Source organism: Dendrobates tinctorius, unplaced genomic scaffold (genome assembly GCF_039654945.1).
Source record: "Dendrobates tinctorius isolate UK_male_01 unplaced genomic scaffold, ASM3965494v1 ptg000129l, whole genome shotgun sequence".
NCBI lineage: Eukaryota > Metazoa > Chordata > Amphibia > Anura > Dendrobatidae > Dendrobates > Dendrobates tinctorius.
In genome coordinates, this window is record NW_027361797.1 from 44,352,737 (window position 1) to 44,641,094 (window position 288,358).

The 288,358-nt window shown below is 44.9% G+C and overlaps 1 protein-coding gene and 1 long non-coding RNA gene across 2 annotated transcripts; both read left to right on the forward strand.

Moving 5' to 3' along the window:
* Positions 1–97,204: 97,204 nt before the first annotated feature.
* On the forward strand, positions 97,205–238,566 carry LOC141047780 (parvalbumin beta-like). Its single transcript, XM_073543068.1, has 5 exons — positions 97,205–97,267; positions 98,912–98,984; positions 181,427–181,559; positions 209,442–209,551; positions 238,388–238,566. The coding sequence occupies exons 2-5, from the start codon at positions 98,924–98,926 to the stop codon at positions 238,426–238,428; spliced, it is 345 nt and encodes a 114-aa protein (XP_073399169.1). The 5' UTR covers positions 97,205–97,267; positions 98,912–98,923; the 3' UTR covers positions 238,429–238,566.
* A 26,578-nt stretch (positions 238,567–265,144) lies between these two features.
* On the forward strand, positions 265,145–273,600 carry LOC141047888 (uncharacterized). The gene is made up of 3 exons (XR_012219925.1): positions 265,145–265,171; positions 272,988–273,044; positions 273,534–273,600. It is a non-coding gene; the product is annotated as an uncharacterized lncRNA (long non-coding RNA).
* The last annotated feature ends 14,758 nt before the right edge of the window (positions 273,601–288,358 follow it).

Here is a 288,358-nt window from a genome sequence, read left to right on the forward strand (position 1 = left end):
TTGAGGATTGCAAGAGATGTCAAAAGCAATTATAAAGGATTTTGGGGATATGTCAAAAGTAAAAGAAAAGTCAAAGATGCCATAGGATTTTTGCAGGATGAAAATGATGAAATGGTAAGACAGGATGTTGAGAAGGCCGAACTTTTAAATTTCTATTTTGCATATGTTTTCTCTCAGAAAGGAAATGTAACATCAACTGTTCTTCACTGTCCTATTAAGGGAATAGAAGAATCCAGGATATCTATAAACAGAAAGATAGTGAGGAAACACTTAGCTAACCTAAATGAATTCAAGTCTCCAGGTCCAGATGAATTACACCCCAGAGTACTGAAGGAGATAGCAGAAGAAATTTTTGAACCCCTCTCCATAATCTTTGAAAATTCTTGGAGAACAGGAGAAGTCCCAGAAGACTGGAGAAGAGCAAATGTTGTTCCTATCTTCAAAAAGGTAAAGAAGGTGGACCCAGGCAACTATAGGCCGGTGAGTCTGACTTCTATACCAGGAAAGATCTTTGAGCAAATTATTAAACAACATGTATGTATGATAAGAATGAAGTGATTAAACAGAGTCAGCATGGGTTTGTAACTAATAAGTCATGTCAGACTAACTTAATTTCCTTCTATGACGGAATCGCTGATTGGGTGGATCAAGGAAATACTGTAGATATAGTATATCTTGACTTCAGCAAAGCATTTGACAAAGTATCTCATTCAATCCTTATTTAAAAAATGACTAAGTATGGAATGGACAAGGCAAATGTTAGGTGGATTCATAACTGGCTTAGTGATCGGACCCAAAGAGTGGTTGTAAATGGCTGCATATCCAGTTGGAAGAATGTCTCAAGTGGGGTACCACAGGGCTCTGTCCTGGGCCCTGTGTTGTTCAACGTCTTTATCAACGATTTAGATGAAGGAATTGAGGGTAAACTGATTAAATTTTCTGATGACACAAAGCTAGGAGAGATAGCTAATACTAGAGAAGAGAGAGAGAGGATTCAAAAAGATAGAAATAAACTGGAGCAGTGGGCAGCAACTAACAGAATGGTTTTTAACAGGGAAAAATGCAAAGTACTACATCTGGGCAATAAAAATGAAAAAAGCATATACAGAATTGGAGGAATAGGGCTAAGCAACAGCACATGTGAAAAAGACTTGGGTATACTAATAGATCAAAGACTGAATATGAGTCAACAGTGTGATGCAGCAGCAAAAAAGGCAAATGCAATTCTAGGATGTATTAACAGAAGCATACAGTCTATATCACGTGAAGTCATTATTTCCCTCTACTCCTCTTTGGTCAGACCTCATCTGGAATATTGTGTCCAGTTTTGGGCACCACATTTTAAAAAAGACATCAACAAACTGGAGCAAGTTCAGAAAAGAGCGACCAGAATGGTGACCGGTCTGCAAACCCTGTCTTATGAGGAAAGGTTGCAGGATTTGGGAATGTTTAGTTTGCAAAAGAGAAGACTGAGAGGAGACTTAATAGCTGTCTACAAATATCTAAAGGGCTGTCACATTGTTGAAGAATCATCTTTATTCTCATTTGCACAAGGAAAGACTAGAAGCAATGGGATGGAACTGAATGGGAGGAGACACAGATTAGATATTAGAAAAAACTTTTTGACAGTTAGAGTGATCAATGAGTGGAACAGGCTGCCACGAGAAGTGGTGAGTTCTCCTTCAATGGAAGTCTTCAAGCAGAGGCTGGACAGACATCTGACTGGGATGATTTAGCGAATCCTGCTTTGAGCAGGGGGTTGGACCAGATGGCCCAGGAGGTCCCTTTCAACTCTACGATTCTATGATTCTATGAGTGGGAGAACAGAGAGAATGATGAGGTTGTCAATCCCACTTGGTGTGAACCCAGAGGCACCCAGCTGAGTAGCTCATCAGAGGAGATGGAGGAGGAGGAAGACAAGTAGGTTACGTTGCGGCTTCCCACACAGACACTGAGTGATACAACCACGACAAGCACTGAATCCTCAGCCATAACTCTGTGGCAAGCAGCGGTTGTGGGTCTACAGTTCACAGGGGCAGCAAGGTGTGGCTAGCCTGGTCCTTTTTTGAGACTGCAAAGAATGACCCATCTCAGGTTAGATTTTTTATTTACTTATTTATTTTACTCATTTATATAGCGCCATTAATACCCAGCGATTTACAGACATTATTGGCATGGGAGTGTTTTTTCATGTATCATGATTCCTGAGCCTCTGGGTGTTGGATTATTGGAAATCCAAGGTATTTCAGGTGTGCAGGAGCCAGTGATTACTTTCATTACCTAAATTTAGAAAACTAAAGAAATATTGGACCAAAGAAATGACCAATGACAGGAGTAGCAGGTTGTAACAACCCTGCTGTCATCGCTGCATTGCCTCCCATCTCCCACACTCCAACTTACTCACTGCTCCAGGCCATGCTGTGATTTCTGTCTGCCGCCAGCTCCATGCTCTGTGCCTCTTGTCTCCTATCTGCTCTGTGCATGTTTCCTAGCTGTGTGCATAGGGGGCGGCGCCAGAACTCTCTGGTTCTTATGGAGTCAGGGTGCACCTGTCTAATGTGTCCCTGACCAATTACCAAGAGCCCTCTAGTATTTATGGCAGCTCCACCCTGTGGATCTTGCCTGTGCAAATGTGTTTACTCAGTTAGTGTCTTGCTACTGAGCTGCCAGGTTTTGCCCTGTGTTCCTCCTTCCCTGGAGGCTTTACTCCTTGCTTTGCTTGGTACTTGTCTGTCTGCCCTCCAGGAGGCAGAATATCCTGGTGTCTGTGTCTTTGTTCTTGCCTTGCTTTGTACCTGTGCATACTCTGGTTCCTGTGTCCTTGGTCCTGTACCTTGTCTTGCACTGGTACCTTCTCTGAACTCTGTCCTACCTCTGTCTGTCCGTCTCCCTACCTTTGGCTTCTTTCTCTGCTGTGTCTTTCCCTGTGTCCTCCTTGTCTGCTTTTGTTCTGCTCTCTTGCGACTCTGCCTGCTCTGTACTCTTCAGGCTCTGCCTGTGCTCTGTACTCTTGCAGTTCTGCTTGGTTCTGGTTCTTCTGCTGCAAAACCTCTTGCTGCTTTACTACTCTTCTCCACAGTCTTGCGGCTCTGCTCGTGCTTTGCTCTCTTGTGACTCTGCCTGCTCTGTACTCTTCAGGCTCTGCCTGTGCTCCGTACTCTTGCGGTTCTGCTTGGTTCTGCTTCTGCTGCAAAACCTCTTGCTGCTCTACTATTCTTTTCCGCAGTCTTGCGGTTCTCCTCCTGTGTGAACAGGTCCAAACCTGTTCCGTCATACTCCACTCTTTCCTGTCAGTACCCGTACCTGCTTCTCCTGTGTTAACAGGTCCAAACCTTTTCCGTCATATTCCATTCTTTCCTGTCAGTACCTGTACCTGCTCCTCCTGTGTGAACAGGTCCAAACCTGTTCCGTCATACTGCAGTCTTTCCTGTCTGTACCAGTACTAGCACCTGCTGTGTAAACAGGTCTCTACCTGTTCCTTCATACACCACATCTGCCTGCCCCGTGCCTCAGCTGTGCCTGCCTGCCCTGTGTCTCAGCCATGCCTGCCTGCCCCGTGCCTCAGTCGTGCCTGTTTGCCCTGTGTCTCAGCCGTGCCTGCCTGCCCTGTGTCTCAGCTGTGCCTACCTGCCATGTATCTCAGGAATGCATGCCTGCCTTGTCTCAGCCGTGCCTGCCCTGTGCTTCAGCCGTGCCTGCCTGCCCTGTTTCTCAGCTGTGCCTGCCTGCCCTGTGTATCTACCGTGCCTGCTTGCCCTGAGTCTCAGCCGTGCCCACCTGCCAGTGTCCCAGCCGTGCCCGCCTGCCAGTGTCTGAGCCGTACCTGCCTGCTTGTATCTCTGCAGTGCCTGCCTGCCAGTGTCTCAGCTGTGCCACCATCTCTCCAAGTGGGATCAGCAGCCACAGCCAGACCCCACCCTAGAGTGGCACCTGGCAGCTGCCTGCCGCACAAGCCTGACCTCACCATCAGAGGCTTCAGTGAAAACCAAGGCAGCTGTCCTAGTCACACCCCTTCCAGGGTAGTCTGGTTTGTGGCACAGTGGGGCCACAACCCGCTGGCTCACGCCTGCAAGTCAGGGTACGAGCGTGACACAGGTAAATGACTGTAAGAGAAGAGGTATCAGACGTAATGAAACCCATCTAGCCCAAGATTAATAGAATCTGTTCAGAACAGGGCCTCCGCCTTAGGCAATGATAATGTCATCAGATGGATCCGGTTTTAGCAGTTCATCGTCCATCTCAACCCTCACCAGTTTACAGGAACTGCAGCATGACTTTACTCTACAGGCCATATAGAAAATGGCGAGGCAGAGACCCCAGATCATCATCACTAAGCTCATATACATCAGGCAACTTTGTAATAGTGTAGAGGTGGGCCGAGCTGGGGGGGTGGTCCCTCTTTGTACCGCGCAGAGATGTAGCAGAGACACGATGGAGGCAAATGTCGGGTACAACAGGTCCAAGCTTTATTCTCTGGCCGCCCGCTTGACAGCCTCCGCAGTACACCGCACTTCAATGCAATACACTTTACTTCGCTTTACTTGTCGGCCCTCCATTTCCAGAGCCGCTTCCCGCACACCGTACTTTACACTGGGGACGTGTATGCGTACACCGTCCCCTCTTCACTCGTTGACACTCCTGTCAGATCCGTCACTGTGGCCGCCCTAGGCCTGTAACCAACAGTACTTTTACTGAACAGCAGTCTCTCTCAGTACGGTATGCTTTATCTCGATGCCTCGTCTATTCTGCAGTACTTTCCTGTCAGGACCACCCCCCTGACGTTCTCTCTCCTCAGTCCCCCTGGTTTGGTTTTCCTCAGAGTGCCCAGACTGTCGTAGTCCTCCTGTCACTTGAGCTCCCCCTGGGGACTGGAACTTTCTGGAACCCTCCCTCAGTATTTATATCTCTCCCGGTCCCCTGTCACTGTAACTCCGCCCCCCATGACCAACGGTTTCTAAAGCCCTAAGCTGATGTCAAGTCCTTTGCTCACACTCCTCCCTGCCATCTAATGGTCAACCCAAGGTACTGCACGTCCACTACACTTTCCTAGCTGTTTCCCCATTGTAGTAACTGACACCTGTCTAAACTTTGCAAACCTATCTTTCTCTATTCTGACACGTCCGTCCGTCAGGTCACCTTCCCTACACTCTCCCTTCCTTTGTCTATTGTCGTCCTTGACAATTCGCAATCCCTGCCTTCGTCGTTCTGAAGCTTCACCTACACTCTGTTGTCAGACCAGCTGTTGGGCCAAACCCACTTCCTGCGGGGGCCAAACCATACTGGGAGCACCATGCTCTGAGCAGCCTACTGCTACTCACCAGCGCGCACGCCACATGACGACTTTCAAATTGGGCTAGGTACACCCATATTCTCTCTATGGCGTGTACCTTCCCCTACTCTCCCCTTCTGTCACCTTCCACTATCCGGTACGCCATGATCGAGGCCTCACACCTACCAGATCATTGTCGGCGCCCGCCTTCCTTCTTCCGGGGTGTCCATGGTGTCGGGGACCTGACCTAGGACGGCTGTCTTTCTCACGTCTTCCATCTCTTTTACCTTTCTTTCAGTTATATGTCATGGTTGGCGTCTCGGTCTCCCAGACCTCCTCCACATCTAGACCCCTTTTCGGATCGCACACTTTCCTTTGGTCCCATAGACCTTCCCTTACCCGGACCTGTTGTATTTACTTTTGCATATTATACAACAAAACAACTTTATAATAGCAATAGTACCCCTTTTTCTATTTTTTTTTTTACATTTACCATTTTTTTTTCTTTTTAACCAACAAAACAAACAAAAAAAAATATAACAGGCTTTCTCCCCCTTCCTTTAACATTGACACTTTTCTTTTTGCATCCCCGCTATGTCAGGCAAACCAATTTCAACACTTATAACAAGAAAAACATTTTTCTTTTAACCTGGACGCAAACTGTCCTAATTACACCGTTATGCAGATAGCGAATTCCCAACAGTTCAAGCCATCTCCTGGTGGCTGGTAGCAAGGGACCCCACAACCGTGGAGCTCCCAGGATGCAAGAAGTGTCCCTTTCTGCAAGTTAGTATAAACGAGCCGTCCTGGGGATCGTGCAGCCGCCATGCCAGCCTCTCCCCTCTCATGGAGCAGGTTCCAGACTTCCTGCTCCCTGGCCCTCTTCTTCTTTATAACTCCTGCGACCCAAACAGAGGGTCCGGTACGAGCCCTGGAGTCCGGTGGGCGGGACTTAACCGAGGATGATGGCGGGGCAGAGGCGGCTGATGATGTCAGCGGCCCAGCAGCCACTGGGGCCGGGTGGCGGGCAGGGACAGCCGAATTTCTCGCAGATTGGGCCACAGGGCCTGACACATAGGCCGCAGCCAGCTCCAACGCCGGCATGGCCGCGGGGTAGGCCGCACCTGGAGTTCCAGATGGAGCCGGAGTAGCTGCCAATTCCGGGAATGAGGTCGCTACCGGCAGGGGACACACAGCAGCGCCTTTTGTAGACAGTCTCCGCACCAGCGACACCAGACGTGGCGCCACCGGGCATGATGAATCAGGAACAGTAATGGAGGCCCTGCTCAGCTCAGCGTGAACAGTAAGGGCCTCCTCGGCCAGACTTTCGGATACACAGGGGGCCGCGTTCTGCGGCTGAGTAGCGGGGACTTCTTGCAGAGCCGCTGGCAGAGCCGGGGGAACTCTCATCTTCCCCGACATTGCGGCCTGCGTCACATCTTCCCGCGGTTTCTCCCGTAGTCTCTGTTCTTCACCCCGCCGTCCGGCGGGGCTGGCCTCCAGGCTCAGGGGGTCCGCGGGGAGGCTTCCCGGTGATGTCTTTGGCGGTCGCTCCTGTAGGGTCCGCAACCACTCTTCTCCGCCTGAGATCTGGAAGACTGCCCATGACTCCCAGCGGGACTCGATCTCCCGACGCCATCGCCACTCCAGGCGCCCGAGGCCTCCTGGCACATATCGTTTCCCCCAGGAGTACGTTGGAGGGGGACCCAGTCCATCCGGAACCATGGCAAACACCCGGACCTCTCTCCTGCATTGGAGTAATACCGCCATCTTGGGCAGAATCAGCTGCTGCCTTGGATCCTCTGCAGCAACACAGATCCGCCACAGTGTCCCAATTTGTAATCCACAGGTCAGTAATTGGTAGTCCACAGGTGTTTATAATCCAAAATAGAGCAGCCCAAGTTTTTCTCAGTCCTTCAGACGCAGGCCTGCCGCAGAAGATAGCGTATTAGCGGCGGCGATCCTGCCGACTACGCCAAATGTAGAGGTGGGCCGAGCTGGGGGGATGGTCCCTCTTTGTACCGCGCAGAGATGTAACAGAGACACGATGGAGGCAAATGTCGGGTACAACAGGTCCAAGCTTTATTCTCTGGCCGCCCACTTGACAGCCTCCGCAGTACACCGCACTTCAATGCAATACACTTTACTTCGCTTTACTTGTCGGCCCTCCGTTTCCAGAGCCGCTTCCCAAACACCGTACTTTACACTCTGGACGTGTATGTGTACACCGTCCCCTCTTCACTCGTTGACACTCCTGTCAGATCCGTAACTGTGGCCGCCCTAGGCCTGTAACCAACAGTACTTTTACTGAACAGTAGTCTCTCTCAGTATGGTATGCTTTACCTCGATGCCTCTTCTATTCTGCGGTACTTTCCTGTCAGGACCACCCCCCTGACGTTCTCTCTCCTCAGTCCCCCTGGTTTGGTTTTCCTCAGAGTGCCCAGACTGTCGTAGTCCTCCTGTCACTTGAGCTCCCCCTGGGGACTGGAACTTTCTGGAACCCTCCCTCAGTATTTATATCTCTCCCGGTCCCCTGTCACTGTAACTCCGCCCCCCATGACCAACGGTTTCTAAAGCCCTGAGCTGATGTCAAGTACTTTGCTCACACTCCTCCCTGCCATCTAATGGTCAACCCAAGGTACTGCACGTCCACTACACTTTCCTAGCTGTTTCCCGACTGTAGTAACTGACACCTGTCTAAACTGTGCAAATCTATATTTCTCTATTCAGACACGTCCGTCCGTCAGGTCACCTTCCCTACAATAGCTTGAATCTTTGGAATGTATCTTTGCATGTGCTCAGGTCAAAGTTACAGGACTTGTGTCTATTGTAGTATCTTAGGCTGGTTTCACACTAGCGTTTTGCAGCGCATCGCATCGTGCACGTACATGCGCATGCGCAATGTGCCCCTATCTTTAACATGGGTGCGCATGGTCTAGTGCATGTACGCGTTTTTCGTGCACTGCGCTTTTTCCAGGTACGCGCCAGATGCTACATGTTGCTTTTTTGTTCCGCCCAACCACTTAAAAAAAAAAACCGCATGCGCACATGTGTGCACGGAATGCGCAAAATATTAACATAACTGTCTATGCGTGCGCTGACGAGCGCATTGGTCAGCGCATGTCAGCGCTTATCAGCGCATGCAAATGTTGAGTAAACTTTGTCTAGACACTGGTTGAAACCACCCCCTACACAAGCAACATTGTTTGAGGTGAGTCTATATAAAAGAAGCTGTCTGCCTGCACTGTACCACAACTCTACATACAGCCAGGAGAGCAGACAGCTTTGAAAAAAACAGAGCATTTTTGATTCAAAATTCAGCATCAAGAATGTGAGTATTTTTACATGTAATGTATGCCTAATGCCTTATGTACTAATGCTTTGTATTTTTTTTACATGCAGTATGTCTTCTGGATCAGAATTTTCACCAACCCAGCAGGAACTGGCGGAAGAAGAGCGTGAGGTGATTATTTTTGTGCCTTTGGGTAAGTATAGCTGCTGTATCTACAAATGTCTAATAATTTTTTTTTTCATACATCATCATCATCGGACCCGGCTACTGATGCCGAACAGTGGGAGCAGCAAAGCCAAGTCCCGGTGGTGAGAGGGAATGTACCGTATATAATCGAATATAAGCTGAGATTTTCAGCCCATTTTTGGGGGCTGAAAGTCCCCCTCTCAGCTTATATTCGAGTCATATACACCAGGGGGTCGGAGGGGGTGTCAGGTCATACTCACCGGTCCTGGCGCAGTCTCTGCAGCCCCCAGCTTCTCCGCGATCTCCCTTCCTTTCTTCAGCGGTCACATGGTACTGCTCATTACACTCATGAATATGCGCATATTCATGAGTGTAATGAGCGGTACCACATGCCCGCTGAAGGAAGGGAGATCGAGGAGAAGCTGGGGGCTGTAGAGACCACGCCAGGACCGGTAAGTATAGCGATATTCACCTGCCCCGGTCCATCGCTGCTCGCTGCTGTCTGGCACGTCATCTGTCAGTGACGTTCATACAGCAGAAGGCACGGTGATGTGGTTAGTGCGCTCCGCGCCCCCTTCAGTCTGAACCTCACTGACAGATGACGTGCCAGACAGCAGCAAGCAGCGATGGACCAGGGGGACAGGTGAATATCTCAGGTGCCAGCAGTGACACCAGCACCTGGCCCCCAGCGACGGAAAGGTGAGTATGTCATTTTTTTATTTTTAAATGCAGCAGCAGCACATGGGGGCATAATCTATTAAGCATTTTATGGGGGCAGCATATGGGGGGCATAATCTATGAAGCATCTTATGGGGGCAGCATATAGGGGCATAATCTATGGAGCATCATATGGGGACATAATCTATGGAGCATCTTATAGGGGCATCATATGGGATCATAATTTATGGAGCATCTTATGGGGCAGCATATGGGGGCATAATCTATGGAGCATCTTATGGGGGCTGCATATGGGGGCATAATCTATGGCGCATCTTATGGGGGCATCATATGGGGGCATAATCTATGGAGCATCTTATGGGGCAGCATATGGGGGCATAATCTATGGAGCATTTTATGGGGGCATAATCTATGGAGCATCTTCTGGGGGCCGCATATGGGGGCATAATCTATGGAACATCTTATAGGTGCTCAATTAATTTTACTTTTATTGATATCTATTTTTATTTTTTAAATTCACCAGTAGCTGCTCCATTTCCCACCCTAGGCTTATACTCGAGTCAATAAGTTTTCCCAGTTTTTTGTGGCAAAATTAGGGGGGTCGGCTTATACTTGGGTCGGCTTATACACGAGTACATACGGTAAGTATAAAATGATTTTTAATGTCCCTTTTTTTATCTTCTATCTTTTATTTTTTATCTTTTTTTATATTTTTCATTCTCACAAAATTCCAAGATTATAATGAATGTTATTTTTCTATGTTCCACAACGGGATGAAGACATCTACCTGGATAATGAGCACCTGATCCGCATTGTCCAGGAGCATGTCCCATTGTGGGACAGCCATGACCAGCTGCACTAGGACAATGTGGCGATCCGGCGGCTATGGAATGAGGTGGCTGCAGCGTTGATGGATGGCTGGGACAGCGCCCCTGCAACCTCCAAAAGGTATTTTGTAAGTATTTCCCTGCTCTGTGATGCCGCAGTGACTATTGTCATTGATGACACAGTTGTGCTTCCTGCTAGATATATTCTATCAGGAAACACAACAGTGTTATCCTGGTCTACAGTCACTGCCTTGTGTATTGTATTGCTGAATTGTGCTGCAATGACTGTTTTTACTAATGGCACTGTTGTGTTTCCTCCTAGATATATTCTAGGAGGAAACACAACAGTAATATCAGGATCAACAGTGACTGCATTGGGTATTGTATTGCTGAGTTGTGCTGCATTGACTGTTTTTACTGATGGCACTGTTGTGTTTCTTGCTAGATATATTCTAGCAGGAAACACAACAATAATATCAGGATCAGCAGTGACTGCTTTGGGTATTGTATTGCTGAATTGTGCTGAATTGACTGTTTTTACTGATGGCACTGTTGTGTTTCCTCCTAGATATATTCTAGGAGGAAACACAACAGTAATATCAGGATCAGCAGTGACTGCTTTGGGTATTGTATTGCTGAATTGTGCTGCATTGACTGATTTTACTGATGGCACTGTTGTGTTTCCTGCTAGATATATTCTAGCAGGAAACACAACAGTAATATCAGGATCAACAGTCACTGCTTTGGGTATTGTATTGCTGAATTGTGCTGCATTGACTGTTTTTACTGATGGTACTATTGTGTTTACTGATACAATATATGTTGCATCATACACAATTGTGAAATGTCTTTTCTTTGTTTTTCCAACAGTGAACAAAGTCCAAACACGTTGGTGCTCGATGAAGCACCGCTTTAACACTGATGTTCGTTCAGAGGGACAGGTTCGCAGTGGTTCAGCGGCCAGGACCAGAACGAAATACCAGTACCATCAAAATTTGGAGTTCCTAAGACTGGTCCTTGCCACCAGAGCATAAGTTTTTTGTTTTCTTTTTTCCTTTTTTGTTTTTTAAGATTTATGCTTTTCTATTCCACAGCTGATGCTTCTTGTAAATGCATGATAGTTATGTTTTTCTTTTCTTTCAACAGCACCTGGAGCAGCACCCTGCAACCTGCCCCTGGAGCGGTCCTTCATCGGACGACCTCGGACCAGTCCCAGCCATCCGACAGCAAGGAAGCACCTTGCAGGTCAGCAACACGGACAGCTGGTAACCAGGAAGCTGGTCAATCAGGTGTTCCCCTGTCCTAGGTCTCTGCCACTGGTTATGTGGGCACTACCTGCCAGCGGCAGAGGGCCTTGGACAGGAATGTCTTGCCCAAATTCATGCATTTGAGCGAGGCCTTTCATGCCAGCCTCAAGTCGCTGTCAGAGAGAGTGGAAAGCGGTTTTTCACTCATGGAATGCGGTTTCAACCACATGGAACACCGCTTCCACTCTGTCGAACGGCGCCTTGATCATCTGGAGGCCGACCTCAACAGACCAGCGCACAATTGGTTCAGTTAAATTGAACAGGGCATGGCGGAACACCTTAGTCCTGATCAACAGCTGAGTGTGTTGCTGGCCTGCAACACTGCTTACTTACAGGCTATGCAGCAGAATCGGTACTTGCAGCAGTCAGTGGTGTCATTTCCAACTGTGCCACCACTGACTCGCCTCACCTCACTTCCGTCTTCTGCTGCATACCACTGCACATCCACCTCTATTCAAAGCCAAGCCAGCCAACATTACACCACCACAAGTCTGAGTGCTGCTGGTCGCTTCACCGCCACTACCATGGCAAGCGCTGCTCCTGTCTGGAGCACCACCACCCCCACGTCTGCTTGGAGCACAGCCACCGTGACCAATCCTCAAACGTGGAACAGCCCTGCTGCCACCACTCCTACATATGATAGCCCTGCCGCCACCACTCCGCAAACATGGACCTGCACTGCCGCCACCAGTCCTCCTGTAAGGATGAGCACTGCCACCGCCACCACTGAGCAACAGCAGCCGCAGCAGCCACAGCAGCAGCAACGGTGGACCCCATTCGTTATTTGCCCAAAGTTCCAGGCGGGGACAAGAATCAAGGCGGTCATTGCGCACAAGGAGGTCAAGGCAGGACAGTTTCAGGAGACACAAGAAAGCTTGCAAAACTTTAACTGTTCCTCCCCCCTCTCCTCCTAGTGTGTCTACCTCTATTTCCATAACTGACCTCCCTTCCCCCACAACTTTTGTCACCCCTTCCCCTAGAACACCTTCATCCACTGTAAGCCATTCCTCGTCACTGCACACCCCCAAATTGCTACCATCTTCCCCCAAACATGGTAAAAAATAAAGTTTTTTATTATTTTATTTGTTTAAAATAAACTTACATTTCTGGTTTACCATAATAAAGTTTTATTAATGTGTTTTTCGCTGCCTACACACACTGCGCCATACACACACTGCACCGTACACTTTGTGTATTTGCCAACACATAGCTTCACTACACATGTTTCTTGTGTCTGTCAAGGAGATATGTGTTGTCAAAAACACAAATATATGACTTGTATTTCCACCACCAGTCTCTTCAAGGCACATCTATTGTCACCTTGCCAGGTATCATAAAAAGTGAATTGAGGATGGTCTGTTTTTACCATCCTCATTTCACTTATTGTCAAACCAGGCTGGGGGATTCTAGATATACCTTCTAATTAACCACACCCTCTATTCAGTGTGTTGTATAAACTGAGGAAATGATGGGTAAAATACATGTCATATGTACAATACCCAGGCCTAGTATTATGACTATTTATAATACTTGGGCAGGTGAATACACATACAATTTTAAACCTGCAGTGTCGCTTCAGTCTGAATATATTTCACGCAGACTGTAGTGATGCTGCAGATTAACTCATATGTGTATTTACCTGCCAAGGTGTAATAACATTCTGAAGTCAGGATGCGTTATTTTTGGCATCCTCACTTCAGCATGACACTGGGCCTGGGGATTGTAGAATTTGTATAAACTTCATAGCCACAGTGGTGATCCTACAAATAATATTTAGAGTCACATGTTGAGGTGTCATAAAGAATGACGGATGCTAGTGCATCCCCAATTTTTAACTTCAAGTCATGTGACACAAATATTATTTGTATTATCCACCGTCGCTGAAAAATGAACACAAACTGTAGAGTTGATAAAGGTCAAATTGTGTGTATGTATAGTTACCTAGTCAGGAGTGCTATTAAATTCATGATGTACAAAACACAGCATCATGAATTCACTGGTACACCTGGGCAGTTGATTATTATATTGTAGTGTAAAAAGACATAGTGCACTCGGTACAGGTATCAAAACAGTTTTTTTTATTAACATACACACAAGAAAACATTTTTACACCATTTGAGCTTGCCATTCCACCCGTCCTACATCTGAGATGAAATTGGTCCCTCACTTGGCCAACTTCAACGGATGACCTGTCAGGATGCTGAGTGAATTCAGTCAATGAGTTAGGAGCAGCATCATCGAGTTCAAAGGTCGGGTGCTCTTTAGCCATCACAAAATTATGTAGAACCACACAGGCCTTCATCACCTCATCCACTGTTTCCAGTTTGAGATTAATGGCTGTGGCGAGAATGCGCCATCTGGAGACAAGAATCCCAAAAGCACACTCTACAGTTCTTCTGGCCCTGGTCAGCCTGTAATTAAAGATTTTTTTGGTGTGGTCCAAGTCACGGCTGGAGTAGGGTTTCAGCATGTTTGCTCATATTTGAAAGGCCTCATCCCCAACATTTACAAAGGGCTGTGGCGAAGCTTCGGTGTGGGGAAGAGGCCGTGGCATGGGGAAATTAAATTGGTTGCCATACAACCTCCGGCCCATGTCCGATTTCTTAAAAGCCTGGGAGTCATTCCCACTGCCAAATGCACCAATGTCCACTGCTATAAACATACATCTGGCATCCGCAATGGCCATGAGTACCGTAGAAAAGTAGTTTTGCAGTTATAGTACTCAGAACCAGTTCTTTTGGGTTTGATTATCCTTATGTGTTTCCCATCAACAGCTCCCAAACAGTTGGGGAAATTGCAGACTGTCCAGAATTTGTCAGCTATTTCCATCCACTTTTCAGAGGTGGGCAGGGGCATAAATTCTGGACAAAGAACGTTCCACAAAGCCCGGCAGGTGTCCGCAACAGTTCCCGACAAGGTGGAGATTCCAATCCGGTACTTGAAGTGTAGTGAAGATAGGGTCTCGCCAGTCGCCAGGAAAGAAGTAAAATTAATATATCTGTATATGGTTTTTTAACACAACAAAACAAAAAAACAATTTAGTACATTGCAGCAAAATATTTCGTCCAGGTTTGGAATAGTACATGTCACATCCAAGAAAATTATGCAGGCATTGGTTTGTAAATATTACGTACCGTAATGTGACCAGGAGCCGTTCCTCAGGAGGAATCGCACGAAGGAGCTGCATGTCCTGTCTCCGGATGGATTGCTGAACATGAGCAAGTAAATCCCTGAAGCTTTCTTGGGACATCCGTGTATAGTCCGTAAATTTCTCCGGGTTTGCCTGTAGCTCGCTATAGAGGGTGTGGTATGCTCCACGGCTCTCCCGGAGTTCAACAATGTATCCACAAACGCCGCCGCTGCCGTCTTCGCTGTCTCTCTCTCTCACTTTGTTGATGGCAAGCAACTGCATATGCCTGAGCCATCCTGATGTCCAAATCCAAGTTGAAGTGAAAACTCTTCCAGCGCAGATCCATGTTACCATGAGAAAAAGCAAGCAAATGTGAAGAATACGGCTGTAGACAGGGTCTATATAAAGAATAACCATAACACACGCCCACTCATGTCCCATTGGTGGTGTCTGTTGCAAGAATTTTTCTAGAATTTTCCTCCTGTGAAGACAACCCATGCGCATAAAAAACGCTAACGCATGAAAAACGCTTGAAAACGCATACAAACGCTGTGTTTTTTTGGCTTCATGCGCACGATAATGCGACAAAATAACGCAGCGTTTACAAGCGCTTGTAAGCTTTTTTTCATGCGTTTGTTGTGCGCACGATGCGCTGCGCTAAAAAACGCTAGTGTGAAAGTAGCTTTAGAGGCGGTGTTGTTCTGTGGTAGTAGTCATTAGATGCCCTAAGCAGATTGTCGCAGACTTGTTCGTTTCCAAGCCAGTATAAACACTGTATATCATCAACCGCCACGACCATGCCACCAATAGACACGCCAAAGTTGAACAAAATGGAAATTAAGGCAACAGTCTTCCAGAATGTTTTTGGAAACTTATAGGCTACAAGATTCAGTATCCCAGATACAATGAACGGAAATCCTACCCAGAAGTTGGCTCCAGTGTAGAAGATCCCCAAATCTATCCGAACAACACAGAAAATAATGGCCAACATGACAGAGACCACAGCCAAAAAATATAGGCAGCCCTAAGCCATAGGTGTACAGTAGAAGCAGGCGTACTGGAGGGCTTGGTCTTTTCTCCACTTTTCCTCATATCCAAGAAGAAACGGAAGGTGTCCAGCAAGCAGTCCAAGGAAGATTGCTGGTTAATATTAATGTGCACCACAGTTCCCTCTGCGGTCTCATAGGAGACATTTCCATATTCAGCCTTTACGGTGTAGATATTCATAGTGTCGCACTTATGGGGAGACTTCATGTTAACTTTGTACAAAAATGACTGACTAAAGGCCAAAAATCAATAAATTGACTATTACATGCATGAATCTGCACATACGTGAACAACATATGTTAGTCTGCTGCTCCTTTCTCCACCCTCAATGTGGCAAGTGTTCTCACACAGGTCTCCATCCTCAGAACCTCCACTTTTTGACCCGCTACATTGATCGCAGTTTGAACTAGGTGACCTACTAAATCCATGGCAATCCTCTCAAATGGGATCACTATAACAGGTAACAGAACTAGAGCACTTCGGAAGTGAGTGAAGGGAGCGGTTATCTGGCAGGTGGGGCAGGACCTACAATAATTTAAGATTTCCTGGTAACACTCCGCCCAATGGAACCTCTGCATTATTCTCTCCTGCATTTTATCTACCCCCCAGATGTCCCCCAAAACATATGAATGGTTCATGTCTAAAACCTTACCCCGGTAAGGACATGGAATCAACAACTGCTCCACTATCTCCCTTCCCCTCAGTGTGGTCACCTGATGCAGTAACTCGCCATTGACTGCAAAGTGTGGGAACCTGGTGTCAGCCCCATCTATCACAGGCACATTTTTGAAGGCACCTTTTAAGGTAAGAACCCGCATTTCAGAAGAGTCAACATTTTCACCAGAAACCCTCAATTCAGGAACCTCAGTCTCATTGCCACTGTGTCGACTTCGTCACCCGTCAGGACACACAAGGGGAATTCCTCCAACTCCTACTGCGACAGGGATTTATCAGGGTTGAGCTGGCTTCTGTCTGAGTCACTTACTATCCCCGACTTACGTCACAAGTCCCAAAACAGGCTGAAGTCCCGCCCGATCATCACGGGGTGTAATAAGTCTTTCACAACCCCGACCTCATGGGGCTCAGTACCCTGGGTTGTTTTTATCGACACTTTGGTGATGGGGTCCTTGGCATTCCCATGGATGCAGCAGTGCCCACATGTTTCCCTCTGATCAACTGGTGGGGGAGTGTGGCCCTTCTCAGGGTCCCCAAACTCCCTGAGTCCAACAGTCCTGATATCAGCACCCCATTTATGGTCATGGGACATGACTGTGCCCTCTCTCCAGGTTGATAGTCCACACTGCAAGTGGAATAAGCATAGTACATGCAGCGGCTTCCTAGGCTACAATCCATCTGCTCGGAAGACATAGGACAGTGGGCCGCTATGTTACCAGGACACCTCCAGCAGATCAGGTCTTTACCTGCAACCTTTGGCAACCCCTCAGAAGCTCCTTGAGACCTTGGACTCCCCCAGTGGTGGCTCTGCTACCCCTCTTTTGGGACTCGGGCTCCCGCTGGGTACCCCAGTATGGAGATGCACCAAACCCTGGCTTCTTTAGGGACCTCTCGACTACCTGTACCTTTCTATGAGGCCCACCAGGTCATCCTCCTGGGGAAAGAGTGAAGAAAACCTGTCCATGACCACCCGCTCGACCATCTGGGCTGGAGCCACTTCTGTACCATATGCAGTAGGTCAAACTTTGAGAGCGAAGGGGTTTGTCACCACAGCATGCCCAGTTATAAACACTATGGGCTCTGATAGACATAGTGACCTTGGCGTGTGCCAACATCTCGGTTTTTAATTTGTCATATTCCTGGGAAGCTTGTAAGGCCAAGTCATAATAAGCCTTCTGTGGTTCACCAGTCAAATAGGGGGCCAGCACCTTCACCCACTGCTCTGGTGGCAGCTTCTCACGCTCTACATCCTACTCTAACACAGTAAAAAACGCCTCAACATCATCGCCCAATGTCATTTCTGCATTGCTCGTCTTACCGCCTTCCGGACGTAAGTGTCGTCACCTGGACTTGTGGAATGGGCTTCCGGTCTCCCACAAACCGGGTCAAGCAACTCAATATGCTGCTGCTGTTGTCTGAATTGGTCCTGTTGGTATTGCTGCTGTTGTTGTTGTTGCTGCTGATGTTGTTATTCCATCTCCTGGATAAGCAACTTACTCATCTCCTGATGTGCCAGCTGTTGCTGCTGCTGTGCGTTCACCAGATGCTTGAGCAAATCCTCCATTTTGCCTGATGTCATCCGCTGGATATAAAATCCTGCCTCTCTCTCCCTACTCCACAATCTGTTCCTACACTATACTCAATGCCACCTAGCAGATATCTGCAGCATGTACTTGCAATGCTAACACTCTGCTTGCCTTTCCCTCTTCCTGGTATTAAATCTTCGCCTACACTATAAACCTAACAGAGAACTAATCTTCACTCTAAGTACACATTTGGTCAAAATTGTTGGTACCCCTCGTTTAATGACAGAAAAACCAACAATGGTCACAGAAATAACTAGAATATGACAAAAGTAATAATAAATAAAAAATCTATGAAATTGAACAAATTAAAGACAGACATTGCTTTTCATCCATGTGGATTGCCCGCCAGGGCAGTGGGGATACTCGGTACCGGGCCAGTTCTTAAAGGGGATGTGTCACAGTGGCAGTGACCCAGTCCATGGCCCTGGGCGTCCAATGAAAGGGAAATATTTACAAGGGATGATAAAGTTTATAATAAAGTGTTCTTGAGGCCACCTGTGGTTTCTGGGACTGATGGTAATGCAGCAGAGTTGGCACAGCTCTCAACAGGCAGAGCTTTGTCCCAGGGCAGTTGTGATAGAAAAGATGTTGTGTTTGATGATGATTGATGTAGCAGAGTTGGATAGGTGATGCAAGAATAATTAGAGGACACAGCAGAGTGCAGTTTCCTTTACCTTTTACTGAGCTGTGCAGGTACAGTCCAGGGCTTAGGTTACAGATGGTTCTGGAGTCAGTCAGCCTGAAAGCAATTTGGGAATCTCCTTATTCAGGTGGGATGTGAGGTGTCCTTTCTAGTGCTCTTCTCTGAGGTACTTGCTGCTGTGAACTCTATTCAAGGTCCTCTCTCTGTCTGCTACTTAGGTAGAACTCCACTCGTATGACAGGAAACTGTAGCCTGCTTCAGGGATCGCTCCTATGTGGCATCTCTGGCTCACACGTGCTGCTGTGTCGAGTATCAATTGGGACAGAGGATCTGCAGTCTTCTGTCCTCCGGATTCTGCTGCTGGGGCTTTAGTACCCACACAGCCTCGGACTCCGTGGTCCGGTCTCTGGCACTCAAGCCTGGGGGTGAGCTCAGCTATAGCTCCTCTCCCCAGCTTCTCTCCAGATGTCCTCTCTCAACATTGTTCAGGCTCTAACTAAAACTAACTTCCTCCTCCTGACCAGAGAGAACAGCTCCCCTGATGTTGGGTTTAAAGTTCCCTCTGCTGACCTGGAGGAGGAACTGTGTTTTATGATGAAAGTACCTGTTAAGTGGATTCCTTCCTTGCTTCCAGGCATGACATCACTCCCCCAAGGAGGGAGGCAAGGCCATTGTGGTAACCAAATTCCTGTGGTGCCACACATGCTTCCACAGAATTAAAAAACATAAATAAAACTCATGAAATAGGCCTGTATAGAAATGATGGTACCCTTAACTTAATATTTTGTTGCACAACCTTTTGAGGCAATCACTGCAATCAAGCGATTCCTGTAACTGTCACTGAGACTTCTGCACCTCTCGACAGGTGTTTTGGCCCACTCCTCAAGAGCAAACTGCTCCAGTTGTCTTGAGTTTGAAGGTCGTCTTTTCCAGATGGCATGTTTCAGCTCTTTCCAAAGATGCTCAATAGGATTTAGGTCAGGGCTCATAGAAGGCCACTTCAGATTAGTCCAATGTTTTCCTCTTAGCCATTCTTGGGTGTTTTTAGCTGTGTGTTTTGGGTCATTATCCTGTTGCAAAGGCACGAGAATCTCAATAACACAAAACTGAAAATAAAGATTAAAGAACAACCATAAGACGGATTTCATCAACCAAGGCATCATTTTAAATAGTATAACAACGCCTGCCTGACACTGTGTGTAGGTTACTGCTCATAATCCTGCTGACAGGTTCCTTTTAATAGCTTCCAAAATCTCATAATTAGAGACATCCATTACAATAATTTAATCAAAATAGAACATTACAAAAAAATTACAAGATAACAATATAATAGTAATACGCCCCGACAGCAAAGGCGGGGGTGTTGTCATCGTAGACAAAGAGACTTATGATGAATCTACACTACTACTCAGTGACAGTATAACATATAAGAAACTTGGAATAGATCCAGCTCATAATTTGGTAATTTAAAAAAATAAAAAGTTAATTGAAATGGGGAAATAAATGAATATTTTATCACCGCAGGAATATAAATTTATATATACTGTATATTTAGCATCAATCTTTGGCCATGTTCTATCAGATACCAAATATTCATAAAAATGAACAAAATCCTCCAGGAAGACCAATAATATCGGGTATAAATTGCTTCACCACCAACCTTTCTGAATATTTAGATCACATCCTAAAAAAATTGTCCCAAAGCTCCCAACGTACATAAAGGATACTAAAAATATTTTACAGAGTTATAACCTCATAAAGTGACAGTGGTCAGAAGGGTAAAATTTGGCATGGTTATTAAGGTCAAAGTTGGCTTGGTCACTAAGGGGTTAATATTAAGCAATTTATAAATTGTAATTCATCTAATGTCATATATAAAAATGATTGTTCTATGTGTAAAAAGGCGTATGTGGGATGTGCTTCCCGGAAATTAAAAACACGAATATCTGAACATATTTATGACGTTACAAACATCACAAGCACAAATCGTAAAGTTTCATTCGCAGCCAGAAACTTCATCTCCAATCACTCACGTAATACAGCGTCTATTGGGATATGAGCAATTGAGCAGGTTACTATCTGCTTGCGTGGAAGAGACATCAGACGAAATCTCCTCACACGTGAAGCCTTCTGGATATACAACCTTGACGCACAAGCACCTAATGGTTTGAATAAAAGTAACAAAATCATGTTCCGTTATTAAGACCAAGGTTCTTTGGAAAAAGTCATTCCGCTCTCTCCTTTTTCCTCATGTTTTATATTTTTCATGTGTAATTATTTTTATTTTTTTTTTAAGTTTTTGATTATTTGATTGTGCATATGTTCATTTAATGTCCTGCAAGATATCACGTGATATGCTCAAATTACTGTGATTCGTCATTTCATGGTTTAAAGCATTGTATTCTCTGAAGGATATCAGCTGTGACAAAGATCGCTTAGCGATCGAAACACGTTGCTGTACCTCCCCCCCGTTTGAGTACCGTTTTGGAGCTTTCAACATGTTTTAATGTGCATAGAAGAAATTTTGGAATAATTTAAGTTTTTAACCCCTTAATGACCGCCGATACGCCTTTTAACGCCGGTAGTTAAGGGTACTAAAACCACAGCGTCGTTAATTCACGGCGCTGGGATTTAAGTGAATAGCGCCCCCCAGTGTCGGATTTTCTCCGGGGTCTCGGCTGCCCGCTTTTGCGATCGCCCTATAACGGCGACCACAAAAAAAAGCCGCGATTTTACATTTAATTTCTCTCTCCTCTGATGTGATCGCACATCAGAGGAGAGAGAAATAGGGTCCCCGATCCCCCCCGGTACCTCTCCGTGGCCCTCCGTCCCCTCCCGGTGGTACCACGTCCCGCCGACGTCCTCCGATGGGCGCCGCCATCTTGAAAATGGCGGGCGCATGCGTAGTGCGCCCGCCGGGAATCTGCCGGCTCCGGCTGGCAGATTCCATTCATTATTTTGATCACTATGATAAACGATAGTGATCAAAATAAAAAAAATAGTACATAACCCCCCCCGTTTATCACCCTCTTATATAGGCAAATATAATGAAATAAAGAAAATATTTTTTTTCAGTTTTCCATTAGGGTTAGGGCTAGGTTTAGGGTTAGGGTTGGGCTAGGGTTAGGGTTAGGGTTAGGTTTGGGCTAGGGTTAGGGTTGGGCTAGGGTTCGGATTGGGCTAGGGTTAGGGTTGGGCTAGGGTTAGGGTTAGGGCTAGGGTTAGGGTTAGGCTAGGGTTAGGGCTCGGGTCACGGCTAGGGTTAGAATTAGGGTTAGGGCGAACTAGGATTAGGGTTAGAATTAGGATTAGGGATTAGGGTTGGGATTAGGGTTAGGGTTGGGATTAGGGTTAGGGGTGTGTTGGGGTTAGGGTTGGTGCAAGAATTGAGGGGTTTCCACTATTTACCAACTTTGGCGGTCTAAAAATTGGGGTCTAAAAAATCACTTTTGTGGAAATAAAAAAGACTTTTTATTTTCACGGCTCTACGTTATAAACTTCTGTGAAGCACTTGAAGGTTCAAAGTGCTCACCACACATCTAGATAAGTTCCTTAATGGGTCTAGTTTCCAAAATGGGGTCACTTGTTGGAGTTTTCCACTGTTTAGGCACATTAAGGGCTCTCCGAACGCAACATGGCATCCGATCTCAATTCCAGCCAATTCTGCTTTGAAAAAGTCAAACGGCGCTCCATCCCTTGTGAGCTCTGCCGTGTGCTGAAAAAGTGGTTTACCCCCACATATGGGGTATCGGCGTATTCAGGAAAAATTGTACAACAAATTTTGTGGTTGATTTTCTCTTTTAACACTTGTGAAAATAAAAAAAATTGGTTCTGAAGTAAATTTTTTGCAAAAAAAGTTAAATGTTAATTTTTTCCTTCCATATTGCTTTAGTTCCTGTGAAGCACTTAAAGGGTTAATAAACTTCTTGAATGTGGTTTTGAGCACCTTGAGGGGTCTAGTGTTTAGAATCGTGCCACTTTTGGGTATTTTCTGTCATGTACACCCCTCAAAATGACTTTAAATATGATTAGGCCCTAAAAAAAATGGTTTTGTAAATTTTGTTGTAAAAATGAGAAATCGCTGGTCAAATTTTAACCCTTATAACTTCCTAACAAAAAAAAATTTTGCTTCCAAAATTGTGCTGATGTAAAGTAGACATGTGGGAAATGTTATTTATTAAGAAATTTGTGTGACACATCTCTCTGATTTATGGGCATAAAAATGTAAAGTTTTAAAATTGCAAAATTTTCTAAATTTTCACCATATTTCCATTTTTTTCATAAATAAACACAAGACTTATCGAAGAAATTTTACCACTAATATGAAGTACAATATGTCACGAAAAAACATTCTCAGAATCAGCGGGATCCATTAAAGCGTTCCAGAGTTATAACCTAATAAAGGGACAGTGGTCAGAATTGTAAAAATTGGCCTGGTCATTAAGCTGCAAACTGGCTCTGAGGCTAAGGGGTTAATTGAACCAGCACATCAAGAACTTCATTAGATAGCTTCAACTCGACTGCAGAGGCACGTATGAGGATTCCAGAAGACGTTTATTGTCAGGCTGAATTCTTGTATTATGCACAATAGTAACATCTGTAGCAGGTAAAAAGATAATTCTAAACCAGAGATTTAAAGAGGTGAATCTTGAATGATGGCATAGTGGATTGGGGTCAAATATACAGCGTATTGGAATGCTGCGAAAGAGGTCTTAAGGGTGGTGGCTGCACGTTATATTGAGAAAACCTGGTGATGGGTTCCCTTTAAATATGTATGAGTTCACCTTGAGTGATATGACTACTGTACGTATCTACCCACTATTGTTCCATTGTTCTTCTAGTTACTGGATTAATACATTTAAAAGCTCAACATTTTTGCTCACAATTATGGTTACAGAAACCAGATTGTTTGTATTTCTATTAATCTTCTTTCAACAGATAATAACTTTGTCACTTGTTTTGTTATTTATTGTGTTCCGCCTATATGTGGTGTATATATAGAGAGCGATGAGCCGTCTGTATAACAGAATATCTACTACATCGAGAATACAAGTGACAGGTGAGTATACTGCTGCGCACAGCCAGGAAATCCGAGAAAAGACCAGCACCATCCAAAAGGAACATACCTCTATTACGGTCAGAGGAGACTGCTTACAGCTGGTCGATACCGCGGCTGACAGGTGCTCTACCTGATTGCAGAGAGTCTTGAGTATTTGCTTAGAAAAGTTGTTGGTGTCTCTCGGTCTCATGTAAAACTCTTCTTTATTCAAACTCTTTAAACATGGAGCTGGAGAAGCGGGCTCCTTACAAACAATGGCCGTTTCAAGTCTCTCTGACGCTTCAACGACTTGATGTAGTTGAACCCGTTGAAGCATCAGAGAGACTTGAAACGGCCGTAGTTCGTAAGGAGCCCGCTTCTCCTGCTCTATGTTTTAAAGACTTTGAATAAAGAAGAGTTTTACATGAGACTGAGTGCCACCTTGTAGTAAGAGTTTTTTTATGGTTTCAACACTCCAATTAATCAATACTAATTTTTGTATGGTTTCACTTAGTTTAATAAATAATATATATATCCTTACTTTCAGGGAGGGTAGCAGAAGGTCATTGTTGTTATCTTCTAACAAAGGAATGTAAATGACCGGCTATTTGTTGTTAGTAAATGACCAGTTTAAGAATGAAGATCAAAGTTTTTAACTGATACATTGGATGCTTTAAGATATTTATTTTTATTTATTTTACTCATTTATATAGCGCCATTAATTCCACAGCGCTTTACAGACATTATTGGCACTGTCCCCGATGTGGCTCACAATCTAAATACAGTATGTATTTGGAATGTGGGAGGAAACCAGAGAACCCAGAGGAAACCCACGCAAACACAGGGAGGACATACAAACTCCTTGCAGATAATGTCCTTGGTGGGATTTGAACCCAGGACCCTAGCTCTAAAATGCTGAAGTGCTAACCATTGAGCCACCGTGCCGCCCCAAGATATAAAAGATGACTGAACTCTTGGGGAGGTAGGGACATACAGAGACGCAAAGCTTGATGGACTTCTTGCTTGTTTTCGATGCACATGTATTTATTTTACTTTATTGCTTATACGGTATGTGTTATTCGAGTGACTGTTCAGTTCTTGTCTTTTATTAAGTAAATTCAATTTAGTTTACTCAATTCTCATGTGAACAATTCTCATTCATCACAATCCCTGAATCCGTTACAGAACAAAGTGGTGTCAGAAGTGGGATTGTTTTGAATAAAAATGTTTGCAAAATTGAATAAGTAAGTTTGTTAAGAGTAGGAAAGCAGTTGAGAGTAGAAATTATAGTGTCAGATCCTTGCCAGAATGGGAGTTATCAGGAACATGGACCCCAATGGCACAGGAATGTAACAAGAATATGGAGGGACAGCGCTTACAAAATCACCAGGATGTGGCTGCTAAATTTGATCTCTCAAGGTACGAGGCAAAGGAAAAGAAAGCTGCTGCAGCCGTTGGATGGGTCTGTGTTCAAGCACTTCAAAGTTTACAGGAGGAGATTGATAACTTGCGTTTAGAGCTGCATACAGCTATAGTGCAAAGGATTATCTGGCCATCAGACTTGAGAGACCAAATGAAACAGCATGACAATATGCAAAGGAATTTTGAAGCATATGATGTAAAAAATATGAATACGTGTAGACGCAGGAGAAAGCAGCAGCCTGTGTCAGACTCTCTTAGAAGATGGGTCAGGACCACGATCGCCTGTGAACAATGGTCAGACTTGCTAGAATGGGACAGCTCTGACAGTAAGATAGATGAAGTAGAAATGCAATCAGTGATGGTTTGGGGAGCCATGTCATCTGCTGGTGTAGGTCCACTGTGATTTATCAAGATCAAAGTCAGTGCAGCCGTCTACCAGGACATTTTAGAGCACTTCATGCTTCCCTCTGACGACAAGATTTTTGGAGATGGAAATGTCATTCTCCAGCAGGACTTGGCCCCTGTCCACACTGCCAAAAGTACCAATACCTGGTTTACAAACAACAGTATCACTGTGCTTGATTGGCCAGCAAACTCGCCTGACCTTAACCCCATAGAGAATCTATGGGGTATTGTCAAGAGGAAGATGAGAGACACCAAACCCAACAATGCAGACGAGCTGAAGGCTGCTATCAAAGCAACCTGGGCTTCTATAACACCTCAGCAGTGCCACAGGCTGATCGCCTCCATGCCAAGTCGCATTGATGCAGTAATTGATACAAAAGGAGCCCAGACCAAGTATTGAGTGCATTTACTGAACATACATTTCAGTAGGCCAACATTTCGGATTTTAAAATCATTTTTTTTCAAGCTGGTGTTATTAAGTATTCTAATTTACTGAGAAAATGACTTTTGGGTTTTCATTGGCTGTAAGCCATAATCATCAACATTAACAGAAATAAACACGTGAAATAGATCACTCTGAAATGACTCTATATAATATATGGGATTCACTTTTTGTACTGAAGAACTGAAATAAATGAACTTTTTGATGATATTCTAATTTTGTGATATACACCTGTGTGTATATATATCTCCTTACTTTCAGGGAGTGTAGCAGATGGTCATTTGTTGTTATCTTCTAGCAAAGGAAAGTAAATGACCAATTATTGACCGGTTATTTGTTGTTAGTAAATGACCGATTTAAGGAGGTTTCTCCCCGGCATTGCAATGAAGATCAAAGCTTTTAGCTGAGATACATTGGATGCTTTAAGATATAAAAGATGACTGAACTCTTGGGGAGGTAGGGACATACAGAGACACACAGCCTGACGGACTTCTTCCTTGACAATGTAATGTATGAAAAATGCTTGTTTTCGATGCACATGTATTAACAGAAATAAACACATGAAATAGATCACTCTGTTTGTAATGATTCTATATAATACAGTATATGAGTTTCACTTTTTGTATTGAAGAACTGAAATAAATTATCTTTTTGATGATATTCTAATTTTGTGAGATGCACATATATATATATATATATATATATATATATATATATACTGTATTTACTGGCTGATCAGAAAAAAATACCATTTTATGCTTTCCGAGGCCAGAGGATCTTTTATCAGGCAAGTAATGGCAGACCTGCCAGATGAATGGTCCACTATCATTGAAAAACTTGCGTATATGATTCTTCTGGTAAGGTAATAAAGGTGTCACTACAGTAATACTTTTACCTTTTGGACATAAATGTATTAAAGGCGTTTTCCAGGCTCAGGACAGAGGTTTATAGTCACTATACGTGACTGCAGATATGTGAACTGTGGAGGGGCTAGTCGGCGGCCGCGTGGCTGCATGTGCGGGATTTTCTCGAGCCTTGACAACCCCTTTAGTGTCACATAAGAGTTCTGTAATGCGCATTGTCTGGTATATTGCGACCATCTGACACCGGGTTACAATAAGACATTTCTAAGCTTTTCCTGCTCCTTTCTCTGTTAGTTACAGTCACTGTAATCTGTGAAGCAGAAGAGTAAAAAGTTTTGGAGTTTTTCCAATTGTAAACTTTCTTTTTTCTATATACTTGCAGCACAATGACGTCAATTATAGACTTTTTATCTCCTAAGGCTATTGATAAAGCCTTGAGTGCTGTAAAAGGTAAGTGACAGATTCCAAGTGAAGAAATTATACTTGATTTATTGTTTATTATTGTGGTTATTTATGAAGCAAGGGTCAGATGAGCAGAATTTACCTGTGTTGGAATCGGATAGCACCAGGGGTTGGATTATACTATTCTCTTCCATTTTTCGGATGAGAATTGCCCATTCACATCTTCATCCTTATTATATTAATTCTCTATGAATACTTACTTTCATACACTTGTCTGACCCTGATCTTACTGTAAAAAACAATAGAGATATATACAGGTGTCCATATTACATTTTGTCAGTGATCGGTGACTAGTAGCAGTAAAGGTATGTGCACATGGACATGCAGAGCTTTTTTTTAAGCAGAACATGCTTCAGGACTCACAGAAATTTTTTTCCTGGAAGAATGGAAGAATCTTTTGTGTCATTTTTTCTTCTGTCTTTTCCAATGGTATTAGCTGCTGATATTTGGGTTTTAGGCCTTTCCCAATGTTTTTTTTTTACTGTCGTTTTTTTGGTCTTTTTTTGATGCCTTTGAATAATGAAGAAACTGCTAGCGTTTTTATTCATAATCGATGGAAAAATGCTCCAGTAGATGTCTGGGCATCTTTTGAGCTTTCCCATTAACCTGTATTGTAAAGTAAAATGCATCTTCTAAATGGAAAGCACTTGTAGAATTGTCCATTTTTTTCCTGGAGTAAAATTGGTTCTATTAGTGACATTTATATTTGAGCTTAATGCGCCACTCTAGTCTTTTTTATTTCAGCGCTGGAGTGGTGCCACTAATCTAAGTTCCTTGACCATAGTCTTACACTTAGTAGCTGCTGTCGTCAGCTGCTTACAGGGCCACCCCAGTCCTGCGCTGTCATCTTGTGACCGAGAGTCAGAGGTAACGGCCGCAAGCTCTCAGTGTAAGTCTTTCTGGCCACATTCTGGCCAGTTTTACACATCCTGATATTTCCAGTACCGGAAAAACTGGTACCGGAGATATCAGTGTCTGTGTCAATTTTCTGGCACTTATCCTCTCTATTCCCATTGCCCTGTAGCGGTGGCTAATGGGTTAATATGAGTACATTAATGTCATCTTGCAATTGTAAGGTGACATTAAGCCGATTAATAATGTAGAGGTGTCAATAAGACACCGATCCATTATTAACCCTAGACTATTAAATGGTTAAAAAACACACACAAACATTAATTAAAAATTATTTTAATGAAATAAAGACACCTAGTTTTTGACAAGATTTATTGCTCTGGTAATCCAAAAATAAACCATCGACTTGTGAAAAAAGGAAACAAAAAATCGACCATATCCTTACCTGTCCGCTGCTCAGTCAGGTCCCCCGCTGCAATCCATCAGAAAGGGTTAAGTGGTTTACACAGGGACCTGTGCTAATGCGACCAGCCCCATGTAAACCACTGCCAGAATGAATTATTTCATCTCTGCGCAGCCTCCCTGGCTACCCAGAGATGAACTAATTAACGTGGGAAAGTTTCTGCATTTTTTTCCACACTCATTAGTTCACCTCAGGTCAGCCAAGGGACTCCGTGCAGCTTCAGTGACGTCAGCGGGAGTCCCCGGCTGACCTGAGGTGAACTGATGAGCGTGGGAAAAAAGTCAGAAACTTTCCCACGCTAATTATTTCATCTCCAGGCAGCCAGTGAGGCTGCGCAGAGCTGAACTAAGTCATTCTGAAGTAGTTTACAGTGGGGCTGGTTGCATTAGCACCGGTCCTCATTGTAATCTCTTTAACCGCTTGTGAAGGATTACAGCGTGGGACATGACTGAACGGCGGAGAGGTAAGGATATTGTTGATTTTTTATGGGTTTAATTTTGGGATAGCAGAGTAATGAAAATTGGTCAAAAACTTGCTGTCTTTATTTCATTAAAAGACTTTTTAATTAATGTCTGTGTGTGTTTTTTAACCCTTTCATAGTCTAGGGTTAATAATGGATCGGTGTCTTATTGACACCTCTCCATTATTAATCGGCTTATTGTCACCTTACAATCGAATGGTGACATTAATCCTTTGTTATTAACCCATTCGCCACCGCTACAGGGCAATGGGAGTAGAGAGGATAAGTGCCAGAAAAGGTGCATCTTATAGATGCGCTTTTTATGGGGTGTCTGGGGGCAGATTTAAGTAGCCGGGGGGGGGAACAAACAATGGTCCCTCTCAATGCTATTAAAATCTGCCCTCACTCACCTGCTTTACATCCCTGGTTGACAAATTACCGCGGGAGCCCACGCAATTTTTTACAATGAATTAACCCCTTAAATCAACACCTACACCTCCCAAATTTTACACACAAACCATCATCTAATTACTAGTGAAAGACATATAAAAAAAACATGAAATGAAATGGTTTATTGTATGTAAACCATGTGTCAATTCATGTTGGGTTTTGGAATGATTTTAATGAAGCTGGCAAATGTTTCAGCGGCAATTCGGCTATGTAAAACTATATGGAATATAAATATATATATATGTGTGTGTCTCTATGACATGTGTATATATATATATATATATATATATATATATGTATTCTATGTGTCTATATCTATTCTTTCGTTTGTGTTTGAAAACCTGTCATTGGGCTCCATTATATGTCCATTTTGCAAGCCGGCGAGAAATTCTTGGCATACAGATGCCATACGGATTACAAACGGATGCTTACATGCGCAAAATACGCGGCCACACCTTGAAAACAGATGACATACAGATCACCATTTAGGGACCATTTCTCTGTAATACAGCCGTAAAATACGGACCGTATTTTTATACGTTAAGTGTGACTCCAGCCTAACTGCTACTCTATTGACAGTGAACAGCTGAATCTCTGGCAGGAGTAGTCAATGACCAGGATGTGTCATCAGCAGAAGTCTGACTGCTCTGTGCTGGCAGAGAACGGCACCGGGTACAACACGCAGGGAGGTAGCAACTACCTTCCTGTTAGTAGTCAGGCACATTTATTTATTTTTTTGAAGCCCTGGATATCCTCTTAAATATTTCACCATTGTATCTATTATATATGGACTCTTGTGTATGTGGCAGTAGATGTCCCATTCACTTTGGATATTGGTCTTGTACTGCGAGGTTATTTATGAACTGTCTTTCCATCTTTATGAATTTTTTGTATTATCTTGTATTCTATATTATATGCATGAATAAATAGTTACATTTAAGCATGTAACTCCTTTGTTCTCCTTTTTGCAATATTGGCAGTATTCGATAGTAGATTTCTTTTGTGTTTCAAGTTTGTACCTAACTAACTGGTTTTTAAAAATAGACTACATGCCATTTTTTTCTCTTTCCTAATGTTTTAGTAATTCTCAGGATTTATAAAACATATTTTAACTTTTATTATTTTTTTACGTGGTTATTAATATACTTGATAAATGTATATAGGAATGTTAAAAAAAATCAAGAAAAAAAAAGCAAGGAATACAATTTCTTAAAGGGAACTTGTCATGTCAAAAAACACTATGAACCTGCAGGTATGGGGTTAATCTGAAGGTTAATAGCATTCTAAAGCCGTGTGGCCGCTGCACTGAACGTCCAGATACCGTGAGGAAATAAACTTTATTCTTCCCGGCAGCTTCCCACTTTCAGTCATTGAGGCATGGCCGGCCCGCCTTCAGTCACTGCTCAGTACATAGTGACCAGTGGCTGTAACCACGCCCCCGGCACTGACTGACAGCCGGCTCAGCAGTGCTGACCACTATGCACTGAGCCGTGACAGAAGCCGCTCCGTGCATGTCTCTATATATTAACAGGCCATTTACTCCGGTACCGAGGCTTTCAGTACGGCAGCTGCTCAGCTCTAGAGTGCTGTTAAATTATAGATTAACACCAAATCTGCAGGTTAATGGCGCTTTTTTTACATTACAGATTTCCTTTCAGTTCATATTAGTCTACCATAGTTATATTACTTAAAATTATTATTATCTTTCTTTTTTATAAAGATCCCGACTCCTTTCAGTACACAACTTTCTTCAAAAACATTGGTCTTGGTTCCAAATCGGCTGCTGAGCATTTAAAAACGGTGTTCGATATCATGGACACAGACCATAGTGGATACATTGAGGAAGACGAACTTGCGTAAGGATACGGCTAAAATGCTTTATTCTAAGATATCAGAAGTAGACTATTATATCGCACCATACATAAATCAGATATTTTTCAAACTTTCAACAAAGCACCAATATTAAGGCCATGTTCACACATTGCATTTTTGCTGTTTATTTTAAAGATTTTTTGATATTTCCAGTACCAGAAAAAACGGTACCGGAGATATCCGTGTCCGTGTGTCCATGTCTTGTGAATTTGGGTAAACGTGGATTTACTCTGCGCTGCTGAATAACTAGAAGTCCGGGCGTATTATCATAAAGAAGTGTGGTTTTATTCCGTGAGTTTCAAAGTGCTAAGACTTCTTCATCAGGAAATATCACAACTGACAATCGTGGTATTTCCTGATGAAGAAGTCTTAGCACTTTGAAACTCACGGAATAAAACCACACTTCTTTAGGATAATACGCCCGGACTTCTAGTTATTCAGCAGCGCAAAGTAAATCCACGTTTACCTGAATTTTGTTTTCCTACGGTTGGTCATCAGTGGACGTGTGGATCTGCTGCAGCGAATATTCCTACAAGCTAAATTACAGCTCTATCTGGTGAGTACAATTCAATTGTATTAACCGTTTGTGTCTCGGATAAGGCCCTATTTTGTGCTAGTTTCTCCAGCAGCACTCATGTCTTGCTAATGTAATACTTACGGCACACATGTGTCAACCGTGTGCCGCATCAGTACCACGCGGATGGCCGCCAGGGAAGAAGCGATACATCGTGAAAAATTCTCACTGTGATCAGCCGTGAAGACACGTCGGGTTTTTAATTCATTTATTTAGTTAGATCGCAGGCGGCAGGTGAAGAGTACCCCCATCATCTGCTCCAGCTGTCACTGTTATTAGCGGCAGCAGGTGTAGGTTGATGGGAGTAATAGTCCTAAAAGCCCTCACCTGCTGTCATCTTTCTGACTTTAATATAACTTTCATTATTCTCCTCTGCTTGTGCCGATCGTCCGCAGAGCAGGGGAGAATGATGAGAGCCGTCTTCAGCACCCGCCGCCGGGGAACAGCGCTTACTGCAATGCTTCTTCCCCAGTGCCGATGCGTGTCACACGGATTACATCAATGTGTGTTCTCTGTGTGCACATGTGCGGGACGTTTTGCGGCCTGTGCTGCCGGTAAAAATGCGGACATGTCAGCGTGTTTTGCCCACAGACACATGGTCCGTGGAAACACACTGACGTGCACAGACCCATACATTTCAATGGGTCTACTTGTGTTAGTGTCTCCGGTATGTATGAAAACTGTCACCACACATACTGGACACACTGAGGTGTGAAAGAGGCCTTATACAGTACCAGCAAAAGTTATGAGATTTCAGAAATCTCCTGCACACACATTGTTCTTATTTCCTGACTGAATTGGAAAACTGCTGCGTTTTTGCAAACTGCAGCATGTCACTTCTTTCTGCATTTTTTCAGTGTTTTTTTCAGCATTAAGCACCCATAGAACGCAATGAGTAAATGCAAAAAATGCAGGTATCAGGTTTTGCTTTGTTTTTTTGTGCAAAAAAAACTAAGAAAGTTCCATCATATGTTTTTTGGGGGGCCCTAAATTTTATCAGCATGCACAAGAAACAACAAAAACGCAGCAAAACCTGCTTTATGTAATCTGCTTCTTTACTGACAAGAGAGCAGATTTTGCCTGCAGAAAAAAAAACGCATCAAAAACTCAACATGTGAACATAGCCTAAGACTCACAACACATGTTCTTATTTTCAGACTTTTCCTACAGAAGTTCATGGTTGATGCCAGGCGTCTGACTCCTGCTGAGACTGCAACTTTCATGAAAGCTGGTGACCCAAGTAACACAGGCAAAATTTCACCTGCTGGTAAGGAAGGTTTTTATTACATAAATTTTATACATGTTTAGATTCCTGCCTAATGCATTGATAGTGTATTTTCTGGGAATAGACACCGTACCACCTACTTAACTTTGCTATATAAAATAGATATGTTGTACAGTGCACATCATTCATACTTGCCAATTTTTAGGGATGACCTATGAGGATTCTGAGGATTGTGGAGAGTGAAGAAAAATGTTTATTTTTGTTTTTATTTTTTGTGACCATGCCTCAATTTTCCAAGCATAGCACCTCACCAAAACTCATGTACGCCTGTTACTCACCCCCCTGAATTTTGCTAAATTACTTTCCAGAAGCTCTGCTTCTTAAAACAGATGCTGGATCATGACAGATAAAAAGCACAGGTAACCTTTTTTTTTCCTTTAGGCCTCTTTCACACATCAGGTTTTCGGCGTCAGGCGCGATCCGGCGCTTTTGACTAAAACCGGATCCGGCGAAATGCAATGCCGGATCCGGTTTCCCCCCCATTGACTTGCATTAGAGCCGGATCGAGCCGGATGGCCATGCGTTTCATCCGATTTTCGCCGGATCCGGCAATGTGACGCGATCCGGCGTCTGGAAAAAACGGCTACAGTAACGTTTTTTGTCTCCGGCGAAAAAGCCGGACACGCCGGATCCGGCGTGTCCGGCTTTTTCATACAATGAAAGCCTATGAGCGCCGCAATGCGCCTGATCCGGCGAGAGCCGGATCCGGCGGCCGGATCCGGTTTCTTTGGTCTGAGCATGCTCAGTAGCTCTGCCCACAAGACATATATAAAAGCAAGACAGTGGGACCCCCAGCCACACCCAACATGCCACCCAAGCCAAGAACCAGGAGCAGGAGAAGGCAGCAGACATCTGCAGCAGCAGCACCATCAGCACCACCCCAAATGGAGCAGCATGCTGAACAACGGGAGGGGAGTCCAGCAGCAGATGAGAGACGGTAATTATCAAATCCCCCATTCCTCCAAACTAGGGCTATGGAATATGAAGATATTCATTGGCCCTTTGTTTCTCTTTATTCAACAGCCGCCCAATAGATGCAGCAGCAGCAGCAATGGCAGCAGCAGAAACACCACACACAGCCATGGAGTCTGGCCATGAGGAAGACAGCACATCTTCTGGGAGCCCTCCCTCGCATCGTCAGCGTTTGACGGTAAGTTTTTATTTCCAAAATCCATCATCTCTGTAATATATGTGTATTCATTGCCTTTTATTTCAAAACAGGAATCACAAGATGAAGAGGAGCTCCCAGAAGAAGAAGGAAGGGGTGGACAGACACTTGGAGTGGGCTCACAATTGGTAAGTTTTTTGCATCAAACGCAGAAACACAACATCACACTACACACAACACATAGAAAACAATGTTCTGCAGACCACACACAGCAAACAAATGCCTACATCCAAAGACATAACATTTTTTGTTTTCTTCTCTAGTCTTCCCAATCTGGTGCTCGGCCAAGAGGTCCTCGCAGTGCCTCCCAGGGTCGTCGGCGACAGCAACGCGGCGGTCACCAGCGTGTAAGTATAAATATTTTTGCTTTGTTTTTTTGCACTTTTTATTTCATTTCTTTTGTGGAGGCTAATTATGTTATTTTTGTCTTTTTCTTTAACAGCCTTCACAGCGTGCTCCCGACTCTGACAGTGAGGATGGAGGGATTGATGTGGACCGCCTCATCGATCTCGTCAGAGAAAGGGAGCCTCTCTGGAATATGGCTGACCGCCGCCACGCTGACCTGTTCGTTACCCGACGACTCTGGGAGGAAATCTGTTCGCTCCTTGTGGACCGCTGGGAGGACCTCGAAGCTCGGGCCCAGATTAAAGAGCGTAAGTATATACAGTACCGGTTGCTTGATTTAAACCAGTGTTTCCCGAACTCCAGTCCTCGTGGTCCCCATGGATCATGTGTTCAGGATTTCTATTTACTTTGGAAATCCTGAAAACATGACCCCTGGGGACCATGAGGACTGGAGTTTGGGAAACACTGATGTTGTATACTAACCACTTTGTCCTTTCTCGTTTCAGGGGAGAGAATTGTGAAGCGGTGGCGGTCTGTGAGGGATCATTTCAAGAAGGAGTTCAATAAAGAGATGCGGGCCCCGAGTGGATCTGGAGGACGCAGGAGCAAGTACAAGTACGCACGAGCCCTGTCGTTCCTCCGGGAGACAATGCTCACCAGAAGGTAAATATTACACACCACATGTGACAAAAAAATGTTTAGATGTAACTTTTTTTTTTCAGCCAGGGCCATACCATGTCACTATTTTAATTGTTTTTTTTTCTCTTTATTCCACAGCACGGTGAGCAGTACTCGGGAGCCTGCACGATTGGACCCTTCTGAGGCGATCCCTGAGGAGACCGGCACCGAGGGACACTTCGACCGCCCCGGTACATCTGCACCTTCCCAGCCTTCCCACACATTCGACCCATCTGTCCCATCCACCAGCACAGGAGCATCGTGGCCGCCTACATTACATGAAGCTGCTGGTGAGGAGACCGCTTTCCCTTTACCCCACCCTTCTGCCCCTGCCACCTCTAGTACACCTGCGGGTACTGGGCGGCAGCGGCAGAGGGGTCAGGAAAAGAGTTATGCGCCAGAGGTCTTGCATCTGAATGCATCTTTCCAGAACTGTCTAAAAGTCTTGTCAGAGCAAATCTCCGCAGGCTTTCAGCAGATCAACTCCAGCATTCTGGAGGTGAAGACACTTCTGCAAACCATGCATTCAGAAGCAAGATCTTCGCCAAACCACACCTTTTTCAGGTCTGTTGTGGAGCGCATGGCAACACTATCTCCTACCCAGCAGATGCATGTAATGCATTCGTGCCACGCTGCTCTACAGCAGGTTACCTCCCAACCTCAACCTCCCACCACTGTAGTTCCTCCACCTGCACCCCCTCCAGCCACTTTCCATCCTCCCCCTCCTATTACATCTGCACCCCCTCCAGCCACTTTCCATCCTCCACCTCCTATTACATCTGCACCCCCTCCAGCCACTTTCCATCCTCCCCCTCCTATTACATACCAGCAACCTCCCCAGTACCAGCAACCTCCCCAGTACCAGACATCTCCCCACTTCCAGCAACCTGCCCCGTACCAAACTCCTTCCCTGTACCAAACTCCTTCCCCATACAACTTTCCATCAACATCATCTGCTCCTACAGTCCCTGCCCAACCCTCCACTCCACCGCCCACCACCTCTTCTGCCTCCCACATGTCCACCCATTCTGTAGCTTTTTCCACACCATCACCTCTAACTGTTCCTTCCCCACCACGATCCCAATCCTCTCTCCACACTCCCAGTGTCGAAGTGTCCCGCAGCCCCTCCAGCAGTATTTCCACCCCACACTACACAGATTTATGATGTGTTTTGTAATAAAAATGCCCAGTTTTTTTTCAAACCTTTATTAAAAAAGTTTGTTTAACTTTAAAAACAGTTTACAAACAAAAAAATATTTTAAATAAAAGTTAAATTATTGTTTAAAAAAAAGGTTAAATAAAGGGTATTTAAAAGGTAAAAAGGTATTCAAAACCAGGTATATAACTGTGGGTAAATTTTAGCTTTTTGCCACAGTTGTGTTCCTGGTTGTGTTTGAAGCAAAGTATTTCACCTAAAAAGTTGTGTTTATTGTTGGTGATTTCCTAACAATGTACACAACTTTTGTTAAAAGGTGAAATACTTTGCATAAAACACAACCAGGAACACAACTGTGGCCTAAAGCTAAAAATAGAGACCATGACAAGATAGCCAACTTTGGTTGGCAAAGGTATATACTGTTGGTACAGAAGGTACACAAGTTTGGTTAAGGGCACAAATCTTTCACACTCTGTCATCCTGCCAGTGTACTCTGCCTTGAGGTGACATAAAGTATAGTGCAAAATTGTCCCTCATTACTGAAACCGTCACAGAACTTCTAGTGGTAATGTCATGGTAATCTTGCAAGGTGGTTTCTTCAGAGGTGTCCTCAATGGAAATGGGTTCCTTGCAGATAAGAAAATTGTGGAGTACCACGCAAGCTTTGATCACCTCATCAACAGTTTCTGTCTTGAGGTTGATCGCAGTCAATAGGACCCGCCATTTGGCTGTCAGAATACCAAAGGTACATTCAACCATTCTTCTTGCTCTTGTGAGGCGGTAATTAAAAATGCGTTTTGGTCTTGTCATCTGGTGGGCCAGATGTTTGCGGCAGCGGTCTAGGGGGTGGGAACTGGAAGGTGTTTCCATACAGTTTACGCCCCATGGCAGACAGTTTGAAAACTTGAGAGTCATTGGAGCGGCCATAGGCCCCAATATCCACAGCAATAAATTTGTATTCCGCGTCAGCGATGGCCATGAGGACAATTGAAAAATATTTCTTGTAATTGAAATATTCCGATCCCGATCCGGCTGGCTTTACAATGCGGATATGTTTCCCGTCCACAGCGCCCAAGCAGTTGGGAAACTGACATATCTGTTGAAACTTGTCAGCAATTTCAATCCACCTCTCTGTTGTGGGCTCTGGTAAAAACTCTTCAGCTAAGGAGTCCCACAGTGCACGGCATGTGTACTTCACTATTCCTGATATGGTGGAAATCCCGAGTCTGTACTGGAAATGCAGTGACGAAAGGGATTCTCCAGTTGCAAGAAATCTGTGGGGAATTAAAAAACAATCAATTAGTTTAAAATCACAGCATTACATACCAAAACTCAGCTATAACACTTGGAGATACAAACTACCACCAACAAGATTGCAGTGAAAGTGTGCTCTGATGCGATCACATCCAATAAATGTGGCTTACCTTAAAGTCACCATCAGACGCTCTGCGGGTGAAACAGAGAAGCGGCAATAGGTGTCTGCTTTTCTTATGAGGTGTGCAATGCGCTCCACCAAGTAATCAAAATTCTCCATTTTCATCCGCACATATCCAAAAAATTTATCCGGGTTTCGTCGAAGGTCCATGCAGAGTGTAGAATAGACCCCACGCGTCATTCTCTTGGCTGTGATGGGGTGGATCCACAAACGTCGTCTACGATGCCTGATGCGCTGCTGTCTCGCTCTCTCCTTCTCCAGAACAATCACCCTCAAACGATTCGCCTCCGCTATAAAATCCGCCAAATTCTTCAAAATATTTCCAATCACAACATCCATCTTCGCCAGTAACTTGCTCTTCTCTCCAACCTGCACATTCTCCTCGACAACCTGTCAAAGAAGGGCTGTAGGAACACTCTATATATAGTTTTCCAGTAGCCAATCCCGTTCGGAAGGCCACAAGGGTCAATTTTAAAAACCGGATCCGGCGTAATCCGTCGAAAAACGGATAGAAAAACGGATGAACCGGATGAGACGGATCCGGTTTTGTCTGTCAAGAACAAGACGGATCCGGCAGAAAACCGGATCCGTCACATCCGGTTTTACTAAACATTTGCCGGATCCGGCGTTCCAGCACGACGCTGGATCGCGCCTGACGCCGAAAACCTGATGTGTGAAAGTAGCCTAAGCTGTGTGTTTAAGTTTGGTTTTGCCCCCGGTGGCCATTAGGATTATTACACAGTGGTGTCTTTTGTTCTAGTTTGCCCGCGGTGGTGGTGAGCATTATTGCACATGATTATAAAAAAGCAGGTGTGAATGCTCTGGCTCTGCTATAAAAGAGTGTCAGGTGTTGCAATCACTGATGGTGATAGTGTTCATTTCAACCATCCTTGGTGGAGGAAGGAGCTAGAGAGAGTTCCTTGCAGCACAGTCAGAGTCCTGGGTGGAAGGAGTCACTGAGGGGATTTCCTTGCAGCTCTGACAGAGCTTGGTGGCAGCTATTCAGGAGGAAAGCTGCATTCTGGTGGTGGACTCTGTTGCTGGGAGCAAGACCAACACAGCAAAGCTAAGTGGTGTTTCCCTGTTTGTATTTTTCCCTGGTGTGTATTAGTATAGCGGTGGGGCCAGTGCCTGCATCACCCAGCTCCCTAGCAAGGGATAGGTGTAGGGTGTGCTAGGGGACAGGTATCCTGATCGGCGCCCGGTGTGGAATCGGCCTAGGGAACGTTAGGAGTGTGAGGGACACTGACTCAGGGGAGTGCAGGAGGTCTCCACATCCCAGTTACCTATCGCAGGGCCCACCATTGTAACTGTTTCCCCTTCCCCCGTGTCTTGTTGTTTCAGTTACCGGCCTGCGGGTCATGTCACACAGGATGGGTCCACGTGACATTATCACCAACCTAACTTTTTTTTCTGCTGAGCCATTGACCCAATGCAGTCCTTTGCCCAAGTGCTGAAAATCTTTACGGATGAGATTAGGGGGCTGCGCGGTGAGTTGGTGCAGCAACTGCAGCTGTTGGTGGGCTTTGGGGGCTTGGTTCAGAGACAGGCTCAGCCAGAACCCAAGATATCCCTCCTTGACAGGTTTTCTGGAGGGAGAGATCAATTCTTGGTATTTCAGCAAGCCTGCAAATTATATTTCAGGCTGCGCCCTCGTTCATCAGGGAGTGAAGAGCAACGGGTGGGAATCATTATGTCCCTTCTTAAGGGGGATCCCCAATCCTGGGCCTTCTCCCTACCAGACGATTCACCATCATTAGAGTCCATGGACGAGTTTTTCGCGGCTTTGGCGCTAGTGTATGGGGATACTGATGGCGTCGCCCTGGCAGAATCCCGACTCTGTAGGTGTAAACAGGGAGCCCGGGTTGCTGAGGAGTACGGCTCAGTGTTTAGGAGGTGGGCCACTGACACTCAGTGGAATGACCCTGCACTTAGGAGTCAATTTGTGCAGGGTCTGTCTCCAAAGTTGCAGGATACTCTGGTGCAGTACGCCGCCCCCAGGTTGCTGGAGGCCGCCATGTCCCTTGCCATCTGGGTGGATAGACGCCTTAGGGAGAGACATACACAAAATTTGCCCCCTGATGTCCACGCTAGGGAGGAGGACCCACCAGTGCGGACGGAGGAACCCAGACAGCCCGGTGTTGTTGGTACAAAAAAGGGGGTGTCTGTGGTTCGTCGTGGTGGGGGGTATGCTTTTCCTGTGGGAAGCCTGGCCATTTCTTGAGTGCCTGCCCAGTGCGTGCCAAGTCTCCAGACGAACGTATGCAAGTAGGAGGAGCTAGTTTGTGTACAGAGCTGCCTACGGTTCGGGGAGTGGTGTCGGCATGTTTTTACTGTGGGCAGACTGGTCATGTCCTGAAGGCTTGCCCAACCCGCACCAAATTATCTGTGCCATCTGAGAAGCCGCATTCCCCTGGTCGCTTGGAGGGAGGCGACCAGGGAGTGTATATCTCCTCCATTTTTCCCTTCCAATGTACTATGTCAGCAGAGGTGTTGGCTGGCGGCATACCGGAGGTAATAGATTGGCGGGCGAGGGAAGTAGTCAGCTGGGGGCAGTCGTGTGAGGGCTGCTGCTTAGGGACTACTGTCTCTGCCGTCTCTCTTCAACCGACCCCTTTCTCTCCAGTGAAAGCAACAGATGTGCTGCAGGAGAGTAGGGGCAAGTCTCAACCCTTGCCATTAGCCAACCCTGGGAGGCGCAGACCTCGGGGTGGAAGGGGTTGGAGGGTGGTGTACCCCGTGGTGAATTGCGGGGGTATGAGTGTGGTGACACAGGGGGACGCCTCTGTTGTCAATCCAGAAAGAGTTTACCTAATGGTGACAAACGAATGAGTGGAAATAAACGTTCAGGTCTGGACCTGTGTGTGAACGAGCATGTATGGGTGGCCACCAAAAAACATCCAGTGGAAGTGTGCTGCGGAGTCTTACCAACTCGAGTTACCCCCAAACATACACAAACACAACTTGTTCCCCAGGTCGGCGCTTCGGAGATGTCTGGTGCCTCCAGAACATACATTGCCAATATCAGCTGTGTTCGTTTGTCATCAACCTGACGTGCAGGTAGTTGCAGGGGTGAACTCTGGATCTGGGCAGATCATGCTGGATCATGACAGATAAAAAGCATGCTGGATCATGACAGATAAAAAGCACAGGTAACCTTTTTTTTTCCTTAAGCTGTGTGCTTAAGTTTGGTTTTGCCCCCGGTGGCCATTAGGATTATTACACAGTGGTGTCTTTTGTTCTAGTTTGCCCCCCGTGGTGGTGAGCGTTATTGCACATGATTATAAAGCAGGTGTGATTGCTCTGGCTCTGCTATAAAAGAGTGCCAGGTGTTGCAATCACTGTTGGCGATAGTGTTCATTTCAACCATCCTTGGTGGAGGAAGGAGCTAGAGAGAGTTCCTTGCAGCATAGTCAGAGTCCTGGGTGGAAGGAGTCACTGAGGGGATTTCCTTGCAGCTCTGACAGAGCTTGGTGGCAGCTATTCAGGAGGAAAGCTGCATTCTGGTGGTGGACTCTGTTGCTGGGAGCAAGACCAACAGAGCAAAGCTAAGTGGTGTTTCCCTGTTTGTATTTTTTCCCTGGTGTGTATTAGTACAGCGGTGGGGCCAGTGCCTGCACCACCCAGCTCTCTAGCAAGGGATAGGTGTAGAGTGTGCTAGGGTGGCAGGTATCCTGATCGGCGCCCAGTGCGGAATTGGCCTAGGGAACGTTAGGCGTGTGAGGGACACTGACTCAGGGGAGTGCAGGAGGTCTCCATGTCCCCGTTCCCTATTGCAGTTCCCACCGTTGTAACTGTTTCCCCTTCCCCCGTGTCTTGTTGTTTCCGTTACTGGCCTGCAGGTCGTGTCACACAGGACGGGTCCATGTGACAGGTTCTATCTGGACTTCCACCGCTTCAAGCAGTGTGCAGGCTCGTACAGGCAGCATGAGTATAGTCTGCCCCTGCAGTAGGACGAGTTTAGCAGCGGCAGGGACTATCACTTTCCCCAAAACTTTCCCTCCACTCGACATTTCTTGGGCCTGAGCAACTCGCATCAACTGTTGGAAGAATTTCCTCTGAGGGGTTCGTGGGCTACATCAGTCCAGAATGGCATCTTATGGCTCGCTGATCAACAGAGTACCAAGTTCCTTCAACACATTCATCCCCAAAGTCACTGCAAAGCCACTGAAAGGGTCCCCGGCGGTCAACACGATTCCCTTCTGCCTTGCAACACTGGGGTCCTAGGTTCAAATCCAACCTGTCACAGTCAAATTCTTGGATCTGTGTCAGATTCTGATTCCCTCATTTAAACCTGTTATTTTTTCCTTTCAGGCCTTTGGGGGCTTAATATAGGTTTTTGCCCCCAGTGTCACAGGTGTTATTACATGTCTCATAGTTTTCTTTGCTTTACCTTTTGCCCCCGGTGGTCACTAGGGTTTTTACATGTTTTTGGTTTCTCTGCTGATGGTGACCACTCCTCCTTTGCTATATAAGGTCACCTGGTGTATCAGCTGGGGTTGGTGATAGCAGGTCCTTTGTGGATTCCAACCACGGTGAAATTATCAACTGGCTCTAAGGTGTTTAGCCACTGCTGAAAGCTGATCTGGTGCTGATCTCTGCTGCCCGGTGACAGCAGGGGAGAAAGAGATGAAGGTAGCAGCTGGCTCTGAGGTGTCGAGCTACTGCTGAAAGCTAATCCGGTGATGAACTCTGCTGCCTGGTGACTGCAGCAGAGAAAGATAAGTGCTTTGTTGTTTTCCCCGTTTTGTGTATTTTCCTTCGTGTGTATTAGTGCAGCGGTGGGACCAGTGTCTTCACAAACCAGTTCCCTAGTAAGGTATCGGTGCAGGGCTAGTGAGGGATTCCGGTACTCAGGATTCAGGTATCCTGGTCGGCGACAGGTGAAGAGCCTGTATAGGGAGCATTAGGAGTGTTCAGGGACACTGCCTCAGGGGAGTGCAGAAGGTCTCCACGTCCCCGTTCCCTATTGCAGGGCCCACAGTTGTAACTGTTTCCCCGGTGTTCCTCTTTTGTCTTGTTGTTTCAGTTACCGACCTGCGGGTCGTGTTACACAGGACAGGCACACGTGACAGTTTTGCTGTTTTCAGTTACCGACCTGCGGGTCGTGTCACACAGGACAGTTACACGTGACACAACCAAGGACAACATCTGCAAGGAGTTTGTAGGTTCGCCCCATGTTTGCATAGGTTTCCTCAGGGTTCTCCGGTTTCCTCCCACATTCCAAAGACATACTGAAAGGGAATTTAGATTGTGAGCCCCATCGGGGACAGTGCCAATAATCTCTGTAAAGCGCTGTGGAATAAATGGTGCTATATAAATGAGTAAAATAAATAAAATAAAATGACAAGCGTGCAAACTTTTGATTACTTAGAATGTAAGAGAGAAATGTTTAGTGGAGCGGGAAGGGTAACTGATGGAAGAGAAAGGAAAATGGATGGGGGTAGGGTGCCCAAGAGGGAGACATGACCTTCTTAATGAGATTATTAATAATTGTCTGATAAATGTTCAGCCATGATAATACACTTAGGTACATAAATGATCAAGATCCGCTGCTGGCAGATCCCCTTGAAATATTGGTATTTCTCTTACACATTATAGTCTGTGGGCATGTTCACATGTCCTTAGTTAGTGCAAGAAAAATGGTCTTGTCCTATTTTGATCCCACTCTGGACTCAAATTCTCCACTGCAAGTCTATGTGTCTAAGAAAATGCTAGAATGCCATCCTAATTGCAATCATAATAATACTCATTTTCAAAACTGTTTCACACTTTCAGATTTTATTAATAGTATTAAATGAATTTATGGAAAATGGAAAAAAAAACTAATTGCAATTTTGTTTATTCTATTTCAGCTTTCTCTGCAATGGTGCAGTCATCAAATTAACAACACTAAAAAGAGGACAAGAATTTAATCCCTATTGTACTCCTAACAGACAACTCATTAATGGCTTACAAGTACAACTATCTGCGCATTTTTGTACTTATGGCATTGATAAAATGTCTGTATGTAAACTCTTCTTGCAAATATTGAAATATCAATAAATGTAAAGGTACGCTGAGTATTTAAATGGATTGTCCACTACTTTACATGTTCCATTAATGTAAATTAACTGCAATAAATAATCACTTCATTAAATACCTTGCTTTACCCAATACTGCTGCAACATGTGTTGTTCTTTGGGTCACATAATTACTGGCTGAGAATCTCCTGGCTTCATGTGATGTCAAGTCAGATTCTTCCTCAGTTCCAGGCTCTGGAAACTGACACATGGGAGGGGCTTGCCATACGGGTGGGCCATGGTGCATTCAGAGCTCACTCTGTCAATCCTGCCAGCTTTTCCTGCAGGCCCATTTCTCCCTTGCATCTGTATGTATACAACAATGCGTGTATATGCATATACTCATATCGCTGCATACTCTGTATAATGTATATACAGTTATACACCCTTCTGTATTCCCTTTATAATTTGAATATATTCAGATCTCTCCCCATCCAAGCGATCAATCAATCTCATTGATCCATTGATCCATTCCATCCCAGCCATCCATCATCCATATCAGTGAGGGGGAGTAGGGTATAATCTTTATTGCCAAGGCTGGTGCAATGGTGCTTTGTGCATTACTTCTATTTCCTGCAGTGTCCAGTACAGGAGGTCGTGCTTGGCTGTGTGTGACTCTGGGGAGGAGTGGAAGGGGTTTAGGCATTGTTATAGGTCTCTGGTCACTGCTGGCTTACAGCCCAGCAAAAGGAATAAAGAGAAATGTAGTAAGAGGGAAACAGAGGATTAGGAAAACACCACTCCAGCATATTATCTAATTCAGCGCTGGAGTGATGCTACTAAACTTCAGTACGTTCCCTGACCCTAGTCTTGTACTTACCCTGTCTTGATTTGGAGGGTGGCACCCTAAAATTGCGATATGGCTCTCCCACTCAACGCCGGTTTACCCTCAATGACCCTAATACACTCTACATAGAAATAGCACACATTAATGTACCGCAATGATTAGACACAAATATGTGCGGCATAATGAAACAAGTATTCAAACATATCACAAACATATTAATGCCTCATATATATCCAAAGCCATTAATTTAGAAGTATGAGCTCCATATGATCACTTGTATTGCATTCTAGGCCATGAGGGCTGCATCACATGTTATCTAAAACCTGCCCCCTGATGAACCCTTACAATAAGAAGGGTGAAATGCATTTGGAGCTGGGAATGCATATCTCTGTTAAAGAAGCATGATAAGTATATTTTAAACATTATATATACAATATGTTTAAAGACGCGCAATGAACTTAACACATGCTATGTCTATATGTCTATATAACAAGTTCCTACAGATTTTAAGGGGCTAGTGACTAACTTCACTGGTTACTTGAGTTGCCTTGAAGGCATATGAGGGACGGCCAGGGCCGTAATCATGACTTAGGCCAGCTGTTTAGTCGTGCCCTGACCTCCCATCACATGAAAACAGTGTCCATTGCTCAGCATACCTGTGGCGACACTTTCTGCTTCGTCAGGGTATCCTCTGTGTTTCTGAAGGCTCCCTCAAAATAGATGTGCACAAATTGAGATGGGTCACCCTCGCTTCACCCAGGGCTGCGGGGTACTTGGTACCGGGCCGGTGTCAGGGGGATGATGTGTCACAGCAGCAGTGACCCGGTCCGTGGCCCTGGGCCCCAATATCAATGGCGGTGGTGTTTGGTTGTAAAGTAAAGTTCGTGACGCCACCCGTGGTATTTGGCAAGTAAGATGGTAAGCCAACGCAGCTTGCAGATCCACTGGGACTGATGGTGTGATGCAGCTAAGATGGTGTAGCTCCCCACAGGTGGAGCTGTAGTGCAAGGGCAGTGTATAGGTGCGATGGAAGAGTAGGGGCACAGGATGGTGTAGATGTTGATACCCCCAATGTAGCGGTGCTGATGCGGGAATGAATGGAGGACACCAGGGCTTGCAGTTTCAAAGCTTTACTCACAGTTCGTAGTGCACACCGGTGCCCGCTTCGGTACCGTGTCCTCCGGGACAGAGGCCCAGCCGACCTCCAGGCAAGGTAGGGCTCTCCCCGCCAGCACCCCTCCAACATGTGCTTTCTTGGATGGGAGAAGTGCATTTACAGCCAACTACTCCACCGGTGTCTGCTGCAGAACCATAAGTGTCCATACAACCTCGGGGACCGGGCCCCGGACGTGCGCTGAGAACCTATAGGCAGGGTTCCTATCCAACCCACTCCTCCTCTCTGTTCTCCTTCCACTTCGTTCCGTACTTGTCTTTCTCTCTCTTATGGAAATGCAGGTTACAGTTCTACGTCTCTCTCTCTCTTCCTTCCAGGGGCCCTCACTCCTGTCTGAGTGGCTTCCGTCCCGGCTGACCTTCTGTCAGCCTCTCCTAACTCTCTCTTTCGGCCCCCTAAGGGACTGACCTGTCCTTCCCCTCCGGGAGACTGAACTCTAATCCTATCTTTCCCATTCTCTTTATACTAACTCCACCCACCTCCCAGCACATCTCGTGTTATGAAGCAGGGTTCCACGAAGGGTGCTCTGCTACCCCCAGCCTGAAGCTGCTAGTTGTCCCTGCTGAACTATCCTGTGTGTGGGATGCAGGTGTTGGAGTGTGGCAGGGAGTTCCCACCTTACCTGGATGGTGGGGCACTACACCTTAGGAGAAGGTGCAGTACCTCTGGGGCAACTGAGCCTCAGGGGCGCCACACTCTCCCCGTTAAACACAGGACGTCCGCGGGCTGCAAGAAAACAAAGCATACAGCAGAGAAACATACAAAAATGTTATATTGCTTAATAAACTTTTCTTATTCTAAGCTTCCTAATATAGGAGGTACTCATCTTAAACGTTACCAACAATCCTATCAAATTTTCTATGTTAAACAGTGCAAATATCTAAGTGCAATTCTTACTCTCAAAGTGCTATTCTCTGTAACACATTTCTTTATTACTTTTCTCTATTTTCCGTCACTTTATTCTCAATTTTTCTTTTCTTTCTTTTTCTACTAGACGCAAGACACTGACCTCACATACTTGGCCTGTCACCTGTCTCTATCAGTTCTTCATCTACATTGCTCATATCTACATCAGACATTCCTAACTCTAGTTACACAAAAGTCATTTCTCGAATATCAACTTTCTTATAAAACACATTATCAAATACTTTTCCAATAAAACATTATAAACATTCTTGTAAGTGCTGGACACTGCTTCCAGCCGGGATCTCTTGCAGTGTCCTTTGAGGTAGACATCATTCTTCGAAAAGTGTCCATTCAAAAACATCATCTTCGCAAAGTGTCTATATCTGTAAAACACTATCTTCGCAAAGTGTTCCTTTATGTAAAACCAAGAAAGGGCACCTAAAGAGGTGCAAATTATTTACAATATGAGTTCAGATCAATCAGCGTCTATGATCTCCTTAGTTCCATTTCAAAAATAAGGCTGCCAATCAAAAACTAGGCAACTTAATGAACAAAAGGGCACAACTGGTGCAACAAACCCTCCTGGGTAACGAGATTTGAAATTGAAGAATCTTTTTAATGGTGGACCCCTCCTGGGGTTCTGGAAAACGAACTGTCACCAGACTCTAGATAATCATTGGCAATTCTCAGGTACTCCTTTCCCAGGGTGTCAAATCTGTAAACTTTAACTTGGGCTGCCGGATGGGTGCAGGTACTGAGTCAGCTGGTTTCTCCGTAACCGGCACAGGAACCATCTGGTTGGTAGCTGTAGGTGGAGGGGCTGAAACTGGTGAGCTCGGCAGGTATCGGTGGATAAATTCTTTGGGGATGCGGCGGATGTTCAGGGCATACCACCCCCTCAGTCCTTCATGCCGAGTGAACGTCACGTACTCCCCGGGCTGCAGGTCCCTGTCTGGGTGCCCCCGGCTCAGATGGGGTTCCATGTTCCGTTGGTTGAAGAACAGGTCACTGATCTGTTTGGGGTCCGCAATAAAGCCAAAACCCCTCTCCCGGTTCATGTTCAGGACCTGTCCCCAACCGGCTGCATCCCAGGGACCAAGTTGACCAGCACGGGCCCTCTCTTTCTGGTTCAGATCACGGCCCAGCACCGACATCTTCCGTTGCTCCCGCTCCCTATATTCGGCTGCCAGCTGCCGTAACGTAGCCCGACAATGAGCCTCGGTCTTCTCTTTCTCCTCCCAGGACCTGCTCTCACCCACTGGGGCTCTCGGTACCACCGAAAGGGGTTCAGGTGTCTCCCCCTTGGGGCTAGCATCCCGGTCACAGATGAGGTCCAACACGACCTGTCCCGCCGACACTATGGGCGCGCACCCCAGGGCCTTCCCAAGCGCAGGGCCTGCAGTCCTACCTGGGACCTCCTGGCGGTGCTCCGGTTCCATTTCAGGCCCGAAGCGGTGGGGCGTTGCGGGGACATTTTCCGGAATGGCGGGCCCGGGTGCTGGCGTCGGTGGAGTAGGTGGCGGCTCCGGGTCTGCGGGGGCTTCAGTCGGGACCTGCGCGGCCGCAACAGGTCCGGGCGGGAGCACGGTCTTAACTCCCGGGTCCTCCGATATTCTCTTCTGGCCAGTGGCACTCAGCTGCACAGACAGCGTGGATGTGAATATTAACGCTGCCGGAGGACAGTCCAGTGCAGCAGTAGCTGGTACCGGTTTGACGGGTGCTGCTGGTGTAGGCCCAGCCTGGGCGCGCTGCCGCCTCAGCTCTGCCAGGGCCTTCTGCCTCAGCTGCAGATGGGAGGTCAGTTCGGCGATCTCCGCTTCTAATTGTTGGCGTTCCATTCTACAGTCATGGTTGGAGCTGTCAGCCATGGCGACGGGGATATGCACTTCCCCGCGCTCCGCAGGCCTCCTTCCCTTGCTCTCTAAGATGGCGCTCTGGCATTTCTCTTCCTGCCTCGGCCCCTCTCCCGCCACTGGCTTCTTCTGCCCCTCCTTCTGGGGGTGGCGTCTTCTTCCAGCGCCTCCATACCAAGCCAGTACGCGAACCCCTCGGGGGGTGGGCCATGTATCTGTCACATAGTAATTCAGGCAGGGCAGGCCCAATACTCTTCGAGGTCTTTTCTTAGGACTTCCTATCTTTTCACACCCTTCTTCTCCGCGCCAGCGGCCATTTCTAATGTCCATTTCACAGTCTTTCAAATCAGGTCTTCTATACATTTTCAAAAAGTCAAACTTCAATAAATTCCAGGCACACAGGACCCAATGGTGTCGGGTCTCGTCATCCTGTTCGTGACGCCAATATTGGGTCACCCTCGCTTCACCCAGGGCTGCGGGGTACTCGGTACCGGGCCGGTGTCAGGGGGATGATGTGTCACAGCAGCAGTGACCTGGTCCGTGGCCCTGGGCCCCAATATCAATGGCGGTGTTGTTTGGTTGTAAAATAAAGTTCGTGACGCCACCCGTGGTATTTGGCAAGTAAGATGGTAAGCCAACGCAGCTTGCAGATCCACTGGGACTGATGGTGTGATGCAGCTAAGATGGTGTAGCTCCCCACAGGTGGAGCTGTAGTCCCAGGGCAGTGTATAGGTGCGATGGAGGAGTAGGGGCACAGGATGGTGATGTTGATACCCCCAATGTAGCGGTGCTGATGCGGGAATGAATGGAGGACACCAGGGCTTGCAGTTTCAAAGCTTTACTCACAGTTCGTAGTGCACACCGGTGCCCGCTTCGGTACCGTGTCCTCTGGGACAGAGGCCCAGCCGACCTCCAGGCAAGGTAGGGCTCTCCCCGCCAGCACCCCTCCAACATGTGCCTTTGCTGAACGACTCCTCTATAGCGCCTATTGGTGTGAAGAACTCCAGCACCATGGTTCTCTGAAGTTCCTCCTGTCAGATGTTCCTAACAACTCTCTCACTTGTATGACAGACAGCTGTAGCCTGCTTCGAGGACTCCCTTCTCCTGAGTCCCGGCTCTCTATCCGTTTCGCTGTTGTGTCCCAAGTCTTGGATGGGAGTAGTGCATTTACAGCCAACTACTCCACCGGTGTCTGCTGCAGAACCATAAGTGTCCATACAACCTCGGGGACCGGGCCCCGGCCGTGCGCTGAGAACCTATAGGCAGGGTTCCTATCAAACCCACTCCTCCTCTCTGTTCTCCTTCCACTTCGTTCCGTACTTGTCTTTCTCTCTCTTATGGAAATGCAGGTTACAGTTCTACGTCTCTCTCTCTCTCTCCCTTCCAGAGACCCTCACTCCTGTCTGAGTGGCTTCCGTCCCGGCTGACCTTCTGTCAGTCTCTCCTAACTCTCTCTGTCGGCCCCCTAAAGGACTGACCTGTCCTTCCCCTCCGGGAGACTGGACTCTAATCCTATCTTTCCCATTCTCTTTATACTAACTCCACCCACCTCCCAGCACATCTCATGTTACGAAGCAGGGTTCCACGAAGGGTGCTCTGCTACCCCCAGCCTGAAGCTGCTAGGTGTCCCTGCTGAACTATCCTGTGTGTGGGATGCAGGTGTTGGAGTGTGGCAGGGAGTTCCCACCTTACCTGGATGGTGGGGCACTACACCTTAGGAGAAGGTGCAGTACCTCTGTGGCGACTGAATCTCAGGGGCGCCACAGAGACACAGTCCATTTCAACTTTCAAATTAACAACTTTACTGGTTTCCTTACGCAGCACATCAATGTTCAACACAGCATTAACAACAGGTTTCACCACGCACATTTCTTACTCTTTCCCTGCACTCCTTTCCTTGTCATACAGCACATACCCAGTTCGGACCGTATCATACGGTTCCTCAGGATCCTCCTTGTCTAGCTTTGCTACCGTTAGGCGTTCCCTTGTTTGTCTTACCCCAGACATAAAGGCATCAGCCCACAAAGTCATCTGCCACATGGTGAGCGACCTGCCCTTCTGTACTGTCTCATAGAATCATAGAATCATAGAATCATAGAGTTGGAAGGGACCTCCTGGGCCATCTGGTCCAACCCCCTGCTCAAAGCAGGATTCGCTAAATCATCCCAGTCAGATGTCTGTCCAGCCTCTGTTTGAAGACTTCCATTGAAGGAGAACTCACCACTTCTCGTGGCAGCCTGTTTCACTCATTGATCACTCTAACTGTCAAAAAGTTTTTTCTAATATCTAATCTGTGCCTCCTCCCATTCAGTTTCATCCCATTGCTTCTAGTCTTTCCTCGTGCAAATGAGAATAAAGTTGATCCTTCTAAAATGTGACAGCCCTTTGTGGTGACGCAGCATCCTCCCTGTCCAACCTCACTGCGTTTGGGGGTTCCCACAGCCATTTCACCCCAGATCTGAGGGCATCAGCCCATGCGATTAGTTGCCACATTATGGAGCCATCTGTGTCCCTGTACTGTCCTGGCTTTGTCCTTAGCCTCTGTTCCAACACTGCTGTAGCCCGCTTCTGTTCTGGACCATTGCCCTGGATGACTGGGCTCCAACTTAGAACGTTACATGGTCACTGCTTCTTTTCTGGGCTCTATAGCCCGTACAGACAGTTTGGGCACCCTGGCCCAACTGACTTTTAGAGGAAGTCCTCCCTCCCTTAACTGTGGCTGACCCCTCCTATAGTTAAACTATGTACAATGGGTGAACTAATTAGAGACTGTCAGAACTCCATCTTATGGACTACATGGGTACAGCACTTTCCCTATGTCAGAACTATTATACAGAGCAAGACAGGGGTATTTACACTTATACAAATGTAAGCATAGGGAATATTTACACTAAGAAAGGGAGTGGAGTATTACACGATATCGGTGCACCCCTTATAATAATAATATAATACATTTTATTTCTATAGCGCCGACATATTCCGCAGCACTTTACATTTCGGAGGGGATTTGTACAGACAATAGACATTACAGCATAACAATAATCACATAGATTATTACAAATACCAAGAGGAATGAGGGCCCTGTTCGCAAGCTTACAATCTATGAGGAAAAAAGGGAGACATGAAAGGTGGGTGGTAACAGTTGCCCTGATTGTATGGACCAGCCATAATGTTAAGTGTGCATCAGTACAGACACAGAGGGCTAATGGATGCATAAAGCATGTGGGAACATGATGCGGGGAACCTGGTTATGGTAAAACTTTTGGCTGTGCCACACAGGGATAGATTAGGTTAATGTGTTGAGGCGGTAGGCCAGTCTGAATAAATGCGTTTTCAGGGCACGCTTAAAATTGTGGGGATTGGGGACTAATCGTATTGACCTGGGAAGTGCATTCCAAAGAATTGGCAAACCCTTACAGGCAAACAGCTTATCTGGCTAGCAATATATGCACCTTTTCATGTCATTATCCCATATATGGATCTGATGTGCCTAGCTTAGCAATATTTGCACCTCTGATTGCTATTGTCTATTGTAGACCAGTGTTCATATGGCGCTCATTTTCTAAATTAATGGCTTTGGATATATGTGAGGATTTGGCACCTGTTGCAAATTTGATTTATGAGCTTTCCTAATCTTATACTTACGAGCTGTGATCTTCATTTGCTCCAGACAAATCTCCAGTCCCAAGTCTCCAGTCTCCATCTTGTCACTGCAACTTCTGACTCACAGGAAGCCAGAGAAAATGATCACAAGCCCTAAGTGTAAGTCTTTGAGCCCCTCGTTCTGGTTTTGTTCCAGCTCTCATAGACTTACATTGAGTACTGACTTCTGGATCACCCATAAAACACTTGGAGTGATCCGGCAGGTCACAAGTAAGAGATGAGCAAACCTTCTAAGACTGGTGAAAATGTGCAACCACTGACTTTGATGGATAGGTCAGTTGGGGTGGTTAGGTCAGAGGTGGAAAGAGGATGAATTCAATTTTATCAATGTTAAGTTTTAGAAATCTAGCAGAGAAAAAAGATGAAATAGCGGACAGACTTTGTGGGATTCTTGTTAGTAAGGAGGTAATATTAGGTTCAGAGACGTAGACCTGTGTGTTATCAGCATAGATGTGATACTGAAAGCCGTGAAACTCCATGAGTTGTCCCAGGCCGAATGTGTAGATGGAGAAGAGCAAGGGTCCTAGAACTAAACCTTGGGGAACACTGACAGATAGGGAGCAAGATGAGGAGGTGGGGTATTAGTGGGAGACACTGAATGTCCTGCTTATTAGATATGAGGAGATCCAAGACAGGGCTAAGTCTGTGATGCCAAGAGATGAGAGAGTCTGTAGTAAGAGGGAATGATCCACTGTGTCGAAAGTAGATGACAGTTTGTCCAGGAGGAGGACAACATAGTGTTGCTTGAATGTGGCGGCTAGCAGGTCGTTGGTGACTTTAGTCAGGGAAGTTTCAGTGGAATGGTGCTGTCAAAAGCCAGATTGTAAGCAACTAAAGAGGAAGCATAAGGAGAGGTGGGAGGGCAGTTCAAAATGAATGTGTTGTTCCAGTAGTTTTGAGGCATAGGGGTGAAGTGATATGGGGCAATAGCCATTACACAAAGGATGGATCAAGAGAGCGATTTTTGAGGATGGATGTGATTGAGGTATGCTTGAAGTATGAGGGGAAGACAACAGTTGTTAGTGACAGGTAGAAGAGGTGGTTTAATCTTGGGATGAAGACTGTAGCAAGGATTGGTATGAGGTGGGACAGGATTGGGACAAGTTCCCATGTGGTGAGACATGATTTGCAGAGCAAAGAGGAAAGTTGATCTTCTGTGATAGTAGAGAATTTGTATTTGGAGTAGGAGAGTTGAATATTTATGATGAGGGTCTGTGGGGACTTTAGTCAAAACTTTGCTTTATGTTGTCAATCTTCTGCTTGAAGAATTAGGCAAAATCTTCTGCTGAGATGAGTGGAGAGGGAGGGAGAGCTGTGTGACGGAGGAGAGAATTGAAAGTAAAGAATAGCTGTTTAGGGTTGTTAGACAGGGATGAAATGAGAGATGAGAAGTAGGTTTGTTTTGCTGCAGTGAATAATTGCACAACATTTTGACAATTTCTGTTACTGGATGAGCTACTCGACTCCCTTTCTTTGGCAGTCGCACAGTGGTATGCCTTGTAGATGAGAGCCAGAAACACATGTGCTCCAGTGGATGGCAAGCACTGCATAAAGTGTCCTCTCCTCCTCTTCCTCCACCTTAACATCACACACAGTACAGTCTTCAGAAGTGGCACTCAAATTACCCTTCTTTCCCCCCACATTGCAACTCTCCAACCACAGATGGGCAAGTCTGCAGAGCTGTTTGCACATTCTATTCCATGGTTTAGAGGTAAGTTCCAAAGATTCATAGACTCAAGAGGAGGAAAGCTGCACTGATGGTCAATATTTTTTTTATTTGGATCTGGGGCCGGACGAAGTAGGGTCTTAGAAAAATCCAGACCCTCGTCACCAGATGTTAACCAGCGGGGGGGGGGTGGAAGTGATTCTGATGAGACTTAGATACCTGAGGCGCATGCAGACTGTACTGTGCTGTCAGGGCAGGAAGAAGAGGAGGGTGATTCTCAGGGCGAGGAGTAGAAGAATAGAGAGAGGATTGAGGTTGTTGATCTCACTTGGTGTGAACCCAAAGGCACCCCGCTGAGTAGCTCATCAGAGGAGATGGAGAAGGAGGAAGACGAGTAGGTTATGTTCCAGCTTCCCACACAGACACTGAGTGATACAACCACGACAAGCACTGAATCCTCAGAACTCTGTCCATGTCAAGCAACAGTTGTGGGTCTACAGTTTGCAGGGGCGGCAAGGGTTGGCTAGCCTGGCCCTTTTTGAAGATTGCAAAGAATGACCCAACTGATGCTAACTTTTAAAAAAACGACTGAGTAGAAGTCAAAGATCAATAAGTTGATTATTACTGTACAGGTTTTACATTACACATAGTACAATACATTCATAAAACAGCAATACATAACAGTAATACCTGACCATATAGTCAAACTTTCAGGGCCCCGCATGAGGGAACACAGACCTGACACCTAAGGAGAGAGGGGGAAACTGCATGTCCCCGCCACCTCCTTACACCCCTGCCTCCTAAAATATGGTCATCCCCGTCCATAACGACTCCTGCAACACAAAGTTAACATAGTCTAAAAGCGTAAGAACACATTACAGTCCACTAAAACATACTTAGTCTTTTAAAGTGGGCCCATCTGACCCTGGTCTCTTTAATGCCTGGGACCCATTCCATCATACTTGCCTGATAGCCACTTAACACCAGTTCACACAGTCCTGACCCGGCTCACTCCTGGGGTCCTCCTGATCAGCCTCTCCCCCTCCCTCCTTTGACCAGATCATGGGCCTATTAACAAATTGGTGCGCTGCGCTTAACAGGGGAGAGTCCAAGGTTAAAACTGGGTAAACATCAACTTCCGGGTAAAATAGTTCAGTCTTTGCAGCAGCTACACGCACAATTCCTGGCAACCAACCCTCGTAGGGTTTCAGCCCTGTGATCCAGCAGGGCATGCATAACCATGCACAAATAAACTTGGAGGAAGGGGAAAAACAAAGTCTTATACCTGCGACCGTGAAGGCCACCACTGGCACCCAGTCAAGGTGCGGTACAAGGCTCCTTGCTCTTACAAGACGCGAAACAGTCTCTTCACTCATGTACCTCATTCCTGTGCAACCGACACAGCATTTTAAAGGGGCTGCATCAATCAATGCCCGGCCGTTGATTGGTATAATGGGCCGCATGCGGACCCTGCACTACAATGTAGGCATAGGAGGATCTGCTGAAGGAGGAGTCTCCACTATTTCTTCTGCTCCGCAACCCCTCCAGCGGTGACCCCATAGCTCCCAGAGCCACCTGCTCTGGGGACTTCTCAACGGTCGCCACATTTCGTCCCGGCGCTGCTTCCTCTGGCCCAGCTACAGGAGCTGGCCGCACACAACACTGAGCCCCCCTGCAGTGTTCCTTCCTCCCGATTGGAGGCCATCCTCACAGCCATCACATATGACCCTCGGGGTCCTTGTTCCTTGGTGGAGGTGACACAGTCCCATAACTGAAGGGCACCCGGCATTAACATAGACCTTATCACCAGTGCTGGTCTCCAGGAGAAAACAGTAGCCTCTCGTTGAATCAAAATGCCGGATCACACTGCTGGTCATCCGTCAAGTCATAACTCCACTGTCGGGCACTGCAATTCTTTGACAATGCGGTGCTCTCACAACGTCTTTTCTCTAATTACACACTGGATCCACCGAGCCTCTCCAGCAGTGAGTACCCGGGGTTCCTCCATGTACACGCCTCTGGTGCCAGACAGAACAGGATGCAGGTGCCACCAACACCGGGGATGACAGTGGAGTCGGGAGATGGGATGCGACCGGAGAGGACGGCGGGGCCACAGGAGGCGACGGAGCAGGGATTGAGGTGACAGGACGGTCGGGCGGAAACTTCTTACTCGCCACCGCTGCGTCCGGTGACAGTCTCCTAGTGCGACCACAGAAGACAGTGATAGCGGCCACAACAATCCCCCTCAGGGCAGCCTCCAGGGTCTTCTGAGCTCCTTTGCGTTCTGCCACCAGTCCGGCGAGTTCCTCGCTCTCCACCGGTTGCTTGTCTGGATGCCAGAAAGGGTGCCATTCTTCCAGCTCCTCCAACCACCAGGCCTCGAAACGCAGGCCCGTCTCCGCCCGGGTCAAAGATCGCCTCCAGTCCTGGTAGCTGATGCCGCCAAGGAATGACATGCTGCTCCTCTGCATAATATCCAGCAATGGCGTCTCATCCATCAACATGCTGTCTTGCTCTGTCGGGCTCCTCCCATTCGTGGATGGAATCTCCACTAACTGCTCCACCCATTTCTCCAGACTCTGCTGCAAGAGCGGGAGCTTTCTCTTTGCCCACACCCATTTACAAAAAGATACACTTTATTGACCCCGGGGGAAATAACGGTATTACAGCAGCATTACAAAAAGCAGTACATAAAATATTAGGACAGAAATCTTGCACAAGTATTACCAATGTTACGTAACAAATAAATGTGGGTAGTTCAGGTATATAATTCACTGTTAATTGACATTAGTACATCTGCAATCAGTCATTATTGTCTACCACCCTTAGGAAATTATTATGCATCCCCATAGCAATAGGCACAAACGGTGACAGGACAATTGTGTACAAGATAATTGTGTACGGACTATTGTGTACAGACAATTGTGTACAGGCCAATTGTGTACAATGACAATTGTGTACAAGGCAATTGTGTACAAGGCGATTGCCCTGTACACAATTGTCCTTGTACACAATTGTCCTTGGACACAATTGGCCTGTACACAATTTTCTGTACACAATTGTCCGTACACAATTATCTTGTACACAATTGTCATGGAACCGGCACAAACGATTTCCTAAATTTCTCCTTCTTACACCTTAGTAGAATTAGACAGCTGCTGAATGTGCTCTTCTGCTTCAAGAACAGCTCGTATAGTGGGTGTGTATTATTGATCACTATAGCCCTACAATTCCTCTGAATCCTATCCTCCAATACCTCCTCAAAAGAGTCCAGATAGAGGCCAACAGCCGCGCTTGCCTTCTTGATAAGTTTGTTGAGCTTATTAGCATCAGATACTCACACACTACTGCCCCAGGATATGATAGCAAAAAAAGGTGCTTGCCACGATGAACATTTCCAGCATTTTACTGCACACATTGAATGACCTGAGTTCCAAAGAAAGCACAGTCTGCTCATTCCCTTCTTGTAAGCCTTCTCCGTATGACACCTCCAATCGAGTTTACTGTCAAGGTGAATCCCCAAATATCTGTAGCTCTCAACAATCTCAACCTCCTGGCCATCAATATTGACCAGTAAGTAATCCTCCTTTTCCCTTCTATAACTCACCATCATCTCCTTTGTTTTCTTTACATTTAGTTCTAGACAGTTAGTCCGGCACCAATCCACAAAGTCAGAAACCACCCATCTATATTCGTCCTCCCTCCGGCCCCCCACAATGCCCCCTACAATCACTGAGTCATCTGAAAATTTTTTGAGGTGAAAAATATCTGATTTATACTGAAAGTCTGCTGTGTATAATTTGAAGAGGAAGGGTGACAGCACTGTACCCTGAGGGGCTCCAACACTGCTCCGTACACTGCCAGATACCACCTTTCCCATCCTGCTGCCTGTCTGTCAGGTAGTTGCTGATCCAGTTCACCATGCCCTCATCCACTGCCAAATCAGTCAACTTATTGCGTAGTAAGAGTGGCTGTAAGGTATTGAAGGCACCAGAGAAGTCAAAGAACATGGCGCGCACAGCAGATCCATCATTGTCCAAGAATGAATGTACTATATGAAGCTGAGACACTACAGCATCATCCACCTCTAACCTCTGCTGGTACGCAAACTGTAGGGGGTCAGTGAAAGCCCTCACCCTCGGACACAAGTAGGCAAGTACTATTCTCTCCAAGGACTTCATAGCATATGATGTTAAGGCCACTGGACGATAGTCTTGTAGGGAAGTTGGAAAAGTGGTCTTAGGAACCGGCACCAGGCAGATGGTCTTCGACAGTTCTGGTACACCCTGTGATTGAAGGCTCCAGTTAAACAGGTGCTGAAAGACAGTACACAGTTGGTTTGCACATGCTCTGAGGACACATGGACTGAGGCCATCAGGCCCAGCTTCTTTGCCAATAACGAGTCTACTAAACTGATCCCTCACATCGCTTGGGGAGGCAGTGAAAGCAGGCAGTTTATACCCCAATGTCAATGCTGCCAATCGTTTCCCAGCTCCATCCCCCATTCCTGATGACGCTGTGCTTGTGTTGGTGAATCTGTTGAAAAAGTCATTCATTTCATTATCCAAGGGCAGATCCACTTCCCCACGCTCCGGCTTTGTCTTAAACCCAGTTAGCTGTTTCATGCCAGACTACACCTCCATGGAATTGTTGTGTGACAATTTATTTACTAATTTAATTAAGTCCTGTTGTATCAATTTAAGTTTCTCTGTGTCCTTCATTTTAAATGCCAGTTTTTTCTTGTTTAGTAAGTGTTTCAATTCTTTTGTAATCCAAGGCTTGTTATTTGCATAACATCGAATCTTTTTAACTGGTACAACAGTGTCAGTACAAAAATTTATATAATCTGTTACTCGCCCGACAATATCATTGTCATTTTGGGCAGGCATCCATCACAGTGGGGTGCGGCCTTTCTTTTGGCGCCAAGTCTCTTACATGATGCCCATGAAAGGCGGCATCCTCCTTCATTTTCACGCCACTGACCACTATCAGCGTTTGGCGCCATCTTATCAGCACTGTCAGCCGCCATCTTTAACTCTTTCACAGCTGTCACCAAACTGCAAAACTCGGGAATCTTCTCTACCAGTCTTGTAGTTAGTTACAGGGCTACTGGGGTCCATCCTGCCAACTACGCCAAATATAACAAAGGGGGCATAGGGTGGTAGTCCTGGGCGAGTCCACTAAATCAGATTCAGTCAGCACCCCGGCCCCTTGCACATGAAAAGACAGATTAAGTCCCAGCCCTACGGCATGGTTGGTTACCTCTGGCACACGGTTGCTCTCCATACTGGAACGGCATCTTCTGTATGCACCACACGTCACACTTCGGTTCCAACAGTGGCAAAACTTTTAATAACGATGAGATAGAGGAGATAACAGTTCCTGCGCTGTCCCTATTCAAATATGCTGCTTCATCAGCTCCCATCCAGTTCCTGGGAGCAAACCGTCCTTTGGGGGGCAGTCGCACAGTCCAAGTGCCCGTTCCTACTGCCCGGTAGTCCTTTGGCAGCACTTTCTCCCCTCCAGGGGCATATTATGCTCCCGAATAAGCAGAGTGGCCTGCACTGGGCAAGCTTGCCCAGGAACTGCTCACAAAGCAAGAACTTCCTGCTTCTTCCAGGCTGCTAATCCAGCCCCTTATTTGTTAACCTGTTCAAACCCTACTCTAACATATGCAATACAGGTTTTACATTACATACATTTATACATAGTACAATACATTCATAAAACAGCAATAAACAACAGTAATATATGACCATATAGTCAAACAATCAGGGCCCCGCATGGGGGAAAACAAACCTGACACCTAAGAAGAGAGGGGGCAACTGAGGGTCCCCGCCAACTCCTTACACCATGACCATTATTACCATGAATACAGCAATATAAAAAAGAAATAATACCACATAATACCATTTATTTGCAGTATATGCAGTACAGATAATACCACTACACCCATCATAAACAAAAAATATTGTACAAAGACCAATATTGCCACATGTAGTGACCATATAAAGATAGATATCAGTCCTAAACTAGTGCTCTGCAGACCGTATAAGTGACTCTCTGGTGATCTCTTTGAATTGAGTTATATTTCCTTTATTCTTCTCTATGTGTTCCAGACAGTCATCATGACTGCTCCGATCCATTGTTCTTTTCTTTAGAATTCAACACATATATCTCAGGCTCGTCAATCCCCAATTTTACTCACATCTAGAAAAAACTCAGTTTTGTTATAACCATCAATTATAGCCTTGTAGGGATTTAGCTTGTTGTTAGTTTGTAGCGTTCACACAGGCATACAGTTTCTTGCTCATACAAGAAAGTTTATCAATTCTATAAACTTCCAGCAGAAAGTAATAACCAGATAAAGAGTCCATACAGAAGTATGAGAAAGAAAGTAGTTCAGATGCTCAATATTTAAAGTCACAAATGTTAATAATCCCCAATGTACCTCCAGATGTTGATAGTGCAGTGACAATAAAAAAAATGGTTAGTTCTTGTGTTAAAGTACTTAAGGTAGTTCTGGTGATGCATTCATTTACTTATGATGGTACTGGTGTTGTACTTATTTACCAATAGTGGTTCTGGTGACATATTTATGTACTGATGGTGGTTCTAAAGATCCATTTATTTACTGATGATGGTTCTGGTGCTTTATTTATGTACTATTGAGGGCTCTGGTGTTCTATTTATGCACTGATGATTAGTTTGGTTTTATATTCATATACTGATGATGGTTTTGTTGATGAATACATCATCAGAACAACCATGACTGCATGAATACATCAACAGGACCATCATCACTACATGAATACAACACTAGAGCCATCAATATTCATGAATACAGCACTAAAACAACCATCACCGCATGAATTAGTCATCAAAACCACTATCCGAACAGGAATAATTCACCAGAAGCCCCATCAGTACAGGAATATGACATCAAAACCATGACAGAGGCAAAAACCTTCAGACATATCTATAATGGCATCTGATTAGTATCCATTAGGGTATCTGGCAAATGCTGGGAACCTTAATTGAAACCAAATGCTTAAGCAATATTAGTTTCCATGACTTTCTTTCAGACCAACATTTAAAATATAGGATGTTTGTCACGAGGGTGTCCCATCCCCCCTGGAAGACCTGAAGTTAGACGGTCACGTCGTGTAATGAATTGCAGGTCTTCTTTAGAGATGGTGTGATTTGTGTCCCATGTTAAATGGATTTAGTTTCCTTTGGTGCAGAAGAGGTTAACAACCCTTTCTATGCTGGATAGAAACATGCAGCTCCATTTCAGCTGCTTCTGATCTTTTCATTACCTCTTCCTATAAAAACTAGTAAGGCCTTCTTGTCTCTGCCGGTGAAAGATTCAGCTTCCTGTGCTGTGTGCTTAAGCTAAGTGGTTGGAATAGAGTTGTTGTTGTAGTAGTATTCTGTGGTTTGCTGTAGTAAGTGTATGTTTATATCCTGGTCCCTGTTCCCATTTAGTTTATTCCTCCCTGTCCCTATCCTCCTCCCTATTGTTGGTTAGTGCTTTGGTATGATAGAGGTTTTCTATTATCCCTGCTTTGTCTTTGTGTCTTGTTTACCTTACATTTAAGTCCCACGCCTCATGAGGACAGGGAGGGGACAGATCAGGGTTTAAAAAAGCATACTAAGGTTGGAGACTCGGGCCTCTCTACCTTCAAGAATACCCCTGGGACAAGGATAGCTGGGGTCCCAGTTACAGGGACAGATTGAGGCTTCCTGTCCCTGCCAAAGACTATTACAGCGTGACAATGTCAAAGACGAATATTGTTATTTGTCCCTGTCATTGTGTAAATGGTCCACAAATAATGAGTGATTCTAAATCTAAATTTGAAATTGAACTCCCTGTTGAGCCTCACCCCTAACATACACCACTTTTTTTTACTTTTGATGGTATCTTGTTCACCAAAAAATAACAATTCTAGTGCAAGTGACTCTCAGAGGTTGTTGCCTGACCTATAATAGGAAGGTGCATTAGAGGTCCTGTTACCTTAGTCCCTGACCCATTCCTTTGCTTGGGGACTGAGAAATGGGGGTGCCAACGGCTTCAACTGCCTAGGGCAAAAAAACACCTTGTTTCGGCCCTGATTGATGGTTTTCATATTTTAAAGTAATGATGGAGTTTTGTTTGTCTTCAGTAACAGTAGTTGAGTAGTTCTAGCCATATGCCGGCTTAGAAGAGATGTGAAATAGGGATCAGAACTGCATAGAACTGGGCACCAACTTTGCCTCTGCAAAACACACCTGATAGAATCATAGAATCATAGAATCATAGAATCGTAGAGTTGGAAGGGACCTCCTGGGCCATCTGGTCCAACCCCCTGCTCAAAGCAGGATTCGCTAAATCATCCCAGTCAGATGTCTGTCCAGCCTCTGTTTGAAGACTTCCATTGAAGGAGAACTCACAACTTCTCGTGGCAGCCTGTTCCACTCATTGATCACTCTAACTGTCAAAAAGTTTTTTCTAATATCTAATCTGTGTCTCCTCCCATTCAGTTTCATCCCATTGCTTCTAGTCTTTCCTTGTGCAAATGAGAATAAAGTTGATCCTTCTACAATGTGACAGCCCTTTAGATATTTGTAGACAGCTATTAAGTCTCCTCTCAGTCTTCTCTTTTGCAAACTAAACATTCCCAAATCCTGCAACCTTTCCTCATAAGACAGGGTTTGCAGACCGGTCACCATTCTGGTCGCTCTTTTCTGAACTTGCTCCAGTTTGTTGATGTCTTTTTTAAAATGTGGTGCCCAAAACTGGACACAATATTCCAGATGAGGTCTGACCAAAGAGGAGTAGAGGGAAATAATGACTTCACGTGATCTAGACTGTATGCTTCTGTTAATACATCCTAGAATTGCATTTGCCTTTTTTGCTGCTGCATCACACTGTTGACTCATATTCAGTCTGTGATCTATTAGTATACCCAAGTCTTTTTCACATGTGCTGTCACTTAGCCCTATTCCTCCCATTCTATATATGCTTTTTTCATTTTTATTGCCCAGATGTAGTACTTTGCATTTCTCCCTGTTAAAAACCATTCTGTTAGTTGCTGCCCACTTCTCCAGTTTATTTAAATCTTTTTGAATCCTCTCTCTCTCTTCTCTAGTATTAGCTATCCCTCCTAGCTTTGTGTCATCAGCAAATTTAATCAGTTTACCCTCAATTCCTTCATCTAAATCGTTGATAAAGCTGTTGAACAATACAGGGCCCAGGACAGAGCCCTGTGGTACCCCACTTGAGACATTCTTCCAACTGGATGTGCAGCCATTTACGACCACTCTTTGGGTCCGATCACTAAGCCAGTTATGAATCCACCTAACAGTTGCCTTGTCCATTCCATACTTAGTCATTTTTTCAATAAGGATTGTATGAGAGACTTTGTCAAATGCTTTGCTGAAGTCAAGATATACTATATCTACAGCATTTCCTTGATCCACCCAATCAGTGATACCGTCATAGAAGGAAATTAAGTTAGTCTGACATGACTTATTAGTTACAAACCCATGCTGACTCTGTTTAATCACTTCATTCTTATCCAGGTATTGACATACATGTTGTTTAATAATTTGTTCAAAGATCTTTCCTGGTATAGAAGTCAGACTCACCGGCCTATAGTTGCCTGGGTCCACCTTCTTCCCCTTTTTGAAGATAGGAACAACATTTGCTCTTCTCCAGTCTTCTGGCACTTCTCCTGTTCTCCAAGAATTTTCAAAGATTATGGAGAGGGGTTCAAAAATTTCTTCTGCTATCTCCTTCAGTACTCTGGGGTGTAATTCATCTGGACCTGGAGACTTGAATTCATTTAGGTTAGCTAAGTGTTTCCTCACTATCTTTCTGTTTATAGATATCCTGGATTCTTCTATTCCGTTAATAGGACAGTGAATAACAGTTGGTGTTACATTTCCTTTCTGAGAGAAAACAGATGCAAAATAGGAATTTAAAAGTTCAGCCTTCTCAACATCCTGTCTTACCATTTCATCATTTTCATCCTGTAGAAATCCTAGTCTCAAAACACTTTCTGAAGGCCACTGATTCTACAAATAAACCTTGATGAGGCATACTTGTTCATTGGAAGCCATCCCAAGTGACTACCTGATAAAGGTGCTTGAAATATTGTCAAGGGGGTGTAAGCTGTCCTAACAGTAAAAGTGGGTTACCTTGAGGTATCTGAGGTTTAACACATATTCTAGTTTCTTTCACATATACTTTATTTTTATATGTGTCCCTTTGTGGTTTTGCAGTCTTCAGGCTGAATCCTCAGTGAGTACATTCCAATAAGGCCTCGTTCTCACCTTCAGTAGTTGGTCAGTATTTTACATCAGTAAGGCAAAACCAGGAGTGGAACAATCAAAGGAAAAGCATAATGGTAACACGTCACCACTTCTGCATTTTTGATCATCTACTCCGGGTTTTGGCTTATAGATACTGATGTAAAATAATGACCAAATGCTGAAGATGTGAACGTGGCCTGACAATCAATTTCTCGCTCTCTCATTATACCAAATATGTTGATGTCATCATGTCAGCATGTAGGTTAATTTATTTCAGTTCTTCAATACAAAATGTGAAACTCATATATTGTATTTTATAGAGTCACCAATAGAATACCCGCGGCTTTGCTCGAGGAAAATTTGTTAAATTGTTGGTTATGGTAGCTAAAGTAAAATTTTCAGTGTCACCCTGAAATTGACATTTTCAGAGTGCTACAGTAAAAAAATTTTTCCACTTTAAATTTTTATTATGTTGGCATTTTACTAATTTGTCATGACATTGATGTGAACAACTTTTTTTTTTTAATTTCAACATTTTTAATGATTTTACATATTCAATACATATTATGTAGTATGATAGAAGTGGTTCAGGAGGTAGATCTAAAGGTGGCAAACTGACTCTGCTATTTGAGCAGCACATACTTTATTATTATTATTATTATTATTATTATACATTTATCTAGCGCCATTTATTCCATGGCGCTTTACAGGGAAAAGGGGAAATATAGACAAGTACAATAAACATGTGCAAGACAGGGGACACACAAGTAGAGAAGGAGAGAGGACCCTGCCCGCGAGGGCTCACAGTCTACAGGGATGGGTGAGGATACACTAGGAGAGGGTAGAGCTGGTTGTGCGGTGGTTCAGTAGACCAAGGATCATTGCAGGCTGTAGGCTTGTCGGAACAGGTGGGTCTTCAGGTTCTTCTTGAAAATTTCCGTTGTTGGTGAGAGTCTGATGTGTTGCGGCAGAGAGTTCCAGAGTATGGGGGAAGCACTGGAGAAGTCTTGTATGCGGTTGTGGGAAGAAGAGATGAGGGGGGAGTAGAGAAGGAGATCTTGAGAGGATCGAAGGTTGCGTGCAGGTACGTACTGGGAGACCATGTAACAGATGTATGGAGGAGACAGGTTGTGGATGGCTTTGTATGTCATGGTTAGGGTTTTGAACTGGAGCCTCTGGACAATAGGAAGGCAGTGAAGGGCCTCGCACAGGGGGGAGGCAGGGGAATAGCGGGGAGACAGGTGGATTAGTCGGGCAGCAGAGTGTAGGATAGACTGGAGTGGTGCCAGAGTGCCGGAGGGGAGGCCAGAGAGTAGGAGATTGCAGTAGTCGAGGCGGGAGATGATAAGGGTGTGCACTAGTGTTTTTGTGGTTTCATGGTTGAGGAATGCGCGGATCCTGGAAATATTTTTGAGTTTGAAGCGGCAGGAGGAGGAAAGGGCTTGGATATGTGGTTTGAAAGAGAGGGCAGAGTCGAGGATCACCCCAAGGCACCGAGCATGCGGGACTGGGGAAAGAGAGCAGCCATTGAGAGCAGCCATTGACATTGATGGATAGGTCTGGTGGAGGGGTAGAGTGAGATGGGGAAAGATGATGAATTCTGTTTTGTCCATGTTCAGTTTGAGAAAGCGAGCAGAAAAGAAGGCTGAAATAGCAGACAGACATAGTGGGATTTTGGTCAGTAAGGAGGTGAGGTCAGGATCAGATAGGTAGATCTCCATGTCATCGGCGTAGAAGTGGTACTGCAAGCCGTGGGATTCTATGAGCTGTCCCAGGCCGAAGGTGTAGATGGAGAAGAGTAGGCGATTCCAAATTAAACTTCTTTGCTTGACAATGTTTGCATATTATGTCCATTTTGCCAATTACGAGTTTCTGATGTGACCTATAGTCTTGAACTGAAATGGGTTGTAGTGAAATGCTTCCAAACTCAAATTAGCCTGCCTACATCTTTGCACACGTTGCATGTCGTATGCGGTCATTTTCACAACGTTCATCCTTTTGTTCAGATGTTTCCATATTCCTTGATTCAGCCTACCTTATCCGATTCTTGTGAAGACGACATACCCATTGCTCTGATGTCTCATCTGCCTTACGTTTAGCCTGTCTCATCCGTTTCTTTTCAAGCCACGAGTCGCGTTGTTCACTTGTCTCAGCTTTTTGACACAATTTTGCTTTCTTAGCTTTTTTTATGAACTTGCTCAATAGATGGTCGTTTTTTGGGTAGCATTTTAAAAAACAGTCCTTAGTATGATGACCCTTTAGTATTCACCTGACACCCATAAGAGATGTAATAGGATGAATAGTAAATACAGAGCAGCCCTCACACAGTATTACTATGACCTGAAAGAGCTCACATCTCAATAATGAAAACCACCTCACAGGCAGACTTGTCTAGTTTCCCATAACAAACAATCAGAGCTCAGCTTTCACTTTACCTCAGCAGCTTCAGTGATGAAATCTCCCTGTATAGTAAGCAATAATTACAATCTTACTATGAGGCATTTTTCACCTGACCAATATTGGTGCTCAGTAATGTTCATCTGAGTGCGTAGGGTGCATCCATCTGAGTGTGTTTGCATGCATGTGTGGTCCTTGCGTGTGTATGTGGTGTGCATGGGATATTTATGGGGTGGTGTTGTGGTATTTGTGGGGTGGTGTTTATATTGTGTGTGTCTAGAGTGGTGTGGTGTTTGTGTGGTGTGTTGTGGCATTTGTGAGGTGTTGTGCTTGTGGGTTGGTGTATGTGTACTGTCTGTGTGATGTTTGTATGGTGTTTATGAAATGTTTGTGTGTTGTGTGTGATGGTGCAGCCCCATTAGCAGCGACTCTTTGGCGCCATCGCTATAATCCATCCCTGTCAGTCACAACTGTTGTTTTCTACTCAGCACTTTTACTTTCACCTTCACATTTCTCCATGATATGTATAGGGCCTAACTTCGAGGGTCTCAGTCTCATGACGGGGGGGCGCTAGCGAGATTTAATGTGCGCAGTATTCTGCTCCTGTTGGTGGAGAGGGGACATGCCAAATGTCACCAAAATTGGGCAAGAACTGTGGATTTGTACAGAGCGGGCTACTACAGATTTCACATTTCCCCATTATATGTATAAGGCCTAACTTCGGGGGCCCCAATCTCATGATGGGGCAATTCTAGCGACATTTAATGTGTGCAATATTCTGTTTCTATGGGTGGAGAGGGGGTGTGCCAAATTTCACCCAAATCGGGCTTGGATTTGTATAGAGCGGACTACTACAGATTTTGAGTTTTATATATATAGATTACAAACAGATTGATCTATTTCAAGTGTTTATTTCTGTTAATGCTGATGATTATGGCTTACAGCCAATGAAAACCCAAAAGTCATTATCTCAGTAAATTAGAATAATTAACAAAAAACACAAATTAGAATACTTTATAACACCAGGTTGAAAAATTATTTTAAAATCCGAAATGTTGGCCTACTGATATGTATGTTCATTAAATGCACTCAGTACTTGGTCGGGGCTCCTTTTGCATTAATTACTGCATCAATGTGGCGTGGCATGGAGGCGATCAGCCTGTGGCACTGCTGAGGGGTTATGGAAGCCCAGGTTGCTTTGATAGCAGCCTTCAGCTCGTCTGCATTGTTGGGTCTGGTGTCTCTCATCTTCCTCGTGACAATACCCCATAGATTCTCTATGGGGTTAAGGTCAGGCGAGTTTGCTAGTCAATCAAGCACAGTGATACTGTTGTTTTTAAACCAGGTATTGGTACTTTAGGCAGTGTGGACATGTGCCAAGTCCTGCTGTAGAATGAAATATATGATGTGGTGGGAAATGAACCCATGAAAAGTAAATTACTAGTTGAAGTAATCTTAATGAGGGCACTGAGTGTACTGATCATAAAATGGGCAAAGCGCACTGGAAATGCGCCAATGAACTCAATATGCAAAAATAAAAAGAACAAGGTGTAATAGGATAATAGAGAAACACCAGTAGTGATGAAATTGCTTATAGTGTATTTGCAAAAATATAATTATATTCGTGTTAAGATATAAGAATAGATACATAGAAAATTCATTAAGTAAATTAACATTATATTTTAACATTATAGAGATTAGTGATAAAAGATCAAAAATTAAAATTCAAAATTTACAAATCAGATGTCTTCAGTGGAGCTATAATTTCATTGCCAATAAAGGCAAACAAAGCGTATACTGCACCCACCCATGTCCACAGTAGAGGATAGTGCGGAGATCGTAAGGGTCCAGCTCCGTGTGCATCTGCTCTAGAATTCTTTCCCCATATGGTGGATATTTCCTTGATTTTGCAGAGCAATTCATGCGTTTCTACATGGGCTATGATATCATGTCTATGGAATGGGAGATGTTAGTCAGGCAGTAAAGAAACAGCTGGTAGGCCATTACAGCCTTATGTAGTTTTCAGGTCCATCTTCACCCAAAGCAAGGGTCCAGCATCTGATAACGATATATGTCATATATGTTCAAGCTTCAAATCCATTGTAATCTAATAGTACAAACAAAAAATATAATTAGTAACAATACAAACAAATGATAAAAACTCCCTCTGCTCCCATAAAAAGGGTGCCTCTAAGTGAGAGCTGCTTACAGGAATACAGCAAATCCCAAATTCTCATTCAGCCTTTGAGGGCTCAATGTACCTAAACGGTAAATCTATATGCTTTCTAACTGTGCAAGAACTGTACCCAGGTCCCCACCTCATGGTCCCAGAGTAACCTGATCAATATTTTGATCTTTAATTCTCAAACTTCTGGCACTACATCCATGATATTGTTTGAAGTGCCGAGGCAGAGTTGTTAACACCGACATATCTTCCACTGTTTTGGCCTCCTCGATGTCTATAACATGCCCTCTCGTTCTGACTTTAAGCTCCCTTGTGGAGGCCTATGTAAACTTTACCACATGGACATTGTGCACATCATACAAGACACCCCGGGATGTGGAACTGATATGTCTTCTAATATCATATGTCCGTCAAAGTTTGTGATGGTAGAAGATTTGGTGTGATTCAAAAAAGCCTGCAGATCCCACCAGCGTTAATCTCCTTGTTCTAGATGTATTGGACTCATAGTGGCTTTGTACCAAAATATCTTTCAGATTAGCAGACATTTTTGCAGCAAAAGATGGTGTCGGTGGTGGCAGTATTTGCTTCATAACTGGGTCGACCATGAGGTCCGCCCAAGATGGAGTCTTCAGTTAGGAATTATTTGCCTTTGGAAATTTGTAAATAATTTCTGAAATGGTGTCATTTGTGGGGAGTTTCTGTTGTTTTGGCACCTCAAGGGCTTCACAAATGAGACATGGCATCCATAATCTATTCCAGCCAAATATGCTCTCCAAAAGCCAAATAGCGCTCTTTCACTTCTGCATCCTACCCTGTGCTCAAACAATGGTATGATTGCATTTGGGAGAAAGTGCGTAAAAATTGTGGGGTCCATTTTCTCTCTTTACCATTTGTGAATATGAAAAAAATTTAGTGGTAAAAAATATAATTTTTCAATCTATTCATTAACTTTGCATTAATTCCTGTGGAGCACCTGAAGGGTTAACAAACTTCCTTACAGCGGCTTTGATTATGTTCAGAGGTGCAGTTTTTAAAATGACATCACATTTGGGGTTTTTCCAATATATACTGTAGGCCCCTGAAAGTCACTTCAAACATGAATAGATCCCTTAAGAGACAGGTTTAGTAAATTTCCTTGAAATAATGAAAATTTGCTACTAAACCTTTACCTTTTGTACTAGTACTGATGTAACTTAGACATATGGTAAATGTTATTATTTATTATTTGTTTGGGCAGTATAACAATTTGGCTAAAAGATATAAGCAAAGTTTAAAATTTGCTAATTTTCAATATTTTTGTTAAATTTCACATATTTTCACAATTAAATGCAAAAAATATTAACCTACATTTGCAATTGTAATAAGAAGCTTTTTTACAAAAAAAAGCATTCACAAAATCACTGGGATGTGAAGAGGAAACACAAAGTAATTACAGTACAACGTAAAATGACATAGATCTGAAGAATTGGGCTTGGCCAAAAAGGCAAAATTTCTTTCCTATTTATTATTTACTTGTTTGTTTCTTTTCTTCTTTTTTTATGACGGAAATTAAAATATAATTTTTCTTATGTAAATTTATTAAAAGAGATTTAAGTAAAATATTGAAATACAATGTAAATCAAATAAGTAACAATACATGTCCAGTCATTGAGGAAAGCTGTGCGCACACTTAGTCCAGCTACCTGAGTGCTCGAGAGGGATCTGGAGCCTGTGATGGAGAAAAGTTAGATATGTCCCCAATATTCTATCTCCTGTTCTTCTTTAAGAGGTGAGAGGAGCAGCAAGTTGTCGGGTAGACTAGGACAGTGATGTGGAAATCTGCGCTAGCACAGAGCCGGTCTTCACAGGTGATCTGAACAGAAAAAAATAAATGTTTCTAGAATAATTTTTACAACTAAAAAGGGATCGAATAGGTAAAGAGAAGAGGTTAAAGAACTCTGTATATGGAGACCTCTATGAATATTCGAGACACACAGAAATCACTTCTCTTTCATTTACTAATATATTATCAGTTCCTGTGTGATCTCTCTTTTTATATACCGTAATTTTATAACTTCTTCTTGAACTAAGACTTGAATTCTGTCCAGAATTGCTGGTCTACATTGTACTGAATAGAAAAAAAAGATTTTTATTCACAACAAATATAACAAAAACTCCAGGTACACATTGTACCTGTTAATTTTACATATTCACATATTCGGAGAAACAACTGTATGATTCAAATGAGTAAGAGTGCCAATCTTAGGCAGGGTGTGAACTAGGCTTAGAAGCGATCAAATAATTAGGCAGGGTGTGAACCGGTTTGGCAGAGCTCAAATCATGGGAAAACTCCCAATCATCAAAAAAATGTATCTTTAAGATAAGAGCCCTTACAATTTAAATTCCAACTTTATACAGTACTTTATACCTAAAGTGCACAAAAATACCACTGACCCTCCTGGGCGTCCCATTGTGTCTGGCATAGATGGATTATGCGACCCCCATATGTAAATTCATAGATCATTACCTGAAACCAATTATGGAGTCGCTCCACCACTATGCCAAGGACACAACGGACGTTCTTACAAGGATCAGTGGGTTTCAATTGGAGGATGACATGTTGTTGGTGACACAGAATACTGCAGGGTAGGATGTGGATTATTGGCCGTGCTGCCCAAATGACGAAATTCCAGGAGTAGGTAGAAGTTAACAGTGGTTTATTCGGCGTGTTTCAAGGTTAATACAACTCCTTCTTCAGGACACACCACGTAAATTCTCCTGAAGAAGGGGTTGTATTAACCTTGAAACGCATCGAATAAACCACTGTTAACTTCTACCTACTCCTGAAATTTCATCATTTGGGCAGCGCAGACAATAATCCATATCCTACCCTGCTGTATACTGTGTCACCAACAACATGTCTTCCTCCAATTGAAACCCACTGATCCTTGTGTTATCTGGTTGATGTTCTCCCTGTGGTTCTGCGGCAGCCTATACCTACTATATGTGCTTTGACTACTGAATGCCAGGTGAGCAGCTTTTTTGTAAAAATCGCTGTGTAATTTGAAGGATAAGACCCTATTTTTTGCTTTGTGTCTCCCTTTGCTTCAAGTATATGTTGTTGGTGACGGCAGATATAGAAGTCCTATATGCCTGTATTCATCATAAGGATGGGCTGGAAGCTGTCCACTTCTTGCTGGGGGTGAGAATCTGGGATGGCCAAATATGTGAATTGATCATGGAACTTCTAACACACGTACTCAGTCAAAATGTCTTTGTATTTAAGATTGTCTTCTATCTGCAGCGCTGTGGCACTGACATGGGCACGGCTGTGCGCCATCCTTCGCAAATCTCTTCCTGGGTTACTGGGAGAGGGAGATTTTTGGTGGGGATAGTTCCCAGGCAGCGGACCATGTGCAGTGTTGGCTGCACTATATAGATGACATGTTTGCCATCTGGCAGGGTTCTGTGGAGCAACTACAACAATTTATGAAACAACTAAATCAGAACAAATGTAATATTAAATTGATCTATACATTCAACAAGGCTGAGGTGGACTTCCTTGATATCAAAATTACAAGTGATTTACACAGTCAGTTGCAGGCAGATGTCTTTTGGAAGCCCACATCAGTAAATTCATTGCTGCATGTGGATTCAAGCCATCCTTACAGTACTATCAAGGCCATCCCACACACTGGACCTCATCTTCACCCGCCTCTGCTCCCTATCTAACCTCTCTAACTCACCTCTTCCTCTCTCTGACCACAACCTTCTCACATTCTCTTCCCTCTTCACTCCATGTCTACAATCCCCACCCCACAAACTTTCACACCCTCGCAGGAATCTTAAACACCTTGACCTACACTCATTCTCTGAATCCCTCCTCCCTCTTACAGATATAAGTTCCTTACACAATGCGGATGACGCTGCCGCTCTATATAACACCACAATAGCTGTAGCTTTGGAATCTGCTGCCCCACTTACACATACCACACACCAGCCTGACCAAAGAGCTGAGGCAAGCTTCCAGGGCTGCTGAGCGCAGATGAAAAAGATCCCACTCCAACGAGCCCTTCATCGCATTGAAACAGTCCCTCACTACTTTCAAGACCACACTCGCCACAACTAAACAAACCTACTTCTCATCTCTCATATCCTCCCTGTCTCACAACCCTAAACAGTTATTCAACACCTTCAATTCTCTCCTCCACCCCCCAGCACCTCCTCCCTCCCCACTCATCTCAGCTGAAGACTTTGCCTCATTTTTCAAGCAGAAGATTGATAACATCAGAGACAGTTTTGGTCAACAACCCCCAGAGCCCTTCCCCCTGACTTCCCAGCCCTCCACCTTCAAAACCAACTTCTCCACCATTACAGAAGATCGACTCTCCACTCTACTCTCAAGATCACATCTCACCACCTGTGCACTCGACCCGATCCCATCCCACTTCATACCAAACCTCACCACAGTCTTCATCCCAACCCTAACCCATCTCTTTAACCTATCACTAACAACTGGTGTTTTCCCCTCAAGCTTTAAACATGCCTCCATCACACCTATCCTCAAAAAGCCCTCTCTTGACCCATCCTCTGTATCTAGCTATCGCCCTATATCACTTCTCCCCTACGCCTCCAAGCTACTGGAACAACACGTCTACCTTGAACTGTCCTCCCATCTCTCTTCTTGCTCCCTCTTCGACCGCTTACAATCTGGCTTCCGGTCACACCACTCCACTGAAACTGCCCTTACTAAGGTCACCAATGACCTCTTAACCGCCAAGAGCAAGCGACACTACTCTGTCCTCCTCCTCCTGGACCTGTCGGCTGCCTTTGACACAGTGGACCATTCCCTATTATTACAGACCCTCTCATCCCTTGGCATCACAGACTTGGCCCTATCCTGGATCTCATCATACCTAACAGACCGGACATTCAGCGTCTCCCACTCACACACCACCTCCTCACCTCGCCCCCTATCTGTCGGAGTCCCACAAGGTTCAGTCCTTGGGCCCCTGCTGTTCTCTATTTACACCTTTGGCCTGGGACAGCTCATAGAATCTCATGGCTTTCAGTATCATCTCTACGCTGATGACATACAGATCTACATCTCTGGACCAGATATCACCTCCCTACTAACCAGAATCCCTCAATGTCTGTCCACTATTTCATCCTTCTTCTCCGCTAGATTTCTGAAACTCAACATGGACAAAACAGAATTCATCATCTTTCCCCCATCTCACGTGGCCCCCCCTACGAACCTATCAATTACAGTAAATGACTTCCCACTCTCCCCAGTCCCACAAGCTCGCTGTCTCGGAGTAATCCTTGACGCTGATCTCTCCTTCAAACCACATATCCAAGCCCTTTCCACTTCCTGCCGACTTCAACTCAAAAATATTTCACGAATCTGTTCATTCCTCACCCAAGAATCTGCAAAAACCCTAGGCCATGCCCTCATCATCTCTCGCCTTGACTACTGCAACCTCCTGCTCTGTGGCCTCCCCTCAAACACTCTCGCACCCCTCCAATCTATTCTAAACTCTGCTGCCCGACTAATCCACCTGTCCCCCCGCTATTCCCAAGCTTCTCCCCTCTGTCAATCCCTTCACTGGCTCCCAATTGCCCAGAGACTCCATTACAAAACCCTAACCATGACATACAAAACCATCCACAACCTGTCTCATCCATACATCTGTGACCTCGTCTCCCGGTACTTTGCCGCACGCAACCTCCGATACTCACAAGATCTCCTTCTCTACTCCCCTCTTATCTCCTCTTCCCACAATCGCATACAAGATTTCTCTCGCGCATCACCCCTACTCTGGAACTCTCTACCACAACATATCAGACTCTCACCTACCATTGAAACCTTCAAAAAGAGTCTGAAGACCCACCTCTTCCGACAAGCCTACAACCTGCAGTAACCACCGATCGACCAAACCACTGCACGACCAGCTCTACCCTCGCCTACTGTATTATCACCCATCCCTTGTAGATTGTGAGCCCTCGCGGGCAGGGTCCTCTCTCCTCCTGTACCAGTTATGACTTGTATTGTTTAAGATTATTGTACTTGTTTTTATGTATACCCCTCCTTACATGTAAAGCGCCATGGAATAAATGGCGCTATAACAATAAATAATAATAATAATAATCCCAGTTGGTCAGTACCTCAGGATGAGGCGGATTTGCTCCACTGACTCTAAATTTGAGGCAGAAGCAATTGGCCTTTGCAAAATGTTTCAAGCTAGGGGTTACAGCAATAGGTGCATCAAGGCAGGGTATTTAAGAGATAAACACCAAACCTGTGATGCATTATTGTATCCACACAACAGAGAATAAGATGGATGACAAAATCCGCTTTATCTCTACGTATAATGGTGAATGTGCCACTATGAGGAACTGCTTACAAAAACACTGGAGCATTCTCAAAATGGAACCTACTTTGTCCAAGCTTCTCTCTGATTTACCACTCTTGACCTCAAGGAGTAGTTTGAATCTCGGTGATATGTTGCTTAATAGCCACTATATCCCTACCATGAAAAAGAACCCTTTTGGAACAAGAGGTCCTCCCTCCAGCTGCTTTCCCTGTGGAAACTGCATTTCATGTAAAAATATTTGTCGTTTTTCTAACTTTGAATCAATGGATGGCAAAAAAACTTTTACCATCAAACAGCATCTTACTTGCAACACTACCCAAGTTATATATTTTGCCAAATGCAGTTGCCCAAAAGTATATATAGGGCTAACATCAAGATGTTTATGGACACGCACACGCGAACATGTGGGTGATTTCATGGCCACTAAGGCAGAAACTGACCATACTCAGCTTAAAACAATTCCTAGCCACTTCAAGGACTTTCACAAATGCAATCCCAAATCTTTTATCGTTAGGGGAATTGAACATGTCCAAAGTGGCATAAGGGGGAGTGATATCAAACGGGTACTCGCCCAAAAAGAATGCAAATGGATAACTCTTCTGGGCACAATTTCCCCTCTTGGTCTGTATGAATCTCTGGGTTTTCCCTCTTTTCTTTAATATCCGTGAATTTTTTCACATATGTATACCGCAACAAATTCATTTTATTTTTCATCTCATTCTTCCAGATAGATGTTTTAAAACAGTTTTTTTATGTCTGTCAGTATGTTTTTGTTTTGTGATTTTAATGTGTGCCTTTTTGTACTTACGCTTTTTTCCTCCTGGATCGTGATCGTCGGGATGACTTTGCAAAGGACAGGGTTTTCAGATGAATGGTTGCCGAATATATAACAGTAACTTCTTGAAGAAATAAAGGTAGTGAACAATTATCATCACTAAGGAACAACTTAATATCATTTATTAAGAACTTTTAAAAGAGACTCTAGTGATAGCTATAGTGGTATGTTATTTTACATGTGGGTTTTGGCATACAAGAGCATCATATTCGTCTTTCCCCTGTCTAAACCCCCCTCTTTCTGTTTTTACCTTTTTTCTCCCCCTTTTTTCCTTCTTTAGCAGTTATTTTATCCAAGTTGAATTGATATTTATATGTTAAAAAAAGAACAAGGTATAATTGTATTAAGCCGATGTGTATGTGGGCTTATTTATTAGCCTACTATACAATATGAGAGAACGATACAATATTCGTACATCCAATATGCATATTTCCTTAAGATATGTCTGTTTTATTTTATGTTATATCACATTCCTTGGTTTGTCATAATATTCAACCCTACAGATATTTTTCACTATATTTCACTTGAGTCACTCATGTTTACATTTCATTTGCACTCAGCACTTTATTTAACTGTGTCGTCATGGTCCTTTTCATTACCACTGCAAAATACTCTTGCAGTATTACCCGTATATGCTCGAGTATAAGCCGACCCGAGTATAAGCCGAGGCACCTAATTTTGCCACGGAAAACTGGGTAAGCTTATTGATTCGAGTATAAGCCAGGTATGCATTGTCCCCTCATCCCTGTCCTGGTATGTGTGGCTCCCCTGTTGTATGCATGGCTCCTCCGTCCTCCCCCTGCTGTATGCACGGCTCCTCCGTCCTCCCCCTGCTGTATGCATGGCTCCTCCGTGCTTCCCCTGCTGTATGCATGGCTTCTCCGTCCTCCCCCTGCTGTATGCATAGCTCCTCCATCCTCCCCCTGCTGCATGCATGGCTCCTCCATCCTCCCCCTGCTGCATGCATGGCTCCCCCGTCCTCCCCATGTTGTATGCATGGCTCCCTCGTCCTCCCCCTGTTGTATGCATGGCTCCTCCATCCTCCCCCTACTGTATGCATGGCTCTTCCGTCCTCCCCCTGCTGGATGCATGGCTCCCCCATCCTCCCCCTGCTGTTTGCATGGCTCCTCCATCCTCCCCCTGCTGCATGCATGGCTCCCCTGTCCTCCCCATGGTGTATGCATGGCTCCCCCGTCCTCCCCCTGTTGTATGCATGGCTCCTCCGTCCTCCTCCTACTGTATGCATGGCTTTTCCGTCCTCCCCCTGCTGGATGCATGGCTCCCCCATCCTCCCCCTGCTGTTTGCATGGCTCCTCCTTCCTCCCCCTGCTGCATCCATGGCTCCCCCGTCCTCCCCCTGTTGTATGCATGGCTCGTCCGTCCTTCCCCTGCTGTATGCATGGCTCCTCTGTCTTCCCCCTGCTGTATGCATGGCTCCCCCGTCCTCCCCCTGCTGTATGCATGGCTCCCCATCCTCCTCCGTGTATCCACGGCTCTCCATGTCCTCCCTGTCATACTCACCCCTCCTGGCGCTGTCTCTGCACTTCCCTAATTCTCCTATGGTCTCGGGCGCCGGCAGCTTGTTCCTGTGTTCAGCGGTCACGTGGTACCGCTCATTAAAGTAATGAATATGCGCTCCACGCCTATGGGAGTGGAGTCGCGTGCATATTCATTTCTTTAATGAGCTGTACCACATGGCCACTGGACACAGGAACAAGCTGCTGGCTCCGGAGACCAGCAGAGAAGTAGAGAAGTGCAGAGACCACACCAGGAGAGGGTGAGTATGATGTGACAGCCGCCGGCTCCTGCCGCTCCCCCTCCCCTGCCAACCCCTTGGGACAATGACTCGAGTATAAGCCGAGAGGGGCACTTTCAGCCTAAAAAAATGGGCTGAAAATCTCAGCTTATACTCGAGTATATATGGTACATTTTGCTCACCTCCTTACTCTACTTGTATCGGCAATGCTCTGTATGCCGCCCTTCGATCCAGCTCCTGCGCCCTGTTGTCCTGTCAGTGCCTGCGTGATGAGCGACTTGGCGCCGGCCACCGAATGTGATGATGACGGGGTCACATATGGGTGGATGGGGCGGGACGTGGAGGTTGTCTCTCTGAGCATGCGTGCTGCGACAGCACACTATTGGTTCCATCACATAACCGGAAAGGGCACATATAAATACTTAGACCTCACACACGTAAACCACACCCCCTGAAGAAGCAACATACATAAAGCGAAATGTATGTTGGGAAACGGGACCAACGCCACGACAAGACGCTTATCAAGGGTAAATACATATAATCATACTCTCTACCTCGCTTCATTATCGATAGTGGTACACTCCACAGCAGATTGTACTTACCCTATCCTATGCACAGGCACTTTATATGCTTAACAGAGGAGCTCTTTATATGATCTCCTTAGGTAACCCACTGACACCTTATACAATTTGTTGCTTTATAGCACTTTATATATTTTCTTTTTGGTATATTTTACCTAGCTTTGTTCTGACTTTGGTCCCCCTTGTTTTACCTTGCGTCACACTAAATAAAAAAACAATGAAATATATTTAGGAATAAGATTGATAAAGAGAAGAGATAGAACATGGTATATGGAGACCTCTTCGAATATTCCAGAGACAGAGATTTGACCTGATGCAAAAGGTTGTAGTATATGAACATCATCTTACAGAACTGTTGTGAACACTGTTGACCTGGCTTCTGAGTTTGGGCTCACTCTGGTGGTTGCTGCTGGTAATGGCACTGGTCTGCCTGACAGAAGTCAATCACCTGAGGAGGATGATTGGAGGTCAGGTGTTACAGACTGGAGAGATTTAAGTGAGCAACCTTCCCTCAGTTGTTGGCGGTGATTTGGTTTTCTTCCTGTGCTTTTTGGAAGTCTGCTTGCCTCCTGCTTGGTCCTGCATCTTTCAGATAAGTCATTTATTTGCTTGAATCTTTTTGCATTTGATCCATTTTTTGCCTTTCTCTGATTTCTGCTTTGCTGGTGCGGGGTCAGCCTTGTTCTCTGCTGGGACCTGTGCTGGAACCCGTTCCATATGCCACAGCTCATGTCAGTCTTTTCAGTATTTCTAATCCACTGTTATATCACTGTTATATCAGTATCTTTTGTTTTGCTTACAGTTCACACCAGAATTCTGATCTAGTGGGGGAGAGGTCGTGTGGCCTCAGTATTTTTGCAAATCAGATGTGTTGGATTTTTGCGTGATTGCAGACAGTATCTTTCCTGTCCTGTTCTATCTAGACAGTTTGGGCCCTATCATTTGCTTACTCTATTTTCTGCCTGTGTTTTGTGCCTCATCTTGTCTCACCGGCAATATATGTTTGGGGGCTATCTATTCCTTTGGGGTTCTACTCCGGGGCAGTTTAGCTTCCCCTTTCTCTCTTTAGGCTTAGCTAACTCTTTGGCTGTGCCGAGGCATCTAGGGCATCGTAGGTACGTCCCATGGCTAATTCTAGTTGTGTTGTCAGTTTAGGGGTCTGCAATCCGCTAAGTTACCAACCTCTCTGGTTATCTGGCTGCCTCGCCTATTCCCTGCTATTCTCCTCGGTTACCTAATCATAACATAGAACATTCTAACAAGTTCTGCAGGCTCAGGCTCTGATTCTTATCGCTGAAATTAAACATGATTTTATAAAGCTGGTATATAGTTTGCATATGACAAGTAATGTCATATTGTGGCAAATAATTTTAAAAGCTGTATTTATTATTTTCCTTATTAGCAGATGATTAGCAGCTTTCTGACAATGTACAGGACAAGTTGAAGTTTTTACTGTTACCACTTTTATGTACATACAACTTTTAAAAAAGTGCAATCCCACAGTTGTTTTTTTTTTTCACCATGTTCACTAAATGCTAATACTGACCTGCCATTATAATTCTCCAGGTCATTACGAGTTCATAGACACCAAACATATCTAGGTTCTTTTTTTTATTTAAGTGGTGAAAAAAGACCAACAAAGTTTGTTTAAAAAAACAAATTGTGCCATTTTCCGATACCCATAGTGTCTCCATTTTTTGTGATCTCTGGTTGGGTGAGGGCTTATTTTTTGTGCGCCGAGCTGACGTTTTTAATGATACCATTTTAGTGTAGATAAAATCTTTTGATCGCCAGTGATTGCATTTTAATTCAATGTTGCAGCGACCAAAAAAAAAGGTAATTCTGGCATTTTTAATTTTTTTCTTGTTATGCTGTTCAGTGACCCGGTTAATTCTTTTCTTATATTGATAGATCGGGAGATTATTAACTCAGCAATACCAAATATGTGTATGTTTGAAATTTTTTATTGTTTTATTTTGAACGGTACGAAAGGGGGGTGATTTGAACTTTTCCATTTTTTTCTTTTTTAATATTTTTAAAAATATTTTTCTTACTTTTGACATGCTTCAATCGTCTCCATGGGAGACTATAAGCTGCAATAATCTGATTGGCCCTGCTACATACAGGGGATGATCAGATCGCCTGTATGTAGCAGAAATGCTCACTTGCTATGAGTGCCGATCACCAGGCGGCGCTCATAGCAATCCGGCATTGACAAATATAGAGGTCTGCAGGAAACCTCTGCTTGGCATGCCGACCCATCGGTAACCCGCAATCACGTGACGGGAGTCACCGATGGGCGGATTTCTGCGAGATTGCTGGAATCGCACATTAAATGCCGCTGTCAGAGTTTGTCAGCGGCATTTAATGGGTTAATAGCCGCAGGTGGATCGCGATTCCACCCGCGGCTGTTGCGGGCAAATGTCAGCTGTTCCAAACAGCTGACATGTGCTGGGAAAGATGTGGGCTCACCGCCGGAGCCCACATCAAAGGGAGGGAGTCCAACGTCAGCGTACTATTATGCCTGACGTCAGAAAGGGGTTAATGATCGAATAATATAAAATCATACTACTTATATTATGCCACTGGGGCTTTTTTCACTGTTATTTAATTTTACCTTACCATTCTAAATTGTATGTCCCAACCACTGCTCTGCTCAATCATTAGTTTGGGTGGGGCGGTGTTCTCTAAATATTCAGTTATACTTGTTTCTACATATGATGCCTCAGTGACATATAACTGATGGCCAATAAATCAAATGGGTGGCTAATATCTTACATTTAATATCAGAGTTAATGAGGAAAATTGGCCTGAGTGTAAATGATCCTTCCCTAGCTTCAGGACAAGGGTGGTAAAAAAAAAGAAAGAAATACTTTAGAATCAAACAATGTAATTTGCGCTTGAACTCGTCTCTTCTCGATCACCCTGTGGTGAAAGTGGACATTATTATTATTTATTATTATAGCGCCATTTATTCCATGGCGCTTTACATGTGAGGAGGGGTATACATAATACATACAAGTACAGTAATCTTAACCAATACAAGTCACGACTGGTACAGGATGAGAGAGGACCCTGCCCGTGAGGGCTCACAATCTACAACGGGATGGGTGAGGATACAGTAGGCGAGGGTAGAGCTGGTCATGCAGCGGTTTGGTGGATCGGTGGTTACTGCAAGTTGTAGGCTTGTCGGAAGAGGTAGGTCTTCAGGTTCTTTTTGAAGGTTTCCATGGTAGGCGAGAGTCTGATATGTTGTGGTAGAGAGTTCCAGAGTAGAGGGGATGCATGGGAGAAATCTTATAAGCGATTGTGGGAAGAAGAGATAAAAGGGGAGTACAGAAAGTATTAAGTTACGTACCGGTAACGGTATTTTTCGGAAGCCCATGACAGCACCACGAGAGAGGGGATCCGCCCTTTAGGAACAGGAAACCTACAGATACAAAAAGGGCGGCACCTCTCCCACGCATCAGTTGGTTTACAGAGCTTGAGAGGCTACCATGGTTAGTACACAACATATAATATATACAACCTATCTACCCTATATAGCAGAAACATTTTCCTTTTTTTTTTTTTTTTTTTTTTACACCATCTCCCACATACCGTAAATTGTGGACAATCTTCTAAAGGAGTGCACCCCTATGTGTGAACAAGGGAGGGAACTAAGGGTGCTGTCATGGGCTTCCGAAAAATACCGTTACCGGTACGTAACTTAATACTTTATTCGGACTCCCATGACAGCACCACGAGAGAATTACAGACATGTAAACTAATTTAGGGAGGGACTACAGCCTGCAGCACCCTTAGCCCGAAGGTGAGATCTGAAGAGGCACCCATATCTAATCGATAGTGGTTAAAAAAGGTGGAAGGAGATGACCAGGTGGCCGCCTTACATATCTGATCAATTGACACTCCAGATCTTTCTGCCCAAGATGATGCCATGGCACGAGTGGAATGCGCCCTCAGGTTCTGCGGAGCCGGACCTCCACCTGCTGTGTAGGCAAGAGAGATAGCCTCCCTAATCCACCTTGCTAATGTGCGTTTTGATACCCTACAACCTTTCCTGGGATCTTGGAAGGATAGGAATAATGCATTCTCCTTCTTCCAAGGATCCGTGGCTGCTAAATATTTAAGTAAGCATCTCCTAATATCTAATGCCTGAAGTTTTTGCTCCTTAGGGTTGGTCGGATTAGGGAGGAAGGAAGGCAGAACTATCTCTTGTGTCCTGTGAAATTGTGTTGCTACCTTGGGAAGGTATGCTGGATCTGGCCTTAGGATTACTCTATCCTGTAAGAACTCTGTGTAAGGGGGCAATCTGGAAAGTGCCTGTATGTCGCTCACTCTACGTGCGGATGTTATCGCCACTAGAAAAGCTGCCTTAAGAGATATAATCTTTAATGAGGCCGAATCCAGAGGTTCAAATGGTTTTTCTGTCAAGGCCGTAAGGACTAAATTTAAGTCCCAAGGTACACATCTGTCTTTGTGTATGGGTCTCGATCTAGCCGCTGCTTTGATGAACCTTGCTACCCAATAGTTATTGGCAATATCACATGCAAACAAGGCCCCTAAGGCTGAAACTTGTACTTTTAATGTACTTGTGGAGAGACCCAATTCGAGACCCTTCTGGAGAAATTCCAGAATATGTTTCGTGGGAATTCCGTCTCTGGCGTCAAACTGAAAGGTGGACAGGAATCGCTTCCAGGTCCTAGCATAAATGTTAGTGGTAGTCAACTTCCTGCTTTTTAGGAGGGTATCAATTAACTTCTTGGAGAACCCTCTATCCTCTAACAGTGACCTTTCAAAGACCACGCCGTCAAATGGAGTCTCGCTACTTGTGGATGGCTGACTGGCCCCTGGTAGAGGAGATCTGGAAGGTTCGGCAGCACCCAGGGATCGCATACAGACATGGTCCTCAACCACGCGAACCAGGTCCTCCTGGGCCAAAAGGGGGCAATTAATATAACTCTTGCCCGATCTTCCCTGATCTTCCTTACTACCAGAGGTAGAAGATTTAATGGCGGGAAGGCGTATGCCAGAGAAAAGTTCCATCTTATCAGGAGGGCATCCACTGCCAGTGGATTTTCCCTGGGATTCAGAGAGCAGAATGATTTTTCTTTCCTGTTTTCTCTGGTGGCAAAGAGGTCTACCTCTGGCCGACCCCATCTGCGGACAATTTGGTGGTAAATATCCCTGTTCAAAGCCCATTCTCCTTGCTTTAGAGTCTTGCGGCTTAGAAAGTCTGCCTTTACGTTGTCCTTTCCTCTCATGTGGAGCGCCGTCAAAGATAGAAAACTTTCCTCTGCTATTTGAAGGAGACGTTCTGTTGTCCGCATCAGGGCGTCGGAGCGGGTTCCACCTTGGTGGTTGATATATGCTACCGCTACCTGGTTGTCCGAGAGTATCCTCACGTGATGGCCCTGTAGGTACATAATGAGTTTTTTGACTGCCTGCTCTATCGCCAGTAGCTCTCTTTGGTTGGATGAGATCTCCGTATCCGAATCCCACTGTCCCTGTACTACTATGTCCCCCATATGGGCCCCCCAACCGAAGGAACTAGCGTCTGTGGTTATAACACGGGTTATCTGCGTTATCCAGGGCACCCCTGAGGCTAGGTTTTTATCATCGAGCCACCATCTAAGCGATGTGACAGTCGAGGGGCTTAGCAATAGTTGACCTTGTAAGGAGTGTCTTAAGGCCCTGCTATTAAATAGGACATCCTTCTGAAGGGCTCTAGTATGGAATTGTGCCCACCTAACTGCTGGGATGCATGAGGTTAGAGATCCCAACAGGGACATGGCCTGTCTAAGGGTCATAGAAGGATTATCAACCGCCCGAAGAACCTGCTGCTGTATCTTTTGCATTTTATCCAATGGCAACAGACACTGCTGAGTTTCTGAATTTAATTGTAAGCCTAGAAACTTTTGTATTTTTGAGGGCTGGAGTCGGGATTTCTCGTAGTTTAATATCCATCCGAGGTTTCCTAACCTGGACTTAGCTCTTTCTATCTGGGATGTACAATGGCCCACTGATTTTCCCACAATTAAAAAATCATCCAAATATGGAACAATCAGGATGTCCACTTCCCGTAAATGCGCCATCACTTCGGCCACTATCTTTGTAAATACCCGGGGCGCTGCTGAGAGACCAAAGGGAAGGGCTCTATATTGGTAATGACGGACTGTGCCGTTTATTGAAACCGCCACCCTCAGGAACTGCTGGAAGTCTGCATGGATAGGTACATGATAGTACGCATCTTTCAAATCTATGACTGCCATAAAACACCCTTTAAACAATATTTTTATTGTCGTATTGATGGACTCCATCTTAAAAGTACGGTTTACCAAAAACTTATTAAGGAAACGTAAGTTAATGATCGTTCTAAATGTCTTATCAGGTTTTTGGATCAGGAATAAGGGAGAGTAGAACCCTCTTCCTCTCTCAGCTTCTGGAACCTCTATCAGGACGTTTTTCTGGCATAGGCTCAAGACCTCCGCTTCTAAAGCTGTTTGTTCGAGGGGTGAAGATCTTAACGGAGTAGATTTAAAGGTATCCCGCGGGACCTGGGTAAACTCCAATCTAAGCCCGGTGGATATTACATTGCGCACCCAGACACTATTTGTAATCTGTGACCATGCCGGAAGAAAGGGTGATAGTCTACCTCCCACGGGAATTGCTAGTCATTGATCTTGTCTCTTTTGATCTCTAGACGAGCGTCCAAACATGTAGCCCGTACCTCTTCTCCTTCTATCTTCCCATCTGGGACGGTCTCTAGTAGGCGAAGAATTGCGCCTTCTCCCCAGACGGAATCTCCTTCTACCAAATGGGCGTCGGTAGGATGTAGGCCAGAGATTTGGAAATTTTTTCTTGTCGTCCCCAGCCTTCTCAAGCAGTTCGTCCAGGACTGCGCCGAACAAATATTCCCCCTCACACGGAATAGTGCAAAGCTTCGCCCTGGTTTGAATGTCTCCCTGCCAGCACTTTAGCCACAGGGCTCTACGAGCCGCATTAGAGAGACCTGCTGCTCTGGCTGCCATTCTTACTGCATCCGCCGAGGCATCTGCAAGGAAGGCTGCTCCCTCTTGGATTGTTGGTAGGGCCCCAAGAATTGTTTGTCTTGACGTACCCTGTTTTAATTGTGACTCCAACTGGTCCAACCAGACCATCATGGACCTGGCTGTGCATGTTGACGCCACTGCTGGTCTTAAGGAACCGGCTGCCATCTCCCAAGTATTCTTAAGGAAGGTGTCTGCCTTCCTGTCTAGGGGATCTTTAAGGGATCCCATGTCCTCAAAGGGCAGCGAGGATCTTTTCGATGCCTTTGCAATGGCCGCATCTAATTTGGGGGCCTTGTCCCAAGTATTTACTGCCGGATCATCGAAGGGATATCTGCGTTTGAGGGCTGGTGGTAGCGACCCTCTTTTATCCGGTTTTTTCCACTCTCTGTGGATTAGATCTTGGATCTTCTGATTTAACGGGAAGACTCTATGCTTCCTCTGCTCCAGCCCCCTGAACATGACATCCTGCATGGATAATTGGGGCTTAGGCTCCTCTACTTCCATTGTCCCTCTGACTGCTTTGACCAGCTTGTCTACCCGGTCAAGAGGCAGACAAAACCGCCCAGAGTCCTCTTCTCCTGAGGAGGACGAGGGAGATGAAGCCTGGGAGTCTCTACTTCTCCTCCATTCTGCCGAGGAATCGGACTCCACCGGGACCCCGCCCTTTATAGTTTCCCGCTGGGACAGTGACTTTAGGGTTTCATTCATTTCCGCCCTAACAATGTCTCTCAAACTCGCCGCTACTGCGGGCGACTCTTCCGCCACTGTCTGCTGAATACAGGGGGGGCACAATCTTTTAGGGCATGAGTCCGGTAATGGGCATGCACAGAGTGCGCATTCCCTGTGTTTAGCCTTACTTGAAGCCTTCTTCCCCTAGAATAAAGCACAGAAGGGGGGGGCCTCGTCACTGAGTGAACTTTCACGAAGATCACTTACCAGTGCCACAATCAAGTACCGGAGGATGAGGGGGGTTCTTCTCAGACGATGCTCCTGTCTGCTTAGAGGAGCTTTTATGGCTGGACTGATCACTTCGTCCCACACGTTCGCTGCCACGTGACTCTTTCTTTTTCTGCTTGACCTGCCGAAGGTCATCCAGGGGCGGCAGGGATGTTTGTCGCTGCTGCCGTCGTTGCTGCTGTTGCCGCCGCTGCTGCTGCTGCTGCTGCTCGCTCTCCATTACTGCTCGCAGTAATGTGGCCAAGGCAAGGCACCCTACCAGGGTCCTGCCTTTATACCCCTCCTCCGGACAGCAGTATGCGTGCCGCGCCCCTCCCCCCCTAACCGGGCTCCCTTCCCCAGCTGGCGCCGCACCCGGTCGGAGAGCCGACGCTCATCGGCGTTTGCGATGGGCGCCGCCATCTTGTTTTTCTCGCGCATGCGCAGTGGTGCCGCCGACCCGGAAGCACCTCCTCCGGCCGCCCCCTGACGTCACCGCGACCCCGCCTGACCGGAAGTCACGCGGGATGCCCGGGAGCTTCGGAATACCGCGCTCCCCGGTCGCAGCCCCCCCGCAGCGCGCCGGCCACCGCACTAGCGCCGCCGGATCCGGGGGCCCCCGGGGGGGAATATACTCACCGGCGGCGGCCGCCTTTATTCTGGAGTCGGACATCCTCCGGACGCCGCTCCCTGCTGACTACGCCACCACCGTGCTACCCATCCTGGGCCACCGTGACGTCTTCCAGGGATCCGCACCAGGCCGAGGTAGGAGACCCCCCCGCTACCTGTATCGGCCGGCCGGCCTGGGATCCTGGTCTTCTGTAGGATCCCGTCCCTTCAGGAACAGGAAACCAACTGATGCGTGGGAGAGGTGCCGCCCTTTTTGTATCTGTAGGTTTCCTGTTCCTAAAGGGCGGATCCCCTCTCTCGTGGTGCTGTCATGGGAGTCCGAATAAAGAGATCTTGTGAGGATCGGAGGTTTCGTGCAGGTAAGCATACAGAAGTCTTTTCACACATACTTTGCTGTTAACCTGGTTGAGGAAACAGACCCTTGTGTATTGTGTGGGAAGCACCTAAGTGCGTGATCAGGGGAGTTCTTGTTCAGCATGGAAGTTTCCTGTCTGCGTGGGGAAATTGGTGACCTAGAAAAAGCAAATAAATGTACCGATGACATAAGGAAATTCCTGATAGTCAAACGTGAGTCACTATGTTCCTTACTCCTACACACAGCATAGGGGGATGTCTCTAAGTGCCATTGCCAATATTATGAATATAGCAATAAAAGTGGTCAATTGTTAGCTAGAGCCCTGTGAAGGAAGTATATAATTGTAAACTGACTAATGTCAGTAGAACAAATGGTTAAGCCTACATCCATACAGTATGTTGTCTCTATTCAAAGGACACAGCATCTGCCTGTTCTTATGCAGGACTTAGGACCACAGTGGGGAATTTCCTGGGAGCATGTAGAGGTGTCAAAATGATGGATTCACAGATATAGCAAATTGTTGTAAGTAGAAGGAATATTTCCTTTTGTCTATATTTAGAGGAAACGACGGGGGAACACAGGGTATTTGAAATGCCACAACTTGGCTCATCATACATTCACAGACAGAAACCTTTGAATAGACCAATCCAGGTGATCCTTGAAATATGAGCCTATCACCAGGACTATAAAAAGCTGGGTGACACAAACAAAAGCGTTCACATATGAAGGCAGTCTTGAAGGCTGATGTGCTCCACGATTCACTTCACCATCCCTCAGGAAAACAGACAATAACTGTAAATGGAAAAGTTTAGATATTTCTGTTATTTCTACATTTTTATTTTATAACTGTTTTGCATATGGATTGTTCACTATCATCGTTAGGAAAGGCCAGGTGATGCAAATTTCCCAGCTTTATAAAAACCCAGCCTCCTCTAAGCTTGTGCCAAAAACAGCAGTCATGGCTTCTTCTAAGCAGCTGCCTAGCAGTCTGTAAATGAAAATGGTGAAGTTCCACAAAGCATGAGAAGGCTATAAGAAGATAGCAAAGCATTTTCAAGTTGCCCTTTCCTCAGTTTGAAATGTAATTAAAAAAGGCAGTTAAAAGGAACAGTGGAGATGAAGATAAGGTCTGGAAGACCAAGCAAAATTTCAGTGACAGTTGCTTGTAGAATTGCTAGAGGCAAATCAGAACCCCAACTTGATTGCAAAAGACCTTCAGATAGATTTAGCAGACTCTGGGGTTGTGGTACATTGTTATACTGTTCAGAAACACCTACACAAATATGGCCATGGACGAATAATCAGAAGAAAACCTCTCCTGCATCCTCACCATAAAAATCAGTGTCAAAAGTATACAAAAACATCTAAACAAGCATGATGTATTTGTGAAACAAGTCCTGTGGACTAATAGAAATAGAATTATTTGGCCACAGTGATCAAAGGTATATGTGCATAAAAAGGACACAGAATTGCAGAAAAAGAACATATCACCAACCATTAAGCATGCGAGTGGATCAATCATGCTTTGGGGTTGTGTTACAGCCAATGGCATGGGGAACATTTCATTGGTAGAGGGAAGAATGGATGAAATGAAATTTCAACAAATTCTTGATGCAAACATAACACCATCTGTAAAAAAAAAAAAACCTGAAGTTGAAAAGAGGATGGCTTTTACAAATGGATAATGATCCTAAACACAAGTTAAAATCCACATTTGACTACCTGAAAAGGCGAAAGCTGAAGATTTTACAATGGCCCTCAACGTCCCCTGACCTGAACATCATTAAAAATTTGTGGCCAGACCGCAAAATAGCAGTGCATGCAAAACGACCCAGGAATCTCACAGAACTAGAAGAATTTTCCAAGGAAGAATGGAAGGAAATCCCTCAAGCAGGTACTGAAAATCTCTTGGCTGGTACAAAAAGAATTTACAAGTTGTGATACTTTCAAAATGGGATGCTATTAAGTACTAACCATGCAGGGTGCCCAAACTTTGAATCGGTCAATTTTCCTTTTTGCAATTATTAAAATGTAAAACATGACAGCATATTTTTTTGGTCTAAAATACAAAGTAAATGTGTCATCTTTAACTTTAGGCCTTTTAGAGATCATTTCATCTTCAACTTGCTTAACTGTTTACAATAACAGTAATTTTAACTAAGGGTGCCCAAATGTTTACATGCCACCGTATGTTCCTTCAATGGACCAGTCGCAATGAAGTAGACACACCTTTTACCTGACATTGCTTATGCATTTAAAAACTTTTACTCTTCCCTGTATTCTGGGACTGAAGTAACCCAGATATATAAAATGCGGACCATAGGTTACACATTCAAAGACTTAGGTTTGACTTCTCTATCCAAAGTCAACACAGATTATCTCAAACTGCCATTCAGTGAATTAGAATTAAGATTAGTCCGTGTTACTGCTCAGGTTTCGGCAGCCCCAATAAAGCTTGTTGAAAAGCTGCTGCGCAGCCAATCATCAGACTTTTCTGGTGTGGGGACGGCTGTGATTGGCTGGAGCAGTATGTTAAAAAAATAAAAAAGATGTGGGGGTCCCTCTATTTTTGACAACAAGCGCAGGTAAAGCAAACAGCTGCAGGCTGCAGCTCTCAGCTGTGTGCTTTATCTTGGATGTGGAGCGCCCCGCGGGGCCACTTGGTACCGGGCCGGTCGACTTCCATTCGGGACGGTGTCACGGCGGCGGTGACCCGGTCTGTGGCCCAGAGGCGTCCATTAATAAAATAGGGGAAAGTTGTGTGGTATTTATGTGGTAAAAATGAAAATAAAGTTTATTAGATGGTGAAATACGTGACGCCACCTGTGGTGCTCTGGTCAGAGATGATCAGCGCTGCGGTGTTGTTCCTCTGGGATGGATGTTGGGTGCAGCTATGATGTTGTAGCCCTCCACAGGTAGAGCTGTAGTCCCAGGGCAAAGATGTTAAATAAATAGTAAAAGTGGCTGTAAATGTTGGGGTGCAGATAAATGAAGACACAGAGAGGTGCAGTTTCTTTACCTTTTACTGGTAATAGGTTACAGTCCGGAGTACCACATACAGGTGATGGAATGAGTCCGGCTCGCCTGGAGGCATTCAGGGGATCCACCTTGCCAGGTGGGGATTTAGGACCTTCTTTTCTGCGCTTTGTGTGTGGGTCTCCGCTGTATATAACTATGCTGCGACCCTCTATTTGTGATGGTTTCACTAACCTGTACAGCTGTCAGCATGAGCCTATTCCACGGGTACCGTCCTTTTCACCATCAGCCCCGAGCTCCTTATCCGCTGACGTGCCCTCAGGTGATCAAAGTGCACAGGAATTTACAATCCCCTGTACTTTCAGATTCGGCTATCAGGGCGTACAGTTCCTGTCAGCCTAGGACTCTGATGTCCTTTTTCTCTTTATTAGCGCTTCACTCAGAGGTCTGCTATATGCAGTATTTTAGCTTCCCTAGAGTCTCTCAGTCTCTGCTCTTGTCCTTTCCCTCATCACAGATCAGCTGCCTGTCTTTATCTGACAGGATCTTCCAGAAAGATCTCTTTTACCTCACGTCCTCACGTTTAACTGTCATTATCATTTCTCCTCACAGCTCACAGCTGCTTCATTTCCATGACAACCCCCTCAGCTGATTTCTAGCTGACTCACCAACCCCCTCTGCTGGCCAGAATTTATAAGGCATCTCCCTTTTCTTACCTGCAGCAGGAAATTGTGATTTTTAATCTATGCTGCCTGGCATAGGGGTCCCTTTCTGCCTCCAAGCATGACTTTACCCATTAGAGGGAGGTAATGTCACTGTGACAACCGGACTCTGGGGTGTCACAGATGGTTATAAAAATTAGAATGGCCCCCAGCTGCCTTTTTAAAATTATTTAAATTAATAATTTAAAAAAAACGCAAGAGGTCCCCCCTATTTTTCATAACCAGTCAAGGTAAAGTAGACAGCTGGGGCTGATATTCTCAGGCTGGGAATATCCATGGATATTTGGCCCTGCCCAGCCTAAAAATAGCAGCCCACAGCCACCCCAGAAAAGGCGCATCCATTAGATGTGCCAATTCTGGCACTTTGGCTTGCTCTTCCTGCTTGCACTGGTGCTTGGTCAATCAGGGTAGTAGTTTGTGGTTTAGGTCAGCTTTGTAATGTCAGCTGACATCAAGTCCAGGTGTTAGTAATGGAGAGGCATTTATAGGACACCCCTATTACTAACCTCATAAGTTTAAAGCAAAAACACACTCACACAATGTGCAAAGCACTCTCCGACCCTCTTTTGCTCATTTATTACCTTTGAAAAATAAAATAATACAAAGGGATCCGCCTTAAATTCATCCCACATCATTCCCCAACTCTGCTACATCCACATGCTGTAGTGAGTGGTAACATCTGTAATGTGACCACTAAGTACTGCATTTGGCACCCACTAAGAGTAGTGTGTGAATCCAGCTGCTGCGATGGGCGCTGATGTCAGTAAGGTTACAGCCACTGGCTTACATGCTGTCCTTTTTGTGACAGCATGGGAATCCTCAGCGGTCCATGATACCCAGCGGCTGTGACCAGCGGTGACTTCAGTAATGTTACCATTGGTCAGAGCCGGTGTTTCCCACACTGTCACACAGATGACAGGGTGGGTACCACATAATGTTCGGGCCTCGAATTCACTTGAATGGGGTATGGGTTTGGGAACAAATTCAGGTACCTTTCTGGTATCCGACGCAAACTTTTTAATAAAGTTCATCTGAACCCAACGGACCCAAACATCCACAGTCCGCCCATCTCTACCAATATGTTAAGGTGGATATCCGCTTTATACACAAAACACAAAACCGACTGCCAGAGTATAGGTAAATGGGGTCTGGTCAGAGGAGTTTGATATTTACAGAATGGCACTCAACAAAGGTGCCTATTAACCCTTCTAATTTTTATATTCACACTGGCCCTTAGGAAAGTCCAATCCAAAACTAACATTCACAGATTGTAATATAAGATAATCCCCTGCTCATACAAGTTTTATCATAGAAAACTCTATACTATAGCAATGTCTTACTTCAAAGATACAACACAAAACATCGGAAATCTTTACTTTTGGCATACTCGTCTGCTAAGAAAATAATAAATACAGCTTTTATAAGCTATAATTTACCAACCTTATTACATTACTCATCTGCCAGCTATATACCAGCTTTATAAAATCATATTTTGTTTCAGCGATAAGAATCAGAGTCTGATCCTATAGAAATTGCTAGAATGTTCTGTAAGGGTACATGTCCACAATCGGGAAATGGCAGCGATTTATAAGCAACGTATTTTCGCTGCATCCAAAACGCTGCATTCAGTCACGCAGTTAAATCTGTATGTGATCATTGAACCATGTGGATTTACCGCATCCCATACTCTAACAATCTATTGTGGAAATTGACAGGCTGCGGCTCATAAACCCGCGCTGCCGGTGAGTTTGCACAATGAGAAGCATAATGAGCATGAGACTTCTATAAATCCCATCCACTGTGCTTGCATCGTATAACGCAGCGTTTTCAATGCAGTGCAGGTGAGCTGCATCATAAACGCTGCTCTTCCGGATCATGGGCACGTACCCTAAGATGATGTTCATATACTGCAACCTTTTGCAGCAGGTCAAATCTCTGTCTCTGGAATATTTATGCAGGTCTCCATATACAAAGTTATTTTATCTCTTCTCTTTATCTATCCTATCTCTTTTTAATTGTAAAATTATTCTAAATATATTTCATTGTTTTTTACTTAAACACTGGTGTTAGATATCCCAAGAGAAATGGCAAGAAAATGTGTTAAGAAAGATTGAATATAATGTTGTCAATTTGTCATATTATATTATTGATAACAAACAGTTGTTTCTTTCGTCCTAAGGTTTGGATTTCGCCCCCTCACATCGTTTTAATTTATGCAATGCGATTTTTTTAGATGAAAAGTTTTGCAAGTGCTCTTACCTTAAAGATACATTTTTTTGATGATCAGCAAATTCCTTCTGAACCTGTTCACACCCTGTCTTATTATTTTGAGCGCTTCTAAACCTGTTCACACCCTGTGTTCTGGCACCGTCAACTTTGTGCTTTTTGCAAGTATACAAATGCAGAATATTTTGTTAGGACTCATACCAATATGCAAGGAAAAAACGGTCCGATTTCAGGACCAAAAAAACGGACGAGTGCCATGCGAGTGTCATGCGAGCGTTATGCGATTTCTGCGTGATTTTTAAAAGGAACATCCATATGACATGCGTATGCAATCCGTATGCAACGGGATTTTAACATGAGCTTTTACATACAGCAGTTCTCTATCCTTAACACATCGTTTTAAAACAAAATATTCTACAAAACACATATATATAATATATATACAGTACATTATATATAATATATATACTATATATGTATATATACACTCACTGGCCACTTTATTAGGTACACCTGTCCAACTGTGTGTTAAGACTTAATTTCTAATCAGCCAATCACATGGCGGCAACTCAGTGCATTTAGGCATGTAGACATGGTCAAGACAATCTCCTGCAGTTCAAACCGAGCATCAGTATGGGGAAGAAAGGTGATTTGAGTGCCTTTGAACGTGGCATGATTGTTGGTGCCAGAAGGGCTGGTCTGAGAATTTCAGAAACTGCTGATCTACTGGGATTTTCACGCACAACCATCTCTAGGGTTTACAGAGAATGGTCCGAAAAAGAAAAAAAATCCAGTGAGCGGCAGTTCTGTGGCCGGAAATGCCATGTTGATGCCAGAGGTCAGAGGAGAATGGGCAGACTGGTTCGAGCTGATAGAAAGGCAACAGTGACTCAAATTGCCACCCGTTACAACCAAGGTAGGCAGAAGAGCATCTCTGAACGCACAGTGCGTCGAACTTTGAGGCAGATGGGCTACAGCAGCAGAAGACCACACTGGGTACCACTCCTCTCAGCTAAGAACAGGAAACTGAGGCTACAATTTGCACAAGCTCATCGAAATTGGACAGTAGAAGATTGGAAAAACGTTGCCTGGTCTGATGAGTCTCGATTTCTGCTGCGACATTCGGATGGTAGGGTCAGAATTTGGCGTAAACAACATGAAAGCATGGATCCATCCTGCCTTGTATCAACGGTTCAGGCTGGTGGTGGTGGTGTCATGGTGTGGGGAATTTTTTCTGGGCACTCTTTGGGCCCCTTGGTACCAATTGAGCATCGTTGCAACGCCACAGCCTACCTGAGTATTGTTGCTGACCATGTCCATCCCTTTATGACCACAATGTACCCAACATCTGATGGCTACTTTCAGCAGGATAATGCGCCATGTCATAAAGCTCGAATCATCTCAGATTGGTTTCTTGAACATGACAATGAGTTTACTGTACTCAAATGGCCTCCTCAGTCACCAGATCTCAATCCAATAGAGCATCTTTGGGATGTGGTGGAACGGGAGATTCGCATCAGGGATGTGCAGCCGACAAATCTGCGCCAACTGTGTGATGCCATCATGTCAATATGGTCCAAAATCTCTGAGGAATGCTTCCAGCACCTTGTTGAATCTCTGCCACGAAGAATTGAGGCAGTTCTGAAGGCAAAAGGGGGTCCAACCCCTTACTAGCATGGTGTACCTAATAAAGTGGCCAGTGAGTGTACATGTCAGTGACAAATACAATTAGTACAGTGTGTGCGCTAAATTCTGGACATGTATTTAATTAATAAATTATTATTTCACTAAAAACAATGGCGTGAGGTCCCCCTATAATTAATAGTCAGCAATAGCTATGCAGACATCTGAGAGCTGATATTTATAGCCTAGGAAGGGGCCATAGATAGTCCCCCCGGCTACAAGCACCAGCTCTCAGTCACCACAGAAAAGGCGCATCTGTAAGATGCGTCAATTCTGACACATAGCCTTACTTTTCCTACTGCTCTGTAGCGGTGGCATATGGGGTAATAGTTGGGTTGTTGATGTCACCTTTGTGACATCAAGCCCCAAGGTTAGTTATGAAGATGCTTCAATTAGGCACCCCCATTACTAACCCCATATAGTCAAATAGTAAATAAAACACAGACACCCATTAAAAAAATCCTTTATTTGAAATAAACACACAGACTCCTTTATTATTCTTAATCAAACCATACTTTCTACCTCTGCTAATTCCCCGAAGCCCTCGTTCTCCTGTAATAAACATAAAATAATTAACCAACAATATACCATATCAGCCCGTCGTTCTGTCCCATGCCGTAATCCATATCTGGGGAATATACAGTTTACAACCAGGATGGTGCTAAGATGCGACCGTCCCGGCTGCAAACTACTGGTGAATGAATGAGATGCTGCCAGCACAGACTCAGCGACTAGCGTTGACGTCACTGAGTGCGTTCCCTCACAGACTGAACTGCGATGACCTCTTGAGCATGGGAAAATGCCAGTTGATTTTCCCACACTCCATAGTTCAGTGCAGGTCAGGCTGTGAGGGAGCGCAGCATCAGTGGTGACATCACCGCTATTCCCTGAAGCTGTTCTCACAGCCGGGCTGAACTCCTGTGAACTCTGGAGCGTGGGAAAATCAACTGGCAGTTTCCCATGCTCAAGAGGTCATCGCAGTTCAGGCAGTGAGGGAGCACAGACTCAATGATGTCACCGCTAGTCACTGAGTCTGTGCTCCCAGCATCTCATTCATTCCCCAGTAGTTTGAAGCAGGGACGGTTGCATCTTAGCACTGTACTGGTTGCAAACTGTATATTCCCCAGATATGGATTATGGTGTGGGACAGAACGAATTACAGGTATGGTATATTGTTGGTTTATTTTATGTTTATTACAGGAGAACATGGGTTTTGGGGAATTAGCAGAGGTTGTAAGTATGGTCTGCAGGAGACCCCCTCTGTGGTTGTCATTGCTGGATAACTATGAGCGCCGCCCAGTGGCAGGAGCACATAGCAAATGAGCATTTTGCAGCACAGGTGATCAGAAACTCGCAGCTTTTAGTCTCTCATTGAGATTACTGAAGCCAGTAAAAAGTAAAAAAAAGTTTTTAAAAATATAAAAAAGTAAAAAATATATAAAAGTTTAAATCGCCCCCCATTCACTCCATTCAAAGTAAAACAATTAAAAAAATTAAAAAATACATATATTTGGTATCGCTGAGTTCAGAAATGTTGATCTATTAAAATATGAAAAGAATTAATAAGATCGGTAAATGGCGGAACGAGAAAGACAATCAAAATTACGTTCTTTTTGGTCACCGCAGCAATAATGGGCGATCAAAATATCATATCTACACCAAAATAGTATCAATGCCCAGATTATGAAAAATGGAGACGCTACGGGTCTTGGAAAATGGCGACTTTTTTTTTTATTTTGGATGTTTTTTCACCACTTAAATAAAAAAGAACCTATACATGCTTAGTTTCTACGAACCTGTAATGACCTGGAGAATCAAATTGGCAGGTCAGTTTTAGCATTTAGTGAACATGGTAGAAAAAAAATTGTGGAATTGCACTTTTTTGCAATCTCACAGCACTTTGCATTTTTTTACACTATATGGCAAAACCAATTAAGTTATTCAAAAGTTACAGAAACCATTTGTCTGCATTTCTAAGCTACTTGTAGAAGGACTTGTAATCAGATATGATGTCATCAGGGCTATTAATCTTCCTCCAACAGCTAATAACTGTGTCACTTCTTTTGTTATTGTGTTCCGCCCTATATGTGGTGTATATATAGAGAGCGATGAGCCGTCTGTATAACAGAATATTTACTACATCGAGAATACAAGTGACAGGTGAGTATACTGCTGCACAGCAAAAATATACTGTGGCACTGAGGTAAGGAAAATGTAAGCGATGTTATATAATTTGGTGTTAAAAAGACAATAGTGAGAGAGAAATAATAGATTTATTGGCTGATCAGAAAAAATACAATTTCAAGCTTTTCAATTCCAGAGGATCTTTTATCAGGCAAGTTACGACAAACCTGCCAGATGAATGGTCCTTTATTCCAGAAAAACTTACATATATGATTTTTCTGGTAAACTAATAAAGGTGTCACCATAGTAATACTTTTAACTTTTGGATAAAAATGGTGTTTTCCAGGCTCAGGACAGAGGTTTATAGTCTCTCTGACTGCAGATTTCCGAACTGTGACAGGGTTCGGTGTGGACGCCGTCATTATTCCCCATGTTAGTCAGTGGTCACGTGGCTGCCTGTATGTGATTTTCATACTAGAATGAATGTAGAGTTGTCCCAAGCCTGGACAATCCCTTTAATGACACATAGTTTAGGCCTGTTTCACACTTGCTTTTTTTTGCAGCGCGTTTTTCCCGCAAAAAAACGCATTGAAAAACGCATACAAAAGCATACAACTGCTGCGTTTTTTTCAAGCATTTTTATGAGCATGCATGAAAAAAACGCAGCGTTTTTATGCATTTGTATGCGTTTTTAGTGCGTTTTTACCGCGTTTGCGTTTTTTTCCAACATTAGGTGGCCCCTCACACTAACCCAAACCATGACTTTACTAACCCTAACCCTGACCCTAACCCTAACCCTAACCCTAACCCTAACCCTGACCCTAACCCTAACCCTAACCCTTAACCAAACCATACTTAACCCTAACCCTGACCCTAACCCTTAACCAAACCATACTTAACCCTAACCCAAACCCTAACTAACCTTAACCCTAACCCTAACCCTGACCCTAACCCTAACCCTGACCCTAACCCTAACCCTAACCCTTAACCAAACCATACTTAACCCTAACCCTGACCCTAACCCTGACCCTAACCCTAACCCTAACCCTGACCCTAACCCTAACCCTAACCCTAACCCTAACCCTGACCCTAACCCTTAACCAAACCATACTTAACCCTAACCCTAACCCTAACCCTAACCCTGACCCTAACCCTTAACCAAACCATACTTAACCCTAACCCTGACCCTAACCCTGACACTAACCCTTAACCAAACCATACTTAACCCTAACCCTGACCCTAACCCTGACCCTAACCCTAACCCTAACCCTGACCCTAACCCTAACCCTAAACCCCCTTAACTAACCCTAACTTTACCCAAACCCCTAAATTCCATTGTCTAAACTAATGGTAAAAAAAAAAACGCATGTGCAAAAAAACGCATACATAAGCATGCCAATGCGCACATATGCTCACCATAGACTTATAATGGGTGTCTTGCTGTAAAAAAACGCATTGCGCGCGCATGCGTTTTTTTGAGGCAAATCGGACGCACAAAAAATGCAACAAGTTGAGGACTGGAGTTGGGGAACCCTGCTGTAATGTATGCACATTGTGAACAACTGATAACAGGTTAAAATAAAATATTGGAAACTTTACATTTATAGTCACTGCAATCTGTGAAGCAGAATAATGAAGGGTTTGGGAGTATTTACTATTGCAAATTTTCTTTTTTTTTAGATTTGCAGCACAATGTCTGTCACTGGCATTTTTTCTCAGAATGAAATTGAAAAAGGCTTGTCCTTTCTACTGGGTAAGTCACAGATTAATTGGTTTATTGTTTATTATTGTGGTTACTATTTATTGGGCCAGGTTCAGATAAGTTCCATAATAGCACAAGGGATTAGATTATACTCTTCCATATTTTGGATGAGACTCATCCGTTCACATTTATGATGGCGCCCAAAAAAAAATGAATCTACACAGTTCATCCTTATTATATTATTTTTTTTTACTGTTACATTGCAATTATTAACATATACTATTTGGTCTTGTACATTTTTTCAATTGTTAATGTATAAAAACGGAGGTCACACAGATGTCGAATGGGTGTAGCAAACTGATACTGAGGTGCAGGGGCGAACATTAACAGCTTGGGGCCCCTGTGCAAGGAATGTGTCTGGGCTCCCCTCCTTTTATGGTGACAAAGCTACAGATATATATACATATATATTGTGAGGGGTTGACAGGCTCAGCTGCACCTCGAGATTGACTGAGGCACATGGATGGTTAAAGTCTCTCAATGGTTTATTGCCTCAAAAACAAAAAAAAACAAAATGGTAACAGAAAAACAGCCTGTCCGGCTCAAATGAAAATAAATAGGCCATACACCGTCCTGCCCAGGTCCTCTGGGAGAACACATACAGCAGCTCTCGCAGGAGCTAATAATCCAGAGGCTTGCTTCCTACACACACATGGACAGAAAAAGAAAAACTGGCTGGACATTTAACTCCCTCCAGCCACACCCTGGGGGTGTAGATATGGTGGGTAGGCGTCTCGCCCATCTCTGACCTACCCACCAAGAAAGCCATGCCCATATAGCAACAGGATTGCTCTCAGCACATATCATGCTGGAGAAAACACTTATGGCTTTCACATCACATAGGAAAACAATCTTTGTGACACATATCTCCCCTCATGTACGACACCAGCGACCCTGTCACAATATATAGAGCCACACACACACATACATATATATTTCTTACATGGTCTCCTTTATTATGTATATTGCCGTCCCTTATTACATACTGCCCCCTCTTATGTACAGCTTTGTCTCTTGCATATCGGATTATATAGCATCCCCTGTTTTTTATTACATACCGTCCTGTCTTGTTAGATATATAATGCAATGGCAGCTGATAGAGCATGGGAAAGCTCCTTTTCTAATGGAGGAACTGATGGACTGGTCGTCTGGTCACCAGCTCCTCCATCAGCAGTCATTTTATATCTAACAAGAGAGGATTATATAATAAAAAAAGGCGCTCTGAATAACAAAAATAACAAGAATACACTATGTAAGAGACAGTCCTGTACATAACACCAGAGGAAGCTACCATATATACTCGTGTATAAGCCGAGATTTTCAGCACATTTTTTTGTGCTGAAAATGCCCCCCCTCGGCTTATACATGAGTTATTATCCAGAAAGTCGGTAGGGAAGGAGGAGCGGCTGAGCAGCGGCAGGAGCCGGCAGCTGTGGCACAGTAACAGCTGCAGCTGCAGCCGCCGGCTAAAAGAAGACATCATGCTCACCCTCCTCGCGCCGTTGCTGCACCTCTGTCCCTGCATTTCCGTCCCGGCGCTGGCAGCTCTTCCTATGCTGAGCTGTCATGTGGTACCGCTCCTTAAGGTAATTATTATGCACCCGTCTCGACTCCCATAGGCGTGGAGCGCATATTTATTACCTTAATGAGCGGTACCACGTGACAGCTCAGCACAGGAGAGCTGCCACGCCGGGACGACGGAGATGCAGCGACGGCGCCAGGAGGGTGAGTGGGACAGGGAGGGGAGCCATGCATACAACAATGGGAAGGGGGGGTGAGCCTTGCGGGACCGGGGGTGCCATGCATACAACAGGGGGAGCCACACATACCAGGACAAAACAGGGGAGCTACATACCAGGACAGGTCGGGGAGCCACATACCAGGACAGGGGGTCCATACATACCAGGACAAAACGGGGGAGCCACATACCAGGACAGGGACTGGGGGAGCCTTGCATACAAGGTTAGGGACCAAGGAAGCAGTGCATACAATGACAGGTACCGGGGGAGCCATGCATACAATGACAGGTACTGGGGGAGCCGTGCATACAATAACAGGGACAGGGGGGCCGTGCTTACCAGGACAAGGATGCGGGGACAATGCATACCCGGCTTATACTCGAGTCAAAAAGCTTACCCAGTTTTCCATGGCAAAATTAGGTGCCTCGGTTTATACTCAGGTCGGCTTATACTTGAGTATATATGGTATATAATAAGGGCTGGCAGCATATATAACTAAAGAGGATGGTACGTAATAAGGGACGGTGCTATACATAATAATACATAATGAGTACACTATATATTAAGAGACTGTGCTATACATAAGTGAGTAAACTGTAAACTATATACTAAGGGACTGTGCTATACATAATAAATGAGTACATTATATACTAAGGGACTGTGCTATACAAAATAAGTGAGTACACTATATATGCTAAGGGACTGTGCTATACAAAAAAGTGAGTACACTATATACTATGGGACTGTGCTATACATAATGTGGCTACATTCCTATATCTGTGTGCAGTATCGTTGTGCTACCTGCTTTTACAGACGCATTGAGCACTTCCTATTCTGATCCTCGGATGTGTGAATGGACATATAAAACTCTACGAGTCCGTATGCCATCCGATAAAAACGCCTGGAAGCATACGGACATTTCACAGAAATGTGAGAATGTAGAATAAGGGATTTTACAGATAACATCATCACTCCACATCTCACAGTGCAGATACAGAATAATATTTACCTCCAGGCAGTTGCCGTTGACTCTGATTAGAGTCATTTTTTCTCCATCCGGTCAGACCTTCATGTCAACATCTCCCAGCCACGACTCGTCTTGTCATGATGATCGTTGCAGCATGAAAACCACAGAAAGAGGAAAAAATCCTCCAAAAAATTCAGAAAAAAAACAGACAGGCCTAAATGCATCTGCACTAATACAGGGTGCAGCGGACCCAAGTAAAATGGCAGCTGCACAGGTGCAATAATACCAAATGAGTCAGCCAGCCTACAATCAGGGATTGGCCATGCGGTACACCAGTGCAGAAAAACCTCTAATCTAGCTCATTACATTGATAGGATTATGTTACCGCATGTATTTGAATTAAAAAGTCACCTCAGAGACTCAACTCATTTATTGTATCTACTCCAAGAAATCACTTGGAAACCACAATATGTTTTCATTACTATGGATGTGACTGCACTTTATTCTAATATTCCACATGATGTAGGTGTGAATTGTTTTCATCATTTTTTAAAATCTGACATTAGACTTTCTTTGGCTCAAAAGGATTTTATTTTAAAAGGTATTGATTTTATATTGAAAAATAATTTTTTTACCTTTGAAAAAATATTTTATCAACAAGTTAAGGGGACCTCAATGGGCTCAAAGGTAGCACCTACTTTCGCTAACCTTTTCATGGGGATTTTTGAAAATTCTTTTATTTTGAATGAAAATTGGAGCAAAAATATTATTTTTTATAAAAGATTCATTGATGATTTATTTTTTATCTGGGACAACTCCACTATGTTGAAACTTTTATTCAGACAATAAATTGTAATGACTGGGATCTTTCTTTTACAGCAGCTTACAGCAGTCTTTTAATTAATTTTTTAGATATTAACCTTTTTATTAAAGAAGACAGAATATGTAGCAAAACGTTTTTTAAAAAAGTAGACACCAATGGCTACATTCATTTTAATAGTGGGCACTACAACAAATGGTTGAATAACATTCCTAACAATCAATTTCACCAGATTAGAAAAAACTGCTCATTGGATACTGACTTTAAAGATCAGTCCAATATTTTAAAGAAAAGATTTTTTGCCCAAAAATACCCTTCACACTTAATTAAGAATGCCTTTAAAAACTCTCTCAAAGTAAATCAGAGAGCATTGCTGGAGCCTGAGGCCATGTGCACACGATGCAGATTTGCAGCGTTTCTGCAGCGGATTTTACCGCGCAGAAATGTTGCATATCCGCATTGTGATGTACAGTACCTTTAAAATGAATGGAAAAAAAAAAACGCTGTGCAGACGCTGCGGATTTTTCCGCGCGGTTTTCCTGCGGTACAAAATCCGCAGCATGTTACTTCTTTTGTGCGGTTTTCTATCTCCCCTGTTACCAAATCCGCAGGGGGAAGACCGCAATGGAAAACCGCACAAAAACCGCATGAAAACCGCGTGAAAAATGGAAGAAATCCGCAGGAAAAATGCAGGTAATTTGACCTGCGGTTTTCTTCCATTCTGCACGGAAAAATCCGCAGGGCTCAAAACTCCGTCTGCACTCAGCCTTAAGAGCAAGTAATTACTGATAAGAACTTTTCAATGAATTTTATAACGCAATTCTCCATTGAACATAATGAAATCCGTAGAATTTTTCATAAGAATTGGCATATATTACTGAACGATCCCATTCTGAACAATATCCTTCCTAGGAATCCCGGGGTTACATTCCGTAGAGCCCCCACAATCAAGGATCTAATAGCCCCTAGCCGCCTGAGAGCCCATGCTAGCCCCATTAACGGTTACACCCTGAATTCAACTAAAGGAATCTTTAAATGTGGCACGAGGAACTGCTTATGCTGTTCTAATATAAATCATAAAGCTAATTATATAATTTCATTTTCTACTAAAGAGAAATTTATGATCCCTTTTGTTCTAAATTGTAACTCTGACTTTGTCATTTATGTCATTGAATGTCCCTGTGGTAAGCAATATGTAGGGAGGACCACACAACCCCTACACCTCAGATTGAACTCCCATCGGCATAATATTAAAAAAGGCCTGCTTACTCATGGGCTATCCAGACATTACGCTTTGGTACATGATAAGAATTCGAAATTATTAAAAATTAGCCCTATCGATCATATACCTAAATGTGCACCGAACAGATCTACGAAATTAAATAGAAAGGAAGCCTATTGGATCTACAAATTAGGGAGTCTGAAACCACAGGGTTTAAATGAAATAACGGAGGTTTTTACCTAGACAGTGGAATTTTTGTTCACACCCATATTCACATGCTCTGTAATCAGAGAAAAGAAGGAAGAAAAAAAAAAAAAAAAAAAAACCCTCATGTGTATAGATGGCTTCTGAGTTCTTTGCGATAATTTCTCTTTGTTCTATTTAAATTTAAAATTTTATATGCACTATTTGTGTCAGTTTCCCTTGTTGATAATGTTAACCTAGTTATGCAGTCCCCGCCTTGTGGTTTTTATATATTTTTTATAGCTTTGTTTGTACTTAATGTAATACCTAATTGCAATTTTATATTTATATTTATAATTAATTTTACAATACTGTGCCTCCTTGGTCTAATGAAAAAAAATTATTTATGTATTTATTTAAATATTACTTGTGCGTTAGCTCTAAAAGAGTGTTATATATATGAAAATCCTGTATAGCCTCCTATCAGGTTTAGCTCCTTTTGCCCTTGGGAGCAATCACTTTCATACCTCTGTCTTAAACATTATCTCTGTTAGTTGCATTTTTTGAAGAAAAATTTTTTTGAAGAGTTTTTTTTTATATTTTTATATATATATTTTTTTTTTCTTCTTTAATTAAGCCCGGGTAAGCGCTACTAATTCTACTAGTCTGACATGAAAGAATGACCCCGGCTGATAATAGTATCTCATTTCTACTTTAACTCAGCTCCCATGCATATATTGCCTAGCCATAGAGATTAGTGAACAGTACTAATGTTACTGCCACTCCTTCACAGTGTAAAGACTTATGTGTCACGTGTTGAACACAAAAGCTGCCTGCGATCTTATCTATTAATGAAGCCACCCATTCACTCTGCCACTTTATCCTGCGTTTTTACTTTGAGCAGTAGTGGGCTCCTGCACAGCGTCCTGTGTGTTGCTGCATCTGATATTAACCCCCTTTTTTTATGTGCTTCGTGTTAAATCTAAAATTTGCCCATGATCTTTGTATTAGTGAAGTAATGAATCCATGCTGTCTGCGTTCTCATTCTGAGCAGCGCTGACTGCTGTGCAGCTTCTCGTGTGTTGCTGCTTTTAGCATCCTTTATTATTTTTTAAACCCATTTCCTCTATACTAAAAAATAACTTTATATTTATTTTTTTAGAATTTAACTAAAATTATATATTTTTTATTGGTAAAGAATTAAAATGATGTTTTTACTTTTTTCCCCTTTTTGTATAAAGATTGCAATGCTTTCAATGAAAAAAAGCGGTTTGCTGTTTCCATACGATAGTCCACTTGTAAGGTATCCACCTCTAAACAGGAATAAACTCTCCCCTTCCCCTTTTTTTTTTTTTTTTTTTTTTGTTTAAATCGTAAATTTGACTTTATTATCTGTTTTGTAAACGAAAATTTAATCAAAAAATCTTTTAAAATACGTATTCTTTTGTAATATATCTTAGGTTAACTGTTAATCATGTGGTGTCATTGAACTTTGACACTGCATCATCTGACTTGTTGGCACTCATTTTTTTGAAATCCAGCATCCTTTCAAACCTATTTATGTCTGTGATACCTGTATGTATTTGTGGTATTTCCTGATGAAGGGGGCATGAGACCCCTGAAACGCGTAGAATAAAACCACTGCAATCATACAGCATTCTCCTAGAATTTGTCTAAAGCGGCAGCGCGAAATATAGCTACAAACTCCCTTTGGATTCATGATTTCTTTGGTCGCTGAAGACCAGTGGATCTGCAGCAGCCGCTACCTACACGCTCTTATCTCATCCTAACCAGGTGAGCATATTTCATGATATACTGTCTCTTGTAACGTGGATAAGACCCTATTGCGCTTTTTTGTCTCCCCCTTTTTTTTGCAATAGCACCCTGTATTAGTGCAGATGCATTTAGGCCTGTCCGTTTTTTTCATGATGATCGTTGCAGCCCTGAAAATAACAAGGTCACATATATGTGTCTCCCCCGAATACAGATATGTACCCCACCATTATTATACTATTAGCCACGCAACATTAAAAATATAAAGTGAAAAGCAGCACTGTGTCCCCCATTAACTATAATCTCTGACTCCCAATAATATAAATTATTCAGTCTGTGACTCTCCCCAATTAACTTTAAGGCAAGCAAAGTGAATGAGATCCCTAAAGTCTCATGCACACATTGCATATTTTTTCCTTGCAGATTTGCAGCAGATTCAAATCTGCATAATGTCAATTCTTGGAGCTTATTTCATTCATAGTAATGAGTGGGGGAAGATAAGCAACAAAAGAATGTCAACAACGTTGCAAAAAAATAAATGTATTTCACAGAAGGTTCTTCCTGCCAACACATTAGGACATGCATCAGAATTTTCTCCTGCAAATCCTGAACGTGTGCACATAGCCTTAGTCCCTGTCCTGTGTAACACCCAATGATTATAAGTCCTTGAAAGTATCATAATGAATTTGGGGGTGGGAGAAGACATCATCAGGTACTGAACATCTTGCGCCACCTCCCAATTCATTACAAGTCCCTGACATTGTCTTCTCCCACCTTTCAATTCATTATAAAGAGTGGTATGCCCTTTACTGCCTCCTATCCACAATACATTTTAAGTCCCTGATAGCATCACAATGAATTGTGAGATGGAGGAGGACGCTCTCAGGGGCTTAGCACCCTCCTCTGTCACCCAATTCATTTTACATCCATATCTAAATTCTCCTCACCCTCGGTCCATTATAAGTCTCTCTTCCTCCCAAACCAATCCCTCACATCACTTCCCTCATTGTCCTATCCTCCACCTCCATCATTGCCCTCTTCACCAACTCCATCATTGCCCTCTCCACCTCCCCAATCATTGTTCTCCCCCCACCTCCATCATTGTCCTCTCCACCACCTAATATTCTTTAACTACATAAATAGTAAGAAACTAAAAAATGATAGTGTTGGCCCTCTTAAAAATAGTCTGGGTGAAATGGTGGATGAGGATGAGGAAAAAGCCAATATGCTAAATGACTGTTTTCAACAGTATTTACACAAGAAAATCCCTTGACGGATAACATGATCAGGGATAAAAATTCTCCATTAAATGTCACCTGCTTAACCCAGCAGGAAGCACTGCGGCGTCTACAAATCACTAAAATTAACAAATCCCCGGGCCCGGATGGGATACACCCCGAGTACTGCAGGAATTAAGTACAGTCATAGATAGACCATTATTTTTATTCTTTAAAGATTCCATAATAACAGGGTCTGTACCACAGGACTGGCGTATAGCAAATGTGGTTCCAATATTCAAAAGGGGGACAAAAACTGAACTTGGAAATTATAGGCCAGTAAGTTTAACCTCAACTGTGGGTAAAATCCTGGAGGGTTTTCTAAGAGATACTATACTGGAGTATCTGAAGAAGAATAACCTCATGACCCAATATCAACATGGGTTTACAAGGGACCGTTCCTGTCTGACTAATCTGATAAGCTGTGGTGCCAGTATATGTAGCAAATTAGTATGGATATATATAATAATTAAAACTTAACTTTTAATCACAAATTAAAAACTGTAAAGTGCCAAAATAGTGGCAGAAAAAAGTGCCCGTGCAAACGTGCCAATATAAACAGCAACCTATGCTGAGACGCCTTATATTGTCAGAATAACGGACAGAATAATTTTTCTTTTGTGCCAAATTATAGCTGAGTAATTAGTGTATCTGGATGTATTCCAGGTATGTTAACCAAAACACTGTCTCAGCATATATGGCGACACTTATTGAAATTATTGTGGTGTCCTCTTTGGGAACTCAAACCTTATTATTCCTGTTTCCATCTCAAATATTATCAATACTCTTCCAGACAAGGCGAATCAATAAAGGAGTATCTATTGCTCCTCATCAAAGAAATTCATACTATACAAGCATTTCTCACAGGTCAATATGAACCATACATAGCACCCTTGGAGTCCAGTAAATTATAATGCCTTATACTCCACAATATTACTGCATAATAAATACTCTCATGGTGAGGCAACAGTATGTCATTATACTCATCTCAGGTGTATTAGTCCTATACACCGATGCCTGTGCGTGCGCTCCTGAAAAGGGGGCCCCCAATCTCAGCATATTCTCATGCCTGCATTCATCTGGATGGCCTTATTCCCACACCGTATCTCCCAACGCGTTTCATCTATTCAGGACTCATCAGGGGAGTTTATGGAGTTCAATTAGAGACATAGCGCGCAGGTTTCACCTTCTCTTGCCTTATAAATAGCTGAGCACAGTACGGTATCCTGTCAGTTTCCGGACGCCGGGTACATCATTTCAGGTCCCTCCATGTGTAATGGACCCTCTCTATCTGCGTGCCCCACTTCCTGGGCTCGGCTTCGGGCCATTCACGTCACGTCCGGTCTTAGCGACACAGCGTCATCGCCACACCGCTCACATGACTTACAGTGTCTATGGCAACCAGACGCTGCATTATACTTTACCCGTATGTCTAAAGAATCGCGTTATAGACATATCGGGTTTCAGCAGTTGTCTCCTAGTTAAACATAAACCAGTGTAGCTTAATTATCCACATTCTTGGAAACGACTGCATCCAAATTATATAAAACTCAGCTAATTCGGACGTATTAAATTGCTGAGTACCCTAATAATGGACACCTTGCATGGATTCCATATCCAATTTGTTAGCATTCACATTCACAATAGAAAGAAGACAAATAAGACGTATCAATAGTGACTTTCACCTATAAAAATACTGAGGGAATCATATTCAAAAAAATCATCTGGTATGTTATATTATTGCATGCTGAATAGGGACACCACAGATCTTCTTAATTCTTGGAAATATAGAAAGGGTGCTCACTAGGTCTCTCCCTGTTATTCCCTTGCTACCTGCCTCACGCGGAGGTTGGCACCCTAATATCCTGCGCAAGTGGCTCCCCCACTCGTCGGCGGCTCTCCCTAGAGTAAATAACCCTATTACTCCCTCCCTACAAGAAGGAAGAAAAGGAGAGTATATCATTTAGTCCCTTAGGGTGCACTGTTTGTAAAGTGAAGATCCAAAAAGTTTCCCTTTGGAGGATGTATTTATCCCAATCACCCCCTCTCTGGTTTCTGGAAACTTTTTCGATACCTATGAAACTGACCATCTTGAGATCTCCCTTATGGATCTGGTTAATATGATTGGCTACTGGGGTATCATGTTTGTTGATGGTATCTCTATGATGCTCTCCTACCCTTACCCTAAGTTCTCTCTTTGTCCTGCCAACATATTCTAGACCACATCTGCACGTCATCTTATAGACTACCCCTACTGATCTACAGTTAATGAACTGATGGATGGGGTATATTTTTCCTGTGATGTTACTACAAAATTCATTATTTTTTTCAATCGAAGTACAGTATTTGCAGCACCCACATTTGAAGCATCCTTTTGGTTAGGTGCCTAACCATGTGGTGCTGTCAACACTTTTTGGGGCAAAATGGCTGGGGACCAACCTATCTTTTAAAGAACGGCCTTTCTTGTATGTAATCTGTGGATGAGTAGGTATAACTTTTATGAGATCCTGATCCATGCACAGAATTGGCCAATGTTGGTTTATTATTTCTTTTATATCATTTGCTCCATTACAATATTTTGTAATGAATCTTATAGTTCCTTCGTCCTTGGTTTTCTGCATTGGGATGAGTAAATCCTTTCTATCTCTAGCCAAAGATGTCCAGTAGGCATTCCTTAGGATTCCATCTGGGTATCCCCGTTCTAAGAAGCGGGATCTCAAATCATCAGCTTGTACTTGTATATTATAGGTACCCTGATCTGAACAATTCCTTCTCATGTGAAGGTACTGCCCTTTAGGAATACTTTTTTATCAGGAAACTGGATGGTTAGACTCCCATCTCAGAAGTGAATTAGAAGATGTGGGTTTTCTATATGTCTTAGTTAATAGGCGTCCATTCTCCCCCCCATTCAACCAGGACATCTAAGAACGGTAATCTGTACGCATTAACCTCACAGGTAAAGCTCAGGCCTAGATCGTCCTTATTGAGGCCTTTAACAAAGTTACAGAAACCGTTCTCATTACCCTTCCAAATGATAAACACATCGTCCATGTAGAGAAGCCACAGGACAATGTTTTCCTCCGCTACTTCTGAATGCTCTCCAAAAATGGCATTTTCCTCCCTCCAGCCCAGGAGCAAATTAGCGTAAGATGGTGCACAAGGGCTACCCATCGCGGTGCCCCTGAGCTGGTGGAAGCTCAAAGAGGAAAAAATTTTTGGTTAAAAAATTGGTTGCCATAGACACTGTAAGTCATGTGAGCAGTGTGGCGATGATGCTGTGTCGCTAAGACCGGACGTGAATGGCCCGAAGCCGAGCCCAGGAAGTGGGGCACGCAGATAGAGAGGGTCCATTACACATGGAGGGACCTGAAATGATGTACCCGGCGTCCGGACACTGACAGGATACCGTACTGTGCTCAGCTATTTATAAGGCAAGAGAAGGTGAAACCTGCGCGCTATGTCTCTAATTGAACTCCATAAACTCCCCTGATGAGTCTTGAATAGATGAAACGCGTTGGGAGATACGGTGTGGGAATAAGGCCATCCAGATGAATGCAGGCATGAGAATATGCTGAGACTGGGGGCCCCCTTTTCAGGAGCGCACGCACAGGCATCGGTGTATAGGACTAATACACCTGAGATGAGTATAATGACATACTGTTGCCTCACCATGAGAGTATTTATTATGCAGTAATATTGTGGAGTATAAGGCATTATAATTTACTGGACTCCATGGGTGCTATGTATGGTTCATATTGACCTGTGAGAAATGCTTGTATAGTATGAATTTCTTTGATGTGGAGCAATAGATACTCCTTTATTGATTCGCCTTGTCTGGAAGAGTATTGATAATATTTGAGATGGAAACAGGAATAATAAGGTTTGAGTTCCCAAAGAGGACACCACAATAATTTCAATAAGTGTCGCCATATATGCTGAGACAGTGTTTTGGTTAACATACCTGGAATACATCCAGATACACTAATTACTCGGCAATAATTTGGCACAAAAGAAAAATTATTCTGTCCATTATTCTGACAATATAAGGCGTCTCAGCATAGGTTGCTGTTTTTATTGGCACGTTTGCACGGGCACTTTTTTCTGCCACTATTTTGGCACTTTACAGTTTTTAATTTGTGATTAAAAGTTAAGTTTTAATTATTATATATATCCATACTAATTTGCTACATATACTATTGATCGGTATTGTAAAATAGACCACTGCTTACCTAATCAAATGTGGTGCCAATATTCAAAAAGGGGACAAAAACTGAACTTGGAAATTATAGGCCAGTGAGTTTAACCTCAACTGTGGGTAAAATCCTGGAGGGTTTTCTAAGAGATACTATACTGGAGTATCTGAAGAAGAATAACCTCATGACCCAATATCAACATGGGTTTACAACGGACCTTTCCTGTCAGACTAATCTGATAAGCTTTTCTGAAGAGGTAAGTTCCGGACTGGACCAAGGAAATGCAGTGGACATGGTGTACATGGACTCTTCAAAAGCTTTTGATACGGTGCCACACAAAAGGTTGATACATAAAATGAGAACAATAGGGATAGGGGAAAATATGTGTAAGTGGATTAAGAGCTGGCTCAGGGATAGGAAACAAAGGGTGGTTATTAATGGAGCACACTCGGACTGGGTCACGGTTAGCAGTGGGGTACCACAGGGGTCAGTATTAGGCCCGCTTCTTTTTAACATGTTTATTAATGACCTTGTAGGAGTTATAGAGAGTAGAATTTCAATATTTGCAGATGACACTAAACTCTGCAGGGTAATCAATACAGAAGAGGACAATTTTATATTACAGGAGGATTTATGTAAACTAGAAGCTTGGGCTGATAAATGGCAAATGAGCTTTAATGGGGATAAAAGTAAGGTCATGCACTTGAGTAGAACAAACAAGATGTACAGTTAGGTCCGTATATATTTGGACAGAGACAACATTTTTCTAATTTTGGTTCTAGACATTACCACAATGAATTTTAAACAAAACAATTCAGATGCAGTTCAGACTTTCAGCTTTCATTTGAGAGTATCCACATTAAAATTGGAAGAAGGGTTTAGGAGTTTCAGCTCCTTAACATGTGCCACCCTGTTTTTAAAAGGACCAAAAGTAATTAGACAATTGACTCCAAGGCTATCTCATGGACAGGTGTAGGCAATCCCTTCGTTATGTCATTCTCAATTAAGCAGATAAAAGGCCTGGAGTTGATTTGAGGTGTGGTGCTTGCATTTGTAAGGTTTTGCTGTGAAGGAAACATGTGGTCAAAGGAGCTATCCATGCAGGTGAAACAAGTCATCCTTAACCCCTTCACCCCCCAAAGGTGGTTTGCACGTTCATGACCAGACAATTTTTACAATTCTGATCACTGTCCCTTTATGAGGAAATAACTCTGGAATGCTTCCATGGATCCTGGTGGTTCTGACATTGTTTTCTCGTGACATATTGTACTTCATGTTAGTGGTAAAATTTCATTCAAATAACTTGCGTTTATTTGTGAAAAAAACAGAAATTTGGCGAAAATTTTGAAAATTTCGCAATTTTCCAACTTTGAATTTTTATGCCCTTACATCACAGAGATACGGCACACAAAAAACTTAATAAGTAACATTTCACATATGTTTACTTTACATCAGCACAATTTTGGAACCAAAATTTTTTTTTGTTAGGACGTTATAAGGGTTAAAAGTTGACCAGCGATTTCTCATTTTTGCAACACCATTTTATTTTTACGGACCACATCACATTTGAAGCCACTTTGAGGGGTCTATATGATAGAAAAAAAACCAAAAGTGACACCATTCTAAAAACTGTACCCCTTAAGGTGCTCAAAACCACATTCAAGAAGTTTATTAACCCTTCAGGTGCGTCACAGGAATTTTTTGAATATTTAAAAAAAAATGAACATTTAACTTTTTTCACAAAAAAAATACTTCAGGTTCAATTTTTTTATTTTACCAAGGGTAACAGGAGAAATTGGACTGCAAAAGTTATTGTGCAATTTGTCCTGAGTACGCTGATAACTGATATGTGGGGAGGGAACCACTGTTTCGGCGCATGGCAGAGCTCAGAAGGGAAGGAGCGCCGTTTGACTTTTTCAATGCAAAATTGGCTGGAATTCAGATCGGACGCCATGTCATGTTTGGAGAGCTCCTGATGTACCTAAACAGTGGAAACCCCCAAAAAGTTACCCCATTTTGGAAACTAGACCCCACAAGGAACTTATCTAGTTATGTGTTGAGAACTTTGAACCCACAAGGGCTTCACTGAAGTTAATAACGTACAGCGGTACAATTAAAAAATCATATTTTTTCCAAAAAAAGGCTTTTTCACCCCCAATTTTTATTTTCCCAAGGGTAACAGGACCCTAAAAGTTATTGTGCAATTTGTTCTGAGTACGCTGATACCCCATATGTGGGTGTAAATGACTATTTGGGTGCATGGCAGAGCTCAGAAGGGAAGCAGCACCATTTAACTTTTTTTTGCTGGAATTGAGATCGGACACCATGTCGCGATTGGAAAACCCCTAATGTGCCTAAACAGTGGAAACCCCCCACAAATGACACTATTTTGGAAATTACACCCCCAAGGAACTTATCTAGATGTGTGGTAAGCACTTTGGACCCCCAAGGGCTTCACAGAAGTTTATAACGTACAGCCGTACAATTAAAAAAATCATATTTTTTCCACAAAAATGATCTTTTCACCCTCAATTCTTATTTTTCCAAGGGTAACAGGACCCTAAAAGTTATTGTGCAATTTTTACTGAGTACGCTGATACCCCACATGTGGGGTGAACCACTATTTGGGCGCATGGCAGAGCTCGGAAGGGAAGCAGCACCATTTGACGTTTTTGGCTGGAATTGAGATCGGACGCCATGTCGCGTTTGGAAAGCCCCTGATGTACCAAAACATTGAAAACTCCCCACAAATGACACCATTTTGGAAACTAGACCCCCCAAGGAACTTATCTAGATGTGTGGTGAGCACTTTGAACCCCCCAGTGCTTCACAGAAGTTTATAACGCCCGGGCGTGAAAATAAAAAAATCGTATTTTTTCAACAAACATGATCTTTTAGTCACCAATTTTTTTTCTTTTCCCAAGGGTACCTGGAGAAATTGGACCCCAAAAGTTGTCCAATTTCTCCTGAGTATGCTGATACCCCATATGTGGGAGAAAACTACTGTATGGGCACATGTCAGGGCTCGGAAGGGAAGTAGTGACGTTTTGAAATGCAGACTTTGATGGAATGGTCTGCGGGTGTCATGTTGCCTTTGGAGAGCCCCTAATGTACCTAAACAGTGGAAACCCCCCACAAATGACCCCATTTTGGAAACTAGACCCCCTAAGGAACTTATCTAGATGTGTGGTGAGCACTTTGAACCCCCCAGTGCTTCACAGAAGTTTATAATGCCCGGGCATGAAAATAAAAAAATCGTATTTTTTTTCCACAAACATGATCAATTAGTCCCCAATTTTTTATTTTCCCAAGGGTATCAGGAGAAAATGGACCCGAAAAACTGTTGTCCAATTTGTCCTGAGTACGCTGATACCCCATATGTGGGAGAAAACTACTGTATGGGCACATGTAGGAGCTCGGAAGGAAAGTAGTGACGTTTTGGAATGCAGACTTTGATTGAATGGTCTGCGGGTGTCATGTGCGTTTGGAGAGCCCCTGATGTACCTAAACTATTGAAACTCCCCACAAGTGACCCCATTTTGGAAACTAGACCCCCACGGAACTTATCTAGATGTGTGGTGAGCACTTTGAACCCCCAAGTGCTTCACAGAAGTTTATAACGCCCGGGCGTGAAAATAAAAAAATCATTTTTTTTCCACAAAAATGATATTTTTGCCCCCAATTTCTTATTTTCCTTCAGGTAATAGGAGAAATTCGACCCCAAAAGTTGTTTTGCAATTTGTCTTGAGTAGGCTGATACCCTATATGTGGGGGTAAAACACTGTTTGGGCGCATGGCAGAGCTTGGAAGGGAAGGAGCACCATTTGACTTTTTCAGCTCAGAATTGGCTGGAATTGAGATCAGACGCCATGTTACATTTGGAGAGCACCTGATGTGCCCAAACAGTGGAAACCCCCAATTCTAACTCCAACCCTAACCCCAACACAACCCTAGCCCTAATCTCAGCCCTAACTCTAGCCCTAGTCCTAGCCCTAGCCCTAACCCTAGCCCTAATGGTAAAATGGAAGTAAATACATTTTCTTTTAATTTTATTATTTTTCCCTAACTAAGGGGGTGATAACGGGGGTTTGATTTACTATTTATGGCGGTTTTTATGTTTGACAGCTGTCACACGCTAAAAGACGCTTTTGCAAAAATAGTTTTTGCATCACCACATATTGAGAGCTATAATTTTTCCATATTTTGAGCCACCGAGTCATGTGAGGTCTTATTTTTTGCGGGACGAGTTGACGTTTTTATTGGTATCATTTTCGGGCACATGATATCTTTTGATCGCTTTTTATTCCGATGTTTGGAATGCAGAATGAACAAAAACCAGCGTTTCATGAATTTCTTTTGGGGGGGTGCGTTTACACCGTTCCGCGTGCGGTGAAATTGATTAGACGGTTTTATTCTTCGGGTCAGTATGGTTACAGCGATACCTCATTTAGGTCTTTTTTTTATGTTTTGGCGCTTTTATGCAATGAAAACAATTTTATATAAAAAATAATTATTTTTGCATCACTTTATTCTGTGAGCTATAACTTTTTTATTTTTTTGCTGATGATGCTGTATTGCAGCTCGTTTGTTGTGGGACGAGATGATGTTTTCAGCGGTACCATGGATATTTATATGCGTCTTTTTGATTGCGCGTTATTGCACCTTTTGTTCGGCAGTATGATAATAAATCATTATTTTTTGCTTCGTTTTTTATTTTTATTTTTTAAGGGGTTCGCTAAAGGGGTTAACTAATGGGACAGTTTTATAGGGCGGGTTGTTATGGACGCGGCAATACCAAATATGTGTACTTTTATTGTTTGTTTGTTTTTTATTTCCAAAAAATGAATTTATTAGGGAATATTTTTTTTTTTTTATTTATTTAGCGATTTTTTTTAAAATTATTTTTACATTTTTTTTAACTTTATTACATTGTCCCAGGGGGGACATAACTGTCATGTGACAGATCGCTGATCTGTCACATTCACTGCACTTGGCTTCCTCGTGCCTGCGCTTTGCAGGCACTGAGGAAGCCAGCTCCCTGCAGGCCCCCGAAGGTCCCTGTCACCATCTTGGATTCGGGGACCTGCAGGGATGGTGCCCCCCGCAGCAGCGCTGCACATTGCACTGCTGTGGGGGGCTCAGGGAAGCACAGAGGGAGCCCCTTCCCTGCCGATGCTTCCCTTTAACCCCCGGTACACCGCGATCGTGTTTGATCGCGGTGTGCAAGGGATTAACGTGTCTGGGGCGGTCTGTGACTGCTCCTGACACATTGTGCCGGGTGTCAGCTGTGATAATCAGCTGACACCCGGCCGCGATTAGCGGCGCTCACCACGTGAGCACCGCTGATTGCGCTAGACGTACTATCCCGTCCATGGACATAGGGGCCCGGGTCCCATGGACGGGATAGTATGTCTGATGTCAGAAAAGGGTTAAGCTGCAAAAACATAAAAAACCCATCCGAGAAATTGCTACAACATTAGGAGTGGCAAAATCTACAGTTTGGTACATCGAAAGAAAGAAAGAAAGAAAGAAAGAAAGCAAGCACTGGTGAACTCATCAATGCAAAAAGACCTGGGCGCCCACGGAAGACAACAGTGGTGGATGATCGCAGAATAGTCTCCATGGTGAAGAGAAACCCCTTCACAACAGCCAACCAAGTGAACAACACTCTCCAGGAGGTAGGCGCATCAATATCCAAATCTACCATAAAGAGAAGACTGCATGAAAGTAAATACAGAGGGTTCACTGCACGGTGCAAGCTACTCATAAGCATCAAGAATGAAAAGGCTAGACTGGACTTTGCTAAAAAACATCTAAAAAAGCCAGCACAGTTCTGGATGAACATTCTTTGGACAGATGAAACCAAGATCAACCTCTACCAGAATGATGGAAAGAGAAAAGTATGGCAAAGGCGTGGTACAGCTCATGATCCAAAGCATACCACATCATCTGTAAAACACGGCGGAGGCAGTGTGATGGCTTGGGCATGCATGGCTGCCAGTGGCACAATGCGCTGTAATATTCTTTCAGTGGTGCAGCAGGACCTGTGATGACGTCAGCACCATGTGACAAGTAGGGGCGGAGCTAAGCAGGGCAGCGGTGCAGCAGGCAGGAGAAAAAGCTGGACATGACTGACGTATGTGAGGCGTATGTGTCCAGGGGTGAAAGCCCTGCCCACCTGACAAATATCAGGTATGTCTGACCAATTTTAAAAATGATTATTTCGGCGGTGGAAGGGAGGCTAAATAAAAGAGCCACCTTGACAGAATGCAGCATTAGTGCTGCACAAGGTGGCTCTTTTACTTAAAAACGCCTGGGGGCGGGTGACAGGTTCCCTTTAATTGTAAAACGCTGGGCAAAACTGTCACTGAAAAGACGTGGGTGTATAGGTGGACGACAAACTCACATTTAGTGGCCAGTGTCAGGCAAATGCTCCAAAGGCATATAAAATAATGGGATGCATTAAAAGAGGCATAGATGATCATGAGGAGAACATAATTTTACCTCTATATAAGTCACTAGTGCGACCACACTTATAATACTGCGTACAGTTCTGGTCTCCGGTGTATAAGAAAGACATAGCTGAACTGGAGCGGGTGCAGAGAAGAGCGACCAAGGTTATTAGGGAACTGGGGGGTCTGCAATACCAAGACAGGTGATTACACTTGGGGTTATTAAGTTTGGAAAATCGAAGGCTTAGGGGTGATCTTATTACAATGTATAAATATATGAGGGGACAGTACAAAGACCTTTCTAATGATCTTTTTACTCAGACCTGTGATGGGGACAAGGGGGCATCCTCTACGTCTGGAGGAAAGAAGGTTTAAGCATACAGACGTGGATTCTTTACTGTAAGAGCAGTGAGACTATGGAACTCTCTGCCATATAATGTTGTAATGAGTGATTCCCTAATAAAATTTAAGAAGGGACTGGATGCCTTTCTTGAAAAGTGTAATATTACAGGGTATATACACTAGTTTCCTTAATATTGCGTTGATCCAGGGAGCTAGTCTGATTGCCGTATGTGGAGTTGGGAAGGAATTTTTTTCCCCAATGTGAAGCTTACTTTCCCACATGGGGTTTTTTTTGCCTTCCTCTGGATCAACATGTTAGGATAGGATATGGGTTGTATTAGATGGACTTAAAGTCTTCCTTCAACCTTAATAACTATGTTACTATGTTACCTCCATCATTTCCTTCTCCCAGCACTCCAATCAATGTTCTCCCCTACCACCTCCATCATTGCCCTCTAAATGGCCTCCATCATTGCCTTCTCCACCACCCCAGTCATTGTTCTCCCCCCACCTCCATCATTGTCCTCACCACCCCCTCCATCACTTCCTTCTCCCAGCACCCCAATCAATGATCTCCCCTACCACCTCCATCATTGCCCTCTAAATGGCATCCATCATTGCCTTCTCCAGCACCCCAATCATTGTTCTTACCCACCGCCATCATTGCCCTCTCACATCACCTCCATCGTTGCCTACTCCCACCTCCATTATTGCCCTCTCCACCCCCCCAATGTATTGTTAAAAAAAAATAAAATAACAGCACCACTCACCTCTCCGCACGTTTCTCTGCAGCCGCAGCATTATCGTCACTCGCAGCTTTTTCCCTATGACACAGGCGCACACGATACTAAATATGCGTATTTTTCATTTTTTAAAAATTATTCTATTTTTAATGGGGCGAATGGGGGGTGATTTGAACTTTTGTATTTTTTCTATTTTTTTAAAACATTATTTTTTACTTTTCACTTGCTTCAGTAGTCTCCATGGGAGACTAGAAGAAACGATAATCCGATCGCCTATGCTACACAAATGCGATGATCAGATCGTCTGTGGGTAGCAATTGTCATGGTCACGCATGGCTGAACCCAGCGCCTCCAGCAGGGCGGATTTAGATGACACGTGTGACCCTGGATACACCGCCTCCAGTTGGGCGAATTTAAATAATAAAATGTGCAGCTGGATATGCCGCCTCAAACAGGCGAATTTCGGAAATACACGTAAGTCTGGAAACCCCGCCTCCAGTAAGGCAAATTTAAACAATAAAAGGGAAAACCTGGGTAACAATAACAATTGTAGCCCTGCGATAGGGAACAGGGATGTGGAGACCTCCTGCACTCCCCTGAGTCAGTGTCTCCACACTCCTAACGTTCCCTAGGCCGGTTCCGCACCGGGTGCCGCTCAGGATACCTTTAAGCCCTAGCTCGCCCTCCACCTACCCCTTTCTAGTGTAATGGCCGGTGCAGAAACTAATCCCACCACTGCACTAAAACACACATAAGGAAAAGAGACAAAACAGGGAAAAACCACTTAGCTTTGCTCTGCTGCTCATGCTCCCAGCAACAGAGCCCACCACCTGTGTGCATCTTTTCCTCCGACCGGATCCAACACCATAGTGCAGCCTTGGAGCAAACACGGTCCACCACCTGCATGCAGCTGTCCAGAAACAGAGTCCAGCATATGAGTCCAGCTTTTCAGCAAACCAGTCCAGCATCTTGAGTCCAGCTTTCCAGCAACCGAGTCCAGCATCATGAGTGCAGCTCTACATCATAGCTGCCACTCCACCAAGCCATGCAAGAACTCCTTGCTGACACCATAGCTGCAACTCCACCAAGCCATGCCAGCCCTCCTCGCAGACACCATAGCTGCCACTCCAGGACTCTCATTGAGCTGCCTGGGACTCTCCTTCAGCTCCATCCTTCATCCAGGCTTGCTTGTAACTGAGGACTATCACCAACAGTGATTACCACACCTGTGACTCTTTTATAGCAGAGCCAGCAATCACACCTGTTTTATAATTATGTGCACAAAACTAAAGAAACAGAGAGCAATGACACCCACCACCACCGGGGGGCAAACCCAGAACAAAAGACCCCACAGTGCAATAATCCTAATGGCCACCGGGGGCAGAAACCAACCCTGAGCAAACAGCTCACAGGAAAAAAGGTTACTTGAGCGTTTTCTCTGTCATATCCAACCTGGATCATGACAGCAATCCAGCAATAACAACCACAGGGGTCTTATACAGGCACCAGGTTGTCATGCCAACCCATTGGTGACCTGCAGTCATGTGAAATGGGCGCCAATGGGTGGGATTAGTGATGCGTTTCACAGATTGACAGCAGCATTTAATGGGTTGTATGGTGCATGTCGTGAAGAGGTTTAAGAAATATCTTTCTTTGATATAAGACAACGGATCAAGATACTTGTCACGGTTCCACCCCTCAGTGTCTCTAGGATGCGGCTACTGACAGCTCGGCCATCCAATCTGGTATAGGGGTGTGCCGAAGCGGTCAGTACTTTGATTGACAGCTTGGCCATCCAATCTGGTACAGGGGTGTGCTGAGCTGTCAGTGTGTTGATTGACAGTTTGACTATCCAATCGGGGACTGTGAAGCGTCGGCTGTCTCATGTGTTCATTATTCCAGTTAATGGCCATGTTTTTTAACTGAGCTGAGTTTCCCAGAACACTTCCAGACCTACATTCATCTTGTGAGGTTTGCGCTTTGTGCTTTCCTGTACCTTGAGTTCTGAATGCTTGATCTGTTGCCTGACCTTGGACTTCGTTCTGACCATCTGCCTGTTTAACCCCTTCAGCTCTGATCTGTTATCGTCCAGGTACTCTGACCTTGAAACGTTACCTGACTACACTTTTGTCTCTTCCTACTGTTTATGACGTACTCTCCTGGCTTCTGACCTTGGACTCCTTGACCACTCTGACTCACAGCTTGCCTGTGAGAAGTGACTAGCGTCACAGTACTATTTTGTTCAACTTTCTTTGACCTTCATGCCCATGTAGGTGGCTTAAAGCAGTTGATATTACTGACAGATTCCCTTTAACTCCTACATGACCTTGTGATTTCCGTTTTTGCTCTTTCATTTTTTCCTCCGCTTCGCCTCAGACCCATAACTTTATTTTCCAATCAATATAGTCATATGAGGGCTTGTTTTATGTGGGACGAGTTGTACTTTTGACTGACATCTTTCATTTTACCATATAGTGTACTAAAAAACAGAAAAAATTGCAAGTGCAGTGAAATTACAAAACAAGGGCAATTCCACTATTTATTTACCGTGCTCACTAAATGCTATAACTGACCTGCCATTATGATTCTCCAGGTCAGTATGAGTACGCAGATACCAAACATGTTTTGGTTCTTTTTTATTTAAGTGGTCAAAAAAGTTCCAAAATTTGCAAGGAAAAATAATTTTGCTTATGTATCTATTTTCCGAGACATGTAGCATCTCCATTTTTGGGGATCTAGGGCTGGGTGAAGGCTGAGTGCCCTGGGGCAGTGGCAAGTGGGGTAATATTTATGGGGATAATGTCAGCTTTGTACACTCAGGTGGTGAATCCAGTGGCAGTAGCTCTGGGTGGGCCCCCTCAGAGCAAGGGGCCTGGGGCGACCGCAACCTCTGCCCCCTGGTAGCTACGGTACTTGTCAGATGACATTAAGCCAAGGGGTTAGTAATGGAGAGGCGTCTATGAGACACCCCCAATACTAACCCCATATTCAAATGTAATAAAAACACAGACAGAAAAAAGTCCTTTAATTGAAATCAAAACACAGACTCCTTTATTTGAAAGAAACACTCCCTGTCCTCTTTTACCTATTTATTACTGTAAAATAAAAAATAGTAAAACACCATATACCTCACCTGCCCAATGAAAATTCATTTGTCCCACAAAGAGGTCAATTTTGCTTCATCTGGATTGCATCGTTGAGCAGTGGCATGATGCAACCACTCAACTGTGACTCCAGGAGACAAATATATTAAATATAGGGCGGATTCCAAGTCATTTTTTAGGCAGGTATTCCCTATAATAACCAGTAAAGGCTAAACAGACAGCTGCGGGCTGATAGCCTGGGAAGCTGCATGGATAGTGGCCCCTTCCCAGAATAATAACACCCGCCACCAGCTGTCCATTTTCCCTCAGCTGGTTAATAAAAATAAGGGGGACCCCATGCAATTTTACTAAAGATTTATTTATTTATTTAACACATACTTGTACAGTAAAATACACATGCAAAGCACTGATTTTGACATCTTTATTACAAGGCACAGATGTCGGCTGGTGAATACTTTCATCAGCAGCACCTGCTCATGCTTCTAACAGTGAGAGCAGCTGCTGGCTGATGAAAGTAGTAGTCATCAGCCAACACCTGACCAACAGTAGCCTTTTTACCACCAATCAAAGCTGATGGCTCACATGCTATCAGCTGTGTTACAGTGTGGGAACCACAGCATTCTGACATGCATGGTTACCATCGGGTCAAACTCAACATTCACCGCGCTGTGACACAGATGACAGCGTGGGAACCATTGGATGTTCGGGCACCCCCATTCACTTTTTATAAAATTTGGCAGATTCCTGGTGGACTCAAACATTCATGGGTCCGCCCATCCCTACTCATTGCATTTTAATGCAATGTTGTGGTGGCCGCTATAACTTTATTCTGGCACTTTGATTTTTTTCTCGTTACACCATTAACTGATCTGATTAATTTACTTTATATTTTGATAAATAATAATACCAAATCTATTAGTAGAGCAAAAAACAGTCGCATAATTTTGAGAAAGCAAACATACAAACATGCAAAACGCGCGCCAGGGTCGTATTTTCTGTTTATGATGACAGTCTGAACATCACTCAAGTATAGGTAGATGATCCCCTGTGACCATTATGTAATTTATGTAAATTATGCATACATGGCTTGAGACTTTGTTATGGGAATAGACCCAGGTTTCTCTTAATCATCCAGAAATGTTTACCAGATTTTTGTGATTATTTTGAGGATTCAGAATCTCTGGCTGCTGTCATTTTGTCTGTCTTTTTTAGAACTTTTTAATTGTCATACTATTTGAACGGTTCATACTCCGCATCCTCCTGTATTTATGTTATTTATTAGATACCAAATATACAGTGGGTACGGAAAGTATTCAGACCCCTTTACATTTTTCACTCTTTATTTCATGCAGCCATTTAGTAAATTCAAAAAAGTAATTTTTTTTTCTCATTAATGTACATTCTGCACCCAATCTTGACTGAAAAAACCCCAGAAATGTTGAAATTTTTGCAAATTTAGTAAAAAAGAAAAATTAAAATATGACGTGGTCATAAGTATTCAGACCCTTTGCTCAGACACTCATATTTAAGTCACATGCTGTCCATTTCCTTATGATCCTCCTTGAGATGGTTTTACTCCTTCATTGGAGTCCAGCTGTGTTTAATTAAACTGATAGGACTTGATTTGGAAAGGCACACACCTGTCTGTATAAGCAGTGGTGTAACTACAAAGTTATGGGCCCCGGTGCGAACTTTCAAATGGGGCCCCCCATGCCAAAATACATGCACATCTCCGCTCCGTACACCTCGTACACGCGTGGCTCCGCACACCTTGTACACACGTGGCTCCACTCCGCACACCTTGTACATGCACATCTCCACTCCATACACCTCATACATGCGCGGCTCCGCTCTGTACACCTCGTACACATGGCTCCTCTCTCTGTCCACCTCATACACATGCGGCTCCGCTCCGTCCAGCTCGTGCACATGCGGCTCCACTCCGTCCAGCTCATACACATGTGGCTCCGCTCCGTACACTTCGTACACACGCGGCTTCTCTCTGTACACCTTGTACACACGCGGCTCCGCTTCGTACACACATGGCTCCGCTCACCTCGTACACACATGGCTCCGCTCACCTCATACATACACGGCTTCGCTCCATACATTTCGTACACATATGGCTCCACTCTGTACACCTTGTACTCACATCGCTCTGCTACATCCACCCTGTAAACCCCTCCTGACCCCACACATAAACTTACACTTGTCATGATACCAGTGCTGGGTGACCGGCACTTCTGGGGTTAATGTTCTGATCTCAGTGCAGACTCTCACCTGCACACCTGGGACCTATTATGGTGGCCTCTCATTGGTTCTGGGGAGGCATCTTATAGCCTCAGGAAGCTCCCATCCCCCGTCAGTTATACTTTCGCCCTTGGCATTGTGTGGTGACCCCTGAGTGTGTTAGTGCTGTGTTCTGGTTGCTTGTTTCTCTGTGTATGACTTGGTCTGTTCTCTGGATATCGCTTTGGATTCTGCTTGGTACCTTCTACGTCTGTTTGGTTTTTGATCTCTGCTTGGCCCTGACTGTCCGTTCTGTCTCATCCCTGGTACTGTGTTGATATCTTGTGTATGACCTTTGGCTTTGTCTGACCTCCTGCTATGAGCTCATTTTCTCCTTCACCTCTGATGTCCGATGAACTCCCTCTTCTGGTGAAGGGAGGTAATAAAACTGATTTGGATGGGAGAGACCTGTCATCGGATCAGGTGGAGTGTGATTGGACATCCGGAATCTCTGAGTGGATATAAGGCTGCCGACGCCCTGCTGGGTTGCTGGTGATTCCTATCTGCTCAGAGCTCTGGCCTCCAGTTTATTCCAGTCTTCTAAAGCTAGGTTTTGCTCTTTCGTTATTCCATGAGATTTTGTCTGGTTTACTTAGTGTATGTGTTCAGTCAGCCCTGGCTAGGACTGGCTGAACTCCATTTTTGTCTCTGATCAGTTGCTCTCTTTTGCTCTGTTTTCAGAATATACCTGAGTGCTGATATAGAGATTTTGAAGTCTAGTGACTTCAGGGCCTTTTTCTATCAGACGTGTTGGACATTATTTTTGGCAGGGTTTTTTGCGTGATTGCAGACAGCAGCTTTTCTGTCCTGTCCTATCTAGCTAGTGAGGGCCCCATCGTTTGCTCAGCCTGTCTTTCTATCTGTGTTTGTGTTTTCATCTGTTTTCACCGTCAATACATGTTGGGGGCTGCCTATTGCTTTGGGGTCTGCTCTGGGGCAGTTTAGATTTCCCCTTTATTTCTTTAGGTTTATTTAGCTCTCCAGCTGTGATTGAGGGGTCTAGGACCACCGTAGGAACCCCCCACAACTACTGTTAGTTGTGGTGTATAGGATCATGGGTCTGCAATCCGCTAGCTACCAACCTCTCGGTTTTCTGGACTTAGCTTGTATTTTTGTTTTTTCCTCCTCCGGTGACTCATTCAGAACAGAATCACCAGCCAAACCGCAGATTCTAGGGTACTCAATAGCAGGAAAGAATTGTAAAAAAAAAAGTGTCAGAATTTTTTTTTGTATATTTTTTCCTCTTTTTCTCTGGGGCCGTAGGAGGAATTTTTCTTAATGGAGATTAAGCAATTGTCTGATCGTGTGGAGCAGCTGACTGCTGAAGTGCGGGGAATTTCCGCCTATCTTGCTCATTCACACGCTGCTGAACCAAAGATTCCTATTCCTGATGTGTTTTTTGGGGATCGGTCTAAATTTTTGAATTTTAAGAATAATTGTAAATTATTTTTTGCCTTGAAGCCTAACTCATCGGGGAGCTCTGCGCAGCAGGTTAAAATTGTCATCTCTTTGCTGCGCGGCGATCCCCAGGATTGGGCGTTTTCTTTGACACCTGATGATCCTATTCTAACTAATGTAGATGCATTTTTTCGAGCCTTGGGGTTGTTGTATGATGAACCTAATGCTATTGATCAAGCTGAGAAAGCCCTGTTGGCATTGAGCCAGGGTCAGGATTCTGCAGAGTTAGGCTAGTTTCACACTAGCGTTTAAACGACGCGCGCATGGCGCCGCTAAGCCACGCCCCCTGCCGGCTCCCTGCCCGCCCCTTCCTGTTATCGCCTCCTCCGAGCGCAGAGGGCTGCATGCGTTATGCGCACCCTATCTTTAGCATAGGGTGCGCAGGCCGTGCGCAACTATGAATATAGCGTGCGCTGCGCATTTTTGGCGGTGCGCCGTGCGCGCCGAACGCAGCATGTTGCATTTTGGCGCACACGGCGCACATTCAAAAATGCGCAGCGCATGCTATATTCATAGTTGCGCACGGCCTGCGCACCCTATGCTAAAGATAGGGTGCGCATAATGCATGCAGCCCTCTGCGCTCGGAGGAGGCAATAACAGGAAGGGGCGGGCAGGGAGCCGGCAGGGGGCGTGGCTTAGCGGCGCCGTGCGCGCGTCGTTTACACGCTAGTGTGAAACTAGCCTTATACTGTCAAAAATTCCAAAAGTGGGCGGTCCTTACTATCTGGAATGATGGTGCCTTGGCAGCTCTCTTTCGGAGGGGTTTGTCAGAAAATGTATAAGATACTATGGTGGGATTTCCTGTTCCCTCTGGTCTTGACGATTCTATGTCATTAGCCATTCAGGTTGATCAGCGTCTGCGTGAACATAAAAGTACACGAGAAATGTTGCCACCTGTTGAACAAATGTCTGAACCTATGCAATGTGATAGAGTTTTGTCTAGGGCGCAACGTCAGGAGTTTAGAAGGCGTAATAAGCTGTGTTTTTTCTGTGGAGATGCCTCTCATATGATTTCTGTCTGCCCTAAACGAGAGAAACGTTTTGCACACACATTTGCTGTGGGTGGTGTTCAACCTAAGTTTCTTCTAGCAATTACTCTGATCTTCTCCCTGTCCACATTTTCCGCCAAGGCTTTTGTGGATTCGGGAGCGGCTCTGAACCTGATGGACTTGGAGTTTGCTAAACGTTGTGGGTTTCCTATGACACCTCTGCGGACGCCTATCCCTTTGAGGGGTATTGATGCTACTCCTTTGGCGAAAAATAAACCTCAGTTTTGGACCCAGGTGGTAATGCGGGTCGCCCCAGACCATCAAGAGAATTGCAGATGTTTGGTGTTGCATAATTTGCATGATACCATTGTTCTGGGATTTCCCTGGTTGCAAATTCATAATCCAGTTTTGGATTGGAAATCTGTGTCTGTGGTGAGTTGGGGTTGTCGGTGTGCTATTGGTGACGCTCCTGTCTTCTCCACCTCTCCCCAGTCGCATGATGTTCCTGACTATTTGGCTGATTTTTATGATGTATTTAGTGAGAATAAGTCTGCATCCTTGCCTCCTCATAGGAGTTATGACTGTGCAATTGAGTTGAGCCCTGGGTGTAAATTTCCCAAGGGTCGACTTTTCAATTTATCTGTACCTGAACACGAGGCTATGCGATCTTATGTTAAGGAGTCGTTGGAGAAGGGTCATATTAGACCATCCTCTTCACCCTTGGGTGCTGGGTTTTTTTTCGTGGCCAAGAAAGATGGTTCATTAAGGCCTTGTATTGACTATCGTTCCCTCAACAAAATTACTGTTAAATATCAGTATCCGTTACCCCTGATATCTGATCTATTCTCGAGAGTTAAAGGTGCTTGCTGGTTTACCAAGCTTGACCTCAGGGGGGCGTATAATCTTATTCGCATTAAGCAGGGGGATGAATGGAAGAAGGCGTTTAATACTCCGGAGGGACATTTTGAGTACCTGGTGATGCCTTTTGGGCTCACTAATGCCCCTTCTGTCTTCCAGTGCTTCATGAATGATATTTTCCGGGACTTTGTGGATAAATTTCTGATCATCTATCTGGATGATATTTTGTTCTTTTTCAGGGATTGGGACTCTCATGTGGAACATGTTCGGACTGTGTCCCGGATTTTGAGGGAGAATTCCCTGTATGTTAAGGGATCGAAATGCCTTTTTGGTGTACAGAGGATTTCATTTTTGGGATTTATTTTGTCTCCGTCAACTATTGAAATGGACCCGGCCAAGGTACAGGCCATTTATGATTGGGTTCAGCCCACTTCTTTGAAGGCCCTCCAGAAGTTTTTGGGTTTTGCTAATTTTTATCGCAAATTTATAGCTAATTTTTCTGGTATTGCCAAACCATTGACTGATTTGACTAAGAAGGGTGCTGATGTACTGAATTCGTCTCCAGAGGCTGTTTCTTCCTTTCAGGAGCTGAAGCGGAGGTTCACTTCTGCTCCGGTTTTGCGGCAACCTGATGTCTCACTCCCGTTTCAGGTAGAGGTGGATGCTTCTGCGATTGTTGCAGGAGCTGTTTTGTCCCAAAATTATCCGGTGACATCTAAAATGAATCCCTGTGCTTTCTTTTCCCGAAAGTTCTCCCCATCCGAACGCAACTATGATGTGGGGAATCAGGAACTGTTAGCCATGAAATGGGCATTTGAGGAGTGGACACATTGGTTGGAGGGAGCTAAACATCAAGTCGTGGTCCTTACTGACCACAAGAATTTGATTTACCTTGAGTCGGCCAAACGCTTGAATCCTAGACAGGCTAGGTGGGCCCTGTTTTTCACACGTTTTGATTTTGTGGTCTCTTTTCTTCCGGGCACTAAGAATGTCAAGGCAGACGCCCTCTCTAGGAGTTTCTTTGCTGATTCTCCTATTGTGACCAAGCCTGCTACCATCTTAGGTGAGGGGGTAGTTCTTTCTGCCATCTCGCCCGATTTGAGACGTGCTCTGGAAGAGTTTCAGGAGGACAAACCTGAGCGTTGTCCCATTGGAAAATTGTATGTTCCTGACCAGTGGAGGAAAAGAGTAATGACTAGAGTTGAGCGACTTTTGTTTTTTTAGGGTCGAGTTTCGTTTCGTGAAACCCGACTTTTCCAAAAGTCGGGTCGAGGAAGATCGTCCGATTATAGGGAAAAGTCGGGGTCGTCCCGAAACACGAAACCCAATGTAAGTCAATGGGGAATAAAAGTCGGCAGTGAGAGGAGGACAGGAAACACACCTACAGTGCCCATTTGAATGCCAAAAGCATCAATTCTTCTTACTTATGCTTGTCAACCTTAATTAACTTCATTAAACAAGTTTCGCACTGAAAAATGGGGGTTATTTGGTTACAGTTGTGGGGGGGGAGGGCTAGCTCCAGGTTTTCATGTGCCCTGGGCGAAAGAGCGCCCCTTTAACACATACCACAACTCATCATGCTCCGATATGGCAGAGAAATAGCGGTATAGTACAATGAAAAATACTTCACTTTTTACATCTCATGACGAGGCCCATCTATTTCTCCATACAGAATCATTGGTCCCATATAATGTTTGAAACAGTATATTATGAGCTCCACATAATGCTACAGTATATGTTGGTCCCCATGGATGAAGCTCCACTGTCTTATTGGCCAAAATAATGCTCCAAACATAATGGGCCCCATTTCTAATGCTCTAGTGTATAATGGGCCCTGTAAATGCTGCTCCAGTGTCTGATGTCCACCTTTGGAATGTTCCAGTGTATGGTGGGCCCCATCTATCATTCTCCAGAGTATAGTGCTCCCCAAAAATTGCTGTCCCAACATTGAAAACAATCAAATAAGTCTCCTCGCTAGGGAATCCCTGTACTAGTCTGGACTCCTCGTCGTCCCCATCTTCCATCTCACTGCACAGTATTTCAACCTTGCAAGTGCTGTGATCCTGAGCAAGCAGGGGGGGCCCACTCGTTGGCGACGGCACTGGCACAGGGCCCCTGATAGTACGGTGGTGTGTCTGATGGCGGGTGGGCCAAACCTGCACTTTCATCTGCAGCTTCCTCTTTGTCACCGTGTAAGATGGAACTGTATATGGGAAGGGTAACCTGAGTTTCATCAGGGTCAGATTCAGGCCGTGTAGCGTGCGAGGGGAATGTAGTGGTCTGGGTCAATGTACCAGCAGATTCATCGAGCAGTGGCTGGGCATCAGTGCACTTGTGTCGCCCCCAGGAGTACGGTCGCCACAGTGGCATTACCTTCCTCCTAGGGAGTGTGATGTCATGCTTGGGAGCAACGAACGATCTCTCTAGCAGGTTAACTGATTGGGCGGCGTTATTCCCACGAGTCATGACCCTCCAAACAGCGTTCATGAAGGCAAAGTGTTTGTTTTACGTGGGCAGTATGGTTGCAAAGCTGAACCTTAAAGGAATGTCCAGAAGGGCACCACCAGGAGTGGAGCCTACGGTTAAATTCGACTCCACCTGGGAAACCTCAACCATGCCAGCTACAGAAAAGATGCACACATTGCAAGCTTAATTCCGTTAACGAACGAGACTCCGTCATGCCCCGCGGTCCGAGTCCGTCTTACTAGAGGGACACGTGAGGCTCTGGCACATGAGATAGGCCAATAACTGGTGTGTCATGCCCTTACATGTCCGTGGCTGCATGTGCGCTACACTGAAAAGGCCAGCGTTTGTCGCTTACAGGTGCAGATAACCCGCTGAACAACGTTAGTGATGAGGATCTGTGATTACAATTATTACCCGCGAACGATGATTTCCCAGTAAGTGCAGGTCAACCGCAGTTCCGGAATTAGGCCTAACCGTCATTCCTGAAAAAATGAAAAACTTACGGGTGCAAACCACAGGTGCTGTAGCTTGCTTAACAGCTCGCCAGCCATTCTCACGCCCAGTATGGATTGCACGTGATTGCACAAAGGTGAGAAAGGGTACCGTATCCCCGGATAACATGTATGGATAGCGTACACATTCAAAATATATGTCTATACATCAGGAGGCAGGCTCAGACGGTGTTAGGCCCAGTATGGATTGCACGTGATTGCACAAAGGTGAGAAAGGGTACCGTATCCCCGGATAACATGTATGGATAGCGTACACATTCAAAATATATGTCTATAGATCAGGAGGCAGGCTCAGCCGGTGTTAGGCCCAGTATGGATTGCACATGATTGCACAAAGGTGAGAAAGGGTACCGTATCCCCGGATAACATGTATGGATAGCGTACACATTCAAAATATATGTCTATAGATCAGGAGGCAGGCTCAGCCGGTGTTAGGCCCAGTATGGATTGCACGTGATTGCACAAAGGTGAGAAAGGGTACCGTATCCCCGGATAACATGTATGGATAGCGTACACATTCAAAATATATGTCTATACATCAGGAGGCAGGCTCAGATGGTGTTAGGCCCAGTATGGATTGCACGTGATTGCACAAAGGTGAGAAAGGGTACCGTATCCCCGGATAACATGTATGGATAGCGTACACATTCAAAATATATGTCTATAGATCAGGAGGCAGGCTCAGCCGGTGTTAGGCCCAGTATGGATTGCACGTGATTGCACAAAGGTGAGAAAGGGTACCGTATCCCCGGATAACATGTATGGATAGCGTACACATTCAAAATATATGTCTATACATCAGGAGGCAGGCTCAGACGGTGTTAGGCCCAGTATGGATTGCACGTGATTGCACAAAGGTGAGAAAGGGTACCGAATCCCTGGATAACGTGTATGGATAGCGTACACATTCAAAATATATGTCTATACATCAGGTGGCAGGCTCAGACGGTGTTAGGCCCAGTATGGATTGCACGTGATTGCACAAAGGTGAGAAAGGGTACCGTATCCCCAGATAACATGTATGGATAGCGTACACATTCAAAATATATGTCTATACATCAGGAGGCAGGCTCAGACGGTGTCAGGCACAGTATGGATTTGACAGCCCAGACTACACAGCGGAGGAGCAGGGAGAGGTAAAGATTGCAAATGCTGGGGCCCTGCCCAAGCAAGGGGGGCCCACTCGTGTGCGTCGGTACTGGAACTGGGCCCCTCATAGTACGGCGGTATGTCTGATGGCGGGTGTGCACCACCACCGTCAGAGACACTTGATTGCACTATGAGGGACCCTGTGCCAGTGCCCGCGCCCAAGAGTCGGCCTACCCACCTGTCCAGGGCAACGGCACTCGCACGGTGTCGTGCGCTAGGTGGTGACCATGGCCTTGGGGTGGGAGGCAGCACAGTTAGGGAGTTTTTGAAAGTGGCATATGTTGATGTTGGACATTCAGCTTATGCAAAAGGCGAAATAGGTCAAGTCCCAGGAAGAGGTGGACCAAAGCAAGCCATTTTTCTGTCACCCTATGTGTCATCAGGGGAAGGTGGGACAAAATCCTTGGAAACCCATGCATGGTTCATTTTAATGAAGGTTAGATCATCCACATTTTGGGTTGACAGACGGGTCCTTTTTTCTGTCAGGATTGATCCAGCTGCACTGAAGACTCTTTCCCATAGCACACTTGCAGCTGGGCAAGCAAGCTCCTGTAAGGCATATTGTGCCAATTCAGGCCAGGTGTCCAGTTTAGCGGCCCAATAGTCAAAGGGGAATGACCTGTGTGGGAGAACATCGATATGGGAGGAAAAGTAGTTTGTAACCATAGTTGACAACTGCTGTCTCCTGTCACTTTCCATCGATGCAGTATTACCAGTTGTGTGAGCGGTACTTGAAAAATCAGTCCACAACATTGTCATGAAACCCATGTCTCCAACGCCACTTCTGCTGTGTGCACCACGAACACCTCTGCCAAGCTGCCCCTGGCCCGTACGGCTCGTGTGAGAACCATCACCGCTGCTGTGTGCTGGGAATGCCTCAAACAACCGATTTACCAGAGTTGCTTGTTTATTAGCCAATATTAGGTCAAGGTTCTCGTGTGGCATGATGTTTTGTAATTTGCCTTTATAGCATGGATCCAGGATGCTGGACAACCAGTAGTCGTCATCCTTCATCATTTTGGCAATGCGGGGGTCCCTTTTTAGGATCTGCAAGGCATAATCTGACATGTGGGCCAATGTTCCCGGTGTCAATGATGCACTGCGAGTGCTGGTTGGAGGAGCACTTTCTGGAAAATCCACATCCCTCCAGTCACGCACAAACCCTGTACCAGACCTTGCCACGCCAACATTTTCACTTGCCCCACGAGATGCATCCTCCTCCCCTAAGTAATCATCCCCATCATCCTCCTCCTCCTCTTCTTCCTCCACCTCGTCCAGGAGAGGTCCCTGAGCAGACAATGGCTGAATGTCAACAAGGATTCCCTCCTCCTCTTCCTCCTCGTCAACATTGGCTGCAGACGCCTGCTCCTTAAGGTGCGTCAAAGTTTGCATGAGCAGACGCATAAGTGGGATGCTCATGCTTAGGATGGCGTCGTCTGCGCTTACCAGCCGTGTGCATTCCTCAAAACACTGAAGGACTTTACAGAGGTCTTTCAGCTTCGACCACTGCACACCTGTCAACTCCATGTCTCCTCTCAAAGTGCCTGGCCGTGTATCCTCCCACAAATGCATTATGGCCTGCCTCTGCTCGCACAGCCGCTCAACCATGTGCAGGGTGGAGTTCCACCTTGTTGCAATGTCGATAATGAGGCGGTGGTTGGGAAGGTGGAGCAATCGCTGCAGCTTCTGCATACGAATGGAGTGTACAGGCGACCGGCGGATGTGCGCGCACAGTCTTCGCACCTTCTGGAGCAGGGCTGTTAACTCCGGATAATTTTTGAGGAAGCACTGCACCACCAGGTTCAAGGTGTGAGCCAAGCAAGGTATGTGGCTGAGTTTTGAAAGGGCTATGGCTGCCACAAAATTACGGCCGTTATCACTAACTACCTTGCCTGCCTCAAGATGTACACTGCCCAGCCATGACTCAGTTTGTCGCTTCAAGTACTCGGCCAGCACCTCGGCGGTGTGTCTGTCGCCCAAACACATCATCTGCAACACAGCCTGCTGATGCTTTCCACTAGCTGCTCGATAGGGGGACACCTTGTGTGCAACAGTGGAAGCTGCAGATGGAGTGCTCGTACGACTGCGCTCTGTGGACAAGCTTTCGCTTCTGGAGGAGGAGGAGGGTCGAACGCCTACAGCCAACTGTTTCCTATACCGTGGGCTAGGCAGCACTGTCCCACCACCGCTGTCCCCTGTGGACCCTGCATCCACCACATTAACCCAGTGCGCAGTGATGGACACGTAACGGCCCTGGCCATGCCGACTGGACCATGCATCAGTTGTGAGGTGCACCTTTCCGCTCACTGACTGCTTGAGTGCACGGACAATGCGGTCTTTCACATGATGGTGGAGGGCTGGGATGGCTTTGCGAGAGAAGAAGTGGCGACTGGATAGGTCATAGCGTGGTACTGCATCGGCCATGAGTTCGCGGAAAGCTGCACTTTCCACCAACCGAAAGGGCATCATCTCAAACGAGATTAGTTTGGCAATGTGGGCGTTCAAACCCAGTGTACGCGGATGAGAGACTGAGTACTTTCTTGACCTACTCATAGTGTCTGGGAGGGTGAGCTGGACTTGAGACCTGCACATGGTGGAAGTAGCAGTGGACAGGGCGGACTGAGAGAGGGTTGATGATGGTGATGGAGTTGTTGTTCTTTCTGATGGCCTAGAATCAGTCTTTCGTTGATATAACAGTGGGATTCCCTGACTGCTGTGGCCTTGCAACGACACCTCAACATTTGCTGCTGTGCTAACCGGTGGGCTTACAGTGGGGGAAACACTGTAGCGTTGCTGACTACCTTCGTTGTGATCAGTTGCACATGTGGCACTTGAGGTTTGGTGTTGTGTCCACGCTTGCAAGTGCATGGTGGTTAAATGTCTAAGCATGCAACTGGTATTCAAATTTTTCAGATTTTTCCCTCGGCTAAAGGTCTTTGCGCACTTCTTACAGATAACCTTGGCCTGATCATGAGGATTTTGTTCAAAAAAGTGCCACACTCCACTCTTCCTACTTTGGCAGACATTTTGCGGCCTAGCACGCTGTGATCTTTTGACCCTCTGGACAAGCTGTCCAGCAACTCTTTTGATTTTTGGAACCTGTCTTTGGAGTGCTCCGGGCCTGCCAGATAACAGCTGTTGCGATGTCGATGTCTGCTGTGGATGCTCCTCATCTGAGCTATTGGAAGCAGCACCCTCTTCCCCCAATGGATGCCAATCTGGGTCAACAACTGGGTCATCCATCACCTCCTCTTCAATGTCATGTGCACCTTCCTCTGTGTCACCGTGTATGGTGGTATAGTGTGCGGGAAGGGGCACCTGAGTCTCATCAGGGTCAGAATCTGGCTCTGTACACTGCGAGGACAATGTAGTGCTCTGAGTGAATGTACCAGCAGAAAAATCTATCAGCGGCTGTGCATCAGTGCACTCCATGTCAGATTCATCTTGGCCTGGGTAATTCACCATTTCACTTGATAATCCAGGCATGGTATGTGAAAACAGCTCCATGGAGTAATCAGTAGTATGGCCTGCGTCATCCTTCAATCTTGGTTGGGGTGAAGGACACAAGGAAAGGTGTGGTGCATGAACATGAGCCTCCAATGACGACTCAGTGCTTTTACTTTTTACAACTGAAGAAGAGGAGGCGATAGAGCTGGAGGCTGAGTCAGCAATGTAAGACAAAACTTTTTCCTGATGCTCTGGCTTTAAAAGCGGTTTGCCAACTCCTAGAAAACTAAGCCTTCGAAGCCTTATGGAGCCAGACGATGACGCAGGCTCAACACCTCCTGCATTCGGTCCTATTTTGCTCTTGCCACTACCATCAGATCCACCACCAACACCATCATTACCAGCTGCCAACCCCCGCCCAATTCCACGGCCTCTTCCACCAGCCTTCCTCATTTTTTGTAGAAATGTAGACAAAATCCAACAAACTATATAGTAATGTAAAACAAGGTACAAGGTGTCTATAGGACAGGGGAGATTTTGAATTTCTGCACACACTAGTGGACACTGGACACTTTTGGATTGTGTGAGGCCCACTTAATATCTGAGCGCTAAGTCACACACTCGATGGCACAGGTGTGAACAAAGTGACTAAAGGATAAGGGAGATTTTGAATTTCTGCACACACTTGTGGACACTGGACACTTTTGGATTGTGTGAGGCCCACTTAATATCTGAGCGCTATGTTACACGCTCGATGGAACAGGTGTGAAAAAAGTGACTAGAGGATAAGGGAGATTTTGAATTTCTGCACACACTTGTGGACACTGGACACTTTTGGATTGTGTGAGGCCCACTTAATATCTGAGCGCTATGTCACAGGCTCGATGGCACAGGTGTGAAAAAAGTGACTAGAGGATAAGGGAGATTTTGAATTTCTGCACACACTTGTGGACACTGGACACTTTTGGATTGTGTGAGGCCCACTTAATATCTGAGCGCTATGTCACACGCTCGATGGCACAGGTGTGAAAAAAGTGACTAGAGGATAAGGGAGATTTTGAATTTCTGCACACACTTGTGGACACTGGACACTTTTGGATTGTGTGAGGCCCACTTAATATCTGAGCGCTATGTCACAGGCTCGATGGCACAGGTGTGAAAAAAGTGACTAGAGGATAAGGGAGATTTTGAATTTCTGCACACACTTGTGGACACTGGACACTTTTGGATTGTGTGAGGCCCACTTAATATCTGAGCGCTATGTCACAGGCTCGATGGCACAGGTGTGAACAAAGTGACTAGAGGATAAGGGAGATTTTGAATTTCTGCACACACTAGTGGACAATGGACACTTTTGGATTGTGTGAGGCCCACTGAATATCACAGCGCTATGTCACAGGCAGAAATTGGCTAGTGTATCACAAACTACAAGGTGTATGTAGAATTGGGCAGAATAGGAATCTCCCTAGAGTGTAGGTCTGTAAGAACGGAACAAGTCCTCCACTTATCCTTCCACAGTGACACACAGATAGCTTCACTGTGGCCGTGATAACAGCCGTTACACGGTACTGAGAGGAGCGTGCACGTACACGGCTGTCCGGTGTACGCTAAATTGTCAAGCTCCGTGTTTTTTAAGTATACGGACTGACACACGCTGTCTCTCTATAGTTTTGAATGCGATCAAACAGCAAATATATTTAACTGTTTGAAAGCTAGACAAAACTAGTAGGTGCAGGTCTGTAAGAACGGAACATGTCCTCGACTTATTCTCACAAAGTGACACACAGATAGCTTCACTGTGGCCGTGATAACAGCCGTTACACGGTACTGAGAGGAGCGTGCACGTACACGGCTGTCCGGTGTACGTTAAATTGTCAAGCTCCGTGTTTTTTAAGTATACGGACTGACACACGCTGTCTCTCTATAGTTTTGAATGCGATCAAACAGCAAATATATTTAACTGTTTGAAAGCTAGACAAAACTAGTAGGTGCAGGTCTGTAAGAACGGAACATGTCCTCGACTTATTCTCACAGAGTGACACACAGATAGCTTCACTGTGGCTGTGATAACAGCCGTTACACGGTACTGTGTGAGGAGCGTACACCGCTGTATGGTGTGAAAAAATGCACGCTCAGTACCTCAGCAGGACAAAAAAAAAAATTGGGATTGCTTTTAAAAAAGCAGTTTGCAGAGCAGTGGGTAAACAGCAATGCAGCAGTCAGGAAGCCTTAGAAGGCAGCCTAACAACCAACACCACTGATACACCACAATATAGCCTCCCCTTGCACTGCACACACAGTGACTGGTGTGTTGTACAGGCAAAATCGCTAGCAGCAGAAGCAGTTTTTTTTTCTTCTTCCCTGCCTAACGCTCTCCCTACAGAATCAGCAGCAACCTCTCCCTATGCTAAGATCAGCAGAAGTAAGATGGAGGTCGGCGTGCACGCCCTTTTATACCCCCTGTGACGCCCACCAAAGCAAGCCAATCACTTGCATGCCCTTCTGAAAGATGGTGGTGACCCGTGCCTATGTCATCACGTTGCCCACAGTGTCCGTAGATCCTGATTGGCTGAAAAAGAGCGCAAAACAAACTTTTGAAACGCGACTTTGGCACGTAACTCGCCGACCTCGTGGCCGACCTCATCCTAGGGTCGGGTTTCGTTTCATGAAACCCGACTTTGCCAAAAGTCGGCGAATTTTGAAATTTTTCGACCCGTTTCGCTCAACTCTAGTAATGACTGAAGTTCATTGCTCCTCATTGGCTGGTCATCCAGGTATTTTTGGTACTAGAGATTTGGTGAGTCGGTCTTTTTGGTGGCCCGCCTTGTCTCGTGATGTCAGAAATTTTGTGCAGTCCTGTGGGACTTGCTCCCGGTCTAAACCTTGCTTTCGTACTAGTGGGTTGTTGATGCCTTTGCCGGTGCCCAGGAGGCCATGGACCCATATTTCAATGGATTTTATTTCTGATATGCCTGTCTCTCAGAGAATTACTGTTATTTGGGTGATTTGTGATAGATTCTCTAAGATGGTCCATCTTGTACCACTCCCTAAGTTGCCATCTTCCTCAGAGTTGGTGCCCTTGTTTTTGCAGCACGTGGTTCGCTTGCATGGGATTCCTGAGAACATTGTATCTGACAGAGGAGTTCAGTTTGTTTCTAGATTTTGGAGGACTTTTTGTTCCAAGCTGGGAATTCAGTTGTCCTTCTCTTCTGCGTTTCACCCTCAGACCAATGGGCAGACGGAGAGAACAAACCAGACTTTGGAGTCTTATTTGAGATGTTTTATTTCTGCTGATCAGGATGATTGGGTTTCATTTTTGCCCTTGGCCGAATTTGCTTTAAATAATAGAGCTAGTTCTGCCACTTTGATGTCACCTTTTTTTGTAACTATGGGTTTCATCCTCGATTCTCTTCCGGGCAGGTGGAGTCTTCTGCCTGCTCAGGTGTTGACACTGTGGTGGAGAGAATGCACCAGATCTGGGACCAAGTGGTGGATAAGTTATCTCTCTCCCAGGAAAAGGCCCAGCGGTTTTCCAACCGGCATAGGACCATTGGTCCCCGGTTTAAGGTGGGTGATATGGTTTGGTTGTCATCAAAGAATATCTCTATGAAGGTGGCTTCTCCAAAGTTTAAACCTAGATTTATTGGACCTTACACGATTTTGGAGATTCTTAATCCGGTCTCTTTTCAATTGGCTCTTCCTGTTACATTTAAGATCCATAATGTGTTTCATAAGTCTCTGTTAAAGAGGTTTGTTGAGCCAGTGGTTCCTGTGGTGGCACCTCCTGACCCTGTATTGGTTGATGGTAATATGGAATACGAGGTTGAGAAGACACTGGATTCTCGTCTGGCTAGACGGAGACTCCAGTATTTGGTTAAGTGGAAGGGTTATGGCCAGGAGGATAATTCTTGGGTCTCTGCATCCGATATTCATGCCGAAAGATTGGTTCATGCTTTTCATCGGACCCATCCTGATCGCCCTGGTGGCGTGGATGAGGGTTCAGTGACCCCTCCTCAAGGGGGAGGTACTGTTATGAGCTCATTTTCTCCTTCACCTCTGATGTCCGATGAACTCCCTCTGCTGGTGAAGGGAGGTAGTAAAACTGATTTGGATGGGAGAGACCTGTCATCGGATCAGGTGGAGTGTGATTGGACATCCGGAATCTCTGAGTGGATATAAGGCTGCCGACGCCCTGCTGGGTTGCTGGTGATTCCTATCTGCTCAGAGCTCTGGCCTCCAGTTTATTCCCGTCTTCTAAAGCTAAGTTTTGCTCTTTTGTTATTCCATGAGATTTTGTCTGGTTTACTTAGTGTATGTGTTCAGTCAGCCCTGGCTAGGACTGGCTGAGCTCCAATTTTGTCTCTGATCAGTTGCTCTCTTTTGCTCTGTTTTCAGAATATACCTGAGTGCTGATATAGAGATTTTGAAGTCTAGTGACTTCAGGGCCTTTTTCTATCAGACGTGTTGGACATTATTTTTGGCAGGGTTTTTTTGCATGATTGCAGACAGCAGCTTTTCTGTCCTGTCCTATCTAGTTAGTGAGGGCCCCATCGTTTGCTCAGCCTGTCTTTCTATCTGTGTTTGTGTTTTCATCTGTTTTCACCGTCAATACATGTTGGGGGCTGCCTATTGCTTTGGGGCCTGCTCTGGGGCAGTTTAGAGTTCCCCTTTCTTTCTTTAGGTTTATTTGAAGGAAAAAACAAAAAAGGAAAGTGCACATAGGGTGTATTGTCTTGAAGAACCACAATAGCAAGCAAGCCCAATCAGTTAGACTCACCTGCTGAAGTTGTGGGAGTCACAAACTGGGAATCACTCATAAAGGTCCGGTCGTCGCTGGTATCCCACTGGTAGTAAATGAAACAAATCCAAAGTGGAAAAAAGAGCCAGGCTGAATAAACCGCGCTGACCAGAAAAAAACGCACTTTCGGCAGTCCATATAATAAAAAAGTTCTTTAATAAGCCTACGCGTTTCGTGGCAAAACCAGCCACTTCATCAGGGCATAAAAAACAATCACAAGTTCAGGATATAAATACAATCACAAACTGTTTCAATACACCTTTCTTTGACATCATTTCCTGTGGAAACACCCATATATCATATAAAACTATGTATATAAATAAAAAATGCTTAAATATTATGATTAAAATTTCCATGATATTGATAGATATGTTATTGGATTTTATACACCAAAATAACAAAAAATATATATGATAAAATAAAATGCAAAAAAAATGAACTCGAACCCACCACTTCAGAACTCAAAAATGTAGTTTACGTGTCTTAGCCCACTGCACCACACCAAATCCACAAACCCCTTTAGAGCCTCATATGTAACAAATACCCCACTCATTTAATTATTTCACCAAAATATGTCTAAAAAAGGTCGCTAATTTCATTTAAACCCATTGGTTGGAGTGTATTTAATTTATATATCCAATAAATTTCCTTTCTTTTTAAATTTTGTATTCTATTCGGGGTATGTTCGGATACATGATCTATGGGAAGCACTGTCAGAGACACAGAGCCCTGATGGAACACTGCGCAGTGACGGGACCAGTTTTGTCATCTATCTGATTCAATGCAAATGTGGGAAGCAATATGTAGGTAGGACATCTCAACCATTACACAAGAGGATTAATTCCCATAGGTTTAACATTCGGAAGGGATATATGAAACATGGTTTGTCCCGTCACTGTGCAGTGTTCCATCAGGGTTCTGTGTCTCTGACGGTGCTTCCCATAGATCATGTATCCGAACATACCCCGAATAGAATACAAAATTTAAAAAGAAAGGAAACTTATTGGATATATAAATTAAGTACACTCCAACCAATGGGTTTAAATGAAATTAGTGACCTTTTTTAGACATATTTTGGTGAAATAATTAAATGAGTGGGGTATTTGTTACATATGAGGATCTCAAGGTGTTTGTGGATTTGGTGTGGTCCAGAGGGCTAAGACATGTAAACTACATTTTTGAGTTCTGAAGTGGTGGGTTCGAGTTCATTTTTTTTGCATTTTATTTTATCATATATATTTTTTGTTATTTTGGTGTATAAAATCCAATAACATATCTATCAATATCATGGAAATTTTAATCATAATATTTAAGCATTTTTTATTTATATACATGGTTTTATATGATATATGGGTGTTTCCACAGGAAATGATGTCAAAGAAAGGTGTATTGAAACAGTTTGTGATTGTATTTATATCCTGAATTTGTGATTGTTTTTTATGCCCTGATGAAGTGGCTGGTTTTGCCACGAAACGCGTAGGCTTATTAAAGAAGTTTTTTATTATATGGACTGCCGAAGGTGCGTTTTTTTCTGGTCAGCGCGGTTTATTCAGCCCGGCTCTTTTTTCCACTTTGGATTTGTTTCATTTAGGTTTATTTAGCTCTCCAGCTGTGATCGAGGGGTCTAGGACCACCGTAGGAACCCCCCACGGCTACTGTTAGTTGTTGTGGATAGGATCAGGGGTCTGCAATCCGCTAGCTACCAACCTCTCGGTTTTCTTGACTTAGCTTGTATTTTTGTTTTTTCCTCCTCCGGTGACTCATTCAGAACACCTCCGGTCTGTTTATCCCTCCTGTACCTCGCTTGCCTGTACTGTGCTTGACCTCTGCTTTGCCTGACTCTGAGTTTTCTTCCTCCTCTGAAAGCAGGATGCTAAACCCCGCCCCCTTGCAGTCACATGACCATTCACATGACCATAGGTCCTGTGCCTGCTTTCTAAACTTCTACATTCAGGTCCCGTGCATCTTTATTTTCCGGCTGTTCTTGTAACCAGGGGTCCCTACGGTGCGGGTGAATCCCTGCTTAGCGGAGGCTGTATGCCGGCACTGTCAGGACCCTGACATTAAAACTGACCATTAAGTTTTTTGGGGTTTTTTATGCAGAGAGTTATGGATCCCATACAGTCTCTGGCTGACCAGATGAAAAGTCTGAGTCAGATGTTTCAGGGTTTATCTCTGGAGCAGCAAGCTCTGGCTTGTTCTCAGCAGCAGGTTTCTGAGACAGTGCGGGGAGCTCTAGCTGCTGGGTCTCTGGGGGCTGGGTCGAGTGATGTTGTTTTGGTGTCCCCAGAACCACCTGTTAAACTGCCTGACTTTTTTTCTGGAAACAAAAAGGAGTTCAGGGTCTTCATGGAGGGGTGCAAACTTTTTTTTTAGTTTGAGACCACGTTCCTCTGGGGACGAAAGTCAGAAGGTTGAGGTCGTTATGTCTCTATTAAGAGGGTCCCCACAAGCATGGGCTTTCTCCCTTTCTCCCATTGCCCCTGAGAGAGTGTCTGTGAATGCATTTTTTGAGGCCCTCGGGCACATTTATGATGAGCCTGACCGAGTGCGATTGGCAGAGGACATGGTGATGAGTGTCTGTCAGGGGAAACACTCAGCTGAGTGGTTTTGTACTGAATTCCGCCACTGGGCCGCAGAGGTGTCTTGGAATGACGCCACACTCCGAGGACTTTCGCAGAGGCTTGTCCGAGAGGCTGCAGGATGCCTTGGTGTTACATCCCCCACCTAACTCTCTCGAGGACGCCATGACCTAGGCCGTCTGGATGGACCGTAGGCTGCGGGCCAGAGGGGTGATGCAGGTGGAAACTCCATTGTTCCCCAGTAGAAAAGAGACTGCCCCTGAGCTCATGGATGTAGGCGCCCTCTCCCTGAAGGATATGGAGAGGAAACGCCGGAAGGACAAGCAGTTATGCTTTTATTGCGGTAAAACGGGACATTGGAAAAGGGAGTGTCCTGATTGCCCGTCTTCAAACCCGGTCGGCGGGAAACAACTAGGTCTGGGTAGTCAACGGGGAGACTACTCAGACCCTCAGGTACCCTTTTCCTCGTTTTCTAAAGTGTTACTGCCTGTGGAACTGTTTGTGGACGGTAGTTCTTTTTCCTCTACAGCCTTCGTGGACTGCGGGTCATCGATTAATCTCATTGACTCCCAATTGGTCACACACTGCAAGATAGGGACAGTTAGGCTCAAGGTTCCGATCAAAGTGATGGCCATTGACTCCTCTCCCCTCACTAAGGAGGGAATTCTCTTTATGTCTGACTTGTTTTCGCTCAGAGTGGGCGCTACTCATGTGGAAAACCTAAGTTGTTTTGTGCTGGATAATCTACCTGCAGGGTTGGTGTTGGGCATGCCCTGGTTACAACGCCATAACCCAGTTATTAACTGGAAAACGGGGAAGATTGTTCAATGGGGGTTTAATGATTTTGAGTTATGTGATAAATCCGCACTGCTGGTTGAACCTGTTAAATCTGTGTCTGTATCATCTGTCGAGCTGGAAGGTATTCCGGAATACCTGAAGGACTTCGAAGATGTATTCTACGAAAGCGAGGCCGAGACGTTACCGCCACATAGACCCTTTGACTGCGCTATTGAGCTGGTCCCGGGGGCTAAATTACCTAAAGCCCGTCTGTTTAATTTGTCCGGTCCTGAGCGCTTGGCTATGAAGGAGTACATTGCTGAAAGTCTGCGCAAAGGACATATACGTCCTTCAGTCTCACCTGTGGCGGCAGGTTTCTTTTTTGTAAAGAAAAAAGATGGCGGGTTACGTCCCTGTCTCGACTTCCGGGAGCTTAATCAGATTACTGTATGGAATACGTACCCCCTTCCGTTGATTCCCGATTTATGTAACCAACTATCAGGGGCAAAGTGGTTTTCTAAACTGGATCTGAGGGGGCCTATAATTTGATAAGGGTCTGAGAGGGGGTGAATGGAAAACTGCGTTCCTCACATCCGAGGGACTGTTTGAAAATTTAGTCATGCCGTTTGGTCTTACCAACGCCCCTGCCATATTTCAGAATTTCAGCAACGTGGTATTCTCGGATCTCATTGGTCGTTTTGTCGTTATCTATTTAGATGATATTTTGATATACTACCCCAACAAGCATTCTCATTTGGAACATGAATAAACCGTTCTCCAAAGACTGAGAGAAAATCATCTGCATGCCAAATTGGAGAAATGTGTATTCTGTGTGCAAGAATTGTCTTTTTTGGGGTTAATTGTATCCGGTGAGGGTTTTCGCATGGACCCCAAGAAGGTGCAGGCCATTGCGGATTGGGTGCAACCCCGAGATCTTAAGGGTCTTCAGCGCTTCTTGGGGTTCGCCAATTATTACCGCAAATTTATCCGGGGGGTTTTCGCAAGTGGTCAAACCTCTCACGGATCTAACATGCAAAGGTGCGGATGTGAGAAATTGGTCCTCACTCGCAAAAGAGGCCTTTGCGACGCTGAAAAAATGTTTTATGTCTGCTCCTGTCTTGGTACAGCCAGATCCTTCCAAGCCATTTGTGGTGGAGGTGGACGCCTCCGAGGTGGGGGTGGGGGCGGTGTTGTCCCAAGGGCCTGCCACTCTAACCAAACTCAGGCCATGTGCTTTTTTTTCCAGGAAGTTCTCTGCTGCTGAAAGAAATTATGATGTAGGCAATAGAGAGCTTCTTGCGGTTAAGTTGGCGTTTGAGGAATGGAGGCACTTTTTGGAGGGGGCCAGTCACCCGGTTACTGTGATCACTGATCACAAAAATTTGCCTTACATCGAGTCTGCTAAAAGATTAACGCCCAGACAGGCCCGTTGGTCCCTTTTTTTCTCTTTTCCAGTTTACTATTACATTCCGTCCAGGGACAAAGAATGTCAAGGCTGACGCCTTATCTCGTAGTTTTCACCCTGTGTCTGTCCCTGAGCCACTGTCCTCCATTCTGCACCCTGGGGTGGTGTTAGCAGGGATCTCGTCTGAATTGGAATGGGAAATTGAGGGGGCCCAGTCGCTGGCTCCTGCGGCCAAGCCAGGGGGCAAGTTGTTTGTCCCAGAGCAACTTCGCCTTAAACTCTTGCAAGAGTACCACGAATTCAAGTTGTGTTCTCACCCTGGTATATCAGCCACGCAACTGGCGGTGGCTAGGATCTTCTGGTGGCCTACTCTTGGTTCTGATATAAAGAAGTTCATTTCTGGTTGTGGGGTCTGCGCTCGTTCTAAAAGCTCCCATAGCCGGCCGGCGGGGGAGCTGATGCCCTTGGAAGTTCCCGAAAGACCGTGGACCCATCTGTCCATGGATTTTATTACCAATCATCCCTCTTCCAGGGGTAATACGGTGGTATGGGTAGTGGTGGACAGATTTTCTAAGCAGGCTCATTTTGTACCCCTGTCCGCATTACCTTCTGCTGAGATCTTATCCAGATTGTTTGTGCAGCATGTGGTCCGCTTTCATGGAGTACCCCTGAATGTGGTGTCTGATCGTGGTGTGCTGTTTGTGGCTAAGTTTTGGCGTGCTTTCTGCAAAAAATTAGGGATATCTCTGTCCTTTTCGTCTGCATACCATCCTGAGAGTAATGGTCATACGGAACGCACTAATCAGTCTCTGGAACAGATCCTCAGATGTCTGACTTCTGCTAGACAGAATGACTGGTGTGATATACTGCCATTGGCTGAATTTGCCTTCAACAGTCGGGTGAGTCAATCCACTGGTATGTCCCCTTTCTTGATCAACTATGGGTTCAGTCCTCATTTTGGTGAGTTTTCTCATCTGGATTCGGGGTGCCCCGGGGCTGAGGACTCTGTTCAGCGGTTAAAAGATACATGGGCAGAAGTCCAGCGGCGTATATCTAGGTCTCAAGGCAGGTATAAGTTTTTCGCTGACAGGAAACGAAAACCTGGTCCCATGTTTCAGGTGGGAGAGAAAGTTTGGCTCTCCACGCGAAACATTAAGTTAAAGATTCCGTCAGCCAAGTTGGGCCCCAAATTCATTGGCCCGTACAAGATTGTGGAAAAAATCAACCCAGTAGCGTACATGCTGTGCCTTCCACCCTCTTTCAAGATCCCTAATGTCTTCCATAGATCTCTACTGAAGCCGTTTGAAGCAGTCCGGGGAGAATCCGAGTCCGCTGCTCCTCCGGTTTCGGTTGAGGGACATGTGGAATATGAGATTGGTCACATTGTAGATTCTAGGTTGGTACGGCGGTCAGTACAGTACCTAGTTCATTGGAAGGGGTATGGGCCGGAGGACAGGTCCTGGGTGCCGGCCCGGTTGATGCATGCGGATCGTCTGGTTCGGGCTTTCCATGCTAGGTACCAGGCAAGCGTGGGGGTCCATAGGCCCCCAGTTGAGAGGGGGGTACTGTCGTGATACAAGTGCTGGGTGACCGGCACTTCTGGGATTAATGTTCTCATCTCAGTGCAGACTCTCACTTGCACACCTGGGACCTATTATGGTGGCCTCTCATTGGTTCTGGGGAGGCTTCTTATAGCCTCAGGAAGCTCCCATCCCCCGTCAGTTATACTTTCGCCCTTGGCATTGTGTGGTGACCCCTCAGTATGTTAGTGCTGTGTTCTGGTTGCTTGTTTCTCTCTGTATGACTCGGTCTGTGCTCTGGATATTGCTTTGGATTCTGCTTGGTACCTTCTATGTCTGTTTGGTTTTTGATCTCTGCTTGGCCCTGACTGTCCGTTCTGTCTCATCCCTGGTACTGTATTAATATCTTAGTGAAAAAAAAACTTTTGTAGTTCCAGCACACGATATAGGAAAATTAAAAAAAGCCTTTATTTAGTCCATCATTACAAATTACAATACCAAATGTAATAAAAGCATGTTCAGGCTTATGCATTTGGGATCATATTTGACCCTTAATCATAGCATTGATTAAGGGTCAAATATGCATTGAGCATTGAGCAATCGTGGGAGAAGAGCCTTGGTGAGAGAGGTAAAGAAGAACCCCAAGATCACTGTGGCTGAGCTCCACAGATGCCGTAGGGAGATGGGAGAAAGCTCCATAAAGTCAACTATCACTGCAGCCCTCCACCAATTGGGCCTTTATGAGAGAGTGGCCCGATGGAAGCCTCTCCTCAGTGCAAGACATATGAAAGCCTGCATAGAGTTTGCTAAAAAACACATGAAGGACTCCCAGACTATGAGAAATAAGATTCTCTGGTCTGATGAGACAAAGATCGAACTTTTTGGTGATAATTCTAAGCGGTATGTGTGGAGAAAACCAGGCACTGCTCATCACATGCCTAATACAATCCCAACAGTGAAATATGGTGGTGGCAGCATCATGCTATGGGGGTGTTTTTCAGCTGCAGGGACAGGACAACTGGTTGCAATTGTGTAAGGGGGTGAAGTACAGGAAGAGATGAGGGAGGGTTGCCTCCTCTGCTCCGTGCCTGGAACCATTGAGCAGGGCAGCAGGTTGCCCGGGGGACACTAAAGCAGCCTGTTCAGCAGCCAGGAACAGGAAGGGAGGAGAGCTGAGAGCGGGAAAAGCGTGCAAGCTTTTCTCAGAGCAGCGCAGACATCAGACAGGGGAGGATGCTGACACAGGCGGGGAGAGAACTCTGGTACAGCCGCCAGAGTCATAGAGACCGCGGACAAAGACTGCAGACCGTGAGTACGTGAAGCCGGGTACTGCAGTGTCAGGAAGGTTGCGCACTCCCCCTGTGATAAGACGCTCCCACGCAGAGAGACTGTGTTCTGTGACAAAACGCTTCCCCGCAAAGAGACTGCATTCAGTAACAGAGCTGTGACCTGCTTAGAGAGACTGAGCCACGTACAAGGTTCCGGTGACCTATGTGTTAATGCAGAGTCCCTGATTCCGGTGAGAAAGCACTGCTGCGGAGTAAGAGAAAAGGAATTGGAGCAAAGGGAATATCGTCAGTTTCATACCCCTCTGGCTCCTGCAGTAACCCCTTGTTCCCCAGCTGGACATTGTTAAAAGCACAGGATATAGAGTACTTCAGACTACAAGTGCTGCTGGTGATTCGGCGCCAACGTTGGAGAAGAGTGACCTCTTCAATCAAGATCCCTGCAAACTGATAAGTTTCACCATAGGAAAATAACTCTATTTGCTATTTAATACTGGTCATGCTTTTTGGCTGTTTGCTAAACCCGTTCACACTGTTCACCTTATATTCATTTCTACACTGTTAATTTCACCAATGTTATTCCCTGTAAATAAACCTCCCTTTTACTATTGGTCCGTCTGTTTCCAATTGAAGGAAACATGAATGTGGCCAAGTACAGAGATATCCTGGATGAAAACCTCTTCCAGAGTGCTCTGGATCTCAGACTTGGCCGAAGTGCACCTTCCAACAAGACAATGACCCTAAGCACACAGCTGAAATAAGAAAGAGTGGCTTCTGAACAACTTTGTGACCATTCTTGACTGACCGAGCCAGAGCCCTGACCTAAACCCAATTGAGCATCTCTGGAGAGACCTGAAAATGGCTGTCCTCCAACGGTCAAAAACCTGACGGAACTGGAGAGGATCTGCAAGGAAGAATGGCAGAGGATCCCCAAATCCAGGTGTGAAAAACTTATTGAATCATTCCCAAGAAGACTCATGGCTGTACTAGCTCAGAAGGTGCTTCTACTCAATACTGAGCAAAGGGTCTGAATACTTATGACCATGTGATATTTCAGTTTCTCTTTTTTAATAAATTTGTAAAAATTTCAACATTTCTGCTTTTTTTTCAGTCAAGATGTGGTGCAACGTGTACATTAATGAAAAAAAAATGAACTTTTTTGAATTTACCAAATGGCTGCAATGAAACAAAGAGTGAAAAATGTAAAGGGGTCTGAATACTTTCTGTACCCAGTGGCGGATTATAATGAGGTCAATTTGGGCAGTTGCCCCGGGCCCAGTGGGGTTAAGGGGCCCACAGCCCAGGCCAGTAAATTGCCCCATTATAATCCGCCACCGCGCAGGGCCGGATTATAGGCAGGGCAGGCGGAGCTTCAGCCCCGGGGCCCCCACCACAAGAGCTTCTAAGGGGGCCCCCACCACATTCCTGCTGGCTGCTGCAATGGCACTCCATCTTCTCCCCACCTAAAAGTGAGTGACCGTGGGGGCGGCATTATGTGCTCTGCTACCAGCAGCATCTACAAGTAGCGTGAACGCTGATGCTGCTGGTAGCGTGCAAAGGCTTGTGATGAGATCACAGGAGGTAAGGTGTCAGGGCCCCCGATCATGTGACCCCTGTCTCCTCCCCTCCTGTGACCTCATCACAGGTCCTGTGCGCACAGCACAGAGCACTGAGAGCAGCCATGTATGTGGAGTGCGGCTCTGCGGGTGGAGGTTGGTGCTGGAGGCCCCATTATTCTCTATGTGGAGTGCGGGTGGAGGTCGGTGCTGGAGGCCCCATTATTCTCTGTGTAGTGCGGCTCTGCGGGTGGAGGTCGGTGCTGGAGGCCCCATTATTCTCTATGTGGAGTGCGGCTCTGCGGGTGGAGGTCGATGCTGGAGGCTCCATTATTCTCTATGTGGAGTGTGGCTCTGCGGGTGGAGGTCGGTGCTGGAGGCTCCATTATTCTCTATGTGGAGTGTGGCTCTGCGGGTGGAGGTCGATGCTGGAGGCTCCATTATTCTCTATGTGGAGTGTGGCTCTGCGGGTGGAGGTCGGTGCTGGAGGCTCCATTATTCTCTATGTGGAGTGTGGCTCTGTGGGTGGAGGTCGGTGCTGGAGGCTCCATTATTCTCTATGTGGAGTGTGGCTCTGCGGGTGGAGGTCGGTGCTGGAGGCTCCATTATTCTCTATGTGGAGTGTGGCTCTGCGGGTGGAGGTCAGTGCTGGAGGCTCCATTATTCTCTATGTGGAGTGTGGCTCTGCGGGTGGAGGTCGGTGCTGGAGGCTCCATTATTCTCTATGTGGAGTGCGGCTCTGCGGGTGGAGGTCAGTGCTGGAGGCTCCATTATTCTCTATGTGGATTGTGGCTCTGCGGGTGGAGGTCGGTGCTGGAGGCTCCATTATTCTCTATGTGGAGTGTGGCTCTGTGGGTGGAGGTCGGTGCTGGAGGCTCCATTATTCTCTATGTGGAGTGTGGCTCTGCGGGTGGAGGTCGGTGCTGGAGGCTCCATTATTCTCTATGTGGATTGTGGCTCTGCGGGTGGAGGTCGGTGCTGGAGGCTCCATTATTCTCTATGTGGAGTGTGGCTCTGTGGGTGGAGGTCGGTGCTGGAGGCTCCATTATTCTCTATGTGGAGTGTGGCTCTGCGGGTGGAGGTCGGTGCTGGAGGCTCCATTATTCTCTATGTGGAGTGCGGCTCTGTGGGTGGAGGTCGGTGCTGGAGGCTCCATTATTCTCTATGTGGAGTGTGGCTCTGCGGGTGGAGGTCGGTGCTGGAGGCTCCATTATTCTCTATGTGGAGTGTGGCTCTGCGGGTGGAGGTCAGTGCTGGAGGCTCCATTATTCTCTATGTGGAGTGTGGCTCTGCGGGTGGAGGTCGGTGCTGGAGGCTCCATTATTCTCTATGTGGAGTGCGGCTCTGCGGGTGGAGGTCAGTGCTGGAGGCTCCATTATTCTCTATGTGGATTGTGGCTCTGCGGGTGGAGGTCGGTGCTGGAGGCTCCATTATTCTCTATGTGGAGTGTGGCTCTGTGGGTGGAGGTCGGTGCTGGAGGCTCCATTATTCTCTATGTGGAGTGTGGCTCTGCGGGTGGAGGTCGGTGCTGGAGGCTCCATTATTCTCTATGTGGAGTGTGGCTCTGCGGGTTGGAGGTCGGTGCTGGAGGCTCCATTATTCTCTATGTGGAGTGCGGCTCTGCGGGTTGGAGGTCGGTGCTGGAGGCTCCATTATTCTCTATGTGGAGTGTTCCTCTGCGGGAGGAGGTCGGTGCTGGAGGCTCCATTATTCTCTATGTGGAGTGTGGCTCTGTGGGTGGAGGTCGGTGCTGGAGGCTCCATTATTCTCTATGTGGAGTGTGGCTCTGCGGGTGGAGGTCGGTGCTGGAGGCTCCATTATTCTCTATGTGGAGTGCGGCTCTGCGGGTTGGAGGTCGGTGCTGGAGGCTCCATTATTCTCTATGTGGAGTGCGGCTCTGCGGGTTGGAGGTCGGTGCTGGAGGCTCCATTATTCTCTATGTGGAGTGCGGCTCTGCGGGTGGAGGTCGGTGCTGGTGGCTCCATTATTCTCTATGTGGAGTGTGGCTCTGCGGGTGGAGGTCGGTGCTGGAGGCTCCATTATTCTCTATGTGGAGTGCGGCTCTGCGGGTGGAGGTCAGTGCTGGAGGCTCCATTATTCTCTATGTGGAGTGCGGGTGGAGGTCGGTGCTGGAGGCTCCATTATTCTCTATGTGGAGTGCGGCTCTGCGGGTGGAGGTCGGTGCCGGAGGCTCCATTATTCTCTGTGTAGTGCGGCTCTGCGGGTGGAGGTCGGTGCTGGAGGCCCCATTATTCTCTATGTGGAGTGCGGCTCTGCGGGTGGAGGTCGGTGCTGGAGGCTCCATTATTCCCTATGTGGAGTGCGGGTGGAGGTCGGTGCTGGAGGCTCCATTATTCTCTATGTGGAGTGTGGCTCTGCATGTGGAGGTAGGTGCTGGAGGCTCCATTATTCTCTATGTGGAGTGCGGGTGGAGGTCGGTGCTGGAGGCTCCATTATTCTCTATGTGGAGTGTGGCTCTGCGGGTGGAGGTCGGTGCTGGAGGCTCCATTATTCTCTATGTGGAGTGGGGCTCTGCAGGTGGAGGTCGGTGCTGGAGGCTCCATTATTCTCTATGTGGAGTGGGGCTCTGCAGGTGGAGGTCAGTGCTGGAGGCTCCATTATTCTCTATGTGGAGTGGGGCTCTGCAGGTGGTGGTCGGTGCTGGAGGCTCCATTATTCTCTATGTGGAGTGCGGCTCTGCGGGTGGAGGTCGGTGCCGGAGGCTCCATTAGTCTCTGTGTAGTGCGGCTCTGCGGGTGGAGGTCGGTGCTGGAGGCCCCATTATTCTCTATGTGGAGTGCGGCTCTGCGGGTGGAGGTCAGTGCTGGAGGCTCCATTGTTCCCTATGTGGAGTGCGGGTGGAGGTCGGTGCTGGAGGCTCCATTATTCTCTATGTGGAGTGTGGCTCTGCGGGTGGAGGTCAGTGCTGGAGGCTCCATTATTCTCTATGTGGAGTGGGGCTCTGCAGGTGGAGGTCGGTGCTGGAGGCTCCATTATTCTCTATGTGGAGTGGGGCTCTGCAGGTGGAGGTCAGTGCTGGAGGCTCCATTATTCTCTATGTGGAGTGCGGGTGGAGGTCGGTGCTGGAGGCCCCATTATTCTCTATGTGGAGTGCGGGTGGAGGTCGGTGCTGGAGGCTCCATTATTCTCTATGTGGAGTGTGGCTCTGCGGGTGGAGGTCGGTGCTGGAGGCTCCATTATTCCCTATGTGGAGTGCGGCTCTGCGGGTGGAGGTCGGTGCTGGAGGCCCCATTATTCTCTATGTGGAGTGCGGCTCTGCGGGTGGAGGTCGGTGCTGGAGGCTCCATTATTCTCTATGTGGAGTGTTCCTCTGCGGGTGGAGGTCGGTGCAGGAGGCCCCATTATTCTCTATGTGGAGTGTTCCTCTGCGGGAGGAGGTCAGTGCTGGAGGCTCCATTATTCCCTATGTGGAGTGCGGCTCTGCGGGTGGAGGTCGGTGCTGGAGGCTCCATTATTCTCTATGTGGAGTGCGGGTGGAGGTCGGTGCTGGAGGCTCCATTATTCTCTATGTGGAGTGGGGCTCTGCAGGTGGAGGTCGGTGCTGGAGGCCCCATTATTCTCTATGTAGAGTGTGGCTCTGCGGGTGGAGGTCGGTGCTGGAGGCCCCATTATTCTCTATGTAGAGTGTGGCTCTACGATTCGTGACCCCCGTCACGTGACGAGGGGGGCCCACAGAGTCTGAACTGCCCCGGGCCCTGGCTACCCTTAATCCACCCCTGTCTGTACCCACTGTATGTATTTTTTATATTCTTTTGATTGTTTTATTTTCAATGGGGCAAAAGGGAGGTGATTTGAACTTTTGTGTTTTTTAATTTTTTTTTCTAATTTTTTTAAAAACTTTTTTTTACTGATCTCTAGTGTTGAGCATTCCGATACCGAGTACCGATATTTTTACAATATCGAATACCGGAATCGGAAGTTCCCATAATGCAATGAGCCAGTGTTGTGGCTGTGATTGGCTGCTGAAATGATGTCATCATGATGCGCGGTCTGTGCGCATCATGATGCGTGGTCTGTGCGGGCCTGCCGGGGGTCTGTGCGGGCCTGCCGGGGGTCTGTGCGGGCCTGCCGGGGGTCTGTGCGGGCCTGCCGGGGGTCTGTGCGGGCCTGCCGGGGGTCTGTGCGGGCCTGCCGGGCGTCTGTGCGGGCCTGCTGGGGGTTGTGTGTGTGTGCAGGCATCGTCTGATGGGACTACAAGTCCCATCAGGCTATTTAGAGGTAGCAAATTGGTATATCATGAACAATAAAACATAACCTTTAATGATTCTTTAAAAACCATACATCAAATCAAAACAAACATGTGCCAAAGTGCAATTGTGCAGTGTTCTATTAAAAACAAACCGTTTTGTACTAAATAAGGTACCATATGGCCCTGGACATTAACGTATTTCTTGTCCAGGTGTTTCAAAACCTGGAATCTCCGACCATATGGGCCTTGTATATTTGTAATTGTGTGCCGACAGGCCTTTATGTCATCAGAATTATTATTCCTTAATAGACATATATCCAGCCCATATATAAATTAGCACAGTATATGTACAGCATCGGTCAAATGCATAAGCATAAAATCACCTCATGAGCAAATTGTATCCATTTACGATACCACTATATAAACTGAGACCGCTGTACTTATCTTTAAACGCTTCTATAAAGAACGGATGATCAGGTAAGGTCCATCTGAAAACCCAAAATCGTGACCCGATCTCCAGGATTGTCACCCAACGCGTTTCGTCAATGCCTGACTCATCAGGGGTATTGTGACACCTTCTTCTGGCGCATAGCACGCCCGTTGTGAGATAGCTGCCTTTGACACATTAGCCAATGATGGGACAGTAGTAGTCCCATCATCTGGCTAATGTGTTGAATGTAACAAAAAAAACATACTACATACATACTACATATATACATACTACATACATACTACATATATACAACATTCATACAACATACATACTACATTCATACAACCTACATACTACATTTAAACAACATACAAACTACATATATACTACATTCATACAACATACTACATATATACTACATTCATACAACATACATACTACATACATACTACATATATACTACATTCATATAACATACATACATACTACATATATACTACATTTATACTACATACATACTACATATATACTACATTCATACAACATACATACATACTACATAGCTACTACATATATACTACATTGATAACATTGATACTACATACATACATACTACATTCATACATCATACATACTACATACATACTACATATATACTACATTCACACAACATACATGCATTCATACAACATACATATTACATATATTTACTGACATTCGTACAACATACATACATAATATATACAATACATTCATACAATACATACAGTACATATAGACATACAGTACATAAAACATAGAGTACATACTCACCATCACTTGACACTTTGATCTCCGAAGCCAGTGTCATCTTTAAAAAATATTAAAATAACAAACAAGCGATATACTCCCTGATCTGCAGAAATCCATGAGTGTCCCACGACGATCTCCTGCACTGCATCACTGAGAGGTTACTATTGTTCACTGGTCTCACTTTATGGCAAAAGCTGCGTGGGAACTTTCTCACACAGCAATGCCAAAAGGGAGACTAGGGACTATTTTTTTACAGTGGCGGAGGAATACAGTGCGGAAGGATACCTACCTCTTATCATTGTATTCCTGGGGCCCCTAGAGAGCGGTCGCATCAGCTGATGCTGCTGTTCTCCACGGGAGATCGTCGTGGGACACTCGTGGATTTCTGCGGATCAGGGAGTATATAGCTTGGTTGTTATTTTAATATTTTTTAAAGATGACACTGGCTTCGGGGATCAAAGTGACAAGTGATGGTGAGTATGTACTCTGTTATATGTACTGTATGTATTGTATGTAGTATGTATGTTGTATGTCTGTAACATGTTTTATGTATGTTGTATGTATGTAGTATGTATGTTGTATGAATGTATTATATTTGTAGTATGTATGTAGCATGTGGTATGTATGTAGTATGTATGTAGTATGTATGTAGTATGTATGTAGTATGTATGTAGTATGTATGTAGTATGTATGTAGTATGTATGTTGTATGAATGTAGTATGAATGTAGTATATATGAAGTATCTATGTAGTATGTAGTATGTATGTATGTTGTATGAATGTAGTATATATGAAGTATGTATGTAGTATATATGTATGTTGTATGAATGTAGTATATATGTAGTATGTACTGTATGTATGTTGTATGAATGTAGTATATATGAAGTATGTATGTAGTATGTATGTATGCTGTATGAATGTAGTATGTATGTAGTATGTATGTATGTTGTGTGAATGTAGTATATATGCAATATATATGTAGTATGTATGTACAGTGGTGGCCAAAAGTATTGACACCCCTGCAATTCTGTCAGATAATATTCAGCTTCTTCTTGAAAATGATTGCAAACACAAATTCTTTGGTATTATCTTCATTTAATTTGTCTTAAATGAAAAAACACAAAAAGAATTGTCCTAAAGCCAAATTGGCTATAATTCCACACCAAACATAAAAAAGAGGGTGGACAAAAGTATTGGCACTGTTCGAAAAATCGTGATGCTTCTCTAATTTGTGTAATTAACAGCACCTGTAACTTACCTGTGGCACCTAACAGGTGTTGGCAATAACTAAATCACACTTGCAGCCAGTTGACATGGATTAAAGTTGACTCAACCTCTGTCCTGTGTCCTTGTGTGTACCACATTGAGCATGGAGAAAAGAAAGAAGACCAAAGAACTGTCTGAGGACTTGAGAAACCAAATTGTGAGGAAGCATGAGCAATCTCAAGGCTACAAGTCCATCTCCAAAGACCTGAATGTTCCTGTGTCTACCGTCGCAGTGTCCTCAAGAAGTTTAAAGCCCATGGCACTGTGGCTAACCTCCCTAGATGTGGACGGAAAAAAAAAATTGACAAGAGATTTCAACGCAAGATTGTGCGGATGTTGGATAAAGAACCTCGACTAACATCCAAACAAGTTCAAGCTGCCCTGCAATCCGAGGTTACAACAGTGTCAACCCGTACTATCCGTCGGCGTCTGAATGAAAAGGGACTGTATGGTAGGAGACCCAGGAAGACCCCACTTCTTACCCCGAGACATAAAAAAGCCAGGCTGGAGTTTGCCAAAACTTACCTGAAAAAGCCTAAAACATTTTGGAAGAATGTTCTCTGGTCAGATGAGACAAAAGTAGAGCTTTTTGGGCAAAGGCATCAACATAGAGTTTACAGGAGAAAAAAAGAGGCATTCAAAGAAAAGAACACGGTCCTTACAGTCAAACATGGCGGAGGTTCCCTGATGTTTTGGGGTTGCTTTGCTGCCTCTGGCACTGGACTACATGACCGTGTGCATGGCATTATGAAGTCAGAAGACTACCAGCAAATTTTGCAGCATAATGTAGGGCCCAGTGTGAGAAAGCTGGGTCTCCCTTAGAGGTCTTGGTCTTCCAGCAGGACAATGACCCAAAACACACTTCAAAAAGCACTAGAAAATGGTTTGAGAGAAAGCACTGGAGACTTCTAAGGTGGCCAGCAATGAGTCCAGACCTGAATCCCATAGAACACCTGTGGAGAGATCTAAAAATGGCAGTTTGGAGAAGGCACCCTTCAAATATCAGGGACCTGGAGCAGTTTGCCAAAGAAGAATGGTCTAAAATTCCAGCAGAGCATTGTAAGAAACTCATTGATGGTTACCGGAAGTGGTTGGTCGCAGTTATTTTGGCTAAAGGTTGTGCAACCAAGTATTAGGCTGAGGGTGCCAATACTTTTGTCTGGCCCATTTTTGGAATTTTGTGTGAAATGATCAATGTTTTGCTTTTTGCTTCATTCTCTTTTGTGTTTTTTCATTTAAGACAAATTAAACGAAGATAATAATACCAAAGAATTTGTGTTTGCAATCATTTTCAGGAAGAAACGGAGTATTATCTGACAGAATTGCAGGGGTGTCAATACTTTTGGCCACAACTGTATGTTGTATGAATGTAGTATATATGAAGTATGTATGTAGTATGTATGTATGTTGTATGAATGTAGTATATATGAAGTATGTATGTAGTATGTATGTTTTTTTGTTTTTTTTACCTTTAACACATTAGCCGGATGATGGGACTACTACTGCCCAGCGTCGGACTGGCCCACCGGGGAACCGGAGGATTCTCCGGTGGGCCCTGGCACCTGCTGGCATACAGGGCCAGCAGTTGCCTAGGGCCCCCGCTGCTCCAGGGGCCCCCAGCCAGTGGTGTGTCGCACACCATGCAGCTGCTATGGGGGCCCCTGCCAGCGGAGCAGCAGCGGGTGTCAGGAGGCAGGAGCCCCTGTCCCCGCTGCTAAAGAGAAATGAATATTCACTGCGAAGCAGTGAATATCATTTCAGGTCTCCACCCCCAGAGGCCCCGCCCCCAGCCCAGTAAGCCGCTCTGCAGACTACAGCTGTAAATCAGGGCCGGCGCCGCCCTCAGTCCTCTCTGCTCCTGGCTCACAGCCAGTGCGCGATGACGTCACTACATCGCGCACCCGCTGTGTGTCTGGCAGAGGGGGCAGCTCCTGACACTGAAGCCGGGATCAGCGTGGGAGCGAGGAGGAGAGGTGAGTATTGTGTTTTGTTTTTTTTTTTTATATCTCTCGCTCTCTCTATCTGTCTCTATCTATCTATCTCTCTCTATCTCTCTTATATCTATCTATCTTTCTATCTCTATCTATCTCTATATCTATCTCTATCTATTATCTATATCTATTTCTATCGCACTATTTTTATATCTATCTTTCTATCTCTATATCTTTCTATATATATCTCTATATCTATCTATTATGTCTATCTATCTCTATATCTATCTATCTTACTCTATCTATCTCTATATCTATTATCTCTATATTTATTATCTATCTAGCTACCATCTATATCTATCTATCTTTATCTATATATATCTCTATCTAATATCTATATCTATCTATCTCTATACCTATCTATCTATTTATCTATCCGTTATCTTTCTCTTTATCTTTTCTCTGTATCTCTATATCTATATCTCTCGCTATCTATCGCTCTATCTCTATATCTATATCTATCTCTATATCTATCTTTATATCTATATCTATATATCTATCTCTATCTATCTCTATATCTATCTCTATTTCTCTCTATATCTATCTCTACATCTCTATAGCTATCTATCTATATATCTCTATCTATCTCTATATCTATCTCTCTGTATATCTATCGCTCTATCTCTATATCTATCTATCTTTATCTATTTATCTCTATATCTTTTCTCTGTATCTATCTCTCTCTATATCTATATCTATCTATCTCTATATATATCTATTATCTCTATATCTATATCTATTTCTCTCTAGTCTCTATATCTCTCTCTATATCTATCTATCTATTTATCTCTATCTCTATATCTATATATCTATCTATCTATCTTTATCTATTTATCTCTATATCTTTTCTCTGTATCTATCTCTCTCTATATTTATATCTATCTATCTCTATATATATATCTATTATCTCTATATCTATTTCTCTCTATATCTATCTATCTATTTATCTCTATCTCTATATCTATCTCTCTGTATATCTATCTATCTATCTTTCTATCTCTATATCTATCTCTATATCTATCTATCTTTCTCTATCTATTTATCTCTATCTATTATCTATATCTATCTCTATCTATCGCTCTATCTCTATATCTATCTTTCTATCTCTACATCTATCTCTATATCTATCTTTCTATCTATATCTATCTATATCTATATCTATCTAGCTATCTCTATTATCTATATCTACCTATCTCTATATCTTTCTATCTTACTCTATATCTATCTGTTATCTCTATATTTATCTATCTTTATCTATCTATCTCTATCTATTATCTATATCTATATCTATCTCTCTATCTATTTATCTATCTCTATATCTATCTCTCTCTATCTACCGCTCTCTCTATCTCTATCTATCTTTATATCTATATCTATCTATCTCTATATCTATTATCTCTATATCTATCTACCTATCTATCTCTATATCTATCTCTATATATATATCTGTTTCTCTCTATATCTATCTCTATATCTCTCTCTATAGCTATCTATATATTATCTCTATATCTATCTATCTATATATTATCTCTATATCTATCTATCTCTATATCTATCTATCTCTATATCTATCTATCTATCTCTATATCTGTTATCTCTATATCCATATCTATCTCTATATCCATATCTATCGCTATATCTGTCTATCTCTATATCTATCTTTCTATCTAACACTATATCTCTATATCTATCTCTATATCTCATTATCTATCAATCTCTATCTCTCTCTCTTTATCTATCTATCTATTGATCTATCCATCTATCTCTATATCTATCTCTATATCTATCTATTATATCTATCTATTATCTCTATTATCTATATCTATCTATCTATCTATCTCTATCTATCTCTATATCTCTCTATATCTATCTTTCTAACTCTATATCTATCTATCTCTATACATATCTCTATATATAGCTATTATCTCTATATCTATCTCTATATCTATCTGTCTCTATATCTATCTCTATATCTATCTATCTATCTCTATATCTATTATCTCTATATATATCTATCTCTATATATCTCTATATCTATTTTTATTTATAGCCATCTATCTATATATATTTATCTCTATATCTATCTATATATGTCTATATTATTATTATTATATCTGTATATCTCTATCTATTATCTATCTCTATCTATTCTCTATATCTATCTATCTATCTATCTATCTATCCATTATCTATTTTCTATCTATCTCTATATCTATCTACCTATCTATCTATCTATCTATCTATCTATCCTATCTATCTATCTATCTATCTATATTTCTTTCTATATCTATCTTTATATCTATCTCTATCTATCTCTATCTATCTCTATGAATCTTTCTATCTATATCTATCCATTATCTACTTTCTATCCATTATCTACTATCTATCTCTATCTATCTATTTCTACATCTATCTTTCTATCTATATCTATATATCTATATAGCATTATACCCTATGAGGGGGTGCATTATTCCCTATGAGGGGGGCAGTATTATACCCTATGAGGGGGCAGCATTATACCCTATGAGGAGGCAGCATTATACCCTATGAGGAGGGCAGCATTATACCCTATGAGGAGGGCAGCATTATACCCTATGAGGAGGGCAGCATTATACCCTATGAGGGGGCAGCATTATACCCTATGAGGAGGGCAGCATTATTCCCTATGAGGAGGCAGCATTATACCCTATGAGGGGGGCAGCATTATACCCTATGAGGGGGGCAGCATTATACCCTATGAGGGGGGGAAGTATTATACCCTATGAGGGGGTGCATTATTCCCTATGAGGGGGGCAGTATTATACCCTATGAGGGGGGCAGTATTATACCCTATGAGGGGGGCAGTATTATACCCTATGAGGAGGCAGCATTATACCCTATGAGGGGGCAGCATTATACCCTATGAGGAGGGCAGCATTATTCCCTATGAGGAGGCAGCATTATACCCTATGAGGGGGGCAGCATTATACCCTATGAGGGGGGCAGTATTATACCCTATGAGGGGGTGCATTATTCCCTATGAGGGGGGCAGTATTATACCCTATGAGGGGGGCAGTATTATACCCTATGAGGGGGCAGCATTATACCCTATGAGGGGGTGCATTATTCCCTATGAGGGGGGCAGTATTATACCCTATGAGGAGGCAGCATTATACCCTATGAGGGGGGCAGTATTATACCCTATGAGGGGGGCAGTATTATACCCTATGAGGGGGGCAGTATTATACCCTATGAGGGGGGCAGCATTATACCCTATGAGGGGGGCAGCATTATACCCTATGAGGGGGTGCATTATACCCTATGAGGGGGTGCATTATACCCTATGAGGGGGTGCATTATACCCTATGAGGGGGTGCATTATACCCTATGAGGGGGGCAGTATTATACCCTATGAGGGGGGCAGTATTATACCCTATGAGATGGCTGCATTATATTCTATGAGATGGCTGCATTATACTATGTGAGGGGGCTGCTTTATATTCTATGAGGGGGCTACCCCAACTCCTGCTACATAATTAAGACATGTACAACCTTATATTATACCCAGATATTAGCGTGTTTTACCGCATAATTGGTGGTCTGGTATTTAACTCTATGCAGCTACATAGTGGGCCCCAAGAATGATTTTCTCTGGTGGGCCCAAGGTGTTCCAGTCCGACGCTGCTACTGCCCCATCATTAGCTAATGTGTCAATCATTGTCATTGTAGCAGGCATAGCCCAATGGGACTTGTAGTCCCATCGGACGATGCCTGGACACACACACAACCCCCGGCAGGCCCGCACAGACCCCCGGCAGGCCCGCACAGACCCCCGGCAGGTCCGCACAGACCCCTGGCAGGCCCGCACAGGCCTCCGAGAGGCCCGTACAGACCCCGCCCGCACACACAGTCACGCACAATGTCCGTCCACTCACCGCCCACACTCTTCCCCCTCCGGAACTGGATGTACAAGTAAAGAAAGGGGTTTTTTTTAATTCCGATATTTCTGTCCCATTGACTTGAATGGGGTTTCCGGTATCGGAATCGGCGATACCCGATACTTTTTGGGTATCGGTCCGATCCAATCCGATCCGATACTTCACGGTATCGGATGTTATCGCTCAACACTACTGATCTCTATAATCAGAGAGACTTGAAGCTGCAATTGTCTGAACGCCTGTGCTTCTACTCTGCTACATATAGCAAAAATCGCTATCTTCTATGACCCTCAGCAACAAGTTGTCATTCACAGGAGATGCATAATGAAAAAGCACGGGGTTTTCTGCAGACCCCCATCTGCCATGACAACTCATTGGCGGCCCCATATCACAAGATAGGGGCGCTGATGAGCGGGACATGTGACGTGCTTCTGACTGGCACATGTTAAATGCTGCTGTCAGTGATTGACAGCGGCATTTAACTGAGTAAGAGCCACGGGTGGATCTCAGATACCTGTTAGAGGCACTTTATGACTGATTAAATCAGCCATCAAGTGTAGGGAAAGATGTGGGTTCAAGTGCTAAAGCCCACATCAAAGCAGGGACACAAACTTTGACATATCTAATCTATACATTAAAGGTCATGAAGGGATTAAAGGTATTTTTCTGGTTGAAAAAAAAAATTGCATTCACTCCATAACAGCAGACCTCCCAATCATGGCAGTGTGGATTTAGCATATTGTCCTTATTCCCCTTTATTTTCAGCACGAGTGAGGGTCGGACTGGGGTGTCTGGGGCCCACAGGGGGAATGGACCCTAGGGACCCACCCTACAGATATATGGAAATATCTGTAAGCCATTATCCCTGTTATAGTGGAACATTGACTGTAAAACACAGGCAACACCTGCACATCTACCATGCCCACCATAACTGGGATGTACAATTACGGTAGTTTACATTAAAGGGGTTCTAAAACAAGTTATCACCGATCCATGGGCTCTATAAGATAGGTGATCGCTTAGGTCCAACCATTACAAACTGCACTGATCGGAAGAATGAGGAAGTTTTATCGTTGATAGGACACATATCCCCATTTTAAAATGGAGCGACAGGTGGGATATCTGACTGCAGCTCCATTCATTCTCTTTGGGGCTGCCAGAAAAAAACAAGTGTGACGCTCGCAGCCACAGAGTGAATGAATTGATCAGTGATCAAGTTGACATGCCGCTCCAGTGTAATGAGATAAAAGTTCCACATTCTGCCGATTGGGTCCAAGCTGTCATACCCCCACCAATCAATACGTCATCACTTATCCTGTGGAGAGGTGATTACTTTTTTTCACAGGAGAACCCTTGAAAGTGCATCTCTGCCACTGTGTTCCAAGTATATAATCTCTAATGGATATAGAGAATCTTCTCCTAATTAATATCAGAGAGAACAAATGACCACTATACACAACACAATCCACTATACCAAGACCAATAATACCACATAGAGGGAAGAAATAGCACCAAACCATGAACAGACCACATAGTGACCAAATAATACCACATAAGAGATAAATACCTCCACACCGTGATCAGACCACAAATTACCACCACATAGTGACCGAATAATACCACATACAAGGGACAAACACCGCCATAATCTGACCAAACCACAAATTACCACCACATAGTGACAGAATAATACCACATACAGGGGATAAATACCGCCACACTGTGACCAGATGACAATTTACCACCACATAGTGCTTAAATACTACAAAACTGATCATGAATACAAACCATAATACTTACAACACTGTTATTACCAGCAGTGACATTATACACAGGAGCTCTGTGTATAGTGTCAGTGTACAGGAAGCACAGTGATCACCAGTGACATTATACACTGGAGCTCTGTATATAGTGTAGAGTGTACAGGTAATACAGTGCTCACCAGGGAAGCTATACACAGGTTCTCTCTATATAGTTTCAGTGTACAGGTAACCCTGTGATCACCAGTGACATTACACACAGAAGCTCTGTATATAGTGTATAGTGTACAGGTAATACAGTGATTACCAGTCACATTAATCACGGGAGCTCTGTATATAGTGTAGAGGTAATACAGTTATTACCAGTGGCATTATACACAGGAGCTCTGTATATACTGTATAGTGTACAGGTAATACAGTGATCATCAGTGACATTATACACAGGAGCTCTGTATATAGTGCATAGTGTACAGGTAATACAGTGATCACCAGAAACATTATACACAGGATCTCTGTATATAGTGTCAGTGTACAGGTAATACAGTGGTCACCAGTGACATTATACACAAGAGCTCTGTATACAGTGTCAATGTACAGGTAATACAGTGATCACCAGTGACATTATACACAGGAGCTCTGTAAACAGTGTCTGTGTACAGGTAATATAGTGATCACCAGTGACATTGTAGTAGGTGTGCAGACTGGGGGTGGTCCCTTTACGGCTGCAGAACAGACTGGAATCATGTGGAAGAATCATTCAATCAGGTCCACTTTATTGGGTGTCTTCATTGACATTCACAGCAATAGACAGCTTCTGCACATTGGCCCAGGTACCCATCTCCTCCTCCTACTTCCGTTAGAGATGACCCTCTGGGTTCTTTCACCATGGCTGCCGTTAGGCCCACGGCAACAGCGCTTTCCCCGACTGAGTCCGCCCGCTGCGACACTTACTACCCCTTCGGTGTCCAGCCGTCTGGTACCCCAGGCCTCCTTTGTCCTGCGTCCTTCGTTCTGCAGCTGTCCTGTCAGGGCCACCCCCTGACTATCCATCTCTCTCCTCTGTCTTTTCCTGAGCTCTGCTTTCTTCTATCTTCTCCTGAGCTCTTCTCTGTCGCATCCTGAGAGAAATCTCTCTAACCCTGGGACTCTCTTTCCTTTTATCCTCTTTCCTGGGAATTCCCCTTCTCAGTCCCATAACTCTGCCCACCATAACTCTGTGTTTCCTAGCTTCAGCTGCTGTTAAGTCCTTTAATCACTGTCCTATGTCTCTATCTAGTGACCAAAACCCAGTACTACACCATCTCCCACTAATGCTAGCTGTTTCCTTACACAAATATACAAATTCCCATCAAGCATTGTACAGTGCACATTTACATTCACTTTTCTCCACCAGACAGGTCCACATGTTCGTCCACCCTCCTGTCATGATCCATGCTGGATCATGACAGATAATAGCGCATGTAGCCTTTTTTCCTTAAGCTGTGTGCTTAAGTTTGGTTTTGCCCCCGGTGGCCATTAGGATTATTACACAGTGGTGTATTTTGTTCTAGTTTGCCCCCGGTGGTGGTGAGCGTTATTTCACCTGATTATAAAGCAGGTGTGATTGCTCTGGCTCTGCTATAAACGAGTGTCAGGTGTTGCAATCACTGTTGGTGATATTGTTCATTTCAACCATCCTTGGTGGAGGAAGGAGCTAGAGAGAGGTCCTGGCAGCTCAGTCAGAGCCCTGTTGTGGAAGCAGTCAGAGGGGATTTCCTTGCAGCTCTGACAGAGTTTGGTGGCAGATATTCAGGAGGAAAGCTGCATTCTGGTGGTGGACTCTGTTGCTGGGAGCAAGACCAACACTAAGTGGTGTTTCCCTGTTTGTATTTTTCCCTGTTGTGTATTAGTACAGCGGTGGGGCCAGTGCCTGCATCACCCAGCTCCCTATCAAGGGATAGGTGTAGGGTGTGCTAGGGTGACAGGTATCCTGATCGGCGCCCGGTGCAGAACCGGCCTAGGGAACGTTAGGAGTGTGAGGGACACTGACTCAGAGGAGTGCAGGAGGTCTCCACGTCCCCGTTCCCTATCGCAGGGCCCACCGTTGTAACTGTTTCCCCTTCCCCCGTGTCTTGTTTTAGTTACCGGCCTGCAGGCCGTGCTACACAGGACAGTTTCACATGCCGTGTCTTGTTGTTTCAGTTACCGGCCTGCGGGCCGTGTCACACGGGATGGGTCCACGTGACATTATCACCAACCTAACTTTTTTTTCTGCTGAGCCATGGACCCAATGCAGTCCTTTGCCCAAATGCTGCAAATCTTTATGGATGAGATTAGGGGGCTGCACGGTGAGTTGGTGCAGCAACTGCAGCTGTTGGTGGGCTTTGGGGGCTTGGTTCAGAGACAGGCTCAGCCAGAACCTAAGATATCCCTCCCTGACAGGTTTTCTGGAGGGAGAGATCAATTCTTGGTATTTCAGCAAGCCTGTAAACTATAAATCAGGCTGCGCCCCCGTTCATCGGGGAGTGAAGAACAACGGGTGGGAATCATTATGTCCCTTCTTAAGGGGGATCCCCAATCCTGGGCCTTCTCCCTGCCGGATGATTCACCATCATTAGAGTCTGTGGACGAGTTTTTTGCGGCTTTGGCGCTTGTGTATGGGGATCCTGATGGCATCTCCCTGGCAGAATCCCGACTCCGTAGGTGTAAACAGGGACCCGGGTTGCTGAGGAGTACTGCTCAAAGTTTAGGAGGTGAGCCACTGACACTCAGTGGAATGACCCTGCACTTAGGAGTCAAGATGTGCAGGGTCTGTCTCCAAAGTGGCAGGATACTCTGGTGCAGTACGCCGCCCCCAGGTCGCTGGAGGCCGCCATGTCCCTTGCCATCCTTGTGGATAGACGCCTTAGGGAGAGACATACACAAAATGTGCCCCCTGTTGTCCTCGCTAGGGAGGAGGACCCACCAGTGCGGACGGAGGAACCCAGACAGCCCGGTGTTGTTGGTACAAGAAAGGGGATGTCTGCGGCTCGTCGTGGTGGGGGGGTATGCTTTTCCTGTGGGAAGCCTGGTCATTTTATATGAGTCTGCCCAGTGCGTGCCATGTCTCCAGATGAACCTATGCAAGTAGGAGGGGCTAGTTTGTGTACGGAGCTGCCTACGGTTCGGGGAGTGGTGTCGGCTTGTTTTTACTGTGGGCAGACTGGTCATGTCCTGAAGGCTTGCCCAACCCGCGCCAAATTATCTGTGCCATCTGAGAAGCCACATTCCCCTGGTCGCTTGGAGGGAGGCGACCAGGGAGTGTAAAGTTCCTCCATTTTGCCCTCCCAAGGTACTATGTCAGCAGAGGTGTTGGCTGGCGGGGTACCGGAGGGGATAGATTGGCGGGCGAGGGAAGTGGTCAGCTGGGGGCACTCGTGTGAGGGCTGCTGCCTAGGGACTACTGTCTCTGCCGTCTCTCTTCAACCGACCCCTTTCTCTCCAGTGAGAGCAGCAGATGTGCTGCTGGAGAGTAGGGACAAGTCTCAACCCTCACCATTGGCCAACCCTGGGAGGCGCAGACCTCGTGGTGGAAGGGGTTGGAGGGTGGTGTACCCCGTGGTGAGTTGCGGGGGTGTGAGTGTGGTGACACAGGGGGACACCTCTGTTGTCAATCCCAGAAAGAGTTCACCGAATTGTGACAAACGAATGTGTGGCAATAAGCGTTCAGGTCCAGACCTTTGTGTGAACGAGCATGTATGGGTGGCCACCAAAAAACATTCAGTGGAAGTGTGTTGCGGATTCTTACCAGCTCGAGTTACCCCCAAACATGCACATACACAACTCGTTCCCCAGGTCAGCGCTTCGGAGATGTGTGGTGCCTCCAGAACATACGTTGCCAATACCAGCGGTGCTCGTTTGTCATCAACCTGACGTGCAGGTAATTGCTGGGGTGAACTCTGGACCTGGGCGTCCCCGCTGTAGGTGGTTCCCTGATGAGGAGCGGTCTTGAGGGTCCAGAGGCCCCTCATTAAGGGGAGGGTACTGTCATGATCCATGCTGGATCATGACAGATAAAAGCACATGTAACCTTTTTTTTTCCTTAAGCTGTGTGCTTAAGTTTGGTTTTGCCCCCGGTGGTCATTAGGATTATTACACAGTGGTGTCTTTTGTTCTAGTTTGAGCCCGGTGGTGGTGAGCGTTATTGCACATGATTATAAAGCAGGTGTGATTGCTCTGGCTCTGCTATAAAAGAGTTTCAGGTGTTGAATCACTGTTGGTGATAGTGTTCATTTCAACCATCCTTGGTGGAGGAAGGATCTAGAGAGAGGTCCTGACAGCTCAGTCAGAGCCCTGTTGTGGAAGGAGTCAGAGGGGATTTCCTTGCAGCTCTGACAGAGCTTGGTGGCAGCTATTCAGGAGGAAAGCTGCATTCTGGTGGTGGACTCTGTTGCTGGGAGCAAGAGCAACAGAGCAAAGCTAAGTGGTGTTTCCCTGTTTGTATTTTTCCCTGGTGTGTATTAGTACAGCGGTGGGGCCAGTGCCTGCATCACCCAGCTCCCTAGCAAGGGATAGGTGTAGGGTGTGCTAGGGTAACAGGTATCCTGATCGGCGCCCGGTGCGGAACCGGCCTAGGGAACGTTAGGAGTGTGAGGGACACTGACTCAGGGGAGTGCAGAAGGTCTCCACGTCCCCGTCCCCTATCGCAGGGCCCACCGTTGTAACTGTTTCCCCTTCCCCCGTGTCTTGTTTTAGTTACCGACCTGCGGGCCGTGTTACACAGGACAGTTTCATGTGCCGTGTCTTGGTGTTTCAGTTACTGGCCTGCGGGCCGTGTCACACAGGACAGGTCCACGTGACACCTCCTATGACATTATACACTGGAGCTCTGTATATAGTATCAGTGTACAAGTAATACAGTGATCACCAGTCACATTATAAACAAGAGCTCTGTACACACGTATCTAGTCTATAGTGTGCATGTACATGTAATACACTGACTCATCAGTGACGTCTGTAGTTGAAATCCTTCATCTTCACTTTTTTTTCTTCATCCAGCACAGGCTGCTATCACTTCTTCTAGCCAGGACTCATCTCTGCAAAAAATAACACACAGTCACCGATAGATGATCGTTTTCTGACTAAGCACATTCCCCACTTTTTTCCCGACTTCTACACTATGTCAGATGAATTAAAAAGTGACGTACTGCCTCCCTGCACAGTAACAGGACACCCTTTTTTTCTCTCCATGGAAAACGGTTTCCTAAAAAGTAAATTAAATTACAGTAGTACTAATGTCCATAATTGAACCCTAAAGAAATTATGTTTCCCACTTGTCACCATAAACTAAAATAGCATGTTCGTCATTCTGGCCCCAAAACAGTAATTAAGTCCCTCATCCTGGCATTTAATAATCTTGCCCAGCCTGGCACCCTTTATTTTATAATATACCCCCCCTATGTACAGCCTGGCCTTCAGATATCCATACTGACCCCCATATGTCCCTTGTCCTGCCCTCCCCCTATATATCCATCCTGGTCCCCCATAAAACCATCCTTGCCCCCCAATATATCCATCCTGGCCACTCAATATATCCAATCTGATCCCTAATATATCCAACCTGGGCTCCCCTATATATCCATCCTGGCCTCTCCCATATATCCATCCTGTCTCCAATACAGTATATCCATCCTGGCCTCCCCGACATATCCATTCTGGTCCCCCATATATCCATTCTGGTCCCCCATATATCCATCTTGGTCCCCCATATATTCTTCCTGGTCCCCCATATATTCTTCCTGGTCCCCCATATATTCTTCCTGGTCCCCATAGATCCTTCCTGGACTCCCCCATATATCCATCCTGGCCCCCAATATATCCATCCTGGCCCCCTTCATATATCCATCCTGGTTCCACATATATCCATCCTTATCCCCCACATATTCAACCTGGCCTCCCCATATATCCATCCTGGCCCCTCTATACTGTATATCCACCCTGGCCCCTCTATATATCCATCCTGGTCTCCCCCATATATCTATCCTGGCTTCCCCATATATCCATCCTGGCCCCTCTATATATCCATCTTGGCCCCTCCATATATCCATTCTGATCCCCCATATATCCATCCTGGCTCCCCCATATATCAATCCTAATGCCCCATAGAGCCATCCTGGCTCCCCCATAAATCCATTCTGGCCCCTCCATATATCAATCTCAAGCACCTACCCCATATATCCATCCCACCACTCCCCTTATATCCATCCTGAGCACCCACCCCATATATCCATCCTGGCCCCCCCATATATCCATCCTGGTCCCCTATAAATCCATCCTGGCCCCCAAAAAGAGCCATCCTGGTCCCTTGTCCTGCTGCCCTCTCATACATCTATCCTGACCCCCCATATATCCAACCTGGTCTCTTGTCCTACCCCCCCCCCATATATCCATCCTAGCCCCTGGTCCTTGCACCATGCACAGAAAATTAAAAATAAAGATTCCTCTTATCTGCCTGCCTTACTGGCGCCAGCCTCCTCTACAGGTCCGGCACGCTCATACTAAAATGGCCGACGAACAACTTGTGAGCGCCCATCGCATCTCGGTGCATGACACTGACGTCACAAGATGGTGACAACATGCGCACACTAGTCAGTGTTCATTGGTTCAGGTAATGAATGCTGCCTTTGTGCGCCCCTGTAATACTCTAACTGCTTTTAAAGGGCCTGTGCCCCTAAAAAACGCAGTTTTTTTTTTTTCTTTGTCTTCTACTTCCCACTGCCATCTCTCTGGTCCACTGTAACGGCCCACCGGGGCTTTCCCCAATACCCCACTATGCCAATCCGACCAAGGCATGAGTGGGCAGTCACTTGCAGCGAGAGTGGACAGACTGCATGAATGCAATTTGCACAGTAACAGTGATATGTTGAATAGATTCTCATTCTCTTTTCTCAATAGAACATTAAGATAAGAGACTGAAACTCTAGAAGGCATGTGCCTACATGTATGCAAATTGCATAAACTTGGTCACATGACTGCACACTCGTGTAGCAAATACACTGGAATTGGGACCAGGTTCAAACTGGCCCACAGGGGAATGGGTGAATCCTCCAAAGGTCTCTATGCAGATGTAGGACCCTAAACCCCTTATATGATCAGTAGATTGCAAAATTCACTTCATTCACAATGTACAGGCAAAAGTAGCATCTTCATGTACCAAACTTCCCAGTTTATTATATAGGGACACTAGCTATGAACCCGTTCTACGCCCGGGTGGCGGGCATTTTTATTGGTGTATGGTCTCCCATCCTGGTATGTGCTGCACCCCTCATCCCTATCCTGGTATATATGGTACTCTCACCCCCCAATCATGGTATGCATGGTACCCCCTTATTCATATACTAGTATTCATGGTTCCCTGATCCCCCAATCATGGTATGAATGGCACCCCCTCATTCCTATCGTGGTATGCATTGTACCCCCTCATCCCTATCGTGGTATGCATGATGCCCTCACCTCCCAATCCTGATATGCATGGTTCTCTCACCCCCCAATCCTGGTATGCATGGTCCCCTCACCCACCTATCCTGGTAGGCATGGTGCCCTCACCCCCCAATCCTAGTACGCATGGTCCTCTCATCTCCCAATCCTGGTATGCATGGTCCCCTCACCCACCTATCCTGGTATGCATGGTCCCCTCACCCCCCCTATCCTGGTATACATGGTCTTCTCACCCCCCAATCCTAGTACGCATGGTACTCTCATCCCCCAATCCTGGTATGCATGGTCCCCTCACCCCCCCCTATTCTGGTATGCATGGTCCTCTCACTCCTCAATCCTGGTATGCATGGTCCTCTCACCCCCCAATCCTGATATGCATGGTCCCCTCACTCTCCTATCCTGGTATGAATGGTCCTCTCACTCTCCTATCCTGGTATGCATGGTCCTCTCACCCCCAATCCTGGTATACATGGTGCTCTCACCCCCCTTCCCGGTATGCATAGTCCCCTCACCCCCTATCCCGGTATGCATGGTCCCCTCACCCCCCCTATCCTGGTATGAATGGTCCTCTCACTCTCCTATCCTGGTATGCATGGTCCTCTCACCCCCAATCCTGGTATACATGGTCCTCTAACCCCCCAATCCCGGTATGCATAGTCCCCTCACCCCCAATCCCGGTATGCATGGTCCCCTCACCCCCCCTATCCTGGTATGCATGGTCCCCTCACCCACCTATCCTGGTATGCATGGTCCCCTCACCCCCCCAATCCTGGTATGCATGGTCCCCTCACCCCCCTATCCTGGTATGCATGGTCCTCTCACCCCCCCCAATCCTGGTATGCATGGTCCCCTCAACCCCCTATCCTGGTATGCATGGTCCCCTCACCCTATCCTGATATGCATGGTCCTCTCACCCCCCAATCCTGGTATGCATGGTACTCTCACCTCCCAATCCTGATATTCATAGTCCCCTCACCCCCCTATCTTGGTATACTTGGTCCTCTCACCCCCCCAATACTGGTATGCATGGTCCTCTCACCCCCCAATCCCGGTATGCATGGTCCTCTCACCCCCCAGTCCTGGTATGCATGGTTCCCTCACCCACCTATCCTGGTATGCATGGTCCTCTCACCCACCTATCCTGGTATGCATGGTCCTCTCACCCCCCATCCTGGAATGCATGGTCCCTTCATCCCCCTATCCTGATATGCATGGTCCTCTCACCCACCTATCCTGATATGGATGGTCCCCTCCCCCCCCCCCCATTCCTGGTATGCATGGTACTCTCACCCCCCAATCCTGGTATGCATGGCCCCCTCATTCCCCAATCCTGGTATGCATGGTACTCTCACCCCCCAATCCTGGTATGCATAGTCCCCTCACCCCCTATCCTGGTATACATGGTCCTCTCACCCCCCAATACTGGTATGCATGGTCCCCTCACCCCCTATCCTGGTATACATGGTCCTCTCACCCCCCAATACTGGTATGCATGGTCCTCTCACCCCCCAATCCCGGTAAGCATGGTCCTCTAACCCCCCAATCCTGGTATGCATGGTTCCCTCACCCCCGTATCCTGGTATGCATGGTCCCTTCACCCCTCTATCCTGGTATGCATGGTCCTCTCACCTCCCAATCCTGGAATGCATGGTCCATTCACCCCCTATCCTGGAATGCATGGTCCTATCACCCCTCTATCCTGGTATGCATAGCGCACTCACCCCCCAATTGTGGTATGCATGATCCTCTCACCCCCCCAATCCTGATATGCATGGTCCTCTCAACCACCTATCCTGGTATGCATGGTCCTCTCACCCCCCATCCTGTTATGCATGGTCCTTTCACCTCCCTATCCTGATATGCATGGTCCTCTCACCCACCTATCCTGATATGGATGGTCCCCTCACCCCCCAATCCTGGTATGCATGGTACTCTCACCCCACAATCCTGGTATGCATGGTCCCCTCACCCACATATCCTGGTATGCATGGTCCCCTCACCCCCCTATCCTGGTATGCATGGTCCTCTCACCCCCAATCCTGGTATGCATGGTACTGTCACCCCCCAATCCTGGAATGCATGGTCCCTTCACCCCCCAATCCTGGAATGCATGGTCCCTTCACCCCCCTATCCTGGTATGCATGGTCCTCTCACCCACCTATCCTGGTATGGATGGTCCCCTCACCCCCCAATCCTGGTATGCATGGTCCCCTCACCCACATATCCTGGTATGCATGGTCCCCTCAGCCCCCTATCCTGGTATGCATGGTCCCCTCAGCCCCCTATCCTGGTATGCTTGGTCCTCTCACCCCCCAATCCTGGTATGCATGGTACTGTCACCCCCCAATCCTGGAATGCATGGTCCCTTCACCCCCCCTATCCTGGTATGCATGGTCCTCTCACCCACCTATCCTGGTAAGGATGGTCCCCTCACCCCCCATCCTGGTATGCATGGTACCCTCACCCCCAATCCTGTTATGCATGGTCCACTCACCCCCCTATCCTGGCATGCATGGTCCACTCACCCCCCTATCCTGGCATGCATGGCCACCTCACCCCCCTATCCTGGTATGCATGGCCCCCTCACCCACCAATCCCGGTGTGCATGGTCTTCTCACCTCCCAATCCTGGTATGCATTGTCCTCTCACCCACCTATCCTGGTATGCATGGTCCCCTCACCCCCCTATCCTGGTATGCATGGCCCTCTCACCCCCCAATCCTGCTATGCATGGCCCTTTCACCCTCCAATCCTGGTTTGCATGGTCCTCTCACCCCCTTATCCTGATATGCATGGTCCTCTCACCCCCCAATCCTGGTATGGATGGTCCTCTCACCCGCCTATCCTGGTATGCATGGTCCTCTCACCCTCCCAATCCTGGTATGCATGGTCCTCTCACCCACTTATCCTGGTATGCATTGTCCCCTCACTCTCACCCACCTATCCTGGTATGCATGGTCCCCTCACCCCCCAATCCTGGTGTGCATGGTCCTCTCACCCCCCTATCCTGGTATGCATGGTCTTCTCAACCCCTATCCTGGTATGCATGGTCCTCTCACCCCCCAATCCTGGTGTGGATGGTCCTCTCACCCCCCAATCCTGGTATGCATGGTCCTCTCACCCCCCAATCCTGCTATGCATGGTCCTCTTTCCCCCCAATCCTGTTATGCATTGTCCTCTCACCCATCTATCCTGGTATGCATGGTCCCCTCACCCCCCAATCCTGGTATGCATGGCCCTCTCACCCCCCAATCCTGGTAGGCATGGTCCTCTCACCCCCCTATCCTCCTATGCATGGTCCTCTTACCCCCCAATCCTGGTATGCATGGTCCTCTTACCCCCCAATCCTGGTATGCATGGTCCTCTCACCCACCTATCCTGTTATGCATGGTCCCCTCACCCCCCAATCCTGGTATGCATGGCCCTCTCACCCCCCTATCCTGGCATGCATGACCCTCTCACCCCCCAATCCTTGTTTGCATGGTCCTCTCACCCCCCCAATTCTGATATGCATGGTCCACTCACCCCCCTATCCTGGTATGCATGGCCCTCTCACCCCCCAATCCTGGTATGCATGGTCCCCTCACCTCCCTATCCTGATGTGCATGGTTCTCTCACACCCTATCCTGGTATGCATGGTCCCCCTCATCCCCCCAATCTTGGCATGCATGGTCCCCTCACCCCCCTATCCTGGTATGCATGGTCCCCTCACCCCCCAATCCTGGTATGCATGGTCCCCTCACACCCCTATCCTGGTGTGCATTGTTCTCTCACTCCCCTATCCTGGTATGCATGGTCCACTCACCCCCCAATCATGGTATGCATGGTCCTCTCACCCCCCAATCCTGATATGCATGTCCCTCTCACCCCCCAGTCCTGGTACGCCTGGCCCTCTCACCCCCCAATTCTGATACGCATGGTCCACTCACCCCCCTATCCTGGTATGCATGGCCCCCTCACCCCTCAATCCTGGTACGCAATGTCCCCTCACCCCCCTATCCTGGTGTGCATGGTTCTCTCACCCCCTATCCTGGTATGCATGGTCCTCTCACCCCCCAATCCTGGTATGCATGGCCCCCTCACCCCCCTATGCTGGTATGCATGGCCCCCTCACCCACCAATCCTGGTATGCATGGTCTTCTCACCCCCAATCCTGGTATGCATGGTCCTCTCACCCCCCTATCCTGGTATGCATGGTCCCCTCACGCCCCAATCCTGGTATGCATAGTCCTCTCACCCCCCTATGCTTGTATGCATGGTCCCCTCATCCCCCCAGTCCTGGTATGCATTGTCCCCTCAACTCCCTATCCTGGTATGCATGGTCACCTCACCCCCCTTTTGTGGTATGCATGGTCCCCTCACCCCCCTTTCATGGTATGCATGATCCCTTCACCCCCTTTCATGGTATGCATGGTCCCCTCACCCCCCAATCCTGGTATGCATGGTCCTCTCAACCCCCAATCCTGGTATGCATGGTCCTCTCACCTCCCAATCCTGGTATGCATGGTCCTCTCACCCCCCTATCCTGGTATGCATGGCCCTCTCACCCACCAATCCTGGTATGCATGGCCTTCTCACCTCCCAATCCTGATATGCGTGGTCCTCTACCCCCTATCCTGGTATGCATGGCCCTCCACCCCCAATCCTGGTATGCATGGTCCCCTCACCCCCCAATCTTGGCATGCATGGTCCCCTCACCCCCCTATCCTGGTGTGCATAGTTCTCTCACCCCCTATCCTGGTGTGCATAGTTCTCTCACCCCCTATCCTGGTGTGCATAGTTCTCTCACTCCCCTATCCTGGTATGCATGGTCCCCTCCCCCCCCTATCTTGGTATGCATGGCCCCCTCACCCAACAATCCTGGTATGCATGGTCTTCTCAGCCCCCAATCCTGGTATGCATGGTCCCCTCACCCCCCAATCCTGGTATGCATGGTCCCCTCAACCCCCTATCCTGATATGTATGGCCCTCTCACCCCCCAATCCAGGTATGCATGGTCCTCTCACCCCCTCAATCCAGGTATGCATGGTCCTCTCACCCCCCAATCCTGGTATGGATGGTCCTCTCACCCCCCCAATCCTGGTATGCATGGTCCTCTCACCCCCCAATCCTGGTATGCATGGTCCTCTCACCCCGCAATCCTGGTATCGATGGTCCTCTCACCCCCCAATCCTGGTATGCATGGTCCTCTCACCCCCCTATCCTGGTATGCATGGTCCTCTCACCCCCCAATCCCGGTATGCATGCTCCCCTCATCCCCCAATCCTGTTATGCATGGTCTTCTCATCCCCCTATCCTGGTATGCATGGTCCTCTCACCCCTCAAAACTGGTATGCATGGTCCTCTCACCCCCCAATCCTGGTATGCATGGTCCTCTCACCCCCGAATCCTGATATGCATGGCCCTATCACCACCCAATCCTGGTATACATGGCCCGCTCACCCCCCTATCCTGGTATGCATGGCCCTCTCACCCCCCAATCCTGGTATGCATGGTCCCCTCACGCCCCCTATCCTGGTGTGCATGGTTCTCTCAGCCTCTATCGTGGTATTCATGGTCCCTTCACCCCCAATCCTGGTATGCCTGGTCCTTTCACCCCCCAATCCTGGTATGCATGGCTCCCTCACCCTCCTATCCTGGTATGCATGGCCCCCTCACCCACCAATCCTGGTATGCATGGTCTTCTCACCCCCCAATCCTGGTATGCATGGTCCTCTCACCCTTCTATCCTGGTATGCATGGTCCCCTCACCCCCCAATCCTGGTATGCATGGTCCTCTCACTCCCCTATCTTGCTATGCATGGTCCCCTCACCTCCCCAGTCCTGGTATGCATGGCCCCCTCAACCTCCTATCCTGGTATGCATGGTCACCTCAACCCCCTTTTGTGGTATGCATAGTCTCCTCACCCCCCTTTTGTGGTATGCATGGTCCCTTCACCCCCCTTTTCATGGTATGCATGGTCCCCTCACCCACCAATTCTGATATGAATGGTTCCCCTCACCCCTATTAAACAGCACACATTTAAAAAAAAACATTTATACTCTCCTTTCTTCCCTGTGTCCAGCACTGTCCTGTTCTAAGCGTGTGTCTTCAAGAAAATGGCGGCAGCAAGCGAGGACTGCGCAGGTGCCGATTCATGTCTGAAGTGGGCGTGTTGTGGTGCTGGACTCAGCGCCTGCGCAGTCCTTGCTTTCCGATGCCATGTTCTTTAAGACACACTGCAGTGTGTCTTCAAGAAAATGGCGGCAAAAGGCGCGGCATGCGCAGGCGCCGATTCCGGCACTACAACTCGCCCACTCCAGACATCACCTGAAGACGCAAGACCCCGCCGGCAACAGCAACACCAGGTTCGGTCAGGTGTTGTGGAGATTGCGCTATGCGTTCAGTGCTTATGCATACCACGATCTCCTGAGGGGATGCGTCACTCTGTGGGGGATGCGTCACTCTGGGTCCAGACTGCGCAGTCGCGTCGTGCAAGTGCAGTCTACAAAGGCTTCAGACAGAGTGACGCTCCCCCGGTTATATTATAGATACTGGCAACAAAAATACCTCAAACATGATATGGCGTGATGGAGATGGGGAAAAGCAACCCAAACACCAGCGCCAATTTGCACAAGCTCAAAAACCAATGGAAAACAGGAGAAAAATACGAGCATGCGATAAATAGCATATAAAATGATCAAATTTTATTAGAGTAAAGTATTACAGGTAACAAGTATATAACAGTGTGCTCATACAGACAAAGACAGACAGTATCCACCCAAAATACCCTATTCCTCCATAAGATGGAAAACTTAGCCCCAGAGCGTATCCCCATGAGGATCCATGCTCCACTGTAGTGAGGTAAAGGAATCGCCCTGACTAAAAATCCCAGATTGAAGTATCATAACGTTGCAGTGAGGGAGGGTGTCAATATTATATAATAGCCTACCGCAAATTGTAACAAGGTGGCATGGAGTAAAAAGGACCACCGGAGAGCTTACCGGGACGAGGAGGAAAAGAGGGAACCAGGCTGTGCCACCCCCGACGCGCGTTTCAAGCTGCTTTCTCAAGAGGGATATGGTAAGAGGTCCAAACAGGACCTTAAAATAGCCCCTGAACTTGGTAATGTGACCCAAATTAGCCAGTGGTAAAGGCGCTCTTGGCTCATGCGCCCTAGCCTCCGCAGTTCCTACAGAGCACTACAGGCATCATGTGCTAGTGCGCACGCGCCGGGCAAAACCCGGGCGCGCGCACAGCACATAAAGATGCCGTGTGCAGAGTGGAGCCTCAGAACGCAATGAGCGATGCGCACGGCCATATACCAAGGAATTAAGATAATAACAAGGAAGGAAATTCCTGTTAAAGGAAAAATCAATGCAGCAATACTAAATATTTAGAGTAAGAGTACATAACACATCTAAAGTGCCACAGGTTTAATATACATCTGAGTTCATTTAAAAAGACCGCCAAGTGTAAATAGCATAGTGCTGTCTAAAAATACATAGGACGGTATAACATATTAAAGATACATATATATATATATATATATATATAATAAAGCGTTGTCAAAAAGGCATACAATAATAATAAGACAAATACGGGTATCCAATAGGCGCTGCAAGTGCTTGATAGTAGTAGTCCAATCATATAATAAGATCACATCAAGATCCAAAGGCAGGGGAAATACTGTAGGTGACCGCAAAAAATCGATGTCGGAATTTTGTCCGTCTGGACCCCACAAAACGATTCCCCTTTCCAGATATTGAGAGAGCCAAAATTTGAGCTCGATCAAACGACGTTAACCCGTGCCGCTCGTCGCTCAAAGTTTGAAAAAATCCAAATTGAGGTATTTTAAGATTTAGGTATTTTGCATAGTCTGTTAGAATATAAAGAATGTGACAACAACATTGCAGAAATAGCCCTGACCAAATTTTCGAACCATTTGTGGTATTTGAATGCAGAGTTGGTGGGATTATTGTTTTTTGATCCCACCATTAAAGACAATGAAAAGTTGTTAATGGCTAATAACTTGCTCAGTAGCACAGATGAACCATCAGAGCACGCTAGGGTTGTAAATCCAAAAGTTAGGAAAGAAAAATTAAAAGAGGTAGGAAGTAACCGACTTTAACGACCTTCTGACAAAAGATGAAGAACAAAAGCAATATGTCCTGCAAGTTGTAAGCAAATGCCGAGCATTATATTCTGACGTTTCAAAAACTACTTTAACAAAAGCTCTAGAATAGATTAGATAACTATGTAAAATTATCAACTCATGTGGGTTAGCGTGCTCTGATGGTTCATCTGTGCTACTGAGCAATTTATTAGCCATTAACAACTTTTCATTGTCTGTAATGGTGGGATCAAAAAACGATAATCCCACCAACTCTGCATTCAAATACCACAAATGGTTCGAAAATTTGGTCAGGGCTATTTCTGCAATGTTGTTGTCACATTCTTTATAGTCTAACAGACTGCAAAATACCTAAATCTTAAAATACCTCAATTTGGATTTTTTCAAACTTTGAGCAACGAGCGGCACGGGTTAACGTCGTTTGATCGAGCTGAAATTTTGGCTATCTCAATATCTGGAAAGGGGAATCGTTTTGTGGGGTCCAGATGAACAAGATTCCGACATTTTTTCCCCCCCATATGAGATCCGGTCACCCTACTGTACACTAAAGAAATATACACAAAAACAAAAAAAGTTAAAAACAATGAAATGAAATTAAAAACAATAAAAACAAAAAGGCCGCCATGGAATTAATAGGAAGATACAGGGATTTAGGAAGGCACAAAAAAGGAAAATCCAACAGGATTTTTATCTTCTTTTAGGAATGCACAGGAAAAGGGGAAGAAAAACCCCAGTTAATGTACTGGCAAACAGAGGCGGAGACCAACAAGAGAATACATAAATGTAATGGGTATATATGGCCAGACTATAAGAAAGAAGTGAAACTTAAATGTTCATTGAGTCCCCTCGGGGTCATAGTGTCTAGCTCTACAATCCATCTCACTTCCATTTGTGCGAGAATTCTCTTGTTATCACCACCTCTGATGCCCATGTGTAATGCATCGATGTCCCTCACTTTCAATAAACTATCATCACATTGGTGCTGTAACCGGAAGTGTCGGGGAATTGTTTTTAAATCAGCCAGATCGGACACCGTCCTCGCCGTGCCAATGTCCCGCACATGCTCTCGGACCCGCACCCTCAGTTCCCTGGTGGTCAGACCAACATAGATCCTAGGGCACGGACATGTGGCATAGTAAATCACATTTGATGTACCACACGACATCCGGTTTCTTATTTTGAACTGTCTCGTGCCGTCTGAGGAACTGAAGGTGGAGCAGCGCAGGACATTGGCGCAAGCGGCACAATGCCCGCATGAAAATGACCCACTGACCGGGCCACTAGAACCGAAAAAGTTCCTAGGAGTAGGAACATAGTGGCTCCGTACCAGTAGGTCATTAAGATTTTTTGAACGGCGGGGTGTCATAGATGGAGAGCTCCCCAAGGCAGCCCTCAGGGAGGGATCTGTCTCCAGTATGGACCAGTGTTCACGCAAGATAGTGCGCATATTGTGCCACTCATGATTATATGTCGAGATAAACCTAACAGGTCCATCACCGACTGAACCTCCACCCTTCTGGACCGGATGTAAAAGACTGCCACGCGGAGTACGTCTCGCCCTGTTATAACCAGCTTTAATACACCTGCGACTATAGCCCCTAGTTAGGAAACGATCTGTCAAATCCCGGGCCTGTCTCTCAAATCGATCATCAGTGGAACAAATGCGTCGCATGCGGAGAAACTGTCCGACCAGGATGGCCCTCACAGTGGCAAAGTCATGAGCGGACGTGGCATGCAGTAGGGAATTGACAGACGTGGGCTTTCTGAATACATCCGTCTGGATGCGTCGGTCAGTGTCGACCTCCAGACGGACGTCCAGGAAGTCCACGCATGTGTCATCAAATGAGTATGTTAAACGGATGTTACTAGCATGTACATTCAACGATTTCATGAAATCCCCGAGCTGGTCGACCGACCCATTCCACAGAAATAACACATCACAAAATTTGTGAATGAGGGTAATGTAATATTTTCATACAACTGAAGAGGGCCCCCATTGCAAAAAAAAAAAATCCTTAAAAGTGTATACTGTACTTTTGGCAATTATATGACTGATATCCTTGTATTTTTCACCAGTTTTTATCTTTGCATACTCTGATTTCAGTTGTCTCTAGCTACTGTAATGTCTCCCGTTCATTATTTTCTTATGTAGCACTCAGGCAAAGGCAGCAGTATTATGGAGAAAAATATACAGCAGTGTAGGAGAGATTATGCAGTGCAGTATTGAGCAGGGTAGCTGTGCTTACACCACTGGGATGATAAGCTAAAACTAGAAAATTGCAGAATCATCTCTTTTTTTTTTTTTTTGCCTGTGTCTCACTGTGCTCCTCTTTCCCACCTCCTCACTCCTCAGACTTTAATTGATGAAGCAATCTGTTAATTAAGGGAACATTTTTTATTTTTCATTCCACTATAACTTATGTACTATATAAATGTATATACAAATGTTTTAAAAAGACGCAAGAAATAAAAATAATGAAAAAGCTAGGAAAAAAGCTGTAATTGAATTTGTTTACCTTATGGTTAGTATTCTGAAGTTATATTAAAACTGATTTTTTTTTTTTTTTTTTTTTTTTTTTTTTTATAAAAGAGGACATCTCATTTAAGACCAACGTATTCTTTCAGAAAGTTAATCTCACCAACATGTCTGAGGCTCAAATCACGAAGGTTTTTAACATCCTGGACAGAGACAATGATGGAATATTGCTGGAAGAAGAAGTCTCGTAAGGATATAGCTTAATTAATTTATTATGCTTTCCTTATCTAACACCATAATACCGTGCAGTGCTTTACAGACATTATCGTGGCTCTATGCATATCAAATGTAAGGGTTGAGGGTCACTTGGGTAATAGTGATCACAAAGTAATAAGTTTTCATGTATCCTTTAATGAGATGTGTAGTAGAGGGGTTACAAGGACACTAAACTTCAGGAAAGCAAATTTCCAATGGATGAGAGATGATCTTGGTGCAATTAACTGGGACGATATCCTGAGACATAAAAATACACAAAGAAAATGGGAGACGTTTATTAACATCCTGAATAGGACCTGTGCACAATATATACCGTATGGGAATAAACATGCGAGAAATAGGAGGAAACCACTATGGCTAAATAGTGCTGTAAGGGGCGCAATAAGTGACAAAAATAAAGCATTTAGAGAATTAAAGCAAGTAGGTAGTGATGAGGCATTAACTAAATACAGAAGATTAATTAAATTCTGTAAAAAGCAAATCAAGACAGCAAAGATTGAGACGGAGAGACTCATTGCCAGAGAAAGTAAAAATAATCCCAAAATATTCTTTAACTACATAAATAGTAAGAAACTAAAAAATGATAGTGTTGGCCCCCTTAAAAATAGTCTGGGTGAAATGGTGGATGAGGATGAGGAAAAAGCCAATATGCTAAATGACTTTTTTTCAACAGTATTTACACAAGAAAATCCCATGACGGATAACATGATCAGGGATAACAAAAATTCTCCATTAAATGTCACCTGCTTAACTCAGCAGGGAGTAGGGCGGTGTCTAATAATCACTAAAATTGACAAATCCCCGGGCCCGGATGGGATACACCCCCGAGAACTGCAGGAATTAAGTACAGTCATAGACCATTATTTTTATTCTTTAAAGATTCAATAATAACAGGGTCTGTACCACAGGACTGGCGTATAGCAAATGTGGTGCCAATATTCAAAAGGGGGACAAAAACTGAACTTGGAAATTATAGGCCAGTAAGTTTAACCTCAACTGTGGGTAAAATCCTGGAGGGTTTTCTAAGAGATACTATACTGGAGTATCTGAAGAAGAATAACCTCATGACCCAATATCAACATGGGTTTACAAGGGACCGTTCCTGTCTGACTAATCTGATAAGATTCTATGAAGAAGTAAGTTCTGGACTGGACCAAGGGAATGCAGTGGATGTGGTGTACATGGACTTTTCAAAAGCTTTTGATACGGTGCCACACAAAAGGTTGATACATAAAATGAGAACAATGGGGATAGGGGAAAATATGTGTAAGTGGGTTAAGAGCTGGCTCAGGGATAGGAAACAAGGGGTGGTTATTAATGGAGCACACTCGGTCTTGGTCACGGTTAGCAGTGGGGTACCACAGGGGTCAGTATTGGGCCCGCTTCGTTTTAACATATTTATTAATGACCTTGTAGGGGGCATAGAGAGTAGAATTTCAATATTTGCAGATGACACTAAACTCTGCAGGGTTATCAATACAGAGGAGGACAATTTTATATTACCGGAGGATTTATGTAAACTAGAAGCTTGAGCTGATAAATGGCAAATGAGCTTTAATGGGGATAAATGTAAGGTCATGCACTTGGGTAGAACAAATAAGATGTATAATTATGTGCTTAATTGTAAAACATTGGGGAAAACTGTCACTGAAAAAGACCTGGGTGTATGGGTGGACGACAAACTCACAATTAGTGGCCAGTGTCAGGCAGCTGCTGCAAAGGCAAATAAAATAATGGGATGCATTAAGGCTACTTTCACACATCAGGTTTTCGGCGTCAGGCGCGATCCGGCGTCGTGCCGGAATGCCGGATCCGGCAAATGTTTTGTAAAACCTGATGTGCCGGATCCGGTTTTCTGCCGGATCCGTCTTGTTCTTGACAGACAAAACCGGATCCGTCTCATCCGGTTCATCCGTTTTTCTATCCGTTTTTCGACGGATTACGCCGGATCTGGTTTTTAAAATTGACCCTTGTGGCCTTCCGAACGGGATTGGCTACTGGAAAACTATATATAGCATGTTCCTACAGCCCTTCTTTGACAGGTTGTAGAGGAGAAAGTGCAGGTTGGAGAGAAGAGCAAGTTACTGGCGAAGATGGATGTTGTCATTGGAAATATTACCACTAGAAGTTCTGTGACGGTTTCAGGGACAATTTTGCACTATACTTTGTCACCTCAAGGCAGAGTACACTGGCAGGATGACAGAGTGTGAAAGATTTGTGCCCTAACCAAACTTGTGTACCTTCTGGACCAACAGTATATACCTTTGCCAACCAAAGTTGGCTATCTTGTCATGGTCTTACTATTTTTAGCTTTAGGCCACAGGTGTGTACCTGGTTGTGTTTTATGCAAAGTATTTCACCTTTTAACAAAAGTTGTGTACATTGTTAGGAAATCACCAACAATAAACACAACTTTTCAGGTGAAATACTTTGCTTCAAACACAACCAGGAACACAACTGTGGCAAAAAGCTAAAATTTACCCACAGTTATATACCTGGTTTTGAATACCTTTTTACCTTTTAAATACCCTGTATTTAACCTTTTTTTTAAACATATTTCGCCGCAGAAAGAAATGACAGACAACCAGTGTAAACAATAATTTAACTTTTATTTAAAATATTTTTTTTTGTGTAAACTGTTTTTAAAGTTAAAAAAAACTTTTTTAATAAAGGTTTGAAACCAACCAAATGGGCATTTTTATTACAAAAAAAACATTATAACTCGGTGTAGTGTGGGGTGGAAATACTGCTGGAGGGGCTGCAGGACACTTCGACAATGGGAGTGTGGAGAGAGGACTGGGATCGTGGTGGGGAAGGAACAGTTAGAGGTGATGGTGTGGAAAAAGCTACAGAATGGGTGGACATGTGGGAGGCAGAAGAGGTGGTGGGCGGTGGAGTGGAGGGTTGGGCAGGGACTGTAGGAGCAGATGATGTTGATGGAAAGTTGTATGGGGAAGGAGTTTGGTACGAGGAAGGAGTTTGGTACGGGGAAGGAGTTTGGTACGGGGCAGGTTGCTGGAAGTGGGGAGATGTCTGGTACTGGGGAGGTTGCTGGTACTGGTGAGGTTGCTGGTATGTAATAGGAGGGGGAGGATGGAAAGTGGCTGGAGGGGGTGCAGATGTAATAGGAGGGGGAGGATGGAAAGTGGCTGGAGGGGGTGCAGATGTAATAGGAGGGGGAGGATGGAAAGTGGCTGGAGGGGGTGCAGGTGGAGGAACTACAGTGGTGGGAGGTGGAGGTTGGGAGGTAACCTGCTGTAGAGCACCGTGGCACGAATGCATTACATGCATCTGCTGGGTAGGAGATAGTGTTGCCATGCGCTCCACAACAGACCTGAAAAAGGTGTGGTTTGGCGAAGATCTTGCTTCTGAATGCATGGTTTGCAGAAGTGTCTTCACCTCCAGAATGCTGGAGTTGATCTGCTGAAAGCCTGCGGAGATTTGCTCTGACAAGACTTTTAGACAGTTCTGGAAAGATGCATTCAGATGCAAGAACTCTGGCGCATAACTCTTTTCCTGACCCCCTCTGCCGCTGCCACCCAGTACCCGCAGGTGTACTAGAGGTGGCAGGGGCAGAAGGGTGGGGTAAAGGGAAAGCGATCTCCTCACCAGCAGCTTCATGTAATGTAGGCGGCCACGATGCTCCTGTGCTGGTGGATGGGACAGATGGGTCGAATGTGTGGGAAGGCTGGGAAGGTGCAGATGTACCGGGGCGGTCGAAGTGTCCCTCGGTGCCGGTCTCCTCGGGGATCGCCTCAGAAGGGTCCAATTGTGCAGGCTCCCGAGTGCTGCTCACCGTGCTGTGGAATAAAGAGGAAAAAAAAAATTAAAATACTGACATGGTATGGCCCTGGCTGAAAAAAAAAAGTTACATCTAACATTTTTTTTCACATGTGGTGTGTAATATTTACCTTCTAGTGACCATTGTTTCCCGGAGGAACGACAGGGCTTGTGCGTACTTGTACTTGCTCCTGCGTCCTCCAGATCCACTCGGGGCCCGCATCTCATTGAACTCCTTCTTGAAACGATCCCTCACAGACCGCCACCGATTCACAATTCTGTTCCCTGAAACGAGAAAGGAGTGGTTAGTATACAACATCAGTGTTTCATAAACTCCAGTCCTCATGGTCCCCAGGGGTCATGTTTTCAGGATTTCCATAGTAAATAGAAATCCTGAACACATGATCCGTGGGGACCACGAGGACTGGAGTTCGGGAAACACTGGTTTACATCAAGCAACCGGTACTGTATATACTTACGCTCTTTAATCTGGGCCCGAACATCGAGGTCCTCCCAGCAGCCCACAAGGAGCAAACAGATTTCCTCCCAGAGTCGTCGGGTAACGATAAGGTCAGCGTGGCAGCGGTCAGCCATATTCCAGAGCGGCTCCCTTTCTCTGACGAGATCGATGAGTTGGTCCACATCGAGTCCTCCATCCTCACCGTCAGAGTCGGGAGCACGCTGTGAAGGCTGTTAAAGAAAAAGACAAAAATAACATAATTAGCCTCCACAAAAGAAATGAAATAAAAAGTGCAAAAAAACAAAGCAAAAATATTTATACTTACACGCTGGTGACCGCCGCGTTGCTGTCGCCGACGACCCTGGGAGGCACTGCGAGGACCTCTTGGCCGAGCACCAGATTGGGAAGACTAGAGAAGAAAACAAAAAATGTTATGTCTTTGGATGTAGGCATTTGTTTGCTGTGTGTGGTCTGCAGAACATTGTTTTCTATGTGTTGTGTGTAGTTTGATGTTGTGTTTCTGCGTTTGATGCAAAAAACTTACCAATTGTGAGCCCACTCCAGGTGTCTGTCCACCCCTTCCTTCTTCTTCTGGGAGCTCCTCTTCATCTTGTGAATCCTGTTTTGAAATAAAAGGCAATGAATAGACATATATTACAGAGATGATGGATTTTGGAAATAAAAACTTACCGTCAAACGCTGACGATGCGAGGGAGGGCTCCCAGAAGATGATGTGCTGTCTTCCTGGTGGCCACACTCCATGCCTGTGGGTGGTGTTCCAGCTGCTGCCATTGCTGCTGCTGCTGCTGCATCTATTGGGCGGCTGTTGAATAAAGAGAAACAAAGGGCCAATGAATATCTTGATATTCAATAGCCCTAGTTTGGAGGAATGGGGGATTTGATAATTACCGTCTCTCATCTGCTGCTGGCCTCCCCTCCTCAGCATGTTCCATTTGCTGCTCCATTTGGGGTGGTGGTGATGCTGATGGTGCTGCAGTGGTCTCCTGCCTTCTCCTGCTGCGCTTGGTTGCTTTCTTGGGTGGCATGTTGGGTGTGGCTGTGGGTCCCACTGTCTTGCTTTTATATATGTCTTGTGGGCAGAGCTACTGAGCATGCTCAGACCAAAAAAACCGGATCCGGCTTTCGCCGGATCAGGCGCATTGCGGCGCTCATAGGCTTTCATTGTGTGAAAAAGACGGACGCGCCGGATCCGGCGTGTCCGCCTTTTTCGCCGGAGACAAAAAACGTTACAGTAGCCGTTTTTTCCAGACGCCGGATCGCGACACATTGCCGGATCCGGCGAAAACCGGATGAAACGCATGGCCATCCGGCGCGATCCGGCGCAAATGCAAGTCAATGGGGGGGAAACCGGATCCGGCATTGCATTTCGCTGGATCCGGTTTCTGTCAAAAGCGCCGGATCGCGCCTGATGGCGAAAACCTGATGTGTGAAAGAGGCCTAAAAGAGGCATAGATGCTCACGAGGAAAACATAATTTTACCTTTATATAAGTCACTAGTGCGACCACACTTAGAATACTGTGTACCGTTCTGGTCTCCGGTGTATAAGAAAGACATAGCTGAACTGGATCGGGTGCAGAGAAGAGCGACCAAGGTTATTAGGGAACTAGGGGGTCTGCAATACCAAGACCGGTTATTACACTTGGGGTTATTTAGTTTGGAGAATCGAAGGCTTAGGGGTGATCTTATTACAATGTATAAATATATGTGGGGACAGTACAAAGACATTTCTAATGATCTTTTTACTCTTAGACCTGTGACGGGGACAAGGGGTCATCCTCTACGTCTGGAGGAACGAAGGTTTAAGCATACTCACAGACGCGGATTCTTTACTGTAAGAGCAGTGAGACTACGGAACTCTCTGCCATATGATGTTGTAATGAGTGATTCCCTACTAAAATTTAAGAAGGGACTGGATGCCTTTCTTGAAAACTATAATATTACATGGTATATACACTAGTTTCCTTAATATTGGGTTGATCCAGGGAGCTAGTCTGATTGCCGTATGTGGAGTTGGGAAGGAATTTTTTTCCCCAATGTGAAGCTTACTGTTTGCCATATGGGGTTTTTTTTGCCTTCCTCTGAATCAACATGTTAGGGCAGGTTAGGATAGGATATGGGTTGAACTAGATGGACTTAAAGTCTTCCTTCAACCTTAATAACTATGTTACTATGTTACTATTTGATTCTCGTAATCTAAATTATCTATTAGGGCTCATACTCACTTGCGAGAAACTCGCACGAGTCTCGCACGTCAATACCGTCGGCACTCGGATCGGAGCGTTCAGCTGCATGTATTTCTATGCAGCTGAACGCTCCGGTCCTGAGTGCCTGCACCAGTGCCGGGTATTGACGTGCGAGACTCGTCGGAGTTTCTCGCAAATGAGTATGAGCGCTTAGTCTTTAAAACATGGGAGGAAACCCATGCAAACACGGGGAGAACTTTCAAGCTTCGTGCAGATGTTGTACTTGGTTAGACTTGAGCCGAGGACCCCAGTGCTGCAAAGGGGCAGTGCTAAGCACTGAGCCTCCGTGCTCTCCAAGCTTAAAGGGAACCTATCATCATGGAAATGCAGTTTAATCTGTAGGCATCTAGGCATCATATTATAGTATAGGGGGAGCTGGGCAGATTGATGTATAGTTTTATAGGAAAGATTCAATATAACCTGTGTTTTTCATTATTTAAACCTGTAATCTTTCTGGGATTTTTGGTTCGCTGTGCAGTCCTATCAGTGATCGACAGCTTACTTTGTTTCAACAGATTTTTATTTATTTTTCCAAAAAGAAAAAAAAAAAAAAAAAAATGATTTAACAATAGCAAGCTGTGCATATGGCAAATCACTTTTATCTTTGAAGCTTATTGTTCTCTCAATATTTTACTATGCTCGAGACATATTATTTATTGCAATAGGAGAGATAGGCAGGGGAAGGGAAAGAAGGACAACAGCAAATTTTATTAAGGAGGGGAATTAGAAGGGTAAATGAATGGGTATATCCAAATCTAGGATAAAAATAGGAGTAAATGCTGTTATAGTCCAGTTTCTAAAAAACAAACAATTAAAAAAAAATAAAAATATCTGTTTAAACACTTATAAATATAGTATTACCAATTATTAATAAAAGAAAATTCACTTATACTAACCTTATATCCAGCAATAATACACGGTATATTTACATCCATTTACGTTTCTAATAATTCTACATTTAATAAAACAAACTTTTGTATTCCAAGTCTACATTCCTTTTGCAATTGTTAATTCTCCCACTGCAAAGGAGGGATCCTTGTCAACCACCCGAGGACTTCTCATACTGATTTTCTTTTTTTTTTTCCTCTTTCCCTTTCTTGTTCCTTCTCTCCTGTGATTAGAGGGGACTAGGTGAATGGGGTTGTGAATTCTTTATTCCAGTGGGCCCAATTTTTTGAATCTTTGGGAAATCTATTGTGTCTTATGGCGTGATTAATTTCGCACACATTACGTGTAGCTATTCTTTCTACGATGTCCTCTGTTTTTGGAGGATCTTTCCTTTTCCAATGGGATGCAATTAAATGATTTGTTACAATTATGATATATGAGACTATATAGATATTTTCTTTTGGTATATCATTTATCCCTATTGCTAGAATTGTTAATTATGGAGAGAGTCTTATATTATTGACAGCTTTCTTTGTATAAGTGTAAATACAGAAGTAGCTGTCAATGATCCATAGTACCAAAAATCCCAGAAAGAGCAAAAGCCTGTTTTCACCTTCCTGACCAGGCCAAACTTTTCAGTTCTGACCAGTGTCATTTTATGAGGTTATAACTCTAGAACGCTTCAACGGATCCCGCTGATTCTGAGAATGTTTTCTCGTGACTTCATAATAGTGGTAAAATTTGTTCTATAAGACTTGCATTTTTTTGTGAAAATATCAGAAATACGGCGAAAGTTTGGAATATTTAGCAGTTTTCAATCTTTTAATTTTTATACCCTTAAATCAGAGAGTTATGTCACACAAAATAGTTAATAAATAGCATTTTTTAAAGTTGACCAGCAATTTCTAATTTTTCCATCCAAATTTACAAAACAATTTTTTTTTAGGGACCACATCACATTTGAAGTGACTTTGAGGTGTCTCTATGACAGAAAATAGCCAAAATTGACACCATTCTAAAAACTGCGCTCTTAAAGGTGCTCAAAACCACATTCAAGAAGTTTATTAACCTTTCAGGTGTTTCACAGGAATTAATGGAATGTGGAAGGAAAAAATGAACATTTAACTTTTTCACAAAAATTTTACTATAGACCCAATTTTTTTTTTATTTTTGCAAAGGTAATTGATGCACAATTTCTAATGAGTACGCCAATACCCCATATGTATAGGAAAACCACTGTTTTGGTACATAGCACAGCACGAAGAAGAAGCCCCTGGTGTGCCTAAACAGTGGAAACCCTCCACAAGTGACACCATTTTGAAAACTAGACCCTTAAGGGAAGGTATCTAAATGTGTTCTGAGCACCATGAACCCCCAGGTGCTTCACAGAAGTTTCTAACGTTGAGGTGAAAATAAAAAAAAAAATCACATTTTTCACACACAAATGTGTTCTTAGCCTAAAATTTTCCATTTTCACAAGGGTAACAGTTAAAATTGCACTATACAATTTGTTGTTCAATTTTTCCTGAGCACGCCGATACCCCATATGTGGTGGAAAACCACTGTTTGGGCACACGGCAGAGCTCGGAAGGGAAGGAGCACAATTTGTATGTAGAATTTGCTGGAATTTTTAGCAGACGCCATGTCGCATTGGAGAGCCCCTGATGTGCTGAAACAGTGGAAATCCTCCAAAAGTGACACTATTTTGGAAATTATAGTCTTCAGGGAACTTATTTAAATGTGTGGTGAGCGCCATAAATCCTCAAGTGCTTCACAGAAGTTTATTATGTTGAGCCGTGAAAATAAAAAATCTCATTTCCAACAAAATTGTTTTTTAGCCCCAATTTTTAATTTTCAAAATGGTAGCAGGAACAAATGGACCCCAAAATTTGTTGTGCAATTTCTCCTGAGGACTCAGATACCCATATGTGAGGGGAAAACAACTGTTTGGGCATACGGCAGGGCTCAGAAAGGTTGCAGTGACGTTTTAGAAAGCAGATTTTAATGGAATGTTCTGCAGGTGTCATGTCGCGTTTTCAGAGCCCTGATGTGCCTAAACAGTGGAAAACCCCCACAATAGTACCCATTTTGGAAACTAGACCCCTCAAGGAACTTATCTAGATTATGAAATGAGTACCTGTGACTCAAGTCACTAATGTGACACTAGTCACTACTCACGGACAGGTCGTGAGGCAGAAGAGTCAGATTTTCCAGGGTCAATATGAAGAAAGCACATAGATAACCAAGGGAAATGGCAAAAGCGCAAGTCAAGTCACAGTCCAGGGTCAATAACAAGAGATAGCAGATCAAAAGCCAAAGGACAAGACAAAGGGATAGTCAAAACATGGTCCAAAGGGTCAGGCAGCAGAAGATCAGGACTCAGAGCAACAGAATCAGGCTAGCACTCACCAGGAAGCACAAACTACATTTGACAGGAATCAGAGGCAGACAGCTCAGTTAAGTAGCTGGGCGATCACCAGAATTTTGAACACCTGCACAAAGTCCCTCACGTCTCGATCACAGATTGGACAGCAGAGCTGTCAATCAAGGTACCGACAGCCCAGCAAGCCCATCACAGTATTGGACAGCCAAGCTGTCAATCAAGACACAGACAGCTCAGCGAGACAGTTTCCATAGAACAGCATAGCAATCATTCAGTGAGTGGAGGAATCATAACAGTACCTTGAATCCCCAGGAGCTTCACAGAAGTTAATAACATTGAGCCATAAAAATAAAAAAAATTTCCCTACAAAAATGTTCTTTTAGCCCCAATTTTGTTTATTTTCACAAGGTTAATATGTATACATGGACCCCAAAATTTGTTGTGCAATTTATTCTGAGTACATCAATACCCCATATGTGGCCAAAAACTACTTTTGAAACAAAGTGCAAAGCTCAGAAGGGAAGAAGCACCATATTGGAGTTTGGATGTTGCTGGACTGGTTTGAGAATGCCATGTCACATTGGTATAGCCCCTGAGGTGCCAGAATAGTAGAACTCCCACCATAAGTGGCCCCATTTTACAAACTACACCTCTCAATTAATTAATCTGTGGGTAAAGGGATGATATTGACACCACAGGTGTGTCACAGAAATTTATACCATTGGTGTCACGGGTTTACTTCAACAGAGAGGAGCCAGTATTGATTTTTCCTACTCCTGCACTGATTAGGAGCATTTCACCTTCATATTAAACGATGCAAGTTTATTTTTGCAGTGCAGGGTTTAATCTTCCAAGTTGAGAGCTCCTGGAAGCTTTCCTGCATTTAGGCTCTCAGCTGTTCACTGTTAGCCACTCCCATCTCCTATATAATCTCCTATATAACCCTGGCTAGAACTCATTGTCAGAGATAGCTTTTGCTGTATAGCTGGAGGTTGTTGGTGGTTATTATTTGAGAAGGCATTTGGTGGAATTATTTGTGACTGTTGCTTGGCTTTGAGTGTGTGATAATTCCCTTTCTTCTCCTACTTTGGTTTTAACCCCATCCTCCACTCCCCGGTACATTCCTCTGTGGTCTGTGTGAGCATAGTGGTATTTTGGTCTTTTTCCTTGTTCCTGTTCGTATTACCTTGTAAGTCTGGTTGGTGTATTACAGTATCCTACGTCTACCCTCTTCCCTGGGTTGGGGGTAAGGGTACAGACCGTGGACGGATTCAGGAGTTAAGGCAAGGTACGTGGCCCCGGCGTCTTCACCATCAGAAGTAATCTGGGGAATAGGGCAAGCTAGGGCGCCCCTAGCATTAGGGACAGGGAAGGAGCCCCTGGTCCTGGGATACCCATCAACAGAGATGTGACAATTGGGCTGTAAAGAAAAATAATTACATTTTTACTTTCAAAATTGTGTTTTAGACCCAGATTTTACATTTTCACATTGGGAAATGGGTAAAGATGACACCAAAATTTGTCCCACAATTTCTGCTGAATGTGGAAACACCGCATATAAGGCTGTACAGTATTGCTTAGCCATACAGCGAGACTCAGGAGGGAAGGAAAGCTATTTTCCTCCTGTAGCATAGATTTTGGTAGAAAAGTTTGCGGACTTCATATACAGAGCCCTTAAGTGCTAGAAGAGCAGAATCCCCCCTCATGTAACCCCATTTTTGGAACTTATAGCCCTTTGGGGAATTTATCTAGAGGTGTAGTGACAATTTTGACTCCATGGGTGTTTTTCAGAAACAGGCAGCAGTGGATGTTGCTGAGTGAAAATTGCAAACTGCCATTGTGGTGCCCATAGGTTGTAGTGCCCAGTACGTTGCACTCAGTGGCGTAACTACAAAGTTACGGGCCCCGGTGCAAACTTTCAAATGGGCCCCCCCATGCCAAAATACGGGCACATTTCCGCTCCGTACACCTCGTACACGCACGGCTGTGCTCCGTACACCTCGTACACACACGGCTGCGCTCCATACACCTCGTACACACGCGGCTCGGCTCCGTACACCTCGTACACATGCGGCTCCACTCCGTACAAAATTGTACACACACGGCTCCGCTACATCCACACTGTAAACCCCTCCTGACCCCACACATAAACTTTACCTCATCCAGCACCATGACAACCAGCACAGCAGAGTCCTGCAGACACGAAGCCCCTGATCATGTGACCCCTGACTCCTCCCCTCCTGTGACCTCATCACAGGTCCTGTGTGCACATTGGAGAAAACAGCCTAGCGATGGGCTGTTGTCAGTGCAGTGGGTCTCTGGGAGGGCGAGGATGGGGTGCATGGGGGGTGTGGTGGATCAGTGCAGTGCGGGACTCGGGGGGGGGGGGTCAAAAATGAGACTGTCCCGTGAGAATCGGGACAGTTGATATATGCCTGCCGGGCCCCTGACTCCCCCCTGGCCCAGTCGCAGTGGCAACTCCAGAGACCGTGGTAGTTTCGCCCCTGGTTGCACTCACCAGTATGTGGGTAGTGTCCAGCTCAGGCTTCAGGAGACACACACCCATAAATTAGGCTTCCTATCATTGCTACAGAAATGCCAAATATGTGCAATCTAAATGTGATTTAGGTACACTGTTGTGATCAGAAGTGAAGGGATTTGGGTGCACAGAATGTGATGAATTTCATTTGGGGGATGAGGGCCATTTAGCTTTGCCAGAGCCTTTGTACTATGAGTACTAACATGGAAGACCCCTATATTTCTGTTAACAGATTAGGAACCTAAGTGGGGACTTTGCTTTTCTTGTGAATTGATTTGAAGCTTTCATAGGGAACATTTTACATAACTTTAGGTATAACAGTTATCCGATGCCCTACCCTGAGTACTTACATCGGGGTTAACATCTAAATCTCCAAGTGATTTTATTCAGATGAACCCCCGAGAAATACGTTCACTATAATGAGGCAGCAGAGTTACTCTGGACTCAGCGATGTCCTTCTTTTCAGAGGTGCGCAAAACTGTGGTTGACAGTGCTTTTATGCATGCCTAAAAAGACGGACACCGCCGGATCATATGCGGCCAGACGTAGTCCACAGTGCCTGCATCTGCTTCATTATAGGGAATCTTCCGCCAGGAATTCCATCTGCATCACATTTTTCAGAGATTTATATGGAAACCCCCGTGTAAGCGCTCAGCGCAGAGCACAGCATAAGTGTGATCCCAATGATTTATGTTAAATGTTCCCTAGAAAAGCTTCAAATCAATACACACAAAAAAGCAAGTCCCCACTCTGGTCCGTCATCTGTTAATGGAAATATAGGTGTTTTCCATGTTACTGGTAGAACAAAGGCTGTGGAAAAGCTCAATTGCCCTAGGCCCCCCAAAAGAAATTCAGCAAATTCTGCACTCTTAAATCCAAATGCCCCCTCCTCTTCTGATCACCAGTGTACATAAAGCACATTTAGAGTCCACATGTTTGGCATTTCTGTAGTGATGACAGCCAGCCTAATTTATGGGTGCATGACTCCAGAAACATGAGCTGGGCACTATCATGTACTGGTGACTTCAACGTATGGGCACCACAATGGCAGTTTGCTATTTTCACTCAGCAACATCGACTGATGTTTGTTTCTGGAAAACATCCAAGGAGTCAAAATCGTCACTATGCCAGTAGATAAATTCCCAAAGGGCTACAATTTCCAAAATGGGGTTACTTGAGGAGGGATTCTGCTCTTCTAGCACTTAACCTTACTGCAATCTTTGGGAGGCAAAATGAAAAAATCAACAGCAGATGAGGAATTTGTTTAATTTATTTTTTACACGTTCCTCGTGCGGTATAAGTGATTAGACAACTTTATTCTTCGGGTCGTTTTGATTACAATGATACCAAAATAATATCTTTTTTTATGTTTGGCTGCAATCACACATGCTTGTATCACCATATTTTGATGGCTATAATTTTTCCATATTTTTGCTGACAGTCATGTGAGAGCTTGTTTTTTGCAGGATGAGATGACTTTTTTATAGGTACCATTTTGGGGCACATGATATTTTTTATCGCTTTCGATTCCGATTTTTGGGAGGCATAATTAACAAATACCAGAAAATCATGAATTTTTTTTTTTTTTTTTAAGCCCTTCCGAGTGTAGAAAAATTGATAAGGCAGCTTTATTCTTTGGATCAGTATGAATATAGTGATACCTCATTTATATCTTTTTTTTTAATATTTCTTTAATGTTTTGGCACTTTTACACAATCAAAACTATTTTATGGAAAAATAATTATTTTTGCTTCTCTTTTTTCTGAGAGCTATAATTTTTTTATTTTTCCGCTTATGAAGCTATACGGCGGCTTGATTGTTGCGGGACAAGATGACGTTTTCAGCTGTACCATTTTAATGTAGATTGGTCTTTTTTAATTGCGTTTTATTCCACTTTATGTTTGATGATATGATGATAAAGCATAGTTTTTTGCTCTTTTTTTACGATGTTCATTGAAGGGGTTAAGTAGTGGAACAGTTTTATAGTTCGGGTCGTTCTTTATTATTTCTATTTTATTTTTTATATAAATAAATGTATTCATTGGATTAATATTTTTTTGTTCTTTATTTTGTGAATTTTTTAAAATATTTTTACAATTTTTATTAACTTTTTTAAAACTTTTTTTTTACATTGTCCCAGGATGGGACAACAATTGTATAATGATATATCGCTGATCTAATACTCTGCAATGCTTCTGCACTAAACAAAGACAACTTATACGACTATCACACATGGTGCAGGTACTCACAGTGGAATACCTAGAACAATTATTATAGAAAAACCATGTGTAAGTATGTAAAGGACTGGTAAAGACCTATCATCATACTATATTGCAAGAACAGAGGAAAAAACGATGATCATTGGTCAATATTTAATCTCAATATAAACTTTATTATCGCAGTATAAAAAGAACTGGTAAGGGGGAAACAAAGAATATCACCATAATCACATAATGTGCTGTAAGAAATGGAGGCGCATCAACCTGGGTACATGGCAGTGGGATATCCATACATAATACCTTCCTGTGTATAATGTATTATTGTAATTAATATATTACTTTCAATCCAAAAATCATGACACAGGGCAAATTACTAATATTAAATCCTTGCCCCAAGCTAGGTACAGACCTCATTAAGTATGCAGGTGCACCAGTATCAATATATAGCAACTTAATATTGATGTTTTTAAAAGAGGTCTTTTACCTAACAGAGGAGCAGTCCATCACCAGTTGAAATGCGAGTCTCCCCTGACGCACGTTTCAGTTCTGCCTTCATCAGGGGTGCCTGACATTAGATTAGTCCGGCAGGACTTTTTTTGCTACAAAAATTCCTGTATTCTTATCAAAGTACTTACATTCATGCTGTTTAATAATTTGTTCAAATATCTTTCCTGGTATAGAAGTAAGGCTCACTGTCCAGTAATTTCCTGACTCCGTCTTCTCTCCTTTTTTGAAGATAGGGACAACATTTGCCCTTCTCCAATTTTCGGGTACTGCTCCTCTTTTCCAGGATTTCTCAAAGATTCTGGCTTTTGGTTCTGCAATTTCCTCTGCTAACTCTTTCAGTACCCTAGGATGTAATTAATCTGGACCAGGAGATTTAAATTCATATAAATTAGCTAAGTGTTCCCTCACCATCTCTCTGTTTGTGTGGAGTTTGAGTGGATTATTTTTTTCCTTCTATCTCACCGTGAAAATCAGTTGTTGTTAAATTTGCTTTCTTAGAGAACACAGATGCAAAATAGGAATTTAAAAGTTTGGCTTTCTCAACATAATTTTTGACCACGTCATCTTTTTCATCCTGTAAAAATCCTATGGCATCTTTAAATTTTCTTTTGCTTTTTACATACAGTACCTCCACAATCCTTTTTTGCTGCTTTTTGTCTCCCTTGCAAGCCTTACTTCATTATTACTTTTAGCTCTTTAGCACCTTGAATTCACAGTTGCTTCCTAGAATTTTATAACCTTGAGCCCTGAAAATGAAAAAATATTTTTTTGCACAAAAATATTGCTTTAGCCCCGAATTTTTCCCTTTCACATGGGTAACAGGAGAAAATTGACAATACAATTTGTTGTTGTGTTGTGCATTTTCTCCTGAGTACAATTGGGTCGCCCTCCCAGGGTGAAGCTCCCCACAAGTGAAGCTGTAGCCCCAGGGCAGTGTAGATGTGGAGTTGGAGGAGAGGCACAAGCGGTGTAGAAGTCGGTACTCAAAGGTAGCAGTGTTGGGTGTGTTGGCACAAGAATCAATGGAGGACACCAAGGCTTGTAGTTCCAAATCTTTACTCACAGTCTGTAGTACACACATGTGCCTGCCTCCGTACCGTGTCCTCCGGGTCAGAGGTTCAATCAACCTCCAGATCAGATGGAATGCTCCCTTCCAACGCTCCGCCAACATGTACCTTTCTGAACATCTCTTATAGCGCCTTTAAGTGTGAAGTACTCCTAGTACTGAGTTACACTGGAGTGCCTCCTGACTGATGTTCCCAAGAACTCTACCTGTACGGCAGACAGCTGTAGCCTGCTTCGGGGACTCCTTGCTCCTGAGTCCCGGCTCACTATCCAAGTTGCTCTTGTGCCCCCAAGTCTTAGATGGGAGTAGTGCATTTACAGTCCATTACTCCAGCGGTGTCTGCTGCAGGACCATTAGCATCCATACAACCTCGGGGACCGGGCCCCAGCCTTGCGCTTAGAACTTCTAGGCAGGGTTCTCTCCTAACCCACGTCCTCTCTGTTCCCTTTTACTCCTTCGTTCCGTACTAATCTCTCTCTCTTATGGAAGATCAGGTTTCAGTTCCATGTCTTTCTCCTTCTTTCCTTTCCCGTGCCAGCAGACCCAGGTCACTGAGGTCTGCTGCAGCACTTCCTTCCTCCATCCCTCTCGCAGGGATCTTCTTTCCTCACTCCTCTCTGAGTGGCTTCCTCTCCCAGACTGACCTGTAATTCTAAACCTCCCCGCTCTTTTATGTATTCTAACTCCACCTGCCTCCCAGCGCGTTTCATGCTCCAAGCAGGGAGCCACCAAAGGTGCTCTGCTACTCTCCAAGCAGGGAGCTGCAATGTGGCTTTGCTGAACTACTCTGTTGTGTGGGGTGCGAGTGTTGGAGCGTGGTCAGGAGCCCCCAACTTACCTGGATGGTGGGGCACCACATCTCAGGAGGAGGTGCAGTACCTCTGTGGCGACTGAGCCTCAGTGGCGCCACATACCCCCCGTTAAACACAGCACGTCCGCGGGCTGCAAGGCAAACAAAGTTGACAACACAGGAACATACAAAATTTTGTAATGCTAAACAAACATTTCTTATACTAAACTTCCCAATGTGGGAGGCACTCATTCTTGAACGTTGCAAACAATTCTTAATTAACTATCTAAAATCTTAAGTCAAAAGTGCAATTTTCAATACAATACGTAATTCAAAGTGCTATTGTCAGTTACTCACTATCACTTCAATATCAACACATTTCTTTCCATCTTTAGTGCACATTTTCTACTTTCTTTTAACTCTGAGTGACAACCGTGGTGTCTTGTTCATCACCTACATCTTCAATTCTTTATCCTTTATTCAAATCTCTCACCTCTCTATCAAAACATTCCTAATTCTATATAAAAGCCATTTCCTAGTTACCAATACTCTCATAAGACACATCATTATCAAATACTTCACATTAAAACTTTGAACAATTCTCGTAAATGCTGGACACCACTCCCAGCCGGGATCTCTTGCAGTGTCCTTTGATGAGAGTCATACTCCAGATGAGGTAGACCTTATCTTCGAAAAGTGTCTATGTAAAACCAAGAGAGGGCACCTAAAGAGGTGCAAACTACAATAGCAGTTCTGGACCATTCAGCGTTTATGATCTCTGCAGTTCAATGTGAAAGCTGCCAACAAAACTGGGCAACTCTGGGAAAATAAACTATGACATGATAACCAAAAATAGGATACTGGTGCAAAAATAGAAAGCAATGGCACAACTGTGCAAATACCCTCCTGGGTAACGAGAGTTATTGACTAATGGTTGTTGTCCCCTCCTGGGGTTCTAGAAACTGATGATTGGGAACTGCTACCAGATGAGATGCTTTGGGCATCTTCATCTTGTTGCTGGTTGCTTGCCAAGTGCATATACTCTGCCTCCCACAGGGAGAGATAGGGACTGGACGGGGTAATTGAAAGGGCCATAGAAATGTCAACTGCTTGTGGAGACGGCATATCCACTACCACTGACGGCACTTCGGCTGCGGTCGGCGACTCAGCCGGTGATGACGCTGCTACCTCGGAGTCCGATTCTTCGGTGTCAATCGGGACCTCAGCCAGCGGCACTGCGGTCGGGAATCGCCGGCGGAGGTCAATTGGGTCATCCCTATTCGTGGGTTCCGCTCCCAAAACTAGGGTCAGACCTGGAGCGGTAATCATGCCTGGCGCTCCCAGCCGCTGTTCCGGCCCCGGTACCTGGTGGTGAACGGCGGCAGCCGCAATTCCCGGAGTTGTTGATGGGGTGGACCACAGTTGAATTCGGGCAGGGGCAAGGCCGGTTTCGGCCGGGGTCATCGGTGGAGGCCGGTGCAACCACGCCAGGTCCAGACGGGCATGTGGTCCCAGCCCTCCGTTCTGCTCCAGAGCCCTCATATATCTCCTCCAGACGGGACTCATCCAAAGGCAATATCGGTTGTAAGGTGGCGGCGGACGCTGCAGAGGATGTATCAGTGAACGCAGCCTCCGCAGGGGTGGCCTGGGGGCGAGTGACTTCTCCCCCCATTCTTCTGACTTCTTTTCTCTTTCCATCATGGCGTTCTGGCGTTCTTCTTCCTGCCTCGGCTCTTTTCCCGCCATTGGCTTCTGCCCCTCCTTCTTGGGGTGGCGTCTCCTTCCAGCGCCTCCATACCAAGCCAGCATACGAACCCCTCAGGGGTGAGCCTTGTTGCTGTCACATAGTAATTCAGGCAGGGGAGGCCCAAGACTATTCGCGGTCTTTTCCTAGGACCTTCCATATCGTCACACCCTTCTTCACCGCTCCAGTGGCCATTTTTAATGTTCATTTTACAGTCTATTAAATTGGGTCTTCTGCACATTCTCAAAAGTTTTAAGTCCAACAAATCTTAGGCACACAGAACCCGATGGCATCGGGTCTCGTCATCATGTTCGTGATGCCAAGTTGGGTCGCCCTTCCAGGGCCGTGGGGTACTCGGTACCGGGCCGGTGTCAGCGGGATGTGTCATAGCAGTGGTGACCCGGTCCGTGGCTGTGGGCACCCAAGTAATGGTGGAATGTAGTTAATGGAATAGTTTGTGACGCCACCTGTAGTGTTCGGCAAGTGAGATGTTAAGCCGACGCTGCATGCAGATACTCTGGGGCTGGTGGTGTGTTGCAGCAAAGATGGTGAAGCTCCCCACAGGTGAAGCTGTAGCCCCAGGGCAGTGTAGATGTGGAGTTGGAGGAGAGGCACAAGTGGTGTAGAAGCCGGTACTCAAAGGTAGCAGTGTTGGGTGTTTTGGCGCAAGAATCAATGGAGGACACCAGGGTTTGTAGTTCCAAAGCTTTACTCACAGTCTGTAGTACATACAGGTGCCTGCCTCCGTACCGTGTCCTCTGGGTCAGAGGCTTAATCAACCTCCAGATCAGATGGAATGCTCCCTTCCAACGCTCCGCCAACATGTACCTTTCTGAACGTCTCCTCTTATAGCGCCTTTAAGTGTGAAGTACTACTAGTACTGAGTTACACTGGAGTGCCTCCTGACTGATGCTCCCAAGAACTCTACTTGTACGGCAGACAGCTGTAGCCTGCTTCGGGGACTCCTTGCTCCTGAGTCCCGGCTCACTATCCAAGTTGCTCTTGTGCCCCCAAGTCTTAGATGGGAGTAGTGCATTTACAGTCCATTACTCCAGCGGTGTCTGCTGCAGGACCATTAGCATCCATACAACCTCGGGGACCGGGCCCCGGCCTTGCGCTTAGAACTTCTAGGCAGGGTTCTCTCCTAACCCACGTCCTCTCTGTTCCCTTTTACTACTTTGTTCCGTACTAATCTCTCTCTCTTATGGAAGATCAGGTTTCAGTTCCATGTCTTTCTCCTTCTTTCCTTTCCCGTGCCAGCAGACCCAGGTCACTGAGGTCTGCTGCAGCACCTCCTTCCTCCATCCCTCTCTCAGGGATCTTCTTTCCTCACTCCTCTCTGAGTGGCTTCCTCTCCCAGACTGACCTGTAATTCTAAACCTCCCCGCTCTTTTATGTATTCTAACTCAACCCGCCTCCCAGCACGTTTCGTGCTCCAAGCAGGGAGCCACCAAAGGTGCTCTACTACACTCCAAGCAGGGAGCCGCAATGTGGCTTTGCTGAGCTACTCTGTTGTGTGGGGTGCGAGTGTTGGAGCGTGTTCAGGAGCCCCCAACTTACCTGGATGGTGGGGCACCACACCTCAGGAGGAGGTGCAGTACCTCTGTGGCGACTGAGCCTCAGGGGCGCCACATAATGATACTTCATAAGGGATGGAAAGCTACAATTTGAGCAGAAGGTAGGGCTCGGATGAGAGAGACGGACTTTTGGAGAGCAAAATAGGCTGGAGTAGATAGCAGATGCCATGATGCATTTGTAGAGGCCCTGAAGTGCCTAAACAGTGGAAATCCTCCACATAAGACCACATTTTGGGAACTAGACCCCTCAAGGAATTTATCTAGAGGAGTGGTGAGCACCTTAAACCCACAGGTGCTTCATGGAATTTTAAAACACTGGACTGTGAAAATTAAAAATTCTATTTTTCCCACAAAAATTTTGCTTTAGCCCCATATTTTTCATTTTCATAAGGGTAATAAAATGACAGCCCAATTTGTTGTGTAATTTATCCTGATTTTTATAATGCCCCATATTTTCATATGTTGGGGAAAACAACTGTACAAGAAACATGGGAGAGCTAAGAAATAAATTACTGCCATTTTGGAAAGTAGACTTTGCTGATATGGTTTGCGGTCACCATGTCACAATTGTAGAGCCTGAGCAGTAACCCCCCACAAATGACCCCATTTTGGAAACTACACCCTTCAAGGAATTCAACTAGGGGTGTGGTGAGTATATTGAACCCATTCTATAACATTGGAATGTGAAAATTAACTTTTTTTTTTTACACGAAAATGTTGTTTTAGCCCCAAATGTTTATTTTTCACAAAGAATAATAGGGGAAATCGACCCAAACATTTAGAAAGCAATATCTTCCAAATGCAGGAATACCCTATATGTGGTCATAAATTTTTGTTTGGGTAAATAAAATTCATATGACTAAATCACATGGTTAGACGGTAATCACTAGGAATTAATTAGAAAAAGATAACAAGGTGTAGAAGGGAGGGAAATAATACATGTCACATGATGTGCTGTGAGAGACAAGGGCACACACAGTATATGAATAGCTGCATATATCATAGTATATATCATGAAAATACTGACAACCATTACAACAGATGCATCAATCTAGAAAAAGTGTTGTCATAAGGCATAGTGACATAGCAGATCAATTCCTGCATAGGAGGCAATAGAGTAGCTAGTTATAAAGAGTAATATACAAACGTGATAAATAACAATACCAATGCACAGAGCTACAGAGGTCCCTGGAGAGTGGTACCAGTGTAGTATGGCTCACGGATCTTGAATGGCACAGTCACTCGCCGTTGTACAGGAATGTGAAGGAGTGGCTGGTACATGTCACCTTTCCACCTCTCAGTGTGTCTGAGATACAGTTATTGAAAGCTCATCCATCCAATCTGGTACAGGGGTGTGCTGAGCTGTAAGTGGGTTGATTGAGAGCTTGACTATCCAATCTGAGACTGGTAGCACTATCCAATCTGAGACTGGTAGCACTAGCTGTCTCCAAGTGATCATTATCTCAGGTGATTGACATGCTACTTAACTGAGCTATTTCTCCCAGAACTCTGCCAGACGTACATTCAGCTAAGTGTGGTTTGTTCCTCTGTGCCTTGCGTTCTGTTTGTAGATCTTTTTTGCCTGACCTTGGACCTCGTTCTGACCATCCATCTGTTTAACCACTTCTGCTCTGATCTGCAGTCATGGTATTTTGACATCGTAACGTTACCTGACTATGCTTTTGTCTCTTCCTTCTGTTTATGACATATCCTCCTGGCTTCTCAACTTGGCTATCCTGACTCATGGCTTGGCTGTGAGAAGTGACTTACCTCACGGTAAAGGTAGACACGGCTGGTATAAAGCCATGGTAGGTACAGACGGGTACAGACAGAAACAGACAGATACAGGCAGATACTAGCAGGAACTGGCAGTTACAGGCATTAACTGGCAGGTACAGGCAGGAACTGCTAAACAGGGGACCTGACAGCTAGCAAACGTGCAGACAACTGGCAGAACACATTGCTCAGGCACCGCCCAACAGGTGGAAATACCTTAATTAATAAGTGTCTCCCAGCCATTGGACTAGGACACTTTCGGACGGTGCGCTCTGTCTCTGTAAGAGACCAGGAGTGTTCACACACCCTAAACGCAGTGCCCTGGAATCTGCCAGATGTGCTCAGACCCCATGAAACCACAACAGCAGGAGGAAGCATGGGCTGAGGGCTAGGTCAGTGAGTGAGACCCTCCCATTTTTGGCACTCCTCTTCAAGCCCACAAGAAATCTCTCCATAAGGAGAGGGGCATGTGTTGTGAGTTCATTCTCCCCTTCACCTTTAATGTCTGATGAACTCCCTCTGCTGGTGAAGAGAGGTGGTGAGGTTGATTGGGATGGGAAGAGCCTGTCATCTGAGCTGGCGGAGTGTGATTGGACATCTGGAATTTCTGAGTGGATATAAGGCGGCTGACGCCCTGCAGGGCTGCTGGTGATCCTTTCTGCTCTGAGCTCTTGCATCCAGTTTAGTTCCTGTCTACTAAAAGCTAAGTTTTTGCCCTGCTATTATTCCATGAGATTTTGTCTGGTTTCTTTAGTGTTTGTATTCAGCTAGTCCGGGTTGGGACTGGCTGAATTCCATTTTTGTCTCTGATCAGTTGATCTCTTTGCTCTGTTTTCAGAATATACCTGAGTGCTGATATAGTGATTTTGAAGTCTAGCGACTTCAGGGCCTTTTTCCCTATCAGACGGTTGGGACATTTTTGGTAGGGTTTTTTGCGGATTGCAGCCAGCATCTTTTCTGTCCTGTCCTATCTAGTTAGTTGGGCCCCATCGTTTGCTCAGCCTGTCTTTCTGTCTGTGTTTGTGTTTTCATCTGTTTTTCACCGACAATACATGTTGGGGGCTGTCTATTGCTTTGGGGTCTGCTCTGGGGCAGTTTAGATTTCCCCTTTCTTTCTTTAGGCTTATTTAGTTCTCCGGCTGTGAACGAGGGGTCTAGGAACCCCCCACGGCTACTGTTAGTTGTGGTGAATAGGATCAGGGGTCTGCAATCCGATAGCTACCAACCTCTCCGGTTTTCTGGACTTAGCTTGTATTTTTGTTTTCTCCTCCGGTGACTCATTCATAACAGGCATGGATATTCTCCTTGGGATCCCACGACCACTCCTCAGGATCGAACCTCTTCGAATCCACTAGAAAAAAGTTTTTTGTTTTTTTTACTCCTTTAATGGCCAGAATAATTTCTACCTTGAAAAAATCTTCAGCGATAACTTAAGCATGAGTAGTACCTGTGTCTTTGAAGAAGAAGAAGCTAAAGACAATAGGCTTGAGGAGAGATATGTGGCATGAGTTGGGAATGCGTAAAGAGGCCAGGAGCTTGAGCTTGTAGGATACGTCATTTATCTGTTTGAGAACCTCGAGAGGACCTATAAAATGAGGACCCAACTTGTACAAAGGTAGCTTGAGATGGACAAACTTTGAAGAAATCCAAACTTTGTCCCCAGGGCGAAACAGAGGCGAGTCTAAACGCCTCTTGTCTGCGTGTCTATTCATCCATTCCGAAGACTTCACTAATGTGACCTTGAAGTCCTGCCAAATTCTAGAAAAGCCCTTGGTGAGAGCTTCGGCTCCAGGAATGTCAGAGGTAGTAGCTATAGGGGAAAGAATATTGGGGTGTAGTATTCGGCTAGTCCTAGGAATGCGATCAGCCCCCTCAGTGTCTTGGGTGTAGACTATTTTTGCATCACAGACAATTTCTCTGTGTTGGTGTAGATCCTGCACTGGAGTCACTGTGCCCCAGCTACTTGATCTCCCTCTGAAAGGGGTGTAATTTTTGAGGTTTGATCTTTAGCTCATGCCTCTGAAGCAACCTGGAGAGATGTTCTTCATAGGTGGGAAAGCAGATAATGATATAATCAAGGTATATCAGAGTGGCTTCAAAACTTATCTCTCCTAGGCATCTTTCCATCAGGTCTTTGAACGTCCCTTGTGCATTTGTTAGTCCAAAAGGCATCTGGCTAAACTTGAATAACCCAATGGGAAAAATTAAGCCCGTCTTTGTTCAGTCCTTTGCCGCTACAGATAATTATTTGTTGATGCGTTACGGGAACCTGCCAAAAACCGCTGGCCAGATCAAGGGACGAGAAATACTTAGCCTTACCCAAGGTGGACAGGGATTCTTTGATTCTTGGCCAGGAGTATGAATTTCATACGGTGCAAACATGCAGTCGTCATTAGTTCACACAGAACCTCAACATCCTGTCCTTTTTCCGCACTAGTACAATAGGTGCCACCCAGTCGCTTTGACTCTCCCATATCACTACATGTGTGACAGCAAGTCTTTTACTCCCTAGTGCATTTGACGAGGGATATGCCAATATCTTTCTCTAATGGGGGCTGCGGTCCCCTGTAGGAATCTCATGGCTTTGGTGCATCCGAAGTCGTCATCGTGCTGAGCAAACGCCCATTGATATCGTTGCAATAGATTTTCTATCTACCCCACTTGGTCAGAGGTGAATTCTGTGAGGTAGGTTTCCATCTGTTCCATTAGATCACAGCAGTCCACGAGTCTTCTTTCACCAAAGACAATTCTATGGCGTCGGACCTCGAAAGATCTTCCAACATCACGTACACTCGAGCTACCTCTTTCTTGAGGGTTAGCAGTAGTGTAAGTGCAACCAGCAATCCCAGAGTTGCTTCCTCTTCCTCTGGGTGTTCAAGCCCGACTTCCACTCCTTCCATTGACACCTGGGCCTGTACCGGCATAGTGAGCATGGTCTGTCCTTCAGTTAAAGTTACCCTAACTTTCTGGTGCACCACTAATTTGCAGAGGCTCTGGGAGGCGGTTGGTAACCTTTGAATCTGACCAACCTGCAACAACTGTTGGAACACTCTCTGATGTCGGGTTACATGGATCCAACTATTCTTTCACAGACTGTTAGCCAGGAAGTGTCCTTCTTCCTTTAAGACATTCATCCCCAGAGTCATGATGGATCCCACATTCTCCAGTGGTCTTTCACTAGTATGATCCATTTTCTGCCCAACTCTTTTCTACACACTCATGCAGACATCCACACTACTCCGGCCTGATTCCTTTCTGGAGTGGGCGACATCTGGAAAGTGGGCCCGGAAGTATTTCTCCAGCATAGTGGTCACCTGAAACTCTGTATTCATCAGGCAGCTGATACATTGTCCATTAAACTCAGTCCAAGTGACATGCCTATAAGAGACAATATGTTCTCAGTCTTCATCCCCTCTCTCAAGTGTGTGGAGCCCCACAGTGTGCTCCTTGACCATTAGTTTAGTTTAGCACGCTAGTTTAACAGATGCTCCCTTCTTTCTCAGTTTGGGCAGTTCCAGGAGATATGTCCCCTTCCACCACAAGTCCAGCATTCCACACAATGTTCCTTTGATGGATAATGGTTTTGGAGTGCCTGAGCCCGGGAGGGAGGAATTCCAGAGCTGACTTTCTTCATATCGGGCAATATTGGCTGATTTAGGGGTGGTCTCTTCATGGCTCCAGATCATACCTGTTATGACGTGGGCCTCTCCCTCTCGCACCATTGCTTTCGCCCCAAACTCCAGGAAGCTCATATTAGGATTAGAGCGTAGGTGTTACATTATTTCATGCAAAGTGTTTAAGTACTGTGCTATGATCTCACCCTGCCCCTGGATCCTACGGAACAGGCACATTTGTAGGTTACCTGGGTTAGTGGTGTCACCAAGCATGCACTCTAAAATTCAAATCACTTTATCGACAGTGTCATGGTCCTTTGGTTCCTGGAACATAACCATCTCTAATTCCTCTCTGTTTAGGGTCAATAAGGCTAACTCTGCCTGTAAGGCAGGGTTCATGGGATACATCTGTAGCTTTCTCCTGTATCTGGGCAGGTGATGGCTGGGCCTGCCTGGGGTCCTGCCTGGTGTAGTCTGGTCTCTGGATCTTGACTGGTGCAGGGTTGGACTTCAGGTCTTGACGTGGTCTGGTCCATGGATATTGTCTGGCGCAGCCTGGATCTCACTTGCGGGTGTACAACTGCTCGCCAGTCTGGTCTCTCAGGTGCAGCGTGGTATTTGGACCGCGACGTGTCCCCTAGCACACGTACTGCTGCTCTCTGGGGATATATACAGCATCCCCTTACATTGCTTGGTGGCCACTGCCTGCATACTGCAGTACATTCACAGTCACTTCAATGGGAGATAAAGCTCAGTATTCATGTACTAAGAAATGTACAGGGCTGCTGTGTTCTGCCTTCACATTGCTTAGGTCCGGCCACTACCAGAGCAGTTTTTACCTGATAGCTGGGTGTGCTGGTGTCAGACCTCCACCAATCTCATATTAAAGAACTGTCCAATCGATAGATAATCAATGATTAGACCCAAAGAACATCTTTAACTGCGCTCTCCTGTCTTCAGCTTTGAAATGCATGTTATTGTTAAGTGGAGTTTGGTTTGGGCACTCTGTGGGGCTCAGAAGAAGGTTCCATTTGAATTTCTGAGTGTTGATTGTGCTTGATTGGTTTATTGGCAGCAATGTCACTTTCCCAGCACCACTGAACTACTAGGAACATGGACAAGCGCTATTTTTCCAACAGATCTGAGTAGGAGTTTGTTTATTGCATGATGAGATTAAGTTTTTATTGGTGCAACACATTTTTTATTTGATTTTTAATCCAATTTTTGAGAAACAGAATGAAAAATTAAAAAACTATTCAGGAATTTTTTTAGTTTTTTTTCCATGCCATTTTACACTGTTCACCGTGCAGTAAACGTGATAGGGCGACTATATTCATCAGGTGAGTAGAATAGCAGCGATGCCAGGGTTATTTAGAATTTTTATAATTTGCAATTTTTGCACGCTAAAACAATGTTTCACAAAATAAGTATTTATTATTGCATCGCCATATTCTGAGAGTTATAACTTTTTTCTTTTTGCGGAATGAGCTGTGTGGGGGCATATTTTCTGTGGGATAAGTTGCAATTTTTAATCAAACCATTTTAGACTACTTAACGTTTTCGATCGCTTTTTTTTTTGCATTTTTTGTGTGGCAGAGTGAACAAAGACCGTAAATTCATAAATGGTTTTTATTATTTTTTCTTCACACCATTCACAATGCGGTAAATGTAACCTTTTTATTTTCTTGTCGACTGAGCTTCATAAGGGCTTGGTTTTTGCTTGACAAGATGCTGTGTCATTATGACGAAAAAGCTATTTTTTTTTAGCTTTTTTCTTTTTGTACTGTGTTCACGAGACGGGTTAAAAAATATGACAGTTTTAAAGATTAGTTTGTTCTGGAAGCAGGGATACTAAATTCAGTATGTGTGCTTTTTTTCCTTCTTTTTTTTGTGAAAAACTGTTTTTGTTGAGCTCTCCATGCATGTGTTGTGACTGTCACACAGCCGAGACACATGCAGCTGCGGAGTCGAACAAGGAAGCCGGGTTCCCTCTACAGTTTATTCGGCAAGCACTATAGCTTGCCTAATAAGCCTTAACCCGATCAAATTCGCTCAACTCTATTCATCTCCCCCTGCTCTATAACATAGTGCCTTTAGATTGGATTTCATTTGCATGGTGACAGTTTCCTTTTTCTAATACTTTATTCTAAAATATCAGTGGTGGATTATATTATATTGCACCATATATAAAGCTAATATTTTTGGAAACTTCTAAACAAGCAATAAATAATGTTCTTATTATCAGACTTATCCTGCAGAACTTTAGACCTGGTGCCAGGCGTCTGACTCCTGCTGAGACTGCAGATTTCATGAAAGCTGGTGACCCTAATAACACAGGCAAAATTTCACTTGCTGGTAAGGAAATTTTATTATAGAAATGCTATACATGTCTAGGTTGATACATAATGTGTTGATAGAGTATTTTTGTAAAGATGTGGCTTATCAATTACATAAACCTGCTATATAAAATAAGTATGATATTCAATGCACATTATTCACACTTGAGAATGTTTAGCAATGACCCTCCATGATGTTGCTGATGGAGCATTAAGCACAATGATCATTTTTTTCTTCTGACAATGACCCCATTTTCCAAGCATGGCACCTCTGCAAAACCCATATGCAGTATATTCATGTGTCTCACATCATTTTTCAGTGCCTGTGTTCTTTCTTTAGTGAGTGCACCTGCTAGGCATTAGTATTAGGGTACGTGCACACGCTGCGGAATCCGCTGCGGATTAATCCGCAGGGATTTTGCAAAAAACGCAGATAATCCGCAGGTCCAAAGACCTGCGGATTATCTGCGGTTTTGCCTGCGGTTTGGTCCTGCGGATTCACTATCTCCACAATGGTGGAGATAGGAACCCGCAGCGGTTTCCGCAGAAAGAATTGACATGCAATTCTTTCTGCGGATTCAAAACCGCAGCAAATCCGCGCGGTTTTTTCCGCAGCGTCGGCACAGCGGTTTTTTTTTTCCCATTCAAATGAATGGTACTGTACACCGCAGCTAAAACTGCTGCGTGTCCGCAGCGGCCAAAACCGCTGCGGAAACGCAGCGGAATCCGCAGCGTGTGCACACAGCCTTAAAGTCCCATCAACAACACTGTTCATCCATCATTAGTAAAAGCACTTAAAGGGACTGTCAAAACAGAATGACTGTTCAAACCAAGCACATGCGCTTGGAGCTTCACGGCGGGGCCAATCAATTATATACACCTTCCCACCTGTTTATTTTCCATATAACTCCACCCTTCCCTGGCTCTATGTTGCCAGAGTTTTCAATCAAAGATGGTGGTGGAGATAGCAGGCAAAACAAGCAGATGGTTAGGTGTATTTAAATGATTGCATACCTCCCAACTTTTGAAGAAGGGAAAGAGGGACAAAGGTGGCAAATTTTAGGCCATGCCCCAACCACACCCATTTCACAACTAGTCACACTCATGTCCATGCCCCAAACACACCCATTTTGCACTGCTGATCACACTGACTGGTACTGAGGGCACAGTGGCTGGTACTGTGGGCACACTGACTGGTACTGAGGAAAAGAAAGATCAGAGAGAGAAAAAAGAAAACAGAGAGAGAGAGAGAAAGAAAGGAGAGAGAGAGAAGGAAAGAGGAGAAAGAAAGAAAAAGAACAGACAAACAAAGAAGAAAGAAACAGAGAGAGAGAAAAAGTGGACAGAAAAAAAGGAACAGAGAGAGAAAAAATAAAGAGGGGAAAGAACAGACAGAGAAAGAAAGAGAAAGAAAGAAAAAGAGAAAGAAAGAACAGAGAGGGTGAGAGAAAGAAAGAGGAGAAAGAACAGAGAAAGAGAAAAAGAGGGGAAAGAAAGAACAGAGATAAAGAAAGAACAGAGAGAAAGAAAAAAAGAAAAGAGAAAGAAAGAGAACAGAGAGAAAGAAAGGAAGAACAGAGAGAGAGAAAGAAAGATTAGAGGGAAAGAAAGAGGGGAAAGAAAGAACAGAGCGAAAGAACAGAGAAAGAGAAAGAAAGAGGGGAAAGAAAGAACAGAAAGAAAGAAGAAAGAAAGAATAAGAACAGAGAGAGAAAGAGTGGACAGAAAAAAAGAACAGAGAGAGAGGAAAAAAAAGAAAGAGGGGAAAGAAAGAACAGAGAGGGAGAGAAATAAAGAGGGGAAATAAATAAAGAATAGAGAGAGAAAGAAAGAGAGGGAAAAAGGAAAGAACAGAGAGAAAGAAAGAGGGGAAACAAAGAAAGAACAGAGAGAGATGGGAAAGAAAGAAAGATGGTACAGAAAGAACAGAGAGAGAAAGAAAAAAGAAAAAGAACAGAGAGAGAGAAAGAACAGAGAGAAAGAACAGAGAGAGAAAGAGAGGAAAGAACAGAGAGAGAGAAAGGAAGAACAGAGAGAGAGAGAAAGAACAGAGAGAGAAACAGCAGAGAGAGAAAGAAAGAAAGAGGGGAAAGAAAGAACAGAGAAAGAGAGAGGGGAAAGAAAGAACAGAGCAAAAGAAAGAACAGAGAGAAAGGAAGAGGGGAAAGAAAGAAAGAACTGAGAGAAAGAAAGAAGAGAGAAAGAGAAGAAAGAAAGAACAGAGAGAAAGAAAGATTAGAGAGAGAAACAAAGAGGGGAAAGAAAGAACAGAGCGAAAGAAAGAACAGAGAGAGAGAAAGGAAGAGGGGAAAGAAAGAAAGAACAGAGAGAAAGAAAGAGGAAAGAAGGAAAGATTAGAGAGAGAAAGAAAGAAACAGAGAGAAAAAGAAAGATTCTATAAAGATACTATAGCAGCCCAACTCCCATTATAATGCCCACCTGAGCCTCCCGATGCAGGACATATCATGATCCGCTCACATAGCCGGCATCCCCGAGTCCAAGGTGATCCCGCTGTCCGCGCTATCGGAGGAGGACACGGTGATGGATCTGAAGCATTCCCTGAAGTGCCTCCATGGTTCCGTCACAATCTCCTCCCGAAATTACCTAATTTCCGGTCAGCTTCTAGCACGTCGCTTCCGGTGGAACGTTACCTGTGAATTTTAAAGTGCTCTTTGGGGCTCCGCCGTACACTCCTGTGTTCGTCGAAAAAGTAAGCTCCCGGCCGGGGCAGACTCTCAAAATCGGGATTGTCCCGCTGGATCCAGGACACCTCATACACACACGGTTCCGCTTTGTATGCCTCGTACGCATACGGTTCCTTTGTGTACACCTCGCACACACACAGCTCCGCTCCGTAAACCTTGTACACATGCGGCTCTGCTCTGTACACCTTGTACATACATGGCTTCACTCTGTAAACCTTGTACACATGCAGCTTTGCTCCATACACTTCGTACACACGCGGTTCTGCTCAATACACCTCGTACACATGTGGCTCCGCACCGTAAACACACGGCTAGGCTCCGTACACTTTGTACACACAGGGCTCCGTTCCGTACACCTCGTACAAACATGGCTTTGCTCCGTACACCTCCTACACATGCGGCTCCGCTCCAAACACCTCGAATACACGCGGCTCTGCTCAGTAAACACGTGGCTTCGCACACCTCATGCACATGCGGCTCCGCTCCGTACATTTCGTACACATGCAGCTCCACTCCGCACACCTCATACACATGCGGCTTTGCTCCGTAAACCTCGTACACGTGCGGCTCTGCTCCGTACACCTCATACACGTGCGGCTCTGCTCCGTACACCTCATACACGTGCGGCTCTGCTCCGTACACCTCATATACACATGGCTCTGCTCCATACAACTCGTACACACGGCTCCACAAACCTTGTACACACGCGGCACCGCTCCGTACACCTTGTACACACGTGGCTCCGCACACCTCATACACATGCGGCTCCGCTCCATACACCTCGTACACATGCGACTCTGCTCTGTGCACCTCATACACACGCGGTCCGCTCGACACACTTCATACACACGGCTCCGTACACCTCGTACACACGTGGCTCTGCTCCGTACACCTCGTACACGTGCGGCTCTGCTCCGTACACCTCATACACGTGCGGCTCTGCTCCGTACACCTCATATACACGGGGCTCTGCTCCGTACACCTCATATACACGGCTCCACAAACCTTGTACACACGCGGCACCACTCCATACACCTTGTACACACGTGGCTCCGCACACCTCATACACACGCGGCTCCGCTCCGTACACCTCGTACACATGCGGCTCCGCTCTGTACACCTCATACACACGCGGCTCCGCTCCACACACCTCATACACACGGCTCCGTACACCTCGTACACACATGGCTCTGCTCCGTACACCTCGTACACACGCGGCTCTGCTCCGTACACCTCATACACATGGCTCCGCACATCTCGTACACACGCGGCTTCGCTCCGTACACCTCGTACACACACGACTCTGCTCTGTACACCTCGTACACACACGGCTCCGCTCCGCACACCTCATGCACACGACTCCACTCCACACACCTCATACACACGACTCTGCTCCGCACACATCGAACACACGTGACTCCGCTCCGCACACCTCGTACACACGACTCCGCTCCACACATCTCATACACACGCAGCTCTGATCCGTATACCTCGTACACGTGCAGCTCTCTTCTTTACACACGTGGATCTGCTCCGTACACCTCGTACTCGCGCTGCTCTGCTCTGTACACCTCATACACACTCGGCTCTGCTCTGTACATGCACAGCTCTGCTACATCCTCACTGAAAACTCCTCCTGACCCCACACATAAACTTCCCCTCATCCAGCACTATGACAACCAGCACAGCAGAGTCCTGCAGACACTGAGGGCTATGCGCACACAAGACCTGTGATGAGGTCACAGGAGAAGTCAGGGGTCACATGATCAGAGGCCTCACTGAACAGCCCAGCGATCGGCGTAAACCTCGTACACATGCGGCTCTGCTCCGTACACATTGTACATACATGGCTTCACTCCGTAAACCTCGTACACATGCGGCTCTGCTCCGTACACCTTGTACATACATGGCTTCACTCCGTAAACCTTGTACACATGCGGCTTTGTTCCATACACTTCGTACACACATGGTTCTGCTCAATACACCTCGTACACACGTGGCTCCGCACCGTAAACACACGGCTAGGCTCCGTACACCTCGTACAAACATGGCTTTGCTCCGTACACCTCCTACACATGCGGCTCCGCTCAAAACACCTCGAATACACGCGGCTCTGCTCAGTAAACACGTGGCTTCGCACACCTCATGCACATGCAGCTCCGCTCCGTACATTTCGTACACATGCAGCTCCACTCCGCACACCTCATACACATGCGGCTTTGCTCCGTAAACCTCGTACACGTGCGGCTCTGCTCCGTACACCTCATACACGTGCGGCTCTGCTCCGTACACCTCATACACGTGCGGCTCTGCTCCGTACACCTCATATACACATGGCTCTGCTCCATACAACTCGTACACACTGCTCCACAAACCTTGTACACACGCGGCACCGCTCCGTACACCTTGTACACACGTGGCTCCGCACACCTCATACACATGCGGCTCCGCTCCATACACCTCGTACACATGCGGCTCTGCTCTGTACACCTCATACACACGCGGTCCGCTCGACACACCTCATACACACGGCTCCGTACACCTCGTACACACGTGGCTCTGCTCCGTACACCTCGTACACGTGCGGCTCTGCTCCGTACACCTCATACACGTGCGGCTCTGCTCCGTACACCTCATATACACGTGGCTCTGCTCCGTACACCTCATATACACGGCTCCACAAACCTTGTACACACGCGGCACCACTCCGTACACCTTGTACACACGTGGCTCCGCACACCTCATACACACGCGGCTCCGCTCCGTACACCTCGTACACATGCGGCTCCGCTCTGTACACCTCATACACACGCGGCTCCGCTCCACACACCTCATACACACGGCTCCGTACACCTCGTACACACATGGCTCTGCTCCGTACACCTCGTACACACGCGGCTCTGCTCCGTACACCTCATACACATGGCTCCGCACATCTCGTACACACGCGGCTTCGCTCCGTACACCTCGTACACACACGACTCTGCTCTGTACACCTCATACACACACGGCTCCGCTCCGCACACCTCATGCACACGACTCCACTCCACACACCTCATACACACGACTCTGCTCCGCACACATCGAACACACGTGACTCCGCTCCGCACACCTCATACACACGACTCCGCTCCACACATCTCATACACACGCAGCTCTGATCCGTATACCTCGTACACGTGCAGCTCTCTTCTTTACACACGTGGCTCTGCTCCGTACACCTCGTACTCGCGCTGCTCTGCTCCGTACACCTCATACACACTCGGCTCTGCTCTGTACATGCACAGCTCTGCTACATCCTCACTGAAAACTCCTCCTGACCCCACACATAAACTTCCCCTCATCCAGCACTATGACAACCAGCACAACAGAGTCCTGCAGACACTGAGGGCTATGCGCACACAAGACCTGTGATGAGGTCACAGGAGAAGTCAGGGGTCACATGATCAGAGGCCTCACTGAACAGCCCAGCGATCGGCGTAAACCTCTTACACATGCGGCTCTGCTCCGTACACATTGTACATACATGGCTTCACTCCGTAAACCTCGTACACATGCGGCTCTGCTCCGTACACCTTGTACATACATGGCTTCACTCCGTAAACCTTGTACACATGCGGCTTTGTTCCATACACTTCGTACACACATGGTTCTGCTCAATACACCTCGTACACACGTGGCTCCGCACCGTAAACACACGGCTAGGCTCCGTACACCTCATACACACGTGGCTCTGCTCCGTACAACTCGTACACACGGCTCCGCAAACCTTGTACACACGCAGATCCACTCCGTACACCTCGTACACACGTGGCTCGGCTCCGCACACCTCATACACATGCGGCTCCGCTCTGTACACCTCATACACACGCGGCTCCGCTCCACACACCTCATACACATGGTTCCGTACACCTCGTACACACGCAGATCCACTCCGTACACCTCGTACACACGTGGCTCCGCTCTGTACACCTCATACACATGCGGCTCCGCTCTGTACACCTCATACACACGCGGCTCCGCTCCACACACCTCATACACACGGTTCCGTACACCTCGTACACACGCAGATCCACTCCGTACACCTCGTACACACGTGGCTCCGCTCTGTACACCTCATACACATGCGGCTCCGCTCTGTACACCTCATACACACGCGGTTCCGCTCCACACACCTCATACACATGGTTCCGTACACCTCGTACACACGCAGATCCACTCCGTACACCTCGTACACACGTGGCTCCGCTCTGTACACCTCATACACATGCGGCTCTGCTCTGTACACCTCATACACACGCGGTCCGCTCGACACACCTCATACACACGGCTCCGTACACCTCGTACACACGTGGCTCTGCTCCGTACACCTCGTACACGTGCGGCTCTGCTCCGTACACCTCATACACGTGCGGCTCTGCTCCGTACACCTCATATACACGTGGCTCTGCTCCGTACACCTCATATACACGGCTCCACAAACCTTGTACACACGCGGCACCACTCCGTACACCTTGTACACACGTGGCTCCGCACACCTCATACACACGCGGCTCCGCTCCGTACACCTCGTACACATGCGGCTCCGCTCTGTACACCTCATACACACGCGGCTCCGCTCCACACACCTCATACACACGGCTCCGTACACCTCGTACACACATGGCTCTGCTCCGTACACCTCGTACACACGCGGCTCTGCTCCGTACACCTCATACACATGGCTCCGCACATCTCGTACACACGCGGCTTCGCTCCGTACACCTCGTACACACACGACTCTGCTCTGTACACCTCGTACACACACGGCTCCGCTCCGCACACCTCATGCACACGACTCCACTCCACACACCTCATACACACGACTCTGCTCCGCACACATCGAACACACGTGACTCCGCTCCGCACACCTCATACACACGACTCCGCTCCACACATCTCATACACACGCAGCTCTGATCCGTATACCTCGTACACGTGCAGCTCTCTTCTTTACACACGTGGCTCTGCTCCGTACACCTCGTACACACGCGGCTCTGCTCCGTACACCTCATACACATGGCTCCGCACATCTCGTACACACGCGGCTTCGCTCCGTACACCTCGTACACACACGACTCTGCTCTGTACACCTCGTACACACACGGCTCCGCTCCGCACACCTCATGCACACGACTCCACTCCACACACCTCATACACACGACTCTGCTCCGCACACATCGAACACACGTGACTCCGCTCCGCACACCTCATACACACGACTCCGCTCCACACATCTCATACACACGCAGCTCTGATCCGTATACCTCGTACACGTGCAGCTCTCTTCTTTACACACGTGGATCTGCTCCGTACACCTCGTACTCGCGCTGCTCTGCTCCGTACACCTCATACACACTCGGCTCTGCTCTGTACATGCACAGCTCTGCTACATCCTCACTGAAAACTCCTCCTGACCCCACACATAAACTTCCCCTCATCCAGCACTATGACAACCAGCACAACAGAGTCCTGCAGACACTGAGGGCTATGCGCACACAAGACCTGTGATGAGGTCACAGGAGAAGTCAGGGGTCACATGATCAGAGGCCTCACTGAACAGCCCAGCGATCGGCGTAAACCTCTTACACATGCGGCTCTGCTCCGTACACATTGTACATACATGGCTTCACTCCGTAAACCTCGTACACATGCGGCTCTGCTCCGTACACCTTGTACATACATGGCTTCACTCCGTAAACCTTGTACACATGCGGCTTTGTTCCATACACTTCGTACACACATGGTTCTGCTCAATACACCTCGTACACACGTGGCTCCGCACCGTAAACACACGGCTAGGCTCCGTACACCTCATACACACGTGGCTCTGCTCCGTACAACTCGTACACACGGCTCCGCAAACCTTGTACACACGCAGATCCACTCCGTACACCTCGTACACACGTGGCTCGGCTCCGCACACCTCATACACATGCGGCTCCGCTCTGTACACCTCATACACACGCGGCTCCGCTCCACACACCTCATACACATGGTTCCGTACACCTCGTACACACGCAGATCCACTCCGTACACCTCGTACACACGTGGCTCCACTCTGTACACCTCATACACATGCGGCTCCGCTCTGTACACCTCCTACACACGCGGCTCCGCTCCACACACCTCATACACACGGTTCCGTACACCTCGTACACACGCGGCTCTGCTCCGTACACCTCGTACACACATGGCTCTGCTCCGTACACCTCATACACACGGCTCCGCACATCTCGTACACATGCGGCTTCGCTCCGTACACCTCGTACACACGTGACTCTGCTCTGTACACCTCGTACACATGCGGCTCCGCTCCGCACACCTCATACACACGACTCTGCTCCACACACATCGTACACACGCAACTCCGCTCCGCACACCTCGTACACACGACTCCACTCCATGCATCTCATACACACGCAGCTCTGATCCGTATACCTCGTACACGTGCGGCTCTGCTCCGTACACCTCGTACTCGCGCGGCTCTCTTCTTTACACACGTGGCTCTGCTCCGTACACCTCGTACACACTCGGCTCTGCTCTGTCCACCTTTTACACGCACAGCTCTGCTACATCCTCACTAAAAACTCCTCCTGACCCCACACATAAACTTCCCCTCATCCAGCACTATGACAACCAGCACAGCAGAGTCCTGTAGACACTGAGGGCTATGCGCACACAAGACCTGTGATGGGTCACAGGAGAGGAGAAGTCAGGGGTCACATGATCAGAGGCCTCACTGAAGAGCCCAGCGATCAGCGATGTCATTGCTGGAATTCATCACTGAGGGGCTTCGGTGACCGGTGGGTCTGTCTGGGAGGGCGAGGATGGATGGGGTCGGTGCATGGGGTGGGTGTGCGGCTCATTGAAATGCGGGAAAAATAAGCTCCCGCCTGGGACTGCGGGACATGCAATCAAAAACGGGACTGTCCCGCCAAATCTGAGACAGTTGGGAGCTTTGTGATTGGCCACTGTGAAGCACCGAGTGGCGAAACTTAGTTTGAACACTCATTCTGTGCTGACAGAGTCTCTATAATCCAGCAAGTCCATCCAAATTCAAGCCTTTACTTATTTTTAAACTCTTTCATGCTCTTATTGAACTTACTTTCCTTTTGTTTTTTTTATATTTGTTCTGCTGGCTGTATCACAAAGTGGGGGGTAAGGAGGAATGAAAAAGAAGTTAAACTAGAGAGAGGGAGACATTTTGTGGAAAGAAGGAGTGGCACACATGTGGGATTAAAGGTCATTATTACCAGTCTTTTAGACAAACCTGGTGAGGTGGATTCATGAAGTTGCAGGTCAGGGTGGGCACTTCGAGCAAGGGCATTGGCACAGCAGGCTGGAAGGCATATGTGACAATAAGGACCTAAGTAACAGGTTACGCTTACCAAAGGGCTGCCATGAGGAATTTTAAGGCCCCATACTGGCAAAATTTCCGCCCCCCTTGAGACTCCGCCTAATCTCCACCTCATTTCCTCCTCCATCTCCACCTCCTTCCCTCAAACCTTCCATAGTCGCACTGCCCACTTCTGCACCATGTCCTCACCAATCACACATTGATAGTTCCCATCAAACACCATATCACATACATAGCCATCAGCTTTTGCTTTGACCAAAAGAGTTTTTCAGCCTGCAATCACAACAAGGCAGACTCTTCTGGAAGGGCAATACTCTACGTTAACCTGTTAAACATCTTTTAACATACCTAATACTCTTTTTATGTATATTTTTATTTATTTTAAGGGAATGTTTAACATACATTTTTTAACCAATAATACTGCATACAAAGGACAAATGCCGTCACACCATGGTCGGACCACATATTACCACCACATACTACAATACTGATCATTAATAATAAAAAAAATACTAATATTACCATAAGTACCGTTATACACAGGAGCTATGTACATAGAATACAATGTATAGTGTAACTGTACAGATAATACAGTGATCATAAGTGACATTATACAGTTGTGGCCCAAAGTATTGACACCCCTGCAATTCTGTCAGATAATACTCAGTTTCTTCCTGAAAATGATTGCAATCACAAATTCTTTGGTATTATTATCTTCATTTAATTTGTCTTAAATGAAAAAACACAACAGAGAATGAAGCAAAAAGCAAAACATTGATCATTTCACACAAAACTCCAAAAATGGGCCGGACAAAAGTATTGGCACCCTCAGCCTAATACTTGGTTGCACAACCTTTACCAAAAATAACTGCGACCAACCGCTTCCGGTAACCATCAATGAGTTTCTTACAATGCTCTGCTGGAATTTTAGACCATTCTTCTTTGGCAAACTGCTCCAGGTCCCTGATATTTGAAGGGTGCCTTCTCCAAACTGCCATTTTTAGATCTCTCCACAAGTGTTCTGTGGGATTTATGTCTGGACTCATTGCTGGCCACCTTAGACGTCTCCAGTGCTTTCTCTCAAACCATTTTCTAGTGCTTTTTGAAGTGTGTTTTGGGTCATTGTCCTGCTGGAAGACCCATGACCTCTGAGGGAGACCCAGCTTTCTCACACTGGGCCCTACGTTATGCTGCAAAATTTGTTGGTAGTCTTCAAACTTCATAATGCCATGCACACGGTCAAGCAGTCCAGTGCCAGAGGCAGCAAAGCAACCCCAAAACATCAGGGAACCATATGTGACTGTAGGGACCATGTACTTTTCTTTGAATGCCTCTTTTTTCTCCTGTAAACTCTATGTTGATGCCTTTGCCCAAAAGGCTCTACTTTTGTCTCATCTGACCAGAGAACATTCTTCCAAAATGTTTTAGGCTTTTTCAGGTAAGTTTTGGCAAACTCCAGCCTGGCTTTTTTATGTCTCGGGGTAAGAAGTGGGGTCTTCCTGGGTCTCTTACCATACAGTCCTGTTATGAATGGGTCACCGAGGAGGAAAAAAGCAACAAACGCTAAGTCTCAGAAAACCAGAGAGGTTGGTCACTATGCAGACTGCAGAGCCCTGATCTTAACACACAACTAGAAGCAGTCGTGGAGCGTGCATACGGTGGTCCTAGATGCCTCATCACAACCGGAGCGCTACATAAGCCTAAAGCAGGAAGAGAGGAAAACTAACTCCCCAGAGCAGACCCCAAAGGAAAGACAGCCCCCCACATGTATTGACGGTGAAGCGAGATGAAAACACAAACAAAGGCAGAAAAATAGGCTGAGCAAAAGATGGGGCCAAACTAACTTGAAAGGACAGGAAAGGAAAGATACTGTCTGCAATCTGCCAAAAACCCTACCAAAAATAATGTCCAACGCTTCTGAAAACAAAATTAACCCTGAAGTCACTAGACTTCCGCCACTATATCAGCACTCTGGAATCTTCTGAGACAGAGCAAAAAAGAGGCCAATCTAATAAAGGACAAAAAGGCAAGTTGGCAAATACAGATAAATAAGAGTGGAAATTCAGCACAGCCCAGCCGGGCTGGCTGACCACACAAAAACTGAGTTGACCAACAAGAGCAAGTGTGAACATTAGCAAAAAACAAACTTAACTTGAGATGACTGGAGCAGAGCTGAAGTCCAAGACCTGAGAAGCAGACTAATCACCAGCAACAGGATAGGGCGTCGGCTGTCTTATATCCAGTCTGATACTCCAGAGATCCAATCACTATCCTCCTCGTCATGTGGCAGACCATTACCAATTAAACTAACCTCACTACCTCCTGTCACTACCAGAACTCCCAGCTGGTGGAGCAGAAAATGAGCTCATAACAGTACCCCCCCTTGAGGAGGGGTCACCGAACCCTCATCCACGCCACCAGGCCGATCAGGATGGGCCCGGTGAAAAGCACAAACCAATTTATTGGCATGAATATCCGAGGCAGAGACCCAAGAATTATCCTCCTAGCCATAACCCTTCCATTTGACCAAATACTGGAGTCCCCGTCTGACCAAGCGAGAATCCAATATTTTCTCTACCTCATATTCCACATTGCCTTTAACCAAAACAGGGTCCGGAGGAGCCGCCACAGGAACTACTGGCTCCACAAACCTCTTCAACAGTGATTTGTGAAATACGTTATGGATTTTGAACGTAACTGGAAGAGCCAACCGAAAAGAAACAGGATTAAGAATCTCCAAAATCTTATAAGGTCCAATAAATCTTGGCTTAAATTTTGGAGATGCAACTTTCATAGGAATATTCTTAGATGACAACCAAACCATATCACCCACTTTAAACCGGGGACCAATGGTCCTATGCCGGTTGGAAAAACGCTGGGCCTTTTCCTGAGAGAGTGACAACTTATCCACCACTTGGTCTCATATCTGCTGCATTCTCACAACCACAGTGTCCACACCTGGGCAGGACGAAGATTCCACCTGTCGCGAAGAGAATCGAGGATGAAACCCAAAATTACAGAAAAAGGGTGACATCAAAGTGGCAGAACTAGCTCTATTGTTCAGGGCAAATTCGGCCAAGGGCAAAAATGAGACCCAATCATCTTGATCAGCAGATATAAAACATCTTAAATAAGACTCCAAGGTCTGGTTTGTTCTCTCAGTCTGCCCATTGGTCTGGGGATGAAACGCGGAGGAGAAGGATAACTGAATTCCCAGATTGGAACAAAAGGCTTTCCAAAATCTGGAAAAAAACTGGACCCCTCTATCGGACACAATGTTCTCAGGAATCCCGTGTAACCGAACCACCTGTTGTAAAAACAAGGGTACCAACTCAGCGGAAGATGACAACTTTGGGAGTGGTACAAGATGGACCATCTTCGAAAATCTATCACAAATCACCCAGATAGCAGTCATTCTCTGAGAGACAGGAAGATCAGAAATAAAATCCATTGAGATATGGGTCCATGGCCTCCTAGGCACCGGGAGGGGCATCAGCAACCCACTAGAACGAGAACAGGGTTTAGACTGAGAACAAGTCCCACAGGACTGTACAAAATTCCTGACATCACGAGACAAGGCAGGCCACCAAAACAACCGACTCACCAAATCTCTGGTACCAAAATTACCTGGATGACCAGCCAATGCGGAGAAATGGACTTCAGACATCACTCTCTTTCTCCACTGGTCAGGAACATACAGTCTTGCCATAGGGCAACACTCAGGTTTATCCTCCTGAAATTTCTCCAGGGCGCGTCTCAAATCGTGCGAAATGGCAGAAAGAACTACCCCCTCACCTAGGATAGTAGTAGGCTTGGTCACATTAAGAGAATCAGCAAAGAAACTCCTAGAAAGGGCGTCTGCCTTAACATTCTTAGTGCCCAGAAGAAAAGAGACCACAAAATTAAAACGCGTGAAAAACAAGGCCCATCTAGCCTGTCTAGGATTCAAGCGTTTAGCCGACTCCAGATAAATCAGATTCTTGTGATCGGTGAGGACCACAAATTGATGTCTAGCTCCCTCCAACCAATGTCTCCACTCCTCAAATGCCCATTTCATGGCCAACAATTCCCGATTCCCCACGTCATAGTTGCGTTCAGATGGAGAGAACTTTCGAGAAAAGAAGGCACAGGGATTCATCTTAGAAGTCACAGGATCTTTTTGGGACAAAACAGCTCCTGCACCAATCTCCGAAGCGTCTACCTCCACTTGAAATGGAAGTGAGACATCAGGTTGCCGTAGAACTGGAGCTGAAGTAAATCTCCGCTTAAGCTCCTGAAATGCTGAGACAGCCTCAGGAGACCAATTCAGCACATCAGCTCCCTTCTTGGTCAGATCCGTCAGTGGTTTGACAATACTAGAAAAATTACCTATAAATTTACGATAGAAATTAGCAAAACCCAAAAACTTCTGGAGAGCCTTCAGAGAAGTAGGCTGAACCCAATCATAAATGGCCTGTACCTTGGCCGGGTCCATTTCAATAGTCGATGGAGACAAGATAAATCCCAAAAATTAAATCCTCTGTGCACCAAAGAGGCATTTCGATCCCTTAACAAACAGGCAATTCTCCCTCAAGATCCGGAACACAGTCCGGACATGTTCCACATGGGAATCCCAATCACTAGAAAAGATCAAAATATCATCCAGATAGATGATCAAAAACTTATCTACAAAGTCACAAAAAATATCATTCATAAAGGACTGGAAGACAGAAGGGGCATTAGAGAGCCCAAAAGGCATCACCAGGTACTCAAAATGTCCCTCCGGAGTATTAAACGCCGTCTTCCATTCATCACCGTGCTTGATGTGAATAAGATTTTACGCCCCCCTGAGGTCAAGCTTAGTAAACCAGCAGGCACTCTTAACTCTGGAGAATTAATCAGACATCAGAGGTAACGGGTACTGATATTTAACCGTCATCTTGTTAAGGGAACGATAATCAATACACGGTCTTAATGAACCATCTTTTTTGGCCACAAAAAAAAACAGCGCCTAAAGGTGACGAGGATGGTCTAATATGACCCTTCTCCAACGACTCCTTAATATAGGATCGCATAGCATCATGTTCGGGTACAGATAAGTTGAAAAGCCGACCCTTGGGAAATTTATACCCAGGCATCAATTGCACAGTCATAACTCCTATGAGGAGGCAAAGACGCATACTTACTCTCACTAAATACATCAGAGAAATCAGCCAGATAATCAGGAATATCATGAGACTGAGGAGAGGTGGAGAAAACAGGAGCATCCCTAAGAACACACTGACAACCCCAACTCACCACAGACACAGATTTCCAATCCAAAACTGGATTATGAGTTTGCAACCAGGGAAAATCCAGAACAATAGTATCATGTAAATTATGCAGAACCAAATATTTACAATTTTCTTGGTGGTCTGGGGCAACTCGCATTATCACCTGGGTCCAAAACTGAGGTTTATTCTCTGCCAAAGGAGTGGCATCAATACCCCTCAAAGGAATAGGAGTCTGCAGAGGCGTCATGGAAAAACCACAACGTTTAGCAAAGTCCAAATCCATCATATTCAGAGCTGCTCCTGAATCCACAAAAGCCTTTGTGGAAAATGTGGACAAGGAGCAGATCAAAGTAATTGCCAAAAGAAACTTAGGTTGTACACTGCCCACAGCAAATGTGTGTGCAAAACGTTTCTCTCGTTTATGGCAGACAGAAATAGTATGAGAGGCGTCTCCACAGAAAAAACACAACTTATTACGCCTTCTAAACTCCTGACGTTGCGCCGTAGACAACACCCCATCACATTGCATAGGTTCTGACATTTGTTCAGAAAGTGGCAGCGCCTTCCGTGTATTTTTACGTTCACGTAAACGCCGATCAACTTGAATGGCTAATGACATAGAGCCATCCAGACCAGAGGGAACAGGAAATCCCACCATAACATCCTTTACGGTCTCTGATAAACCTTTCCGAAAGAGAGCTGCCAGTGCACTATCATTTCATGTAGTAAGGACCGCCCACTTTCGGAATTTTTGACAGTATACAGTAACTCTGCAGGATCCTGACCCTGGCTTAATGCCAACAGGGTTCTCTCAGCTTGATCAATGGCATTAGGTTCATCATACAACAACCCCAAAGCCTGAAAAAATGCATCCACATTAGTCAGAATAGGATTTTCAGGTGTCAGAGAAAACGCCCAATCCTGGGGATCGCCGCGCAGCAAGGAGATGATAATTTTAACCTGCTGCACAGAGCTCCCTGATGAGTTAGGCTTCAAGGCAAGAAATAATTTAAAATTATTCTTAAAATTCAGAAATTTAGACCGATCCCCTGAAAACACATCAGGAGTAGGGATCTTGGGTTCAGCAACATGTGACTGAATGAGGTATGTTGTGAGTTCATTTTTCCCTTCACCATTGAGGTCTGATGAACTCCCTCCTCTGGTGAAGGAAGGTAGTGAGGCTGATTACCAAACACCTGGGCAGTTAGATGATGACTGGGTGGCTGGAATTGAGGACTGGATATAAGGCAGCCGATGCCCTTCTGCCTTGCTGGTGAACCTGCTGGATTCTTGGAGACCAGTCTGATTCCTGCGTTTCAAAGCTAAGTTTTTCTGCTCTGCTTTGTACTCTTCAGTTTTGTTTTTGTTTTGCCTTGTTTTTTGGGAGTTCTGCCATCCCTGGCCGGGGGTGAGCTGAATTCCATTTTTGTCTCTGATCTGTTGATCTTTTGCTCTGTCTTCAGAATATACCTGAGTGCTGATATAGTCTTTTGAAGCCTAGCGACTTCAGGGCCTGTTTTTCCTATCAGTCGGTTGGCTCATTTTGGATAGGGTTTTTGCGGATGGCAGACAGCAGCTTTCCTATCCTGTCCTATTTAGTTAGCTTGGGCCCCATCATTTGCTCAACCTATCTTTCTATCTGTGTTAGTGTTTTCATCTTGCTTCACCGTCATTATATGTTGGGGACTGCCTATTGCTTTTGGGTCTGCTCTGGGGCAGTTTAGTTTTTCCCCTTTCTGTCTTTAGGCTATGTAGTTCTCCAGCTGTGATCGAGGGGTCTAGGGCACCGTAGGAACCCCCCCACGGCTACTGCTAATTGTTTTTTCTGGACTTAGCTAGTATTTTGTTTTTTTACTCCTTCGGTGACTCATCATAACAGAGGTAGGTAGAAATCCCCTGCACTTCAGCAGCAAGTTGCTCCACACGATCAGACAGTTGCTTAATCTCCATTAGGAGGAAAAAAAAATCCTCCTACGGCCCCAGAGAAAAAGAGGAAAAAATATTAAAAAAAAAAAATTCTGACTCTTTTTTTTTTTCTTTTTCTGTCGGGGGGGCCCTTTTTTTTTTTTAAACAATTCCTTCCTGCTTTTGAGTACCCTAGAATCTGTGGTATGGCTGGTGATTCTGTTATGAATGGTTCACTGAGGAGGAAAAAAGCAACAAACGCTAAGTCTCAGAAAACCAGAGAGGTTGGTCACTATGCAGACTGCAGAGCCCTGATCTTAACACACAACTAGAAGCAGTCGTGGAGCGTAACTACGGTGGTTCTAGACACCTCCTCACAACCGGAGCGCTACATAAGCCTAAAGCAGGAAGAGAGGAAAACTAACTCCCCAGAGCAGACCCCAAAGGAAAGACAGCCCCCCACATGTATTGACGGTGAAGCAAGATGAAAACACAAACAAAGGCAGAAAAATAGGCTGAGCAAAAGATGGGGCCAAACTAACTTGAAAGGACAGGAAAGGAAAGATACTGTCTGCAATCTGCCAAAAACCCTACCAAAAATAATGTCCAACGCTTCTGAAAACAAAATTAACCCTGAAGTCACTAGACTTCCGCCACTATATCAGCACTCTGGAATCTTCTGAGACAGAGCAAAAAAGAGGCCAATCTAATAAAGGACAAAAAGGCAAGTTGGCAAATACAGATAAATAAGAGTGGAAATTCAGCACAGCCCAGCCGGGCTGGCTGACCACACAAAAACTGAGTTGACCAACAAGAGCAAGTGTGAACATTAGCAAAAAACAAACTTAACTTGAGATGACTGGAGCAGAGCTGAAGTCCAAGACCTAAGTAGCAGACTAATCACCAGCAACAGGATAGGGCGTCGGCTGTCTTATATCCAGTCTGATACTCCAGAGATCCAATCACTATCCTCCTCGTCATGTGGCAGACCATTACCAATTAAACTAACCTCACTACCTCCTGTCACTACCAGAGGTAGAACGGAAGGAGAACTCCCAGCAGGTGGGGCAGAAAATGAGCTCATAACACAGTCCCTTTACATTCAGACGCCGACGGATAGTACAGGTTGACACTGTTGTACCCTTGGACTGCAGGGCAGCTTGAACTTGTTTGGATGTTAGTCGAGGTTCTTTATCCAACATCTGCACAATCTTGCGTTGAATTCTCTTGTCAATTTTTCTTTTCCGTCCAAATCTAGGGAGGTTAGCCACAGTGCCATGGGCTTTAAACTTCTTGATGACACTGCGCACGATAGACAGGAACATTCAGGTCTTTGGAGATGGACTTGTAGCCTTGAGATTGCTCATGCTTCCTCACAATTTGGTTTCTCAAGTCCTCAGACAGTTCTTTGGTCTTCTTTCTTTTCTCCATGCTCAATGTGGTACACACAAGGACACAGGACAGAGGTTGAGTCAACTTTAATCCATGTCAACTGGCTGCAAGTGTGATTTAGTTATTGCCAACACCTGTTAGGTGCCACAGGTAAGGTACAGGTGCTCTTAATTACACAAATTAGAGAAGCATCACATGATTTTTCGAACAGTGCCAATACTTTTGTCCGCCCTCTTTTTTATGTTTGGTGTGGAATTATATCCAATTTGGCTTTAGGACAATTCTTTTTGTGTTTTTTCATTTAAGACAAATTAAATGAAGATCATAATACCAAAGAATTTGTGTTTGCAATAATTTTCAGGAAGAAACTGAGTATTATCTGACAAAATTACAGGGGTGTCAATACTTTTGGCCACAACTGTACATAGAAGCTCTGTATATAGTGTTAGTGTACAGGCAATACAGTGATCACCAGTGACATTACATACAGGAGCTTTGTATATAGTGTATAGTGTACAGGTAATACAGGGATCACAGGTGACATTATACACGAGCTCTGTATATAGGTTATAGTGTACAAGTAATAAAGGGATCAACAGTGACAGTATACACAGGAGCTCTGTACATAGTATACAGTGTATAGTGTAAGGGTACAGGTAACACACTGACTCACCAGTGATGTCTGTAGTTGAAGATATTCATCATCGCTTTTCTTCTTCATCCAGTGCAGACTGGCATCACTTCTTACAGTCAGAACTAGCCTCTGCAGAAAACAGTTATCTAGAGCACTGCTTCCAGAGCACAGTCCCCAAATTTTCCCCAACTTCTACACTATGCCAGATGAAGAAGAAACCAACTTAATGTCATCCTGCCCAGTAACAGGACCTCCCCCCACTGAAAACTGTATCATAAAAAATACAATTCATCACAGAGGTAATAATATCCCTTAATTAGCCCCTACAGTAATAATGGCCCACATCCTGGCCCCTTCCTGTAATAATGTTTTCATTCTTGGCCCCACTGTGTCTCATTCTTGGCCCTCCTGTGTCTCATTCCTGGCCTTACGTGTCTCCATCCTGCCCCCAGGTCCCATATATCCTCTCATCCTGGCCCCATTTGTCTACATCCTGCCCCTAGGCACTATATGTTCTCCCATCCTGCCCCATAGCCATAACCATGGAAGTCCCAAAAGCACCGGTGAGTCAGAAAGTGCCAAAATTAAAAAAGAAATGCCCTCAACGTGCAGATACATTTGTGGAGTTTGATTTCAACAGCATTTACAAAGAAAATAAAGGAATTTTCAGCTTTTTGTCCAGAGAGAAGACAGTGAAATTCTCTGCAGCTCCAGAATCCATTAACGTTTATCCCAAAAACAAGTAGGAACTGAGGCAAACAGATATAGGTACAAGAGTTTGTTTTTAGTGGAGCATAGAGCAAACCCCAAGGCAATCCCTCCTTCTTTGTCTTGGGTCCAAAGTTTCACTGTTTAAATAAAGTTCTTTAGCAAGGCAACAGGATCATTCGGTAAATGATAATCTCTTCCAACTGATTTTCAAGACAATCTGGAATGTGGCACATGAGAATTTAGAGCTTTTTTAATTGACCATTCTTTAAAACGTAAAACCACTTAAGTGCCAAGAGAAAAAATTATCACCAAGGAGGAACGCAAATGTCAACCAGCAAGTTCATCTTTTAGCAGACTGAATAGGATAGCATAGAATATAGCCAGGAGAGTATCATAGTTCCAGACTAAATCAGCATGCAAGTTACTTTACTGGATGGCATAATGTCCCGCAGAGTTAGTCACTTGTGTAAGCACAGTATGGAATCTGCTGAAAGTTCGGCACAACCTGGTATGTCAAATACTCTATGAAAAACAGAAAGGAAGAAGAGTAGAGAATACATCATAGGATTGGCTATTTCTCTTTTAATGGTGCAGCCCAAGCTAAAACCTCTTCAGATAACTGAGAAAAATTTTTTGCCACTTTCGACCAGTCACAAAAAAATGATGCTGGTAACAAAGCTCAAAGTCTTTATTGCATTGGTTCACAAAGTCATGTGAGGTCTTAGTATCTCTATCAAAATTTACAGATGGAGCTTAATGTGAAGATATTCCCAGTCAAAATGTCCCAGGTAGGAATTAGACTGTAGCAGGTATTAAGGAGATGATGGTGAAACCCCAGAGGTCTGAGGCAGTATGTCCATATAGGCTGAGAGATGTTACACATCCTGGAGAAGCTGACTTTGGCTTACATCATGGTTCAAAACCAGTTCAGATAAATTCTCCATATCCGAAGGTAACAATATCATTGCCACTACATCTCTGGAATCTGTTATGAGTATTCAGTTAGCTTACAAGGTGAGATGGATTCACTAAGCCTCAAGTCAGTGTAGATACACTGACCCAGCATGTTGGCACAACAGACTTGAAGGGACATGGAACAGTAAGGTCCCAGAGAAAAGGCTATGTAGGATGTGAGATCAACAAGTGAGGCAGTGAACACCAGAAACCACAGAACCAGGATGGCAGGACAATAACAGGTCTGAAACAAAACTCAGATGAATGTAGCAAAATCAACAACACATTGTAGCATAACTGTGAACTGTCTCTAATACCTGTTTGTAATGCTTACAGCAAATGATTGGTTAACAGTCAGGTCACAGAAGCAGCATATGCAAGTTATAGAATCCACAGTAGATTGCAACTTGCTTTGAATAAACTATAATAACAGTTTGTGATGATTACTTCAAATGATGAGTTAACCAGCAGGTCACAGAAGCAGCAGATGCAAATAGTGCAAATCACAAGAATCTAAGGAAAAGATTGCAACACCAGAAACTTGATGGTGGAATTTTGATGGTGCCAAACAGAAACTGGAATGTGCTGAAGTGGAGTTTTAAAGGCCTTGGAAGATCATATCACTGTGGAACTCCAGGACACTTGTAAGACCTGACATGGAGGACAGCAAAGGACACTAGACAAAAATGTCAAATGATCGGAGCTTGACCTGAAGATAAAACAACAGGAGAGTAACACACTACTTACAATAAGGAACCTATAGGCTTGTACATTTCTCGTACATATTTAGTTACTTTGTTGTTAGTAGAATCAGAATGTTTAAGCCTTGCGCCAGTCCCACCCAGGAATGTTCCTGACCTCACAATAGAACATCAGCAAACTGAGCTGAAACACCAACTTTCAGGTAGGTTTACCTGTCATAAATTGGCCTGGATCGACCATGAATTTGGAAGAATTGTATTCGAAAAGTTGGACCAAACTCAACTCTAACACTGACTCAAGATATTTTGCAAAACATGTACTGTAGGTCTGTCACTTGTTTTCCTTGATATTTGAACAAAAGAGTTGATATAAAATAAGCATTGTTTTAAATCCATCTCGTATACCACAGCCATGATCCGCATAAGCTTGTTGATTATGAAGAAGGACTTTCCCCTACAACAAGACTGTTATTTTATTACTGCTGGAAGTTCATGTGCCCCCCCCCCCCCCCCGCATTAACATCTGCCCCAACCTGAAAACAAAATACTGCGTTCTCCTGGTCTAAAAGAAATATACCAAGTCTAAAGTAATTTAAGTGTACTCTGGTCATCATCAATCAGAAGTTACCTCCTTTCAATGAGTAATGTAGCACCACAATTCCCCTCATAGTTCCAAAACATGTAGATGTTTTTGTGTTAACTAAACAACTATCTCTCTTTTTAACAAAGTTTTATTAATTCAATTTGCAAATTATTGGTGGTACTATTTCAAACTCTATGATTATTACAGAGGACCTTTAAAAAAAATTTCATTTTGAGCTGGATAAATGCTGTAATACTGGCTATGGAGTAGAATAAAACATTTTTTTTTTACTTTGCCTTTCCATTGCGGCAATATAAGCTGTCGTATTTGGCACCTAATGAGTTAACTGTTAAGTCCACGTGGGTGTTATAATATACTTTTTGTGAAGCAACAAAAAGAGCGGTCTATAGGAGCGCTAAAGTATCAATAGAAATATCTAATTGTTCACCAATAAAAATTGCAGGGAATATGCAAACCATTTTGGAGACCTCTGAAACACCGGTGAAAGGGGAAGATATTATTTTAAGTGGTATGGATTTATCTATTTTTACAGTACATGATGTCACCTCCACCCAAACATTGGAGAAGGGGTCTGGAATAATTGGGAGTAATACAGTGTTAGAATTTATAACCAAGCCCTCAAAAAGCTTAATTACAATGGAAGGGACCCCATTCTCAGGGGATTTGATAGGTGAGAACAGTGGTGATCCAACGGGTGATTTGGAAGAACCCCATGGTCCTTCAAGGGATGGGGGTTCTAGTAATCAGGTTGATATATCTAATTTGATTAAATAGCTCTCTATTGATTATGCCATTGGTAAGAGAGACAGCAAGGGTGAGTTCCTATGGGGTACATAATGTGGTGGGTCCGATCACTAAGCCAGTTATGAATCCACCTAACAGTTGCCTTGTCCATTCCATACTTAGTCATTTTTTCAATAAGGATTGTATGAGATACTTTGTCAAATGCTTTGCTGAAGTCAAGATATACTATATCTACAGCATTTCCTTGATCCACCCAATCAGTGATTCCATCATAGAAGGAAATTAAGTTAGTCTGACATGACTTATTAGTTGCAAACCCATGCTGACTCTGTTTAATCACTTCATTCTTAATCAGGTACTGACATACATGTTGTTTAATAATTTGTTCAAAGATCTTTCCTGGTATAGAAGTCAGACTCACCGGCCTATAGTTGCCTGGGTCCACCTTCTTCCCCTTTTTGAAGATAGGAACAACATTTGCTCTTCTCCAGTCTTCTGGGACTTCTCCTGTTCTCCAAGAATTTTCAAAGATTATGGAGAGGGGTTCAAAAATTTCTTCTGCTATCTCCTTCAGTACTCTGGGGTGTAATTCATCTGGACCTGGAGACTTGAATTCATTTAGGTTAGCTAAGTGTTTCCTCACTATCTTTCTGTTTATAGATATCCTGGATTCTTCTATACTCTTAATAGGACAGTAAAGAACAGTTGATGTTACATTTCCTTTCTGAGAGAAAACAGATGCAAAATAGGAATTTAAAAGTTCGGCCTTCTCAACATCCTGTCTCACCATTTCATCATTTTCATCCTGTAAAAATCCTATAGCATCTTTGACTTTTCTTTTACTTTTGACATATCCCCAAAATCCTTTATTATTGCTTTTGACATCTCTTGCAAGCCTCAATTCATTGTCAGCTTTAGATAATCTGATTTGTGCCCTGCAGGTTCTGCAGACAGCATTATATTCTTCTTTAGATATGCCTCCCTCTTTCCATTTTATAAACATTTTTTTCTTCCTTTTTGGCATGTGTTTAAGTCCTGTGTTCATCCATCCTGGTTTCCTTAAATGCTTCCTATTCTTCCCTCTTTTCGGAATTGTTAACAATTGTGCTTTGAGAATTTCATTTTTCAAGATTTCCCATCCTTCCTGGACATTTTTGTCTTTTAGGATATCCAGCCATTGGATCCCTCCAATTCTCTTTCTGAATCCCTTAAAATCTGCCTTTCTGAAATCTAACCTTGACGTCTGAGTCTTCACAGGTCTTCCTCCTCTAGTTATCCAAAATTCTAAAATAGCATGGTCGCTACCTCCTAGGGTCCCAGCCACTTTTACCTCCTCAACCATTTCCTCCCTGTTTATAAGGATTAGATCCAAGGTAGCAGTTCCCCTTATTTTCTCCCTTACCTTTTGGAAGATAAAGTTGTCAGCAAGAGAGGATAAGAATATCCTTGATCTGTTAGTTTTGCCTGAGAGAGATTCCCAACAAATGTCTGGATAGTTGAAATCTCCCATGACAACTATGTCATATTTTTTGGAGAACTTGGCCATTTGATGCATAAAGAGTTCATCCATATCTTCAGCTTGCACAGGCGGCCTGTAGTAAATGCCTACAATGGTGTCCTTTCCATTGTTCTGTCCTTGTATTCTTACCCAAACAGTTTCCACAGAACTCCCAGTCTCTGAAGCTTCAATCTCTGTGCAGATATACGCGTTTCTAACATACAATGCGACACCTCCTCCTCGTTTATCAAGTCTGTTTCTTGCAAATAAATTGTATCCTTCTAGCCTTGTATTCCAATCATGTGTATCGTCCCACCAAGTTTCAGTGATTCCAATGACATCATATTTCTTTTCCTGCGTTAGTAGTTCCAATTCTCCTTGTTTGTTGCCCATGCTTTGTGCAGTAGTATAGAAACCATTTAGTTTGTGATAGGTTTCTCTTTCTCCAATATTTTTATTAATTAGATTGTTTCGTCTTTGTTCTTCCTTTCCACTTCTAATAGCAGAGTTCTCAATAGCATTTGTCAGGTGTATGGCTTTTTCTGGTCTTTTGCTTCCCTTCCCATGTTGTTCTAGTTTAAAGCTCTCCTTATAAGTGTAGCAAGGCGACTTCCAAATACATGTTTTCCAGTCTTCGTAAGGTGCACCCCATCTCTAGCAAGTAGTCCATCATATAGGTAATTCACTCCGTGATCCATAAATCCAAATCGTTGCTGATGGCACCATCGACGTAGCCAGTTGTTCACCTGCAGAATCTTATTCCACCTCCTTGTTCCATGGCCATCCACTGGGAGGATGGAAGAGAAGACCACCTGCGCTCCCAGTTCTCTCACTTTCTTGCCTAAGTCTTCAAAGTCTCTGCAGATGGTTTCCAGGTCGTTTCTAGCGGTGTCATTTGTCCCCACATGTAGTAGCAGGAATGGGTAGTCATCTGTAGGTCTGAAGAGTCCTGATATCCTGTCAGACACATCTTTAATTTTTGCACCTGGAAGACAGCACATTTCTCTTGAAGTTATATCCGGTCTGCAGATAGCGGCCTCTGTTCCTCTCAACAGGGAATCCCCCATGACCACCACTCTCCGTTTCTTCTTCACAACATTTTTCTTTCTCCATCCAGGAGGACTCTGAGGGCGTACAAGGTTGCTGTTTGTGGGCAAAGTATTATCCTGATGTATTTCTTCATCGTTTTCCTGCGTGAGAGCCTGGTACTGGTTCCTGAGAAGTATGGGTGCTGACTGCCTCCTGATCCTCCTGCTTCTCTGGGTCACATGTCTCCATTCCTCTGTTTCTTCAGGTGCACTTCGAATTTCTTCTCTTTCTGTAACAAGAAGAGATAATTCTGCTCTGTCTAAGAACTCTTCACCTTCCTTAATGATCTTCAACGTAGCTAACCTCTCTTTGAGATTTTGCAACTTTTCCTTCAACAAGGACACAAGCTTGCATTTGTGGCATGTGAAGTTTGGCTTTTCCACTGGTAAGTCTGTGAACATGTAGCAAGAATTGCAGCTCACCAAATGGCTCCTGTCCTCTTCGATATTGAGATTTCTTAAAAACGATGAAAGATGAGCCAAAATATCAGCGCGCAGTTTTCCGATTTTCTCTTTTCAGCTGCAACGGCCAAAACCCAGTGATCGTTGAGCTCGCGGAGACTCTTCTCTTATCCCAGAAGGCACTGGGAATATGCAAATGATCTCCTCAAGACTCTTCCCCTATACTATAATAAGGATAGATACATCCATATATATATATATATACCGCCAGACATCCAGACAGCCAAGAGATTCAGAGATCCAAAGAACCAGAGAATCTCAACAGGACAGCAGCCAAGACATCATGGCTCCAGCATGAGGGACACAGATTTGTCATTCTACAGGATGCCAGCTTAGGGGATCACGGCTGTGGCTGGAAGAATACAGATCTGCTTCGTTGACCATCGCGGAACCATTGATACGGTTGGAGTCATCAGGATTTGGACCCACGGGTTGCCAGAGCCCCATGGATACATTTGAGGGGGCCAGGAATGGGACTCGCCTGGCTCCATGGAGATGTTCAAAGAAGCCAGGTTGTGTCCATCTGGTCAACTGGCCTTGTATCTCAATGGACTGTTGTGTTCCTAAGCTTGTCGTTACATCCTCTCTGTGCATGCCACAGGTGGTGTAGTTAGCCATGGAAGCTGTGAAGTCAGAGCTGCTTTTATCCAGGCGAGTCAGGGAAGGATGAGACTCTGTAATATTGCACCCTCTTGAGTATTTTGCTGGGACTGTTCTATGTGTTGAGTGTTTTGTGGTTCAGTAAAGTATTGCCACACTGTTTTACCCTCACCCTGTGTTGTCTGGGTAGTATCATGCCCACGGGGTAAGGAGAGCAGGCGTTTGGTGGGATTATCCTTGCCCCATGCGGTTTCGGCTAGCAAACCAGGGTATCCTCTGACCCCGTGTCTCCACTGGGGGCATGTTCTTTTTCTACTCTGTTGCTGTCTGCTTATGATTGGGCATCTCATACAGGGAGCAGAAGTACATGCCTCCAATTAAAAATATCTGATAACACCCACTTGTACTTAATAAAAGTTAACTCATTAGGTGCCAAATCCTTTGATAGCTAATATCTATATAACTGAGAGGTGAAATTAAAAACATACAAACAAACACTTATTCCACCCTGCAGCCACTATTATATAATGCCTCCATTTCAACTCTCTTTAAATCCTTACTGTTCATTTAATAAACATCAACTTTGTTATTGTAACTCAAATAAGACATTTTTTTTCTGAAAGAATTAATAAGACAGCAGGACGTGGAAGGATATTACTGACAGCTACAGCCTCAGGAGGAATCTAAAACTATCCGAATTCATTCTCAGCTCTGCATGACAAGTCATCTGTGGAAAAACTCAAGTGTAACCCTATGAACCAATGGGGTGCCCTCTGGGTAGGCCAAAATACACTCCATTACATTAACACTGTCAAGAAGGAAAGTGGTGGAATTATGGAAATCAAAGGATGGACAGACGTGTTAATGAATTTCAGCTGATAAAAAATAGAATTTTTTTTTTATTTTTGAAATCATCTAAATTTATTCAGTATGGAGTATGAGCGCCATGAGCAGAAATCCCCGCACTTAAATACTTTGGCTGCCATCAATGGCTATTAATGAATGTCTGAGCAGGAAAAAAGGATTCCAGCGGGACCATGTAGAAAAAGTGAGTAAAATCCACATTTATAGATTCACAGTTAAAGTTTTGTCAGTGTTCACATTGCCTCCATTAGTAAGGCTTTAATTAGCCGTAAGATCTGTTTCACACATACGTTTTTTTCATCAGTTGCAATCCGTGAAAATGGTGGGACACGGAACCGCAACTGTTTTGAAAGCAACGTGTGCTACTGGACCGTTGCTTTGACGGATCCGGGGAAGGCAGAAATTTAAAGGAACCCGTGTCCGGGGAGGAGAGAGAGAGAGGAGAGAGAGAGAATTTTTTTCAGCCGCCAGACCTGGCATTTAGGGTTAAATTTCCGGCAGAGGCAATTCTTCCGGGCATGCGCAGTATACAAATGCGGATCCGGCCAGCAGAAAAACGTTTCAATGTCCGTCCTGTCATGTCTGCGGACGCCAAAATTTTGGCGGATCCGTAAAAAACGGATCCAACGGATGACCATCCGTCAAGATCCGCCGATAATGCAAGTCATTGGGGAAAAAAACGGATCCGCCAAGAAAAATGGCGGATCCGTTTTTTTTTGCAAAACGGCGGATTTTGACTGATGGTGACAGATGGATGTGTGAAAGAGGCCTAACGCGTAGGTCAACTACTGGGCTGCTGGATGATGTCAACACTGACAACATTTTAAATGTGAATCTGTAAACATGGATTTTACTCATTTTTTTTTTACACGATCCAGCTGGAATCCTTTTTTCCCGGCTCTATCTTCAAGCCGCACCCAGAGCAGTTCCGTGCGGGACAATGAACTGCATCCATCCGCTACATCAACGGTAAGCTGACTCTCCCTCTCCCGACTCCCCTGTTTTCCATAATGGATGTCTGAGGAATGTTCTGCCGCACTGAATGCCCTTGGGTATGTTGCACTTGGGCAGCTCCCCTTGGTAAATGGATATTCATACCAATCATAGTCTTTGAGCATGTTAGTTTTTTTGGAGACCTAGTGGTTTGCACACATAAAAAGTTGTCCTATCTTGATCCAACTCTTGGCTCCTAATTTCATGTTCAACACAAGTAATGGTAAGAAGATTCATTTTCAAAATTGTTCCTTGTTTTCAGTTATTTAATAGTATTAAACACATTTATGGCAAATAGTCAAATTTATTGAAAAAAGAAACACACACTATCCTGTCTATTATATTTCAGGTTTCATCGCTATGGTGAAAGCATCAAAGCCTCAAGGCTAAAAAGACAACAAGAATATAACCCCTAATGTACTCCTAACAGCCAACTCATTAATGGATGACAATTATTTGTGCTTTTCATACCTATGTCATTTATAAAATGTCTGTTTGTAAATGTTTTTTTCCAAATATTGAAATCTTTACCAACAGACTTTTCCATTACTGAGATAGAAGATGACAGTTGGTGCTTTTAACATTCTATGAAAGAGCTAGAGGCCAACACAGACATCCTGCTGAAATCTCAATAGAACCAACTGCCATCTTCTATCTCAGTAATAGGCAAATCTGTATACACTGAAGACAGATTTTACCCGTGAATTGAGAATTGTGAGAGTGACTGATAAGTCCAGGAGGAGAAAGAAGCAGATTTCTCTGCTATATTACAAAGTTTATTATTTTCATGTGTAATATTAATTAAAATGAGTTACTCTTTATGTACCATAAAGAAAAGCTGTATCTGCTTCCAACAATACTGAGATTATTCTGATCACCCTCTTCGGCACTATGCAGCTCAACTGAAAAGTACAGGGTCTATTTTGGTACCCATGGAGGAAAATTGCCACCTTATTCAATGCCACTCCTTATTATACTTAATTTGACAACTTTAAACATGAACTACATCACAAATTTTACATCGAGTGGTTTAGAGTTTCATGATGGCCCTCTTGTCATATCCCTGGGGGTCCTGACTGTCTTGCCAGTTAATATCTAATATCTTTGTTGGCCTAGAGTAAATGAGGGGTTAGTTAGTGCTGGAATAATTTGTCTGTGATGGTATTTGATGGTTATTTGTTAATATTTAGGACGATTTACACAGTATATTATATCATCTAAATGTATAGTTTATAATACTATGCTTTAGGATGATAAAGGTGTTAATGGTGGTGCGTCTACTGCAAGAAAATGTATAATGTATCTTACCTTACCTGAACTTTCCTTCATATAACAATTAAATTACATGATGAAATTCAATTTGCCTCCAGCTGCCTCTTTACCAAAAGTGTTGGAATTTACATTGCATTCATCAACTCCATAATAAATCCTTGATTGTATATAGAGGATTGCTATGTTGGGTTTCAGAAATTAAGAATTCCGTGGTCAAAGTTGGCCCATAAAGTAAGCTGTAGAAAACAGATAATGTCAACTTACTATATTATTATTATTATTATTATTATTAATTTATATAGCACCATTGATTCCATGGTGCTGTACATGAGAAGGGTTACATACAAATTACAGATATCACTTACAGTAAACAAACTAACAATCACAGACTGATATAGAGGGGAGAGAGGACCCTGCCCTTTCGGGCTTACATTCTACAGGATGGTGAGGAAGGAGACAGTAGGTTGGGGGGTTGCAACAGCTCCAGTGATGGTGAGGCGGTGGCTCCAGTAGTGTTAAAGGGTCAGCGGGGATCATTGCAGGATGTAGGCTTTCCTGAAGAGGTGGGTTTTCAGGTTCCGTCTGAAGGATCCGAGTGTGGTTGATAGCCGGACGTGTTGGGGCAAAGAATTCAAGAGGATGGGGGATATTCGGGAGAAGTCTTGGAGGCGGTTGGGTGAGGAGCGAACAAGTGTGGAGGAGAGAAGGAGGTCTTGGGAGGACCGGAGATTACGTGGTTAATTCAGAAATATATGGAGGAGACACGTAATAGATGGCCTTGTAGGTTAGTATTAGTAATTTGAACTGGATACGCTGAGAGAGTGGGAGCCAGTGAAGAGATTTGCGGAGGAGTAGCGAGGAGAGAGATTAATTAGTCGGGCAGCAGAGTTAAGGATGGACTGGAGAGGTGCGAGGGTGTCAGCTTAGGGACAATCTCCACACATCTTTAGCCCCCATCTCCACCCTCTCCTGTCCAGACATAGCATTGTCACACTTCAATAATACACTGAAGAATGCCCTAGATGAAGCAGCACCTTCTATACGCAGAAAGACCCGACACAGACAAAAGCAGCCCTGGCACACAACGCAAACACGCTCTCTTCAGCGCTGCTCGAGGTGTGCAGAGCGGCAGTGGAGAAAATCTCTCTTAGCAGAAGACTTCATCCACTATAAGTTCATGCTCAAAACCTATAACTCTGCCCTTCATCTGGCCAAACAATCCTACTTCACCACCCTCATCACCTCACTATCCAACAACCCAAGACGACTTTTTGAAACCTTAAACTCCCTCCTGAAACCTAAAGTACAGGCCCCCATCACCAACCTCAGCGGTGAGGATCTGGCCACTTATTTCCTAGAAAAAATCAACCACATCCATCAGGATATCTCAGCCCTATCTCCTCAGTGCCTGGATCCCCTTCCCTGCCGCACCTCAAGCTCACTAGACATCTTTGAGCCTGTTTCAGAAGAAGAAGTTTCCAAGCTCCTCGCTTCTGCTCGGCCTACAACCTGCAACAGTGACCCTATTCCTTCACAGCTCCTGCAGTCTCTCTCACCAGTGGTCACCACTCACCTGACTAAAATATTTAACCTCTCTCTTTCTTCAGGTATATTTCCCTCCTCATTTAAACATGCCATCATAACCCCTTTACTTAAAAAGCCATCCCTGGACCAGAACTGCACTGCTAACTACAGACCTGTCTCTAACCTTCCCTTCATCTCTAAACTCCTGGAACGCCTGGTCCACTCCCGTCTAATCCGCTATCTCTCGGATAACTCTCTTCTCGACCCCTTACAATCTGGTTTCCGCTCTTTACACTCTACTGAAACTGCCCTCACTAAAGTCTCTAATGATTTAATAACAGCTAAATCGAAAGGTCATTGCTCCCTGCTGATTCTCCTGGATCTCTCGGCCGCATTTGACACTGTGGATCACCAGCTCCTCCTCACTATGCTCCTCTCTATAGGCCTCAAGGACACAGCCCTCTCCTGGTTCTCCTCCTACCTCTCTGACCGCTCCTTCACTGTATCTTTTTCCGGCTCCTCTTCCTCTTCTCGTCCCCTTACTATCGGGGTCCCGCAGGGCTCAGTCCTAGGCCCCCTCCTCTTCTCTTTATACACTGCCCCTATTGGACAAACAATCAGCAGATTTGGGTTCCAGTATCATCTCTATGCTGATGACACCCAATTATACACTTCTTCCCCTGACATCACCCCTACCCTAATTCAAAATACCAAGGATTGTCTGTCTGCTGTCTCTAGCATCATGTCCTCCCTCTATCTGAAACTAAATCTCTCTAAAACTGAACTTCTTGTGTTTCTCCCCTCTACTAACCTCACTCTACCTAACATCGAAATAACCCTGGAGGGTTCAACCATAACTCCCAAGCAGCATGCCCGCTGTCTTGGGGTCATATTCGACACTGAACTTTCCTTTACTCCGTACATCCGATCACTCAGTCGCTCTTGTCACCTGCATCTTAAAAACATCTCCAGAATCCGACCTTTTCTCACCTTTGAAACTGCTAAGACTCTTACTGTCGCTCTTATTCATTCTCGTCTGGACTACTGCAACTCTCTTCTGATCGGTCTCCCTCTTACCAAACTTTCTCCTCTCCAATCCATCTTGAATGCGGCAGCCAGGGTCATATTTCTGTCCAGCCGCTTCACCGATGCCTCCATCTTGTGCCAGTCATTACACTGGCTACCTATTCGCTACAGGGTCCAGTATAAACTCATCTCTCTCACCCACAAAGCTCTCCACTGTTCTGCACCGCCTTATATCTCCTCTCTCATCTCTGTCTATCGCCCTACACGTGCCCTCCGTTCTACAAATGACCTAAGACTAACATCCCCCGTAATCCGAACCTCGCACCTCCGTCTCCAAGACTTCTCTCGTGCTGCTCCAGCTCTCTGGAATGCACTTCCCCAGACGATCAGACTGATACCTAGCCCTGACCTATTCAAGCGCGCTTTGAAAACCCATCTCTTCAAAGAAGCCTATCACATCAACTACTCAGCAAGCTAACTTTGCCCTGTTCCCTCCTTCCAAATATTATTCTGAATCTGCACCCTACTATTCATCTGTCTCCACACCCTTCATGCACATGATAACTGCACTTGATACTTGTCTATTGCACTTAAACACACGGGCTGATGACCGGATCATGCAGCTTTATATGAAAATCCCTATTATAATTGCCAGACCTGAATTAACAAGCATTTCTCACCTACTGTGTCCCCCCATTTCCTTGTAGATTGTAAGCTTGCGAGCAGGGACCTCACTCCTAATGTCATTGTTTGAATTGTCTTAACTTGTATTGAATTTATTGTCTGTACATGTCCCCGCTTAATTGTAAAGTGCTGCGGAATATGTTGGCGCTATATAAATAAAAATTATTATTATTATTATTATTATTATTAGCAGGGAGGCCACAGAAAAGGATGTTGCAGTAGTCGAGACGGGAGATGATGAGGGCATGCACAAGCATTTTAGTAGAGTGAGGGTTGATGAAGGGACGGATTCTGGAAATATTTTTGAGCTGGAGGCAGCAGGAAGTGGAGAGAGCTTGGATGTGCGGTTTGAAGGACAGGGCAGAGTCAAGGGTTACTCCGAGGCAGCGGACCTCCGGTACGGGGGAAAGCATGATGTCGTCAATTGTTATAGATGGGTCAGGTAAGGAAGATCTGTGAAATGGGGGAAAGATGATCAGTTCAGATTTGTCCACATTCAGTTTGAGGAAGCGAGAGGAGAAGAAGGAGGATATGGCTGATAGACACTCTATATATACAGTATATAATTTGTTTATGTGTGTGTGCACTCCTCAACATTTAAATTGCTATGGATTTATAAAAATCACAGAATGGATAGACAGGTTACTGATACGCAAATTGTGAGAAATGGAAAAAGAGTGTTTAAAACACTTGGATATATTCAGTATCAGGTATGAGCATCACATGCAGAAATACACACACTTACTCACCTCACATGTTATCATTGAGGTTATTATTGGTTGTCTAATGAATGTTACATGAACTTGGGCATGAAAATCATCAAAATTCCCTGCTGATAGTGTAAGGGTACTGAAAGTAAGGTTCGTTGGATGCAGTGAAGAGCCGAAGGCAGAGAAGGGGTTAACAGCAGTAGCGTAGCTACCAAGGGGGCCATGCTCTGAGGGGTCCCACCCTGATTTACGCTACTGTAGCTGTATCTGCAGCAGAGCAGGGAGAATCGATCATCTCCCTGCTCTGCCGCTATGTTCTCTTCTTTGCCACAGGACCTGTGATGAGGTCACAGGATCAGGGGCCTCCATATACAGGACTCTGCTGTGCTGGTTGTCATGGTGCTGGATGAGGGGAAGTTTATGTGTGGGGTCAGGAGGGGTTTACAGGGTGGATGTAGCAGAGCCATGGGTGTACGAGGTGTACGGAGCAGAGTTGTGTGTGTATGAGGTGTACGGAGCAGAGTTGTGTGTGTATGAGGTGTACGGAGCAGAGCCGCGTGTGTACGAGGTGTACGGAGCGGAGCCGTGTGTGTACGAGGTGTACGGAGCAGAGCCGCGTGTGTACGGAGCAGAGTCGTGTGTGTATGAAGTGTACGGAGTGGAGCCGTTTGTGTACGAAGTGTACGGAGCGGAGCCGTTTGTGTACGAAGTGTACGGAGCGGAGCCGTTTGTGTACGAAGTGTACGGAGCAGAGCCGCGTGTGTACGGAGCAGAGTCGTGTGTGTATGAAGTGTACGGAGTGGAGCCGTTTGTGTACGAAGTGTACGGAGCGGAGCCGTTTGTGTACGAAGTGTACGGAGCGGAGCCGTTTGTGTACGAAGTGTACGGAGCGGAGTCGCGTGTGTACGAGCGAGGTTTACAGAGCAGAGCCGTGTGTACTAGGTGTATGGAGTGGAGCCGTGTGTGTACGAAATGTACAGAGCGGAGCCATGTGTGTACGAAGTGTACGGAGAAGAGCCGTGTGTGTACGAAGTGTACAGATCGGAGCCGCGTGTGTACGAGGTGTAAACAGCCAAAAGACCATAAAAACGATCACATAGTCCATATTATATTTAGAAAGTTCATAGAAAAATACTTTATTGAATAAATATACAGGTTAAGGAGGCAAAAAAAACACAAAATGAATCCAGCTTAAAAAGCACAGGGTGCTGGTGTAATGACATAATATCCCCACATGATTATGGTATAATTCATAATGAAATATCCAAATTATCAGGAATAAATACCCTCCATACAGTCAATCCCAAAATGCCACAGCATGGCCTGATAGAATTAAGCACATGCACCATCATAGACATAATATGAGCACATGGACGCAAGATAGTTCATATACATACCAAATAAATTGTCAACAAATGTCATGGAAGGCTAGGGAGAGAGAGGTGGGGGCTGCCAGTACACGAGCATCACCCCGACGCGTGTTTCGGCACAGCCTTGGTTCCGGCCCCTTTTTAAACTCCTCACTCCCTTGCACATCATCGTGGCTGACAAGGATGCGGGCCACAGTACTGTATGTGCCCAATGTGGCTCGGCAAATAAACACTGGCAAAATAAATTAATTAAAAAAAACCCAAAACACTGGCAAAATCAGGGCGCTAGTGCCTGTCCCGTACCCCGTCCCTCTTATGTGGCACGTGCACTGTACTCACGGACACTGAGCATACGGTGCCTTGCTCTCTGGTAGTCACCGGATACACTGCACCTCTCTCTCTCTATTCCCCGCTGTTGGCGGTGGGAGGTGACAGGCGCTGACCTGTGCGATGCTGGTGCTCCCAGGACGGAGCACTCCTCTCTCTGGGCTGCTGCAGATCGCACTGCTCCTCTCAAAGCAGTGGTCCCTCTGCAGACAGCGGGGCCTGTTGCAGCGCCGGTACTCAGTGGGGGGAAGAGGAGCGCGCCACTCGCCTGACTGCACGCTGCCCCGGGTTGGCGCCAAACTCTCTGCTGCTGTGTGCGCTTTTTGTTTTATAGAGCCCCACCACCCGGGTCAAGAGGTTGATCCGGCTTCTTATTTCTTCCCCCAGGCAACATGGGATGCAGCCTCAACAGTTTCGGACCCAGCACACAGATACATGCTGTCCGGTCCTCCCCCTTACGTTTATTCCTGTTAAAGTTGATGATTATGGCTTACAGCCAATGAAAACATATGCTTTCATGGCAGTCCGTTCAGGCCCTGATTAATTGTAAAGGTGAGCTTTAGGCAATTTGACACTAGGAATAAAATCAATAGCACAATCATAGGGATGATGCGGATGTAATATCTCCACCTCTTTTTCTGAGAACACATCTCCAAAGTCCTTTGGTTACCCCGGAAGACTCTTTAGACTAGCGGAGCATATTTGTACTTTTTTTAGACATTTCTTGTAACAATTGGGTCTCCGTTTCACCAGTTATACACTTCTTCCCCTCATATCACCCATACCCTAATTCAAAATACCAAGGATTGTCTCTCTGCTGTCTCTAACATCATGTCCTCCCTCTATCTGAAACTAAATCTCTCCAAAACTGAACTTCTTGTGTTTCTCCCCTCTACTAACCTCACTCTACCTAACATCGAAATAACCCTGGAGGGTTCAACCATAACTCCCAAGCAGCATGCCTGCTGTCTTGGGGTCATATTCAACATCGAACTTTCCTTTCCTCCCTATATCCGATACTTGCTCTTGTCACCTGCATCTTAAAAACATCTCCAGAATCCGACATTTTCTCACATTTGAAACTGCTAAGACTCTTACTGTCGCTCTTATTCATTCTCGTCTGGACTACTGCAACTCTCTTCTGATCGGTCTCCCTCTTATCAAACTTTCTCCTCTCCAGTCCATCTTGAATGCAGATGCCAGGGTCATATTGCTGTCCAGCCGCTTCACCGATGCCTCCATCTTGTGCCAGTCATTACACTGGCTACCTATTCGCTGCAGGGTCCAGTATAAACTCATCTCTCACCCACAAAGCTCTCCACAGTTCTGCACCTCCTTATATCTCCTCTCTCATCTCTGTCTATCACCCTACGCGTGCCCTCCGTTCTACAAATGACCTAAGACTAACATCCCCCGTAATCCGAACCTCGCACCTCCGTCTCCAAGACTTCTCTCGTGCTTCACCAGCTCTCTGGAATGCCCTTCCCCAGACGATCAGACTGATACCTAGCCCCGACCTATTCAAGAGCGCTTTGAAAACCCATCTCTTCAAACAAGCCTACCACATCAACTACTCAGTAAACTAACTTTTCCCTGTTCCCTCCTTCCAAAAAGTATTCTGAATTTGCACCCTACTATTCATCTGTCTCCACACCCTCCATACACACGATAACTGCACTTGATACTTGACTATTGCACTTAAACACACGGGCTGATGAACGGATCATGCAGCTTTATATGAAAATCCCTATTCATTATAATTGCCAGACCTGAAATAACAAGCACTTCTCACCTACTGTGTCTCCCCCCCCCCATTTCCTTGTAGATTGTAAGCTTGCGAGCAGGGATCTCACTCCTAATGTCACTGTTTAAATTGTCTTATCTTGTATTGAATTTATTGTCTGTACATGTCCCCGCTTAATTGTAAAGTGCTGCGGAATATGTTGGTGCTATATAAATAAAAATTATTATTATTATTTCCTTCTGACACTAATCAATACCAGGATTGTGACTCTGCAAGCATGGAAATTCCAGTACCAATCCAGCAGGTAAGTTATCCAACACAAAACAGTTGATGGATTCAGAGTGGAGAGCGAAATCTAATGATGTTCTCTTGACCAAATTGTGAGCCAACAGTGTCTTGACAAGTGTGAAGATTTGAATAGGTCTTTCTAAACTGTCACTAACGCTAACTTCAGAACCAGTCCCGAATCAATATGTCACGCCACGGCTGCAGGTCCCGCCACGGTCCCCTCTGCCCCCAGCTCCCCTGCCGCCGCCATCCCGCTTCCGGGCGGCTTCTATGCCGCGGTCGCGCCTGCCCCGGTCCCCCCCACGGTTCGCCTGTCAGTCTTACCCGGCATCCGCTCCTGCGCGTACTCTCTGCTCCAGACAGGCGCGCGCCTCAGCCCTGCCTCCTGCTCCTCGACGGGCGCGTGCCCACACTGAGTTCTGCAGCGCGCGCTCCCTTCATTCCCCTGAGCGCGCGCGCCCTCCTCAGCCTGTGCCTGCTAGGGTCACGACCCGGAAGTCCGGTCCAGACGCCCTATATCAGGCCGCCGCTCCTCCCTGACAGTGCCTGATGATTGCTTGAGCTCTGCCTGTGATTCTGGCCCCCTTGTCGCTGTGCGCACTTCTGCTCTCTCTACCCGATCCCTGCTAATAGTGCTTCTTCTCTATTCCCTGTCTTAGGTTCTGGAGTTCCCAGCCTGTTCCGCTACGCCTTGGCTCTCCAGCTGTCTCCAGTCCGTGTCGTCAGCCTACTGGCTCACCTGTGTTCCTGATCTGTCCTCCTGCCTTGTACCCCTCTCAGAGAGATTGCCTGCCGACCCCTCTTGTGTTCCATTGGGTCCCCGCGGCCCTCTCCCTGGGTACCAGCTGCCGTGGTGATAGTTGCCCGTGGGCCTGCCCCAAACACTCCCTGTATAGGGGGTGGTCCACCTAGTCAGCTCGCCCGTGGGGGGTTTGTTGCCACGGTCCAGCGGGTCCACTCTCGGAGCACTACCCAAGTCTCATACAATAAAGTTAGCGGCAGACCCACAGTCAATGAACGCCAATGTTGATAACACCTGGTTCTTGAAGGATAACTTAATATTTATCAATAATAATAATAATAATACATTTTATTTCTATAGCGCCGACATATTCCGCAGCACTTTACATTTCAGAGGGGACTTGTACAGACAATAGACATTACAGCATAACAATAATCACATAGATTATAACAAATACCAAGAGGAATGAGGGCCCTGCTCGCAAGCTTACAATCTATGAGGAAAGAGGTAGACACGAAAGGTGGGTGGTAACAATTGCACTGATTGTTTGGACCAGCCATAATGTTAAGTGTGTAACAGTACGGACACAGAGGGCTATTGGATGCATAAAGCATGTGGGAACATGATGCGGGGAACCTGGTTATGATAAAACTTTTGACTGTGCCATCCAGGGATAGATTAGGTTAATGTGTTGAGGCGGTAGGCCAGTCTGAATAAATGCGTTTTCAGGGCACGCTTAAAATTGTGGGGATTGGGGACTAATCGTATTGACCTGGGAAGTGCATTCCAAAGAATTGGCGCAGCACGTGTAAAGTCTTGGAGATGGGAGTGGGAGGTTCTGATTATTGAGGATGCTAACCTCAGGTCATCAGCAGAATGGAGGGCGCGGGTAGGGTGGTATACTGAAACAAGGGAGGAGATGTAGGGTGGTGCTAAGCCATGGAGGGCTTTGTGGGTGAGGGTAATAAGTTTATTCTGAATTCTGGAGTGGATGGGTAGCCAGTGTAATGACTGGCACAAGGTAGAGGCATCGGTGTAACGATTGGTGAGGAATATGATCCTGGCTGCAGCATTCAAGACAGATTGGAGAGGGGAGAGTTTGGTAAGAGGGAGACCGATTAGAAGAGAGTAACAATAGTCGAGACAAGAATGAATAAGAGAAACAGTAAGAGTTTTTGCGGAGTCAAAAGTAAGAAAAGGTCAAATTCTAGAAATGTTTTTGAGGTGCAGATGACAAGAGTGAGCCAGTGATCGAATGTGGGGGGCAAATGAAAGCTCGGAGTCAAGTATGACCCCAAGACAGCGGGCATGTTGCTGGGGAGTAATAGTGGAACCACACACGGAAATGGCAATGTCGGGTATAAGTACATTAGTAGAGGGAGGAAACACAAGGAGTTCAGTCTTTGACAGGTTCAGTTTCAGATATAGTGAGGACATGATGTTAGACACAGCGTTTAGACAATCGCCGGTGTTTTCTAGAAAGGCTGGCGTGATGTCAGTACTTTATCAGAGGAAGAGAAACGTCACTGGAAGTATGGATGACCTCCTCTGCCGTCACCCAGACTCAGATGTTCTTCCAATGGTTTGATAGTTTGAGGACGAGTTGAGCAATTCTCAAAAAAAGTCCAGAGATACCACATAGATATAGATACAGTCTGAAATCTTGTCTATGTCGTGTCTCCGCAACATGAAGACTGGCAACTGTAACCTCCAATGGCTCCACCACGGGTAAATGGACCTGCTCTGGGGAAGTATAATAAGCAGCCTGCTGGTCACCACATCTCTCACAGATTCTGCAGTCCATTCACATGGCCTGAGTCATGGTCTCCACCAGAGAACAATGGGCGTCATGAAGGACCAATGCATACTTGAGGGTTTAAGAAAAGCATTTTTGGAACTGGCACCTGAGAGCAGCATCGTTCCATAGAACTTGGGTGGACCACTGCCGGGAACTCAGTATGGTAGTTCTCAGATGTGTGATTCCCCTGTGCTAGGTTCATGATCTTAGCCTCAGCAATCTGGATTCTGTCGAGCTTGTGATATATCAGACCTAAACTGTCAAAAAAGGCATCAACAGAAAACCATTTTGGGGCTTGTGGGGACAAAGAAAATGCCCAGGTCTGAGGACCCCCTCACAGTAGGGACATGATTATTTCCACCCACTGAAACTTCCCCCCTAACGACCGAGGGCACAGGGTAAAAAAGTAAACTACAGCTCTACACGAATACCATAAATTGGTCTTTCTCTCCCAAACATTTATCAGCTTTGGGAGAGACCAACTGTACATCTGAGGGTACTGACATCACAGCCACTGCCGATAGTGGTGGGCTATAAGGGGTCTTCATCAAATTATTTATCTGACCCTGTAACTGATATTGCAATGACTCCAGACTCTGCCATTCAATAGCCAGAATCTTAGTTATCTGCGTCAAATTCGGTCACAAACCGTGTGAACAAGATCTATACTGGCAAAAAGAAAAACGCATCATCCAGATGTAATGTGTCGCTAGTCACTTCTCACGGCCGAGCTGTGAGTCAGGATAGTCAAGGAAAAGGAGCCAAGGTCAGAAGCCAGGAGGGTATATCATAAACAGAAGGAAGAGAAAAAAGCGTAGTCAGGTAACGTTCCGAGGTCAGAACATCAGGAGGATAGTGGATCAGAGCAGAATAGTATTGTGGGTTTGGTTTTTTTAATGATCAGTATTGTAGTATTCAGTCACTATGTGGTGGTAATATGTGCCATTTACACTTCCAAGCTGCTCTGAAAAACTTCAGTCTTCAGAATTGAGCTGCTGTGTCCTGTCTGGAGGCAGATTGGGCACAGCCAGCCTTATTCTTCTCTGCAGGAGGTGAGTAGGTCACCAGGACACTTTGCTCATCAGGATTTATAGCTGAAGAATAGGTTCACCTTACAGAGATGTAATATAAACATAAACAGACATTATATACAGTTGAAACCAGAAGTTTACATACACTATAGAAAAAGACACATTTGCATGTTTTTATCAATATCTGACATGAAGTCTGAATAAACCTTTCCCGATTCAGGTCAATTAGGATTACCACAATTATTAATATTTGCCAAATGCCAGAATAATGAGAAAGAGAGAATGTTTTAAGGCATTTTTATTACTTACTGCTATGTCAAAAGTTTGCATTTATTTCATTAGTATTTGGTACCATTGCCCTTAAACTGAATGATTTGGGTCAAACGATTGGGATATCTTTCCACAAGCTTCTCACAATAGTTGGTCGGTATTTGGGCCCATTCCTCCAGACAACACTGGTGTAACTGATCAAAGTTTGTAGGTCGCCTTGCTTGCACCTGCCTTTCAGCTTTGCCCATAAATTTTCAATAGGATTGAGATCAGGGCTTTGTGATGGCCACTCCAAAGCATTGACTTTGTTAACCTTACGCCACTTTGTAACCATTTTGGCAGTATGCTTTGGGTCATTGTCCATTTGGAAAACCATTTCCTGCCAAGCTTTAACTTCCTGGCAGATGTCTTGAGATGTTGCTTCAGTATCGACACATAATCTTCTTTTCTCATGATGCCATCTATTTTGTGAAGTGCACCAGTCCCTCCCACAGCAAAACAACCCCACAACATGCTGCCACCACGTGTTTCACAGTTGGGATGTGTTCTCAGGTTTTCAAGCTTCTGCCTTTTTCCTACAAACATGCGGTGGTGATGGTGCTGTAAGTGAAATAACCATGGCTCATCAGCTGATGAACTCCGGTGAACTCTTTCACCACACTGAGGGAGCGATTACCTCCTGTGTTAGTGTGTAGCCGGCCGTCCTTGAGTGCAGTCACATGAGTGACTGCTCTCAAAGTCATCAGGATCGTCATGGGACATTGTGGATTTATTATCTTCTCGTTGGACAGGTGAGAAATATTGTGGTTTATTATTTTAATTAATTCACAAGAGACGTTAGTTTCAATGGATTAGGCATTCGGTGAGTATGGTTTAATTTCAAATAGAGGACTTTATCCTTTATGTGTGCGTATTTTTTTATACAGTACACTATGAGGTTAGTAATGGATAGGTTTCTTACAGACACCTCTCCATTACTAAGCCCTGGGCTTGATGTCAGCTGCCAATACAAAGGTGACATCAACACCCCCCAACCATTACTCCACTTGCCACCGCTATAGGGCAAGTGGGAAGAGCGAGGCTAAGTGCCAGATTTAGCACATCTAATGGATGCGCCTTTTTAGGGGTGGCTGAAAGCTGATGTTTTTAGTCTGGGAGGGGCCAATATCAATGGCACCTTCATGGGATATTAATATCAGCTGGCAGCTGTCTGCCTAGCCTTTGCTGATTAGATTTTATAGGGGGACCCCACATCAATTTTTTTTCTGGAGTACTCTATTAAATTAACCAGTAAAGACTAAGAAAACATCTGTGAGCTGATATTAATATCCTGGGAACCTTTATGGCTATTGGCTCCTTGGCAAAATATTAACATCAGCCCTCAGCCATCGGTTTTCCCTCTGCTGATTACGAAAATAATGCGGGAGCCCACTAATTCCATTATCTTGATGCCACTGCATCAAAATGAAAAAGAACCAAGAAATTACATCACAAAATATTTTTTAAAATATTTTTGTTGCAGCTTTATTTCTGTCAAAAGATGCAGAAATATTGCAGAAATTTCTGCAAGCAAATACGCAATGTGCGCACATACCCTTATACTATGGGGCTGTGGAGATCTGTGATTTTTATCTGCAGACTGAATTGGTCTGTGGAAAAATAATCTGCAGTATGCTGTGACTTGAGTGACTCCGAAATTTTGATCACACGCACAAACTGAAATCTATGGATGAGTGTGAAACATCAGATTGCACTCAGATCTCATCTCTGTGCAGTCCAACATTCATGGCCTTAAACAACGGACAAGATGGAGAAATTAAGTTCTGTGTCCTTTCAATGTGCTCCTTTTCTCTCATCCAGGAGAATCGGATCACACTAAGATGACACTTAAGGGGCCTTTACACATAGTGATATCGCTAGCGATATCGCTAAAGCGTCACCATATCGCTATGTGTGATACTTACCTCCGACTGGCTCCCCCGCTGTCTGTCACTGATTGCGTGAGATAGTGCAGCTCCATTTCTCGTCGGGCGCTTCCTGCTGGCGCTGACGAGCGACGCGTGGACGCAGACGGGAGGATGTCAGGATCGCCGCGTCTGAAAGGTAAGTAACGACCGCTGCTGCGTCGCTACATCGCTGTTAGATCTGCCTGTGTGGCAGCTCACTAGCGACCATTTAGCGATGCGCCAGCGATCCTGACCGAGTCGTATCGTTGTCGGGATCGCTGGTGCATCGCTAAAAGTAAAGGGGCCTTTAGATAAGAGTTTGAGCCGAGTGTCAGTAGCATAATTGAGCAGATTCTCTCGCATGAGAGAATCTTTACTTGTGTGATGCCGGTCTTACACTTTTTTCCTCTCGACAATTCTTTTATATATCTTGAGGGTATGTGCCCATGATCAGTAAACGCCGCGGGTTGGATGCTGCGTACTTGTGCAGCGTCCAACCCGCAGCGTCCAGATGTTACAGCATAGTGGATGGGATTTCAAGAAATCCCATGCCCACTATGTGTCCACAGAGAGCATTCAAAGTGAAAAGGAATGAACTCATGGACATCACATGTAGTATAGTGTCACATCACATGAGGGACCTAATGTATTGAGGGTGGAGGGTGGTGAGAGCAAATAATGATGAATGAGGAAGAGATGAATGAATTGAGGGAGAGAGATGGGGGACAGCATATGATGAATTGAAGGTGAGGAGAGCAAATAATGATGAATTGAGGGTAGGGGAGCACAAATAATGAATTGGGAATGGAGGAGAGTAAATGATTTACTGCATGTGGTAGTAATATGTGGTCTGGTCACGGTGTAACGGTATTTGTCTCTTATATGTGGTATTATTTGTCATTTTAAAAAAATGTATGTGACACATTTCCTTAAAGAAAAAGAAATAAAATATATCTAAAAAAAAGTGTTGAATATTTTAAAAAAATGTTTAATAGGTCAGAGTCTACCTTGTTATAGTATCCATCCACGCATATCCCCCATAGAAGAAGCTCACGCGAAATGCGCGTCGGGGAGCCGCTGCCACTAGCAGGTCAGGTACTTTATTTAAGCTGCTATGCATACATAAACTTATGCGATCTCTCTTCATTATATAGACCCTTTGTTGCACTTTTAGCACTTGGCTAGTTTACTTAAGAGATTTACCAACTAAATTTGGGCGTTCTATGATTCTCCTATACCCAGCTTTTTTTGTCTGTTGCCACATGGTTATATTCACATGACACTTTGATTTTCTTCTTGGCTAGTGGGAGATATATTTATACCTTAATATTATCTATGCATTTTGCACTTAAGAGTTTAGGATTTCAATCACTACGCTTTTTACCCTATAATGAACTTTGTTGGTATGCACTAGTGCACTTTGGATATTCATTAGAGAATGTGATTATATCTTATAGCAGTACTTATTTCAGGTAGCCTTTGGCATTCTATAGGGATTGAACAATTTTCTTTTTAGTAGGTTTTCTAACCGCTAATATTTTTTCTGTGCACAATTATTTAGGACATAATTTATTGGTTAGGTTTAACCACATACATATACCAAGAACTCAATTCTGGTGCACTAATATATCTCAATCCATGATTTTTTGTAAGTGACCAGCTGCTGGTAGCTATCAATTTGTATTTTGTATCTCTGTTTTTGACTTTTTAAATGAGTACTATTTAACTTAATAAAATGGATTTTCTACTAAGTGGTGTATACTTCCCTTTTTTCTGTATGTTGTAGTTGTTTATAGGAAAAGATTAATATTAGGCCTTTTTGTATAGTGTTCTTGTTATAGTAGCAGCTTAAAAATTATTTTGGCCAAAATTAAAGCTGCTGGCTATGTATGTGATGTGGTGTTCAATTGAAACGGTTAGGCTGGGGTCACACTGGCGAGGAATACGTACGAGTGAGAGGCGTTAAAAGCACGCATTACACACGGACCAATGACTCTCTATGAGGCAGCTCCCAACAGCCGTATATTTCTCATCTGTATTCTACGGTCCGTGCCAATCGCAGCATGCTGTGATTGTCAGCGTACTACGCCCGTAATACGCCAATGCAAGTCTATGGGTGCACAAAAAAATACGGATTACACACGGACCACACATGTGACTTGCGAGAAATACGCACCCGGTGTCTTTTAGCAAAGCTGGCAATTCAGTGCGCTATACAGTAAACTCACACTGACAGGTTTAATAAAGAAAGAAAGAATAGATATAGACACATAGAATACATTATATATATATATATATATATATATATATATATATACATATACACACATACATGTCATTGTGACAAACAGAGTTCTTCATAGCAGAATAGCCGCTTATTAAATATATAAATATATATATATATATATATATATATGCATTCTATGTGTTTATATCTATTATTTCGTTTCTGTTATAAACCCTGTCATAGGGCTCCATTATATGTCCATTTTGCAAGGCGGCGAGAAAATCTCGCCATACGGATGCCATACGGATTACATACGGATGCTGACATGCGCAAAATACGTGACCACACCTTGCTTACGGATGACATACGGAGCACTGTTTAGGGGTCATCCATCCGTATTACGCTTGCAAACTACGGACCGTATTTTGCGTCGGTTAGTGTGACCCCGGCCTTAATGTGTGACTGGTAAGGACATGATGCAGAAGTGGAGTTTTTCCAACAGTGGGTGGCGGGACTGTGGAAAGTTCGAAGGGTGGAATCCGAGCTCGGGTGGAGCAAAACTTCAAGGGATTCAAAACCAAAAACTGCCTCTTCTGGGCAAAAAGGTGTCACAAAAAATAAACAGTTCATGGTACTCTGCAGCTCCAACACACAGACTGCTCAGCTTTCCTAGATGAAACATGCAGTTTCCATTCAGAGAAAGACCCTGGCATGTCTCTCTCTCAGCTATAGCTCACACTTTGGCTGGTCTTTCACCAGCAGCGCACTCAACTTTCCTCAACATCCAACAGTTGACACACCTAGGGAACACAGGCCCTGATTCTTAGTTAAAGCTAGTCAAGTGCCTCTAATTAAGATGGCTAACCCAGTACTATCTGGTTCTGCTACAATATGTGTGGAAAGATAGATAGATAGACAGAAAGATAGATAGATAGATAGATAGATAGATAGATACAGTACTGTTGCTAGAAAAGCCAGTCCAATGTTGCTGATTGGTAGCGTCATGCAGTAAGTTGTATGGGCAGGGAGGGGAATCCTCGCACTTACAGTTGGACAGGGGATTACCTGGAACTCCGTTATTATTAGCAAAAGAGGGCCATGAGCTGAAGTGTTGGAAGAACAACTGATATATGTATATGATTCAAGAATCAACATTTTTTCAAATGGGAAACTACCATGAAGAAAGAGAAATTTATTTGGCGCACCATATATATGAAGATTATCAAATACAATATGAGTTAAAATTAGGCACACGCTCTACAAAATATTAAAAGTCATATAGTCAAAATATTAAAGATCAAATGAGCCAAGTCAGGATAAATGGATGGATGTACCTGAAGAAATGGGATCATGGGATTTGTTACACATCTGTCTCAGGTGAGCTGATATCCTCATTCTCATATCCCTGTCTGTCATTTATACTGCACAGTAAATATTGTAAAATTAAAAGCCTAGCAACAATGCCAGAATTGCATTTTTTCCTGATTTTACTTTTTATATGGTGACATTAAATGGCGTCATCCAAATCTACAGCGTGGCTTGCAAAATAAAATTCCTCAGCTATAATAACAGAAAAATTCTAAAATGTATGGTTCTTGATATAAGGAAGGGGCCAACATAACACAAGCAAAAAATAGCAATAACTAATAAGGCTACTTTGGGGCAGCACAGTGGCTCAGTGGTTAGCACGTATTGCACTCTGGAGTTCTGGGTTGAAATCTCACCAAGAACAACATCTGCAAGGAGTTTGTAAGTTCTCCCCGTGTTTGTATGGGTTTCCTCCGGGTTCTCCAGTTTCCTCCCACACTACAAAGACATACTGATAGGGAATATACGGTAGATTGTGAGCCCCAATGGGGACAGTAATGATAATGTATGTATGTAAAGCGATGATAAATTATTGGTACTACAAAGTGAGTAAAATAAATTGATGTAAAAATATAAAATATTGTAAACACAATTTTACCAAATAGGACTTGAGTTCCTCTGCAGAGTAATTTGCTGCTGCACAGCCCTGCGGTAGCGGAAGACTTGGTAGCGCGCCCTCTGCAGGGCCAGCGTTAGCAGCAAGCAGACCACCAGGGGCCCCCAGCCAGTCGTCTGTCGCCAGCGCCGACTCCCCCCGCCAGCGCCGACACATTCAACTATACTGGCGTCTATGACGCCGGTACAGTTCAAAGCAATGATGCAGGAGAGAGTGTCAGCTAACGCTCCCTTTCCCATCATTCCCCTCTGCCACTGACACTGCGGGTGCGCGATGATGTCACTTCATCACGTACCCGCTGTGTGCCGGTCAGACTGCAGCCACTGAGACCGGGCCGAGCTGGGAGCAGCGCGGGGCACGAGAAGAGGTGAGGATTGTGGGTGTTTTTTAAATATATCAGTGAGTGAGTACTGGGGGGATCTACATAATACATAATATAATAAGACAGAATAATACATGAGTGCTATAATATAATAGTAAAAATGATGAAAAAGACCATAAACCCCAGTGTCTCTGTGTTTAGTAAAGAGTTACAAAGAGCAAAGAAATAGGTGTGGGCATAAAAAGGAAAATTAGAAAATAGAAAAATGGAAATATGACATGTGTGACACTGATAATATCTGATGTGGTGACAAATGAACCCATGAAAGGTAAATTACTAGTAGAAGTAATACTTATGAAGGCACTGAGTGTACTGATCATAAAATGGGCAAAGAGGACTGGAAATGTGGCAGTAAAAACAATGTGTAAAAATAAAAAGAACAAAGTGTAATAGGATAATAGAGAAAAACCAGTAGTGATGAAATTGCTTATACTGTGTAGTTGCAAAAATATAATTACCGTATGTTCATGTATAGATATGAGAATATATACATAGAGCATTTATTAGGTAATAAAGTGCATGGTGCATATTGTGAAAAGTCAGCGCCTATATTTTATCATTAAAGAGATTAGTAATAAAAGATCAAAAACGAAAATCCAAAATTTAGAAATCAGAGGTCCTCAGTAGAGCTATTCTTCCATTGCCAATAAAGGCAAACAAAGCGTATACTGCACCCGCCTATGATGATGATAGTGCGAAGCTCGTAAGGGTCCCACTACATGTGCATCTACTCTAGAATTCTTTCCCCTATGAAGTTCCACTTCTAGGTCTGCACTCATTGGAATGCATGCTGCAATGCATGCGAGCCAAGAGCAGAGTGCTTACTGAAAGTGCGTGGGGCTGTGACACGGCTTGCATGCGCACTGTCCAGGGAACCAGGAATTGCTGGATTGGTGGCAGAGTAAAGGGTATCCGTGGGAGAGATAAGATAATAGTACTTGGGAAGGAGCCGCGTAGACTGTGCCTTCATCGCATAAGTCCTCATATTAAAGTGCTAATACTGCAAAGAAAAGGTAAGTGATCGAAAATGCCTCACATAATACCATGCATTACAGGGGAAGGTTTGCCAGGTACACTCACCTGAAGTAAGACACTAATTACCTTCACTCCTACTTGCTAGCGCTCATATTTAAGGGCTGACTCCTCTCACCCAGACATGACCCGGGAAGAAATTTAGGGCGAAACACACATCGGGGGTGATGGGGGAAGCCTAATCCATCCATACACTCAGATCAGTTGCACCACACTTTTACCCAGGTATGATGACCTTGGATTTACTTCTACTACTGCATCTATTATGGTAGCATTAGACCTACCTTACCTCCATTGATTGGGCATCACCTATAACATAGAGGGATACTGTTTACTTTACCTTATACGTAGGCTATATCGCCATTTCTACAGTTTTACTACACCTCTCTTGTGTAGTGGGCCATGGGATACTATACATTGGAATTGTTCCACATATATATTTTTTTAGGTCAGGATACCAGACTACTTTTAATGGACTGATTCTTTATCTATGGCTACTTTTCCAGTGGCACATTTTTGTATAACTTAATTGTCTTGGATTGGATTGGGGGTTTCCCCTACTGGGCACCATATACCTATTTACCTGTTGTTTTTTGTTTTATATGTAAATTTTTAGCTATTCTTTAATAAAATTAAAAAATTTTATCCCGTGTATGGATCTCGTCTATCTGCAAATTATTAATAATGTAAGTCCAATTTGGGTCATAAAATATATGCATGCGAGATTAAACTTTACAAGGTTTGTTTAAATCAAATCTATTTGCAAAGTTGCCTTGATTTTTATTTCAAATGCATAAGTATAAGGAAAAATATGCAAAGGTGGCTATAATAACACGTTAACTCCTTCCCGATATTGGATGTACTGGTATGTCCTATTTGGGAAAGTGTTCCTACAAATGGGTGTGCCTTAAGCAATCAATGCAGGTGCTCGACTTAACTGAAAGCCGAGCTCCTGCAGCAAGAAAGGAAAAACGTAAATTTTGGTTTTCATGCCCAATATCATAAAATTTTCTGAAGCACCTGTAGATTGAAAATACTCTCTGCAACTCAATGTGTGTAATGCCTGAAAAGGTAAGACACCAAAAACGTTCAAGGAATCAGCGTAGGTTATCAACATATTATTTACAAATTGCCAAAGGCAAATAATTCCTAACTGAAGATGGAATCTGAAATGGTGTCATTTGTGGGGAGTTTCTGTTGTTTTGGCACCTCAAGGGCTTCATAAATGAGACATGGCATCCATAAACTATTCCAGCCAAATATGCTCTTCAAAAGCCAAATAGCGCTCTTTCATTTCTGCGTCCTACCCTGTGTCCAAACAATGGTATGATTGCATTCGGGAGAGAGTTTGTAAAAATTGTGGGATCCATTTTCTCTCATTACTTTTTGTGAATATGAAAAATTTTAGTGGGAAAAAATAATTTATTTTCAATCTATTCATTAACTTTGCATTAATTCTTGTGGAGCACCTGAAGGGTTAACAAACTTCCTTACAGCGGCTTCGATTACGTTCAGAGATGCAGTTTTAAAAATGGCATCACATTTGGGGGTTTTCCAATATATGGGCCCCTCAAAGTCACTTCAAACATAAATAGATCCCTTAAGAGACAGGTTTAGTAAATTTCATTGAAATAATGAAAATTTGCTACTAAACCTTTACCTTTTGTACTATCCTAAAAAAAAAAATAAAAGGACAACTGAAAAATGATGCTGATGTAACTTAGACATAAATGTTATTATTTATTATTTTTTGTGCAGTTTAACAATTTGGTTAAAAGATATAAACAAAGTTTAAAATTTGCAAATTTTTCAACATTTTTGTTAAATTTCGGATATTTTCACAAATAAATGCAAAAAATATTAACCTACATTTACAATTATAATAAGAAGCATTGTCACAAAAAGCATTCACTGGGATATGAAGAGGAAACACAAAGTAATTACAACGTAAAGTGACACAGATCTGAAGAATTGGGCTTGGCCAAAAAAGGCAAAATTTCTTTCCTATTTATCATTTATTTACTTATTTGTGTTTTTTCTTCTTCTTTTTTTATGACTGAAATTAAAATAAAATAATTTTTCCTTATATAAATTTATTATAACAGATTTAAGTAAAATATTGAAATACAATCTAAATCAAATAAGTAACAATACATGTCCAGTCATTGAGGAAAGCTGTGCGCACACTTAGTCCAGCTACCTGAGTGCTCGAGAGGGATCTGGAGCCTGTGATGGAGAAAAGTTAGATATGTCCCCAATATTCTATCTCCTGTTCTTCTTTAAGAGGTGAGAGGAGCAGCAAGTTGTCGGGTAGACTAGGACAGTGGTGTGAAAATCTGCGCTAGCACAGAGCCGGTCTTCACAGCTGATCGGAACAGAAAAAAACAAATGTTTTTAGAATATTTGTTACAATTAAAAAGGGAAATTATAGGTAAAGAGAAGAGATTAAAGAACTCGGTATATGGAGACCTCTATGAATATTCCAGAGACACAGAATTCGCTTTTCTTTTATTTACTAATATATTATCAGTTCCTGTGTGATCTCTCTTTTTTATGTAGTTTTATAACTTCTTCTTGAATTAACTCTTGAAATCTGTACAGAATTGCTGATCTAGATTGTACTGGATAGAAAAAAAAAGATTTCTATTCATAACGAATATATCATACACTTCAATTTCACATTGTACCTGTCAATTTTCCAAATTCAACAGATACAAATCCAAAGAAACTCCCGGATCATTAAAATGTCAATCTTAGGCAGGGCGTGACCAGGCTTAGAGGAGTTTAAATAATTAGGCAGGGAGCGAACAGATTTAGAAGAGCTCAAAACATGGGGAAACTCCCGATCATCCAAAAAACATGTGTCTGTAAGGTAAGAGCCCTTACAAACCTGTTCACGTCAAGAATCCTATTGTATAAATCAAAATTACGTGACAGGTCGAAATCCAAAGCTTAGGATGAAAAAGACAACGGTTTGTTCTTAATAATATCAGATGACAAATTGACAACATTATATTCACCCGCCCCGGCCTTAACCCATTTTCTGGCTATTTCTTTTGGGATATCTTCCTCCTGTGTTTGAATTAATAAAAAAAAAAGGTATTTAGAATTAATTGTTACAATTAAAAAAGGATAAGCTAGGTAAAGACATAAAAGAACTATATATATGGAGACCTCTATGAATATGTGAGAGACAGAGATTTGACCTGATGCAAGGTTGCAGTCTATGAACATCACAGAACAGTCTAACAATGTCTGCAGGATCAGCCTGTAGTTTCTTCTTGCTGAAACAAAACATAATTTTATAAAGCTGGTTGCCATCTGACAAGCAATGTAATATTTTGGTAAATTATGGATTATAACAGCTGTATTTATTATTTTGGCTTTTAGCAGACGAGTAAGCCCAAAGTAAAGATTTTTGATGTTTTTGTGTTGTATGTAGAAGTAAGACACTACTATAGTTTAGGATTTTCTAAGTTAGAACTCATACGAGCAGGGGGATTATCTTGTCTTACAATCTGTGATGGATACAGTGGTATTTAAGGGTTTAATGCGATGAAAGGGCTAATGCCATTGACGCTACCTCTGATCCCATCAGTTATTGTCACATGCATGTATCGCTGTTGTAGCTAAGGGCTTAACACAAAAAGTTCCTCCCATATGTGTCATAACTGCTGACCAGGTTTCACCCACTGATACCATAATACGCAAATCCTTTATAACCACTACAACATTAGGCTTTTTGTATTATGTGACCTATTTTACCAAATATTTATTTGTCTTCCATTTTACCATAAATTTCAAATAAAGTGCTAAAATATCAGGGACTGATTGGTGCGCGAGAAAGCTGGCGGTACCATCCCGGAAGAGAGAAACGCCGGCATCCATCTTGGGGAACGTTGGGAAGAATCGAGCTGGTGGGAAATCTGCATGGCAGATACGAGCCACATGTGTAGTCGCTGTCTCCGGTCATTGAACCTGATAGTCGGTTCGGGGAGGTGAGGGATAGCAGGGGAGGTGGATTGGAGTCCCCTGAGAGTTAGCTGTACCTTGAGACATTGGTTACGGTTCACTGACGCACTGGAACCTCTCTCCCCCTCTCCCTATTAAGACATTGCTTTAATTGGACCCCTCATCCAAATTAACCGAATGGTTCTATTTTTTATTTTTTGTATTTAAGATCTATGAAAGACTTTGAATTCAAACAAGTTCTAATCCTTTAGAATCTTTTTGGAACGCTTATATACCAAGATTTTTCAGCTTTTACCGTTCTACTGCTATCTGCTGTTCATTGGATTGAATTATAGATCAACCCATTCTTTTCTACTGCCATCTGCTGAACAATAGATGATATTTCAGCTCTTCTCACTATAAGCACACAGAGACTATGAACATTTAATCCTTCTTTGAAATAGATATTGAAAGAATCATTCTACTGCCATCTGCGGAATATTAGATTACATTGCAGATCGTTTCACTTTGCTACTCTTTTCAGAAAGTTTTTTTATGACCAGATAGAGTGACTAAGTAAATTATCATTTATGTACGAGTGGTGATCTGCAAGCACACAATTTTAGATAAACAAAAAATGGTGAAAAAAGATAAAAAGCGTGCAAAAAAAATCCTACAGAACATCAAGTCTCCCAAAAACAAGGATAATTAGATAAATATCTCAGGAAGAAACACACAATGCAACAAACTCCCTCTAAACATCCCTTGGGTTGTTCTCTCTCCTCTTTCCAGATGGTGGACTCGGATTCTAGCCATGAGGACACAGATTGTGACTCAATAAACATTGATTCAGCCCCAATTTCCAGGTTCTTTCTGAAGAAGACTCTTGCCCACGCCATGAAACCTCTCCTCCAGGAAATTTCTACTTGAATCGCCCGCCAGGGCGGAGGGATTACTCGGTACCGGGCCGGTGTCTCAGAGGCATAGGTTGCGGTGGTGGTGACCCGGTCCATGGCCCTGGGCGTCCATGTAAACTGGGTGAAATGTAGCAGAATAAAGTTTATAGGTAGATGATTCGTGACGCCACCTGTGGTGCTCAGCAATGAAGGTGTTAAGCCGATGCTGTGGTGCAGATCCTCTGGGACAGATGGTGGGGCGCAGCCAAGGTGTAATAGCTCTCTACAGGTAGAGCTGTAGTCCCAGGGCGGTAGTAATAGGTGTAGAGGTAGATGGTGTAGTGTTAGGCACAGAGATGTAGCAGTGCTGAGTGGGTTGGCGCAGGAGAAAGGCAATGACACAGCTGAGTGCAGTTCCATTTCTTTTACTCACATTTCTGGCACAGACAGGTGCCCGCTTCAATGCTGCAGTCTCCAGGTCAGGGGCTCAGCCAACTCCCAGGCAGATGGAGTACACCCTTCCAGCACTCCCTTTCATGTGCCTTTTCTGAACGTCTCCTTTCTAGCGCTAATCTGAAGTACTTGCAGTTCTGAATTACACTCAAGTGCCTCCTTCTTGATATTACTTAAACTCCACTCGTATGACAGGTGGCTGTAGCCTGCTTCGGGGACTCCATCAATCATGTCCCAGCTCACGCACAAGTTGCCACTGTCTTTCGATTCTTAGGTGGGAATAGAGCAGTCACAACTCCTATTTCACCGGTTTCTGCTGTAGGATTGTTAGTATCACAAACAGCCTCGGATACCAGCGCCCGGCGTTGGCGCAATTAACTTAGGAAAAGACTCTACTCTAGCCCTCGTCCCCAGTTTCTCTCCTCATGTTCTGTGCTTAGCTATCTTCCTTCTGAACAACTGATCCTTCTTTCCTTCTCTTTCCCTACTTCTCCATAGGGGAGATTCCACAGAGAGATCTTCTCCCTGCTTCCCACATAGTGAAATCTTCTACCTTCCTCCCTCTCTCAGGGGATTCTCCTGCAGAGGTCTTCTCTCTGCTTCCCCCTGAGGGGAACTGCCCTCAAAAAGCACCCATTATTCAAAAAACGGTATATTTACCCCTAGTGGGGAGACAAAGGAGTATCTTTGAAGTGTCAAAAAGTGTCTAAAGTCCTGATAACAAATAACAAATGCCACCATGCAGGGTGGCCAAACTTTTGCATCGGCTCATTTTCCTTTTTGTTATTTTTAAAATGTAAAAAATGACTATATATATATATTTTTGTCTAAAATACAAAGTAAATGTGTCATCTTCAACTTTAGCGTTTAAAAACTTCTACTCATTCTCTGTATTCTGTGGACTCAACTAATCCAGACAAATAAAATGCGGACCATAGCACTGGCGAACACAGACAGAAAAGGGCCCCTGTGCAAGAGTAATACATGGGCCCTTTGCAGGACAAGATCTCCTAACAAATGAAAAATTGCACCTGCTTTGGAGGTAGAAATGGGCCCCCTTACCTTTCGGGCCCCTGTGCGGCCACACAGGTTACACCAATGACAAGTCCTTTCCATAATAAAACTCCTGCAGCTACAGTAGCAATAGTATCAGTTTTCACAGTACACTTATAAAATATATGAAACAGTTAAGAAATGCACCAACATAAAAAAATACAATATAATTATGATATGATCTTCAGGGGGCTGCAGCTCATTCTCCCACTCTTGTACACAGAAACCTTTTATCTGAATTTCTAAGCTACTTGTAGAAGGACTTGTAATCAGATATGATGTAATCAGGGCTATTAATCTTCCTCCAACAGATAATAACTTTGTCACTTGTTTTGTGTTCCGCCCTATATGTGGTGTGTATATAGAGGGCGATGAGCCGTCAGTATAACAGAATATCTACTACATCGAGAATACAAGTGACAGGTGAGTATACTGATGTACAGCAAAAATAGATAGCACTAAGTAGAGTTGAGCGACTTTTGCTTTTTTAGGGTCGCGTTTCGTTTCGTGAAACCCGACTTTTCCAAAAGTCGGGTCGAGCAAGATCGTCCGATTATAGGGAAAAGTCGGGGTCGTCCCGAAACACGAAACCCAATGTAAGTCAATGGGGAATAAAAGTCGGCAGTGAGAGGAGGACAGGAAACACACCTACAGTGCCCATTTGAATGCCAAAAGCATCAATTCTTCTTACTTAAGCTTGTCAACCTTAATTAACTTCATAATACAAGTTACGCACTGAAAAATGGGGGTTATTTGGCTAAAATTGTGGGGGGGGAGGGCTGGCTGCAGGTTTTCATGTGCCCTGGGCGAAAGAGCACCCCTTTAACACATACCACAACTCATCATGCTCCGATACGGCAGAGAAATAGCGGTATAGTACAATGAAAAATACCTCACTTTTTACATCTCATGACGAGGCCCATCTGTTTCTCCATACAGAATCATTGGTCCCATATAATGTTTGAAACAGTATATGATGAGCTCCACATAATGCTACAGTATATGTTGGTCCCCATGGATGAAGCTCCACTGTCTTATGGGCCCAAATAATGCTCCAAACATAATGGGCCCCATTTCTAATGCTCTAGTGTATAATGGGCCCTGTAAATGCTGCTCCAGTGTCTGATGTCCACCTTTGGAATGTTCCAGTGTATGGTGGGCCCCATCTATCATTCTCCAGAGTATAGTGCTCCCCAAAAATTGCTGTCCCAACATAGAAAACAATCAAATAAGTCTCCTCGCTAGGGAATCCCTGTACTTGTCTGGACAGGTGCTGTAGCTTGCTTAACAGCTCGCCAGCCGTTCTCACGCCCAGTATGGATTGCACGTGATTGCACAAAGGTTAGAAAGGGTACCGTATCCCTGGATAACATGTATGGATAGCGTACACATTCAAAATATATGTCTATACAGCATGAGGCAGGCTCAGACGGTGTTAGGCCCAGTATGGATTGCACGTCATTGCACAAAGGTTAGAAAGGGTACCGTATCCCTGGATAACATGTATGGATAGCGTACACATTCAAAATATATGTCTATACAGCATGAGGCAGGCTCAGACGGTGTTAGGCCCAGTATGGATTGCACGTCATTGCACAAAGGTTAGAAGGGGTACCGTATCCCCGGATAACATGTATGGATAGCGTACACATTCAAAATATATGTCTATACAGCATGAGGCAGGCTCAGACGGTGTTAGGCCCAGTATGGATTGCACGTCATTGCACAAAGGTTAGAAGGGGTACCGTATCCACGGATAACATGTATGGATAGCGTACACATTCAAAATATATGTCTATACAGCATGAGGCAGGCTCAGACGGTGTTAGGCCCAGTATGGATTGCACGTCATTGCACAAAGGTTAGAAGGGGTACCGTATCCCCGGATAACATGTATGGATAGCGTACACATTCAAAATATATGTCTATACAGCATGAGGCAGGCTCAGACGGTGTTAGGCCCAGTATGGATTGCACGTCATTGCACAAAGGTTAGAAAGGGTACCGTATCCCTGGATAACATGTATGGATAGCGTACACATTCAAAATATATGTCTATACAGCATGAGGCAGGCTCAGACGGTGTTAGGCCCAGTATGGATTGCACGTCATTGCACAAAGGTTAGAAGGGGTACCGTATCCACGGATAACATGTATGGATAGCGTACACATTCAAAATATATGTCTATACAGCATGAGGCAGGCTCAGACGGTGTTAGGCCCAGTATGGATTGCACGTCATTGCACAAAGGTTAGAAGGGGTACCGTATCCCCGGATAACATGTATGGATAGCGTACACATTCAAAATATATGTCTATACAGCATGAGGCAGGCTCAGACGGTGTTAGGCCCAGTATGGATTGCACGTCATTGCACAAAGGTTAGAAGGGGTACCGTATCCCCGGATAACATGTATGGATAGCGTACACATTCAAAATATATGTCTATACAGCATGAGGCAGGCTCAGACGGTGTTAGGCCCAGTATGGATTGCACGTCATTGCACAAAGGTTAGAAGGGGTACCGTATCCATGGATAACATGTATGGATAGCGTACACATTCAAAATATATGTCTATACATCAGGAGGCAGGCTCAGACGGTGTCAGGCACAGTATGGATTAGACGGCCCAGATTACACAACGGAGGAGCAGGGAGAGGTAAAGATTGCAAATGCTGGGGCCCTGGCCAAGCAAGGGGGGCCCACTCGTGGGCGTCGGTACTGGCACTGGGCCCCTCATAGTACAGCGGTGTGTCTGACGGCGGGTGTGCACCACCACCGTCAGAGACACTTGATTGCACTATGAGGGACCCTGTGCCAGTGCCCGCGCCCAAGAGTCGGCCTACCCACCTGTCCAGGGCAACGACACTCGCACGGTGTCGTGCGCTAGGTGGTGACCCCGGCCATGGGGGGGAGGCAGCACAGTTAGGGAGTTTTAGAAAGTGGCATATGTTGATGTTGGACATTCAACTGATGCAAAAGGCGAAATAGGTGAAGTACCAGGAAGAGGTGGACCAAAGCAAGCCATTTTTCTGTCACCCTATGTGTCATCAGGGGAAGGTGGGACAAAATCCTTGGAAACCCATGCGTGGTTCATTTTAATGAAGGTTAGATCATCCACATTTTGGGTTGACAGACGGGTCCTTTTTTCTGTCAGGATTGATCCAGCTGCACTGAAGACTCTTTCCGATAGCACACTTGCAGCTGGGCAAGCGAGCTCCTGTAAGGCATATTGGGCCAATTCAGGCCAGGTGTCCAGTTTAGTGGCCCAATAGTCAAAGGGGAATGACCTGTGTGGGAGAACATCGATATGGGAGGAAAAGTAGTTTGTAACCATAGTTGACAACTGCTGTCTCCTGTCACTTTCCATCGATGCAGTATTACCAGTTGTGTGAGCGGTATTTGAAAAATCAGTCCACAACATTGTCATGAAACCCCTGTCTCCAACGCCACTTCTGCTGTGTGCACCACGAACACCTCTGCCAAGCTGCCCCCGGCCCGTACGGCTCGTGTGAGAACCATCACCGCTGCTGTGTGCTGGGAATGCCTCAAGCAACCGATTTACCAGAGTTGCTTGTTTATTAGCCAATATTAGGTCAAGGTTCTCCTGTGGCATGATGTTTTGTAATTTGCCTTTATAGCGTGGATCCAGGATGCTGGCCAACCAGTAGTCATCATCGTTCATCATTTTGGCAATGCGGGGGTCCCTTTTTAGGATCCGCAAGGCATAATCTGACATGTGGGCCAATGTTCCCGGTGTCAATGATGCACTGCGAGTGCTGGGTGGAGGAGCACTTTCTGGCAAATCCACATCCCTCCAGTCACGCACAAACCCTGTACCAGACCTTGCCACGCCAACATTTTCACTTGCCCCACGAGATGCATCCTCCTCCCCTAAGTAATCATCCCCATCATCCTCCTCCTCCTCCTCCTCTTCTTCCTCCACCTCGTCCAGGAGAGGTCCCTGAGCAGACAATGGCTGAATGTCATCAAGGATTCCCTCCTCCTCTTCCTCCTCATCAACATTGGCTGCAGACACCTGCTCCTTAAGGTGCATCAAAGTTTGCATGAGCAGACGCATAAGTGGGATGCTCATGCTTAGGATGGCGTCGTCTGCGCTTACCAGCCGTGTGCATTCCTCAAAACACTGAAGGACTTTACAAAGGTCTTTCAGCTTCGACCACTGCACGCCTGTCAACTCCATGTCTGCTCTCAAAGTGCCTGGCCGTGTATCCTCCCACAAATGCATTATGGCCTGCCTCTGCTCGCACAGCCGCTCCACCATGTGCAGGGTGGAGTTCCACCTTGTTGCAATGTCGATAAGGAGGCGGTGGTTGGGAAGGTGGAGCAATCGCTGCAGCTTCTGCATACGAACGGAGTGTACAGGCGACCGGCGGATGTGCGCGCACAGTCTTCGCACCTTCTGGAGCAGGGCTGTTAACTCCGGATAATTTTTGAGGAAGCACTGCACCACCAGGTTCAAGGTGTGAGCCAAGCAAGGTATGTGGCTGAGTTTTGAAAGGGCTATGGCTGCCACAAAATTACGGCCGTTATCACTAACTACCTTGCCTGCCTCAAGATGTACACTGCCCAGCCATGACTCACTTTGTCGCTTCAAGTACTCGGCCAGCACCTCGGCGGTGTGTCTGTCGCCCAAACACATCATCTGCAACACAGCCTGCTGACGCTTTCCACTAGCTGCTCGATAGGGGGACACATCGTGTGCAACAGTGGCAGCTGCAGATGGAGTGCTCGTACGACTGCGCTCTGTGGACGAGCTGTCGCTTCTGGAGGAGGAGGAGGAGGAGGAGGGTCGAACGCCTACAGCCAACTGTTTCCTAGACCGTGGGCTAGGCAGCACTGTCCCACCACCGCTGTCCCCTGTGGACCCTGCATCCACCACATTAACCCAGTGCGCAGTGATGGACACGTAACGGCCCTGGCCATGCCAACTGGACCATGCATCAGTTGTGAGGTGCACCTTTCCGCTCACTGACTGCTTGAGTGCATGGACAATGCGGTCTTTCACATGATGGTGGAGGGCTGGGATGGCTTTGCGAGAGAAGAAGTGGCGACTGGGTAGGTCATAGCGTGGTACTGCATAGGCCATGAGTTCGCGGAAAGCTGTGCTTTCCACCAACCGAAAGGGCATCATCTCAAACGAGATTAGTTTGGCAATGTGGGCGTTCAAACCCAGTGTACGCGGATGAGAGACTGAGTACTTTCTTGACCTACTCATAGTGTCTGGGAGGGTGAGCTGGACTTGAGAGCTGCATATGGTGGAAGTAGCGGTGGACAGGGCGGACTGAGAGAGGGTTGATGATGGTGATGGAGTTGGTGTTCTTTCTGATGGCCTAGAATCAGTCTTTCGTTGATATAACAGTGGGATTCCCTGACTGCTGTGGCCTTGCAACGACACCTCAACATCTGCTGCTGTGCTAACCGGTGGGCTTACAGTGGGGGAAACAATGTAGCGTTGCTGACTACCTTCATTGTGATCAGTTGCACATGTGGCACTTGAGGTTTGGTGTTGTGTCCACGCTTGCAAGTGCATGCTGGTTAAATGTCTAAGTATGCAACTGGTATTCAAATTTTTCAGATTTTTCCCCCGGCTAAAGGTCTTTGCGCACTTCTTACAGATAACCTTGGCCTGATCATGAGGATTTTGTTCAAAAAAGTGCCACACTGCACTCTTCCTACTTTGGCAGACATTTTGCGGCCTAGCACGCTGTGATCTTTTGACCCTCTGGACAAGCTGTCCAGCAACTCTTTTGATGTTTGGAACCTGTCTTTGGAGTGCTCCGGGCCTGCCAGATAACAGCTGCTGCGATGTCGATGTCTGCTGTGGATGCTCCTCATCTGAGCTATTGGAAGCAGCACCCTCTTCCCCCAATGGATGCCAATCTGGGTCAACAACTGGGTCATCCATCACCTCCTCTTCTATGTCATGTGCACCTTTCTCTGTGTCACCGTGTATGGTGGTATAGTGTGCGGGAAGGGGCACCTGAGTCTCATCAGGGTCAAAATCTGGCTCTGTACACTGCGAGGACAATGTAGTGCTCTGAGTGAATGTACCAGCAGAATCATCCATCAGCGGCTGTGCATCAGTGCACTCCATGTCAGATTCATCTTGGCCTGGGTAATTCACCATTTCACTTGATAATCCAGGCATGGTATGTGAAAACAGCTCCATGGAGTAATCAGTAGTATGGCCTGCGTCATCCTTCAATCTTGGTTGGGGTGAAGGACACAAGGAAAGGTGTGGTTCATGAACATGAGCCTCCAATGACGACTCAGTGCTTTTACTTTTTACAACTGAAGAAGAGGAGGCGATAGAGCTGGAGGCTGAGTCAGCAATGTAAGACAAAACTTTTTCCTGATGCTCTGCCTTTAAAAGCGGTTTGCCAACTCCTAGAAAACTAAGCGTTCGAGGCCTTATGTAGACAGACGATGACGCAGGGTCAGCACCTCCTGCATTTGGTCCTATTTTGCTCTTGCCACTACCATCAGATCCACCACCAACACCATCATTACCAGCTGCCAACCCCCGCCCAATTCCACGGCCTCTTCCACCAGCCTTCCTCATTTTTGGTAGAAATGTAGACAAAATCCAACAAACTATATAGTAATGTAAAACAAGGTACAAGGTTTCTATAGGACAGGGGAGTTTTAGAATTTCTGCACACACTTGTGGACAGTGGACACTTGTGGATTGTGTGCGGCCCACTGATATCTGAGCGCTATGTGACACGCTCGATGGCACAGCTGCCTGTGACCAAAGTGACGAGAGCATAATGGAGATTTTGAATCTCTGCGTACACTTTTGGACACTGGACACTTGTGGATTGTGTGCGGCCCACTGATATCTGAGCGCTATGTGACACGCTCGATGGCACAGCTGCCTGTGACCAAAGTGACGAGAGGATAATGGAGATTTTGAATCTCTGCGTACACTTGTGGACAGTGGACACTTGTGGATTGTGTGCGGCCCACTGATATCTGAGCGCTATGTGACACGCTCGATGGCACAGCTGCCTGTGACCAAAGTGACGAGAGGATAATGGAGATTTTGAATCTCTGCGTACACTTGTGGACAGTGGACACTTGTGGATTGTGTGCGGCCCACTGATATCTGAGCGCTATGTGACACGCTCGATGGCACAGCTGCCTGTGACCAAAGTGACGAGAGGATAATGGAGATTTTGAATCTCTGCGTACACTTGTGGACAGTGGACACTTGTGGATTGTGTGCGGCCCACTGATATCTGAGCGCTATGTGACACGCTCAATGGCACAGCTGCCTGTGACCAAAGTGACGAGAGGATAATGGAGATTTTGAATCTCTGCGTACACTTGTGGACAGTGGACACTTGTGGATTGTGTGCGGCCCACTGATATCTGAGCGCTATGTGACACGCTCGATGGCACAGCTGCCTGTGACCAAAGTGACGAGAGGATAATGGAGATTTTGAATCTCTGCGTACACTTGTGGACAGTGGACACTTGTGGATTGTGTGCGGCCCACTGATATCTGAGCGCTATGTGACACGCTCGATGGCACAGCTGCCTGTGACCAAAGTGACGAGAGGATAAGGGAGATTGGATTGCTTTTAAAAAAGCAGTTTGCGGAGCAGTGGGTAAACAGCAATGCCAGCGTGTCAGGAAGCCTTAGAAGGCAGCCCAACAACCAACACCACTGATACACCACAATATAGCCTCCCCTTGCACTGCACACACAGTGACTTGTGTGTTGTGCAGGCCAAATCGCTAGCAGCAGAAGCAGTTTTTTTGTCTTCTTCCCTGCCTAACGCTCTCCCTACAGAATCAGCAGCAACCTCTCCCTATACTAAGATCGGCAGAAGTAAGATGGCGGTCGGCGTGCACGCCCTTTTATACCCCCTGTGACGCCCACCAAAGCAAGCCAATCACTTGCATGCCCTTCTGAAAGATGGTGGTGACCCGTGCCTATGTCATCACGTTGCCCACAGTGTCCGTGGATCCTGATTGGCTGAAAAAGAGCGCAAAACAAACTTTTGAAACGCGACTTTGGCGCGTAAGTCGCCGACCTCGTGGCCGACCTCATCCTAGGGTCGGGTTTCGTTTCATGAAACCCGACTTTGCCAAAAGTCGGCGACTTTTGAATTTTTTCGACCCGTTTCGCTCAACTGTAGCACTAAGTGATGTTATGTATTTTTATGTCAAAAAGGCAAAAGTAAGACAGAAGCAAAATATTTACAGGCAAATCAGAAAAAAATACAATTTCAAGCTTTCCGAGGCCAGAGGATCTTTTATCAGGCAAGTAATGACAGACCCGCCAGATGAATGATCCACTATCATTGGAAAACTTGGATGTATGATTTTTCTGGTAAGGTAATAAATGTATCACTACAGTAATACTTTTGTGTTTTGGACAAAAATGTATTAAAGGGGTTAACAGTCACTCTATGTGACTGCAAATACCGAACTGAGACAGGGTGCCGTGTGGACACTGTCACTATTTCCCGATATTCCTCATACTAGTCTGTGGTCACATGGCTGAATGCGATTTGCATGCTTGCAAGAGCGCAGAGTTTTCACTTGAAGCCTGGGAGACCCCTTTAATGTCACACAGGTGGGTGTACTGTAAAGTACGTAAATTGTGAACAACTGACGCCGGATCAGAATGAGAAATTTGGAAACTTTTGATGCTCATAGTCATTTATAATCACTGCAACCTGTGAAGCAAAATAGTCATGTGCTTGGGAGTTTTTACAATTGTAAATTTTCTTTTTTATATACTTGCAGCACAATGTCGTCTATCACTGACATTTTAAATCCTAACAATATTAAGATAGCCATGGAAGGTGTACTGGGTAAGTGACAAATTAAGAAATTATACTGGCTTTATTGTTTATTATTGTGGTTATTTATGAAGCAAGGGTCAGATGAGCAGAATTTACCTGTGTTGGAATCGGATAGCACCAGGGGTTGGATTATACTATTCTCTTCCATTTTTCAATGAAACTTGCCCATTCATGTCTAAGGATATTAGTTTTTTTACAGATACATTGCAATTATTAACATAAGAAACTACGGTATATCTGGTCTTGTACGTTTCTTTAACTGTAGTATTAAAACAGAGGTCACATGGATGTAAAAACTGACACTGAGATGGCATATGGCTAAAGGACAAATGAAAATATGGATGACTTTCCATCTGTTGGTCTAATCCTATCCTTTCTCTAAGAAAATAATAGATATACTGTATATAAAAGTGTTAATATAAAATGTTTAGGTAATCAAGGACTAATAATGGAAAAACACCGGCCTTTTTTTTCCTGATGCATCTTTTGTGGGTTTTTCCAGAAGTATTGGCCACCATCGGGGTTTTTAGGGCTTACTCAAGGTTTTTGTGACATCTTTTTAACTATCATTTTCTGCCCTGTCAGCAAATTGTCCTGTGAGTCTGTGCTATACACTGAGGAAAACTGCCAAAATCACTGTGAACAGGAACCAGCTAATAGGGCAGGAGAAGTGCCAATGTAACTGAGCACATAGGAACCAGATGACAGAGAATGAGAAGTGCTGATGTCACTGAGCACAAAAACAAACAGCTGGCAGGGAAGAAGTGCCGATGTCAATGAGCACATAGCAACCAACTGATGGGGCAGGAGAAGTGCCGATGTCCTGAGCACATAGGAACCAACTGAAAGGGCAGGAGAAATGCCGATGTCCTGAGCACATAGGAACCAACTGACAGGGCAGGAGAAATGCCGATGTCCTGAGCACATAGGAACCAGCTGATGGGGCAGGAGAAGTGCCGATGTCACTGAGCACATAGGAACCAAAATGACAGAGCAGGAGAAATGCCAATGTCACTAAACACATAGTAACGAGCAGACAGGGTAGGAGAAGTGCCGATGTTACTGAGCAAACAGAAAGCAGCTGAAAGGGCAGAAATGCCGATGTCACTTAGCACATAGGAACCAACTGTTTTCACACAGCAACATTTACTGTTGGAAAACACCCATGGAGTCAAAATCATCACTACACCTGTAGATAAGTTCCCAAAGGGGTATAATTTCCAAACTTTGGTCACCTGAGGGGGGATTCTGCTCTTCTAGCACTTAGGGGCTCTGTATATGGAGTCCACAAACTATTATAGCAAAATCTGCAATCCAGAAGGAAAATAGCACTTTTAATTTCCAAAATAGTGTCACTTGTCAGCAGTTTCAATTGTTTAAGCACATCAAGGACTTTCCAAATGCTACATCGTGTCCACTAATTATTTCAGCAAATTTTACATTCAAAAAGTCAAATGGTGCTCCTTCCCTTCTGAGTCCTGCCATGCACCAAAACAGTAGTTTTCCCCCACATATGGTGTATCAGCGTACGCACGAGAAATTGGATAGCAAATTGTATGGTGCAGTTTTTCCTGTTACCCTTGTGAAAATGCAAAATTTGGGGTTAAAAAACATTTGGGTGTGAAAAATGTGATTTTTTTAATTTTTTTTATTTTCACGGCTCAACGTTATAAACTTTGATGAAGCACCTGGGGGCTCATAGTGCTCAGCACACATCTAGATAAGTCTCCTGAGGGGTCTAGTTTCCAAAATGGTGTTACTTGTAGGAGGTTTCCACTGTTTAGGCACATCAGGGGCTCTCCAAACGCGTCATGACATCCGCTAATTATTCCAGTCAATTTTATATTTAAAAAGTCAAGTGACGCTCCTTCCCTTCTGAGCTCTGCCATGTGCCCAAACAGTGGTTTTGATCCACATATTGGGTATTGACATGCTCAGAAGAAATCGCACAACAAATTTTGGGGTCCATTTTTTTGTCCTGTTACCCTTGTGAAAATAAAAAACTTGGGTCTAAAGTAATTTTTTGCGGAAAAAAGTTAAATCTTAATTTTTTCCTTCCACATTCCATTAATTTCTGTGCAACTAAAGGGTTAATAAACATCTTGAATGTGGTTTTGACCACCTTGAGGGGTGCTGGTTTTAGAATGGTGTAAGTTTTGCTATTTTCTGTCACATAGGCCCCTCATAGTTACTTCAAATGTGAGGTGGTCCCTAAAAAAATGGTTTTGTAAATTTTGTTGGAAAAAAGAGAAATCACTGGTCAACTTTTAACCCTTATAACTTCCTAACAAAAAAATATATATTCAAAATTTGTGCTGATGTAAAGTAACCATGTGGGAAATGTTATTTATTAACTATTTTGTGTGACAAAACTTTCTGATTTAACGGCATAAAAATTAAAAGTTTGAAAATTGCAAAATTTTCAAATTTTTCACCAAATTTCCATTTTTTTTCACAAATAAATGCAAGTCATATCAAACAAATTACTAATATCAGCACAATATGTCATGAGAAAACATTCTCAGAATCAGTGGGATCCGTTGAAACATTCCAGAGTTGTAACCACATAAAGTGACATTGGTCAGGAAGGTGAAAACAGTCTTAGGGGGGTAAGAGGGTTAAAAGGACTCTGATCACTTAAAAAGTGTGTCCAAAATCAGAAAGGCTAACATCTAAGTATGTAAAATAATACTCAATAAATTAGTCTTCATATTGATTATTGCATGATAAACACAAGAATTTACTAAAACTCAAATGTAAGGAAATGTAATCTGTCATCCTAATATTTTAGTAATTCCCAAGATTTATTAAAATAATACACTTTCATTTATATTTGTTACATGATCATTAACCCCTTTCTGCCATGTGACGTACTATCCGGTCCATGTGCCCTGGGACTTAATTCCCAGGGACGGGATAGTACGTCACAGCAATTAGCGGCGCCCATGTGGTGAGCGCCGCTGATGGCGGCCGGGTGTCAGCTAATGATCACAGCTGACACCCGGCACAATGTGTCAGGGGCGGTCACGGACCGCCCCCGACACGTTAACCCCTTGTACACCGCGATCAAACACGATCGCGGTGTACCGGAGGTTAAAGGGAAGCATCGGCAGGGAGGGGCCTCCCTCCGTGCTTCCCTGAGCCCCCCACAGCAGCGCAATGTGCAGCGCTGCTGCGAGGGGCTCCATCCCTGCAGGTCCCCGAATCCAAGATGGCGACGGGGACCTTCGGGGCCTGCAGGGAGCTTTCTTCCTCAGTGCCTGCAAAGCGCAGGCACGAGGAAGCCTTGTGCAGTGCCTGTGACAGATCGCTGATCTGTCACCGTTATCTGTGATGTGACAGATCAGCGATCTGTCACATGAAAGTTATGTCCCCCCTGGGACAATGTAATAAAGTTAAAAAAAAGTGTAAAAATAATTGCAGGTGGAGGAACTACAGTGGTGGGAGGTGGAGGTTGGGAGGTAACCTGCTGTAGAGCACCGTGGCACGAATGCATTACATGCATCTGCTGGGTAGGAGATAGTGTTGCCATGCGCTCCACAACAGACCTGAAAAAGGTGTGGTTTGGCGAAGATCTTGCTTCTGAATGCATGGTTTGCAGAAGTGTCTTCACCTCCAGAATGCTGGAGTTGATCTGCTGAAAGCCTGCGGAGATTTGCTCTGACAAGACTTTTAGACAGTTCTGGAAAGATGCATTCAGATGCAAGAACTCTGGCGCATAACTCTTTTCCTGACCCCTCTGCCGCTGCCGCCCAGTACCCGCAGGTGTACTAGAGGTGGCAGGGGCAGAAGGGTGGGGTAAAGGGAAAGCGATCTCCTCACCAGCAGCTTCATGTAATGTAGGCGGCCACGATGCTCCTGTGCTGGTGGATGGGACAGATGGGTCGAATGTGTGGGAAGGCTGGGAAGGTGCAGATGTACCGGGGCGGTCGAAGTGTCCCTCGGTGCCGGTCTCCTCAGGGATCGCCTCAGAAGGGTGCAATCGTGCAGGCTCCCGAGTGCTGCTCACAGTGCTGTGGAATAAAGAAAAAAAAAACAATTAAAATACTGACATGGTATGGCCCTGGCTGAAAAAAAAAGTTACATCTAACATTTTTTTTCACATGTGGTGTGTAATATTTACCTTCTAGTGACCATTGTTTCCCGGAGGAACGACAGGGCTTGTGCGTACTTGTACTTGCTCCTGCGTCCTCCAGATCCACTCGGGGCCCGCATCTCTTTATTGAACTCCTTCTTGAAACGATCCCTCACAGACCGCCACCGATTCACAATTCTGTTCCCTGTAACGAGAAAGGAGTGGTTAGTATACAACATCAGTGTTTCCCAAACTCCAGTCCTCATGGTCCCCAGGGGTCATGTTTTCAGGATTTCCATAGTAAATAGAAATCCTGAACACATGATCCGTGGGGACCACGAGGACTGGAGTTCGGGAAACACTGGTTTACATCAAGCAACCGGTACTGTATATACTTACGCTCTTTAATCTGGGCCCGAACATCGAGGTCCTCCCAGCGGCCCACAAGGAGCGAACAGATTTCCTCCCAGAGTCGTCGGGTAACGATAAGGTCAGCGTGGCGGCGGTCAGCCATATTCCAGAGCGGCTCCCTTTCTCTGACGAGATCGATGAGGTGGTCCACATCGAGTCCTCCATCCTCACGTCAGAGTCGGAAGCACGCTGTGAAGGCTGTTAAAGAAAAAGACAAAAATAACATAATTAGCCTCCACAAAAGAAATGAAATAAAAAGTGCAAAAAAACAAAGCAAAAATATTTATACTTACACGCTGGTGACCGCCGCGTTGCTGTCGCCGACGACCCTGGGAGGCACTGCGAGGACCTCTTGGCCGAGCACCAGATTGGGAAGACTAGAGAAGAAAACAAAAAATGTTATGTCTTTGGATGTAGGCATTTGTTTGCTGTGTGTGGTCTGCAGAACATTGTTTTCTATGTGTTGTGTGTAGTGTGATGTTGTGTTTCTGCGTTTGATGCAAAAAACTTACCAATTGTGAGCCCACTCCAAGTGTCGGTCCACCCCTTCCTTCTTCTTCTGGGAGCTCCTCTTCATCTTGTGAATCCTGTTTTGAAATAAAAGGCAATGAATAGACATATATTACAGAGATGATGGATTTTGGAAATAAAAACTTACCGTCAAACGCTGACGATGCGAGGGAGGGCTCCCAGAAGATGATGTGCTGTCTTCCTGGTGGCCACACTCCATGCCTGTGGGTGGTGTTCCAGCTGCTGCCATTGCTGCTGCTGCTGCTGCTGCATCTATTGGGCGGCTGTTGAATAAAGAGAAACAAAGGGCCAATGAATATCTTGATATTCAATAGCCCTAGTTTGGAGGAATGGGGGATTTGATAATTACCGTCTCTCATCTGCTGCTGGCCTCCCCTCCTCAGCATGTTCCATTTGCTGCTCCATTTGGGGTGGTGGTGGTGCTGATGGTGCTGCAGTGGTCTCCTGCCTTCTCCTGCTGCGCTTGGTTGCTTTCTTGGGTGGCATGTTGGGTGTGGCTGTGGGTCCCACTGTCTTGCTTTTATATATGTCTTGTGGGCAGAACTACTGAGCATGCTCAGACCAAAAAAACCGGATCCAGCCACCGGATCCGGCTTTCGCCGGATCAGGTGCATTGCGGCGCTCATAGGCTTTCATTGTGTGAAAAAGCCGGACGCGCCGGATCCGGCGTGTCCGGCTTTTTCGCCGGAGACAAAAACGTTACAGTAGCCGTTTTTTCCAGACGCCGGATCGCGACACATTGCCGGATCCGGCGAAAACCGGATGAAACGCATGGCCATCCGGCGCGATCCGGCGCAAATGCAAGTCAATGGGGGGGAAACCGGATCCGGCATTGCATTTCGCCGGATCCGGTTTCTGTCAAAAGCGCCGGATCGCGCCTGACGGCGAAAACCTGATGTGTGAAAGAGGCCTAACCGTACTGACCCAAAGAATAAAACCGCTTTATCAATTTTACCGCAGGCGGAACGGTGTAAACGCACCCCCCAAAAGAAATTCATGAAACGCTGGTTTTTGTTCATTCTGCGTCCCAAAAATCGGAATAAAAAGCGATCAAAAAACGTCACGTGCCCGAACATGATACCAATAAAAACGTCAACTCGTCCCGCAAAAAATAAGACCCCACATGACTCAGTGGGTCAAAATATGGAAAAATTATAGCTTTCAATATGTGGTGATGCAAAAACTATTTTTACAATAAAAAGCATATTTTAGCGTGCGACAGCTGCCAAATATAAAAACCACCATAAATAGTAAATCAAACCCCCCATTATCACCTCCTTAGTTAGGGAAAAATAATAAAATTAAAAGAAAATGTATTTATTTCCATTTTCCCATTAGGGCTAGGGTTAGGGCTAGGGTTGGGGCTAGGGTTTGGGTTAGGGCTAGAGTTAGGGCTGAGATTAGGGTTAGGGGTGTGTTGGGGTTAGGGTTGGAGTTAGAATTGGGGGGTTTCCACTGTTTGGGCACATCAGGTGCTCTCCAAATGCAACATGGCGTCTGATCTCAATTCCCTCCAATTCTGCATTGAAAAAGTCAAATGGTGCTCCTTCCCTTCCAAGCTCTGCCATGCGCCCATACAGTAGTTTTCTCCCACATATGGGATATCAGCCTACTCAGGACAAATTGCAAAACAACTTTTGGGGTCCAATTTCTCCTGTTACCCTTAGGAAAATAAAAAATTTGGGGCAAAAATATCATTTTTGTGGAAAAAAATGATTTTTTTATTTTCACGCCCGGGCGTAATAAACTTCTGTGAAGCATTTGGGGGTTCAAAGTGCTCACCACACATCTAGATAAGTTCCGTGGGGGGTCTAGTTTCCAAAATGGGGTCACTTGTGGGGATTTTCAATAGTTTAGGTACATCAGGGGCTCTCCAAACGCACATGACACCCGCAGATCATTCCATCAAAGTCTGCATTCCAAAACGTCACTACTTCCCTTCCGAGCCCCGACGTGTGCCCATACAGTAGTTTTCTCCCACATATGGGGTATCAGCGTACTCAGGACAAATTGGACAACAACTTTTGGGGTCCAATTTCTCCTGTTACCCTTGGGAAAATAAAAAAATTGGAGACTAAATGATCATGTTTGTGGAAAAAATACGATTTTTTTATTTTCATGCCCTGGCATTATAAACTTCTGTGAAGCCCTTGGGGGTTCAAAGTGCTCACCACACATCTAGATAAGTTCCTTAGGGGGTCTAGGTTCCAAAATGGTGTCATTTGGGGGGGTTTCCACTGTTTAGGTACATTAGGGGCTCTCCAAAGGCAACATGACACTCTCAGAGCATTCCATCAAAGTCTGCATTCCAAAACGTCACTACTTCCCTTCCGAGCCCCGACGTGTGCCCATACAGTAGTTTTCTCCCACATATGGGGTATCAGCGTACTCAGGACAAATTGGACAACAACTTTTGGGGTCCAATTTCTCCTGGTACCCTTGGAAAAATAAAAAAAATTGGTGACTAAAAGATCATGTTTGTTGAAAAAATACGATTTTTTTTTTTTCACGCCCTGGCGTTATAAACTTCTATGAAGCACTGGGGGGTTCAGTGTGCTCACCACACATCTAGGTAAGTACCTTGGGGGGTCTAGTTTCCAAAATGGTGTCATGTGTGGGGGGTTTTCATTGTTTTGGTACATCAGGGCTTTCCAAACGCGACATGGTGTCTGATCTCAATTCCAGCCAAAAACGTCAAATGGTGCTGCTTCCCTTCCGAGCTCTGCCATGCGCACAAATAGTGGTTTACCCCCACATGTGGGGTATCAACGTACTCAGGACAAATTGCACAATAACTTTTAGGGTCCTGTTACCCTTGGAAAAATAAGAATTGAGGGTGAAAAGATCATTTTTGTGGAAAAAATATGATTTTTTAATTGTACGGCTGTACGTTATAAACTTCTGTGAAGCCCTTGGGGGTTCAAAGTTCTCACCACACATCTAGATAAGTTCCTTGGGGGGTCTAGTTTCCAAAATGGTGTCATTTGTGGGGGGTTTCCACTGTTTTGGTATATCAGGGGTTTTCCAATCGCGACATGGTGTCCGATCTCAATTCCAGCCAAAAAAGTCAAATGGCGCTGCTTCCCTTCTGAGCTCTGCCATGCGCCCAAATAGTCCAACAATAGCCCAACACAGACAGAAAGATAGACTGAGCAAAGACGGGGCCCAAGCTAACTAGATAGGAAAGGACAGGAAGGCTGCTGTCTGCAATCCGTGAAAAACCCTATGAAAATAAGAGCCAACAGACTGACAGTGAAAAAGGCCCTGAAGACGCTAGGCTTCAAAAAGACTATGTCAGTACTCAGGAATATTCTGAAGACAGAGCAACCGGCAAAAGGAGAATCAGCTCACCCCAGCAGGGAATGGCAGAATCCAGAAAAGCAAGGCAAACAAAAACAAAACACAAATGCTAAAATGCAAAGCAGAAAACTTAGCTTTAGAGGAGCAGGAATCAGACTGGTTTCCTAGAAGTCCACAGAAAAATCACCCGCAGGGTAGAAGGGCGTCGGCAGCCTTATATCCAGTCCGTGACTCCACTCAGCCAGTCATCATCATTAGGCTCAGGTGCCTGATAATCAGGCTCATTACCTTCCTTTACCAGAATAGGGAGTTCACCAGACCTCAGTGACGAAGGGGAAAATGAACTCACAACAGTCTCCATTTTTTGTGACCTGGGGCTGGGTGAGGGCTTATTATTTGCATGCTGAGCTGACTTTTTAATAATAATAGTAATTTTTGTGTGGATGTGATCTTTTTACCTCCTGTTATTATACTTTAATGCAATGTTTCGGTGACCAAAAAACGTCATTCTGGCGTTTTAACTTTTTTTCCGCCACGTATGCCTACCCCGCCCCCTGCAGTCAGGTGCAAAGGTCTGCTCCGGTCAGAAAATGCTTCCCCCGGCAACAATGGTGAGAGCCCCAATGGTTCCAGCCCAGACACACAGGAAGCTGCCCCAACTCAGTCCATCTCCCAACACCTTCTCCAACACCTAACTTCTTCACTATAAGGAAGTGCACCCCTTTTTATTAACACTAGTTCCCGCCCACTGGGCTAGTTCTATCATTAACTACTTCCTATCTTATGTTCTATACTTCTCCTAAACCAATTAATATATCAAAATACACTGATCCTATACTATACACTATTCACATTGTACATTAACACTTTACATGACTTATATTTTGTACATGATTCATTACATAAGACACACATTACTTATTACTAGAGTTGAGCGATACCGTCCGATACTTCAAAGTATCGTATCGGATGGTATCGGCCGATCTTTAAAAAAAGTATCGGTATCGCCGATTCCGATACCGGAAGTCCCATTCAAGTCTATGGGACTTCCTGTATCGGAATAAGAAAAACCCTTTCCTGCCCTTGTACAGCCTCTCTGGGGTCTGTACGGGCCTTTCGGGGGGCTGTGCCGGCCTGCCAGGGGGTCTGTGCAGGCTCCGGTGGTCTGTGCCGGCCTGCCGGTGGTCTGTGCAGGCTCCGGGGGGCTGTGCCGGCCTGCCGGGGGGCTGTGCCGGCCTGCCGGGGGGCTGTGCAGGCTCCGGGGGGCTGTGCCGGCCTGCCGGGGGGCTGTGCCGGCCTGCCGGGGGGCTGTGCCGGCCTGCCGGTGGTCTGTGCAGGCTCCGGGGGTCTGTGCAGGCATCGTCCGATGGGACTACAAGTCCCATCGGGCGATGCCTGCTACCATGACAGTGATTGACACATTAGCCAATGATGGGACAGTAGTAGTCCCATCATCCGGCTAATGTGTTAAATGTAAAAAAAAAAAAATTACATGCTACATACATACAACATGCATACTACATACATGCTACATTCATACTACATACTACATACATGCTACATTCATACTACATAAATACTACATGCAACATACATACTACATATATACTACATGCATGCTACATACATACTGCATGCTACATACATACCACATATATACTACATACATACTGCATGCTACATGCATGATACATGCTACATACATAACACATATATACTACATGCATGCTACATACATACTACATGCTACATACTACATATATACTACATGCATGCTACATACTACATGCTACATACATACTACATATATACTACATGCATGCTACATACATACTGCATGCTACATGCATGCTACATACATACTACATACATACTACATGCTACATACATACTACATATATACTACATGCATGCTACATACATACTACATGCATGCTACATACATACTACATGCTACATACATACCACATACATACTACATATATACTACATGCATGCTACATACATACTGCATGCTACATGCATGCTACATACATACTACATACATACTACATGCTACATACATACCACATATATACTACATACATACAATACATTCATACAATACATACATAGACATACAGTACATATAACATAGAGTAACATACTTACCAATACTTGTCACATTGTTCCCCGAAGCCATTGTCTTTTCCGGAATAAATATTAACATAACAAACCACAAAAATACTCACCCACGATCCGAAGCAGTCCACGAGTGTGTCCCACGACGATCTTGGGTAGAGAACTGCAGCATCAGCTGTTGCTGCCGTTCTCTACGGGCTGCAGGAATCCAATGACGGAAGGTAGGTATCCTTCCGCACTGTATTCCTCCGCCACTTAAAAAAAAAAAAAGTCCCTAGTCTCACTTTATGCCATTGCTGTGTGGGAATTTCGGATACCTACCTTCCGTCATTGGATTCCTGCAGCCCGTAGAGAACGGCAGCATCATCTGATGCTGCAGTTCTCTATCCAAGATCGTCGTGGGACACACTCGTGGACTGCTTCGGATCGTGGGTGAGTATTTTTGTGGTTTGTTATGTTAATATTTATTCCGGAAAAGACAATGGCTTCGGGGAACAATGTGACAAGTATTGGTAAGTATGTTACTCTATGTTATATGTACTGTATGTCTATGTATGTATTGTATGAATGTATTGTATGTATGTAGTATATATGTGGTATGTATGTAGCATGTAGTATGTATGTAGTATGTATGTAGCATGCATGTAGCATGTAGTATGTATGTAGCATGCATGTAGTATATATGTAGTATGTATGTAGCATGCATGTAGTATATATGTAGCATGTATGTAGTATGTATGTGGTATGTATGTAGTATGTATGTAGCATGCATGTAGTATATATGTAGTATGTATGTAGCTTGTAGTATGTATGTAGTATGTATGTAGTATGTATGTGGTATGTATGTAGCATGTAGTATGTATGTAGCATGCATGTAGTATATATGTAGTATGTAGTATGTATGTAGTATGTATGTGGTATGTATGTAGCATGTAGTATGTATGTAGCATGCATGTAGTATATATGTAGTATGTAGTATGTATGTAGTATATATGTAGTATGTATGTAGCATGTAGTATGTATGTAGCATGCATGTAGTATGTATGTAGTATGTATGTAGTATGTATGTAGCATGCAGTATGTATGTAGCATGTATGTAGTATGTATGTAGTATATATGTAGTATGTATGTAGCATGTAGTATGTATGTAGCATGTAGTATGTATGTAGCATGTATGTAGCATGTATGTAGTATGTATGTAGTATATATGTAGTATGTATGTAGCATGTAGTATGTATGTAGCATGCATGTAGTATGTATGTAGTATTTTTTTTTTTTTTTTTTAACATTTAACACATTAGCCGGATGATGGGACTACTACTGTCCCATCATTGGCTAATGTGTCAATCACTGTCATGGTAGCAGGCATCGCCAGATGGGACTTGTAGTCCCATCGGACGATGCTTGCACAGACCCCCGGACATCAGCACAGCCCCCCGGCAGGCCGGCACAGCCCCCCGGCAGGCCGGCACAGACCACCGGCAGGCCGGCACAGCCCCCCGGCAGGCCGGCACAGACCACCGGCAGGCCGGCACAGCCCCCCGGCAGGCCGGTACAGATCCCCACAGGGTGCACAGACCACCGGCAGGCCGGCACAGCCCCCCGGCAGGCCGGTACAGACCCCCACAGGGTGCACAGACCACCGGCAGGCCGGCACAGCCCCACGGCAGGCCGGTACAGACCCCGGGCAGTCCACACAGCCCCCCGGCAGGCCGGCACAGCCCCCCAGCAGGCCGGCAGAGACCCCCGGAAGGCCCAAAATGACGGCGCATCATGATGCGCACACACCGCGCATCATGATGACGTCAGTCTGTCAATCAACTTTGAACTTCCGATTCCGATGCCGAATTCCGATATTGAAAAAATATCGGAAGTCGGTATCGGAATTCCGATACAGCAAGTATCGGCCGATACCCGATACTTGCGGTATCGGAATGCTCAACACTACTTATTACATATAAAAGCACATGACACTATACACACAGTGCGATTTTTGTGTCCAGGGGCAGGAATAGGGAAAGACAGTCCACATCCCTACAGATAGACAAGTTAATGAAGTGAAAATTATGAAAATATAGAAACAAAGCTTAGAAAATGTCTCCCCAGTATCGAGCATGAGCAGCACACGCAGAAACACACACATTGACAAGCCTTGGCTGCTGTCACTGAGATTATTAAAGGTTATCTAAAGAATTTTCTGCCATGCTGAATGCACTTGGCAAATAGCAGCAAGCCAGTAGAAATGTTGGAAATAATAAAACTAATAAACTTTATTTCAATAATTTAAAAAGGAAATCATCTTCCTAAAAAAAAGTGCACGTGGGACAAAAGACGAACAACACACACAAAAATCGCATATGTACCCTGACTATGCGATACCGAGAAAGAGACACCAGATTAATTCTATGCAAAATATATCAAACGACCCTGCTTGCAAAGAAAATACAGGGTTTTTACACACAAGGCTAACACAGTATGGAAATTGGAGGTGTCTAGCAAGCCTGTTTCATGGCAAGGACACCAAGTTTATCCAAAGAAAAAAAACTTTTTTTGTAAAGTGACACTGCTTGAGGGTGATCTCACAGTTATCCCTCATACAGACTTGTCACAATAAAAGTGGTGTCTCATACAGTATTTAACTCATAGTATGTGGGACGATATATCCCTATAGAATACTGTATAGGTCTATGACTCCAAAATAATTCATCTCCAAATTTGAAGAACATAAATATTGCACTAAACCATTTCGGTGTGAACATATATGCATCTCATAGACCATAAAGCAGCACGCCGGATCTCAATGATCCAACGTGAGCGACGTAGAAAAGCAAACTGGGGTTACCACTTATCAAATGCTTCTCATATTGACAGATTGCATATATTTTCATACCATGTGTCCCTTTCTAAAGGTTTACAAAAATACATCTTATGGGCATCACATCAATACAAACAGGGGTTTCCAATTCCAATGTGTGTCTCATAATGAGAGAGACTACCACTAATCAACATCCTACACCCCCTTCTCGTGTTTGCATATACAAAGGGCATTCGACTATGCAGGCACGAATTTGTACCTTATACCTTATATAGTCAGGGTACATATGCAATTTTTGTGTGTGTTGTTTGTCTTTTGTCCCACATGCACTTTTATTAGGAAGAGGATTTCCTTTTTAAATTATTGAAATAAAGTTTATTAGTTTTATTATTTCCTACATTTCTACTGGCTTGCTGCTATTTGACTATTGTTGGGGCTGGTACATCACTCGCTATTGTGTGTGAATGTACTTGGGTATACAAATTATCAAGATCCACTTCAGGCAGCTCCCTTTGATAGACTGAACTCATACCCATTATTGACCTTGGGCATGTGCACATGTCTGAGTTTTTTATACACCTAATTGTTACCTACAAAAAAGGGATATGTTCAATTTTGATCCTTCTGTAGGATCAGCTCGCTAATGCAATTCAAAGGGTCTGAAAAAATGCTAGGATACCATCCTAGTTCCATCCTAGATCTACAGTATCCAGTTTTCACGTTCACCACAAGTTATGGTAAGTATAGTAATTTTCAAACTGTTCCATAATTTTAGAATTCATTAATATGGGCCACAAAAACAGTATTAAAAAATTCTGGTACAAATCAAATTTGTTCAAAAATTGAAATAAAAAATACTAAATTCTCTGTCTTATATCACAGATTTCGTTGCTATGGTGGAATCATCAAAACATCAAGACTAAAATGATGACAAGAATTTAACCCCTAATCGACAATTTACAAGCAACTCATTAATGGCTGACAATTATCTCTGCATTTTCATATTCCTGGCATTGATAAAAATTATTTTTTGGAAATATTGAAATATCTATGAAATATAAATGTAGTGGTTCGCTGAGTATTTAATGTTATGGCTTTACTTTCAAGAGGCCAGGGAGTACCAAAGAAAATAGATATGGAGCACTCAACATGTATAGTATTACTATCTTGCATCATCTAGACCCTTAAGAGTAATCATTGTTTCAATTATTACTTTGTAAATCAATAGTACACGTGAAGATATACAACTTTGTTGTATCTCTTATAAGAGACATCTGTTGCTTTGTCCTTCTGGACTAAACTTTCACTCTCAATTCAAGGGTAAAATTTGCAGTCAGTGAAGACAGATTTTCATATTACTTAGATTGGAAATGACACTTGGTGCTTTTAATTTCAATCGAGAGGGGGAAGCGTAGGTGAGAGGTGCTAGAGGCAGACACATGCATTCTGCTATAAGTTACATATACTGTAAGTTCTATCTCACATCTCATTAATGGGCAAATCTGTATAAACT

Excerpts from the sequence above, each read along its gene's own strand:
- LOC141047780 (XM_073543068.1), top strand. The coding sequence starts at position 98,924 with ATGTCTGTCACTGGCATTTTTTCTCAGAATGAAATTGAAAAAGGCTTG. Across the intron at positions 181,560-209,441 it reads TTGCTGGAAGAAGAAGTCTC|ACTTATCCTGCAGAACTTTA; the intron begins GTAAGGATATAG and ends TCTTATTATCAG. Across the intron at positions 209,552-238,387 it reads AGGCAAAATTTCACTTGCTG|GTTTCATCGCTATGGTGAAA; the intron begins GTAAGGAAATTT and ends ATTATATTTCAG.